The 241,803-nt window shown below is 44.3% G+C and overlaps 5 protein-coding genes and 1 pseudogene across 17 annotated transcripts; 4 read left to right on the plus strand and 2 right to left on the minus strand.

Moving 5' to 3' along the window:
* The first annotated feature begins 23,799 nt into the window (after positions 1–23,799).
* Positions 23,800–35,592, plus strand: ZBTB8B (zinc finger and BTB domain containing 8B). The gene is made up of 3 exons (XM_044236354.1): positions 23,800–24,807; positions 31,673–31,851; positions 35,197–35,592. Exons 1-3 carry the CDS (start codon positions 23,850–23,852, stop codon positions 35,512–35,514), a joined length of 1,455 nt encoding a protein of 484 aa, XP_044092289.1. The 5' UTR covers positions 23,800–23,849; the 3' UTR covers positions 35,515–35,592.
* A 23,610-nt stretch (positions 35,593–59,202) lies between these two features.
* On the plus strand, positions 59,203–60,902 carry LOC122899095 (annotated as a pseudogene).
* Positions 60,903–83,232: 22,330 nt separating this feature from the next.
* ZBTB8A (zinc finger and BTB domain containing 8A) lies at positions 83,233–148,405 on the plus strand. 8 transcript variants are annotated; one of them, XM_044237694.1, is made up of 7 exons: positions 83,233–83,270; positions 83,531–83,631; positions 95,149–95,252; positions 128,809–128,968; positions 134,447–135,270; positions 139,092–139,261; positions 144,754–148,405. In XM_044237694.1, the coding sequence occupies exons 4-7, from the start codon at positions 128,856–128,858 to the stop codon at positions 145,084–145,086; spliced, it is 1,440 nt and encodes a 479-aa protein (XP_044093629.1). In that variant the 5' UTR covers positions 83,233–83,270; positions 83,531–83,631; positions 95,149–95,252; positions 128,809–128,855; the 3' UTR covers positions 145,087–148,405. The 8 variants fall into 8 exon arrangements, with proteins under 8 accessions (XP_044093629.1, XP_044093633.1, XP_044093627.1 ...); XM_044237692.1 differs by lacking the exon at positions 83,233–83,270 and adding an exon at positions 92,314–92,477 and having other exon boundaries at positions 83,486–83,631; XM_044237691.1 differs by lacking the exon at positions 83,233–83,270 and having other exon boundaries at positions 83,486–83,631.
* Positions 148,406–160,982: 12,577 nt separating this feature from the next.
* ZBTB8OS (zinc finger and BTB domain containing 8 opposite strand) lies at positions 160,983–181,544 on the minus strand. Of its 3 annotated transcripts, none has more exons than XM_044237699.1 (7): positions 181,323–181,544; positions 167,782–167,806; positions 167,386–167,507; positions 167,083–167,165; positions 166,055–166,107; positions 164,787–164,823; positions 160,983–162,121 (listed from the first exon to the last, which is right to left on the minus strand). In XM_044237699.1, exons 1-7 carry the CDS (start codon positions 181,453–181,455, stop codon positions 162,035–162,037), a joined length of 540 nt encoding a protein of 179 aa, XP_044093634.1. In that variant the 5' UTR covers positions 181,456–181,544; the 3' UTR covers positions 160,983–162,034. The 3 variants fall into 3 exon arrangements, with proteins under 3 accessions (XP_044093634.1, XP_044093637.1, XP_044093635.1); XM_044237702.1 differs by lacking the exon at positions 181,323–181,544 and adding an exon at positions 181,243–181,261; XM_044237700.1 differs by lacking the exon at positions 181,323–181,544 and adding an exon at positions 180,614–180,631.
* A 515-nt stretch (positions 181,545–182,059) lies between these two features.
* On the plus strand, positions 182,060–205,835 carry RBBP4 (RB binding protein 4, chromatin remodeling factor). 2 transcript variants are annotated; one of them, XM_044237706.1, is made up of 12 exons: positions 182,060–182,205; positions 182,806–182,953; positions 187,116–187,261; positions 195,610–195,783; positions 196,132–196,247; positions 196,361–196,521; positions 196,619–196,745; positions 197,077–197,154; positions 199,919–199,995; positions 200,122–200,179; positions 200,271–200,381; positions 204,834–205,835. In XM_044237706.1, the coding sequence occupies exons 1-12, from the start codon at positions 182,190–182,192 to the stop codon at positions 204,897–204,899; spliced, it is 1,278 nt and encodes a 425-aa protein (XP_044093641.1). In that variant the 5' UTR covers positions 182,060–182,189; the 3' UTR covers positions 204,900–205,835. The 2 variants fall into 2 exon arrangements, with proteins under 2 accessions (XP_044093641.1, XP_044093642.1); XM_044237707.1 differs by having other exon boundaries at positions 182,809–182,953.
* A 689-nt stretch (positions 205,836–206,524) lies between these two features.
* On the minus strand, positions 206,525–223,785 carry SYNC (syncoilin, intermediate filament protein). Of its 3 annotated transcripts, XM_044237704.1 has the most exons (5): positions 223,683–223,785; positions 216,401–217,559; positions 208,629–208,753; positions 208,377–208,453; positions 206,979–207,039 (listed from the first exon to the last, which is right to left on the minus strand). In XM_044237704.1, the coding sequence occupies exons 1-5, from the start codon at positions 223,733–223,735 to the stop codon at positions 207,029–207,031; spliced, it is 1,425 nt and encodes a 474-aa protein (XP_044093639.1). In that variant the 5' UTR covers positions 223,736–223,785; the 3' UTR covers positions 206,979–207,028. The 3 variants fall into 3 exon arrangements, with proteins under 3 accessions (XP_044093640.1, XP_044093639.1, XP_044093638.1); XM_044237705.1 differs by lacking the exon at positions 208,377–208,453 and having other exon boundaries at positions 206,525–207,039; XM_044237703.1 differs by lacking the exon at positions 206,979–207,039 and having other exon boundaries at positions 208,370–208,753.
* Positions 223,786–241,803: the final 18,018 nt, after the last annotated feature.

Raw genomic sequence — 241,803 nt, forward strand, 5'->3', positions numbered from 1 at the left:
TGGAACCCTACACAGGGCTCTGTCTTATAACCCTGAGATCATGACCTGAGCCAAAATCAGAGTTGACCCTTAACAGACTGTGTTGGCTCTACCTTTAAAGCAAAACTAGAACCTGGTCTCTTCTTACTATCTCCCCTGCTACTATGTAAATCACAGCCACTATGTTTTTCATCTAGATAAATTCGAGAAACTTTTAACTGGTATCTCTGTCCCAATCTTGCCTTCCCATTGTATAGCCTTAATTCATCCTGAAAGTAGTGTCTTGAAAAACATACAGAATGTAAAATGGCGCAGCTGCTCTGGAAAACAATATGGTGATTCCTCAAAAAACTGAGCATAGAATTACCATACCGTCCAGCAATTCCACCCCTTGGTATATGCTCAAAAGAACTGAAAGGATTTTTAAAAAAAGATTTTATTTAGGGGCGCCTGGGTGGCTCAGTGAGTTAAAGCCTCTGCCTTCAGCTCAGGTCATGATCCCGGGGTCCTGGGATGGAGCCGCGCATTGGGCTCTCTGCTCGGCAGGGAGCTTGCTCCCCCCTATCTCCCTCTGCCTGCCTCTCTGCCTACTTGTGATCTCTGTTTGTGAAATAAATAAATAAAATCTTAAAAAAAAAGATTTTATTTATTTATTTGAGAGAGAGATAGAGAGAGAAGGAGCATGAGGAGGGGCAGAAGAAAACTCCTCACTGAGCAGGGAGCTCAACATGGGGCTCGATCCTGGATGTGAGATCCTGACCTGAGGCGAAGGCAAACACTTAACCGATTTGGCTACCCACGTGCCCTGAAAGCAGGAATCTTAACATATTTCTACACCCATGTTCATCTCTGCGTTTTCTTAATAGCCGAGAGGTGTGAGAAACCCAAGTGTCCGTTGACAGATGAATGGATAAACAAAATGTGGTATATACATATAGTGGAATATTATTCATCCTTAAAAACTAAGGAAATTCTGACATATGCTATGGTGTGGATGAATCTTGAAGACATTACACCAAGTGAAATAAGTCAGTCACAAAAGGATAAATATTATATGATTCTATTTATATGACATACCTGGAGTAATCAAAATTCATAGAGACAAAAAGTAGAGTGGTGGATACAAGAGGCTAAAGGGAAGAGGGAATGGGGAATTATTATTTAATAATGGGTTTGGAGTTTCAGTTTGGTATGATGAAAAAATTCTGGAGATGTGAATTCACAACGCTGTGAATGTTCTTATTGCTACTAAACTGTATAGTTGAAAATAGTGAAGTTCTAAGTCTCATGTTCTATTTATCACATTAAAATTTCTGTAAATCAGGGGTGCCTAAGTGGCTCAGTCGTTAAGTGTCTGCCTTCAGCTCAGGTCATGATCCTATGGTCCTGGGATCAAGCCCCACATGGGGCTTCCTGCTCAGCGGGAAGCCTACTTCTTCTCCTTCTCCCACTCCCCCTGCTTGTGTTCCCACTCTCCCTGTGTCTCTCTCTGTCAAAATCTTTAAAAAATATTTTGTAAATCAGATCATGATCCTCCTCTGCTCCAAATTCTTCGATGTCTACCTATTGCACTCTGGGAAAAGCTGCTAAGTCTTCACAATCTCCTTTAAGACACTATGTAGTGGAACTGACCTCAAACTACTTTGGTCATTCTGTTCCAGCCATACTGGCCATTTTGATGTTCCTTGAAAGTTCTCAACATTCCCCTCTGACTCCAGGCCTTTGAACTTGTTCCCTCTGCTTAGAATGCTCTTATCCCAGATATCCATGTGTTTCAAACCCTCACCTCCTTCAAATCTTCACTCGAATATTGTCTTTTACCCACTCTGAACCCAGTATTTTAAATTGCAACTTGCATCCTTGCATTCCCATCCCTCTCTCCGGCTCATTTTTTTTCTCTACACCACTTACCACTGTCTGATATACTATTCGTTTTTACTTTTAAAAACAGAAAAAGGGGCACCTGAGTGATTCGGTTGGGTATCTGCCTTTGGCTCAATTCATGATCCCAGAGTCCTGGGGTTGAGTCTCACGGCAGGCTCTCTTCTCAGTGGGGAGTCTGCTTCTCCCTCTCACTCTCCCTCTCTACTCTGTCTCTCTCTCTCTCAAGTAGATAAATAAAATCTTTAAAAAAAATAGCAGAAGAGAACTGTCTGCCTCCCTGTGACTCGAATGTGTCTTCCATGAAGACAGGGATTTAAAAAAAAAAAAAAGATATTATCGGGGCGCCTGGGTGGCTCAGTGGGTTAAGCCTCTGCCTTCAGCTCAGGTCATGATCCCAGGGTCCTGGGATCGAGCCCCGCATCAGGCTCTACGCTCAGCAGGGAGCCTGCTTCCTCTTCTTTCTCTGCCTGCCTCTCTGCCTACTTGTGATCTCTGTCTGTCAAATAAATAAATAAAATCTTAAAAAAAAGATATTATCGCCAGAGATAGGGATTTGTATTTTATTTATTTTATTGTTTTTTAAGTAAGCTCTACGTCCAACGTGGGGCTCAAACTCACAACCCCAAGATCAAGAGTCCCATACTTCATTGGCTGAGCCAGACAGGCTCTGCTGAAGGCAGAAATCTTCGTCTTGTTTACCTGTCTACTCCTAGCACCTGGACCGGTGCCTGGAGCATAACAGACACTCAATATTTGTTGAGCAAATGAAAGAATGAATGTAAGGAGAGTAAGGACAGAGACAGGACTAATTTGGAGCAAGCTGGAGTGGCTAACATGAGAAGGGAAAAGAGGAGGATAGAGATGAAGCTGTAAAGGTCGTTAGCATCTAGTCCTGAGACCCTTGGAGGCAGGGCTAAAAATTCAAACTTAAACCACAGCCAGAGGAGAGTCACAGAAGGTTTGTGAATATGGAACTGGCTTGTGCTGTAAAGGTAGTGGGACCAAGTGACCAGACTCTACTGCTAATAGGTCTAATGATGTTATTTATTAAACAGGCGAAGCATTTTACATAATGTACCTTGTGTGATCTTCCCAGGAACCCTATGAGGTAGAAACTATTTTTAATCTCCATTTTGAGGAAGCTGAGATTCAGGGATGGAGTGACTTTCCCAAGGCTGATTCGAACCCAGGACTGTCCAATCCAGTTTCAGCACGTCTCACAAGTCTTACTTCATCCAGCCTCCCGTCCTGCTTTCCACCTAGCCGATAAGCTGCAGACAGACAAGGACAGCAAGCTACTTTTCGGTTGGCATTAGCTCAGTCCCTGACTCCAGGCTTAGCGCAGGGCTTGCCCGTGAGGTCCTCAGTGTGTGTGGACTGACTGGGACCCTTTGCTTGGATTTCTGGTCCTCCTCATCTGCTCATCCCCACACCTGGTCCCTTGACTCCCTTCACTGCCAGACAGCAGATCTGGGTTCAAATCCCAGCTTAGTTGCTTCTCAGTCCTGTGGAATCAGGCAAGTTAATGTCCCCTGGCTTTATTGTCTTCATCATTAAAATGGGGATACAATTCCTGGTTGTTGTAGGGATTAAGTAAAATAAGTAGGACACCTAACATATCATGTGTCAAAGTCCTTAGTATGGTAATTATTACTGTTTTATCCCCTTACCCCTGTCCTCAGAGCCTAACACAGTGCTAGTCACTGGTAGAGGGATAATAATCATCTGTTTAATTAAACAATATTTTGCAAGAACACTGGATTGTGATTAGCAGAGTACGTTTTAACCCTGGGTTATGGGTATTGGTCACTTTTTCTCACTGGAACTGTTTTTTTCCCACCATCCTTAGGATCTCTACATTTTCTCCTAGCTCTTAGATGAGGTATGAATGTATAAATTTGGCCCATCCCTGACCCTCAGACCCTCCTTTAGCTGATGTGCTCCTGCCCTGCTGGACACCTCTTGGCAGATGGTTCTTGTCCCAGGCAGGATCTTCTTGGCTTCGACTCCCAGGGAGACGTGACATCCTGGTGCCACCAGGGGGTGCTATGGTCTCATTCAGGTGAAGCTGGTTCCCGGTCTCCAGGCAGAGCAGATGGGAACAGTCCTAGGATGCCCTCTGGCTCCCCTAGAGAAGCTTGGCTTCTTCTGTGGAAGGCAGCTAGCCCTGGGATGATCCTGGGAGGTGAAATCTCCAAAACCCACCCTGGTTCTACTATGGAGATTTCAGAAGTGTTGGGAGCAGGACCTGCTACATTTGTGGGACCCAGTGCAAAATAAGAATGCCTGAGATCTGGTAGAGGCAGCATAGGGCATGCCTGAAAGCCTGTAGAATGGCTCTAGTCCAGCCTTTTAGAGCTGACTTAAAATTTTAGAAATTGTATGAGCTGATTGTTGAACACAGCCATTACAAAAATTATATGAAATAGATTATACAAAAACAAAACTAATAAATGTCCCAAACTCATCACTATACAATTATTTTTATACATTTCATGATCATCTATGCCTTTGAAGTGGCTTACATTTATTGTGCCTATTTGCTTCACATCTCTTGCCAACTCTGCTCAGTGAGGTCACATTGGTAGTTTAAAATCAAAGAAGGTTGGAGTATTGATGTCATCAGATCTACAAATATCACAAATCATGTCCTGCCCCCCCCCCCCCAAAAAAAAACCAGTTAAACTTTTACCAGTACGCCCTGGGTCCTGGTTGTACTCCTAATGTCCCGTGCTGTGTGATCTCCAGCAAAGCTCTTTTCCCTCTGGCCACCCATACATTTGTGTATCACTTTATAATTTACCGAAGGGAACATTTTTTTGTGTGCTGGGCACTGTTGTCTCATGCAACTCTTAACAACCACCCGGGATGTGGAGTGTTGTGGTACAGAGAACAAAGGATGTTGGCACAGTAGAGTTAATGACTTTGGCTCCTGGGATAGCTGTCATCAAGACTCCAGAAGGTGGCGCTGTGGTCTGACTCAGAGAAGCAAGCCACCTTCCCTTTCTGAGCCTCTGTCTCATATTGAAAAAATGTTAATTAATAAATAATAATAATAATAATAATACAATGTCTTTCCAGCAGCTTCCAGCATTGTTCTTGAGACTCACACACCGGAAGCCTGCTCCCTAGCTATACCTAAGACTTTGCTCCTGTAGAAGGTCAGAACTGTAGGAAGAGAAAGATGGTATTTCCTTCTTACTAGAACATCAGAGAGAGAGGGTCTTCCCCAAAAGGGAGACTAGGGTTGGATCGTTTAAGAATTCAGGAAATGCCAGCACAAAATATGACGCTTTGATATACTGATTATTTTGAGCCTTGCCCCTGAAAAAACAGCAAATTGGGAAAGAGGCTTTCTCCGAATTCCCTCTACCTGCTCAATGACAGATCCTTCAAAAGGAACTCATTTGTCTCACATCCCCTCCCCTGGGACTTCATCAACCTGGGAAGATTGACTTTTATCACAGGAGAGACTAGAAGTCGACACCACGCCACAAACCATCGTATCCCCTTCTCTTCTTCTAAGGGCCCTTCATTTACTCTCTCCCCTGAGTGGCCTACATCTCTCCACCCCTTCCCCTATTAAAATGTGGTATAAGCCCTCAACTCCCATTGCTTTTTGGGGTATTTCTCTTTTTCTTTCCTCTGATCCCCACTTGCATGTAATATCAAAAGTGAATAAATTTGTATTCCTTTTCTCCTATTAAACTGTTATCAGTGCATTTCATAGACCCAGCTATGGAACTTAGGAGGGTTGAGGGAAAGTTTTTCCTCCCCTGTAATGGGGGGGGGCAAATATTAACAGTCCTATGTATGCTCTAACTGCCAGATACATACACCCTGTGTCCCAAACTTACACTTGCTTCCTAATTAGCAGAAAGCAGCTATGACTGCTATAATTAAAAAACCGTTACTCCCCAAGGAAGGAACCGTAACACCTTGATGTTCCTCCTCTAGCTTTCTTAAGACTCTTCAGTCTGTGACTAACTGGCAAGGTTAATCTCCCTGCACAAGGGCCTGGAGACCATGGTAGGGGAAAGGGAGGGAAAGGAGAAATATCTAATATACATATGTGTACACATCAAGGAGTGAAGTTTAAGTAGATACTATAATCTTTACCTCCATAACCCATTTTAAGGTTGATCTTGTGGGGTGCCTGGGTGGCGCAGTCGGTTAAGTGTTTGGCTGGGGTCATGGTCTCAGGGTTGTAAGATGGGGCCCGGTTTTGGGCTCTGCACTCGGCATGGAGTCGGCTTGAGGTTCTTGCTCCTTCTCCCTTGGTGTCTCCCTCTTCTCTCTCTAAAATAATAAATAAAACGTTTTTTAAAAGGCTGATTTGTGGGACGCCTGGGTGGCGCAGTTGGTTGGACGACTGCCTTCGGCTCAGGGCGTGATCCTGGAGTCCCGGGATCGAGTCCCACATCAGGCTCCCAGCTCCATGGGGAGTCTGCTTCGCTCTCTGACCTTCTCCTCGCTCATGCTCTCTCTCACACTCTCTCTCTCTCAAATAAATAAATAAAATCTTTAAAAAAAAATAAAAGGCTGATTTGTATTTATGACTTTCCTTCTTCGCTCTATCTCTTCCAGGTTTCTTCTGCCTGGACAGCTAAGTTGTTTTTTTTTTTTTAAATATTTTATTTATTTATTTGACAGGGAGAGACACAGCGAGAGAGGGAACACAAGCAGGGGGAGTGGGAGAGGGAGAAGCAGGCTTCCCGCTGAGCAGGGAGCCCAATCTGGGGTTTGATCCCAGGACCCTGGTATCATAACCTGAGCTGAAGGCAGACACTTAATGGCTGAACCACCAAGGCACCCTGGACAGTTAAGTTCTTAACCCACAGAAGAGACTCAAACTTTCATTCCTGAGAGATCTGGGCCCTGGGGGGGTCCTCTTGAATAGAACTGCAGCCATCTTGCAGTGACTGTGGTCATGGGATTTGGACTAGGAATAGGATCATTAGAGCATACAGTTAAAAAATTTTTTTTTGAAGATTTTATTTATTTATTTACTTGAGAGAAAGAGAGAGAGAGAGAGTACATAAGCAGGGGCAGAGGGAGAGGGAGAAAGCAGACTCCCCTGCTGAGCAGAGAACCCAATTTGGGGCTCGATCCCAGGACCCTGGGATCATGACCTGAGCCAAAGGCAGGCGCTTAATGACTGAGTCAGCCAGGCGCCCTCAGTTAAATCTTTCATGAGCCTCCTTGTCCCAACTGTGTGGTAACAACTTATTTCCCCTTGATAGCCAGAGATTTTGACCCCAGAACATACTTTGATTTCTCCTTTGCTTGCCTCTTCAGTGGCGTGAGGTGTTCAAAATGGATGGCTGAGTGGCAGTTTCAATTTCCAGTTCATTGGGAAAACTGGGTCACTTGGTGAAGGCCTTCCTCCCTTGGACACTACAAGCTTTTTTTTTTTTTTTAAGATTTTATTTATTTGTTTGACAGACAGAGATCACAAGTAGGCAGAGAGGCAGGCAGAGAGAAAGGGGGGGGAGGCAGGCTTCCCACTGAGCAGAGAGCCCGATGCGGGGCTCGATTCCAGGACTCTGGGATCATGACCTGAGCTGAAGGCAGAGGCTTTAACCCACTGAGCCACCCAGGCACCCCACACTGCAAGCTTTTAACACACCTCTCTTCTCTCTAGTCTCATGAGGCCAAGAAGCAGGTAGTGTTTGAGTGTGTCAAGAAGTTTCATTGTGAGAGAATCCACTCCTACATCAGGCCCCTTGGTTCTTGAGGTGCTATCCAGCTGAAGGAGAAACAGTAGGTTCCCTGGTTCAGAGCATTCCTGGACCCTGTGGAATGCTCTAGAAGGCTGACTAACAGAGCACAAGGTAAGCCCAGTGAATCCTGCAGGTGTCAGCTCAGTATCTCAGTTCTTTTCTTGTGGAGTGACTTCCACGGTCAGAAACAACATCTTGTGAGATCACGAGACTGTGTATAAAGTGCACAGATGGGGGTTTCTGGCAGAGGCGAGCAAGACAGGAAAAGCAAATTCAAATCCAGAGTAAGCACAAATTCCCCATGAGGGACAGAGTCCTATCTCATCCATCTGCCCCTTGGTAGTTGGCCTGAATCCTCAAGGTATGACATCAGATCAAGGGTCCAGTGCCAGGTGCTGCTGTGGGCAAACTGGGGGTCAGTTTGGCCTTGGTGAGGGGAAGACCCTCTTCTTCTTCTTCTTCTTTTTTAAAGATTAATTTATTAGAGAGAGAGAGAGAGGTATAGCATGCGTGCGCGTGGACAAGTGGGGGGAGGGGCAAAGGGAAAGGGAGAGAGGCTAGCAGGCTTCCGGCTGGTCACAGGTCTGAGTGGGGGTGGATCTCAGGACCCCTGAGATCACGACCTGAGCCAAAACCAAGAGTTGGATGCTCTACCAACGGAGCCATGGAGGCACCCCGGGACGTCCCTCTTCTTGAGCCCATGCATTCTTAGTCTCCTTGCTCCTTTGTCAGTGAACCCACAGAAGGACAGCTGGACTGGCTGGGGGGAAAGGTTATCTAGTTAACATCCACTGAACATCCTATTTGCTGATTATTAAAAGCGTCTGCCTTCAGCTCAGGTCATGATCTTAGGGTCCTGGGATCAAGCCACATGTTGGGCTCCCTGCTCAGTGGGGAGTTTGCTTCTCTCTCTCTTTCCCCCTCTCCCTCTGCCCCTCTCCGTGCTTGTGCTCTCTCTCTCAAATAAATAAGTAAAAACTTAAAACAACAACAACAACAAAACCAACTTCCTCCACAGTAGAAGCCTAAGGTCAACATTTGAATGGCATACCTGCTGTCTCACGATCACGGACTTTCCTAAAAAATCTATCTTTCTCAAAGCTCCTCGTCATGAACTTCCAATCTTGTAAGCTGCTCAAATCCTCAGTCACTGCCCATGACCTGGTACAGCTCCTCACCTCAGGCCATCTCTCCTTCCAGGCAAAGTTGGTAATGAGATATGCTGTTTACAGTTCTGCCTGCTGAGGGATTTTCTACCCCATTATCCTTTGGGACCACATACCCATTTCCATAAAGCTATTTCTTGCTGTTTCAGAATCTGTCATCAGAAAACCAGGCTCTGATATTTCCCCCTTCACAGTGGCTCCTTGTTGCAATCACTCATCTAGCCTGGAACATTCTACGGGTCCAGGCCTATTTCGGCAGGTCTGTCCTTGCTCCTCCATCCCCAACCTTCTGTTCCCAAGTCTCTTCAGTAATCTCCTTCAGTAACCACTGCCTGGGATTCAGTATTGATCCTAATTTCAGGCCATCTGTCCTTCCAAAGTAGAAACCCACAAGCCTCACTCCCTCCGAGTTCTACCACAGGACAACTTTCTGCTTCTGTTCTCCTTCAGAGTCATCCTGAGAAGGCTGCTCAAGCCTTAACAGTCCGTTTCTGGCTGGTGCCAGGACACACATAAAGTCATTCCACATTTCTTTCCTTCCCAGTCACCTGGGTTAAAGTCACTCTCGCAGCGTCAGGAATGGACCCACTGGGGGTGAGAACACCCTGCCCATTGCCCCTTCAGGGCTGTTGAGGCCAAGTTCTATTGGGACCATTTCCCCTTGAGGACTGTTGGGCATAAGGATCAGATGCTCATCAGATCGACAGGCGGCTCGGGTTACCGGGTCCCCTGGGGTGCCCCTTGGTGCAGTCCACCAAGCCCAGCAAAAACCCAGGAGCTATTTCTCGAAAGAAAAATGCTCACTTATGAAGGAAGCATGGCTTTGCTCCCGAGCCCTAAGGGCCTGTTTCCAGAGGGCTCTCAGTATCTGGGGCTGACCCCACAGAGTGTCCTGATTTACCTCAGGTGCTCTGAGCCCTGGTCTGTTCACTTATGAGGGCTAAAAGGCTGAACTCTGTGCATGGTGTGGCCTGGACCAGGGAGGGAGACCTATTTTGCCCTCTCTTGTCCGGTGCCTTACTCAAAGCTGGAGACCGGCCAGTCGGTAGGAGCAGTGCACCGAGATGTTCTATGTTGCCAAAATCCAGAGACCTACCAAGCATTGGAGCTCCTTCTAAGATGAAGGAAATCCAAAGTGCAGCAACCTGTCCTTTGCCCGGGAGGGAATGTCCTGAAGGGATCTCAGAAGATTGGCACTCAGAGTTTTAATGTTGGCATTTATCTTCCATGATGGGATTTATCTTCCATTCTTTGGCACCTGATCTTCTCTTTCTTGGGTTCTATCAGCATGGGGACACCAGTGTGACAGCCTATGGGATAAAGGGACAGACACCTGGATTGATTCTTGACCTCTAGTCCAATCTCCTTCTATTTGAGGATTTGTAGAGCAAAGACCATGTCCCACGTTCCCTTACAGCTAAGGAAGGTTCTGGATGTAAATTCAGTTTCTTCAAGTAGGTGCACCCACATGAGACTTGGGAAAGCAGAAATAAGACAGACATCATCTCTCCGCAGTGGGGGCTGCTGGCAAGCCAGATCTGCTTGAAACAACTGGAGCAGTTTCTGTTTTCTGCACTGAACAGACTGATAGAGACAGCAGTGGGGTCAAGGCTCCCACAGACTAAATTAGGGCATTCAGCAGCAGGGTTGGCTTTTCTTTGAAGTAGGATTGTAAGCTAATTGCTTCTCACATATTCTTTGTCATAGTGGAGAAAAATGCATTTGCCTGATCAAGTTCTGGGGTGGTCCTGATATATGCCCCCCCAAAAGCCACAGCTGGAATGGTATTTGTAAATGGGGTCACCATTTGTTTATGTTTACAATATTCTTCTGCCTTCTTCAAGACTGTTTTTTCCACTTTCCTAATAAAGACGTGGATATAAATGGGACAGAAATCACCACTCTGCCTATTTTAAGTCTTTCATGGTGGCATCATTTCTGCGATGCTGTCAGGATCTTTTATTTTAATTTACACTTTATGGGAATGAGGCACTTCAGTGACTCATAGTTTGTTTTTCCTATCCTAAAAGCTGTTGACCTATGGCCCGAGAGCCGGTGTAGTCTCCTTCATTAAATTCCTCTCTGCATGAAATACGTAGGGTGGCCTCTGTTTTTCCTGACTGGACACTGATTCATACATTTCCCATAAAGCCCACACTTGAGTGCAGCTCAGATGCATTCTGGGTATCCAGGAATTAGTGTGGCCATAGTCTGATTGTTCCCAAAATGTCTGAATATTTGTGCCCAAGTTCTCTGGAGAAAAGACAGGAGAAAGACTCATGGTATGGTCCTGCTGTGTTATTGTTGGATCTTTCCTTAAGGGTCCTTAACTTTCTTTTTCTTCAGTGGTCTAGGTACCTGAATTGACTCAGGTGTGGGAATTGGATGAAAGACCAAAACTGTTTATTGTATCAAGATAGGCCTTTTTCGGGGCGCCTGGGTGGCTCAGTGGGTTAGGCCTCTGCCTTTGGCTCAGGTCATGATCCCAGGGTCCTGGGATCGAGCCCCGCCTCGGGATCTCTGTTCAGCAGGGAGCCTGCTTCCCCCCCTCTCTCTGCCTGCCTCTCTGCCTACTTGTGATCTCTCTGTCAAATAAATAAATAAAATCTTAAAAAAAAAAAAGATAGTCCTTTTTCACTGATCATGGAGGTTTTTTTTTTTTTTTTTCTATTACTGTTATAAAAATTAATGGCAACCCTCTTGGGTCCCCTCCCTCTTTGAAAGTTTTGTACTATCACTTTGCTATCACTCAATAAACTTTGCTTTGGGGCGCCTGGGTGGCTCAGTGGGTTAAGCCACTGCCTTCGGCTCAGGTCATGATCTCAGGGTCCTGGGATCGAGTCCCGCATCAGGCTCTCTGCTCAGCATGGAGCCTGTTTCCCTCTCTCTCTCTGCCTGCCTCTCCATCTACTTGTGATTTCTCTCTGTCAAATAAATAAATAAAATCTTTTAAAAAAATAAATAAATAAACTTTGCTTTGCTGCCCCCCAAAATAAAAGAGTAGAATAAAATAAATTAAAATAAAATAAAATAAGTGGGAATGTAGTAGGTTGTCTATGATCAGCTAGTTGTTTCCCAAGATCTCTGTGGATCAAGCCATTCTGATTTCATGCCAACCCTGCTGTTTATTGCTAACACTTCCCACTTCGTCTTTGTTGGGTAACTAACTGCCACTACTGGGTTGTGTCACTCCAGAGTCCTCCCACCCTCCTTGAGATGAGAGTGTATCCACCCACTCTCATTCCTGGCTTAGAAATGGTGGTCAGGAAAGTGCTTTTTAATGATTTTGGCACTCCCCTTATCGATTGTCCTTTAGCTTTGGTAAAGGAGGGGGTAATTCTTGGCCTTTTCAAGGCATATAATTTTGGGGTTGGTCAGCAAGATGCACATACAGATTCAATAAGTCATCCTGACTCCTGAGATCATTGAATTTATTCCTCTGGTTTATGCAAAGATATTTCCACTGCCATTCAAATTAATGACAGGTCAGTACTGTATGTAGGTTTGCATAAACCAACACGTCAGATTACCAGAGTAACAGCTACCAGCTGTCAGGGCAAGCACCCTGGATACGGAGCCTCCAGTGAGTACACTCAAACCAGGCAATTCATTTTGATCTGAAATTATATTCTGGGTTTCCTTAATTAAGTTCTCTCCTAATTCACCTCCATAAATAATCACCTGTTTTTTCCCAAGCAATTAAATAGATTCCTGCAACTGTTTTCTTTGGGCAGTACTCCTTTTCCCTAGTTTTTATCTGCTTTTCATCCTCCAGGACCTTTCATGTTTGGACTTTGGTTCTGCTCAAGGGTCAAGAAGGGATTTAAGTTTTTTTTAGTGATAAGGGTTCAATCTTATCAATTAAGGATCAAATTCTTCAGGTAAGGGAGGTGAGAACACCTCAATGGATTCAACAGACAACACTCTACACTCTTGCTGAGAAATTTAATCCGGTCTCATAAGCTGGATTAAATTTATTGAAAAGAATTTCTCTTAATTGACCCATACTTAGCTGAACTTGCTGAATTAACCAATACTCTTTCTCCACACTTTAAAAAAAATTAAGGTAAGATCCACCTAAAATACAATTAACCATTTAAAATTGTACAATTCACTAGAAGTTAGTATAGTCACAATGTTGTACAACCACCCCTTTGTTCTGGTTTCAAGCGTGGGGCGTTTCTGAATGCAGAGCTCTATGTAACTGACCACTCACGTGGCATGCCCATTAAGCTGGTCTGCCTGTCACCCAGCCCTCACCCCAGTGGCCATCCTCCTGTTTCTTAGGCACGCACCAATCTGTTTTTAGAGCCTTCCTACTAGCTCTTCCCCTGCCTTGAATGCTCTCCTGTTTAATCTTAGCATGGCTCACTCCTCATTAGGGTCTTCCCTGAAAGGTTGCCAACTGAGAGGACATCCTTGACCCTCGACCTAACATAGTCATGGAACAAAATCACTTTGTTAGATCACCAACCTGTTTTTAAATTTTATTTTTTTTATTTTTTAAATTAACATATAATGTATTATTTGTCTCAGGGGTACAGGTTTGTGAATCATCGTTCTTAAACAACACCCAGTGCTCACCACAACACATACCCTCCCCAGTGTCCATCACCCAGCCACCCCATCCCTCCCACCCCTCTCCACTCCAGTAACCCTCAGTTTGTTTCCTAAGATTAAGAGTCTCTTATGAATTGTCTCCCTCTCTGGTTTCGTCCTGTTCCACTTTTTCCTCCCTTCCCCTATGATGCTCTGCTTTGTTTCTCAAATTCCACGTATCAGTGAGATCACATAATAATTGTCTTTCTCTGATTGACTTACTTCGCTCAGCGTAATACCCTCTAGTTTCATCCATGTCTTCACAAATGGCAAGATTTCATTTTTTGATGGCTGCATTATATTCCAGTGTGTGTGTGTGTGTGTGTGTGTGTATACCACATCTTCTTTATCTGTTCATCTGTTGATGGATATCTGGGCTCTCTCCATAGTTTGGCTATTGTGGACACTCCTGCTATGAACACTGGGGTGCAGGTGCCCCTTTGGATCATTACATTTGTATCTTTGGGGTAAATACACAGTAGTGCAATTGGGGTCATAGGGTAGCTCTATTTTCAACTTTTTAGGAACCTCCATACTGTTTTCCAGAGTGACTACACCAGCTTGCATTCCTACCAACAATGTAGGAGGGTTCCCCTTTCTCTGTATCCTCACCAACATCTGTTGTTCCTGACTTGTTAATTTTAATTTTAGCCATTCTGACTGGTGTGAGGTGGTATCTCCTTGTGATTTTGATTCGTATTTCCCTGATGATGAATGATGTTGAGCACCTTTTCATGGATCACCAACTTGTTATAATTATTTACCAGGCGCTTCATTTATTTCCTTTTTTTTTTAGTTGTTTACTTGTTTATTGGCCATCTCCCAGTTGTTATGGGTTGAACTCCCCCTTCCTGTGTTGAAGTCCTAACCCCCAGCACCTCAGAATCTGACTCAGTTTGGAAAACAGGATTGTTGCAAATGTAAGAATTAATTAAGACAAGGTTGTGCTAAAAAAAAAAAAAAAAAAAAGACAAGGTTGTGCTAGGGATTCCTGGGTGGCTCAGTGGGTTAAGCATCTGCCTTTAGCTCAGGTCATGATGAGGGGTGGGGCTCCCAGCTCAGCGAGGAGTCTGCTTCTCCCTCTCCCTCTGCTGCTCCCCCTGCTTGAGTACTCTCTCTCTAACAAATAACTAAATAAAAATCTTAAAGAAAAAAAAAAAAGAGAGAGAGAGAGAGAACCCCTAATCCAGTATGACTGGTGACCTTACATAAAGGGAAATCTACACGCACAGATGTTATGGGAGAAGCTCTGCGGACATGAAGAAGGCCGTCTACCGGCCTGGAGAGAGGCCTGGAGCAGATCCCCGCCTCAGAGCGCTCAAGAGGAACCAACCCTGCCCACAAGTGGACTCCTAACCACCAGACCTGCGGAACAATGAGTTTCTACGGTTGAAGCCCGTTTGTAGTACTTTGATGCCGCAGCCCCGGCCCACCCATGCACCGCCTGAGAGAACTCGGCTCCCGGGGGCGGCAAGCTGGGGGGTCTTGTTCGCAGCTGTCCCACAACCCGCGGTGTCGGTACGGAGCCCGCGGCACATCGCCCTCTAATCGTTTCACGTGTATCCGTGCACCTGGAAGCTTTTCAAGGGAACAGAGTGTTGCGGGGTTGAGTGGATGAAATCCTTTCCCTCATTTTCAGAATGTTCGCGGAGCGCGGGCAAGTGGAATGTGTGCGGACTGACGGGTCAGAGGTCCCGCTCTCCAGGCCGCTGGAACCCGCGCAACGCGCTCCTGGCTCTCAGCACAAAGACGCCGTACTTCGCAGGTCCCTCAAAGGGACTCAGAAGACCCCGCCGAGCTCCAGCCTTCAGCAATCGCCGTTTCCTGGTATCTCGGTACTTGTAGTTTTGTCCACTCTGTCTTCGCGGGAGACGGGAACGCTGAGACCACAACTCCCGTCACCGCGCGAGCGCGGGGGCGGTCAGAGCGCAGCCTCCGGAAGGGTCGCTGGCGCCATTGACTAACCTGCTGGCCGTAGGGCCCGCCTTCCTAAGCCCAGGAGCCCCTGTGATTGGTCAGCTGCCTCGCCTCTCACGGAGGGGGCGACAGGTGAATGAAAGGGGGGCGTGTCGGTGCGTGGAGCTCTGCAGCCGCGCTGCTGGATCCCGCTGAAAGGTGAGAGCCGAGCAGCGGGTTCGTGCTGCAGCTTTCATTGGTTTGGGGAGGATTCGGGGCGCCGCGAGAGGTCGGCCTTGGGTGGAGGGAGCGGGCAGGGAACTCCCCTCTCGGTCGGCCTCCTTTGGACCTCTCGGCCCTGGCTACTCCCGAGACCCCCACCGCGTGAACCTGAGCTGGATGACCGACACTCCATCCCCTCCCGCGTGGGGAGGGGTAGCGTGGCGCGGCGGTAGCTGTCCATTGGGTTCTCCCTGGCGCGTCGTCCGGCTGTGTGGTCCTGGTGCCCGCCCATGGCGATGGTGCGAGGGACGGGGCGGGGGTGGTGGTGGTGATGAGGACTTGGCCAGGCTTGGGGCAGTGCTTACCGCAGCGATGGTCACTTTGTCTGCAGGAGGCCACGGGAGGGGCAAGGCCCTAGTTCCCCACCCTCAGGAGCCAAAGACAGGTCCAGTAACTGGTTCCCGTGATCTCTGCAGGGTCGTCTGGCTCTAGAAGGGGGAGGGGGGAATCCCCTTTTCTTGGGAACAGTTTAGCAGGTGAACCGAAGATGCAGTTGACCCCGAAATTTTTCCGCTGGAAATGGAAACTCTTATCCTGTGTCGTTCCCCTCCATGGGAACGGAGGAGAGGAGTGACTTCCCCAACCCTTTTGGGGAGTCAGGTTGGCATAGTGGTTAGCATGTCAACTCTGGAATGAAACTACTTTTGGTTCCAATCCCAGCTCGGGCGTGTTAGCTATAAATCTGACCCTCAATTTCGTCCCCTGAAAAAGAGGGTACAACGATTATATCTACTGCATTAGGTTATTGTGAGATAAAACTTAATGCTTGTAAAGTACTTCTTACAGTGCTTCATGAGGAGTGGTATTCAATAAATGCTAGCAATGGATGAACAGTTTCCTGTTTTCTTTTTAAGATTATATTTATTTACTTAAAGATTTTATTTATTTATTTATTTATTTGAGACAGAGAGAGGTGGGGAGGGGCAGAGGGAAAGGGAGAAGCAGACTCCCTAGTGAGCAGGGAGCCCCATGCAGAGCTCCATCCCAGGACCCCGAGATCATGACTGGACCTGAAGGCAGACAACTCAACCAACTGAGCCACCCTGTTGTCCCTTATTTATTTATTTTAGGGAGAGGGAGAGAGAGTGTGTGCGTGAACGGTGAGGAGGAGCAGAACGGGAGGAAGTTGGAGGGGTAAGGATCTCAAGCTGGCTCTGTGCTGAGCACTGAGTGGAGCCAGACCAGGGGCTTCATTGATCTCATAACCCTGAAATCATGTCCTGAGCCCGAAACCAACAGTCCAGTGCTTAACCACTGAGCCACCCAGATGCATACCCCCACTTTTTTTTTTTTTTTTTAAAGATTTTATTTATTTATTTGACAGAGAGAAATCACAAATAGATGGAGAGGCAGGCAGAGAGAGAGAGGGAAGCAGGCTCCCTGCTGAGCAGAGAGCCCGATGTGGGACTCTATCCCAGGACCCTGAGACCATGACCTGAGCCGAAGGCAGCGGCTTAACCCACTGAGCCACCCAGGCGCCCTTTTTTTTTTTTTTTTTGATGAGTAGGTATTCACTATTCTCAGGTTGCTGAGACTGAAGGAGTCTTGTCAGAGTTAGTGGGTGGAATTCAAGTCTGGTTTTGGAACCTGAATGAAGATAGTGGTGGGATCCGGGTAGGATTCCCTGGGGAATGTGGGAGTGTGTTACAGGCAGGAGTGTTGGCATCTGCTCTCTCCTGGAGGACGTGCACTGTACCTGGTTCATTTTTTTAAATCCTGGTATCTTCCTTGTGTCAGACATTGCAGGGAGCCAGTCATTGTTGAATTGAATTGAAACAGTGAGAGGGCTGGGGCGGGAGGGCAGGGTCCCTGCCAGAGTGTGGATAAATGTACTTCTGGAGAGCAGTACACACAGAGAGAGCTTCTTTCCAAGGAGAGGTAGTGATCCTCAGCGTGTCACAGGGATGTAGGACACCGAAGGCAAGTGACATGAATAACAATTTCTACCGTATATGCCAAGTATAGGGTTGGGGACAGACTTTTGCAAAGTTAGGGAGTATTTATGTGACCCAGTAGACTCTACATTATTTGGAGCAAGAAAGCCAAAGGAGAGCAGTGGGTACCACTGCTGGAAAAGAGCATCTTCCAGTGAAAGATGGAAGTGCCCTGGAGATAAAACCATTCTTCAGGCTAAGAGGTGTTGTACCTACACTGGTTTATCTCCCCGGTTTGCCAACTTCTTATCCCTTTGCCCCTCCTCCTTTCTCCCCTTTGTTTAAAAAGAGAAAATGAAGGAAGTACATACACATAGTAAAACACCCTAACAGTATGGAGAGGTTGAAAACAAAAAGTGAGGGTCCCTCCACATACCTCTTATCCTTAATTGCTCTTCTCAAGCGTGACTGCTGTGAACTCATGCTTGTATAATCTTATGGAGGAAAAATCATGCATTGATTTTTCAGGATCATATAGTACATTTGGACAGGATCATATAGTACATTTTGTTTTGCATCTTGCCTTTCTCTCTCTCTCTCTTTTTTTTAAAAAAGGTTTTATTTATTTATTTGTCAGAGAGAGAGAGCACAGGCAGGCAGAGGCAGAGAGAGAAGCAGGCTCCCCGCCGAGCAAGGAGCCTAATGCAGGACTCGATTCTAGGACCCTGGGATCATGACCTGAGTTGAAGGCAGTTGCTTAACCAACTGAGCCACCCAGGTGCCCCTTGCCTTTTTCTCTTAATATATCTTGGTGACCTTTCCATAATGAACACACACAACTCTAGCTCATTAAAAACATGGTTTCCTAGTATTCGCCTGTGTGATTGTACTTCATTGATTTAACTTGTCCTCTACTGGTGGACATTTCAGATCATTTTTACTTTTGCGCTAGTACTAAAACCTGGTGAATGGACATCTCTGAACTTGTAATTTGGTATTTTTTGGCAACACATCCGAAAGGGTAAATTTTTACATTGAAATTTCTGGGACAAAAGAGGTGTGCATTTTTAAAAAATTTTACATCTTATATTTATTTATTTATTTTTAAATTTTGAGAGAGAGAGAGCACATACATGAGCCGGGTAGGTGGGGGGCAGAGGCAGAAGGAGAAGGAAAGAGAGAGAATCTTAAGCAGGCTCCATGCTGGACCTAACTACCGGCTTGACTCAGGGCTTGATCTCACATCCCTGAGATTGTGCCCTGAGCCAAAATCAAGAGTCAGATGCTTAAAGCACTGAGCCACTCAGGTACCCCAAAAGAAGTGTGCATTTAAAGTTTTTTTTTTTTTTTTTAAAGATTTATTTATTTATTTGACAGACAGAAATCACAAGGCGGCAGAGAGGCAGGCAGAGAGAGAGGAGGAAGCAGGCTCCCGGCTGAGCAGAGAGCCTGATGCGGGACTCGATCCCAGGACCCTGGGATCATGACCTGAGCCGAAGGCAGAGGCTTTAACCCACTGAGCCACCCAGGCGTCCCAAGTTTTTGTTTTTGTTTTTTTTTTTTAAAGATTTTATTTATTTATTTGACAGAGGCAGAGAGAGGGAACACAAGCAAGGGGAGTGGGAGAGGGAGAAGCTGGCTTCCTGCCGAGCAGAGAGCCTGTTGTGGGGCTCCATCTCAGGACCCTGGGATCATGACCTGAGCTGAAGGCAGAAGCTTAACAACTGAGCCACCAAGGTACCCCTAAGTTTTAATAAATATTGCCAGATTCCTCTCTGAAATGGTGTTCCAAATTACATCTGCATCCGCAGTGGGTAGAAGCACATTGAAAAATGTGATTTTTACCAGTCTGATAGGCTTTCTTTTGGTTCTTTTTCTTTTTCTTTCTTTCTCTTTTTTTTTTTTTTTTTTTTAACATTTTGTTCATTTATTTGAGAGGGAGAGTATGAATGGGATAGGGAAGAGCAGAGGGAGAGGGAGAAGCTGACTTCCCATTGAGCAGGGAGTGTGATGGCTGGGCTCTATGCCAGCACCAATTCTAGGACAGATCCCAGGACCCTGGGATCATGACCTGAGCGGAAGGCAGATGCTTAACCAACTGAGTCACCCAGGCGCCCCTTTCTTTCGGTTCTGAAAAAGAGAGGAGTGTGATATTGAAATGTTGCATTTTCTTATATCTTGTTTTTCCTTTCATATTTTGATAGCCAAAGGCAATGGCAGGAACTGCGGGGAAGACTTGGCTGGAGCAGTCAGAAGATGTGGGAATGACAGTGAAACCTTAGTCCCGTGACAACTTTCAGGGTTGATATTTTTGGGAATAGTAGAATTGTGCAGCTATCTGACAGTTTTCCTCCTTTCTGAACCAAATGTTAATTTTACTTTGGATAAGAAAAAAATTCCAGAAATTATGACATAACTTCCTTGACTTTAAAATGAATATAAACTGATAAGAATCATCTTGATGACTTAGGCCCATCAATGAGAGCCCCAGGCTACAGTTTAGTGCTGTCCTTAGGCCATTTTGAATATGTAGGAGCATTTAATATGCTTAGCTACATGGCCTCAGGCTGATATTTTGAAAAAAATTCCTGGTTCTATTTTTTTAAGTAATTTTTTTTTTACCTCTTCCTAGCTGTCAGTTCTCACTTTTGTCAGTTTACTTGCTTCGAGACACTCTTCCAACTTCTCTCCCTATTGGGTTGTCTAGTTTCTAAACTTAATGCATCACTTGCTATAAATACATAGAAAGTAGGTGTGAATAGCCACTTAATAAGGTTGTTGGGGGTCTGGTCTGTGCAATTAGTCTGTCTGTGCAATTAGTACACAGACCTTGGGGAGTCTCTTTTCCCAGTGGAAGGGCCCTTTTTGTGGGGAGGGAGTGTCTGATTTCTGACTGTGTGAGGTATGGTTTTGTTGCATTGTAGAAAGGGAGAGTGCTAAGGAGTTGGTTGTGGTTGGCAGCTCCAACTAGGCCTTTGTAATTCCAGTAGAGGGTGATGATGTACTGGGTTGTAGATACTTCTCTGTGTTCCATGCGTCAGTATGGAAAAGGAATAGTTGATGGCCAAGTTCATGGCCCAGTTCAGCTGCTTGTTGCTCAAAAGGCCACTACTTAAGAGAGGAGCCTGGCCACCTGGGGAGAAGGCAGGCTCTTGTCCAAAAGCCAACTCCGAGTTTTCTGCCTGGCCTAGAGATTTTTTTTTTTTTTAAGATTTTACTGGGGCGCCTGGGTGGCTCAGTGTTAAGATTAAGCCTCTGCGGGCACCTGGGTGGCTCAGTGGTTAAGCCGCTGCCTTCGGCTCAGGTCATGATCTTAGTGTCCTGGGATCGAGCCCCGCATCGGGCTCTCTGCTCAGCGGGGAGCCTGCTTCCTCCTGCCTCTCTGCCTGCTTGTGATCTCTCTCTGTCAAATAAATAAATAAAAAAATCTTTAAAAAAAAAAAAAAAGATTAAGCCTCTGCATTTGGCTCAGGCCATGATCTCAGGGTCCTGGGATCAAGCCCTGCATTGGGCTCTCTGCTCAGTGGGGGGCCTGCTTCCTGCTCTATCTCTGCCTGCTATTCTGCCTAATTGTGATCTCTCTCTCTCTCTCTCTGTCAAAGAAATAAATAAAATCTTTTAAAAAATTATTTATTTCTTTGACAGAGAGAGACACACAGCGAGAGAGGAAACACCAGCAGGGAGAGTGGGAGAGGGAGAAGCGGGGGTGGGGGAGGGGCTTGAACCAGGACCCTGGAGACACTTAACAACTGAGCCACCCAGATGCCCTGGTCTAGAGATTTTTATTTTTATTTATTTATTTTTTAAAGATTTTATTTATTTGTCAGAGTGAGCACAGGCAGACAGAGTGGCAGGCAGAGATAGACGGAGAAGCAGGCTCCTGCTGAGCAAGGAGCCCGATGTGGGACTCTATTCCATGACCCTGGGATCATGACCTGAGCCAAAGGCAGCGGCTTAACCAGCTGAGCCACCCAGGCGTCCCTGGCCTAGAGATTTTTTTTTTTTTTAAGATTTTATTTATTTATTTGACAGAGAGAGATCACAAGTAGGCAGAGAGGCAGGCAGAGAGAGGGAGGAAGCAGGCTCCCTGCTGAGCAGAGAGCCCGATGCGGGACTCGATCCCAGGACCCCGAGATCATGACCCGAGCCGAAGGCAGCGGCCCAACCCACTGAGCCACCCAGGTGCCCAGTGGCCTAGAGATTTTTAAAGGGGTTTAATCAGTTAAGGGAGTTCAATGGTCTTTGACATTTCTTGATGATATGAAACTCAATGATGCTAGCTACAGAATTATCTCAGTACACAGAGGTTGTGCAAGAAGGTCTGGCTCCTGGCTACCCCGGGATTGTGCAAGAGTACTCTGATCTTTCTGTAAAGGAGGGCAAGGTTTACAGATGCGCAAAGGGAGGTCAGTAGAGTCATCTGTGTGACCTTAAAAAAGAAAAACATTTTGTTAAAAGATTGCTGGGCTAATCAGAAAGCTGAGGCAGCTTCAAACAGACTTGCTGGCCTCTGTGGCCTGGGAGAGTTCTCTAGTTCTTTATTTTCCAAGGCCAGTGGTCTGCAAATCTCAAAGAAAGCAAATGAGTTTGGTTATAGATCAAGGGCCTTAGGTTGGTAAGCAAGGAGTTGTGTTAACTTGAAGCACATTAACCCTTAAGACCAGCTACAGTGCTGTGGCGGGTTGGCTCTGTGGTTTGTGTGATGGGAAGCAATGGAGGCGAGAGCTCAGTGAAGAAGGTCATTGTCTGTCTTTCTCATCAGCCGAAGGGTTTTAAACCTGATTTATACCTGTTCTACTCAGCAGTTAAGCAGGGAGTCTTCTGGGATGCCTGGGTGACTCAGTTGGCTAAGCATCTACCTTCAGCTCAGGTCATGATCCCAGGGTCCTGGGATCGAGTCCCGCATCGGGATTTTTGCTCAGCAGGAAGCCTGCTTCTCCCTCTGCCTGCTCTGCCTGCTGTTCCCCCTGCTTGTGCTCTCTCTCTCTCTCTGACAAACAAATAAATAATATATATATATATATATATATATATATATATATATTTTTTTTTTTTTTTTAAAGAAGGGAGTCTTCCTTTTTACTTAGCCAACCTCCTTCGTCCAGAGCACTCTGCCAGGTTCTGTGGGGCATAGCAGATGAGCTAAGACGTGGCTCATCCCTTCAAAGGCTTGGAGTCCACTGATATTCAAGGGACAGGACATTTTAAAATTTGAGTGAGACAACCAATGGCTGTCAGTGGGGAGTCTCTCATTTGCAAGACATAGAAAACCCAACTCAGACCAGCTAAAGCAAAAAGAGACTTAATTGACTTTTGGCCCAGCATGAGTTGGGGCTCAGATGGTGTCCCTGATGCTCCTGCCTGAGCTGGACTGTCTTCTTTGTCGAGCTGGTTCCCCTGGTGGCAAGGCAGCATCTCAGAAGAGATGGAACCCCCAGTAAACGCGCGTTGCCTTTTATTGCTCTGACCAAGCCACGTGGCCATCTCTGAGCTAACCCCTGCACTCAGACGGTGGGATACCTTGGGGCACCTGGGTGGCTCAGTGGGTTAAAGCCTCTATCTTCTGCTTGGGTCATGATCCCTGGGTCCTGGGATCAAGCACGCATCCGGTTCTCTACTTAGCAGGGAGCCTGCTTCCTCCTCTCTCTCTCTCTGCCTGCTTGTGATCTCTGTCTGTCAAATAAATAAATAAATAAAATCTTAAAAAAAAAAAAAAAGCAGGTGAGATACCTTGATTGTGTTAGCCTCTGTTCTATCTAGAGCCTGGGGGGATGGCACCGGCTTGATACAAAACACCTTGGTCGAGAGTGGGGGACGGGTGGATCTCTCAAAGCCAGACAGGGCACTAAAACCGTAAGAATGGTGCCTACAGGCTGGCTAGCCCAAGAATCTACCATGCTTCCTTGAAGGGATGATAATAGGGGTGTGTCTCCAAGTTCCATGCCAGGATTGAGCTGTAAGTATTAGATTTGGGAATTATCTATATTTTGAGTCTTGAAGAAAGTAGAGTGTAGACATAAGAGCAGGCACTCCGGGGGATAACTGACCTGGTTTAGAGTCTTGGCTCTGTTCCAGCTGGGTCATCTCCTACCTGCTCTAAGTCTCCGATTTCCTTATCAGAAAAATGGGGACAGCATGGGTCTTTTATCATCGGGTTTTTATAAAAATTCATTGAGAGATTCCATGTAAAATGTGCAGTTCGTCCTGGTTATTTTTTGTTGTTTTTCATAAATTCACCCCGTGGGACCACCTCTACATTTTTGTTAGATCCCCAAATAGCTGGTATCATAAAGACACTATTGAATCAGTGTTTGGGAGAAGAACGAGGAAAAAAAAAATTAAAGCTGAACATCTTGTTTGTAAGGTTGGGATTGGTGAATTAACTGGAAAAAAAAAATCTTGGCAGAGATACAGGCCACACCAGAGCAGCCGCCACTGGTGGAGCAATGGAGATGCAGTCCTATTACGAGAAGCTGTTGGGGGAACTGAATGAACAGCGCAAGCGGGACTTTTTCTGTGACTGCAGCATCATTGTGGAAGGGCGGATCTTCAAGGCCCACAGGAACATTCTGTTCGCCAACAGCGGCTACTTCCGAGCCCTGCTCATTCACTACATTCAGGACAGCGGGCGGCCCAGCACGGCGTCCCTGGACATTGTCACCTCCGACGCTTTCTCCACGATCTTAGACTTCCTGTACTCTGGCAAGCTGGATCTGTGCGGGGAGAACGTGATCGAAGTGATGTCGGCTGCCAGCTACCTGCAGATGAATGACGTGGTGAACTTCTGCAAGACGTACATCAGGTCGTCTCTCGATATCTGCCGGAAGATGGAGAAGGAGGTGGCGGTGGCAGCAGCGGCGGCCACGGGGGCTCATCAGGGTGATGGTGGAAGCCCCAGTTCAGGCAGGGAAGGGACCTCCTGCGATGCCAAGAGCTTGGGCTCCTCCGCAGCCGAGGGAGAGGAGAGCGTGGGCTGTCTGAGAGAGTCCCCTTGCAGCGACTGCAGAGGCGGCCACCGGCTGGGACTGGTGGTGAAGGACAGCCAGGGCAGTGGCCCCGCTGACTGTGACCTCTCTATTCTGCCCAAACAGATAGAGCCCAAGGTGGAGTTTGATGCAGACGAGGTGGAGGCAGAGGGCGGTGAGCCGCTGCCGCCCTATGCTGCCCCGCTCGGCCTGGCCCACATGGACGAGGCTCTGCCCGGTGGCCAGGCCATGGACTTGGCTTACGGTAACTACCACGTGAAGCAGTTCCTGGAGGCACTCCTGCGCAACAGTGTGGTCCCCAGCAAAGACGAGCCAGACCATCCCTTTTCTCGGAGTTTGGAGGGAAGACCGGATGGTGCACCAGGAGCCGTTAGTTCCATGATGGATGTCCACATGGACTGGTATGGGGAGGATTCAGGTGAGCTCCATGAGCATTCAGCATCTCTGCTGGTCCTTCAGCACGTGCACCTGGGCCTCGTCAGCTCCTAGCATCATGATCATTGTCATTGTCACTGCCATCATAGTCTCCATCATCACCACATGATTACTGCCACATTATCCCTACCCCCACCAAGAGGCATTCATTGAGCACCTGCTGTATGCAGGGCATTGGCTCTTCCTCCGTGGTAGTATTTTACCTCTACAAGAGCGTAAGCATGCTGAGGGCACTCTGAAGACGTGGAAAGAACCTACAGTCTTCTGCTAATCAGCAGGGGGACTTGGGTCAAATCAGTCAATCTCTTTGGAGCTGTTTTATTTAGGAGGTAATCATCCCTGCCTTGCCTTTCTCACAGGGTTGAGGACCGAATGAGAAGGTTCTCAGCATTTTTTCTCATGTATGATCACATGTTCCAGACAGGTAAGATACTGATACTTCTGTGTCGCCATGGTGCCTGGCACACAGTCGACAGGCACTTAAGTGTGTCATGGTCAATGGTGCTGTCTACCTGAGAATATCTAAAATGCGTTGGTATTTGGCTTTATGTGAATAAGTTTCTTATATCTTTTGGTAGGCTTTAAAAATAATAGTAATAACTTGTTATTAATATATTTATATTATAATTAATAACAATCAATATACTGATACTTATAATAATCTTTTACTTATTAATGTTGATATCTCCAAAGACATCATCAACATTAAACTAGCTTTTATATCAAATATTTTCCTTTGGTAGGCTTTTGTGTTTTAAGAGTACTTGCTTGTCTCCCTGAACAACTCTGAGAGATGAGTTGACGTGACAAACTCCTCTTAACAGGCGGGGTAATTGTTGCAAAATGTCTGGTAGAAGATTGAAATAGACTTGGCTGCCACCTTACTGATGAAAGTACCCTATAGCTTCCAGAACCTCAAGCCAAGAAATTAATGAATCCCAATTTAAATTCACTCTTCAATACTGAACAGTGAAAGCATTTTAGATAAAGGAGATCAGCCACTTTCATTCGTTACTAAATGGTTATCTCGAGATGTTTAATTTCATTTTTTAAAGCAAGAACACTCTGTATGTCTGATTAAAGCTAGGCTTGAAAACTCGAAAATACTGTTTCCGAGCCTCAAGGACACTGGCTTAACCAGCATTAGAAGGTAGTGGCTGTTTTCATGAACACGCTGTAGGAACAGCTTGACATCTCATTTCCGTGCAGAATAGCACTTCGCAGACAGTGACCATCCTTTCACATCCACTAGTTTGGCAGAAGAGTTGGGAAACTGAGACCCATGAGGGTTTGGGGGAATTTCCTAAGACTGCAGAGCTGCTAAGTGGCAGAGCTAAAGCGAGAAACCTGGGCTGGCTCATTTAATTCAGACAAACCGTGCAGACAGCACAAATGCAGACAGAGGATTTCAGTGCCATGATTTTATCTTTCAGCCCCTCTGCCTATAAGCACAAACATCAAAAAAGAATAATGTAGTCATATGCCCTTGTCATTTAAGTCCAGTCGATCAGTCTATAAAGTCAGGTTTCCAACTAGAAGGTGCTGTGGTCAAGGCAGCCACCCTGGCCCCTGGCCATGTCGTTGTCTGCCAAGTTTTGATCCCATTCATATGGTTCCTGGGCAAATGTATTCCAAATGTCAAGGCACAGAGTAGGACTGATGTGTTCAGTCATTCATTTATTTGCTTAGATATTTAAGGACCTCTTTGTAAAGATACAAAGGTAAGTCAGAGACAGATTCAGCCCTCAAAGTGCTGGTGGTGTCTTTGAGGAGGTAAGATATGTGTCATTGGCATCACGTGATAGGGAGACACTAGGGCTGGAAGGCGGATGGAGGTGTGACTTTCACAGTAGTCCAAAAGCCAGAGAACTGGCTTCTGCCTGGGAGATCAGGGAGGCATTATGAAAGTGGCATCTGAGGCTAAGGAGAGGAGAGAAATTGATTGGATTGATTATTGGGTTCAATTATGGAACACCTTAAATGCTAAGAGGTGAGGTTTTGTCTGTAGGCACAGGGGAATTTTTTGGTAGTTACTGAGCTTGGGGGTGTGCAGGTCCTGTGCTTGGGGGAGATTAATTTAGCCTCAGCACCAGATGGTATGGAAATGGGAGTCGAGGGCAGGGAGACAGTCAGGCGGGTGTTGTGATCATTCCATACCCATACCTCTAGGTCCAGCCATCTTGTTGCAAATGACAAGATCTCATCCTTTTTTATGTCTGAGGAATATTCCACTGTGTGTGTGTGTGTGTATGTGTGCACTTTCTAAAATCACAATTTCTTTTTTTTCTAAAATGAATTTATTTATTTATTTATTTATAATTTTTTTTATTTTATAAACATATAATATATTTTTATCCCCAGGAGTACAGGTCTGTGAATCGCCAGGTTTACACACTTCACAGCACTCACCAAAGCACATATCCTCCCCAATGTCCATAACCCCACCCCCCTTCTCCCAAGCCCCCTCCCCCCAGCAACTCTCAGTTTGTTTTGTGAGATTAAGAGTCACTTACGGTTTGTCTCCCTCCCAATTCCGTCTTGTTTCATTTATTCTTCTCCTAAAATCACAATTTCTTTATCCATCCAACTATCAATAGACACAGGCTGCTTCCATATCTTAGCTATTGTAAATCATGCTGCAATAAACATAGGGGCTCATATATCTTTTCAAGGTAGTATTTTTGTGTTCTTTGGGTAAATTCCCCATAGTGGGATTGGAAAGACCTACATACTGTTTTCCACAGTGGCTGTGCCACTTTGCATTCCCACCGGCCATGCACAAGTGTTCCTTTTTCTTCACATGCTTGCCAACACTTGTTAGTTCTTTTTGATTCTAGTCATTCTGACAGGTGTGAGATGGTAGCTTACTGTGGTGTTGATTTGTATTTTCCTGATGATAAGTGATGTTAAGCATCTTTTCCTATGTCTGATGGCCATTCTGTATGTCCTCTTTGGAAGAGTGTCTAGTCAAATCCTTTGCCTATTTTTTAATCAGATTGGTTTTTATTTTTATTTTTTTAATTTTTTTAAAAGATTTTATTTATTTATTTGACAGACAGAGATCACAAGTAGGCAGAGAGGCACGCAGAGAGGGGGGGGGAAACAGGCTCCCTGCTGAGCAGAGAGCCCGATGCAGGGGTCGATCCCAGGACCCTGAGATCATGACCTGATTCAAAGGCAGAGGCTTTAACCCACTGAGCCACCCAGGCGCCCAAGAGGTGCTATCTTATTTAGTGTTGACAAGGAAAGCCTTTCTAACAAGTTGCCTTTGAGAAGAAACTGCAAGGGAGGGGGAGAGCAAACTGCAAGGCAAATCGGAGAGAAGAACAGTCTAGGCGAGGGAAGAGCAAGGTGCAAAGGCCCAGGAGCAGGTCACAGTTGGCAAGTGAACGAGAGGAATCGCAGGGTGCTGCTGGGACTGGAGTGGAGTGGGCAAGGCAGAGAGTGCCAGGGGATGAGGTCAGACCATGTGGGCTCCTAAAGTCCAGGAGAAGGCCTTTGGGTCTTCCTCTGAGCAGGGACAACACTAGAGAGTCTCAGCTGAGAGTGACTTGAAGTGCCATATCGTAAAAGGATTGCTGTGGGTAGTGTATGTCATAATCTCCAAAGTGGTCTTCTTGGCCAGGACTGTACTACCTCTCAAGGTCGAACAGGCCAGATTTCCTAATGGCTTGTATGAGTGGTATGAGAAAAAGAGAAGTTAAGGGTGATCCTCCGGTCTGTAGCTTGAGCAGTTGATTTAAACATGTTATGTTTGCGATGCCTCTTGGATCTCCAAGGGGAGATGTTCACTAAGCAGTTGTTCCTGTCTGCTTGGGGTTTCAGGGGTGGGGGGGAATCACAGCTGAGCTATACATTTGGGAGTCATTAATGGGCCCATGGAATTTGAAACCTATAGATCCCATGAACTTATGGGTGTAGAAGGAGAAGGTAAGAGATTTACGCACTGTGCCCTGGGATACTCCAACATGTAGAGGTCAGAAAAATAGGGCCCCGTCAAGGAGATGGGGAGGGGGCAGGCAGGGAGGTAGGAGGAGAATGGAGAGTGATGGGTGTGCCCGGAGGAGAAAGTGTTTCAGGGAGAAAGGAGACATCAGCTATGTCCAGGTCTGCATGGAGGCAGAGAGAGAACTGATCACTGGGAAGTTCATTGGCAGGCTTGACCAGAGTAGTGTCGATGAAGAGGGGGGCAAGAGACCAAAGGGCTTGAAACAGAGCTGGGGAAGTAGAGGTGAAGAAAGTGAGTATTGATGCTTCTTTCAAGCGGTTTTGTTGGGAAGGGGACAGAGAAGTGCACCAGCAGCTGAAGGGGCATGTGAGGTCGAGGTTTTTATGAAGGTGGAGCTTCTAAAAGCCTATTTGTTTAGTGAAGGGAACGATCCAGGAAAGGAAGGTAACTGATGGTGGGAGAGAGGGACATTTGATAGAGTGCGGGCCGGCGGGGTCCCTGTCCAGTGGTGAGGATGGTCACGAAGAGGGACGGTTGAATCATAGGAACAGGAGTGGAAGCAGACCTTATGTGTTTGGGGGTGGAGGGGAGGGCTTGGGGGTGGCTGGGAGCATGTAGAGGTTCTCTTCTGATTGCTTCTCATCAGTTAGAAGCAAAGTTCGGGGCGCCTCTAGTGTGGCTCAAATGGTTAAGTGTCAGTTTTTAGCTCAGGTCATGATCTCGGGGTCTTGGGATCGAGGCCCACGTCAGGCTCCCTGCTCAGTGGGGAGTCTGCTTCTTCCTCTCCTTCTGTATCTCCCCTTTGATAGTGCTCTCTCTCTTTCTCTCTGTCTCTCAAATGAATACATTAAATCTTAAAAAGAAGCAGAAGCAGTAGCAGCAGTAAGGACAGTGGCTGAAAGGGAGGAGGGGACAGTGAGGGGGCGGAGACCTGAGCAGAGGGAGGGTGTGGAATAGTCCCCGAGGAGAGTGGGAGAGAGTGAGCCAGGGGAATATTTAGGGTGCTTGGGCAGAACCAAGGGCTCTGATATTGGTGCTCAGAGGGTGACGGTTAGATGGATTCAAAGCGAGACCAGAACACACAGTTGTGTATATTTCACCGGTGTTGTTAACTTGCCTTGTTTCAGGTATGGAATGGGCATAGACTTGTATTTAACCAGAATTTAGGTTTAACCAGGTGAATACAGACAGAGGGAGAGAGAGGACCCAGGCAGTTAAGGGTGGGTGTGAAGGAGTGATTTCAGTGATGGACTGTGGGCACTGTACTGGGGAAGGAGAGGCATAAGGCCCTAAGGAGGGGAAGGACGGTAAAATGGTGGCAGAGTCTATTGGCTTGGCCTCAGCTGAGAAGGGGCACTTAGGGGGTGAGCTGGAAACCTATGAAATAGGAATTGGAAAGTGGGGTGCTTGATATGTGGCCTATGGAGCAAATGCAGCTATTGGAAATATCTGGGTAGGGGGCCATGATTCTCCCTCTCAGCTACACACTAGTCAGAGGGCTTTAAAAATCTAATGGTTGGGTAGAGATTGGACATCAGTTTGTTTTCTGGCCTTTTTTTAAAAGTTTCCCAGGTGATTCTCTCTCTCTCTCTCTTTTTTTTTTTTTTTAAGATTTTATTTATTTGACAGACAGAGATCACAAGTAGGCAGAGAGGCAGGCAGAGAGAGGCAGGAGGAAGCAGGCTCCCCGCTGAGCAGAGAGCCCAATTTGGTGCTCAATCCCAGGACCCTGGGATCATGACCTGAGCTGAAGGCAGAGGCTTTAACCCACTGAGCCACCCAGGCACTCCACTTCTTCTTTTTTTTTTTTTAAGATTTTATTTATTTATTTGACAGAGCGAGAGAGGGAACACAAGCAGAGAGAGTGGGAGAGAGAAAAGTAGGCTTTCCAATGAGCAGGGAGCCCAATGCGGGGCTCAGTCCCAGACCCTGGGAGTATGACCTGAGCTGAAGGCAGATGCTTAACGACTGATCCACCCAGGCTCCCCCAGATCAATAGACTTAATACAAATTCCGGTTGAAATTGTGCATCACAGCACACATCTGCACATGCCTGGAACTCTTCTTAGGCCCTCTTGTCCTAGAATGTATACATCCTGATCCAGGGGTCTGGCTTATCATAACAGAGGGTTCCAAACTTTTAAGGCTCATGAAATCAATTCAGGAGATCAGTGTTGGTCAGGCTGCTACAGCAGAATGCCACAGACTGAGTGGCTTAAAGAACAGAGATTTATTTTCTCACATTTCTGGAGTCTCAGTCCAAGATCAAGGTGCCGGTAGGGTTGTTTTCTTCCTGGCTTGCGAACGACTACCTTCTTGCTGGTCCTCATATGGCCTTTTCCGCTGTGCATGAACAGAGAGAGAATGAGATCTCTGGTGTCTCTTCCTCAAATTATAAGGACACCAGTCCTATCAGATTAGGGATCCACCCTCAAGACCTCATTGAACCTTAACTACCTCCCTATCTCCAAATATAGTCACCCTGGAGGTTAGGGCTTCAATGTATGAATTTGGGGGGATGCAACTCCATGCATAACAGGGTCTCCATCAGCACTGCCTGCAAATGAAAACAGAGACTATAGACACTGTCAGAATGAGGGTTATTTTGGGAATTTTCTGGCTATCCACTTGAAGACATGTGACTCCTGAGGTTGTAATGTGTCTCTAACTATGAGCCACAGAGAAGTTTGAAAGCCGCATGTCATTCCTTGCAACCTTGTATCAGAATCCCACTTTGCCCTCTGGCTGACTGGCAGCCAGACAAAGACTTGGATTTTGTAGTGTCTTGCTGTGAGCTAGTGGTAAAGGTGATGTCCTCTGCCTGGATCCGGGCTGGCGAAATTCCCCAGGTCCCGATCACGCAGTGTCACTGATGCTTACAACCCATTTGGTTCCCCAGGTGACGTGCTGGTGGTCCCCATCAAGCTTCACAAGTGTCCTTTCTGCCCTTACACCGCCAAACAGAAGGGCATCCTTAAGCGGCACATCCGCTCGCACACAGGTGAGCGGCCCTACCCCTGTGAGACCTGTGGCAAGAGGTTCACGCGACAGGAGCACCTGCGGAGTCACGCCCTGAGCGTAAGTGTCTGGGCTGGAAAATCTCTTGTGGTGGGTGGGGCGAGGGCTCCTGAGATTTGCCTAAGGTGAGGGTGAACCAGCCTGCCCATTACTTCTCCATCCACTGGAGTATTTTCAGAGAACTTTAAACATGTGTTTCTACTTAATTAAAGCTGGGTTGGTGGCGCTTAGAGAAAGTTAAAGCTTATATAAGAGACTAGTTTTCTTAGACTCAAAAAGAGTTTTTGTTTGTTTGTTTTTGGTGTTATTTATCAGAGAGAGAAAGGGCGAGAGAACACAAGCAGGGGGAGCTGCAGAAAGAGAGGGAGCTCCCCACTGAGCAGGGAGCCTGATGCGGGGTTCGATTCAAGAACCCTGGGAACCGTGGGATCATGACCTGAGCCGAAGGCAGCCACTGAACTGACTGAGCCACCCAGGCACCCTGACTCAAGAAAGTTTAGATCCTGGTCAGGGATGGTTGTCATAAGGCAGAGAACAGTAGGCATGGACAGGGGACTGTGGTCTGTTCTCACCACTGTGATGCCAAAGGCGAGAAAAGCACACCTTCAATTTTCCACCCAATGTGGTTCCTGTGTATGGAGAAAGCACGTGCTGCCATTTCTAAACTACCTGTGGGCGGCAAAGAGGACTCCAGACCCAGGGGACCTCTCCTCCCACTGGCTGCCTCCTGGCCTCCTGTCTCCCATGTGAGTGGTTAATTCCCACCAGCTAAAAGGCAGTCGGGCCATTTAGGAAGGTGTTATATTTAAGATCATCTTTGAGCAAGGCAATCAGTCTTTGGAAGATCAAACATAAAAAAGGTTTGGACTTCAGAGATCACTATCAAGAATGTGAGAACCCATAGAATGTGAGAAAATACTAGTGAATCCTTTATCTGCTAAGGATCTAGTAACCACAATATATAAATAACTCTTCCAGTTCAACAATAAGAGACAAATTACCAAATTAAACAACAGATATGAATAGACATTTCTCCAAAGAAGATACACAAATGTTCAGTAAGAACATGAAAAGATGCTCAATATCACTAATCATTAGGAAAATGCAGGTCAAAGCCACAGTGAGCTACCACTTCAAACACACTACTGTTGTTATCATTGAAGAGCAGGTAATAAAATGTTGGCAAGGAGGTAGAGGAACTGGAACGCTCATACACTGCTGGTGGGAATATAGAATGGCGCAGCCACTGTGGGAAACAATTTGGTGGGTCTTCAGAGTTAAGCATAAAATTTCCGTAGGTCCCAGCAATTCTATGTCTAAGTGTATACCCAAGAGAACCGAAAACGTACATTCGCACAAACATGTACCTGCACACAAAGGTTCATAGCAGCATTATTCCTAGTAGCCAAAAAGTGGAAATAACCCAAGAGTCATCAACTGAGGCATGAGTCAACGAAGTGTGGTCTGTCCCTGCAATGGACCCTTACTCAGCCGTAACATGGGATGACGTTCTGATTCGTGCTACAACAGGGATGGGCCTTAAAAGCATCAAGGCTTTAAGCATTTATTAATAATTAATAATAATTAAGCATTTTGGGGTGCCTGGATGGCTCAGTGGGTTAAAGACTCTGCCTTTGGCTCAGGTCATGATCTCAGGGTCCTGGGATCGAACCCCACATCAGGCTCTCTGCTCAGTGATGAGCCTGCTTCCCCCTCCCTCTCTCTCTCTCTGTTTACCTGTAATCTCTGTCTGTCAAATGAATAAATAAAATCTTTAAAAAAATAATTAAGCATTTCTACATGAAAGAAATTGGTCACAAAAGGCCACATCTTATATGAGTTCCTTGATATGAGATACATAAGATGGGCAGGCCCATGGAGATAGAGTAGATCAGTGGTTACCAGGGGCCCAGAGGATGTTGGACGGGAGGGGGTGGCAGTAAATAGATACCTACTTTCTTTCTGGGGTGATGAAAATGTTCTGGAATTAGATGGTGGGGATAGTTGCACAATCTTGTGAATATACTAAAAACCACTGAATTGTATGCATTTCAAAGGTGGTATGTGAGTTGTAGTTTGGAAAGAATCCAGATTTAAGGTAAGTCCAAGGTTTTTGACTGTTTCCACTCTCAGGGCTGGCCCCAACCACACCCATCTGAGAGCGGGCTTTTCCCATAGCTTCAAGTTTTTAATTCTCCTCCCGCCCAAATTATTTCTCCAGTCTGTCTTGGCAGAGTAGGTTCCTGGTGCCCCAAGGATAGTTCACTGGTTGGAATCCTTATTCCCTCTATCTTTCTCTGTTATACAAGGTCCAGTCTACTGCAGCCTAAAGAGGTGGTATTCAAAGGCCCTGTCAGGTACGAAGGTCATGGACATGCTCAGGTTGGGTAAGGTTGGAGGATTAGTGTAGAAAGCCCAGGAGACCCCCTGGAAGGCAGGAACATTGGCTAGGATGTAGGGCAGCTCCAGAGAGCTTGGTGTTGAGTTATTGGCCTTTGTCCTCCATCATTTCTCTGTCTTTACCTCGTGTGTGCGTCCTGCATCCAGAACTCTCCACAGGAGAGGCTTTGGTTCACAGACTCCCTCTAGGCTGGAGCTCCTGAAGAGCGCAGGCTATATGGAGGGGATCCTGGAGCTGCTGCCCTAAGGAGGGACTGCGTGGGGTAGGAGATCAGGTTCTTTTTTCTAGCTTGCAAAGTGCTTCTCGTAAGCAAGGAGTGCATTTCTCAAAGAAGAGGTAAGGACAGAGCGCCTGCCACATTTGGAGAAGAGGCCATCCAGCAAGTCTGCCTTCCTAATAACTAGACAATCGCGGGTACATAAAACCCACGCCTAAAATTCACACCCGTTCCCTGAATGCCCTTTCTATGCTAGGCATAGGGTTATAGTAACGAATGTGACAGAGAACATGAATGAGAACAGTCTCTGTCTTCTTGGAGCTTATAGTCTAGGAAATTTACTAACCATTTATTAGAAATTCAACAAAGGGGGGCACCTGGGTGGCTCAGTCGGTTAAGTGACCGGCTCTTGGTTCTGCTCAGGTCATGATCTCAGGGTTGTGGGGCCCTGTGCTCAGTACAGAGTGTGCTTGAGATTCTCCCTCTCCCTCTGCCCCTCTCTCTGCTCACTCTCTCTAAATACATAAATAAAATCTAAAAAAAAAAAAAAAAGTCAACAAAGGAAGAAGGATAAGGGAGAATATATATCTGGGCACCTAACCTGGCCCAGAGCATCAGGGAAGACTTTCTTCTAAAGCATACCTAGAAGGGCAAGTCTTGGCAAAGAGGAGGTGGGCAGGGTCCTCGCATGTCTGAGGGCCCCGGGGCAGAAGTGCCTGGGTGAGGCAGAGGTTGTGGCCGAGAGAGCGAGGTGGAGAGCGCTTACCGGCTGCGTGTGTGATTGTAGGTGCACAGATCCAACCGTCCGATCATCTGCAAGGGTTGCAGAAGAACCTTCACAAGTCACCTGTCCCAGGGACTGCGGCGCTTCGGGCTGTGTGACAGCTGCACCTGCGTTACCGACACACATGACGAGGATGACGATCTGATGCCCATCAACCTTAGCCTGGTGGAGGCTTCGTCCGAAAGCCAAGAAAAGAGTGACCCGGACAATGACTGGCCCATCTATGTGGAGTCTGGTGAGGAAAATGACCCCGCCGGAGAGGATTCTGATGACAGACGGCGGATTCGGTCCTGCTTGTCCGATCGAGAGACACTTACGTAGCAGTCCGTTTCGGTGGGGAAGAGGTTTTAGAATTTGTTTTTGCTCGTTCTGCATTCGGAAGCTGCCATCTGTCCAATTTTGTGGAGCCCCAAGAGGAACCTTTTTTTTTTTTTTCCACTGTTCCTCTACATGCATTTTTGTTAGATTACATAAGAAGATTGGACCTTGTGAATCGAGGGACCAATGACTTCTTCGTGGAGTGCTCTTGGTTTTGGAGGGCTTTGCTGAGTTAATTCTGAGAGAGGCAAGGCTGGCCCCGAGGTTCCCCATTCTTCCTGTCGTGCACCCAAACTTTGGTTAGGAGAGAGAGAAGAAAATCTCCATGCTTGTTTTCATATTGTCTCACTCGTCTACATGCCTTTCTTGTCGGTCTTTTTCTCTGTAAAGGTGAGTGAGAATAGCTCAAGTCGAGTCTCTCTTTTGCCAAGTCTTTCCTAATGGATCCCATAGTTTAGTTTTCTGGTGAAGGTTTAAAGAGAAAGCTTCATGACATAAGGCAGGCAGGGCTGTTTGGCTACGTGATTGTAAAGGTACTTTCTAACTGTAAGGCTGCAATTTTAATGACTGAAAGTATGTATGTGCACACAAACATGGAAATGGACGAAGAGGTTCCCGGGATGCTCTGACTTGCCCAGCTAAATTAAATTTGAAGTTAGCCCCTGGAAAGGGAACCTGTGAGCCTGGCTTCCCTGTCTGGTTTGGTATTTGACAATCCTACACACACAGATCACCTGTCTTGTGATCATAAAACAAGTCCTTTGAGTGAAATTCAAAATACTCCTGCTTTCCCCAGCCATTGTCCAGAGTTGCTGTTGTATAATGTGGAAAGGTAGCTGCTGCTCAGAGTCTCCTGCTTTGATTATGACTAGAACTTTAATTGGAGGGAAAGTGCAAGCCTATATAAACAAGTTGAATTTCCAAATTGTTTACCTTTTGAAAGCACATCTGGAGGGAAAGAGAAGGTTGGTAGAAGAACAGGTTTTAAAAAATTTTATTTTTATTTATTTATTTGATAGAGAGAGATCACAAGTAGGCAGAGAGAGGAGGAAGCAGGCTGCCTGCCAAGCAGAGAGCCTGATGCAGGACTTGATCCCAGGATCCTGAGATCATGACCTGAGCCAAAGGCAGAGGCTTAACCCACTGAGCCACCCCAGGTGCCCCAAAGAACAGGTTTTTAAAACTATTCTGCTTTTCACCCACTTTGCAGCCATGTGGTTATTCTAACAGGAGAGGCTATCCATCTTTAAAAGGCTGAAGAACAGGAAATATTAGGGATGAAGGATGTTTAACGCACTTTCATAATTTTGTCTTATGTTAAAGTATCCAAAATGGACTTTTTTTTTTTAAAGATTTTACATATTCATTTGACAGAGAGAGAGAGAGTGAGAGAGGGAACACAAGCAGGGGGAGTGGCAGAGGGAGAAGCAGGCTTCCCACTGAGCAGGGAGCCTGATGCAGGGCTCCATCCCAGGACCCTGGGATCATGACCTGAGCCGAAGGCAGTTGCTTAACAACTGAGCCACCCAGGTACTCCTCCAAAATGGACTTCAAAGGAAATTGCTTTTTCTTCCTTTAAGTAGAGTTATGTCTCAAAAGTTGGTAAAACCACCTTTCTTTCTGCCTCCTGAACAAAAAAGCCAATAAAAAAGTTATAAATTGGCTTGGGAGTGTAAGTTATTGAAGAGTTCAAAAGGTGCAAAAAAAAAAGTGCTTAAACCAAACTTCTCAACAGAAGTGAGAATTCAGAATAGTGTTACTCAAACTGTGACCCCCAGACAGCTGGCCTGTGCATTCTTTGATGCCAACCCACACAGTAGGATCACATGCTGGCCTGCAGTAGGTTAGAAATTTTTAAAATGGTCTTTTGCCAAAGATAATTTGAGAATTATTGTTCTAGATCAAGAGTAACAAACTGGAAATTATCAAGGACCAGAAACACTTTCATTCCTGAGATGGAAATATTAGCTATTCTTTTCAAGGAGGGATCTTAGCAAAAGGGAAATCTAACTGGTTGTGTAGAAGGTGTACTTTGCAAGGAATTATATTTGATATGTTCACTCTGTTTAAATTATTTCTAGTGGTTTTTAAAATTTTTATTTTTATTATTTTTTAAAAGATTTTATTTATTTATTTGACAGACAGAGATCACAAGTAGGCAGAGAGGCAGGCACAGAGAGAGGAGGAAGCAGGCTTCTTGTTGAGCAGAGATGTGGGGCTCTATCCCAGGACCCTGAGATCATGACCTGAGCCAAAGACAGAGGCTTCAACCCGCTGAGCCACCCAGGTGCCCCTAAATTTTTATTTTTAAGTAATCTTCACACCCAACATGGGGCTTGAACCCACAACCACCCTAAGATCAAGGATCGCACGTTCCACTGACTGAGCCAGCCAGGTGCCTCATTTCTGGTGTTTTAATGTGACTTTTCTATCTCATGGTTCAATTTCTCTGTCCACTTTCTCTGGTAGAGCAACGATCCTTCTTGGTGACTCTATGACCTGATCATATCTCTGGGTGCAAAGACCATTTATATCAGCAATTTCGCTGTAGGACAGTGACTTTCACCTGGGGGTGATTTTGTTCCCCAGAAGACATTTGGCAATGTCTGGAGACAGTCTCAATTGTTAAAACTCAAGGCAGGGTGCTGCTGGCATCTGGATAAGGTTGTTGCTAAACGTCCTACAATTCATAGGATGGCCCCTTAGAACAAAGAATTATCTGGTCCAAAATGTCAAGAGTAACCAGATTGAGAAACCTGACCATAAGATAAGTAAGATTTTTTAAAATTACTTTTAATGAATGAACTTAATTTTGTGTTTTATTTTAGGTTACCTTTTACCTCCATAATATTTAGTAGGCCCTTATGCTCCTGTAAGTTTCAGCAAATAGTGGAGTTAGTAAAATGGGGAGCTGAGGCCCAAGCTCTGATTTGGTTTGTGATGTGGAAACTTAGAAATTATGATCTCATATTCCTAGAACCATTACTGGGCTCTGGTCATTTTATTACATTTTAAAGTAGCAAAATCACGGGAGGAAAATGGAACTTCATGAAGCTTAATATTTAAATGATTCTTTTCCCCATAATGTCTCAGATTGTTGCCTTCCTGGTTGGCTGTTTTGAGATTGAGTAGAATTGCTGAATTCTATCACTTCGAATGGAAATAATTGTTTTTTTAAACCGTCAGATCACAAACTATCCTTTGTTTTTAAGTTCATGTTCACTTTTGGTGGTCAATATTTACAAGTGCACAGTGCCTAATGTTTAATTAATGGAGTTGGTGATATTTTTATAAGTAAATTCATCATTGGGCCCAACACAGACCATTAAGGATTTATTTCATATCTGGCATCTTTCTGGCATGTTCAATCCAAGTTCACAAAGGGATTCTTTGTCTTATATTAGATACATTGCATGGACAGGATCAGAATCCTTATTTGTAATGGAATTTGAAAGTGGCCTCCCTGGGGAGTTGTATCTCTTGGGGGAAGAGGACAGGCTTCCATAGCAAGGGTTGGAAAGGAATGTAAATAAGGCCCATCTCTATAACAGAGTAAGAAATGACAAAGAGCCACGTCATTTCTGGTCATTTGGCAGATAGATGCCCTTTTGGTGTAAATATTTTGGTGGTCGCTACGATTCAAATATTCCTTGAGAAAACTGATTTGGTGGTCTGTAGAATATGAAATCCGGTATTCTGGAAGTTCAGGGTATGTGATGGGTTTTTATTGTCATTCGTTGATATTGTGAACAAAGCCACACGTGTGGCTTCATGTGCTGATTCCGAGGGCAGTGGGAAGACTGGAGTGGCCTGTGGGCAACTGAATTCAGACTGCTTCGTTGGACAGAGAAGTTTTGCTTGTGTATCTCTTGTGCATTGACGATAGAATTACCTCTGTGAAGTCTAGTGTAGCGGGGTGGGGAGGGGTGGAGGGTTGGGGTGTGAAGTTCCTATTGTCTTCTGTTTTGAGCTTTACCACGGTCCTTCCCATTGCTGTTGGTCTCTTGTAGCTTCTGCTGTGGTGGTGCTGTCTTCCGGCTCCAAAGAGGGCCCTTTATTCAGTCGCTTATGATGGGCAGAATTTTCGTGGATTTTTGTTCAGTATTTCTTCTAAATATTACAGTGCTCCTCAAACCTTTCATTATAGAGTCAACAATGGAATTCTTTTCTGCAGAGGATGCTTCTGTAGAGGGAAATGAGAAGTTTTTTGTTTGGCAGTTGTTTGGTTGTTTTCCAACGTGCTCCTTGTTTTAAAAAGTGACACTAACTCACACCGTTGCGATCAGAGGATATGGAGCCTTCATAACTGGAGGACTTCCAGCTTCCGTTCTGACCCCCAGGTAGATTATTTTGCTATCCCTAGTTCTTCATGGACAACTGTGGTTTGGGGGAGCGATTTTTATATCCATCATTTGATTTTTGGACATTTGTCAGTAGCATATGAAAACCGGAGGTTAGGGTGGGATTATGTGCTTAGAGGGGGAAGGCTTAGTAGGAACAAGCTTGGGGACTTTAAGAGAAGGCTTCAGTCGGAGCTCTCTATCTTGGTGACACGTAATGGAGATGGATTGTCTGCCATGGAGACAATGATGGGTATGATCATGATTTTTGGGAAGCAGGAAACCATTCCAGACCGTTCCACATCTCTCATAGTCCCTGGGGAGCATCTAAACAAAACAAAGCACGAAGCAGGTAGAACCACAGTGGTCTACTTAGGCTCAACCGAGCATTTAGAAACATTCACACTCATGAACTGCCACTCTCGGCATCAGAGTCACTTAGAAGGATTCGGGACAGGAAGCACAGATCCCCAGGAGGGCAGAACCAGATGTTGCTCTTCTGTCGGAGTCCCTGTAACGGTCTGTGTGTCATAACTTAGATGCAAGGAGACAGACCCACATCAAACCAATATGGAAGCTATCCTGGGTTAAAAGCCTCTTGTCTCAGGGGAGCAAGTGTCCATTGTAACAACCCCGTGGACATAGTTTTGAGGGTCCCTGCAAGAGGTATGTCCATGCCAAGGGTCACTGTACCTAGGGAAGCCCAGAGCTGTGGTTTCCTATCAGGAGTTCTCCCAGTCTACAGGCAGTTTACCAGTTAGGGGTCCTTTTCCCAATGGGTAATGATGCCAGCAACATAGTTGATATGCTATTCTTTATTAGGTTGCTGGGGGAACAGAGCCAGAAAGTTAACTGGTCAAATTCTCATATGGAATGCATACAAGGTTCTCTTAATCCATGACCAAACAGTACTCTGAACAATTGCACAACAGATACCCCACCTCGTTCCTATAAAACGTAGCCAGGGGAATTTCTTCCTAAATTAGAGCCAACACCAACTCATCTTCCTCTCTTGAATAGTGTTCATTCTTTCTGTTTAGCTTCTTGTGGTTAATACATTATGGGCAGATTCTGCTAAGGTGTGTGTAAGAGTTGGATAAATTGTCAGTGGTCCCACCAAAATGTCATACAGCCTTTGGTGCTACTTATAATAGGCAGGTATAGTATGACACACTACAAGGACGTTGTTGAATGGAAATCTGTGGGGATTCCATCAATCACTCATTGATGGGAACCTGTGTCCTCCTGCCGACCACCAAACACAGGCTCTCGGTACTCATGCCTCTTACTGCTATCGCATGCTGCTCCTCTTGCTTGCTTCTGTTGCTCTTGGAAGATCAGTAAGTGGAAATAGCTGACTGTTAAGCAAACAAGTGTTTACGGAGTCCTTACTGTGTGTCAGGCACTAGGGGTACGTCAGTGAATGAGCCAAGTCACTGTCCTCCACGGATTTGCGGTGCGTGAACAGGGAGAGAAGCGATTAAGCAGTTACAACACAGGTTTGGGCGTGACAGTGGCGCAAGGATGGGAAGGATGCTCTGAGAGAGCTTGGGTAGAGCATCTGTTCCAATCTCAGAGCCCCCGAGAAGGCTTTCTTGTCTACGCTACTGTTGCTGTGGTCCTTCCCATCCGGTACACTTCTATCTTTGGGATATAATTTGCAAGCAGTTTCAATAGTTTCTGACATTTCTTGCCTTTTTCAAACACGGTCGCTTTAGATATTAACAATGTTTAAAATACCTATTTTGTTCAGGGATATAAAAATATTATAAGCATTTCGGAATATCCTAGGCTTTAGAAAAATGCATCAGATGCTATGGGTTTCTTACAAAAACACCACCGCCACCCCCAGATAACTTCCCACGATCTTGGTCCGGTGTGATAAGATAGAAGAAGGTATTTTTACTGGGACAGATGTGGAGGAGCCCCGGTGCGTCTGGATTGGGTCCTGGCTGGCCATGTAAATGAGTTAATATGCCAGAAACCAGATAGCTATGGAACAGAACCATTCCATCGAAGAATTTGAGAAAGAGAAGTGACTTTAGAGATGGTCTAATCCACCTCTATTTTACAGAGAGATAAATTGACTAGTCCCCAGTTCCCATACAGCTAGTTAGGGTCAGAAATCAGTTTCTGCCAGGCCAGTGCTGACAATCAACGTGTTTGGGCAGGCAGCAAAGACCATCCATAGATAGCATTCGTTTTCTTGGGTACCAGCAGACTAAAATCACAGAAGAAGAAAATGCTGTCTTAGCCTCATGTGGCTTTGTGTGGTCATGGCCTGCATTCTTGTAATGCTTAGACAGGGAGGGGGAAATCACATGTGGAGACTGGGGGAGTTAATTTAATTTCTTTGCCTATAATACCCACACATGCCTGAACAACAAAAACCACCATCAACCCCCCCCCCCCACACATACACACACAGACACAGGACAAATAAAAATCTTTATTGCCCACCTATTTAATATGTATCAAGTAATTTAATTTAATTTAATTTTTAAAGAGTAACTTAGATTTTAGAAATTTTTTCTTTCTTTCTTAAGATTTTATTTATTTATTTGACAGAGACAGAATACAAGCAGGGGTAACAACAGAGGGAGAGGGAGAAGCAGGCTGCCCATTGAGCCGGGAGCCCAATGCGCAGGGAGCCCCATGCAGGGTTCGATCCCAGGACCCTGCGATCATGACCTGAACTGAAGCCAGACACTTAACCAACTGAACCACCCAGGCGCCCCGTATTTAATTTTAATTTGTTCATTTTTGTTTGTAAAATATTTCAAAATTAAATATACAACATTATCTGGAAATTGCTTTTATAAACCTCTCTGAGTGATTTTTGAAATATAAATTGGGCATGAGTCAGGAAAATCGACAAGGACAATCTTATTTGAAATAAAACCCACATATGTTGGGGCACCTGGGTGGCTCAATCCGTTAAGCGTCTGCCTTTGCCTTAGGTCATGATCCTGGGGTTCTGGGATCAAGCCCCTCATTGGGCTCCCTGCTCAGCGGGGAGTCTGCTCCCTCTCCCTCTGCTGTTCCCCCAGTTGCACTCACTCTCTCTCTCTCAAATAAATAAATAAATAAAATCTTAAAAAAAAAAACCCAAACCCCCCAAATCACATATTTTAAATAAGCATCACATATAATATAATATTATGGTACTGAGTGAAAAATGTATTTGGGGTATTTCTTGATAAAGTAGATTTTAATAAACTTATTACAAAAGCTAATTTTATTTAAACGTCTGTGATAATATATGATAATTATTAGTAAAACAATTAGCCATTTTATGAACTAAAAATACTTAGAAACAGTGATCTTCATTGTTAATGAAGCATTTATCAAGTTTGGGATTAAAATTAATGCAAATCATCTTTTTTTAAAGACTATTGATTTATTGACTATAGAGAGAGGGATCACAAGTAGGCAGAGCATCAGGCAGAGAAGGGGAAGCAGGCACCCCGCTGAGCAGAGAGCCCGACTCGGGGCTCAATCCCAGGACCCTGAGACCATGACCCAAGCCGAAGGCAGAGGCCTAACCCACTGAACCACCCAGGTGCCCTAATGCAAATCATCTTTGATTTGGTTAAATCAACCTAAGATAAATAGAAAATAGACTCAAACTAAATTTTTTTAAAGAGTTTATTTGAGTGCGTGAGAGTGAATGAGAGAGAGAATGAGCAAGTGAGCAAGCACACAAACGGGGGAGGGGTGGAGGGAGTGAGAGCAGATGCCCCTGCTGAGCAAGGAGCCCAATGTGGGACTTAGTCCCAGGATCCCAGGATCATTACCTGAGCCGAAGGCAGATGCTTAACCCACTGAGCCACCCAGATGTCCCTCAAACTTAATTCTAGTTTTGATTTATATAAAGTCAGATTGAGACACCCTAGTGACAAGTTTATAATAGAAACAGCCTTGCCCAAGAACAAGTCTTTTTTTTTTTTTTTTTTAAGATTTTATGTATTTATTTTAGAGACAGAGAGAGAGCATAGCCAGGGGAGAAACAGAAGGGGAGGAAGCTGAAGGGGGAAAGGACCTCAAGCAGACTCTGTGCTAAGTGTGCAGCCTAATGCAGAGGCTTACTCTCGAGACCCCCAGATCACGACATAAGCTGAAACCAAGAGTCAGACACTTAATCAAGTGAGCCAGCCAAGTGCCCCCCAAAAAAGTCTTTTTTTTCCCTTTATTGCTCATTTTTGTTTTAGATACCAGTGCAATTTAACTAGTTTCTGTACCTTAAAATTGACCTAAGTTAGATTACTGGGAATTTTGGAATGGCTAAGGTTAAAATGGTTAAGGCACTTTCAGAATGAATGCACTGAATTGAGGATGGAGCCCCTCACATGAACGAGTTAATAATCCATCATAATTTAAAGTTAGTTCACTGTTTTTTCTCGGTGCCATTATTTTATGGGAAATTCTAATGAGGAATTCTATGAATAAGATATTAGATAGAAATAGAAAGCTATTAGATAGAGCTCTAACAGAAGTAGCTTCCATCAAACATCTTTTTGCACCTTTCTGTCCCATGGTGTTAGGACCAATTACTTCCTTAAATGAGACAGTTTCTGCACAGAGAATCTCAAGCTAGGACATTTAGATTCTGTGAAGGAAGACCACCGACTGCTTGATGAGTAGGTAACCAGAATGCATAATTATAAGCCAAAACTAATGGCAGACAACAGAAAAATCAGAAAAGACACAACCATTCTAAGCCCTGAGGTCCGCGGCTGCACACTTTGCAAGAACACTTAGAAGAAAAATAGAAAACTTGGATTTGGCAAGTTTCTAAGTGGATTAATTCCTCTTACAAAGGCACTTGTCAAAATTGTCGTCTCACACACACACACACACACACACACAACGGAGAGAGAGATGATGAAGTTAGAAATGGTTTTAACCATTAAAACAATAGCAACTGATACCTTTTTTTTAAGGCATGGGAAACTTTCTGCTTTTTGGAGCTGAGCTGGTCTTTGTGTCAAAGTGACTATGTACCAAGTCTGTTTTTATGATTCATTGTTGTTTGTGTTGTTTTGCTATTTTTACTTTTTATATATAAAGGACTAAAAATAAGAGAGAATAAAGTAATAAATTGGTGGATATCATCTACATCCCATAGATCTAAGTACTCATGTCTGTTGTCTCAACATTCCATGTGTAATATAAACCTTTAAGACATATGTGCATATTTTTGTTTCAAAAACTATTTCTGCTTAAACAACAGTGTCAAGTATTTATCTTTTAAAGACAGGAAGTTGGTTCGGTTTTAGCTATATATCGATATAATTCTACATTTTTTGAAAATGTTGAGGCTGGATTTATTTAAGATTGGCTGGGCTTACTGCCAGCTCTTGGGAAAACCTATAGATTTTTTTAGAGTCCCCATAACAATATAGAACTGCTAAGACTAAATACACTTTCCATCTGTTTGAAGACTCATTAACTTTATTTAATAATAGAATTTTTTTTAAAGGCTATCCAAAACAGAGGTTGGGCCAAATCCCACCTGCTGCCCATATTTTGCAAATATAGTTTTTATTGGAACACAGACACACCCATTCCATTCCTTTCCACATTGTATATGCCAGCTTTTTTTTTTTTTTTAAAGATTTTATTTATTTATTTGAGAGAGAGAGACAGTGAGAGAGAGCATGAGCGAGGAGAAGGTCAGAGAGAGAGGCAGACTCCCCATGGAGCTGGGAGCCTGATGTGGGACTCGATCCCGGGACTCCAGGATCACGCCCTGAGCCGAAGGCAGTCGTCCAACCAACTGAGCCACCCAGGCGTCCCTGTATATGCCAGCTTTTGAGTTACAATAGTAAAGTTGAGTGGTTGTGACAGACATCTTTCATCCACAAAGCCCCAAATAATTCCTGTCTGGCACTTTACAGAAAGTTTGCCTACCAGTGATCTGGAATGTTGGTCGGGATAAGAGATCCGTTATTCCTCATGTAGGGTAGGTGGGAAGGTGCCGCCAACCAGGTGAGCGTCTCTAGGATTAAACCAGTCTGGGATGTATGGACCAATCTGTGAGCGTCGCTAAGATTTAAACATGTCTTGTATGTATGAGGATCAGGGAAGGGATGCAGCTATTCTGTACTAAGTTTTCTGGGGGAAGTCTCCGGAACTATCTGACTGGGAGAAAAGATGGTCACTTGGCTCAGCTCCAGGGAACTAAGTCTGAGCCTTCAGTGGGAGAGCCAAAGGCAGAAACTAAAGGAGCATGATCTTAAATCTTGGTGAGATGCTGGGAGCTCAGACTGCACTGCTTTGAACACCTGCCAAAAGCATGAGGCAGAGCTGGAGGGTAGGAGCATCGACAGGCATGCATTTCGCAACTCTGCGCATCCTCTATCCTCCAATGTATCCTTAGCACAGCTAAGGCAAGAGAGCTTAAATCCAGCTGGATGGACTCTGTTGGGTGAGTACTGCAGGCAGCTAGGATTTCAGCTTTTCCATGCATCAACAGATTCAGCAGCAGACACCAGAGCTCCTGTCTTGGGGCACTCTTGGCTTCCAGGAACAAACACCCAAGCAAGCTGAAGGCAATGGTTCTCAATGTGTGGTCCCAGAACCAGCAGCATCAGCATCATCCCAGTGGGATTCTGATGCAAACTAAAGTTTGAGAGCAGTTTTAAAAGGATTTGTTTCAAGATTAAAATGAGGGATTTTATGAGCATCCTGGGTGAGAAAATCAGCAGACCACCTGGAACTAAAAAGGAAGGACTGAGACTGCTCCTGATTTCTCACAGTCCCTGTCCATGTTCCTTGGCTTCTCTCTTCCAGTGTGAAGTTCTCCAGACATTCTTAGATTAGCTTTCTTCTGCCCATTCATCAGGCTCTAAGTGGTTGCCCCACCCCTGACCTGACCACTGCTTTGTCCTTCAGGTACTATCCTCCAAGGGAAAAGACCTCTGTTTCTGTCCAGCAAAAGCTGGGTTCTCTGGGGTCACCTTGCACCTTGGGCCAGGCAGCAGAGGGCTCTGACCAAGAGGTTAGGCTGGGACGGGTGTGTGTTATTTGGAAGCTGGGGCTGGGTGATGGTATGGGGGACACATCCCCTGAGAAGGGGCCCTGGAGAGGGCAGGAATATTGATCTGCATGTCTCTTATATCAAGAAAAGCAAGACAGGAAATGTTACTGGAGCATGTATTGTATACCTCCGGGAGTTGCCAGAATCAATGGGGAGAGAATTGCAGGTGGCTGTAGGGTTTTCCATTAGTAGTGGAGCAAAAGCCTACTCAGTTGCATATACCCCAAAGAGCTGAACTTGAAAACAGATGTTCAAAAACTTGTACCCAAAGGCAAACGAGCATAGGAGCCTTATTCACCATAGCCAAAAGATGGAAACACCCAAGTGTCTATCAGCTGATCAAGGGATATACATAGATTGGGATATCCTTATGATATGCATGATATGCACAGAGTGGGATATCCCATTAAAAGGAATGAAGTTATACATTCTACAGGATGGGTGAATATTGAAAATATTATGCCAGGTGAGACAAGACAGTCACGAAGGACACCTTATTGTATAATTCCATTTATGTATAAAATGTCCAGAACAGACAAATCCATAGAGACAAAAAAGCAGAGCGGTAGTTTCGAGGGGCTGGGCGGGGAGGAGGGGATGACCCATCATGGGTGCAGGTTTCCCTTCCCAGCACGGAAAAAGTTCCAGAACTCCATAGTGGTGATGGTTGCACAACACTGTGAATGTATTTAACACAAGTGACTCGTCCTTGAAATGAGAGGCTTTTTCTTCTGTGTATTTCACCACAATCTTTTTGAAAAAGTCTGTTTACTTAGTGTTTCTGGGGCTTCCAGAGGTGTTCACGGCAGAGGGCCGGCGGGGCGATGGGGCTGCGGGATGCTCCCGGGGCCTCCTTGCGGGCGGCGGCGGCGGCGGGAGGCTCTCCGGGGAGTTCGTGGGTTCGCCGCGCGCCCAGAACTCCGGGGGCCCGCGGAGCGGCGGGAGGCGCAGAGGCGGTCGGGCGCCATTTGCAGCCCCGGGCGCCGGAGGCGGCGCTGGTGGCGGCGGCGGCGGCGCGCCGGCTCCGAGGGGCTGGGGACCGTCACAAAGGCGGCGCGGGCGGCAGGCGATGGGGGCCCCGGTCTCGGGGCGGCGGTCAGCGGGCAGAGGCGGCCACCCGGCCAGCCCTTCCTGCGCGCCCGAGAGGGGCTGCGGGACAATGGCCGCGCTGTCGCCGCCCGCGCCCGCCTCGCCGCCCGCCCGGCCCGGCGCGGCCCGACCGCGGAGCGGGGAAAGGCGGGAAGGCGCGCGGAGCCTCCTGGCGGCGGCGGCGGGCAGGCGGCGCGGGGACGGCGCCCGGCGTGGATGGAGCCGTCGGGCGCCGCGGACTCCGGGAGGCTCGGCGGCGGGTCGGGCTCGGGCCGCGCGGCGAGTGCCGGGGGCCTAGCGAAGGTGGAGACTGTCCCTCTGCTTGGTCTGGTGTGTCCGCTCTTGCCTGGGTCCGGGCTCTGCTCAGGAGCGACACTGCGCTCTTCCCAGCGCGTCGTATCAAATGGCACTCAGTTTCGGCTTAGTCAATATCTGTCTCATTATTGATGCTGTTCTCTTTGATTCTTGATGAAGATGATGTTCCACATGCTGAACCCACCGTAGAGTGACACTTTTTCCTTTTGTAATTGTAAAGTGTTATAAAGGGAGGTACTTTGAAACGACAGAAATCACCCATTTCTCATCAAACCTTTTAATATTTTATTCATTTTTTTAATCCTAGGGAATCATGGTTTCCTGTTTTACCCATTGCTTTGGAATCTGTTGCTGTCATTTATTTTAATGCTCCAGTTGTTCCACATTTAGCTGGTGGAAGCCCATTCAAGCTAGCTTTTGTGTCCCTTTGACCTGTCCCTATGGTTACTTGAACGCTTATTTTCTTCCACAAGATGTTCCAGGCTCATCTTGTCTTTTAACCTTGACCCAGTCCTGGAATCTGATACTTCTCCAAGGAGCCTTGGTTCTTTTAGTGGAGTGCTGTTACTTAGAAACCAAGATCCACATCCTGGATGTGCTCGTTGCTTTTAAAGTGTTGCTGCTTTCATGCTCTCTCCGTGGGTATTTCCATAGATTGTGTGATTACTAGATTGACCTCTAGATATAGATAGACAGATACAGGTGGGTATATACATAGACAACCGGAACCAGTACAACACCACAGGATTCATTCCATAGGCATACTGTGGAGATATTGTAGGTTCAGTTCTAGACCACTACAATAAAGCAAATACCACAATAAAGCAAGTTAAATGAATGTTTTGGTTTCCTGGTGCATATAAAATTTTTTTTGTCTATGCTATGTTGTAGTCTTTTAAAAGTGTGCAATAGCATTATGTCTAAAAAATGTACAGTATTTTTATTGTTAAGGAATGCTAATTGTCATCTGGTCTTTCAGCAAGTCTAATCACTAATCACAGATCACCATAAGACATATACTAATGAAAGTCTGAAATATCGCAGGAATTATCAAAATGTGACATAGAGACACGAAGTAAGGAAATGCTGTTGGAAAATCGGTGGGATAGACTCAAAGCAGCATTGCCACAAACCTTCAATTTGTAATGAAAGCAGTATCTGGGAAGCGTGGTAAAGTTGAACACAATAAACCGAGGTATGCCTGTAATTTTCTCCTTCTTTGTGAATTTTCGTATATATGCTGTTGAGGTGAACACTACCATATTTATTCTTTCAAAAATTTTATTGCCATCGCTAAAGTAAAAATATTCCCTTCCCTAAAATTTGAAACTACTAAAAAGAGAGAAAAATCCATCATAATTCAGCATAAAAATACAACCACATTTTGTAGACTTACTTTCAGCCTTTTCTTCCTCCCTCCCTCTCTCTCTCTTTCTTTCTTCTTTCCTCCCCTTCCCTCCCCTTCCTTCCTTTTTTACTGCATGATTTTCTTTCCCTTTTTAAAAAAGATTTATTTATTTATTTTAAAGAGAGAGAGACAGAGGGTATGAGTAGAGGGAGGGACAGAGGGAGAGGAAGTAGGAGAGAAGCTGACTCCATGCTCTGCGTGGAGCCTCTCCCGGGCTCAACTTGGGGCTCGATCTCATAACCCTGAGATCATAACCTGAACCAAAAACAAGAGTCAGACACGCAACAGACTGAGCCACCCAGGCACCCCTACTTTCAGCTTCTCCTTTATGTGTCAGTCTCCTTTTTTGAGTTATGGGAAATCATACTGTAAATACAATTCTGCACCCTGTTTTTTTTTTACTCAATTTTGTATGGTTAGGCAAATCACAGCCCACAGGTCAAACCTGGTTCACTGCCTAAAAACCACTAAAATTGGTTTTTAAATTTTTATTTTTATTAAAAAAATTTTAAGTAAACTCTATCCCCAGTGTAAAGCTCTAACTCACAACTTTGAGATCAAGAGTAACAGGCTCTATCCACTGAGCCATCCAGGCGCCCCAGATATTGGTTTTTCCATTTTAAATGGTTGAAACAAAAATCAAGAGATAAATATCTTGTGACATGTGAAAATTATATGAAATTCATAAATAAAGGCATCCATAAATTCTCATTGAAACACAGTCATGCGTATTCATTTATATGTTCTCTATAGCTACTTTTTGCTGCAACAGTAGAGTTAAATAGTTGTAAAAGAGACTGTATTGCCTACAAAGCATATTATTTGGCCCTTTCCAGAAGTTTGCCAACCCCTGAAATATTGTATCTTAATCACATTATTAAATTGGCTGCTAAATCTGTGCTTTGAAACATTGTGGGCGTGACAATAATACTTAGCACGTTTTAGGTGTTTAATAAAGGAATTTCTTCTGAAGAATCCAGGAAGGGACGGGACCATGAGGAAGAAGAGTAAGAGGGAAAGGGATGGTTTTTGGAGATGTCTGTTTTTAGGTAGTTGCAGAATTTATTATTTCCAACCAGTCGAAAATGTGTCTTCTCACTAGTGATTAAAAAGAAAGATGTCTTCCATTAATCTTTCATGGCTAAAATAATAGCTTTATAAAATGCCCTTTTAAAAAATTATTGGTGGCCAAAATAATCTTGTTGCTACCAAGTTAGTAATATATCTAATTTTAGCTAGCCTTTCCCCTTAGCTTTGCAGAAACCTTGGTGAGTTTTTAAAATGGCTCCATAGCAAATGTAGGAAGATTGTAGGGAGCTGGAGAGACCTCTCCTACCTTTGTCCTCCGTACCCTGCCAACTCCCAGCGATGTGGTCTGAGCAGCAATAAATGCTGACATACCACCTATTTACATCTCTTTGACCAAAAAAGTCATGAGTTTATTATTTTTATTACTTATGCCTATAGTTTCTGAAAGTGGCAAGAAATTATTTTAATCCTTTAACCATCGAGAGATAGGTCTTTGGACTCTGTCCTTGAATCTGGGTGGACTTGTGACTGCTATACCCTGGTGTATGGTGGAAGTGACGTGTGATTTCTAAGGCGAGGAGAGGCCTGCACGTTCCCTCCAGATGTCTGGGAATGCTGATTCTTGGGACATGCTCTGGGTTTGCTGCTCCACGGAACCCAGCCCTGTGCTGTGGAAAGTCAAGCCACGTGGAGAGGCCACGTATAGGTGCTCTGAATGACAGTTCCAGATGAGCCCAGCCTTCAGCCTTTCCAGCCCAGGCTCAGCCTTGTGAGTGAAGAAGCCACTCTAGACTGACTCCTGCAGCCCAGCCCTTCTGGCTTCCAGCTGTTAGTCACCTGCAGAAGCTCAGGATAGGGTGGAGCAGAGAAGAGCAGCCCCCACTGTGCTCTTTCCGCATTCCTGCTGCTCGGGTGCCTGGGTACTCGGTTGGTTAAGCAACTGCCTTTGGCTCAGGTCATGATCCTGGAGTCCCTGGGATGGAATCCCATCTGGGACTCCCTGCTCAGTGGGGAGTCTGCTTCTCTCTCTGACCCTCCCACCTCTCATTCTCTCTCTCTCTCTCTCTCTCTCTCTCATTTTCTTTCTCTCAAATAAATAAAATCTTAAAAAAAAAGAATTCCTGATGGACAGAATCAACATAATAAAGTGAGTTCTTAAGAAGATTTCATTCATTCATTCATTCATTCATTCATTCAGCGAATTGTAGGGGTAGGAAGGGGCAGAGGGAGAAGGAAAGAGAATCTCAAGCAGACTCCATGCTGAGTGCAGTGCCCCATGCAGGGCTTGATCCCAGGACCCTGAGATCATGACCTGAGCCAAAATCAAAGTTGGTGACTCAACAGACTGAGCTTCCCAGGTGCCCTGAAAGTGATTGTTTTATACCAGAACCTTTGAGATGGGTGTTGTGCAGTGATAGTAACTGGAACACCACTCTCTGAATAATGACTCTTATGCATGGTAAATAACTATAAACAATAAAAGCCATGAGAGCAGAAGGATGATTTAGGGTACAGGTAGTTAGTATAACTGAATATTAAATATAGTGCTGGTTTTCTAGGAGCCAAACGTAGAAGCATAAAGTTGCTAAATGTCACAGTTGTCGCTGTATCATAATAGGAGAGATGACTATTTGTCAGGAGACAGGAAGTATGTCTGACACTAAACTCTAATTGGAATTTGTTAAACAGTTTGTTCTATAAGGGGACATTGAAAAATATAACGGGCAACTTATTTATCAGGAGTTTTGTAGGATTCACAAGGGCTGTTTCAAATACGGACCATCAATAATATCTAGGTACACAACCCCAATCATAAGCTCATATTGTTGGGGCGCCTGGGTGGCTCAGTGGGTTAAGCCTCTGCCTTCGGCTCAAGTCATGATCTCAAGGTCCTGGGATCGAGTCCCACATCAGGCTCACTGCTCGGCGGGGAGCCTGCTCCCCCTCCTCTCTCTGTCTGCCACTCTGCCTACTTGTGATCTCTGTCTGTCAAATAAGTAAAATCTTCAAAAAAGAAAATAAGTTCATACTGTCTAAGTGTGTAACTTGATTCAGAGACAGAGCTTATAAAACTCTAGAGGAACAAATCATTAGCACATTCTGTTGGCAATCATATCAACCCAAGTTTCAGTAAGGTCTTTTCAGCAGCCAATAAATTAAAAACTATGTTTTCTAGTGAATAACTGGAAGGCAGGAATTCTGTGATGTGGATTGAAGGTGGTCCTTTGCATGTTTTAAAACACACAAAAAGAAGATGGCAACGCCCTTGAGCACCTCAGCATGGAGGGGGCAGGACAAAAGCTTTCTTAAAAATATAATCTTGGGCCCCTGGGTGGCTCAGTTGGTTAAGCAATTGCCTTCGGCTCAGGTGATGATCCTGGAGTCCAAGGATTGAGTCCCACATCGAGCTCCTGCTCGGCAGGGAGTCTGCTTCTTCCACTGACCTCTCTCTCTCTCTCATTCCCTCTCTCTCTTAAATAAATAAATAAAATCTTAAAAAAAAATCTTGAGGGGCGCCTCGGTGGCTCAGTGAGTTAAAGCCTCTGCCTTCGGCTCAGGTCATGATCAAAGCGTCATGGGATTGATCCCATGATCCCTGGGATTGAGCCCCACATTGGGCTCTGCTCGGCGGGGAGCCTGCTTCCCCGCCTCCCCTCTCTACCTGCCTCCCCGCCTACTTGTGATCTCTGTCTGTCAAATAAATAAATGAAATCTTTTTTAAAAAAATCTTGAAAACTCATCAGAAACAATTCAGTTTTTTGAGATGAGCAAAAGATTTGAACTTCAGCAAAGAAGATACATGGATGGCAAAGAAACACAGGAAAATATATTCTAGCATTAGTCCTGAGGTAAATGCAAATTAAAACCATAATGCCAAGTAGAACCACACCACACACCTCTTAGAAAGGCTGAAACCAAAACCAAAAACCAAAAACCAAACAAAACCTGGTAATACCAAGCACTGGCAAGGATACAGAGCATGGAAACTGTTTTATGATGCTGGTGGGAATACAAAATGGTACAGCTACTTTAGAAAATAGGTTGGCAGTATTTTGTAAAGCAGAAAGCACAGCGAGAAATAATTCCGTGTATTTACCCCTAAGTGAATTCTCCAAATATTTACCTAAGAGAAATGAAAATTTATGTTCAAACAAAAATCCATATGTGAATGTTTCTAGCGGTGCTTTTTCAGAAATGCCCCAAACCGGAATCAATCCAAATGTTCTTTGTCTGATGGATATATTAGACAATGCCCATCGTCTAATATTCAATGGAATATTTCTCAGCAATAAAAAAGGAAGGACCTACTGTTGCATGCAACAGTATGGATGAATCTCAAATGCATTGTGTTGAGAGAAACCAGACCCCAAAAATTGCACCTAACGGCTAAAATGGTAAATTTTATGTTATATACATATTTTCTCTCTGTCTCTCTGTGTCTCTCTCTCTCTCTCTCTCACACACACATACACACACACACACACACACAACATATTATAGGATTCCATTTGTATCTCATTCTGGAAAAACACAGCTAGAAGAACAGAGAATAGACCAGTGGTTGCCAGGACATGGGGACTGGGGAGGAAGGTTAATGACTAAGGTTGAGCATAAGGGAGTTTCTTGGTGGGGTGAGAGAATTGTTAAGTCTCTTGATTGTGGTACTAGTGACATGACTCTACGCCTTTGTCAAGACTCCTACAGCTGTACACCAAAAAGTGAATTTTACTGCATGTTAATTAAAAAATAACAATTTTAAATTTCCAATAGCCTCACTTAAAAAGAAAAATGATTAAATATTTTTTAGGCTTTTATTTATTTATTTATTTGACCGACAGAGATCACAAGTAGGCAGAGGCAGGCAGAGGGAGAGGGGGAAGCAGGCTCCCTGCCGAGCAGGGAGCCTGATGCGGGGCTCAATTCCAGGACTCTGGGATCATGACCTGAGCCACAGGCAGAGTCTTAACCCACTGAGCCACCCAGGTGCCCCAAAAATGTTTATTATCAATACTAAAATTAATATAATTAATTTAATATTTTATTTAACTCAGGATGTTAAAAATACAATCTCAACATGTAATCAATAGAAAAAATACTAATAATTTTTAGAAAAAAATAATAATTTTACATTCTTTGTATTAAGTCTCAGGAATACGGTATGTGCCTGGCGCTTACAAGCCATCTTAATTGGGACTGGCCACATTTCAAGCTCTCCGTAGCCACATGTGGCCAGAGACCATCAATGCGGACAGTTTGGGTCTTGATTTTTTTTTTTTAAAGATTTTATTTATTTATTTGACAGACAGAGATCAAGTAGGCAGAGAGGCAGGCAGAGAGAGAGGGGGAAGCAGGCTCCCCACTGAGCAGAGAGCCCGATGCAATGCGGGGCTCAATCCCAGGATCCTGAGATCATGACCTGAGCCGAAGGCAGAGGCTTAACCCACTGAGCCACCCAGGCACCCCCCCTTTTTTTTTTTTTTTTTTTTAAGATTTTATTTTTAAGTAATCTCTACACCCAACATGGGAGTTAAACTCATTACTCTGAATTGAATGTCACGTGCTCTTCCAACTGATCCAGCCAGGCACCCCTGGATCTGAAAAAAAAAAAATGTTAAGGGAGGTGTTTCCAGCCTTGAGCAGCTATCATCAAATATATGGTAGACTATTTCCACCAAGAAGAATATACTATTTAACACGGTCAGATGTTTAAAACTTCTTAACAATCATAATGGGAAGTTAAACATAAAGTTAAAAATATTAACTCAAGGGAGGCCTATTTTGGCTAATACAGCCAAACTGGCATCATCTTCAAAGTGACCTCACCCTCTCACTTGCGTCTTCTGGAATACTCCCTGAAAATGCCATTCCTTTTCATGTTGTACTTGTTTGCATTTTCGTTTGCTCCCTTATCTCTTCCTCACTCCACACACCCGTGTACATACACTTCTCCACCCTGGTGAAAACTTATTTTTCCTTTACGACCTAGTCCCAGAAGACTGCCTCTCCTCTCTGTCTCCCCCTGCCCTGCTCCATGAGGACAGGAAGCCCACCTTGTTCTTTTGCATCGTGGGCCCTCAACAATGTTCTTTCTTCTAATGTTGACTGAGTCCCTCTCAGCTCTGGGGATACCTGGGTGAAAGAGATACAGCCCTGCCCACAGGGATCTTGTGCCCACAGGGAACAACAGACAAAGAGGCACTTTACCTACTACAGTTTGCTGAGCACTGAAGCACAGTGCCGTGGGGAAAGCCAACTTTCCCAGCACAACCCCAGAGGTAGTCAGTCCCTCTTTTTTTTCCTTGAAGAGATCCCTGTGGACATCAGCATGGGGTGGGCCTTCCTGTGAGGCTCCTCAGCCTCTGCCAGCTGTTGGCTGAGTTTTATTGGATTGGGGGGGGCGTCACTGTGGAGGTCACTGGGAGAGTGACCACAGAGATTAGACCACTCTATCTTTTTCCCCTATGCTAACATTGTAATGTGGGTGTACCCCCCGGACTCATTCCTTGGTGAAAACTCCCCAGCAGCCACCTCTCTCGGAAACCCCTGCCTGCACCCCTCTAAAGAAACAATTATCCCACAGTAGAGCCCAGGGGGCCTTGACCTTGGGTGAGCAGCCTCCTGGGCCAATCCTATGGGGCCCGAGCCTGTCAACGTGTACACAGGAGTCAGCCATCTGGAGGGGAACTGAGGAGGCGGGGAGGGGAAATCAGAGGAGACCGCAAGGCTAACTGCACACACTCCGTTTCTAGCTTCTAAGGCAGAAAGGACATTTCCAAAAGAGGGAGGAAGGGGTGTTGGTGACAGCGCTGGTGGCTGGCGAGGGTACTGATCCCGCCCCTTCACCAGTCCCAGGATGATCTGTGTTTGAACACCTCTGGTTTTCAACTGCAAATAAATCTGCAGAACTTTAAAAGTCAGTATGAGGCGTCAGACTAAAATAATGAGGTTGACCTGAGTTGGGGAATGAGTTTCGATGATAATTGGGAGGAAGAAAAGAAAATCATGGAAAATCATGGGTTTGAGGGAGGCAGGAGAATGGGAGAACTTGAGTGTAAAGACAATATCTAACTTTGTGGGTTTTATTGACTCTTTGCATCAGCGAATAGATTTTAACTTGTTTTTTAAAATTTTATTGTTGACCGGTTGATAGGTGACAAATGAATCTGCTCCCCAGAAAAAGATGATTTTCCCTCCTCTGAGTTCTCACAGTCTTTTGGTCAACAATACTTGTCCAATGCCTCTTTGCCAGGTCTTGCGCCAGGTTCAAGAGCTTTTAATGTTTTACATCAGGCCTATTTCATGTTCTGGGTGAGCAAAAGTTCATGAATTTATCTTTTTAAAACATTTTATTTATTTACATATTTGACAGCGTGAGTGAGAAAGAGAGAGAGCACAAGCAAGCGGTCCATCAGGCAGAGGGAGAGGGAGAAGCAGGCTCCCCACGGAGCAAGGAGCCCAGGACCCTGGCATCATGACCTGAGCTGAAGGCAGGTGCTTAACCGATGGAGCCACCCAGGTGCCCCCAAAGTTCATGAATTTAAAAAATACCCCACACTAAGAGCTGGTTTCTCTTCTGCTGGATGGTGAGCTACTTCTGCAGGGACTGAACTTCTTCTGAGCCAATGAAGTCCCTGAAAATATTCCAGGCATCTCTGTAGTGCTAAGTATCTAGCTCAGTGCCTGGTATATAGGAGGTGCTTACTCAGCGTTTGTTGAATGACTAAAAGACCTACCCATGCTCACCACCATGGAGCTGAGAAGGGTGATATGGCGGACAGGGAGAAATGTACCACAGAGATCCCCCTTCATGAAAGAACCTGCTGACAGCTTCCAGCTGTTCGTGCCTTTAGCTGCTTCAGCTTTCAAGAAGCCTGGCCGAAACATGGGATTCCTCTACTCGGCAATGTCTGCTTCAGAGATTCCCAATGCTTCCCCTTCCTTTCCTTCACATGTATTACTCCCTGTCAATCCTCTTATATTCCCAACTCTGTCTCAGTATCTGCTTCCTAAAAAACCCAATCTATGCTAACAGGACTTTAGTCTTAAACCCATTCGTTGTAGGGGCACCCTGGTGGCTCAGTTGGTCATGCATTTGCCTCCGGCTTAGGTCATGATCTCAGGATCTTGGGATCAAGCCTGGCATCAGGCACCCTGCTCAGTGGGGAGCCTGCTTCTCCCTCTGCCTTTGCCTGCAGCTCCCTCCGGGGTCCTGGGATTGAGCCCTGCATAGGGCTCTCTGCTCAGCAGGGAGCCTGATTCCCCCTCTCTCTCTGCCTGCCTCTCTGACTACTTGTGATCTCTCTCTCTCTCTCTCTCTCTGTCATATAAATAAATAAAAATAAAATAAAATAAAAAGATTTTTATTTATTTTATTTATTTTTTATATTTATATTTATTTATTTTATATTTTATTTATTTAATCTCTCTCTCTCTTTGTCATAAAAATAAAATAAAAAAAAGATTTTTATTTATTTATATGACATGGAGAGAGAGAGATTACAAGTAGGCAGAGAGGCAGGCAGAGAGAGGGGGGAAGCAGGTTCCCTGTTGAGCAGAGAGCCCGATGTGGGTCTTGATCCCAGGATCCTGAGATCATGACCTGAGCGGAAGGCAGAGGCTTAACCCACTGAGCCACCTAGGCACCCTCAAATTAAATCTTCTGTAAAGGTATTACAAACAAATTTAAAAGATAAGATTGGAGTCATATATTTGGCAAACATAAAATATCAAAAATACATAAAGAACTCCTTAAAGGAAGCCCAAATATCTCAATAAAATATAAAAGGAACTGGGTGTGGTACATAAACAATGACTTTTAGAACACTGAAAAAAAATTAATATAAAATAAATAAATAAATAAAAGGACAAAGGCTATGGAGTTTACAGAAGAAGAAATAAATATAACACCCAGTAGCATATGAAAAGATGTTCAGCCTCACTGGTGAGCAGGGACACAAATCAACACGATACATGGTTATTATTTTGTTTAACCACAGTGGCAACAATTAAAATGATTCATAATATCCAGTTCCGATTGATGCAGGAAAATAAGAACCCTCATGCACTATTTTTTAAAAGATTTTATTTATTAGAGAGACAAAGAGAAAGCGCGAGAGAGCACGAGATAGAGGAGGTACAGAGGGAGAGGGAGAAGCAGACTCCCCAGGGAGCAGTGAGCCTGACATGGGGCTCCATCCCAGGACCCGGCGACCATGAGCTGAGCTGAAGGCAGACGCTTAACCCACTGAGCCACCTAGGCGCCCCAGTATATCCTCATTTTACATATGCATCCCCTTTGACCTAGTACCTCCTATTCTAGGAATGTGGGAAATATGGGAAAGCAATGGGGAAAGGAAGATGAATGTAAATGGGGAGATCAGAAGCAGGTCAAACCCAGCAACAGGAGTTGGCACCCCATAGGGATGGACTGGAACCCATGATGGTTTTCCCTGCTTCCGATCTTGCCCATGTCGGAGTCCTGCAGAAGCCAGGGCCCTTTGTCACAGAACGAAACACAGCTGCTTGGCCCAGGAGCTGGAGAAGTTGATGCAGGATCTGGGGGAAGAGGTCCAGCTGCGGGGTCACCTCCAAGGAAGTAAGTCAGCAGATCACCAGTGATGTGCATGAACTAGAATATGTCTGCTTTCCTTCTACCCTCCAAATATCCACCATGGCCCACTCTAAAGGATGTGTAGTTCAGCACAGCCAAGCTGAAGGTTACTCATTGGACATCCAAGTGGATACGTGTCCATGCATCATTGTTTGTGCTAGGAAAAAATCAGAAACTGTAGTGATCATTGTTAAGGGAAGGGTCGATAAAGTTATGGGACACATATACCCCGGAGTAGCATGCCGCTACACACCCGGCAGCTGTCTGACGTGAATGAAATTAACAACACTAAATGTCGGCAAGGATGGGTAGTAATTAGCACTCCCATACATTGTTTTTGGAAGTGTAACATGGTACAGCCACTTTGGAAAACAGTGTGGTATTTTCTTACAAAACTAAACATGCGCCTACCCTAGAAGCCAGCAGTTTTAAGGTATTTACTCAAAAGCAGTAAGAAGTTATGTGCAGTGATCTTCCTGGGTCTCAGAAGTTCGCTCCTGTTTCTGCTTGTTCACTCCTAGCTAGTGACACCCAAGCCAGCTCCGACTTACTCCTCATCTCTGGAGGCGCCAGGTCCAGGGCTCCATCCCGAAGAAGGTGCTGGAGGCGCTGATGGATCTCATCAGTGAGGCCCCTGAATCTGAAGCTGCACGGTGTATACCATTTGCACAGTTGGCTCGCTGGTGCTGGTCACCGGGAGCTCCCACAGCTTCAGCTCCTACAAGACCACTGCAGCCCAGCAGTGGTGTGAACCTTACCGTATCATTCAAAACACAAACAGGAACAGTGAAGACCTTATTACACTAAGGGATGTGGATAATGCGGACACCCTGGCACTGGTATTTCAAGCTGCAAATCAAGAAAAGGTTTTGGATTTTGAAATGAAGTGGATGGCTTTTTAAAAATTTATTTATTTATTTATTTATTTATTCTTTGAGAGAGAGAGAGAAGGCATGAGGGGCGGGAGGCTGGGAGAGGGACAGAGCAAGAAGTAGGCTCAGCACTGAACAGGAACCCCAGGGCAGGGATGGGTCCTATGACCTCCGATCCTATGACACCTGGGTCACACACTAGCTGAAAACAGATGCTTAACCCACTGAGCCACCCAGGCGCCCCTGAAATGAAGTTGATGGCTTTAGATGTGGAACACCTTGGAATTCAAGAATAGGCCACAGCTAGCTGTGCAGTAAAGAGGCTGTCAGGTGATTTTGCACATATTTGTCCAGATCTCAGTCATATTGGAGATGCTGTTGTGATTTCCTGTGCAAGAGAGGGAAGGAAATTTTCTGCAAGTGGAGTACTAGGAAATGGAAATATTACATTGTCACAAGTAATGTCGGTAAAGAAGAGGAAGCTGTTACCATAGAGATGAGCGAGCCATTAGGGCTAACTTTCGCCTTGATACCCGAACTTTTTTAGGAAAGCCACTCCACTCTCTCCTATAGGAACACTCAATATGTGCGCAGATGGACCCCTTGTGTAGGGTATAAACTTGCTGATATTGGACATTTAAAGTACTATTTGGCTTCCAAGATCGAGGATGAAGTGGGAACTTAGGCATTCTTAAAATCCAGGAAGATAAAATTAAGGTATTTGAGAATGGCTTCCAAGATACCTACATGTACTTAAGTCTCTTCTGTCATTTCATTTGTACCTCTGAGTACATATGTAGATATTTTCTGTAAATAACTTATTTTTCCTCTATTCTCTACAGTTTGCTTAAAGAATAAAGTCCAGGGGCGCCTGGGTGGCTCAGTGGGTTAAGCCTATGCCTTCGCCTCAGGTCATGATCTCAGGGTTCTGGGATCCAGCCCCGCATTGGGCTCTCTGCTCAGCAGGGAAACTGCTTCCTTTTTTTTCTCCGCCTGCCTCTCTGCCTACTTGTGATCTCTGTCTGTCAAATAAATAAAATCTTAAAAAAAAAAAAGAATAAAGTCCAAAGTCAAATCTGATCTTGTTAACCTAGAAATATATCTGCCTTACCTAGAAATACTATTTTCAAAGCAGAACTCTAAATGCTGGGTTTTTTTTTGTTTTGTTTTGTTTTGTTTTTTTTAAGATTTTATTTATTTGACAGACAGAGATCACAAGCAGGCAGAGAGGCAGGCAGAGAGAGAGGAGGAAGCAGGCTCCCCGCTGAGCAGAGAGCCCGATGTGGGACTCGATCCCAGGACCCTGAGATCATGACCTGAGGCGAAGGCATAGGCTTAACCCACTGAGCCACCCAGGCGCCCCTAAATGCTGGTTTTTAAAAAAAAAGATTTTATTTATTCATTTGAGAGAGAGAGAGAATGAGGGAGAGAGCAAAAACCGGTTGGAGGAGGGGGAAGGGCAGAAGGAAAGGGAGAAGCAGGATCCCTGTTGATCGGGAAGCCCTAGATGGGGCTCGATCCTAGGAACCCAGGATCAAGACTTGAACCAAAGGCAGATGCTTGACCAACTGAGCTATCCAGGTGCTCCTCTAAATGCCGTCTTAAGACTTTTCCAATTTATTATTTTTTTTAAGATTTATTCATTTATTTGAGAGAGAAGGTTGGGGGGGGGCATAGGGAGAGGGAGAGAATCTCAAGCAGACTCCCCACTGAGCACAGAGCCCATCATGGGGTTCAATCTTATGACCCTGAGATCATGACCTGAAATCAAGAGTTAGATGCTCAACCAACTGAGCCACCCAGGCACCCCAGAATATTTTTTAAGTAAAAGTTATTTGAATTTCAAACAGCAAAAAAAAAAGTTATGTGCATAGAAAGACTTGTACAAAAATGTGCATAGCAGCTCTATTCATAATAGCCATAACCTGGAGACAGCTCAAAGGTCCATCAATAGGAGAATAGATATAAAAACTCTAGTATATTCATACGGTGGAATACTAATCGATGATGTTAGGGAATCAGTTCCTACTACATGCAACAATATGGACAAATCTTAAAAAATATTATGCGAAGTGAAATAACCCTTACCCAAAAGAGCACACGCTTTATAATTCCACTTATGAAATTCTAGAACAGGTAAAACTAAACTTTGGTGGAATTAAAATGGAAGAATAGTTACCTCTGGAAGATTAGGGGCAGCAATCAACCCGGAAAGGGGCAGGGGGATCCTGCTGGGGTGATGATAATGTTCTATGTCTTTATAGAAGTTTTGATTACACAAATGTTTAAAATCTTAAAATCTCAGCATAAGTAGACCTAAGATTAGTACATTTCATTGTATGTAAATTTTACCTCGAATGAAAATGCATACAAACATTAAACTCATTAATTGTATGTATGATGATTTTTTTAGGAGGAGGTGTATTGATGCCTGCAATTTACTTTAGAACCTATCAAGGGGCACATGGGTGGCTCAGTCAGTTGAGCATCTGAATCTTGATCTCGGCTTGGGTTGTGATCTCAGGGTCATCGTATCAAGCCCTGTGTTGGTCTTCACACTCGGCATGGAGTCTGCTTGAAATTCTTTCCCCCTCCCTCTCCCTCTGCTTTCTCCTCCATCTGCCTACTCCCACCATTGGCATTTGCTCTTTCTCTCTCTCTCTCAAACAAACAAACAAACAAATAAATAAATAAAATCTTGGGGGGGGGAAGAACCCATCCAAAAGGAAAATGAATGGGTGAAGGAAGAGAGGGATGGATAGATGTACAAATAGGAGAAAAAGCAAATCTAGTAAAATGTTAATGGTAGGGTCTATGTGGTGAATACGAGGGCATTCACTGTAAAGTTCCTTCAACTTTGTTTTAGGGTTGAAATTTTTATAATAAGGACACCTGGGTGGTGGCTCAGTGGGCTAAGTGTCTGCCTTTGGCTCAGGTCATGATCCCAGGGTGTTGGGATCAAACTCCACATCATACTCTCCACTCAGCGGGAAGCCTGTTTCTCCCTCTCCCTCTGCCTGTTTCTCCCCCTGCTTGTGCTCTCTCTCTTTCTCTGTCCAATAAATAAAATCTAAAAAAAAAAAAAAAAAAGGAAATCATCTCATTAAAAAAAAGGATAATTTTTATAATAAAATAATAAAAAAATAATGAGGTTGATTTTGCATGAACTAACAGAAAGAGATATTCAAAACATACTGTTAAAAACAAGCCTCAGGGGAAAAGTATAGTATGATATCGTGGACATGAAACAACTAAGCAAAACAAAAACCTTACTTCTGCAAATAGATTATTAGAGGATACATATTAAACTGTTAACAGTGGTAACCTTTGGGGTAGAAAGTATGATGAGAGGTTTGGTGTCTTTTTTTTTTTTAAGATTTTATTTATTTATGTGACAGAGGGAGAAAGAGAGCAAGTAGGCAGAGAGGCGGGCCGAGGGAGAGGGGGAAGCAGGCTCCCCACTGCGCAGGAAGCCCGAAGCGGGGCTTGATCCCAGGACCCTGGGATCATGACCTGAGCCGAAGGCAGACGCTTAACCGACTGAGCCACCCAGGTGTCCCAAGAGGTTTGGTGTCTTAACTTGGTTCCCCAGAAAGCAAAACCTAGTTTATGTGCTAACACTTTTGGGGATAGTGCAGTTCTAGGGAAACAAGAATGAGGAGCAAAGGAGAAAAGAGCAGGGAAGGGAGACTGTAAAAATGCGGATGCATTACTGAACTGGTCCAGGTTTCTAGCAAGCACCAATGATTGTTTGGTCTCAAGGGAGGTCATCAGAAATCCTGTATGAACCTACTGCATCGCCCAGCTGTCCATGGTGAGGAGGAGGGGAGAAGGATTTATCTCCTGGTTGCTCTATCTTACTAGACAGAGTGTACCTCAAAGGCATCAACTCCCCCGAGTTTCTGGGACCAGGCTGGCCAGCCCAGTCTGCAAGCATGAGTGAGTCTTGTGGAGTATCTTGTCTCAGCAGCAACCGTGAAGCCCCAAAGGTAGTTCTGAGGCTCAAGGAAAGAATGGGTTGTGCCTGTGAGCAATGTTGGGGGCCGGGAGTAGACCCCCACCAGAGGCCCTCCTGGAAAAAATTGTGGAGCCCGAAGACAATATTGCCTCTGCCTTAGGAGCATGACAGCCTCCCCCCTGCAGCCTAGAGGAATGTACTTACTACCAGACAATCCTTTTGGAGAAGCATTCAATAACAGTGAGAGAAAAGACCACTGAGCAAATCTGGGGAAATGCATAATCCGGGTTCAGCACAAGCGATCTTGGTAAGTGAGGACTTTGACATTTAACTGAGCGTACTTCTGCACTGCTTCAATCTTTCATAAGACTGTATTTATGTATTGCTTGTGTAATTAAATAAGACCAATAAAATCAGGGTGCTGGGGGGGCTCAGGTGATTAGGCGTCCAACTCTTGATTTTGGTTCAGGCCATGATCTCGGGGTTGTGAGATTGAGCCCCAAGGTGGGCTCTGCACTGGGCGTGGAGCTTGCTTGGGATTCTCTTTCTCTCTCTCTCTCTTCCCCCACCCACTCCCTCACTTGAGTGCTCTCTCTTTCAAAAAAAAAACAAACAAATAAAATCAAAATGTGATCATCTCTGTGAAACATGTTGTAGCCAATATAGTAAGAAGATAAACGGAATGAATTATGGAAACGCTAGCCTAATATTACACAAACCAATAAGCTTAAGTAAGATTTTTTTTTAAAGATTTTATTTATTATTTGAGAGAGAGACACACAGTGAGAGAGGGAACACAAGCAGGGGGAGTGGGAGACGAAGAAGCAGGCTTCCCGCTGAGCAGGGAGTCTGACGAGGGGCTTGATCCCAGGACCCTGGGATCATGACCTGAGCTGAAGGCAATTGCTTAACAACTGAGCCACCCAGGCACCCCAAGAATTTTTTTAAGCAGGTTCCACATCCAGTGTGAACTCATGACCCTGAGATCAAGACCTGAGCTGATGACGAGAATAAGATACTTAACTGACTGAGTCAACCAGGCACACCTAAGTAAGATATTATTTTAGGTAAAGCAATACATTAAATGAAACAAAGTGAGATTTAATTTTTATTTCCTTTGCACATAGTCTCTTCAAATTAATTCAAAGATTGAGGGGCACCTGGGTGGCTCAGTGGATTAAGCCGCTGCCTTCGGTTCAGGTCATGATCCTAGGGTCATGGGATCGAGCCCCACATCAGGCTCTCTGCTCAGCGGGGAGCCTGCTTCCCCCTCTCTCTCTCTGCTGCCTCTCTGCCTACTTGTGATCTCTCTCTCTGTCAAATAAATAAATAAAATCTTAAAAAAAATTAATTCAAAGATTGGAAAACAGTTCATTGCAATGATGTGTTTTGAATTATAGCATGGAGTGAATCTATGGTCACTGGAATAACAGGCATACAAAGTGCAGGTTTCTGTTGCTGGGATGAGGGTAAGATAATTACATTTGTTAAAGAGCTGGTAAAATGTCCCAGGAATCTGGCCCTTCTTGTTGTGCTCTTAGCTCTCTGTTAGACTGATCTCCCTGGTCACCAGGAATCTTATAGCCATTTCTTCCTTTTCTTCCAGTGACAAGCCCCACACCCCTCTTCATTGAATTTTGAAGTTTTTCTCATTTAAATTTCTCAGACAACACATGATCCTCCTACTTAGTTACAGTTTTTGGTGATTAAAACATTCATGTATTCCTGAGGGCTGTCTGGGAGTCTCAGTCAGCTAAGTGTCCGACTCTTGATTCTGGCTTGGGTCATGGTCTCAGGGTTGTAAGACTGAGCCCTGGGCTGGGCTCCAAGCTCAATGGGGAGTCTGCTTGAGATTCTCCCCCTCTCCCTCTCTCAGATAAATAAGTAAATAAAATTTTTCTGTCTCTGTCTCTGTCTCTCTTTTTTTTTTAGGATTTTTTTATTTGAGCAACAGAGAGTGAGTGACTGAGAGAGAGAAAGCAGGGAGAAAGAGGGAGAAGCAGGCCCCCTGCCCAGGAGGGGGCCTGATGCGGAATTCCATCCCAAGACCCCCGGATCACAACCTGAGCCAAAGGCAGACGCTTAACTGACAGAGCCACCCAGACACCCATAAGTAAATAAAATCCTTAAAAAAACAAAAAAAACCCACATTCATTTATTCCTCAAATGTAGCAATTCATCACATTATTGTCACTTAGCTCTGGATCTTTCCTTCTTTGCCCTTTTTTGTGAAACGAGCAGGACCCTGTATACAAATCTTCTTTGGCGGCTGGAGCAGTGTCAGTCCTTGTCAACAGAGGGTACTGGAGGGACATTGTGGTAGCTGATGTCCGGGCTCTGGTTCCAGTTTACCCTTGTTCTTGATCCTGCCCCACGGAAGTGGTGCTCCCTTTCCAGCAAGTTGTACTGGCCTCCTGGGGTGTGGTCTCTGACCCTCCAGTCCAGACCTGTGGCACTGCCGTGAACTGATCATCCAGTGGGCTGCAGACGCATCCTTGCCAAAGTCCACTAAACCTCAGTCTTGGCAGGGGATGGGGAGAGATGGGGCAGCCTTGAAAATATGCTCCTTGCTGCAGTATTGTTGTTCAACCCTAGATGTGATAGGTTCTCCTTTGTTTGTTGTTTTTGCCATTTGTTATTCCTGTTTTCTTTGAAGTTCTCTTTTACCCTTTTAGTAGATAATCCCCCGTGATAGTTAATTTTATGTTTCTAATCAACATAGAGGATATTTTTGGAGAAGAGTAACGTTTAAATTGGCGAACTTTGGGTAAAGCAGATTACTCCCCATGTAATGGAAATGGGGCTTATCCAATCAATTGAACAACAAAAAGACTGGTCTTTCTGAGTAACAGGGACTTCAGCCCCAGACTGCCTTTGCACTGGAAATGGAATATTGGCTTTTATGAGTCTTGAATTTCCTTCTTCTTTTCTTTTCTTTCTTTCTTTTTTTTTTTTTAAATTTTATTTATTTATTTGAGAGAGAGAAAGCACAAACATGAGCCAGGAGAGGGGCAGAGGGGGAGGGAAAAGCAGGTTCCCTGCAGAACAGGAAGCTGATGCAGGGCTTGATCCCAGGATCCAGGACCATGACCTGAGGCAAAGGCAGATTCTTTTTTTTTTTTTTTTTTTAAGATTTTATTTACTTATTTGACAGACAGAGATCACAGGTAGGCAGAAAGACTGACAGAGAGAGAGGAAGGGAAGCAGGCTGCCGGCTGAGCAGACAGCCCGATGTGGGGCTCGATCCCAGGGCCCTGAGATCACGACCTGAGCCGTAGGCAGAGGCTTTAACCCACTGAGCCAGCCAGGCACCCTGCAAAGGCTGATTCTTAGCCAACTGAGCCACCCGGGTGCCCCAGGTCTCAAACCTTCTGACCCAAAGTGCAGGTTTGGACTTGCCAATCTTCATAATCATGTAAGCCAATTCCTTATAATAAATCTCTTTACATAAGATATTTATACCTATAGATCTTATATATAGATATATATCTCTTTCACTAGTTAATAATTCTTTATACTGAAGTTTCCATGTTTAAATTCATGGTGTGGTTTCTGTCTCTTGATCAGACACTGATCAATATCAGCAGTGTACATGACATAGGGCACATACATGAAGGTAATCATAGTAAAATAAGATAAAGTAACTTCCCTCAGTAGTTGAAAGAAATGGACAAAGTTATGAAAACATTTCATAAGAACTATGACGGAGGGACACCTGGATGGCTCAGTCAGTTAAGTGACTGCCTTCGGCTCAGGTCATGATCCCAGGGTTCTGGGACTGAGCCCCACATCGTCTCCTGCTCCCTCTACTTGTGCTGTCTCACTCTGCCAACAAATAAATAAAATCTTAAAAAAGAAAAAAAAAAAAGGACTATGATGGACATGTTTGTTTAGAGCCACGCAGAAGCAGAGAGGAAGGAACACCTGCCCCCCCACCCCCGGGGATGTCATAAGGCTTCACGGAATGAGTGATGTCCAAACTGAACCTTGAGGGAACACAGTTTTCCCGGCAAATGAAGGTGGAGAGTAGTATAATCCAGAAGGAGGGAAGCGTCCGGAGGCAAGAGGAAGCACATCACATATTGGGGAGTGTAAGTGTGGAAGCTCCCTGAGGCTGGAGAACAGGAGGCAGGAGAGACTGGTAGGAACGTGAGCAATATTGTGAGTCATTTTAAGTAGTTTGCCTTTACAGCTCCAGGCAAAAGAGTTTCACCCTAGTTCCGGACCAAGACACCCACCGCAGATGATACTCATATTCATAACCGTTCCATACCTGTGCCAGGTTTTTGCCAAAATGCTCCTCCCCTAATTCGAGGCTGTAACAAAGCATCTGTAATTTCTAGTTGCTGCAGCAGCCAGAAATGGAACTTCAGTCCCTCATTACTATCACAGCACAGATCCGCAGGCTGCGTGTGACACAAAATTCCCGGCTCTAACCCCAGCTCTTTCTCTTTCATTTAAGACAATGCATATGTTCCCCTCTGCCTTCTGCAACTGTTCTGATCCATTTACCAAGCAATCCAAAGGATGGACAACTTTGAGGAGGGCCTGGAGAAATAAACATCTTTTCAACAGGTTCAGGCTGTAGGACAGAGAGCAAAAAGCCAGATTGGCAGACTACTGTGGGGACAATGCCAAGTCCTGCTGGGGGATTATAGGTGGGGGGTGAGCTGACGACAGCACATAGGCATTCTCTCGGCCAGCCTCTCCTGCAAATACCCCAGGTTAAGGAATTACAGGCTGGGAGACTACCTCATCCCCGTGCTAATTCTTCCCTGAGAGTGGAAAGGTAAATGCTCAGAAGGGCTGCTGATCCACAGTGACAGCGAAGGGGAATGAGTCAGACTAGTTTTGTGGTGCCAGGCACTCCCTTCCCTGGGGCTCCTCCCCTCTCTCTCCTTCAACTCATTTTGACTCCATGAGTCATTTTTGCTGAGGTAACAACCAACCTCAAAACCTGTGGGGCTTACAGCAGAGGCTGGTGAACTTTTTCTGCAAAGGGCCAGGTAGTAAATATTTTGGGCTTTGTGGAACATACGATCTCTGTTATGGACACTCAGCTCTGTCCTTAGAGCAAGAAAGCAGCCGTAGACAATATGTACACAAATGAGTGTGGCCACGTTCTGACAAAACTTTATGAATACTAAAACTTGAACTTCATATACTTTTTATGACACAAATCTTGTTCTTTTTTTTTTAATATATTTTTAAGATTTATTTTATTTATTTGACAGAGAGAGAGATCACAAGCAGGCAGAGCAATAGGTAGGGAGAGATGGGGAGGCAGGTTTCCTGCTAAGCAGAGAGCCGGATGCAGGGCTGGATCCCAGTACCCTGAGATCATGACCTGAGCCGAAGGCGGAGGCTTAACCCACTGAGCTACCCAGGTGCCCCCTTGTTCTTCTTTTGATTATGTGTTTATTGAGATATACTCGACATAGGCCATTGTATTATATTAGTTTCAGGTGTACAATATAATGATCTGTTATTTGTATATCTTACAAAATGATCAACACAGTAAGTCTAACAGTAAGTCTGTTACCTCACAGTTACAATTTTTTTCCCTTGTGCTGGGAACTTTCAAGATCTATTCTCTCAGCAACTTTCAGATACACAGTATAATATGAATTATAGTCGCCACACATACACTACATCCTCATGACTTATTTATTTTGTAACTGGAAGTTTGTAACCTTTGACACCCTTCACCCATTTGCCCCCGCCCCCCAACCTCTGGCAACTACCAGTATGTTCTCTGTATCCATGGATTTGTTTTCTTTTGTTTAGAATCCACATATAGGTGAGGTCATATAGTATTTGTCTTTCTCTGACTTATTTCATTTGACATTATGTGCTCAGAGTCCATCCATATTGTTACAAATGCAAAACCTCCTTCTTTTTATGGCTGACTCATACTCCAGGTGTGTACATATATATTCATATATGTATACCTATATACATATATACACACATATATATATGCATACATATACATGTGTATATGTGTGTGTGTATATATATATATATATATATATATATATATATCCCACATTTTCTTTATCTGCTCTTTATCTGCTATTTATTCCATAAATGAACACTTAGGTTGCTCCCATGCCTTGGCTATTGTAGATAATGCTATAGTGACCATGGGGATGCATTTGTCCCTTCAAGTTACTGTTTTCATTTTCTTTGGAAAAACACCCTAAAGTAGAGTTGCTGGATCATATGGTAGGTCTATTTTTAATTTTTTAAGAAAAACTCTACTGTTTTCCATAATGGCTGTACCAGTTTACATCCCCACCAACTGTGCACAAACTTTCCCTGTCCTCCACATCCTCACCAACACCTGTTTTCTTGTCTGATAACCACCATTCCAACAGATGGGAGGCGATATCTCACCGTGGTTTTGATTTGCATTCTCCTGATGATGAGTGATGTTGAACACCTTTTCATGTACTTGGCCACCTATATGTTTTTTTCTGGAAAAAGGTATATTCAGGTCCTCTTCTCATTTTTTAATCGGATTGTTTTGTTTTGTTTTGCTCTTGGGTTGTATGAATTCTTTATTTATTTTGAATATTAATCCCTTATCAGATATATGCTTTGCAAATATTTTCTCCCATTCTGTAGGTTGCCTTTATTTATTTGTTTCTTTGTTTCTAAAGATTTAATTTATTTACTTGACAGAGAGAGAGAGAGGACAAGCAGGGGGAGCAGCAGGCAGTGGGAGAGGGAGAAACTGCCTCCCTGCTGAGCAGGGAGCCCAATGCTGGGCTGAATCCCAGGGCCCTGGGATCATGACCTGAGCAGAAGACAGACACTTAACCATCTGAGCCACCCAGGTGTCCCAAGGTTGCCTTTATTTTGTGAAGATGTTCTATGCTATGCAGAAGCTTTTTTAGTTTGATGTCGTCCCACTTGTTTACTTTTGCTTTTGTTACCTTTGCTTATGGTGTCAAATCCAAAAAAGTCATTGCCAAGTCCCATGTCACGGAGATTACAGCCTATATTTTCATCTTGAAGTTTTATGGTTTCAGGTCTTATATTTAAGTCTTTAATCCACTTTGAGTTAATTTTTGTGTATGGTATAAGATAATGGTCCATTTTCATTCTTTTGCATGGGGCTGTCTAGTTTCCCCAACATGATTTATTGAAGAGACCGTCCTCTTATTATACACACTTGGCTCCTTTGGTGTCAGTTAATTGACCCTCTATGTGTGTTTTGATTACTCTTCAACCTTTCAAAAGTGAAAAAAATTTCTTTCTTTCTTTTTAAAGATTTTATTTATTTATTTGACAGACAGAGATCACCAGTAGGCAGAGAGGCAGGCAGAGAGAGAGGGGAAGCAGGCTCCACGCTGAGAAGAGAGCCCGACGTGGGCCTCGATCCCAGGACTGATCCCAGGACTCTGGGATCACGACCTGAGCCAAAGGCAGGTCCCAGGTACCCCTGAAAAAAATTTCTTATTCTTACGGGCCTTATAGAAAGAGCCAGTGGATTGGGTTTTGGCCCATGGACTGCAATTTGCCAACCATTGGTTTACAACAACCAACATCTATTCCTTGCTATCCTTACATGTTGGCGAAGGCAGGTCAGATTCTGTGGCCCAAAGCACCTCACCCTGGGACCTACGTTGGGCTATAGAAGCAGCCCCTCCCTGAGTCACACTATTCATGCAGCAGAGAGGAAGAACAAGCATTGCAAACACAGGATAAAAACGCATGATGCCTAATCAAACTCCTCCTCAGAACTGGCGTGCTGTCCCCGCTCATATTCCGTGGGTCCAAGCTGGTCACAAAACTAAACAAGACAGTGGGACAGGGAACTGCTCTCTGTCTCCAGAGAAGCATTGGAAATCACACAGCAGGGGGGCCTGGGTGGCTCAGTGGGTTAAGTATCTGCCTTCAGCTCCAGTCATGATCTCCAGGTCGTGGGATTGAATCCCGTAGCAGGCTCCTTGCTCAGTGAGGAGTCTGTTTCTCCCTCCCTCTCTGCCTGCTGCTCCCCCAGCATATGCTCTCTCTCTGATAAATAAATAAAATATTTAAAAAATTAAAAATAAAGAAAAAAAGAAAAAAAAAAAAAGAAATCACACAGCAGCCGGAGATGACATGTATTCCTCTCAGAGTGAAAGAAGGTAAGAGTGGGAAAGGCTAATACAACACACCAGCATGCACCAGTACCCATTCCCAGTATGTATTAGGACAATAGTGGTCAAAGTGTGGCTCAAGGTCTGATGTCCCTGGTCTGTCATAAGTGCAGAAAGTGCAAGTGAATAAAAATTACAGAGGTTTCTTCTTTTTTTTTTTTTAAGATTTTATTTATTTATTTGACAGACATCCTAAGTAGACAGAGAGGCAGGCAGAGTGGGAGGGAAGAAGTCACCCTGCTGAGCAGAGAGCCCGACACGGGGCTCGATCCCAGGACCCTGGGATCATGACCTGCGCCGAAGGCAGAGGCTTAATTCACTGAGTCTCCCAGGAGCCCAAGAAGTTTTATATAATAAATATGCCTGTAACAGATTGGGAACAAAAACAATCTGGTTCTTCACCACAGGTCGAGAAGAACTTCGTCAGCAGACATTATAGCCAATACTTTCAGGGGACATGAGTTCATGGGAGAAACAACAAATGGAACCAAACAGACACACATGTACACAAAATCACACATATAACCTAAGAATTAGTGAAATAGAAAAATCAGAAATTTAAAGTAAGGGTGATCAAAATACTTAGAGAACAGATTATATTAACATCTGGGTAATGAGAAATCATAAAAAAGAACCAAGAAGGACTACTAGGATTGAAAATGGAAAGAACACAAGAGAAAGAATAGATAGAAGGATAGATATGGCTAAAGAAAAATAGATATGGCTAAATTTCAAGATCGTATTGAGGAGCTTTCCCATAACATAGCAAGAAAGGACAAAAAGATAAAGTATACAAAAAGAAGTTGGGAGACACAGAGGACAGGAATAAAAATGCCAACATCTGGGAATTTAGGGGTTCCAGAAGGCAGGTGAAAAAAAAACACAGAGAGGAATAAATTATATTTTGAATAGTGAAGGTAACCTTCCCAGAATTTAAGAAGGATTAAAGGTCTTAGATTTAAAGGACCCATCGAATGCCAAATAGGAGCATTAAGAAAAAATCCACACTGAGACACATTATAGCAAAATGTAAGACTGTCAGGGGGCCTAGGTGGCTCAGTGGGGTAAGTCTCTGCCTTTGGCTCAGGTCATGATCTCAGGGTCCTGGGATCGAGCCCTGTGTCGGGCTCTCTGCTCAGCAAGGAGCCTGCTTCCCTCCCCCTCTGCCTGCCTCTCTGCCTACTTGTGATCTCTCTCTCTCTGTCAAATAAATAAATAAAATCTTTTTTAAAAATGTAAGACTGTCAATGTAAAATGTTAAGAATATCAAAGACAGAGAAAATTGTAAGGAAATTATAAGGAAATTCTATGGGAATCATGCTACTTAACAACAACACTGGAAGCAAGGTAAGGATAGAATAGTATGTTTTAAAGTAGCAAAGAAAGAGAACTTTGATTCTAGAATTTTTTATATCCCATCAAATTCTCATTCAAATGCTAGAAGATAATGCAGGTATTCTCCTGTACACAAAGCCTTGGAAGCTTGTTTGCCCCACAAACACTGAGAACAATCTTGAAGAAAGTAATCAAGATGAGACACAAATCCAGGAGATGCTCCGAGACTGGAGAAATAACAGTTCAAATGCTTTGGGACCCCTGCCTGGCCCATTTGGCAGAGCCTATGACTGGATCCTAGGATTTTTTAAAAAATTTATTTATTTGACAGACATAGATCAGAGAGCGAGGAGGAAGCAGGCTCCCTGCTGAGCACAGAGCCTGATGTGGGACTCGATCCCAGGACCCTAGGATCATGACCTGAGCCAAAGGCAGAGGCTTAAGCCACTGAGCCTCTCAGGCCCCCCGGATCCTAGGATCTTTAGTTTAAGCTCCACACTGGGTGTAGAACTTACCTGGGGGTGGGGAAAAAAAGGAGGGGCCCCTGGGTGGCTCAGTCATTAAGCGTCCGCCTTTGGCTCAGGGCATGATCCCAGGGTCCTGGGATGGAGCCCTGCACTGGGCTCCCTGCTTGTCGGGAAGCCTGCTTCTCCCTCTCTCACTCCTCCTGCTTGTGTTCCCTCTCTCGCTGTGTCTCTGTCAAATAAATGAATAAAATCTTAAAAAAAAAAAAAAGAGTGTTCAAATACTTCGGTAAATTTTATCTTTGTCTTTAAAGAAAAGGGCTTGTATCAAATAAGATGAAAAGCAAACACACATCTATAACAAATAATATCAATACTGGAGGGAGAAGGAGAAAAAGAGACATGAGTGTATGCTTAAGTACTCTCTTATTAAGGGGAAAAAATAGATATTGGTACATTTAATTGTTCTTAAGAGTAAAAACCCATGAAATAAAAGTAATGAATTAAGAACAACCACAATGTGGGGCACCTGGGTGGCTCAGATGGTTAAGTGTCTGCCTTCAGCTCAGGTCATGATCTCCAGGTCCTGGGATTGAGCCCCATGTTGGGCTCCCAGCTCAGCGGGGAGCCTGCTTCTCCCTCTGCCTGCTCTCCCCCTGCTTATGCTCTCTCTGTCTGTCTCTCAAATGAATGAATAAAACCTAAAAAAAAAAAAAAAAGAACCACAATGTGAATAAAAGACAAATATATAGGGGTATCTGGGTGGTTCAATGGGTTAATTAAGCCTCTGCCTTCAGCTCAGGTCATGATCTCAGGGTCCTGGGATCAAGCCCCGCATTGGGTGCTCTGCTCAGCAGGGAGCCTGCTTCTCCCTCTCTCTGCCTGCCTCTCTGCTTACTTGTGATCTCTCCCTCTGTGTCAAATAAATAAATAAAATTTTTAAAAAAGGACAAATACATAGTTTTTATTTTATTTTAAAAATATTTTATTTATTTGATTTAGAGAGCCAGTGGGGAGGGGGAGGGAGAGAGAAAGAATCTCGGGCAGACTGTGTTAAGCACAGAGCCTGCCATGAGGCTCAATCCCACCACCCTGAGATCATGACCTGAGCCAAAACCAAGAGTCAGATGCTTAATCGACTGAGCCACCCGGATGCCCCCAAATATATAATGTTTAAATCAGTCAAAGAAAACTCAATCCAGGGTGCCTGGGTGGCTCAGTCAGTTAAGCGTTAGCCTTTGGCTCAGGTCATGATCCCTGGGCTTCCTGCTCCGCAGGGAGTCTGCTTCTCCCTCTGGCTCCTCCCCTAACTTGTTCTCTTGCTCTCTCTCTCTCTCTCAAATAAGTAAAAAAAAATTTAAAAAAAAAGAAAGAAAACTTAGTCTAGGCAACAGACTAAAGAGAAGAATAGGACAATAGTATAAAACGAATAAACTATGAAGCAAATGTAAAATAATATGACAAAAATAAATCCCAATTTAATGATAAATACAATGATGTAATTGAATTAAATTCAAAACTAAAAGGCCAAGATTCTCAAACTAGTTTTTTAAAAATCCAACAATTTATCACAGTGTACACTTAAAACTAAAAGAAATAGGACAGAAAAATAGGATAGAAAAAGCTGTGCCAGTCATATGTAAATCAAAAGACTCCAGAAAGTAGTAACCCTAATATGTAATAAAATAGAATTTAAGATTTTAAAAAAGGCATAAAAGACAAAAGATATTGTGGAACTTAACACAGGAAGTGGAGGAAGGAAATTATAAATGCCAGCTATTGTCTGTGACCAGTTTTAGAAACAAGGACTATTAGCTATGCATTTTCTTTCTTGATTACAGAATATCATATTATGACTTAATTGATAAGAAATGACCATTTCTCAGAGTCAGACAGTGATGTCCTTCTTTATGAATCATTGGGTAGTCTCTTCCACAGAGTGAGAATTTTTTTCTGTGATAGTAGAATTATATTAGGTGGGAACATTTTCTGACTATTGGTTTTTTTTTTTTTAAGATTTTATTTATTTATTTATTTGTTTGTTTGTTTATTTGACAGAGATCACAAGTAGGCAGAGAAAGATGAGGATGCAGGCTCCCTGCTGAGCAGAGAACCCGATGCGGGCTCAATCCCAGGACCCTGGGATCATGACCTGAGCCGAAGGCAGAGGCTTTAACCCACTGAGCCACCCAGGTGCCCCTGGGACTATTGTTTTTTGAAATTTAATTATGGTAAATTTGTACAGATAACTAGTATACAAAATGATGGACTGTGGAATATACTGTGTATTGGCTCATTTAACACAGTGCCCAATCCCCGTTTTGTATGTCTTCTTATACTGCATAGGCTGGATAGCTAAAAACTACATTTCCCAGACTCCCCTGGAGCCATTTTTCAAGCAGATGCATCCACATGAGACTGGAGTGAGGGAAATGAGAAACGCGAAGCGAAAGTCATGCCTGTTGATACATCAGCTTTTCTTGCAAGCATAGTTTGAAGGCACTGGTTTTTCTGGGAAGCTTGGCAGAGATTTCAGCATCTATTCCTAAGGTCATAGTATTAGGTGACAGCAATACCCATGTGGTGCGGTTGGGAGTTTCTCGTGGCTGCTGTTGTCCTGAACTTTCAGCATCTAAGCATGATTCTCTGGCCCACCTGGATACTCACAAGCCATCTCTCTTTCTTCCTTAGTAAGAGAATGTTTTATTATTCATAGTATTACCCCATATTGAGACTGTATTTCTCAGATTCTCTTGCAGCTAGATGTGACCATGTGACCAAGTTCTGACGAATGGGATGTAAATAGAAGTGCAATATGGTATTTCCAGCAATTTTTCTTAAGAGACAGCATGGGCATGGCCTTTACCCATTCTTTCCCCATTCTCTGCCCATCTGCTTTTTTTTTTTTTTTTACAGATTTTATTTATTTATTTGTCAGAGAGACACACAGCGAGAGAGGGAACACAGGCAGGGGGAGTAGGAGAGGGAGAGGCAGCCTTCCCACCGAGCAGGGAGCCTGATGTGGAGCTTGATCCCAGGACTCTGGGATCATGACCATCAGCCGAAGGCAGACAATTAATGATAGAAATGTCCCTATCCTTCTGCTTTGACTGTAGAGTTGGTGGTCCATTTTAAAACGGGAGCATGAGGGCTACATGCTAGTTATGGTGGAAGAGAGAGTTGGCAACAGTCCTGGTTCCTTGACGACTTCATAGACTGGTGCTTCTGTACTAGCCTTGAATCATCTACCTCCAGGTTTTTTATGTAGGAGAAAAATAAACTGATAACTTGTTGAAGCCATTGTTATTTTAGATTTTCTGTCACTCTCAGCCAAATCTAATTCAATGAATCAACGACCAATAAACCATTATCCCAATTTAGAAAATATACACCCTTCCCTTTCTGACCATTGATCTCTGGTTCACATTTTGGGATTAGCTTAAAATTTCATATTTTTCAGTCTCTGATTATGCTAATGCACATCTTACAATAACTCCCAAGGGTGTAGTTCATTTAAATGCAGCTCCTTTAAAAAAAAAAAGATTTTTTTTTTTTTTATTTTTGTGAGAGAGAGAGAAGAGAGTACAAGCAGGAGGAGGGGCAGAGGGAGAGGCACACTCCCAGCTGAGCAGGGAGCGTGATGTGGGGCTTGATCCCAGTACCCTAGGATCATGACCTGAGCTGAAGGCAGACACTTAATGACTGAGCCACCCAGGTACCCCTTAAATACAGCTCCTTAAAGACAGTTCCTCTTGATCTGAAGATCTATCAACTAAAGACAAGTTATCTGCTTCATACTTACCCAACAGGCAATGGTGGTACATATAGGATAATCACTATAGACATCGCTCTTCAAAAAGGATGGAGATGCTGGCACAAATGAGGCACTGGTCCATAGCAATTCTGAAATCCATCTGGACAAATGTTGGAACTTCCTTGATTAGGACTCAAGGCCTGGGGAGAATCATCCATGGCTCTTGCTTCTGCCCTCAGTCATCCTTCTTTTTGCATAGAAAATACTCCACATTTGCAACTGTGTAGTTTCCACAGATTGCATTTTACCAGCAGAACTTTGGGGGTCAGAAGATATCTTTTCACTTTGTATTGCCTCCGATCCTTTCAGTCCAACTGGGCAGTGTTCCTCTGGACATTTCTTAAAAATGTGGGACTCTTGGGGCGCCTGGGTGGCTCAGTGGGTTAAGCCGCTGCCTTCGGCTCAGGTCATGATCTCAGGGTCCTGGGATCGAGTCCTGCGTCAGGCTCTCTGCTCGGCGGGGAGCCTGCTTCCCTCTCTCGCTCTCTCTGTCTGCCTCTCCATCTACTTGTGATCTCTGTCAAATAAATAATAAAAATTTTTTTAAAAATGTGGGACTCTTGTGAACCTTCTTGAGGTTCACTCCATTAAACAAAAGGTATCTTCACAAAGCTCTTCACGACAAATTCTTCTATAACCTTGAGCTTCTTTGAGGAACAAAGAATGCCCTTAAGCTTTCTTTTTTTTTTTAAATATTTATTTATTTGAGAGAGAGAGAGAGAGAGCATGAGTTGGGGGAGGGGCAGAGGGAGAAGCAGACTCCCTTCTGAGCAGGGAGACCAATGTGGGGCTCCATCCCAGGATTCCAAGTTCACGACCTGAGCCAAAGGCAGCCACTTAACTGACTGAGCCACCCAGCTGTCCCTGCCCTTAAGCTTCTTAGAATTCTACTATTTGAATGAGGATTCATAAGTCATATCCTTAAATCTTTGGAGGACTTTTTATCTAAATGAACAGTACTCTGAGGCAACAGAGTACTTCCATCTTTCTTCCATCTTTCTTAGGTCTTGGATTTTTACAGCTACTCTCTTCACTTCACCTTTGGACTGTGTTTTCCTGGCATTGTCCTGGATTTAATCTTTGCTCAGAAGTCATGTCTTAATTTTTACATCATTTGCCACCTGGGAGGCTAGAATTTTCAAAACCAGAAAGTTCTGGCGGCCTTTTGTCTAATAGTCCTTCCTTTACTTATCTCTGTCCTTTCCAATTTTATTACAAGTTGCAAGAAGAGACCAGGCAGCTCCTTCCACATTTTTGCATGGAAATCTCCTTAGCTGGATCACCTGATTTATTAGGTCTATTTTCCACTTTTCACCTTATTGCAGGCAATAGTGTTACTCAATTTCTTCCAATACATAACAAAGACCCCTTTCTTTCAGTGTCCAATACGATTTTTGTGATTTCTCCTTTAGGCCCTCCCTACAGCTTCCTCAAAGGCCATAAGGAGTATACTGTTTTTCAAAAGTCTCAAGTTTCACTAACAGTCTCCTCAGGGTCCTTCCACCTTCCATGGCTTAGTTCCAGAGTCACACGTCCAGGTTTTTGTCGTGGTAGCACTTCTAGGTACCACAACTTGTAGAAGTTATCTGTTGCTGCTCAACAAGTTGCCCCCACAACTTAATGACTTAAAAGAACAAATATGAATGACCTCACAAGATTTCTGAGGGTCAGGAATCTGGAAACAGTTTAGTTGGTTGGTTCTGGCTCTGGGTCTCTCAGGAGGTTTCACTCAAGCTGTTAGATGGGACTGTAGTCAGCTGAAGGCTTGTCTAGGGCTGGAGGATCCATTCCAAGGTGGCACACTCTCATGGCTGTTGGCAGAAAGCTTCAGTTCCTCTCCACGTGGCTGGCTGAGGATACTGGTTTCTCCCAGAACAGCAGACCCAAGACAGGGAAAGAACAAGTAGGAAGCTGCTTTGCCTCTTATCACCAAGACTCTGAAATTCCACACTGGAATTTCTGCTTCATTCCATTCTTTAGAAGCGGTCACTAAGTCTAGCTCACACTCAGGCAGAGGGGATCTGAGGTCAACCTCTTATAGAGAACAGTGTCAAAGAATATGTAGGCATGTAAAAACTACCACGCGTATCCATGTTCTTCTCCTTGCCCTCTACTCCAATGGGGATAGTGGAATTTTCACTTTTCCTGTCTAGGGACTGTTTCTTTGAGATTTGGATCCCCTTCTCCCTCAATTGCAGAAATTCAGCCACTATTAATTATTCCTCCTGTATATTTAATCTTTCCCTCTTATCTTCATGTTTTTCTTCAGAATTTATTTTTAAGTCCTTACCCATATCCCCTTCTAGCTAATACTATCTCTCTTTGTTTTAGGACCTGTCTCCTAATTCTCTGACATTCTTCCCATTAAGAGATAGCAGCTCTGAGGCGCCTGGGTGGCTCAGTGGGTTAAAGCCGCGGCCTTCGGCTCAGGTCATGATCCCAGGGTCCTGGGATCAAGCTCCGCATCAGGCTCTCTGCTCAGCAGGGTGCCTGCTTCCCTTCCTCTCTCTCTCTCTCTGCCTGCTTCTCTGCCTACTTGTGATCTCTCTCTCTGTCAAATAAATAAATAAAATCTATAAAAAAAAAAAAAAGAGAGAGAGCAGCTCTGTCCCCTTCTGCTTGAATCTTGGTAGGTTATAACTACTTATGCCAATGGGATAGGGCAAGTGGGGTGCCATAACTTCTGTTGATAGGTATGAAAGATCACACAGCTCCTTGCTATTCTCTTGGATACTCCCTCTCGGCGCGCCCTCTTGTGAGGACTCTCCCTCTCAGAACCCAGACACCATGTTGCAAGTAGCCCAAGGCACATGGAGAGGCTACGCGTAGACGTTCCAGGTAACAATAGTCATAGCTGAGCCAGTTTTCAAGGGATCCCAGTCTTGGTGCCAGACCTGTGAGTGAAGAAACCTCCAGATGATTCCAGTTCCCAGAAGTTCAAGTCACTCCTAGCCATCTGGGTCTTCCCAGCTGAAACCCCAGACATTGTGAAACAGACACAAGCCATCCCTGCTATGACTTGTCTAGTTCTTGATCCACGGGATCTTGGGACATAATAATACAGCGTTCGTTTTGTACCATTAAGTGAACATCCCCTTTACACCAAAATCTCTCTAAGGAGTTGTTTCTTCTCCAGGCACCTGGGTGGCTCAGTGGGTTAGCCTTTGCCTTCGGCTCGGGTCATGATCCCAGGGTCCTGGCCCTGAGTCAGCTCCCTGCTCAGCAGGGAGTCTGCTTCTCCCTCTCCCTCTGCTCTTGTGCTTACTCTCTCTCAAATAAATGAGTTAAATCTTTTTTTTTTTTTAAGTTGTTTCTTCTCATTACCTCGTTTCTTTATCCCCCACTAATTCCTCTAATCTGGATTTTGCTCCTTTCTTTCAAGTTGAAGTCAATGATCTCTGAGTTGTTAACTAATAGACACTTTGGGTTAGTCTGTTAAGAGAAGTATTTAACACCATTGTCCAGTTCTTCCTTTTGGAGTTACTCTCCTCTGACTTTCTATGATACCATCCCAGGTGGCACCCCAGGCCACTTCCTTCCTCTCTAGTTGCTTCTTGATGTCATTTGCAATTTCACCCTCCTCTAACCAGCCCCTGGGTGATGAAATGGTACAGCTCAATTCTAAGCCTTCTTCTCTTCTCACTCTGTGTTCTCTCTCTATCCATACCCATGGTTCTAATTCCCATCCAGAGGATACCAGTGACAACATTTTACCTCTAACAATTCTATCGATTAAGATCCATGCCATAGGGCCAGAAGCCATCTTAACATTTTGTACTGGTCAGGGCTCTTAGTTGCACAGAGACTGGCCACGGCTTATTTAAGCAGAAACGAATGTATTAAAAGTTCACAGAATCCCAGACAGAGCAGAGCACAGGGGTTGGAGCCTCTGCTAGGCAGGTATAAACAACAGCCAAGTCATAGCACAGAGCTGGCCTGCTGAGGCTACCAACACCGCTCTCAGCAAACAGATATGCGGCAGTTGCCACCACTGATAGCACTGGCCCTGGACAGTGGATGCTGCCCTTAGCAGCCCTGCCACATGGCACCCAGAGATATGATCTTGCTGTAGCTATCCGCACTGCAAAAAAAAGTTTCCTTGAGCTCCCTCTTCAAAGTGTGTGCATCTGATTATCAAAGTGTGGAGCATGGGCTCTATCCTTGCTGTAGGGGATTCTGGGAAAGCAAGTCATTGGCATTTCCAGATTCTATTAGGAGGCAGATTCTACCTGCCACCAATTAATCACAACGTCAGGGATTCTCCAAATATATAAATGAGTTTTAGAAGCTAGGAAATGGAAAGGGAAGGGGGAAAACTCCTATTACTTCTTCCTGGCAACAAAGTGTTTATCACCGATCTGATGGGCTCTCTGGAGGAACAAGTTTGTAGAACTCTTTTGCATGTTCTAATTAATGAAGTCTGGGGAAAAAAAAAAAAAAAAGCAAAAAAACCCTTGCATTATAACAATGCCCAGGTCTTTCTGGGAGAATTCTCAATGGGGATGCTTGCAAAGTAGCTTGAATACATCCAAACCCTCCCTGATACTTAGTTTTTTCAAACATGTTTCCATTTACCTGTTCCGAATGTGAAGGAATGCAGGTAAATAGCAAAACAACTCTACAGCAATAAGGACGTGACATTAAGAAATGTTGTGAATATTTTGTATCCCTCTCCTAGTGCATTCAATCCTCAAAATGCACAGCAAATTGTTGATTGAACCAATGAGCTTTGTCCAATTTGACTGAGTATGACATATAAGAGGAAGCCATCGAAAAATGGAAGGTTTTGACATTTTTTCCAGTTTTATTGCATCACAGTGCTTTTCAGTACCTGACCCAACATAAGGAACTAGAAACTAATTTGAAGAATTCATGTTTCTGTAGTTGCAGTGAAAATTCAGTGACTTGGGATTTTTAGCAAATATATAACTTGTTTGCACTTAGGGCCATAAATATGGCAAAAGAAAGTCGATGTACAATGAATTTTTGTATTGGAAAACACAAAACCTGCTATTTTTACTGGTTTTATATTTTCTCTGAACTTAGGAATTATTTTCTCTTATCTGACTCTCTGGGTTTTCCTCTTCAAACAGAATGCTTGTGACCTATAGAGGTTTAGAAAAGGTTATCCCCAACCAAAACAAGGGCTTCAGTAAAGGTAAGAATTCTGTGAAATCGCTTACATTTGACGTTGCTAAACTTAAGTACAATAATGTCACATGTACTTATACAGTAATTGTGGGCACGCCTAAGTCCCTCCCTCTTTCCTAAACCAAATTCCCCAGATCCTAGAAATCCAGCCCTTCTGCCCTCCGGAGGCGCCTTTCCCAACGTAAAGTACAATTTTAAATTTAAGCTCCTGACTAAATAATGATTCCGTGGTCAACGGCCAGGAAACCTGGGCACCCCGGAGCCTCTGGAGGGTGCAGTGGGGTGTAGGCAAGGGCAGGGGGAGTGGGCGAAGCCGCTGGTTGGTGCCTGAAATCTGTGCGTTGCCCCTTTAATTGTGTCCCCAGCCCTCGGGCGTTTCTGTCCAACGCCCACGTCAGCAAATACCTTTTGTTTCTCTCACGTTGGGGCTACTTGTTTTAGGGCGCAAAGGAGCGGCTTCGAAAGTGGTTATTTCCCCTGCTGAGGTCCAGGAATCCTCCCCCAGCCCGCGCGCGCGACCCGCCGGTGCGCCGCGGCCCGCGGTAAGTGGCTGCGCGCGGCACGGCGGAGGGCGGGCGGGGCGTCGGGGCTGCCGGGACGGGCCGCGAGCCTGGCTGCGGGCGGAGGGCGGGCGGCGGGCGGCGGCGGCGGCGGGATGCGGCCCGGGCGCGGCGCCCCCAGACATTCCCCGGGCCGGCAGAGCGGCGGGAGGCGCAGAGGTGGCCGGGCGCCATTTGCAGCCCCCGGCGCAGAGGCGGCGTTGGTGGCGGCGGCGGCGCGCTGGCTCCGAGGGGCTGGGGACGGCCACAAAGGCGGCGCGGGCGGCGGGCGGCGGGCGGCTGGCGGCGGGGGCCCGGCCTCGGGGCGGCGGCCCGCGGGGAGAGGCGGGCGGCGCCGGGGCGCACGGGCTCGGTACCCCGCTGCCGGCCCTCCCCGCGGCCGCCCCGCCGCCCCGCCCGGCCAGCCCCTCCTGCGCGCCCGGGAGGGGCTGCGGGACAATGGCCGCGCCGTCGCCGCCCGCGCCCGCCTCGCCACCCGCCCGGCCCGGCCCGACCCGACCGCGGAGCGGGGAAAGGCGGGAAGGCGCGCGGAGCCTCCTGGCGGCGGCGGCGGCGGCGGCGGACAGGCGGCGCGGGGACGGCGCCCGGCGTGTGTGGAGCCGTCGGGCGCCGCGGACTCCGGGAGGGTCGGCGGCCGGCCGGGCTCGGGCTGCGCGGCGAGTGACGGGCGGCCCGCCCAATGGGGCGGCGGGGGGCGGGCGGGCCGGGGTCCCGGCGCTGCTTCCCCGCGCCCCGGGCACTTCCTCGGGAAGGTGGCTCCCTGGGCGGTAGTCCGAGTTTCTCCTCCATCCTCCATCCTTTGGTTTTATATCGTGATGCATCAGATCCGGGCTCAGAACCGAAGGCAGACTTGCTACACCCAACACATACGGAGCCATAATTTTTGGTTTATGACGGAACCGCACAAACGCACCTTCGATCCGTGCAGACTGCCTCTTTTATAAGTTAGTTAGCGGTTTGGCTCCTTCCCCTTACAATGCGCTTATTTCACATGGATTGTGCCAGAAGCCAGACTCCACACCTTTCCAAGACGTGTTAGGTTTTCTTTCCTTCTCTCTCTCTCTCTCTCTCTCTTTTTTTTAAATTGAGATATAATTGATATAAAACATTGTGTTGGTTTTCGTTTAAGACGTCTTTGGAAGCAGTAGATTCCCACCTAGTGGGCTTTTAACTACGCACGCCAGTGTTCTGTTCTCAATAAACGTTCCTGTTTGCGGAAGTTTATTTAGTAAATGGAGTGCCTTCGCCTATATGAATTATTTCACTTAATTTCACATAAAACAGCCACCCGGTCAGGTCGATGGTTATTCCACTTTCCAGATGAGGAAATGCGTTAAGTGCGGAATGTAAGCGTTGAACCAGAAGGTGAACGATGGCAGTCTCCCAAAGCCCCTGCCTCCTGTTCTTGTTCTTCGTTCCCTCCTAAAAGCACCTCCAGAGTCTTCTGGAAAGCGCGTCGTTCACTTTGCTTTCCTGCTCTAAAAACCTTAGTTGATCTTTATCAGAACAAAGCCAAAATCCTCAACAGGGGAGACAAGGCTCAAACTTACTCTCTTGTCCCACCTAACCAAAGCCTCAAGTATGGGTGGGTTTATGGGACCCCTGGAGCAAGAGCTCTTCCTGGTAACTAGGGATCAGAGATCTTTATTCCTGGGAACCTCTCTGGCCACAGCAGTGGCAAATGCGACCTAACCATCTAACCTGCAACCCTTAGCCAATTGGGCACGTGTGGGTTAGACTGCAAGATGTCAGCAGAAGGCATCCTGAGTACCTGGGCTCCTTGAGGTAAATTTCTGTACCCCATGTAAATTTCTGACCCCATGTTACTTGATTCATCCTCTATAAGTCTTATTTTCTATTTGAAACTGGGTTTCTGTTTAATAGGCTTAACCCTTTCAGTGACATAATTATATGTTCATAATATCTAAAGGATTTGATGTAAGTTTTTTTTTATTCCCCTCGAGGGAAGTTTTTGTCACTTCTTTGCTCAAAAATGGTTAGTGCCTCCCCATTTACAGTGGTTCCCATTTTACTCATATTAAAAGCCAAAGCCTTATAAAAGATGGTCCTATGGGGGCACCTGGGCTGCTCAGTGGGTTGAGCCGCTGCCTTCGGCTCAGGTCATGATCTCGAGTTCTGGGATCGAGTCCCGCATCGGGCTCTCTGCTCAGCGGGGAGCCTGCTTCCTCCTCTCTCTCTCTGCCTGCCTCTCTGCCCACTTGTAATCTCTCTCTCTCAAATAAATAAATAAATAAAATTTAAAAAAAAAAGATGGTCCTATGATGTCTACCTGCTGCACTGTCACTCTTCCTTTCTGAATCCATTTCTCTTTCCTCTCTCTAGTCCTCCAGCCCTCTCTGCTCCATGTTAGAATCTTTACAGTCCCATCTTCCTGGAACACTCTTTCCGTAGATAACACATGACTGTCTCACCTCCTTTTTTTTCTTTTAATTTTTTTAAAAGATTTTATTTATTTATTTGACAGAGAGTGATCACAAGTAGGCAGAGAGGCAGGCAGAGAGAGGGGGAGGGGGAAGCAGGCTCCCTGCCGAGCAGAGAGCCTGATGCTGGGCTCGATCCTAGGACCCTGAGATCCTTAACCCACTGAGCCACCCAGGCATCCCTTTTTAAACGTTTTTATACTTAATTCTAAATCTTTCCAGGGTTAAAATCCACTGAAGAATACAATTACCATGCTAGTTAGCTCAAGTTCTTTATGACTCAGGGATTTTTGCTAAGGAAGCTAATGAGATGGTTTTGGTGACCCTGATGGGACATACTAAATTCTGGTTTAATGACTATATATCTTAAAAGAGATGGTGTTGGAGCCCACAGTCTTCTTTCTTTTTTCTTTTTTTTTTTTTTAGAGAGAGGGTAGGGAGGGGCAGAGCAAGGGAGAGAAAAAGAATCCCAAGCAGCCTCCACACCCAACAAGGTGACTTACCGAGGCTCCACCTCACAACCCTGAGATCATGACCTGAGCTGAAATCAAGAGTCAGATGCTTAACTGACTAAGCCACCCAAGTGCCCCAAATTTAACCTTTCTTAATGACTTGAGTACAGTTGTAAATGCAGGTTATGTTAATGTCCTGTGGTTGTAAATATTATCACATGGTAAAATGAACCCAACCTATAGGACAATTCCTATTTTTTTGTAGAAGTTCCTGTTTTTGCTCCTTACTACAGTTCTACCTCTTGTCAGTTCCTCACCGTGTCTTGCTTCGACAATTTTAAAAAGATTTTATTTATTTGAGAATGAGAGAGAGGGAGAGCATGAGAGGGCGAAGTTCAGAGGGAGATTCTGACTCCCTGCTTAGCAGGGAGCCTGATGTGGGACCCCATCCTGGGACTCCAGGATCATGACTTGAGCTGAAGGCAGTTGTTTAACCAACTGAGCCCCACAGGCTCCCTATATTCAGCTTTAAATTGGTCTCTTTGGCCCTGCCTCTTCCACTGTTTCTTTCCCGCCATGGTGTCTCAGATTTTCTCCTGGCTACGCAAATTGGATCATAATAACAATAATACCGAATACTTGTTGAGCCCTTGCTGCATGCCAGGCATTGCGCAAGCGCTATGGTCAGAAGAGTGCAGGACTCAGGAGTGTTGGTTTGGGGTCAGTCAGCCAGAACTCCAGTCTCTGTCCACTTGTTCCTGTGCAATTTTGGAAAATTTTTGAAGAATTTACTTATGGCTCAGTTTCAGCTTCTGTGAGGACCACAACAAGATGAGTGTACAGTGTTTAGCACAGCGCCAAGTGCACATTCAAATATTAGTTATTTTCATTGAGATATAACTCACATGTCAGAAAATTCACCCTTTTAAAGTAAATTCAGAGGGCACCTAGGTGGCTCAGTCGGTTAAACGTCTGACTCTTGGTTTCAGCTCAGGTCATGATTTCAGGGTCATGGGGTTGAGCCCTGCTTGGGGCTCTACCCTCAGCATGGAGTCTGCTTGAGCCTCTCTTCCTCCCTCCCTCTCTGCCCCTTCCCCTTCGCCCCGCTGTCATGTGCACTTGCTTGCTTGCTCTCTCTCAAATAAATTAATAAATAAAATCTTAAAAAATAAAGTGTAGGGATGCCTGGGTGGCTCAGTCGGTTAAGCATCCCAGAGTCCTGGGATCAAGTCCCACATCCGGCTCCCTGCTCTGCTGGGAGTCTGCTGCTGCCTCTGCTGCTGCTCCCTCTGCTTGTGCTCATTCTCAACAAATAAATAAATAAATAAAATCTTTTTTAAAAAAAGATTTTTCCATGTCTTTAAAAAAAATAAGCAAATAAAGTGTACAATTCAGTGTTTTTGAGTGTAGTCATACAGCTGCACAACCATCACGATTCTTTAATTCCAGAACGTTTTCACCATAGTATAAAGAAACCTCATACCCATTAGCAGTCACTCTCCACTGCTGCATCTCCCTCCACCCATAACAACCACTAACCTACTCTGTCTCTGTCATCTCTCCACGGTCTTCTGTAACTAGCTCCTTGCACTTAGCTTGCGGTTTTTAACGTTCCCCCGTGTTAAAGCAAGTATCAGTCCTTGGTTCCTGCTCATGGCTAAATATTGTTCTGTTGTGTGAATGTGTCACGTTTTGCTTTTCCATTCAAATGATAGACATTTGAGTTGGTTCTATGTTTGGGCTACTATGAATAATCCCTCTGTGGACATCTGTGTACTATAAGATTTTTTTGTGGACATATATTTGCATTGATCTTGGGTATATGTCTAGGAGTATAGTCACTGGATTATATAACTGGTCTTTAATAGCTTTATTGAAATACAATTCATAGTATTGTATCATTATTATTATTGTATTATACAATATATTATTATATTATACAATATGTTATATTATATACACATATGATGAATTATATAATTCACCTATTTAAAGTATAAAATTCAGTGATTTTCACTCTATTCCTTCTGTACAACTGTCACCACAGTCAATTTCAGAGCAATTTCATCACCTCAAAGGAAACACGGTACCCTTTAGTTCTCAGGCCTCTCCTCTCAGCCCCCTCCCCACACCCCCCTTCCCAGCCCCAGGCAACTAAGTGTCAACTCTCTATATGAATTGAGTCATATAGTATGTGGTCTTGTGATTGGCTTCTTTCACTTAGTGGAATGTTTTCAGAGTTCATCTGTCATATAACACGTACCAGTACTTTTTTCCTTATAAACTTTGAATAACATTCTATTGTATGGCTATTCCATTTCCCGGTGATGGACATTTGTGATGTTTCCATCTTTTAGGTATTATGAATAATGCTGCAACAAACATTTGTATACAGATTTCTGTAGGGACATATATTTTCATTTCTCTTGGAGATACACCTGGGCATGGAATTGCGGGGTCCTCTGATAACTCTATATTTAATCATTTGAGGAACTGCCGGACTGTTTTCCAAAATGGCTTCATCATTTTACATTCCCACCAGCAGTGTATGACGGTTCTGATTTGTCCAGATCCTGGCCAACACTTGTGTGTGCATGTGTGTGTGTGTGTGTGTGTGTGTACGTGTTTATTCTAGCGATCCTAGTGGATGTGAAGTGGTATCTTACTGTGATTTTGATTTGCATTTCCCTGCTGACGAATGATGTTAAACGTATCTTTATGTGCTTTTGCTATTTGTCTCAATTTATTTCTTATTGCTATTAATCTTATTAATCTTAGCTATTATCTTATTTAATCCTCTTAACAGACTTCCTTAGAGCCTCTTAACAGTCAATATCCTCATTTTACAAAGAAGAAACTGATGCACAGAATTAAGTAGCTTGACTAAGTCCCACAGTCAGTAGTAGATCTGCAATGATGTCACTCTTCTTAAAATCCTTCAAAAATGTCCCAAACCTTCAAAAGTGGAGGGGCTTTGGGATCTGGTGGCTACATTCTTCTTTCTCTTTTTCTTTTCCAGTAGGCCTCTACAGGTCCCATGCCTATAGCCACAGCAGCATTTTTATCATCCCCAAAGAAGGCACGCTGTTTCATACCTACCTGTGCCTTTGCCCTTGGTGCTGTGCCCTTTGACCTCTGTTTCCTGAATGAACTTCTACTCATGCTTCAAGACCCACTCCACTGGTACTGCCTTTGGGAACTTCTGGACACTTCTAGACACAGTCATTTACTTCCTTGGTTTCAGAGTTCCCTTGTGCTAGGAGTATTTTCTTCATTGTAGTGTTACTTGGTTTAAAAGCTTCTTTCTTCTCCATCTTGCTCTTTCTCTGACTCTTTCTCCTAACCAATAGTGAGGTGTTCCAGAGCACTGACCTTTCCCAGAGCTAGAGAGAGCCTGGTACAGAGTTGGTGCTCGATGATTATGTATTGAATGAATACATTTCTCCTTTTTTTGAATATATGCCCTTCTCCTAAAAATAGTATAAAAGATCTTTGCTTTAAAAAAGGATAGGAAAAGGAAACATAGATAGCTATATGGCGTTCAGAACAGTGTAAAAGTAATCATCAAGTCAAAGGTTGAAGTTGCTCTCTTTCCATTGTTTTTCTAACTCTGCAGAAAGGCCTCCAGTGCTGTTGCATACTTGGCTCTCAGCAGTGTCTGAACCATCAAGGGTATGACAAACACTTTTGTATCCACTTCAGTTCCCCCTATCTCACTGGTCCTGTAGGATAAGTTGCAATAAAAGGTTCTTACGGTTTCAGAATATTTGGGGGAAGCTTTATTTCAAAATCTGCCATGTATTTTCCATCATCAGAAGATACTTACAAACCAAACAAGGCCATAGTTTTATCTAAGGTCTTCTTAATATGTACATTAGAATAGTATCCTAAGCCTAAACACTAAAATTTAACTTTCAGATAGCAAATCTTGTGGAGTACAGATCCTATTCTCATGAAATCTCCTCTGTGATAACATTATTTTTAAAGATTTATTTATTTGAGGGCACCTGGGTGGGTCAGTGGGTTAAGCCTCTGCCTTCGGCTCAGATCATGATCTCAGGGTTTTGGGATCGAGTCCCAGATCTGGCTCTCTGCTTGGCAGGGAGCCTCCTTCCTTCTCTCTCTCTCTGCCTGCCTCTCTGCCTACTTGTGATTTCTCTCTGTCAAATAAATAAATAAAATCTTTTAAAAAAATAAAGATTTATTTATTTGAGAGGGAGCTCACACATGAAGAGGAGGGGCAGAGGGAGAAGAGAGAGAGAGAATCCCAAGCAGACTCCATCCTGAGCACAGAGCCCAACATGGGACTCCCTCTCAGGACCCTGAGTTCACTACCCAAGCCGAAACCAAGAGGTAGACACTTAACCGACTGAGCCACCCAGGTGCCCCTGTGATAACATTGACAAAAAATCTGAGTAACAGACCAGCCTATGAGTCTGTTAAGGGATGGGTGGGTAAAGAAGATGTGAGAGAGATCTATATAATGGATTAATATCCAGCCACGAAAAAGAAAGAAATCCTGAAGTTTGCAACAACAGGGACGGACCCTGAGAGCATTATGCAAAGTCAAATAAGCCAAATAGAGAAAGACCAATAGCTACTACAGGTTATCACTTATATGTGGAATCTCAAAAACAAAGCGAAACTCCTAGAAACCAACTAGAAAGGTGGTTATGAGGGGCTAGAGGATGGAGGAAATAGGAAGAGGCTGGTAAAAAGGCACAAACTTTCAGCTATAAGATGAGTAAGGCCTGAGGATCTAATATATAACATGGTGACTATAGTCGATAACACTGTTAGGTATAATTGAAATTTGCTAAGAGAGTAGAGCTTAAGTGTTCTCACAAAAATAAACAAACAACAACAAGAAAGCGCACCAAACCCCAATACCAGCGATCAGTGTGAGCGAGATGATGATGTGTTCATTATCTAGATGGAGGGACTCCTTTCACAGTGTGTATGTATCCGAGCATCATAATGTACCTTTAAATACCTTACGGTTTTGTCAATTACATCTTAATGAAGCTGGGGGAAAAAATCCGCAAACACCCTGATTCCTAGAGCATCATTAATGAGGCAGTGTTTGAAATGGTAATATGGCAACAGTAGTTTCTACAGAATAACTCTTCCTTGGGGCGAGGTCTACAATAGCGAGTTAGAGTAACCTTAACTGCTTCAGGCCAGCTAGAACAGAGCTTTGCCGACTTCATGTACACTGTGATTTTGAAAAGATCACTCTCTCTGAGCACACGAAAACGAGGGACACAGTCACGTTTTCTTCTGCATCCACTTTTGTAGAACTTAGCATTTTACAGGCTTCAAGAAAATCTGTGGTAGTAAAGTTATAAAATGTTTACGTTTTCTATGCAGTTAAAGAGTTTAAAGCGGTCTGTGTAATTAATAATAGTCATGATGATGATGATGATTACCATAATAATAACATCCATCAAGGGCTTGGTATAAGCAAAGCACTGTTGTAAGCACTTTACTTAGATGATTTTTCTCTTTTACTCTGTCCTGTAGCTCTAGAAGGTATTTCTTTCTTTCTTTCTTTTTTCAGATTTTATTTATTTATTTGACAGAGATCAAAAGTAGGCAGAGAGGCAGGCGGTGGGGAGGGGGGGAAGCAGGCAGGCTCCCTGCTGAGCAGAGAGCCCGATGCAGGGCTTGATCCCAGGACCCTGGGACCATGACCTGAGCCGAAGGTAGAGGCTTTAACCCACTGAGTCACCCAGGCACCCAGAAGATATTTCTATGATTCCATTTTACAGATGGAGAAACTGAGGCTCTAGAAGGTTAACTTCCCACGTTATCTAGTTAATGTGTGGCAGAGCCAGAATTTGCACCTGGACAGTCTGAGTCTAGAGCCTGTACCCCCGCATACTGACCAGTCCTGCTGTTCACACACTACTCGCCTGTCTGCTTAAAGTTCGAGGTAACTGATGTATTAGTATGTCATCTGGGCCTTGTGGCAGGAAGAAGACACCGCTCTAGAGTTTTAGCTGGTTTACTAAAGGGAATTGAGTGCTTACAAAATCACTGGAAAGGCCGGAAGGAATGGGCTCCAGGCGGGGCCTGCAGAAATCATTCCCAGAACCAGACTGCAAGCAGGCCCTCCAGGGGGAGGGAATCAGGAGGCCATCACTGGCCCTGCTGTGTTCCAGATGGCATCGCTCGCTGCAGTTCAAGGGTCAAGAGATTGCTTCCCTGAAACTGCCCCTCAGTACCCACCAACTGGGGACGGTTGTCTCTACCAAACTTGTCTCTAAACAGCCATGAAGCTCTGGACCCTGAAAGGCTTTGCAGGAAAATCCAGTGTTTCCATAAATGTACTTGCCAGCATTAATGCCTAAGTAGCAGAAAGATGGCCCCTGCCTCATTTCTGTCTTCCAGATCTCACAGAAGAACATCTGATGGATGAATTCTGTTTCACGTGGGGGAAACTGAACCGTAAAGGAGTCTGGGAAATGTGCTTTTTTATTTTCCAAAAGGAAGTTGGAAAGGATGCTGAAGGTTAATACACAAACCAGCTAACATCTGCTAGAGTAGGGGCGCCTGGCCGCCTCTGTCAGTAGAGTGCGCATGTGACTCTTGATCTCAGGGTGGCAAGTTCAAGCTCCATGTTGGGTGTGGAACCTACTTTAAAAAATTTGTTTTTTAAAAATATCTGCTAGAGTAGAAATGGCGGTTATTCCTAAAAAGGGTATGTCATCAATTTGTAAAAACTATGCAGGGCATAGCCTATAGTCCAGAAATCAATTTTCTTTCTTTCTTTATTTTTTTAAAGATTTTATTTATTTATTTGACAGAGAGAAATCACAAGTAGATAGAGAGGCAGGCAGAGAGAGAGAGGGAAGCAGGCTCCCTGCTGAGCAGAGAGCCCGATGCGGGACTCGATCCCAGGACCCCGAGATCATGACCTGAGCCGAAGGCAGCGGCTTAACCCACTGAGCCACCCAGGCGCCACCAGAAATCAGTTTTCTTAAGAAGCCACAGAATTAACTTTGCTTGTCACTGCACAGACCCAGTACTAGTTAGGGTGCTGTTAAGTACCATTGTTGAGATAGTAAAGCTATAGTTCTCCCGGTAAGTACCCTTTCCTGAGTGCTCAGTGGGGCTAGGTGATAGATGAGCTTTTAGTGTCGCAAGAAGTTGTTCTCAAAAATTATTAATTTTGTTCCCCCAACTAGTTTTCTGCTCAAAAAATTTTGTAAGCCTAAAGGCAACAAAATGTTTTGAATGATTTAAGTTGCCAGAATCCAGACCTCCTCACAAGTGGGTAATCATTTTACTAGTTTAAATATATTTGAGCAGCTCTCCTTTCTCTGTGGGTGTTTTCAGGATACTCATTTAAAAATTAATGGAGCGCCTGGGTGGCTCAGTTAGTTGAGCGACTGCCTTCAGCTCAGGTCATGATCCCAGGGTCCTGGGATCGAGCCCCACATCCGCCTCTCTGCTCAGCAGGGAGCCTGCTTCTCCCTCTCCCTCTGCTGCTCTGCCTGCTTGTGATCTCTCTGACAAAATAAATTAATAAAATCTTTTTTTAAATTATGTCAGTTTAGGGGTCCCTGGGTGGCTCCGTCAGCTAAGCGTCTGCCTTTAGCTCAGGTCGTGATGCTAGGGTCCTAGGATCGAGCCCCATGTAGGGCTCCCTGCTCAGCGGGAAGCCTCTGTCATTCCCCCTACTTGTGCTCTCTCTGTGTCAAATAAATAAATAAAATCTTTTAAAAAATAAAATTCTTTCAATTTGTTTTCTTCTTTCTATTTGCCTGTGTTTTCTAAAATTTTCTGTAAGTATACAATAGTTTTATATTATAATGAGAACTCTTAGCTTAATTGATTGGTTTAAAAAGCATCAAATTCATTTTCCACTGCCTATGGACATAAAGCCTCATACTCTCCTTGATTAACAAAACTTCATGGTCAGCAAAGAAAACAATCCAACAGATTTTTTTTTTTAGTAATTAAAAATGTCTGGAATAAAGTAAAAACTGAAAAATTGTTAACAGGTTGTTACAGCTGATATTACAAATTGTGGTATACTCGGGTGCAATCTGGCAAACTCAGTAAGTTATAAAAGATCTGGGTGACTCCAGTAGGACTTTCTGAACATATGCGGTAAGATTTTTTTCCCCCACTTCCTGCAACCGTACAGTCTCTCAGAAATGTTGAATTTTTCAAGTTGAGTCTTTAAAGCTCTTCTGTTTGGTTTTCTTGCAAATCCTATTAATGGCACTTGCAGGAAAAGAGTGATGTGACATATGTTGCTGTTGTCATAACCTGATCTGCTAGCCTGCCTTTGAACAGCTTTTGTCTTCAGAAGTTTATTTCATTGTCAAAGTTAAAAAGTATGTCTGCTTGCCATTGGCTGTAATCCATTATAATATCAGAAATCACTTCTTGCAGATTTTCATATTAAGGATTCAGTTAAAAATAAGCCAGTCTGTTTATTTCTGTTCATTCATCATCTGTGCCGATGACCTAGTTCACTGGAACAGTGCTGCCATATAGTTTTATTTAAATAAGTAGCTATTAAGTACCTTAGCAGATGTTTCTGTCTCTAATTACAAAAGTACATTATAAACAGCTATTTGCTTTCTCTACAGGACAATCCTTCATATACAGAGTGTGTTTGACTTGGAATCTTCCCTTTTTTACTCCACTCAATTGACTTAGCAGGGTTTCAAGAGCAGCGTTCATAAATTTTCAGGTATGAGCCATTTTAATTCTTGATATTATACCTATCTTAAATATATGGAGAGAAAGTCGAGTTTTGCAATTATAGGTTTTATATAATCAGAGTATGGATTTGTTGCTTGAACAGTTACTATATAAAACACTCAACGTTCTGGTTTTCTTGGCCAGGTCTCCCTGTTCACTTATTGCTCAGTTTTTAAAGATTTTTATTTATTTATTTGACAGAGAGAGATCACAAGTAGGCAGAGAGGCAGGCAGAGAGAGAGGAGGAAGCAGGCTCCCTGCCAAGCAGAGAGCCCGATGCGGGACTCGATCCCAGGATCCTGAGATCATGACCTGAGCCGAAGGCAGCGGCTTAACCCACTGAGCCACCCAGGTGCCCATTATTGCTCAATTTTTAATTCATTGCCTCCCTTGTGGGTGTATCTCCTCCATCCTACCTTAATCAAAGTTTCATCTGACGTAAGAGCTAGAGATGATCTAGACCAGTAGCCTCAATTTGTAGAGAAGGAAACGCAGCCTGGGAAGGTAAAGGTGAAGTCCGTGGACATAGAGCTAATTGAGTGTCGGGGCCCTTGCCCCGACAGCTGTGCAGGACGGCTTAGCAGTTAGGTCCTGCGGCTTTGGAGTCACTGTCTTGGTTAATATCCTTCTCTGTCCAGTGGGGACAACAGTGGCACCTACCTGATAGGTTGCCATGTGTGAAGATTAAAGACAATATATATTGCTGCTTTTATTATTGTCTGTGGCCCTTTTTCTCATTGAGTTGATCCCTTCACTGCTTCTTGAAACTTCCCACCTTGGCTAATGGTCACCAGGCTCTCACGTTTCTCCCCGTAAGTCTCTGTAGAACTGGCTCCTTGTCCCCATCTCACGCCACAGTCGAGGGCAGTCACTAGGTTCTCATCTCTGCCTCTGCTTCCGGTGAGCCCCTCCATCTGTCTTGGCAAATATCTTCTACTGCTCCGTCTTCAGGTCCAACTTACCCCTGAGCTTCGGATCAGCATTTCCAGTGGCCCTTGCTACCTGATTTCCCACTCAAAACCGAAGTACTTAAAACCAAACTTAAAACCAAAGCCATTCCTTTCCCCCTAAACCAGCCCTTCCTCCCGACTTCCTAATTTCTGTTAGTGATACCACCAAACACCTAGGCTTTACAAATCACTGCGTTCTCTTTATAGCCTTCTCGCCTTCCAAGCCAGTGACAGGTTGTGGTACCCTCTAGTACAATCTGGCAAATTAAATAAATTACAGAGTATCTGGGTGACTGCTGTGAGGCTTTCTGAACATATGTAGTAGAATTTTTCCATCAACCATCAAGACCCATGGATTTATTTTCCCATTCAGGTATTTTGCATCTTTTCCTTCCTTCCCATTCCTGCTCTCCTCATGGCATTGACGCCATTAACCGGACCGACAGTTGCAAATAGAGTAGCTGTTCATTTACCTGCAAGTGGCTGGGTTCCTTGTCTTTCTTTCCCCCAAGAAATATAGCCTCTTGACTTTGCATGATGGAGTGTTAATTTGTCACTTGTTCATTTAGCGCATGAATTTTGACTTAAGTAAAGACACAGAATATCATTATTCTGGCTGCTTCTAACATGTCTTAATCTTGAATTACAGCCTCGATCTGGCTAACTGTGAGACTCATTAATATTGTACCCACTTGTTTGACAAACTCTAAAAAATTTTTATTTTTGAATATACTTTTATTATTCAGATCTCAAAATATTTAAAAGTATACCATGCAAAGCCCCCATCCCATTCTTTTCTCCTGCCTCCTGAAGCTCTTCTCACTTCTAGCTCACAACCACTGTTCTGTTTCTTGTTAATCTGGTTCAGAGTTTCTGATTTTTTTCCCCCTTGCATATGTGTGTATACATATACATAATATACACACACAGAGATATATGTGTGTGTGTGTATATGTGTGTGTATGCACAAACACATATATATGTATATATATAGAATATGTGTATGTGTATATATACATATACATATATATGTCTATACGTATATGTATATATACACATACTCTATTCTTTGCTTTCTAAAAAACTTAACTATGTATCATTGCCATCTTTCCATATAACTATACCCTAGTCATGGACTTTTTTCTGACCATTCACTATCACAAACAGTTCTTCAGTGAATAACCATGTACATGTGTCATTCTGATCATGTACCAGTGAACCTGTAGGATAAATTCCCAGAAGTGAAATTACTTGGTCAGAAAATATATGCATTTGTAATTTTGAGAGCTATTGCAAATTTGACCCCATGGGGTCGTATCAATTTATATTCCTACCAGTAATGATTGAGGGTACCTGTTTTCCCACATTCTTTTTTTTTTTTAAGATTTTATTTATTTATTTTTTTATTTTAGAGAGAGCACATGAGTTGGGGGGGTGAGGGGCAGAGGGAGAGGGAGAGAAAGAATACAAAACAGACCCCACACTGAGTGTGAAGTCCCATGCGGGGCTTGATCTCACAACCCATGATATCATGACCCATGAGACTGTGTCCTGAGTGGAAACCACGATTTGGATGCCCAACCAACAGAGCCATCCAGGTGCCCCTGTTTTCCCATGTTCTTATCAATATTATCATATTTTTGGATTTTTTGCTGCCTTGAGAGGGGAAAATGATCCATCAGTGTGGTTTTAATGTGCATTTATATTTTTATAATCAAGGTTAATCATACTTTCCATATTATAAGGTACATTTGTGTTTCTTTTCCTGGGAACTGTCCTTTGTCTCATTTTGTCTTAGGGTTATTGTTTTCTGACTTGCCAGTTTCTTAGAAGCTCAGTGGAGGTGACCCTTTTCTCTGATAGACTTTTTTGCCATGTTGTCATATGTTTTTTGCCTTTGCTTCTGGTATGTTTTCCCATGCAGGATTTTATTTCATCTTTATGTAATCAAGTGTATCAACCTTTTATTTTATGGCTTCTGCATTTTGAGTCCTAAGCCCTTCCCACTCTGAGTTTATCGTCTCCCATATTTCCTCTTAGAACTTCTATGGCTTTTTGTTCACACTTCCAATCTTTGATCCATCCATATGGAATTTATCCTGGTATGAGATGGGAAGTGTAAATCCAGCTTAATTTATTTTTTTCTGGAAAGCTAAAATTGCCTCAGTGCCACTTATTAAACTGCTCATTTTTTTCACCACAAGTTCATCATATATTAAATTCCCACCGATACTGGAGCTTATGTCTGGATTTTCAAATATACTCCACTGGCCTTTTTCTTTATCACCAGCATCACGGTTTTAATTAATGAGGAAGTATAATTAAAAGATGTTGGTGCTAATTCCTTCTCTTTGTTCTTCTTCGTTTTATTTATTTATTTATTTATTTGACAGAGAGAGATCACAAGTAGGCAGAGAGGCAGACGGGGTGGTCATGACCCCTGGGATTGAGCCCCGCTTCGGGCTCTCTGCTCAGCAGTGAGCCTGCTTCTCCCTCTCCCTCTGCCTGCCTCTTCTGCCTACTTGTGATCTCTGTCGGTCAAATAAATAAATAGAATCTTTAAAAAAAAAAAAAGAAAGAACCTTTGTTAGTTCAGTAAGGACACCGGTGAGGATACTGATCGAGCGCCTCAGACATAACAAACGTTAAACTAAAGCCAGGCATACATCTAGACGTAGTCTCTACTTGTATGGATGTTCCAGTGTCACAGGGAAACATACGTTACAATAGACAGATGCAGTCCAGCACTTGTCACAATGTACATGTGTGTGGTACAGTATATAGGAAATCGGAGTTAACATCAGCCCAGGAAAGTCAAGGAAAGCTTCCCAAGGGAGGTGCTGTTTGAGCTGACTCTGAAGGAGGGGCAAGGGCGTCTCGGATCGAGAGGGATGGTTTTACTGTAGCATACGAACAATATGGACAAAAAAGTTGGCGGCATGAAGGGTACCGTGTGCCCGGGAACTGCCATGTAGCCTGAGGACGGGAGGCAAGATAGGTGGTAGGAGATGAGCGAGGAGAGATTGGCAGAAGCAGGGTCCCAGAGAGTATTAAATCCATTCATTACAGGGGCGCCTGGGTGACTCAGTGAATTAAAGCCTCTGCCTTCGGCTCAGGTCATGATCTCAGGGCCGTGGGATCGAGCCCCACATCGGGCCCTTTGCTCTGCGGGGAGCCTGCTTCCCCCCTCTTTCTACCTGCCTCTCTGCCTACTTGTGATCTCTGTCTGTCAAATAAATTTTAAAAAATCCATTCATACAAACAAGGACTTTATCCAGTAGGCAGGAAGAAGCCATTAAAAATTTTTAAGCAGCAGAATCCAGGACAGTAACATACTTCAGGGTGGACTGAAGGGAGAAAGACAAAAGGCAAGGAGACCCGTTAGGAAGTTCATTGTATTAGTTCACATATTCTCTCTAATGACATTTAGCATCCTCGTATAAGGATTCATATGACAGATTCCTCCTACAAGCCAGAAAAATGCTCATTTTTACTGGGGAAATGATGTGAGCACTATAGAAATTATTTGTTTCCCTGTTTTTATGATTTTGGCTTGGGTTCCAGGACAAATGGTGTTAAATGCAAAAGTACAGAAATATCTCACCTCCATTTTAAATTTCTAATTTCTATTTTTAAACACATTGTATATGTATTTTATTTAAAACTACTTGAGATTGCTTTTGAAAAGATAGGTAATCACCTTGAAAAAGGATGAATATAAAGAAAAAAATATAAAATTCCTGAAATCATGCAGTCCTACCTCTCCCCAAGTGCCTTCATCCTAAATCAGTAAAATTCCGTCTCCAATACAACAGAGATAGAGGACTCATTCCCCTGCGAGGGGGCAAATTCTGTTGAACAGCTGAACCCAGTACTTCTCAATTTGTTTTACCAAAGACCGCAGTAAGAAATGTATTTTACATCATGACCCAGTACACACGTATTTGTGATTCTGCATGTTAATGTATCTGAAGGAAAAAATTCATAAAAGAATTCTTACTCCTTGCAGGAAGCTCTATTATTTTAAATTCCATTTTGTGTTCTTTAAAGCCTAGTTGTGACCCGCTAATGGATTGAGACAAGCAGAATGATAACTGCTGACTTAATACTTAGCAAACCTCAGTTTTCCTGCATGGAGGTATGAAAGCACTAGATGGGGACACCTGAGCTCAAAAAATTCCATTAAGTTCTCATTGTTAAAAAGCTGTTCTTGGGGCGCCTGGGTGGCTCAGTGGGTTAAAGCCTCTGCCTTCTGCCTTCGGCTCAGGTCGTGATCTCAGGGTCCTGAGATCGAGCCCTGCATCGGGCTCTCTGCTTGGCAGGGAGCCTGCTTCCCCCTCTCTGGGCCTGCCTCTCTGCCTGCATGTGATCTCTCTCTGTCAAATAAATAAATAAAATCTTTTTAAAAAAATGTTCTTTAGACTAGTCTGGCTTCTGAAGTCCCATCCGTTGGTCCGCTTTGCTTTTTGGAACCACTCTGAACGTCCATTCAGTAAACACTGATTGAGCGCTGTGTGCCAGACATTCTGCTCTGTGCTAGGGCCTTGGAGGTGAGCAAACCAGAGTCCTTGCTCTCTGGGGGCTTACAAGCTCTAGTGATCGTGTCCAGACGACTTGTCTATTGGAGCAACTGAAAGAAGAATTCTGCTTCTTCTTCATAACTGCCCTTCAGTCTTGGAAGACAAATCTCATATCTCCTTTGAATCCTTTCCCCCAGTTTTGAAACCATGCCTCGTAGGACATAGTTTCTCTGACACTAGCCAGTGAGCTGTAGTGATATAGGGACGCTCCTCCCCGCAGCAGATGGGCTTGTCAAGATAACTCTGAGAACGTGACCCTGAAGCGAAGACTTGTATCTAGTGGGAGGAAGGGAGATATTCCAACCTTTCTGGACCAGGGTTAAGATTTCGGATTCCTTTCCAAGTGGTGGTTTTGAAGAGAGGAATGCCATGCTCTGACTTAGGTTTGAGTAGATCTCTCTGGAAAAAGCAGGGACCAGCCAGGAAGTTAATACAGGAGGTCTGTCTACTCAGGTGTTCTTTTATGATCCTCAGTAGGGTCTTGCCATTTTTGTTGTCTACTTCCTGTGCTTATTAAAATATTTCATTTCAACTATTTTTGTGAAAGGGATTTTCCGTTGTATCTGCTACCTACCTATTTATTTTTGCGTATTAATTTTATAAGTGGCTGTCTTACCAGATTCTTTTGTTTCTGAGAGTTTTTACTTAATTCAGCTTATTAAGGTATAATTTACATACGATAAAACGCACCCATTTGAAGTGTACAATTCAATGGGTTTTGACATATATTCGTGTGTAACAGTCACCATAAGTAAGATATAGAACATTTCCATCCCCCAAAATTTCCCTCCTGTCTTTTTTTCCCCCCTTATGCCTTTTTGTAGTTAAAACCTCCTATCCGTCTCATTCGCAACCCCAGGCAACTATTAATCTCCTACTTTTGTCACTCTGGATTAGTCTCGCCTGTTCTAGAATTTCTTATAATGGGGATCTCCCAGTATGTAGTCCTTTGTGCCTGGCTTCTTTTGTTGAGGCTGACACTTTGGAGATTCGGTCAGGTCATTGTGTGTATCCGAGGTTTGTTCCTTTGTATCGCTCAGTACTGTTCCATGGTAGGGATGTACCTCCATGTAGCTATTCACCAGCTGATGGACATTTTCTTTCCAATTTGGGGCTAGTGTGAACGAAGCTGCTGTGAAAATTCTTGTGCAGGTCTCTTTGTGGGCATATGTGTTCGTTTCTCTTGGGTAAATACTTAAGAATGAAATCGTTGGTTCAAAAGCAGGATAACTTTATTAGAACTGCTCAACAGTTTTCCAGATTGTCTCATTTCATATTCCCACTAACCGTGGTGAGAAGCGGTTTCTCTACATTCTTGTCAGCACTTGATCCTGTCCATCTTTATAGTTTTAGCCATTATAGTATATGTGTAATGGCTTAAAAAAAAAAAAAGATTTTATTTATGTATTTATTTGAGAGAGAGAGTAGAACCCAAGGCAGGACTCAGTACCACAACCCTGAGATCATGACCTGAACTGAAATCAGGATCAGAGGCTTAACCAGCTGAGCCTCCCAGGTGCCCCTGTGTGTAATGACATTTAATTGTGGTTTTAATTTTCATCTTCTGTATGAAGTGTATGAAGAATGCTATTAGGGACACCTGGGTGGCAAAGTTGGTTAAGCGTGGGACTTGATTTGGGCTCAGGTCGTGATCTCAGGGTCATACAGTTAAGCCTCTGGTCAAGCTCTGCCCTGGGCATGAAGCCTGCTTAAGATTCTTTCTCTGCCCCTCCTCTCCATGCTTGGGCCTGTGCTTGTGCCCATGCAAGCCCCACCCCTCAAAAAAAAAAAAAAAAAAAGATGTTAAGCATCTTTTCATGTGTTAATTTGTATATCTTTTAGGAACCAGCTGTTCAAATTATTCGCCAATGTCATATAGTTTGCCCTATTGTTGAATGGTTTGATGTCTACGTATTCTAAATAGAAGTTTTTTGTCAGAAACATGTATTGCAAACACTATATTCTAATTCATGGCTTGGCTTCTCATTTCCTTAATAGTATCATTCAAAGTGCAAAATTTGACAAATTTTTCTTTATGGCCCATGCTTCCTGTGTGCTAAGAAATCTTTGTCTAGGGGTGCCTCTCTGGCTTAGTTGGAAGAGTGTGTCTCTCTTGATCTTGGGGTCATGGTTTGAAGCCCCACGTTGGATGTAAAGATTACTAAAATATATAAACTTAATAAAAAAAGATGGGTGTCTGTGTGGTGCAGTCTTTTAAGCTTCAGACTCTTGGTTCAGCTCAGGATGTGATCTCAAGGTCATGAGATTGAGCCCTGCCTCAGGTTCTGCGCTGAGTGTGGAATCTCTTTGGGACTGTCTCTCTATCTCTCCCTTTGTCCCTGACCACCTCAAATAAATAAATAAATAAATCTTTTAAAAAGATTTTTTTTTCTTTCTCTCTCAAATAAATAAATAAATCTTTTTAAAAATGAGGGGTACCTGGGTGGTTCAGTTGGTTATGCAACCAACTCTTGATTTTGGCTTAGGTCATGATCTCAGGGTCGTGGGATTGATCCCCACGTCAGGCTCTGCACTGAGGGTGGATCCTGCTTGAGACTCTCTCTCCCTCTCCCACTGCCCCTCCCCCTGCTCACACATTCCCTCTCTCTCTCAAAAAAAAGAAAAAAAAGAAAGAAAGAAATCTTTGCCCACCCCAATGTCTTAAAGATTTTCTCCTATGTTTTCTTCTAGAAATTTAACTTTTACATTTAGTTTTGTGATCCATTTTGAGTTTAAAATTTGTCTGCAGTGTAAAGTAAGGGTCAAGTATCATTTTTTTCCCCATAATGGATACCCAGTTGTTCTGGCACCATTTGTTTGAAAATATTAGTATGCCCATGTTGAGTTATTATGGCACCTTTTTAAAAATTTGATAAAATTGATAATATATTTGTGTGTTTATTCCTAGGGTTTTTTTTTCTTGCTTTTTAAAAATTAACATATATTACGTGTTTCAGGAGTACAGGTCTGTGATTCATCAGTCTTATACAATTCACAGTTTTCATCACAACACATACCCTCCCCAGTGCCCATTACCCACCCACCCCATCCCCCCTACCCCCTCCACTGCAGCAGCCCTCAGTTTGTTTCCTGAGATTTGGAGTCTCTTATGGTTTGTCTCCCTCTCTAGTTTCGTCTTATTTCATTTTTCCCTCTCTTCCCCCATGATCCTCTGCCTTGTGTCTCAGATTCTACATATCAGTGAGAGCCTATGATAATTGTCTTTCTCTGATTGACTTACTTCGCTTAGCATAATACCCTCTACTTCCACCCCTGTTGCTGCAAATGGCAAGATTTTGTGCTTTTTGATGGCTGCATAGTATTCCACTGTATCTATATACACCACGTCTTCTTTATCCATTCATCTTTTGATGGACATCTAGGCCCTTTCTGTAGTTTGGCTGTTGTGGACGTTGCTGCTATAAACATTGGAGTTCACTTGCCCCTTTGGGTCACTGTGTTTGTATCTTAGGGGTAAATACCCAGGAGTGCAATTGCCGAGTCATAGTGTAGCTCTATTTTTAACTTCTTGAGGAAACTCCATACTGTTTTCCAGAGTGACTGCACCAGCTTGCATTCCCATGTGTGTATATTTCTGGACTCTTCTATTCCATTGATCTATGTGTCTATCCTAATATTAATACTGCACTGGTCAGGGAGCCTGAGTGGCTCAGTTGGTTGAGCATCCTACTCTTGATTTCAGCTCAGGTCATGATCTCAAGGTTGTAGGATCGAGCCCCAAATAGGGCTCTGCACTCAGCATGGAATCTGCTTGTCCCTCTCCCTCTGCTCCTTCCCTCCCCCATCTCTAAAATAAATAAATAAATAATCTTTTAAAAAATACTGTACTGTCTTGGTCACTGTAGTTATATTAAATCTTAAAACCTTACAAGACAGGTCCCTTTTTACTCTTTTGAACATTGTTTTGACTATTCTAGGTCCACTTCATATCCTATAAATTTTAGAATCAGCTTGGTAATTTCTACAAAAAGAAGCTTTTTGGATTTTGATTGAGATTTCATGGGATTTCATCGGTTAATCTGAATAGAATTGACATATTAACTGTTTGGTCTTCTGATTCATGTATATGGCCTGTCTCTCCATTTATTTGGATCTTTGACATTTCTCTCAGCCATTTTGTGGTTTTCAGTATACAGAGTTTGAATATATTTTAGTAATTCGATCCCTTAGTGTTTCATTTTATTTAAGTTTTTTTTTTAAAGATTTTATTTATTCATTTGACAGAGGGAGAGGGAAAACAAGCAGGGGGAGTGGGAGAGGGAGAAGCAGGCATCCCGCTGAGCAGGAAGCCAGATGTGGGCCTCGATCACAGGACCCTGGGATCATGACCTGAACCTAAGGCAGCTGCTTAACAATGGAGCCACCCAGGCACCCAGTGTTTCATGTTTCTTAATGTTTTTATGAATGTGTTGTTTTTTTATTTCATTTTCTAATTATACACTATTAATTGACACAAGTAGAATTAATTTTTATATGTTGACCCTATATCTTGTGACCTTGTTAAATTCAGTTATTAGTTCTAGGAGAGTCTCTGTAGATCTCTGGGGATTTTTTATGTATATGATTTCTCTTGGGATTTACTTATTTGTACAGTGCGTAAACAGTGACAGACTTTTTTTCTTCCTTTTCACTCGCTTTTATTTATTTTTCATTTCTTTATACATTGACCAAGACCCAGGTCAATGTTGAATACAAGTGGTGAGAGCACAGATCTTTGCCCTGTTCCCTATCTTGGAGGGGAAAGCATTCAGTCTTTTGCTTTTTGTACTCTTTACCAGTTCCCTTCTACTCCTATTTTGCTAGAGTTTTTATCATGAATGCGTATGTTTTTAATGAACCCAAGTTTAATTTTTCAAATACTTTTTCAGCATCTATTGATTTTTTTAAAGGATTTTTATTTATTCATTTGAAAGAGAGAGTGCATGCACGTGCATAGGCGGGGAAGGAGCAGAGGGCAAGGGAGAAGCAGACCCCTCAGTGAGCAGGGAGTCTGTTGTGAGCCTTGATCCCAGGACCCTGAGATCATGACCTGAGCTTAAAGGCAGACACTTAACCAACTGACTCACCCAGGCACTCCTCTGCATCTGTTGATAATCTTTTTTTTTTCTTATTTATTCTATTAACATTGTTAACATGGTGAATTGCGCAGATTGATTTTCAGCGATTAAACTATCTTGCCGTCCTGGAATTAAACTTAGTTGTTGTTGCCTTTTTATATATTTGATTTACTAATATAATATTATACATTTTTTGTGTCTGTGTTTACAAAGGATATTATTTTGTAGTTTTCTTTTCTTGGAGTGTCTTTGGTTTAGGTACAAGTATACTGGCCTCATAAAAAGAGCTGGGAAGTTTTCCTCCTTCCCTGTTTCTTGAGTGTTTGTATGGGATGTGTATTATGTCTTCCTTAAATATCTAATATAACTTAACATTGAAGCCACTTGGGCCTGGAGTCTTTTTTGTGGGCAGATTTTTTTTTTTTAATTTTATTTATTTATTTGTTAGAGAGAGAGAGAGCACACGAGCACAGGCAGACAAAGTGGTAGTCAGAGGCAGAGGGAGAAGCAGGCTCCCCGCCAAGCAAGGAGCCTGATGTGGGACTCGATCCCAGGATGCTGGGATCATGACCTGAGCCAAAGGCATCCCTTGTGGGCAGATTTTAAAATTATATTTTCAATTTCTTTATTATTATATGTTCAGTTTCTTTAATTGATATATGGCTGTTCAGACTTTTAATTTTTTCTTGTATCAGTTTTGACCATTTATATCTCTTAAGAAATGTGTTCATTTCAGGGTCCCTGGGTGGCTCAGTCAGTTAAGTGTTCTACTTGATTTTGGCTCAGTCATGTTCTCGGGGTTGTGAGACTTGAGTCCTACGTCGGGCTCTGTGCTGGGTATAACCTGCTTAAGATTCTCTCTCTCTCTCTCTCCCCTTCTCAGTCCTCCCTTCCCTCTCTCAAAAAAAAATGTTGGGGTGCCTGGGTGGCTCAGTTATTAAGCATCTGCCTAAACATCATGGTCCCAGTGTCCTGGGATCAAGCCCCATGTTGGGCTCCCTGTTCAGTGTGGAGCCTGCTTCTCCCTCTCCCACTCCCCCTGCTTGTGTTCCCATTCTCTCTGTGTCTCTCTCGGTCAAATAGGTAAATAAAATCTTTTTTAAAAGAGGTCATTTTGTCTGAATTGTTGAATTACTGATGAAGAGTTGTTCATAATATTTTGGGATTTTTTTAATGTCTGTAGGATCTGTAATGATGTTTCCCTCTTTTATTCCTGATATTGGTAATTTTGCATTTCTCTCTCTCTCTCTTTTTTTTTTTTTTTGTTAATTGGCCAAGCTAGAGGCTGATAAATTTCACTGATATTTGTATCAGTTTTATTGCTATTGATCAGTTCATTGTTATAGAGAACTAGCTTTTGGTTTCATTGATTTTCTTCTCTCATTTGCTCAGTTTCTATTTCATTTATTTCTGATCTTGTCTTTATTTATTTTCTTCCTTTTCCTTATGTTGGTTATATATATATATTTTTTTATGTTGGGTATATTTGATCTCCATTTTCTAGCCTCTTATGTAGAAATTTAACTCACTGAGTTTTAGAACTTTTTTTTTTTTAAAGATTTTATTTATTTATTTGAGAGAGAGAGACAGTGAGAGAGAGCATGAGCGAGGAGAAGGTCAGAGAGAGAAGCAGACTCCCCATGGAGCTGGGAGCCTGATGTGGGACTCGATCCCGGGACTCCAGGATCACGCCCTGAGCCGAAGGCAGTCGTCCAACCAACTGAGCCACCCAGGCGTCCCGAGTTTTAGAACTTTTTTCTTTTCTCTTTTTTAAAATTTTATTTATTTATTTATTTTAAAATATTTTATTCATTTATTTGACAGAGAGAGACACCATGCACGCACAAGCAGGGGCAGTGGGTGGTAGAGGGAGAGGGAGAAGCAGACTCCACACCAAGCAGGGAGCCTGATGCAGGACTTGATTCCAGGACCCAGGGATCATGACCTGAGCCAAAGGCAGACACTGAACCAACTGAGCCACTCAGGCATCCCCTTTTTTCTTTTTTAATATAAGCATTTGAAACTATACATTTCCCCCTAAACACTGCTTTAACTGAAAACAACAAATTTTGATATATTGTTTCATGCAGTTCAAAACACTTTCTAATATTGCTTGTGATTTCTTTTATACATAGGTTATTTAGAAGTTTAATCTTCAGTTTCCAAATTTTGGGGGATTTCCATTTTCTATTGATATCTAATTTAATTCCATATGGTCAGAGAATATACTTTATGTGACTGCAATCCTTTAAATATATTAAAAGTTGTTTTATGGCCAGCCTATAGTCTATCTTGGTAAATGTTTGAAATACACTTAAAAAGAATGTATATCTTGCTGCTGTTGTGCAAAGTGTTCTATAAACATCAATTTGGTCAAGCTGGTTGATAGTGTTTGTCAAGTGTTTTATACACATCGATTTTTCCATCTATTCCCTCTATCAATTACTGAGGAGTGTTGAAATATACAACAATAAATATAAATTTATTGTATTTCTCTTCACTTCTGCCAGTTTTTGTTTTTTGTATTTTGAACCTCTATTATTAGATACATAGATATTTTGGTTCTATTTTCTCAGTGAATTAATACTTTCAGAACTATAAAATCTTTTTAGCTCTGGTATTGGCTTGAGCCTACTTTGATATTAATATAACCATCCATCTCTCTCTTTTTTTTAATTTTTAAATTTTTATTTTTTATAAACATATAATGTATTTTTATCCCCAGGGGTACAGGTCTGTGAATCGCCAGGTTTACACACTTCACAGCACTCACCATAGCACATACCCTCCCCAATGTCCATAACCCCACCCCCCTCTCCCAAACCCCCTCCACCCAGCAACCCTCAGTTTGTTTTGTGAGATTAAGAGTCACTTATGGTTTGTCTCCCTCCCAATCCCATCTTGTTTCATTCATTCTTCTCCTACCCCCTTAACCCCCCATGTTGCATCTCTACTTCCTCATATCAGGGAGATCAAATGATAGTTGTCTTTCTCCGATTGACTTATTTTGCTAAGCATGATACCCTCTAGTTCCATCCACGTCGTCGCAAATGGCAAGATTTCATTTCTTTTGATGGCTGCATAGTATTCGATTGTGTATATATACCACATCTTCTTTATCCATTCATCTGTTGATGGACATCTAGGTTTTTTCCATAGTTTGACTATTGTAGACATTGCTGCTATAAACATTCGGGTGCACATGCCCCTTTGGATCACTACATTTGTATCTTTAGGGTAAATACCCAGTAGTGCAATTGCTGGGTTGTAGGGTAGTTCTATTTTCAACATTTTGAGGAACCTCCAAGCTGTTTTCCATAGTGGTTGCACCAGCTTGCATTTCCACCAACAGTGTAGGAAGGTTCCCCTTTCTCCACATCCTTGCCAGCATCTGTCATTTCCTGACTTGTTAATTTTAGCCATTCTGACTGGTGTGAGGTGATACCTCATTGTGGTTTTGATTTGTATTTCCCTGATGCTGAGTGATGTGGAACACTTTTTCATGTGTCTGTTGGCCATCTGCCATCCATCTCTCTTACAAGTAGTGTTTTCATGGTATCCTTTTTACGTTTATTTACTCTTAATATCTGTATCTTTGTATTTAAAGCGGATTTCTTGTAGAGCATATATTTGGTCATTTTTCATCCAGTCTGATAATCTTTTTAGGTGGAATTGTGCATATTTGCATTTAATATAATTATCAATATAGTTGGATTTATATGTACCATCTTCCTGGGTTTTTTTTTTAAATGTCATCTCTTTTTTTTACTTTCCCACTCTTTTCCTGCCTTTTCCTTATCCTGCCTCAAAAAAGACTGTTGAGTGATTTTTATATTCTCCACTTTATCTCCACTGTTGGCTTATTAGCTTAAACTCTTTTTTTTTACGTTTAATTGTTGCTCTAGGGGTTACAACATGCATTTCCCTCATCACAGTGTACATTTATCACTCATCACATATCACACCAGTTCTTGTATAGCAGGAACGGGCAAACAACAGTCTTCAGGTCAAGTCTGGATCCCTGCCTGCTTTCATAAGTAAAATCTCAGCCATTCATTTACGTGTTGTTTATGGTATATTTTGTGCTACAGTGGCAGAGTTGAGTTGTTGCAATGAGACCATTAGCCTGTAAAACCTAAAATATTTACTATCTTGCCTTTTACAGCAAAAGTTTGCAAACCTCTGATGTATAATGTAGTTCTGTGTCTCATCTTTTCTTCAAGTGCTTTTTCTGCTTCTGTCTTTTCCAGAACCTCAATTACAAACATATTAGAACATTTAATATCGTCCTACATGTCACTAAGGCTCTGTTCATTTTTTAAATCATTCTTTTTTGTTTTACATGAAATAATCCAGCACTATATCTTCGCATGCATGGATTATTCTTCTGTAGTTCATAACCTGCTGTTATTAAGCCCATCTAGTGAATTTTAAATTTCCACTGTTGTATTTTTGTTTCTAGGAATTTTATTTGTTTTTAATATCTTCTCTTTCTCTATATTCTTCATGTTTTTCTTTAAATTTTGAATGTATGTATAATAACTGTTTTTACGTCTTTGTTTGGTCTAGCATTCATTTCTGGATCTATTGACTAATTTTTCTTCTGATTCTAGCATGACTTTTATTTTTCACGTGTCTAGTACTTTTTGATGGGATGATGGGCAAGGTAAACATGTGTTTTTGAGTGTCTGAATTTTGTGCCTTTATTTTATTTTAATTTTAAAGATTTTATCTATTTATTTATTTAACAGAGAGAGACAGTGAGAGAGGGAACACAAGCAGGGGCAGAGGGAGAGGGAGAAGCAGGCTTCCCGCTGAGCAGGGAGCCTGATACGGAGCTCAATCCCAGGACCCTGGATCATGACCTGAGCAGAAGGCAGACGCTTAATGCCTGAGCCACCCAGGCACCCCAATTTCATGCCTTTAAAGACCTTGAATTTTTGCTTCACTTGCTAGTTAAGTTGCTAAGGGATCAGCTTAATGATTTACGGCCTGTTTTTAGTTTGGGGGACAGTTCTAGAATGATCTTTAGTGTTGAGTTAGTTAGTCCTTCTACTTAAGTGTTACTGTTTTAGTTTCTCTATTTAATGCCTTAGGTGTTCAGTGAAGAATTCTCACTCTGACTGGTCAAAACTTAATTGTCTCTTAACTCTCTGTAAGCTCTGGGAATTCTAATGCTTACACTTCTGTTTACTCAGACTCGGAATTTCACACTATACCTACAGATTAGTGTTTAGGACAGACTTAGAATACTCCTCTACAGATTGATTGACCCCACTGCCTGTATAGTTGTCTCATCTAGTACTTTACCCTACAACTTCCAGGTACCTCAGCCATGGTGAACTCAGCCCCTGTTCCCCACTTCCGCTTTTTTTTTTAATAGGCTCCACACCGAACATGGAGCTTGAACTCACAACCCTGAGATTAAGAGTCACATTCTCCATGGACTGAGCCAGCCTGACGCCCATGTTCAGTCCCTTTTGATTTCACCTTCCAGTATCACAATCTAGAAAGCCAAAGTGATTGACTAACCTCCTTTGATTCTCAGAGATCATCACCCTACTCTTTCTGTTTTTTTATTGTCTAAAAACAGTTTTTTCATGTATTTTATTCAGTTTTCAAATTGTTTATAGCAGAATGCCAAGTCTAGTACCAGTTATTCCAGCATAGCAAAAGCCCAAGAATTTTACTTTGGAAAATAGTTTTCTAATTTGATTTTTGCATTTTTTTTTAAAGTAGGCTCCATGCCCAGTGTGGAGCCCAATGTGGGGCTTGAACTCAAGACCCTGAGATCAAGACCTGAGCTGTGATCAAGTCAGACACCCAACTGATTGATCACCCAGGTGCCCCTACTTTTGCATTTTAAAGATACATAATATCACCTATAGCCAATAGCAGTAACAGTTTCATCGTTTCCAATATTTGTATTTTATACTTAATCATCTTGCCTAATTCAATCCCAGGACCCTGGATCATGACCAGAGCGGAAGGCAGACGCTTAATCCCTGAGCCACCCAGGCGCCCCATTTGGCACAAATTAGAAATAAATGACTCTTGGTCACACATTATAGAAACTCAAATTTCATCCAGGACAGTATTAAATAATAATATTGATACTTTCCTGGTATTTTTCCCTAAAGGTAGATGGGAAAGCACTTTAAAGAGATACCATTGGGAGTTAATGTAAGCGTTGGAGGAAAAGACACTGTCAAATGGTATTGGTGAGGATATAAACTGATATAATGTTTTGGGAAGGTACTCTGTACCCACTCAGCAACTCCACTTCAAGTGGAATCAAGTTATCTCACAAGTACTCAAAGACCTGTGTGCAAGGGTGTTTGTTGCAGCATCATTTATAATAGCAAAAAATTGTAAAGTCGTAACCCATGACCATGTTTCAGAGGAGAACAGAGGAAGTATTAGATTTTAGCTGACAGGATATGATAGTAAAAAATTGGATATTGATTTGATGCTTCTCTAGCAGTATTCCCGGGTGTCTTGTTTTGGCAGGGGTATGGCATAGCCCTGAGAATGTTCTCCTTCTGTTAGCATAGTGTCCTTGTTTGTCTGTGCTCTAGCGACGTACAAGAACACAGAGAAGTCTGGGGCTTTGGGCACAGGATGAGAATATGAAGGCCCCAATCTCTAACCACATGATTCAGTCTTTTTTATATAATAATTTCTGGATTTTGAGGGAATTTTGAAGCCCACTATTAGCCAGACTCTGGATTACATTAAACATGGAAGAAACTTCATTATAGAAACAGCCCCTTGAACATTAATTAATTAGAGTGCTCTTCGCTCTAAATATGTTTATATTTGTAAATTTGATGCAGTACTGAATTGTAGTTAATGCATTCTTAAAAGAACTGCCCAGCCAGTTCAATACAGTTCGCACTGATGAGAGCTGATTTAGCAGCTGGTGTGTTCCTGAGTTTGAGAGGCTGCACTAATCTGTGTTCCTAGGTCATGGTTTCCCCTTCTATCATTATTACGTGTTCTGCTAAATGGTTTTGCCCATAATGACTTATCACAGGTATGCAGGTTTTAAGGCTAAAATTACTGTAAGAGTATTAAACAGATATTTTACTTCGGATTTTAAAATGGGTACTTTAGGGGTGCCTGGGTGGCTCAGTCGGTTAAGCATCTGCCTTCGGCTCAGGTCATGATCCCACATCCTGAACTGGAGTCCTCCTTCAGGCTCCCTCCTTCTCCTTCCGCCTACCGCCCTTCCTGCTTGTGCTCTCTTTGACAAAGAAGTAAATACAACCTTAAAAAAAAAAAAATAAAGTGGATATTTTACAGTGGCTTGAGCCAGGGAAACACCTTCAAAAGACTTGTCAGCTGTTAATTCGAGATTGGTGGAAGACTTCTGACATCATGGAAATTACCCTAAAGTTATTGTAGCCTGCAAAGAAATGATTCACGACTGTGTACGTGAACAAAACTGAAGGAAACTTGGCCCGCAGGCATGCTAGGACTTCAGGGGATATGAAGGAAAAAGACAGCTGCAACAGAGCTGCACCAGATACTATGCTCTAGTGATATGATAACCTGAATTGCACTGAGGACATTAAATTAATGTTCCCATTTATGAAAATGTGTTCTCTCCGCTAAAAAGAGTATTCTCGAATGGGCTACAGGTGCAGCCTTGGAGAGTGGCACAAATTAGAAATAAATGACTCTTGGTCACACATTATAGAAACTCAAATTTCAACAGAGAAGGAAATATGAGGCGCCTGGGTGGCTCATTTGTTAAGTGTCTGCCTTCGGTTCAGGTCATGATCCCAGGGTCCTGGGATTAAGCCCCGCATTGTGCTCCCTACTCAGTGGGAAGCCTGCTTCTCCCTCTCCCACTCCCCCTGCTTCTGTTCCCTCTCTCACTGTGTCTCTCTCTGTCAAAAACAATAAATAAAATCTTTTAAAAAAAGAAAAAAGAAAAGGAAATGTATTGACTCTTGTAACTACAAATCTAGAACGAGCATTGGCTCTAGGCGCTGCTGGGTCCAGGAATTAGGCTAATGTCATCAGGACTCTCTAGAACAGTTTTGTCTGGCTTTCCTCTGTGTTAACATCACTGTTAGGTGGGTTAATCCCTTGTCGAAGGTACCTTTTTATAGTTCTAGTCTTTTATGTTTCTTAAGGCCCAAGCTCTCATGTAGTAAGAGCTTCGTTCTCCATGATACACCCTGAAGGAGGACTCAGACTGATCACTCTGGTCCGTGTGCCCATGAGCTCAGCAAGACCAAGGAATAAGCAGCACTACCAAGCTGTGGAAGGCAGATCCCAAAAGAAAAATAGGAATTCCATGCTGTGAAAAAGAAAAGGATCCTCTGTCCGTGACGACGACAGAGGTCTGAGTGTAATAATAGAAACAGAAGGAGGGTCATGTGGAAGTACCCTGGAAGGTTATGAGTGACGTGACTTAATGCCTGTGATCTGATTTTTAAATATTCTGGGGGGAAAAAAGCGGAGGCCAAGAGAAGACAGAAAATTATCAAAACTGATTGGCATTAAAGCTGGGTAGTAAATACGCAAGCATTCCGTATATGACCTCCTCTGCCTTGTTGTGTGTTTAAAGTTCTGCTTTAAGAAGTTAAGGACAAAAATAAGTGCAGTTTCTAGTTGACTACGATTGTTTCTGTTTCTAAGAAAGAAAAGGTAAGAGAGATGCTGAGAGGGCCCCAGAAGGGCGAGTCTCAAGATAGATCCTTTTCTTAGACAGCCGCTTTATCTATTTTTGGTCCTAGAAATGTTATCAGTCAGGGTCTACGCAGGAAAACAGAAACCACTCTGGGTATTTCAAAGAGAGGTAACTGAATGTATGAAATCGGTTCTGAAAGTCTGAGAAGGACTAGAACAGCAAAATGGAAAAGAGGGCCCAGGGGGAGCAAGAAGGATTCTTAATACATCAGAAGCTGCCGTGCCCCTGACCTGAAGCCCACAGGTCTGTGCTGGCCGCTGTGCATTTGAGCTGCTGTCACGGTCAGGTCTGGATCTCCCAAGAACCTGCCACTTCTATCAGAGATGGAAAGTTCAAAGAGTAGAAAGGCCCTGGAGTCCAGAATCACCGACCCCCACGCCACTACATCCAACAGCCAGCAGCCAGCAGCAAATGCTGCATTTCCACTGCCCCAGGCAACAAACTTCTTTTCCTTTGACTGATTTCCTATTGGTGCTTCCTATTGACAGACTCAAAAAGGAAGCCAGCTGCAAGGAAGGAAGCCTAGGAAATGTTGTTTGTAGAATTCCATTTCCATCAGTAGAGAGTAGAGCATGACCGGTGTTGAGCGGAGAGACAACATGTAAATGACTAGCATAGTCCATCCTCTGGGCAACTTGGCATGTGTATCTACCACTCTTCCCATGTTTAAAACTTTTTATTTTAAAGATTTATTTATTTTGAGAGAGAGAGTGCGTGTGTGTGTGTGTGTGTGTGTGTGTGCACGCGCCCCTCAAGCAGACTCCTCGCTGAGCATGGAGTCTGGTGTGGGGCTTGATCTCATGACTCTGAGACCACCACCTGAGCTGAAACTGAGAGTTACATCCCCAACCGACTGTACCATCTAGGCACCCCCCCCAATATTTATGAGTCTGCTTTACATTATGTAACTATCCTTCGTACAAAAAAAGATGGCCTCACCCTCTCCCAAAATGGGAGATGTTAATTCCTCTTTTAGGTCAGTCATAATCAAATTTAATGGAATCAGGACCCCTAGGTGGCTCAGTCAGTTAAGTGTCTGACTCTTGATTTCTGTTTGGGTCATGATCTCAGGGTTATGAAATGGAGCTCCATGTCAGGCTTGCACTGAGCATGGAGCCTGCTTAAGAGTCTCTCTCTCTTGGGGCATCTGGGTGGCTCAGTGGGTTAAGCCTCTGCCTTCGGCTCAGGTCATGGTCTCAGGGTCCTGGGATCAAGCCCCACATCGGGCTCTATGCTCGGCAGGGATCCTGCTTCCCTTCCTCTCTCTGCCTGCCTCTCTGCCTACTTGTGATCTCTGTCTGTCAAATAAATAAATAAAATCTTAAAAAAAAAAAAAGAGTCTCTCTCTCTCTCTCTCTCTCCCTCTGCCCTTCCCCCCATAAAAAAGTTTTTTTAATGGAATCATGTGATGATTCCCTGCTGGAAGTGTTCCTATCTTGGGAGCCAAAACCTTGGGAGAGAGAGAAGACAAAAATTCTGTCAGTGGGTTACTAGAAGTAAAGGTGAAAAAGCTTCCACCTCTTAATTTTGTGAGACTGATTTCGAATGCATTTACCATTCAAATTCATGGTAAAGCAGATTACTCTCCCTAATGTGGGTGAGCCTCATCCAATCAGTTGAACGCCTGCATGGAACAAAAGGCTGATCCTCTCCCAAGTAAGAGTATTTCCTCCTACCTGACTACCTTGAGCTTGCACATTGGTTTTTCCCTGCCTTTGGACTCAAACTGAAACACTGGCTCTCTCTGGGTCTCAAGCCTGCCAGCCTTGAAACTGGAACTCACCCCATTGACTCTCCTGATTCTCAGGCCTTTAGTCTTGGACTGGAACCACACCGTCAGCTCCCCTGAGTCTCCTGCTTGCCAACTGCAGATTTTTCGACTTATTACCCTCCAGAATTATTTGAGCCAGTTCCTTGTAATAAATCATATATGTATTCTATTGGTTCTGTTTCTCCGGAGAGCCCTAACTAATACAAGAACTATCGTATTTTCTCTCAAATTCTAAGAGCTATGATTCCCCTGTTGGGGTTGGTCATAGGCTCCATACAGCAACCCTGTTCCCCACAAACCTCTAACACCACTGGAGTTGATGTGTCTTAAGGCCTACATAGCAGAGCACCCTCCACTATAGCCTGGACCTTGTGCAGAATCATTTCTTGCTCTGGCCACAGTTGAAATTTGCCATCTTGGGCACCTGGGTGGCTCAGTCAGATAAGCATCTGCCTTCAGCTCAGTTCACGATCCCAGGATCCTGGGATCGAGCCCCGTGTTGGGATATCTACTCAGCAGAGAGCCTGCTTCTCCTCCCTCTGCCTGCCTCTCTGCCTACTTGTGTGCATGCTCTCTCTCTGACAAATAAATAAAGAAAATCTTTTAAAAATAACTCACCATCTTATGAGTTACTCAGTATAAAGATTGAAGTAGAACCTATATGCGGTATAGTGTTGCTCCCAAACCAGAAGATTCCTACAACTTGTTTTTCTTGATGGGTATCATAAAGTACAACAGTTTGTCTTTTTCCTTATCATGGGCTAATCCCAATTCGTCCCAGATCATGTGACCCCTAAACCTTTCAACAAGGAGGCAGGACCCTCAACCCTCATGGTCTTTGTCTCCTACCTTCAGTCATGCATTTGTCTTACTAAGGTATCAAGGATAGTGGCTGTGTTCTGCTCATTGTGTCTAGTCGGCATGGTATCATCAAGTTTGATGTCCCTGGCAGGTAAAAGCAAACTGCTGCTCGTGCTTCTTGCTAATCCATATCGAGACAAAAACATCTCTCCACATCAATGGCTGTCTTCCAGGTGCTGGTTACTATGTTGATTTGTTCCAGTGGAAAGATCACCTCTGGGAAACAGCTACAGTTAGAACTACTCATTGATTAAGGACACTGTAATCTACAGTCAGCCTCTGGGACCCATCCACCTTCTACAGAGGCCAAACGGTGAATTAAATGCAGGAGTGATGGAAATCACCACCCTAACATCTTTGAAGCCTTTGCTGCTGGCATTGGTCTCTGCTTATCCCCTAGAGATGTAGTATGGGTTTTAGTTTATCCTGGTAGGGAGGGGAAGTTTGTTCCTTCTTACTGTAATAGCCCTCACATCATGATTATGGAGCAAATGTGGGGCTTCTGCCAGTTGCTAAGTGGGACTTTTTGGAACTATACTTTAGAAACTGGGGAAATTGCCATAGGGTGAGATCAACTCAGGCCAGAACCCCATTTATCACTTGACCTCAATCTACCCTTGACTGGTAGATCAGATGGTGTTCTGGATACCTAGGGATTAACGCCAGTTCAGAACCAGTATCTGGCAATCCCTGGAAGGCCCAGATATTTCTCTTTCAGAGAAATTTCAGATATTTCTTCAATCATCCTACTGGATGGCTTCATTTACATTCATTGAGTAATGACTTACTAGGACATTATTTCAGGTCTCTTTGAGGAAGACATGAAGGAAATGTTCTAGTATGTACTTGTGATAGTATAGTACTACTTCGATCAAAGGTTCAGTAAACCCAGTTCTATAAACGGTTGTAGGTCTGAAGTGTTTATGACAGGCTGTCATGCTCCAATATGGCAAACCAGGTCAGCGTCTTCCTTAAGGGAAGAGTTTCTGGTTGTTTTTGCTTTTGTTTGTTTGTTGGATTTTTTTGGTTATATAGATCAGTTTCGTACTTTGTAAGCTGTTCATCTAGATTATTCCTAGAGACAACATGATCAACTAGCCATCACCAAAAATCTACCCCTGCTGTATATATATAGTAATTGTGTACACGTTGTCTGTGGCTTTTAACCACTGTCACTTGGCCTTTGCCACCCTGGGACCTCATCATCCCCATTTCAGTAAAGACATCTCCTTTCGTGCCATTTCTATCCTATAGGTGACAGCCACAATGTCTTAGTGAAGGGAGAATCCTCTGGACATCCGGGTTTCTTCCACATTATGCCAGAAGTTCTGGCATCTCAGCTTCACTGAATATAGTCCACCCTTGAGTTCCAGTTGTGGTCTGCCCATGAAACAAGTTTTTAGAGCCATTCCCAAGTGTTTGAACTAACACATAAAACCCACAGTCTCTGGTAAGTGCACCCCTAGCAATAAACCCAGGTTGTTGCAACATTGTTATCCCTCAGAATCCATTACTAAACATATTCCCATGTTTGTGCCAAGGTGAATTAGGAAAGTCTTGTAATATTTTTTGTATAAATTATCTCCTCCCACGTGATACTTTTTCATTATCCCCTTGGGAAATGCTGATTCTCGTTATGGTCTGGTGGCAATGAGGGGTGGTGAGGTGAGTCTGGAGGAAAATTGGCATCCCCTTGCAAGGTCATTGCCTCAGGTGTGTTATTAGAGTCTTCAAGCAAGGGAAAGCTCGTCTTCTCAAAGGATTGGCTGCTTCCTGGCAAGGGGGAGGCTCATGGAAATGTAGACGCTCAAGGTTCTCAGATAGTCAGAATCCATTCACATGTTCCCATTCCAGGTCTTGGGGTCTCCTTCACCATCAATACCCATCACATAAGAGACTCGGTCAGATGTAAAATCAACTTATGTTGTAATTTTACAATCCACACAATTACATGTAGTGTCTAGGCTTTAGCTCCGTCCGTCCTGTGGCCTCACAGAGGCTTCTTTGGGGCCAACGTCGAAATTCTCTGGTTTCCTAATGGTGACTTGAGCTGGGTTTAAAGCCTGGAGCTTATCATTTCCTTTCTGTTATTGCCCCAGTACAGTCAGAAGCAGCTCACCTGATGAGGATGAGTCCTTGTAGTTGTCATTACTAATGTCATGGTCAAATACAGCAGCCTCCGGTCACCCAAAGTGTGTAATCATCATGCCACTACATGACACGGATTACCAGCATTTCCATTCTTCAGTGGGAATAAGGCCATCATTCTGTTCTGGGTCTGTTCAAACCAATCCCCAAACCCTACTTTGGACAGTCTATTTCCTCGGACCTTTTCTGTTACCAAGATGATATAATAAGAGTCCCATCAAAGGGCGCCTGGGTGGCTCAGTGAATTAAGCCTCTGCCTTCAGCTCAGGTCATGATCCCAGGGTCCTGGGATCGAGCCCCACATCGGGCTCTCTGCTCGGCAGGGAGCCTGTTTCCTCCTCTCTCTCTCTGCCTGCCTCTCTGCCTACTTGTGATCTCTGTCTATCAAATAAATAAATAAGATCCTCTTTAAAAAAAAAAAAAGAGTCCCATCGAGAAAACAAGCCATTCGAGATATTCCAGGCAAGGATAATTTGGTACTGGAAATTAGACAGGTGTGGGAAGGTATGGAAGGGCACAGATGAGGATGAGGGCTGGAGGAACAAAAAGAAAGAAGGGATTGAGACTCAGGATCACAAGCTGCTGACGCCCCTTTAAGCTGGAGCCACGAGCACATACCCGCTGCTGCACTTTGGAGATGCAGCCAGTCCTGGATCCGCTGAAGAGGCACCACCTCGATCTGTGCTGGAACCACCAGAAAGATTCTGCATCTGCCTGAGCTGCCGTTGTCCACAGTTACGCCCGCCGGCTGCTCTGCGGCAATCGCCTGCAACGGGAAGCACTGGAATGGGAAATATCCCTCCTCCTCTGGTCCTCTGAGTCCCATGTTCCATATCCTGCGGGAAGTCAGCTGGTGAGAGATCCTGGGTTATGTAGTTTGCAGCGTTTCAGACCCATCAGAGCAGAGCAGAGCAGCACGTAAAAAGGCAGTTTGGGGGCTTAAAAACCATAGGTAAATAACTGGTACAGAACCTAAAATCAGTTGCCTTAGTTAGGAGGGCATTGCTTCCTTATAGAGGCAAAGAAAAACTTATTCAGCCGTAGATGGGTAGGTTAAGGAAAGATGGCCGCTTCTCTTGCCTGTCAATTGCTATAGTCTACCAATGAAGCAGTTTCCCTGGGAGAAGTCCCCTAAATATTTACTGAGCATCACCATGCCGTAAGCTGAGCTCAAGCTGTAACACTTTAATCTTGTGATTTAAGTGGAAAGTCTAAATCAGAGTAGATTGGAAATCAGATACACATTTTTTTAAAGGATTGATTTATTTTGGAGAGAGAGCACAGGAGCAAGGGGCAGAGGGAGTGGGGGAGGGAGAACCCCAAGCATTCCCCTGCTGAGTGTGGACCCAACTTGGGGCTCGATCTCCTGCCGTGAGATCACGACCCGAGCCAAAGTCAAGAGTCAGATGCTTAACCGACTGGGCCACCCAGGCGCCCCATCACATACAGATTTTTTTTTTTAAAGATTTTTCTTTATTTATTTGACAGACAGAGATCACAAATTGGCAGAGAGGCAGGCAGAGAGAGAGGGAGAGAGAGGAGGAAGCAGGCTCCCCGCTGAGCAGAGAGCGCGATGCAGGACTCGATCCCAGGACCCTGAGACCACGACCAGAGCTGAAGGCAGAGGCTTAACGAACTGAGCCACCCAGGCGCCCCCACATACTCCTTTTTATAGTAACTACTGTAATTCTATCATAGTTCCCATATCCTCATCATTTTCACAGGTAACGCTATTTTACTTAGAGATCAAAGGCATCTGAAATGAACTCCAATATCATCCTTTCCAGTGATAACCACTTTAGTGTGTTCTCAGTCTCATTCCTTCCTGCTTTATCTGGGAATTTATTTCTTCAAGGACTTTTTTCTTCCCAAAACATTCACATTCTTCTTCATGTTGCCCACACCTCCCCTTACAATCACTGTCTCCCTTATTCTTTCCCTATGGGCAAAATTCCATGAAGAGTTGTGGGTACTTGTTTCTCTCATCCCATTCTCCCTGAAACCCACCTTAACACAGACACACAGGCACACAGAACACAGGTGCACACACACAGCCGACCCCCATACACAAACACACAGACACACACACCCCACTGATACATCCAGGGGTTGACTTAGTCCCCGTCTTACCAAAGCAAACACATCTGATCACCCCTTCTTGAAACGCTTTCTTTGGGGTGCCTGCGTAGCTCAGTTGTTAAGCATCTGCCTTCAGCTCAAGTCATAATCCCAGGGTCCTGGGATTGAGCCCCGTGTCGGGCTCCCTGCTCAGCGGAAAGCCTGTTTCTTCCTCTCCCACTCCCCCTGCTTGTGTTCCCTCTCTCGCTGTCTCTCTGACAAGTAAATACATAAAATTTTGAAAGAAAGGAAGAAGGAAAGAGAAGGAAGAAGGGAGGGATTCAGGGAGGGAAGAAAGAGAGAAAAAAAAAAAGGAAAAGAAAAAAGAAAGAAACACTTTCTTCACTTCCAGGGTAGCTTTCTGGTTTTCCTCGGGTATCTTTGTCAGGGCGAGGTGCTCACCTCTCTTCCATGTGGCCTGCCTCCTTTGGTAGACACATCTAGTTTCATGACTCTAAATACCATCCAAATGCTGATTCCCAGTCTCACATCCCCAGCCTGGACCTATTTCCTCAATTCTACTCATGTATTCAACTGCCCGCCCTTTATCTCTTATTGGATGAATAACAGGACCCAGGAACCGTGTCAAACGAGAGCTGCAGAGCCTAGTCCCCACAGGTTCCTCTCCTAGTCTTTCCCGTTGCAGCAGATGGGACCGCCGCTTGGCCAGTACTCACGCCTGTACACCCTGGGGTCACCCCTGTTGGTTCTCTGGCTCTCCCTGCCATACGTGTGTTACCTGGTCCTGGTCCTGGTGTGTGTCCACTGGAGTGTGAATTGCCTTTTCCCTTTTATCTATTCGGAGTCTTTTCATTAAGCCTCTTAAACTTATTCTTAACTCTATCTTGGAATTACAGCCTCCTTTTCAGGGCTCAGTTTCTGGTACTGGGAATTCAGCTGCCAGTGGGCATTTCACTTGAGGTAATAGTCCTGTGACTGCCCTTTGATAAGGTCTGCTGTTGGTCATTCCCCATGCCTCAGCCTTCTTCCGAGTTACTCTGTTTCTTCTTCTGCTTGTCAAAGGCAGTGCTCAGGTCTCTCCTGTCTTGTTTAACAGCGAAAGCAAATTTCCTACTTCGCTTTCGCTGTTAAACATCCTCCCACTATCAACTCTCAGGTGCCTGTTTGAATTTGCACACAGTAACTACGGTTTGCAACACTGAACAGTACTGATGCTCACTCAAGTCGTCTATAAATTGCCTGGAAAGCAAATTCTTATTGAAACTTAAACTAAAAAAAAAAAAAAAAGGTTCCATTTTCCCCCCAAGGAATTAACTTTTCGCTAAAACTTTTAAGAATAGAGTTAGTGTTTTGATAACACTTTCTCATTTGAAAAAGAGTGGGCAATGTCTTGGACATCAGTGAATTATTCCTCTGTGAAACCAACTTTGATTCCTTTCAGAGTTAGGAGTAGATGATAAAGAAAATTTGCACTAATAATTAGATGAAAGTTACCAAAGAATTCAGAATCTTTAGAAATAACTTATAAATTGGGATTCTCTGGTTACAAACAAAAGGAAAGCCAACTTATGTTGGCTTAAGAGAAATGACATTTATTGGGTCAGGTAACTGAAAAGTCCAAGGATAGGTAGATACAGCCAAAGGCATGGCTGGGACTAGGGCTGGTGTTGGCAAAAGGCAACCTGTTGCTGTTTTTGTAAATAAAGCTTTATTGGAACACTGCCACGCCCATTGCTTCTCCTATTGTCTGTGGCTGCTTTCGTGCTACAGTGGCAGAATTGAGCAATATAGTGGTGAGGTTGAGGAGTTATGAGAAGGACCTCTGGCCTGCTATGATGTGTGGGTTTTTCCTGCAAATGAAGCAATTCTCCAACACTAATTCAACTCAGTTCTGGCACTGTCTACGTGGAGATGGTTTCGATTCACAGGTTAAGGCTCAGTCCCCCAAGCCTGCCTCTACTTAGGTTCCCATCGCTGGTCCAGGTTGTCACCACCGATGCATCACCGATACTGTAAATCAGAGGACCTCCTCCTTGGGTTCGATTAGTTTGCTTGATTAGAGTGGCTCACAGAACTAAGGAAACCCGTTTACTGACTAGATGACCAGTTCATTACGAAAGATATTAAAGGATACAGATGAACAGCCAGATGAAGGGATACACAGGGCCAGGTCCTTTCAAATGCAGGAACTTCTGTCCCATGGAGTTTGGGGCCAGCAAGTGGATGCGTTCTGGTTCACCAACCTGGAAGCGCTCAGAACCCTGTCCTTTTGGGGCTTTATGGAGGCTTCATTACATATGCGTGATTGATTAAATCATTGGCCATTGGTGACTGATTCAACCTCCAGTTCCTCTCCTCTCTCCAGAGGTCATAGGGAGGGACTGAAAGTACCAACCCTCAAGTCTAATAAATCTAATCTAATGGTTGGTTTCCCTGCACACCCCACCCCTGCATCTTAGGGGACTTACAGGAGTCACCTCATTAACATAAATTCAGCTGTGGTCGTTTGGGACTTACAATGAATAGCAAGACACCCACAGCACCTTATGGCTCTGAAGTGACTTCAGAAATTGCGGATGAAAGACCAAATATTAGAACAAAAGATGCTCCTGTTGCTCTTATTGCTTAGGAAATTACAATGGTTTGGGGAGCTCTGAGCCATGAACCATGGGCAAAGTCCAAAATACATATTTATTATAAATAATAATCTCATACCTACAAGCCCTAAAATATTTCCTGTCTGGCCCTTTACAGAAAAAAAAAAAGAACACCAACATAGGGAATAAAATGATGTCAGTGGATCTGGACTTTCTCTCTTCTCTCTGCTTTCCTCAGGGTTGGTCCTTTCTCATGAAGTTTCCATCATGGTGGCAGTCCATCCACAGTAGATAGCTCTAGCCTTACATCCTCATAGGAGAGCTCTTCTTTCCCAGTTGCTCCAATAAAGATGCTGGGTTCAATTTAATTGAACCTCCTTTGCTTGATTTGTTTGGTGCATCCATCCTAAGCCAGTAACTGGCCATGGGAACGCAGTGCTCTGATTTGTCAGGTCTGGGTCCACAGGTTGGTCTCTGGAGTGATGAGTCAAGTCAGTTTCTCCCAGACCTAAGTACTAAAAGAGGTGATGGGGTGATCCTCTTAAGAAAATCTGGGGAGGGGCGCCTGGGTGGCTCAGTGGGTTCAGCCTCTGCCTTCGGCTCAGGTCATGATCTCAGGGTCCTGGGATCGAGCCCCACATCTGGCTCTCTGCTCAGCAGGGAGTCTGTTTCCCCCTCTCTCTCTGCCTGCTTCTCTGCCTACTTGTGATCTCTCTCTCTCTCACTCTGTTAAATAAAGAAATAAAAAAATATATATAAATTTAAAAAAAAAGAAAAAGAAAAACTGGGGGGTGGGGCACCTGGATGGCTCAGTGAGTTGAGCTTCTGCCTTCAGCTCAGGTCATGATCCCAGGGTCCTGGGATTGAGCCCCACATCGGGCTCTCTGCTCGGCAGGGAGCCTGTTTCCTCCTCTCTCTCTCTGCCTGCTGCTCTGCCTACTTTGATCTCTCTCTCTCTGTTAAATAAATAAATAAAATCTTTAAAAAAAAAAAAAAAACTTGGGGAGTAATTACCAGAAAATGGTATTGAGTGAGAAGAGAGAGGAGTCAAAATAGAATAATAAGTAAACAAAAGGGAAATTTTATAATAGCCTGGTAAACAAAAACCTCCACTGAAAGAATGAAAATAACAGCTTTTATTTATTTATTTATTTAAAGATTTTATTTATTTATTTGACAGACAGAGATCACAAGTAGGCAGAGAGGCAGGCAGAGAGAGAGAGGGGGAAGCAGGCTCCCTGCTGAGCAGAGAGCCCGATGTGGGGCTCAATCCCAGGACCCTAAGATCATGACCCGAGCCGAAGGCAGAGGCTTTTAACCCACTGAGCCACCCAGGCGCCCCCAAAATAACAGCTTTTAAATAGCTACGATTCTTCTGTTAATACAGAAATACATACTTCTCCCTTTCACTAGTTCATTTGAAATCGAGATTTTAGGTCAACTATATGAAATTACTATTTCTATTGGTCGAAACAGTTGAATATTGGCAATTTCATGCAGTTTGTATTAGTATCCTAGGGCTGCTACAACAAAGTACCTTAAACTGGTTGCTTAAAACAACTGGAATTTATTCTCTTGGTTCTGGAGACTCGAAGTCAGAAATCAAGGGGTTGGCAGGGCTATGTTCCCTTTGAAGGCTCTTGAGGAGATGACTCCCAGCTTCTGGGGGCATTATGTTTTCTTGGCTAATGGTTGCATGACTCTAATCTCCAGCTGTTCTTTCACAAGGCTTTTGTAATTTTGGGTCCTCTCCTCTTCTTATAAGGACACCAGTCATTGACTACAGGACCCACCCTAGTCAAGTGACCTCATCTTAACTAATTATTTCTGCAAAGACCCTGTTTCCAAATAAGGTTAAATTCTGAGATTGCAGGTAAATGTGAATTTTGAGGGGACAGTATTCAATCCATTATTAGTTCAACCTCACATTTTTGGAGAATTGAAAAATTAAAACATTTTATCTTTTCAGTCTCTAGAAAAACAAAAGTAAAGACTGAATTAGAGTATTCTAGGAATGCAAAGATCATTCAGCACCCAAAAAAATGTAACATACCATTTTAACAGATTGTTGTGGGTTGAATTGTGTTCCCCCCAAAAGATACGATGAAGTGCTAACTTGCAGTACCTTACTTGGAAATAGGGTTGTTGCAAATGTAATTAGTGAAGAGGAGGCCAAATTGGAGTAGGGTGGGCCCTTAATCCAAAATGACCCGTGTCCTGGGGCACCTGGCTGGCTCAATCAATAGAGCATGTGACTCCTGATCTCGGGGTAATGAGCTCAAGTGCCACGTTATCCCTAGAGCTTACTTTTTTTTTTTTTTAATGGCTGTACAAGATGACTAGTGTCCTTTTTTTTTTTTTTTAAGATTTTTTTTTTTTTTTTTTTTTTATTTGAGAGAGAGAGACAGTGAGACAGAGCATGAGCGAGGAGAAGGTCAGAGAGCGAAGCAGACTCCCCATGGAGCTGGGAGCCTGATGTGGGACTCGATCCCGGGACTCCAGGATCACGCCCTGAGCCGAAGGCAGTCGTCCAACCAACTGCGCCACCCAGGCGTCCCGATGACTAGTGTCCTTATAAGAAGACACTATGAAGATACAATGAGAGAGTTCCTTGTGAAGACACAGACACACAGAGAGAAGGCAACCATAGAGACAAAGATTGGGGTATTGCTGCCACAAACCAAAGAATGTCTGGGGACACTAGACTCTAGGAAGAAGCAAATAAGAGTTCCTCTCTCACAGGTTTCAGAGAGAGCATGGCCCTGCTGACAGCCTGATTTCAGACATCTGTCATCCAGACTGTGCGACAACAAATTTCTATTGTGTGAATTCACCCAGTTTATGGTACTTTATTACAGTAGCCCCAGGAAATAAATATACAGGTTAAGAAGAAAAAAATACAATACCAAGTAAACATTTAATAAAGTTTAGCACTCGTTTATGATAAGTATTTTTAGAAAATTGGAAACAAAAGGATATCCATCAAACACACCTGTATTAGACATCGTTCTTAATGGTGAAATTTTAGGAGCATTTCCATTCAGCCAATGAGCAGTAGAAATAAATCTAACAAAAATATGCAAGATCTTAATAAAGAAAATAAGCAAACATTGCTAAAGACTATGAAAGAAGGCCTAAATAAGTGGAGAACTATCCCATGTTCATGGGTGGTAAGACTCACTATCATAAAGATGTGAGTTTTCCCATAAATTAATCTATAAATTAAATTCCAAAATAAATGCCTATAAAATATATTTTTTCTCTTTTTAGTGAAACTTGATAAGGTTATCCTAATATTTATATGGAAGAAGAAAGAGGCAATCAGAATTTTTTTTAATGTTATTTGAAGAACTAAGTGGGGGAATTCATTTTAAAGTTTGGTAATTAATAGTATGAAGTATTGATCCAGAGATAGACAAACAGACCAGCTGAACTGAACAGAAAGCTCAGAAATAGATCCATGAATTTATGTAAACTAGATGTGTGACAGAGACAGTATTACTGATTAATGGGGAAAGGATAGACTGTTCAAAAATAGTGCCAAAGGGGCACCTGGGTGGCTCAGTGGGTTAAAGCCTCTGCCTTCAGATCAGGTCATGATCCCGGGGTCCTGGGATCGAGCCCCGTGTTGGGCTTTCTGCTCGGCAGGGAGCCTGCTTCCCCCTCTCTCTCTGCCTGCCTCTCTGCCTACTTGTGATCTCTGTCAAATAAATAAAATCTTTTAGAAAAATAGTGCCAGAAAAATTGGGTATCTGCATGAAAAAAATTAGAATATGATATGCAAAATAAATAGTGGATCAAAGCCCTAAAAGTGAGAAACAGAACTTTAAAAAATATCTTTATGTCCTTGAGACTAAGGAATTTCTTTTTCTTTTTTTTTTTTTTTTAAGATTTTATTTATAGGGGCGCCTGATGGCTCAGTGGGTTGAGCCTCTGCCTTCGGCTCAGGTCATGATCTCAGGATTGAGCCTTGCATTGGGCTCGCTGCTCAGCGGGGAGCCTGCTTCCCCCTCTCTCTCTGCCTGCCTCTCTGCCTACTTATGACCTCTCTCCCTCTGTCAAATAAATAAATAAAATCTTGGGGAAAAAAAGATTTTATTTATTTATTTGACAGAGAGAGAGCAACAGCATGAAAGGGAACACAAGCAGGGGGAGTGGGAAAGGGAGAAGCAGGCTCCCCACTGAGCAGGGAGCCCAATGCGGGGCTTGATCCCAGGTCATGACCTGAGATCATGACCTGAGCTGAAGCCAGATGTCAATGACTGAGCCACCCAGACACCCTGAGACTAAGGAATTTCTTAGAAATTCACATTAATAGATTGATAAATTGGACTGTATTAAAACTAAAAGCTTCTTTTTAATGAAAACCACAATAAACAAAGTTAAAAAAAAAATCAAACCATAAACTGGAGAAGATATTTACAAAGCATATACCTGATGAAGGATTAATATGTTGGATACTTAAAGGATACCTATAAATAAATAAGAAAAAGACAAACAACCCAACTTGAAAAATAAGAAAGGATATTGTGTAGATAGCATCATTGTGACCATTCATCACCCGCTACCAATATTCGCATCCTTTGTTGTGTGACTTCACAGTTCTTCCCACTAACAGGGGAGAAGATCTTCTCTTGACTTTACCTTTGGCCATGTGATTTGCTTGAGACTGTTACAGTCGGGTAGATGTGACAGTGTGCCAGTTGCAAGCCTGCACCTTAAGAGGCTTCACATATCTCCCCTTGGTCTTTTGTACTTTTGGCATCGTCATGAGAAGAAACCAGCTAGGCCAGCCAACTGTTCCCAGGAGGACGCTATGAGACCATGTTAACACAACCACCCTGGAATTGGTTGACTCCTAGGCGTGTGATTGGGCCCAGGCAAGATCAGCAGAGCTCTCCTAACAAGTCCGCCCAGATCAGCCAACACACAGGCATGTGAGTTAAATAGATACTTACAAAATTATTTTTTGTAGTTAATCGTTACATAGTGTTAGTTAACAGTATTGTAAGATCCATATGTACAATGGAGTATTATGCCTCCATCAGAAAGGATGAATACCCAACTTTTGTATCAACATGGAGGGGACTGGAGGAGATTATGCTGAGTGAAACAAGTCAAGCAGAGAAAGTCAATTATCATGGTTTCACTTACTTGTAGAGCATAAGGAATAACATGGAGGACATTAGGAGAAGGAAAGGGGAAGTGAATTGGGGGAAATTGGATGGGGAGATGAAGCATGAGAGACTGTGGACTCTGAGAAACAAACTGAGGGTTTGGAGTGGAGGGAGACGGAGGGATGAGTGAGCCTGGTAGTGGGTATTAAGGAGGGCATGTATGGCATGGAGCACTGAATGTGGTGCATAAACAATGAATCTTGGAACACTGAAAAAAATAAGATAAAATTAAGATGTTTAAAAAAAATGACAAGGGGCACCGGGTGGCTCAGTGGGTTAAGCCTCTGCCTTCAGATCAGGTCATGGTCCCAGGGTCCTGGGATTGAGCCCCGTATCTGGCTCTCTGCTCAGCGGGGAGTCTGCTTCCCACTCTTGCTCTCTGCCTGTCTCTCTGCCTACTTGTGATCTCTCTCTCTTTCTCTGTCAAATAAATAAATGAAATCTTAAAAAAAAAAAAAAAACAACCATCATTGTAAGGAGCAAGCAGTTCACTGAATCATAGTACACATTCATTGTTCAGTCCATGCAAATAAAAGCAATGACAAACCACTGCATATTTGTAAGATTGGCAAAATTAAAAAGTCTGATGATTTTAAGTACTGACAGGGGCACCTGGGTGGCTCAGTGGGTTAAAGCCTCTGCCTTCAGATCAGGTCATGATCTCAGGGTCCTGGAATTGAGCCCTGCATCAGGCTCTCTGCTCAGCTGGGAGCCTGCTTCCCTTCCTCTCTCTCTGCCTGCCTCTTTGCCTACTTGTGATCTCTGTCTGTCAAAAAAGTAAATAAAAGCTTTAAAAAAAATGTTAAGGACTGACAAAACCAAGAAGTGGTAATTGATATATATATATATATATATATATATATATATACACACACAGATACATATATGTATATATCACCATATATATATATATATACCATATCACCTAGTATTTAAGTGTATCTCCCATTAATGTGTATATATACAGTGTATCTCCCATTAATGTGTATATATATGTATATATACATTAATATATACACAATAATGTATATATATATACACATTAATGGGAGATACACTTAAATACTAGGTGATATGGTTCTGGCTATTGAGTTGCAAGTGTAAGTCCCCTGGTGAGGCTCCAGAAAAGCTTCTTTTCCCTCTGATTAAAAAAAAAAAAAAAAAAAAAAAGACAGGCTGGGTTAATGATAATTGTCTTTTGTCCTTTCCTCTTCTTCCTGCCAGGAATGTGCACATCAGGCTGGAGATGGGGCAACCATCTTGCAACATGAAGTGTTTTAATCTCATTAATGATATTTTTTGTACATTCTGTCTATTTGGTTCCTCCTCAAACCTACCTGTTCTCCCCTACCCCCGCCACCCCTGGTTTCTTTTCTTGTGGATAATAACAAAGCAAAAGGAGAATGGCTAACATTCATGAAGTCCTTATTACTTGTAGCTTTGAGTGCTATGTGTGCAACAGCTCATTCTATCCTCACAGTAATCTTGTGAAATAAGAGCTATTTCTTGTTCCAATTTACAGATAAGGAAATGGATGCAGAGGTTAAGTAAATTACCCAGGGTCATGCAGCTATTAAGTGGTAGAGCCAGAAATCCAAATCGAGCTCCCTGGCTCTAGCGTCTATGCTCATAACTATATGCTACTATATGCCTGGGTGGCTCAGTTGGTTAAGCCTCTGCCTTTGGCTCAGGTCATGATCTCAGGGTCCTGGGATTGAGTCCCACATGGGGCTCTCTGCTCAGCAGGGAGTCTGCTTCTCCCTCACTCTCTGCCCGTCCCCACCGCGTGTGCTGGCTCGCTCTATCTCTCAAGTAAAGAAAAATGAAATATATTTAAAAAGCTACATGCTACTCTTTATATCTTTCTTCGCTCTGACCTTCTTAAACATACTTAGTTTATAGTCTATTAGATTTTTATTGTTTTCTAAAATTGTGGGTGTTTTGCTTCTCCTGTTTGTTCTACCTGCTGATTCTTCTTTATGAAGAGTCATTTCCTTGTATGTTTTAGCAGGTTTGATGCACATTCAGCGACACGGAGCATAATCGTGTGCTCATGGGCTGCTCCAGGAGCTGGGAATAGATAAGTAAAGCAGGCAAAGTGTCTGCTCTCGTACCTTAAATTCTAGTCGGAGAAAACGGACAGCAAACAAATAAAAGGCTAGAGAATGGGAAGGGGTGATTCTATATGATGGTAAAGGAAAGCTCTCAGATAAGGGGACATTCCAATGGAGACCTGAAAATGTGAGAATGTGAGCTACGTGTATCCCTAGGAGCAGATTCCCAAGCAGAACGATTGGCAAGGACAAAGGCAGCATGGCAGGAATAGGCCTTGAATGTTAGGAATGAGCAGAGGTCTTTGTGGCTGGAATGCATCCTAAGGGATAGAGCAGAGGAGACGATGAGGGCAGAGAGATACCTGGACCGGGCGGTGCACATCAGGCAGCGCCTTTGAGGTCATGAGAACTTTGAGGCTGGCTGGGGAGCCTCCCAAAGCTTTCTTTGTGGGTCATAAGCTCAGGGATGGTATTTAAAACTATGAGGCTAGCTGGGCTCACCTAGGGAATGGTGTAAGTAGGCAAGAGGTCTGAGCCCCGAGGCCTGGGGCATTCCAGCGGTAGAGGAGGAAAATTTTTCCTCCACCTTCTTCCTGGCCGGGTCTGGAAATTAAACTGATACAGACACATTAGCGTGAGAAATGCATACAAAATGACTCCATAGAAGTTTCACATGACTCCGACACCTTTATCGGGAAATGAAGAGCCAAAGTATCAGTTAGGCCTGAGTATATTTTTATGCTAGGTTCCTCGATGAGTGGACAGTCACTGAGGAATATGGTAGGTGAAGGGGTGTGAGATAAATTTAGTAACCGGGGAAGCTTGGCAAAGCCTGTTTGTTCGGATTCTCTTTAGCATCCCTTTGTCTTCTGAGATAAGGAGGCTCTTTCTTCTGGGTATAAAGAGGGCACCTCTCACCTGGGGGTTATTTTAGTTGCAGGGGAGAAGGGAGGGGGGTTCTGAGTGCCCTTTCTGCTTCTGCTGTTTTCTCAAACTCCTACAAAATATTCAGTACGCCAAGGTGCCATATGTTGGGGTAGCATGTCCTGAATCCCATAGCATTTGGAGGCTAGGAAGATGCAGGACCAGCCGAGGACACTGAGAAAGAGTGGCTGGCAACCGGGGAAGAACAGGGAGCAGAGGTGTCTGGGCATCAAGTCAAGAGAGCGTTTTAGAGTGAAGACAGTGACCCCACTGCCTGCCTAAAATGAGGACAAAGATATGACCATTGGATTTGGCATGCAAGTTATGAGTGATCTTTTTTTTTTAAACAAGTGATCTTTTTAAAAATGATTGTGATGGATGGGGATGGAGGCTGATCGGAAGAGAACGGGGGAACCAAAGACAGCAGATGAAGAAGCAAACCAAAAAAGTCTTTCCGGGCTCAGTCGCTGGAGGGTCCAACTTTTCATTTTGGCTCAGGTCATGATCTCAGGGTGGTGGGATCCAGCCCCATGTGGAGCTCCCTGCTCAGCGTGGCATCTGCTTGAGGTTATCTCTCTCTCCTTCCTCCTCTGCCCCTTACCCCTTCAATTAAAGAAATAAATAAAATCTTAAAACAAACAAACAACCTCTTCCAATGAATTTTGTGTGAAGGGAGCAGAGAAATGAGTAGTAAACTGGGGCACCTGGCTGGCTCAGTGGGTGGAGCTTGAGACTTTTGATCACAGGGTCCTGAGTTCAAGCCCCATGGGTAGTGTAGCGTTTACTTAGAATTAAAAAAATAAATAAATACATACATACATACATATATAAGAAATGAGTTGTAGCCAGAGGTGCATGTGAAATCAAGGGAGGTTTTGTTTGCTTGTTTGGTTTTTTTTTTTTAAGATTTTATTTATTTATTTGACAGACAGAAATCACAAGTAGGCTGAGAGGCAGGCAGAGAGAGAGAGGAAGAAGCAGGCTCCCCGCTGAGCAGAGAGCCCAATGCGGGGCTCGATCCCAGGACCCCAGCATCATGACCTGAGCTGAAGGCAGAGGCTTTAACCCACTGAGCCACCCAGGCACCCCTGTTTGCTTTTTTCTAAGATGGGAAATAATAGACATCACAATAGTACAATATTGGAAATGATCCACTTTATAGGAAGAGGGGAACGATTTTGAGTTGCATCTAAGCAGAGATCATTTCCCACCTGGCTTGGGACCTGGGAGCACCCGTCCCAAGTGGTTGTGCATTTGCTTCCACTAAAAGCCCAGGAGCCCCACCACCCCAGGACTAATTTCCATGTTAAATTTCCACCTTGAGGTTTATCACACCAAACAGGTAGAATATATTTGGATTCCAGAACCTCAAAAAGCACAATCTTGGGTCTGCTAGCTCACCTCGGTACTTTTTTTTTTTTTTAGATTTTTATTTATTTATTTGACAGACAGAGTTCACAAGTAGGCAGAGAGGCAGACAGAGGAAGAGGGGGAAGCAGGCTCCTCGTTGAGGAGAAAGCCCAATGTGGGACTCGATCCCAGGACCCTGAGATCATGACCTGAGCCAAAAGTGGAGGCTTTAACCCAAGGAGCCACCCAGGCACCCCACACCTAGGTACTTTCTTTTTTTTTTTTTTTTTAAATTTCCCCAATGAAGGCCCTAGAAAGACAAACTCTGTGTGTTTCTGGGATTTATGGGCAAAGTTCACTCATCTTTCTTCATGAAGGTCGTGGTCCCTAGAGGATGCAAACTTGTTACTGATAAAAACCTGAAGCCACATTGGGGCTCTGGCTCTGCTCCTTCTCCACCACTGGCAGCTCAGGATTTCTCATTTTCTTGCAAGCCCCGCCATACATTTAGAACCCTTGGGTATGTTTTAAGGGGGGGCGGGGAGAATAAATAGAGAGAGGGAGACAAGCCATAGGAGACTCTTAACAATAGAGGACAAACGGAGGGTTGATGGAGGTGGGTGGGGGATGGGCTAGCTGGGGGATGGGTATCAAGGAGGGAACCGAGCAGAAGGCCTAAATCATAGAAGATGCTTGGTAAAGGTTGGTGACTGAACAAATCACTGTCCAAAAACCACACAACTCATAGTACAGTACTAAGTGATTTTTTGCATCTTGGAGACTCTATTCTCTAAGAAGAAAGTGGTTTCCGTGGAGACGAGAGAAAGGTTTCTGATGGTTCTTTCGGTTGACGCTGCTGGGAAAAGCCATGTCACTTTGGTCTGGTAACCCCATGTCTTTTCCTCTCCAGAATGGAGATCTCCTCTCACCAGTCCCACCTCCTGCAGCAGCTGAACGAGCAGCGCAGGCAAGACGTCTTCTGTGACTGCAGCATTCTGGTGGAAGGGAAGGTCTTCAAAGCGCATCGAAATGTATTATTTGCTAGCAGTGGTTATTTCAAAATGCTCCTTTCTCAGAATTCGAAGGAGACGAGTCAGCCCACCACAGCTACCTTTCAGGCCTTCTCCCCTGACACTTTTACAGTCATCCTGGACTTCGTCTATTCTGGCAAACTCTCTCTCACGGGTCAGAACGTCATAGAAGTGATGTCAGCCGCCAGCTTCCTTCAGATGACTGATGTCATTAGCGTATGTAAGACCTTTATTAAATCTTCACTAGACATCAGTGAGAAAGAAAAAGATCGCTATTTCAGTCTCTCCGATAAAGATGCCAATTCTAACGGTATAGAACGTTCCTCCTTTTATAGCGGCGGCTGGCAAGAAGAAAGCGGTTCTCCACACTCTCACCTGAGCACAGATCAAGGAACAGGTGTCATAAGTGGGAAATCTTGGAGTAAGTATAATTACCATCCAGCCTCCCAAAGGAATACTCAACAGCCTTTGGCCAAGCATGAACAAAGGAAAGACTCCATTAAAAAGTCCAAACATTTGAGGCTGTCACAGCCTTCTGAAGTCGCTCATTATAAGTCCAGCAAACGAGAAGCACGAACCTCAGATTCTTCCAGCCACATTTCCCAATCTGAAGAACACGCACAGATTGATGCTCACATGGACTCCACGCCCGTTGGCTATCCATACGGTCCAGGATCTGATGTCACATCCAGAAGCTTTCCAGGTATCCAAAAAAAAAAAGAAAAATCAGTCCCCTCAGTGAGGTCCTAAGGCTCCTGTGCTATACAAACCAATCCTATCTCAACATGCCCTTACTTTGAAGTGTTACGGGCAGTTGAGCCAAGTGATTTTTTTTTTTAAGTCATTCTCCTCTAATCAAATTTATTTCATAAAACATGAATTTAAATTTCTAATTAAAAATAGTATTGGATAGGGGCATCTGGCTGGCTCAGTTGGTAGAGCATATAACTCCTGATCATAGGGTCATGAGTTCACACCCCACATTGGGCATGGAGCTTACTTAAAAAAAAAAATTTTTTTTAAAGAATAAATTTAATAACAGTCAAAACAATAGGGTTCTGAATTTCAAAGCCAAAGATTTTCCCAGCCTGTGTCATCAGATGATTAGATTACTGTTAAGCCCCTATAGCTCTTTTTTTTAATGGTTCAATCCCTAAGATGCATATCTTCACTTTAAATTACATATTTTTTTCCACGTATTTACTCAGGAGGAGCATTCTTATACAGAAAAGTTAAACAGAGCATTCATGCATATTTACAAAGGTTCACAGACCCAAGACTTTAAAAAACTGGACGACATCTGATTTTATTGAGACATAAAGACATAATTTAAAAACCACACGCAACCCTAAACATAACACTGTAATCCTGCATGCAACAACAACCAGAAACATCTCATTTTTATGATAGTAGTAAAATGCAGAAAGACTGTGGAGGTGTTGGTTTCAGTAATCCACCCCTTACCACCAGAAGACTATAGTAGAGAACAGGAATTGGAAATGCATGTCATGGGGTGCCTGGGTGGCTCAGTGAGTTAAGCCTCTGCCTTTGGCTCAGGTCATGATCCCGGGATCCTGGAATCAAGCCCTGCAGCCGGCTCTCTGCTCAGCGGGGAGCCTGCTTCCCTCTCTCTCTCTCTCTCTCTCTCTGCCTACTTGTGATCTCTGTCTGTCAAATAAATAAATAAAATCTTTAAAAAAAAAAAAAGAAATGCATGTCATACTGGAGGGCCTGGGTGGCTTAGTCCATTAAGCAGCCAACTCAGTTTTGGCTCAAGTCGCAATCCGCAGTTGTGGGATCGAGCCCTACATCAGACTCCATGACATCAAACTCTGTGCTCAGAGCTCAAGCTCAGTCTGCTAGAGATTCTCTCTCTCTCCTTCAGCCCCTCCCCCTGCGCTCTCTCTCTCTCAAAATAAGTAAATTTTTTAAAATTATATAAAAAAATGCATGTCATATAGTTCTGCCCCAACTAATCAGGTAGCAAACTTGCTTAATAGTTTACGTGTGAATTTAAAGGAAAATTATAAGATGAAACACCTGCAGATTATAAGATTCAGATTATATATTTAAAATTATTTTTATTTTAGGAAAATTTCAAACATATACAAAAGGAAAGAGAATAGTATAATTCATCTCCATGTACCCCTTACCCAGTTTGTACAACTTCCTACTCACTGCCAATATTGTTTCATCCGTATCGTTACTCCTCACCCCTCCCTGTATTATTTTTTAAGCAAAGAGCAGACGTCATACGTTTTCATCTATAAATATTTCAGAATGCATCCCCAAAATGTAGTCTTAAAAAAGGTAGGGTGGGGGGCTCAGTGAGTTAAGCATCCGACTCTTGATTTCAGCCCAGGTCATGATCTCAGGGTTGTGAGATCAAACCCCACATCCGATTCCAGTGCTAGGCATGGAACCTGCTTAAGATTCTTTCTCTCCCTCTGCCCCTCCACTTCCCTAAAAAAAATACCAAAACAGAATGGGACATGCGACTATTGATCTCAGGGTTGTAAGTTCAAGCCCAATGTTGGGCATGTAGCCTACTTTAAAAAAATAAAATAAAGTTGTCTTTAAAAATAAATAAATAAATAGGGGTGCCTGGGTGGCTCAGTGTGTTAAGCCTCTGCCTTCGGCTCAGGTTGTGATCTCAGGGGCCTGGGATCAAGCCCCACATCGGGCTCTCTGATCAGCAGGGAGTCTGCTTCCCCTTCTCTCTGCCTGCCTCTCTGCCTACTTGTGATCTCTGTCTGCCAAATAAATAAATAAAATCTTTTATAAATAAATAAATAAAAACACTATAATACCATAATTGTACCTAAATGGAATTAACAGTTCCTTAACATCAGTAAATAGCCAATCAGTATTCACATTTCCTCTGTTGTCATATAAATTTTTAAAAAATAATTTGATTGCAGACAATATACTTTAGAACAAGAGGCAACTGTATTTTCCCATAGTACTAACCTGAAAATATGTGAAATTGTAGCCTGTCACTGAGCTTACTGAAAGTCTTGCCAAGCTCTGACCATTGACCAAAAAAACATCAGAACAAAAATGAGAAATCTTTGTTCCACATTAAAACAGCACAAGAGTGATCTTTTCTCTGTTTGGGTTCTGTACTTTTATAATTCTAGGTTATGCAAACCTAACTTCAACAATGAACCACTGATGGGGCGCCTGGGTGGCTCAGTGGTTTAAAACCTCTGCCTTCAGCTCTGTTCGTGATCTCAGAGTCCTGGGATCGAGCCCCACATCGGGCTCTCTGCTCAGTGGGGAGCCTGCTTCCTCCTCTCTCTCTGCCTGCCTCTCTGCCTCCTTGTGATCTCTATCTGTCAAATAAATAAAATCTTTAAAAAAACAACAACAACAAAAAACAAAACAATGAACCACTGAATTTAATGGCTATTAAATTGATGAAGTTTGCCTCCAAACAAATATCTTGAGTACATGAGTTTTATTTTATTTATATTTTTCAAGTTTATATAAATATATATTTTTTTTTTTTTTTTACTAATCTCTGCACCCAACGTATGGCTCAAATCCACACCGCGGAGATCCAGAATCACGTGCTCCAATGACTGAGCCAGCCAGCCAGGTGCCCCTTGAATACATGAGTTTTAAAATAAAACATTAAATAGCCTTGGCAGTTTTTCCCCTTTGAAAGTGTTACAAGTGTACAGAAAGTAGAGGCAAGGAGATGAAAATATGTCAATAAAACACATCACTTAAAAGCTATAATATGAAATACTTTGAGGTTGTACCTCCACTTCTTTTGCTTTTGTTTTTGTCTTTTTTTTTTTAATCTCTAGTTTTAAAGTCCAGCTCTCCCTTTTTACATTTCAAATCCAGTGACTCCACAACGCAGAATGAGAGGACAAGCGCAAGGGTCTAAATTTACCCCAATGTTGTACATCTCTCAAATGCTCACGTTACCGTTCTGGACTCAGGGGTGCATGGACAATGGAGTCTTTTTTTTTTTTTTTTAAGATTATTTTTTATTTATTTGACAGTGATCACAAAGTAGGCAGAGAGGCAGGCAGAGAGAGAGGGAGGGAAGCAGGCTGCCTGCTGAGCAGAGAGCCCGATGTGGGGCTTGATCCCAGTACCCTGAGATCATGACCTGAGCCGAAGGCAGAGGCTTAACCCATGAGCCACCCAGGCATCCCTGGACAATGGAGTCTTTTTTTTTTTTCTCAAAGATTTTATTTATTTATTTGACAGACAGAGATCACAAATAGGCAGAGAGGCAGGAGGAAGCAGGCTCCCCGCTGAGCAGAGAGCCTGATGTGAGGCTTGATCCCAGGACCCTGGGATCATGACCTGAGCCGAAGGCAGAGGCTCTAAACCACTGAGCCACCCAGGTGCCCCTGGACAATGGAGTCTTGATGACATCTCTTCCTTCTCCTTTCCTCCTGCCTTTGCAAGATCCGACTCACCAACTCCTTTGGAATTCTTGATGTTAGATTGGAACTGTTGTGGTGAACTTTCCAGTGATTTAATCAAACTGTCTCCTGACAGATGATCTGCCCAGGATGCGGTTCAAGTGTCCCTACTGCACCCACGTGGTGAAGCGGAAGGCAGACCTCAAGCGCCATCTTCGCTGCCATACAGGGGAAAGACCCTACCCGTGTCAAGCCTGTGGGAAGAGATTTAGCAGGCTGGACCACCTCAGTAGCCATTTCCGCACAGTACGTACAGGACTTTTCCTCATTTTACTTCTTAAGAAACGTGCGCATTCACCTGCTTTCGGATCATCTTAATTTACTGAGGAAAATCTTTTCCTACAACTCTGCTCTGTTGGAAATGTTTCCAACCTAATGGTTTTACTTTGCACATAATGCCTCATTTAATATATATTTTCATTCTCCTTTGAGACCGTGAAGTAGGAGATACTCTTGAATATCCATTTTGTTTTCTAAATTTTTTTAAGGGTTTTATTTATTTGACAGATGGAGATCATAAGTAAGCAGAGAAGCAGGCAGAGAGAGAGGAGGAAGCAGGATCCCTGCTGAGCAGAGAGCCCGATGTAGGGCTCGATCCCAGGACCCTGGGATCATGACCCGAGCCGAAGGCAGAGGCTTTAACCCACTGAGCCACCAAGGCACCTCTGTTTTTTTTTAATTTTTATTAATTTTTTAAAAGTATCCATTTTAGTTCATTTAAAATCGAGTATGTTTTTATGTACCGGTCTCATCAAGAGCCAGAGACAATGTAAACTAAAGATATCTGGATCTCCAGGTCAGAATGACCACTGTGTGTGGCGATTCTGCGTGTCCTGGTGGTTCTCTGATGCTTACCTGGTAGGATCTCGGTCCAGTTTCTGCTGTCCATTCTCTGTCCCCTGTGCCCCTTTCAAGTCTCTATCTGTAGTCTCCTCAAGGAAGGGATCAAGGTGGGCAGTAGAGCCACTTCCACTCGGACTGGACTGTCAACAGTTGGGAAAATCTCAGCGAATTTGCTGTTCAGTGCTCTGGCGGGCTACTAAGGCAAGGACATTGGAATTACTCTGCTGTTCATCTGCGGCAAGAATGTTTTCTGAAATCTGTGTTCTATTATGCTTCTATTCCCTTTGTATCAGCCCCTTTAACTTCAAAGGACAATGGGTCACTGAGGTTGATTTCTTCATGCATTGCTCTGGACTTAATTATTTAGCAAATACAGACTGAGCACCCATGTGCCAGCCCCTTTTTTTCAGAGCTAGGTCTCCAGCAGTGGGCAAAACAGACAAAATCTCTGCCTTCCGACATCTGGGTGGCTCAGTCTGTTAAGTGTCTGCCTTTGGCTTGGGTCATGATCCCAGGGTCCTAGGATTGAGCCCCGCATCAGGCTCCCTGCTCCCTCTCCCCATTGCTTGTGCTTTCTGTCCCTCTCTCTCTCTCTTAAATGAATAAATAAAATCTTTAAACAAATCTGTGGCTTCATTAACCTTATGAAGCTAGGATTTTTTAAAATTAAAAATAACATTTTATTATTACAGAAGCAATGAATATGCATTTTAAAAGTAAAAATAAGAAAATAAAAATATTTTTACCACCAGACACTACCATTCCCCCCCCTTTTTTTTAAGATTTTAGTTCTTTATTTATCAGAGAGAGAGAGAGAGAGAGTGCAACCAGGGGGAGCAGCAGGCAGAGGGAGAAACAGGGCTCTCTGCTGAGAAAGGAACCCGATGCGGGACTTGATCCCAGGACTCTGGGATCATGACCTGAACCGAAGGCAGATGCTTAACACACTGAGCCACCCAGGCATTTTCAGATACTACCATTCTTAAGACGGTATCGCATGCATATAGATGGTTTTTGTTTTTGTTTTTACCAAATTAGATTGTACTGTTTGTGCCTGCTATCTTTATGAACAAGCTCTACCTTTCCATCTCAGTGGAAATTTTATCTAACATCCGGTTCAATTTCAAACCTCCCTGTAATCCCCCAATACCTTTTAGAGCTTGTTTGTCCAAACCAGTACCCAGTGAAGGATCCTGTACTACATCTCATTAAGTCCCTTAAATAAGTTTTTAAGAGAGCATAGTCCTCCCTGCCCCCCTTTGCATTTCCATAACACTGACTTACTGAAGATGCAGAGATAATTAACCTACCTCTCGATTTCTCTGCTTGCTTTCACAGGTGTCATTTAGCTTGTTCCTCTGTCCCCCTGCATTTTCTATAAACTGTATGTTTTTCTAAAGACTTAATGGAGGGACACCTAGGTGGCTGAGTTGGTTAAGTGTCTCCCTTAAGCTCGGGTGATGATCTCAGGGTCCTGCTGGGATTGAGCCCCTTGTCCAGCCCCTCAGTGGGCTCCCTGCTCATCCTTCTTCTTCCTCTGCCCCTCCCCCTGCTCACACACATTCTTTCTTTTTCAAATAAATAAATAAAATCTTTAAAAATAAATAAATAGGGACACCTGGGTGGCTTAGTGGGTTTGGCCTCTGTCTTCAGCTCAGGTTATGATCTCAGGGTCCTGGGATGGAGCCCCGCATTGGGCTCTAGCCCCGCATTGGGCTCTCTGCTCAGCAGGGAGCCTGCTTCTCCTTCTCTCTCTGCCTGCCTCTGCCTACTTGTGATCTCTGTCTGTCAAATAAATAAATAAAATCTTTAAAAAAATAAAAACTTTAAATTAAAAATTAAAATAAATAAAGGCTTAATGGATTCAAGGTAAATACTTTCAGCTACACTTACACATCTATACACAGCTATACTTACACATCAAGGGTAAAATTATTTCACTCATAATGTGTCACATTAAGAGACACAATATCTGGTGGACCCATCATTCATATTGTTAATGGTTGGTCACTAAAGTTAGGGTAATGAGACTGTGATCCCACCATTTTTCAGTTAAAGGTGCCACCTTGTGATTAGAAAGGAATCTGTGTGGAGCTGTTTTGGCATTATGCTACTATCCATTTCCCTATCAACCACTCATTTCATGGTATTAATATCAGTTGATAAACTCTGTCCAAACTATTAATTTTACTTGGGTTGTAGAATGATTTACTAATTTTATCATTTCTTCTACCTTATTAGCTAGAATTCTGTAAAGTAAAACTTTCCTTCATCACCTGGGACTATTCAGTTACTTTGAAATACAGTTACTACAGGAGAAACAGGATAAATATTTAATTCTTTCCCTTTAATTATCAATTTTCATTTTTTTTTTTAGATTTTTATTTTTATTTATTTGACAGACAGATCACAAGTAGGCAGAGAGGCAGGCAGAGAGAGAGAGGAGGAGGAGGCAGGCTCCCTGCTGAGCAGAGAGCCCGATGTGAGGCTCGATCCCAGGACCCTGGGATCCTGACCTGAGCCGAAGGCAGAGGCTTTAACCACTGAGCCACCCAGGTGCCCTGATTTTCAGAGTAAAGAGTTGAAATAGCAGTTTCAAATGGCAATATGAATATTTTCTGGTTTTTTTTTAATAGCATATAGTCTTATGAATTCTCATTCGTTCATTGTGTTTGGACCTACGACAGTTATTATTCTTTTTGACACTCAAATTTTCGGTTTTGTCCAGTGAGGACAACTTGAAGCTATTTCTTGCATCCCTTTGTCATAACTCCGGTAAATATTCAAGATGGCCTTATTCTCTGGCCCTCAAATTTCCCTAGGCTCACCTTGTATTTTCCCTGGAAAATACAGTCGCAAACCTGGAATCAGCCATTTCTCAAAAAATGAGAATGGGGAGTAAAATTAGAAACCAAACTTTGGATACCTGGAGTGCTCACTACTCATCGTTACTAAGGGGTCATTCCTCTTAGATTATTTCAGTGGATAGAGCTAGAAGATTTTTAAATAGTGGGTTGTGGTGATATTTTCAATTTTTTTTTTTGTATTTTCAAGTTTAACATTATAGTGTTTCACTTAATTTCTTTGACTTAGTAACTGTATTGGAATTGAGGGGATGGGGGATAAATACAAATCTGCCAGAACTTTCTAAGAAAACACCACCACATAGAATACTCATAATATTACTATCTCGGCAACAATAAGGGCACATTCAAGTTGTGTAGTTTTGATATTTACTGATTAATATCTCAACAGTTAAGCAGAAAATAATAACTATACTATATTTTCTTAGATATTTTACCAGACCGCATTAGTTTTCTGGTTTTTTTTCTTTTCGCTATTTGTGTTTGGTGGCCTACTTCCATATTGTTCTAATTTTATCTAAATGAATATGCCATAAATAGTAATTCAACAGTATAAAATTAATTGTAATGGTTTTTGAGTAGAACCCATAATCTGCTGACAGCTGTTTAAAAAGTTGTTTATTAGTAACTGTAATTATGTAGTTATTCATCAGTTGCAAATTTTTCCCAAAGCATTTCACACATAGTAACTCGTTTGGTCCTCACGACCTGAGTTGTATTCTCATTAGTAAGGTGGAAGTATGCAGAGATAGTATTAGATACATGGCAGAAGTACCACAGTTGTTGTTATGACCAGTTTCCATTTTGATTGGCAGCCTTCCATTCTGTTTGGGTGCTGTCCATATCTTACTAGTTGTTAAATATTTTGCCTATGGAGGTGACTGGGAGCTCATGGGGCACCTCTGTGGCTTAGTCATTGAGCGTCTGCCTTTGGCTCAGGTCATGATCCCAAGGTCCTCTGATTGAGCCCCGCATTGGGCTCCCTGCTGGGCGGGCAGCCTGCTTCTCCCTCTCCCACTCCCCTTGCTTGTGTTCCTGCTCTCGCTGTGTGTCTCTCTCTCAAAAAAAAAAAAAAAAAAAAAAAAAAAAAACCTTTAAATAAATAAATAAATAAATATTTTGCCTGTTACCCTGGAAGCAGGTTTATATTGTTTTCAATTACTTGCCTCGAAATACATGGCTAGTAAATGACAAAAGCAGGGCTAGAGCCTAAACCTTCCTGTTCTTACTTTAGTTCTCTTTATACAGGATCTTTCATTGATAGAAGTGGCAAGTAATCCTTCTATCCAAAAATAGATTCTGGTGGGGAACCTGGGTGGCTCAGTCGATTAAGTGTCTGCCTCCGGCTAAGGTCGTGATCCCAGAGTCCTGGGATCAAGCCCCACATAGGTCTCCCTGCTCAGCAGAGAGCCTGCTACTCCCTCTCCCTGTGCCTGCCACTCTGCCGACTTGTGCGCTCGCTCTCTCTCTCTCTCTCTCTCTCTCTGTCAAATAAATAAATAAATAATCTTTTAAAAAAAAAAAACCTCAAAAATAGGTTCTGATAAACAAATTTTGGACAATAGATTTTTCTTTCTGTAGCTGGTAGCAACAAATTAAGATGAAATGAGGTTTCTCCCTTGCCAGAATAAAGGTATATAAAGTCCTTAGAATAGTACATGTGATATATTTAGTGTTTGCAATTATTATTTTTCTGGGACGGTGTCCCTTGTTACCTCAGATATCAAAATACTGTTGGATTAAAGGATAGGTGAGATTATTAAGCGTGTTTTATTAAACATGACAATGTTATATCCATCTATATGATGGATGGTGGGTTTTGTTTTGTTTTGTCTTATTTTGAGAAAGGTGGTGTTTTATTTGTGATGTCAATTTATCACCAAAACCTGTGGTCTTTTTCTAAAAATTAGATGTAAATTTAATATTAGCGCTTGGCTTTGGACATCTTAAGTTTGTAAACTGGAACCTAGATATCGAAATGTTCTGCTTTCGAAAAATCCTTTTTTTATAACTATTTAAATCTCTACACAGATTCACCAGGCATGCAAATTAATCTGCAGGAAATGCAAACGCCACGTGACTGATCTAACAGGGCAAGTGGTCCAGGAAGGAACCAGGCGCTACAGACTCTGTAATGAGTGCCTCGCTGAGGTGGGCATAGACAGCCTCCCCATTGATCTGGACGCCGAACAGCATCTTATGTCCCCATCAGATGGAGATAAAGATTCCAGATGGCACTTGAGTGAAGACGAGAACAGATCGTACGTGGAGATCGTAGAGGATGGGTCTGCCGATCTGGTCATACAACAGGTTGACGATAGTGAAGAAGAAGAAGAGAAGGAAATAAAGCCCAACATTAGGTAGCTAACGTGCGAACCAACAGAGCTAGCATGTCTGCAACTTACGCTGACTTCCTGTATCTCTCTCTTTCCGTGGTCAGAGTCTGGCTCACAAAGGCATCAGACTGACATTAAGGTGATGGCCTAATAGAACTTGCATGCTTTCCGAACAGGTCATGGTACCCATTCTGAACTTTGTTGCCCTAAAATGTGTTGCTGCACTGGAAAGAAAGACCCAGCTTGAGTTGGCATGATGGATGAACAATTAATCCTCTTCCTTTTATTACAGAGATACATTTTTTCTTTTAATATTGAAAGATCTACTTAGCAAACTTTTCTCAAAGAAAATATTTTAAATAAATTTACCACAACCAAACTTTATGTAAGATAATTTCAAGGTGTTTCAAAAACACAAACTCTACCAATATTGAATTTTCACAGGGAACCAAGGAAGAGCACATTTAAGGGTCTGGCACCCTTCCCTGGCTGAATTATAAGTCTTTCTATTAATTTCAGATCTAATTTAATTTCAGATCTAAAACAACCTTTCAGTATCCCAATATCCTAGATATTGTTTTAGGAGTATGGCAGACGACAAATCTAAAATGTGTGAAACTGTTCATAGTTGAACTTTTTGTCATTAAGGTAAAGATGACCCTTGTGTAGTCATATTGTTTAAAAACAAAAACCTAAAATAGAGGAAGACCAGAGATTACATACAGACATCATCTTCTAAAGCAGGAAACAAATACTGCCTAAAAGTTAAGGTAGTTTGTGAAGATCTGTCAGTATAATTCTCTTCCTCTCTAAAGGAAAACAAGCAAACAAACAAACAAACAAAAAATGATGAACAAGATAATTAGAGGTTACAAGTTCTTAAGAGTAGTTTCTAACATTTATTGTTCTGCTATATTATTTCTAACGTGCTCTCTCACACATTTTCTCACTTAATCAGCAAGGGAGATATTACTGTCTCTAATTTACAAGTGAGGAGATTAATCAGAAAGTTGAAGTGGTGGGACTGGGGATTCAGGTCTTGATTTTAAACAACCTTCTTTCAACTGTCCCCATATTGTCTCCTGAAATGGTGAAAAATTGAAGTCAAACCTCACCAATCTGCAGTAATCAGAAAAAAAGCCTATTAGAATTAGAAAGCACGAAAGAAGAACTTAATAAGCTTCAAGAACACATAATAACTTGGATTAGAGTTACCTAAGAGTGTTCACTGATGTCCCTCCAGTGTCCACTGACATGTTTTTAATGTCAAGTTATTTATATGTACATGTTATATATAACACTCTTTGAACAAGTTATTTCTTACATGCTTTAAGCATTTTTCTTATCTTGTTTATATCATTTTTCAAAACAAACTTTCCTCCTAAGACATAAAGTTGTGTTTAAACCCTGCCCCTGTAAGGGGTGCCTGGCTGCAACTGTTGATCTTGGGAGTAGTTAAGTTTGAACCCAGCTTGGGTGTAGAGATTACCTAAAAACAAAAAACAAAACAAAACAAAAAAACTTTAAAATAAAATAAACTCCTCCCCTTTATGAATTATGAAACATTCTAAAAGTACAGTTCAATCAGAGAAGCATTATTTTAGTTCTGAAGTTAAAATCTGAATCCTGGAAAAATCGACTTACTGAAGGTTGCTTCAGATTATTACACTTAAGCTTGATATAACTTAATTTTGATAGAGGCTCCATGTATTATACCGTATTTCTAAATGTCTTGATGTCCCTCAAAATGATACTTTCCATTTTATTTTTTCTCTTAATTACTGATTGTCCTTGATACTGACTGGAGGGCTAAAATGGTTAATTTCTAAAACCTTTCTTACAAATAGATGAGTAACCATTTGTTTTTGTTTTATGGTACTTAATGCTGAGACCTTTCCAAGATTCCCCTGATGGTAAATTTCCAGTTGCTTCAAGACTAGATGGCATGCACCAAGTTTACTGTTCTCCCAACATGACTGGTCCCAAATCAGGAGTCTTCACAATTAAACTGTATCCAAATGAGGGAGGGAAGCACTTGTCATTCCTTAATCTCACCAGATGGTAACATCTTTTAAAATTGTTATCTAATGTTTAGTCCTTGGAGCCAATAGGAAAAATGAGTGATTGGAGCTTTATTCATGAGAATGAAGTAATGCATGTATTATGCTCTAACGCACTTTAGTCTGTGATCTAAATGTTCTCTTAACGCTTCTGCATGCAAACATCAGCATGGATGTCAGCCAAGTCCACGGAACACACTGCCACCAGCACCTGTACAGCCTTACCTGAAATAATGCTTTCTCGTTGTTTATAACAAGCATCAAGCTCTCCCACAAAACAGCTATCAAGTTCATCAGACTAGACAGCGTATCTGTTCTACCATTTTAGTATCATAAAAGAAGAACATTTGTGACATTTGTAAGCTGTAAATAATAACTCCAGTTATCATATCATATGTATCTAAGACATTAGACACCGATTCTTTCCTAGAGTGAGACTGTCCATTAATGGTTTCTGCGAAAACAAAATTCTTTGGCTTTTAACTGTGGGAAAATGTTACATGGGGGTATAATCTGTTAATATAAGCTTTATTTATGCCAAGGATTTTTTTTTTTAATATTAGCAAAATAGTGGGAGTTCGTTAGAACAAAGTTTGCTCTTACAGTAATGCTGCTTATCAGCTTCTGAATGCCCTTCTAACCCTGGTCCTCAAGAGTGTGTGGTGATGGGAAGAAATTTTGCAAAATAAAACAACATTGCAATCATGCCTAGCAGCTGCAGAAAACAAAAAGAACAAGATCACTGTTTGAAGAGGTTTCTTTTGCCCAAGAAACCCTTTCTTCAAAAGAATGGTTTCAGGGAGAAGCTCACCATTTAAGGGAAAAACTCTAAAATCAGAGCTACTCTAGTTATAGCTTCCACTGAGCTTCACCAGACACCTCTGCAGAGCTCAGGAAGGCAGCGCTGGAAACCTTGGAACCGGGGAGCTTTTTGAATTCCCTTTGAGCACTGGGCCCTCGATTCATTACCTCTATTACTGTGCTTACAACCTGGTAATCAGAGGGTCTCCTAGAGGAACAGATCACATCCGTAGTCTATACAATGATCATTCTATAGTTATCTTGTCTCAAGACTTTTTCGAAAAACATATTTTTCAACAATGTATTTTTGAGTAATGGAATCAAAACATAGTAACTGCTTTTATGCTACCAAGTTACTGCTTAATGGATGAAGAAAGTTTGGTGTGTCACTTAGTTCAGAGCTCAGAACTGAATTCATCAGAGTTATTTTGCAAAGTCATGCTAAGATACATTGAAATTTCCACTCATATTGGATATATATATATATATATATATCCTAAATTAATTAATACTGTGGAAATTTAATACTATGAAAAATCACTAAAAGCAATATAGTATAAGATGTATTTAACTGCGAAGGGTGATAATAGGTACTGGAGGACCAAACTTTAGATTATAAATGGAAAGTTCTATGTTATTTTATATTAGAGTGGACCAGTATTACTATTTATCATTTATATAGCATTTTATATTTGCAAAGTATTTAATAATTTTTATGTTATTCTTTACATATCTGTGAAATAGGACAGTTATCTCACATGACAGGTAAAGAAACTGAGGCACAGAATGGTAAAGCAACCTCTCTAAGGCAACCCAGTGAAATAATGGCAAATATAGGGATTAGGATGGTCAGATTTTCTCGAATCCTAGAGTATCAGCTGAATTCACTGAGGTGTGTTGTGTGTTACCCTATTTTATAAGATGCCTTTATACAAATAATAGTCAATTGTCTTCAAGTTGACGTCATTGTATGTGGATAAATCCTATACAGAATAAATATTATGTAAAGGGTATGACTTTAGTTATAAGAGTTTTAATGAAAAAATTCAGGTTATCACAGAAACAGCACTATTTAGCCAACGGCTTTATATATTGTGAAGTATAATTAATGTTTTATTTTGATGTAGGAGTTCCTTAACTATTCATGCTAATAGAGCCATGAATAGACCAGAAAAGTGAAATCCACAGAGGATCTATCAACTTCACCTTCTACATGTTAGTCTTTTCCCAGAATTTGTATTCATACCAACAATAGGTCAAATATATTAATAAGCAATAAACCACACACCAGAGAAGCCAGCGGCCTCTTAACTTTTCATGGCTTTTTCATACTGAAATAGCATGATATACACTTTTCTCCATCTTTCCCCCACACACACACCCGTTTCAAAAGCTATTGGAAACTTACCACCTTTAGATTGGAAACCAGTGACCAAGGTAATGCCAGTCACCTCCACCTTTGGTCTTGATTAGATCATTTACAAACATTATTAAAGGGAATACAACTTATAAAGGACATCTAAGAATTTATTATACTTTGCTTTGCTCCTTCAGATTTCTAGATACATGAATTCTTTATATAGTTCCTTGATTTTTCCTGTTGGGAAAATCTTTTAATTCCTTGTTGATATTATTTACAACTGCTTCATTTCTTCACTAAAGAGTAACTTATTTTTATTCAGAGGAAATGAACATTTCTGCCCAGACCATAGTTCTCAGCCTTGGCTGCACATTAGAGTCACTTGTGGAGCTTTTAAAAATACAGATGCCTTGGGGTGCCTGGGTGGCTCAGTTGGTTGGGTGACTGCCTTAGCCTGGGTCATGATCCCAGAGTCCTAGTATGGCTCCCCTGGTCAGGCTCCCTGCCGAGTGGGTGAGTCTGCTTCCCCTTCTCCCTCTGCCCCTCCCCCTTCTCATGTTCACTTCTCTATAAAATAAATAGAAATACAGATGCCTAGGCAAATCACAATCTTTGGCAGATGGGGCCTGGATGAAGTATTTTTTATAAACCTTCCCAATGTCTTTTGTGCAAAACACGTCCTCTCTTCAAGGCTGTCTTCCTCATACAGATGCTATGAGGGGCATTCAGACCAGTTGACCTTCCAGTTTACTGGTCCTCAACCTTAGGAACATATTAATTTTTGTGAAATGTCAAGATACTGTATATGTTCCCTTATTTAAAGTTTTTATTGGGATAAATAATGACACTAAATTATTGGGTAGTCTTAAATAGCCCATTTTTACTTTGGGATACATTTGGATTTTACTTGATTATGGGTATTGCATCCTGGGAATTCACACAGAACTTCACATTACTAAGACCTGCATCAGGAATAGGTGGCTGAAATATTATATCCTGAAATTTTACAAGCTTTAATGTTTCCTTTGTTTTTAAAGAAAGAACCAGAACACACTCTAAGCACTATGGAACTTCATTGCCACACATTCGAATTCCATCTATGAATTGAGTTAAATCATTTTTTTAAAGATTTTATTTATTTTATTTGACAGATAGAGATCACAAGTAGGCAGAGAGGCAGGCAGAGAGAGAGGGAGGAGGAAGCAGGCTCCCTGCTGAGCAGAGAGCCCCATGCCGGCTGGATCCCCGGACCCTGGGATCACCACCTGAGCCGAAGGCAGAGGCTTTAACCCACTGAGCCACCCAGGCACCCCTAAATCATTTTTTTTTGTTATTTATTTATTTGACAGAGATCACAAGTAGGCAGAGAGGCAGGCAGAGAGAGAGAGGAGGAAGCAGGCTCCCTGCTGAGCAGAGAGCCTGATGTGGGACTCGATCCCAGGACCCTGAGATCATGACCTGAGCCGAAGGCAGCGGCTTAACCCACTGAGCCACCCAGGCGCCCCCCAAATCATTTTTTATTCAAGTTAAATGTATATGGGAGAGGTAGGACTCCATACTAAGATGTGTTATTTAAAGAAGGCAGAGGACAAATTTGGAAATAAAAGTAAAATTCTTCCTTCTAAGTTTTGCCATTAATTTTTTTTTTTTTTTTTTAAATAAAGTGCCTTTGAGTAGAGTACCATCCTCATTCCCACCTTCAAGGTTGGGCTTGCAATTTAAACAGGATAGGCCTACCCCTCGGCAGCATTGTACACACAAACATTCCCCAGCTTAGTCTACAAAAAAGTTTCACCCAGTAGCAAAGTGGCACTTTTCTTGCATAGTTCAAAAAGACTAAATGCTGAAATTAAATATAAATAGACAATGTGCTTTTGTTGGGTATTTGAGTTGACGTAAAACTTTTTTTTTTTTATCTCTGGAGGAAAAAAAATCCACGAGGAACACAGCAGTGGAAAGCGGTGCCTCTGAGCACCGGCACTTAGATGCTCCAGTATTATCCCCCCCCACCATAGTCATCCGCGCCATTTATTTGAGCTCAGGTGGGTGAACCGCGTGGCTTTCTATCTTCTTTTCAGGAAAGACTACAGGTAGCAGTGAGTAGTAGGAACCTCCCTTTTCCTTTTCAGTCCTGTTTCCCCCCAAAACTACTGTTTCTGGGGGAGCCTGGGTGGCTCAGTGGGTTGAGCCTCTGCCTTCAGCTCAGGCCATGATCTCTGGGTCCTGGGATCGAGCCCCGCATTGGGCTCTCTGCTCAGTGTGGAGCCTGCTTCCCCCTCTCTGCCTGTCTCTCTGCCTACCTGTGATCTCTGTCTGTCAAATAAATAAATAAATAAAATCCTAAAAAATAAACAAACTACTTTTCCTGGAAAGTAGACCACATCTTGACCTCGAGAGAGGCCCCGACCTACCAGACACCCCAAGGCTAGATTCTCAGGGGAGGGGGAGGACAGAAAAGTCTGCCGTGCAAAGTGGGTGCCCAACTGAAGAGCTGCATTTGCCGAGTGTCTAACTGGATCCCAGTCCTCCTAGGTAGGCATTCCCGCCGGACCCATTTGGTGCCTGCAGGCCTGGTGAGGACCCAGAGGGGGTCCTAGGAAACCAGCCAAGAGGGTCCCTGGCTACTCCCAATCTAGAAATCTAACTCTAGGCAGCAGGAGGTGGAAGAGTTTATTGAAGCTATAGAGAGTGTGCAGGCACAGAGTGTCTGGGAGACTCGGAAGAGAAGAGAGCCCTGGTCTTGGCTTGGGGTCTGGTGTCGGGTCCTCGCAGGCATCCGTGAACCCTGGAACAAAGACGAGGGTCCAGGTGTTACTCCTTAGAGCCAGGGGTCTCGGCAAGAACAGAGGCAGGCAAAGGAACAAAAAGTAAATTTTATGGAGTGCTTCAGTGTCCCCATCAGAGGAGGAAACAGGCTTGAGAAATTGAATGACCCCGGAGCCACCCTGGCAGACGGCCGGGCGGGGATTTGAGTCCATGCGATGGGACACCCCCAGGTGCCTCAAATCGTGGCCAGGCCAGGGTCACAACTTCCGGCTACCATACTGCGGTGTCTGCGACAGAGCGCTTCACTGCGTCTTGCGTCCGCGACCTTCACACCCAAGCAGCCGACACCCCCACACAGCAGAGCCCAGGGCGCCTCGCCAGCCTAGGGGCTTGGAGAGGCGGGCCTTGGCGGCCAATGAGAGTCTCAAGCGCTACCGGGCGTCGGGACTCCAGCCAATAGGAGCCGGGCAATGACGCCCGAGGCGGGGCCGGGACCCACTGCTGGCCAGACCTCCAGCCACTCCAGAACGTCCCGCGGGTCAGACTCTGCCCGGACCCTGCTGAGGTGCTCAAGTTTGTCCAGCGAGCCTGCCCCTTCTACTTTCTTTCTTTGCTCCTCTTCCCTACTCAACCCCTGCTTTCTTTTTAGGAGGTCCAGCTCTTTTAAGAGAAATACTGAGTTGGGTACCTAGGTGGCTCAGTGGGTTAGGCCTCTGCCTTGGGCTCAGGTCGTGATCCCAGGGTCTTGGGATCAAACCCCTCACCCTTCGGGCTCTCCGCTCAGTAGGGAGCCTGCTTCCTCCTCTCTCTCTGCCCGCCTCTCTGCCTACTTGTGATCTGTGTCTGTCAAATAAATAAATAAAATCTTTAAAAAGAAACAAACTAACACTGAGCAACAAACCTTTTAAAATGCCAGCCCTGTGGGATAGGACTATTACGGCAGATGAAAAAGAAGCCTTAGAGTGAAAAGAGTTGGCCAAGGCCAGAACTGGGAAGTTTCCCGAAGGAAGCTGGAAGCAGAGCTTCACGTTCCTACTTTTTTTTTTTTTTTTTTTTTAAAGATTCTATTTATTTGGAGCACCTGGGTGGCTCAGTGGGTTAAAGCCTCTGCCTTCGGCTCGGGTCATGATCCCAGAGTCCTGCGATCGAGCCCCACATCAGGCTCTCTGCTCTGCAGCGAGCCTGCTTCCCCCTCTCTCTGTCTGCTTCTCTACCTACTTGTGATCTCTGTCAGTCAAATAAATAAATCTTTAAAAATAAAAAAAAAAAGATTCTATTTATTTGAGGGAGAGAGAGAGTAGGCAGAGATGCAGGCAGAGAGAGAGAGGAGGAAGCAGGTTCCCCACCGAGCAGAAAGCCCCATGCGGGGCTCAATCCTAGGACCCTGGGATCATGACCCAAGCCGAAGGCAGAGGCTTTAACCCACTGAGCCACCCAGGCGCCCCCATTCCTGCTTTTATGTAAATATTGGAAGGTTAGGCATTTAAAATGACTTAGGGAACCCCTGTCACGTGCAAGGCAGAGGAATTAAATGAAATGAGCAGAAGAACTTTACATTCCACGTGGGGAGACCTACCTATGGCCAATAATGATGTGACTGAGGTAGAAAGTACCAAGGGCTAAAAGCACATCCATTTGTTCACCCAACAGTTATCTTAACATCTATAATTTGCAGCCACTTCCAAGCACACAGATTCCTAGATGGAATTTAGACAAATAATTTATGGGGGGAGAGAATCATGTTTATTTTGTTTTTACACAAAAATGAATATATATAAGAAAAATCTTCATTCATCCCAACATACAAATAACATCTGCTGATTTTAAAAGAAAAGATGATTTTGAGCGATTCCTCGAATGGAAAGGACATCTAATTAAGAGACACAAGAGAAAAGAGGATTGATCAACATAACTAAGGAATGAGTACAGGGAATGGAAGTGTAAGACGAACCAAAGACAGCTGCAGCCTGGGGAGGGGGAGGCCAAGGGCTCTATACATAGAAATAAGAAATATGGAATTTGGATATGAAAACATGACATTAAGGATCTCCTCCTAAGGAGCATGGCGCCAGGAGCTTTGGAATCCAGGAAGACTTGGATTAAGTGTCACTGAAACAGACCACTGAAGATAGAAAGTTCAAATAAGGTACATATTATAACCAGAAGCCAGTTCCCTTCCTTAAGGAACAACTTAAAAGAGGAGTTGTGACTTCATATAATGACTTAAGGAGCTTTATGCAGCAATGTATCCAAATATTTAGAACATGGTGTAAGTATTTCTTTGGAATGGAGGTAACCCAGTAAAGCTGGGAACAAGCAGGTGGGATGAATCCAAATAGCTTCTGAAAGGTAAATTTCCAGTCATTTTGGAAAAGGACAGGATTGGGACATCTGGATGGAAATGTCTAGATTGCTCAGTCGTCTGCCTTTGGCTCAGGTCCTGATCCCAGGGTCCTGGGATCAAGTCCTACATCAGGCTCCCTGCTCAGTGGGAAGCCTGGTTCTTCCTCTCCCTCTGCTCCTCCCCCTGCTTGTGTTCCCCTCTCTTGCTGTCTCTGTCAAATAAATAAGTAAAATCTTTTAAAGAGAGAGAGAAAGAAAGAAAAAGGACAGGATTGGCGGGTAAGAATCTGGGCAACAGAATAGACAGAATAGACAATTTTCTGTTCTTAAAGAACAGAAAGTAGTTTAATGGTTGCCTAGGAGTGGGAGGTGAGGACTGAATGCTTAAGACGGTAGCAGGTTTCTTCTGGAGGCGAAAATGTTTTAAAATTGATGGTGATGATGGTTGCACAACTGTGAATATACACTAAAAACCATTGACATGTACATTTTCAGTGAGTGAATTGTATGGTGTATGAACTACATCTCACTGAAGTTGTTATAAAAACAGTTAAGGTAAAAAGTCAAAGAACTGGTGAGTTATGTGAACTTAGCTAGTGGTTGAGGGCAGGCTGCTCTGGTCCCAAGAGGGCTCTGAAGGGGCCAGGGGAACCAAGATAAAGGCAGAGAGAAAGTTGCCCAAACTTCTTCATCTCCCCTCTCATTACATCCTCGAATGTATCTACTGTGAGCTACAAGGGGATCAGGAAGGGACAAAGGGGTGGGAGCTCGTTAGAAGGGCAACCAGTTTGGCATCAAGCGATGGGCGCAGTTGATGGAAGGTTTGGGCTCAGATCAAGATGGATGCTCAACTCCCATGTGGAAGAAAGAAAACTAGATTATTAACAGGAAAAACTTGGAGCAGAGAAGCAGGAAAGGAAAGGAAGTCTAAACAGAAGAGGGAAGAAGTAGAAAGAAGTGGCTTTTTTGCCGTTCTTCATAAACACAGACCTTAGCAGAATAGCACTGGCCAGCAAGGTTGTCTCTCAGCTGGCTGCAGCCTCTACCTGAACACTGTGGACATTTTTTTTTTTTTTTTAATAAGGAGAAAGAGTAAGGGAGCTGTTAGCATTTATGCTTGTCAAAGTAATACTAGCCTTTACCCCTCACTGATAGAGCATTTATTATGTGTCCTGTGCCGTCCTAAGAGCTCCATGTGTATACATTTATTTAATCCTCTCCACAATGCTACAAGTACTATCATCATCACTTAAAATGAAGAAATTAAGGCACAGAGTGGTAAAGCAGTGTTTCCAAAGTGGACAGTTAATAAATGGCAGAACCAGGACTTGACCTCAGTGATATGGCTCATTTGTGTTCTTAACCACTACACACCCCAAGTCCTCAAAATAATGTTACCACAGTCGTTTAAATTCCAAAGTGACTCCTTTTTCTTCATTTACAAAAGAAGTTTCTTAACTATCATAGCAGTGCCGGAGCGCAGCAGCCTGGTCTGACAGTCATTGTCCTTCCCATTTGAGAGTTGAGGAGACTAAGCCTCAGAGAGGTTAAGGAAATTTCCCAGAGTCCTATAGTTCATGAATGACAGGGTCAGCATTGGAATCCAACTCTAACGTATTCACCATTTATATTTGGAAGTTTAAATAACACACATGGGGGAGGTGCCTGGGTGGCTCAGTGGGTTAAGCCTCTGCCTTCAGCTCAGGTCATGATCTCGGGGTCCTGGGATCGAGCCCCGCATTGGGCTCTCTGCTCAGCGGGGAGCCTGCTTCCCTCCTCTCTCTGCCTGCCTCTCTGCCTACTTGTGATCTCTGTCAAATAGATAAATAAAATCTTTAAAAAAATAAAAATAAAAAACACACATCGGGGAGCCTGGATGGCTCAGTCAATGAAGCATCAGACTCTTGATCTCTCAGGGTTGTGAGTTCAAGCCCCACATGGAGCCTACTTCAAAACAAACAAACACCACACACATAGAGTTGTGTATTTATTTGGCAGTGGGAAGAAACAACAGAAATCCACTATTCTTTATTGTCTTGTCCTATGAAACTAATGTTTCTACAGTTCAAGTGTTTCTGGGGCACCTGGGTGGCTCAGCTGGTTAAGTATCCAACTCTTGGTTTTGGTTCAGGTCATGATCTCAGGGTCGTGAGATCCAGTCCTGTGTTAGGCCCCATGCTCAGCAGAGAGTCTGCTTGTCCCTCCCTACCCCTCTGCTCCTTCCTCGGCCTCAAATAAGTAAATCTTTAAAAAAAAAAAAAAAAGGTTTTTGCTTAATAGCATTAGCTTTTGAACTTTCTTTTAAAAAAGATTTTATTTATTTGACAGAGAGAGAGAGATCAGAAGTAAAGAGGCGGGGCGCCTGGGTGGCTCAGTGGGTTGAAGCCTCTGCCTTCTACTCAGGTCATGATCCTCAAGTCCTGGGATCGAGCCCCGCATCGGGCTCTCTGCTCCACAGGGAGCCTGCTTCCCCTTCTCTCTCTGCCTGCCTCTCTGCCTACTTGTGATCTCTGTCTGTCAAGTGAATAAATAAAATCTTTAAAAAAAAAAGAAGTAAAGAGGCAGGCAGAGAGAGGGGGGGAAGCAGGCTCCCCACTGAGCAGAGAGCCTGATGCGGGGCTCGGTCCCAGGACCCTGGGATCATGACCTGAGCCAAAGGCAGAGGCTTAACCCACTGAGCCACCCAGGCGCCCTAGCTTTTGAACTTTTAGAGTGTCAAATAAAATGGCACAATCTTTGTCAGTCATCCTCTTTTGAGTTGTATCTTACAAATATCACCCAATATATATACACAGTGGAATACTATGCAGCTGTCAAGGGAAACAAAATCTTGCCACTTGCAATGACGTGGATGGAACTAGAGGGGATTATGCTAAGCAAAATAAGTCAATCAGAGAAAGACAATTATGATATGATCTCTCTGATATGAGGCATTTGAGAGGCAGAGCAGGGGGTTGTGGGGGGTAGGGAGGGAAAAAATGAAACAAGATGGGATCGGGAGGGAGACAAACTATTACTCTTCATCTCACAAAACAGGGTTGCTGGGGGGTAGGGGGTTAGGGGTAGAGTGGTTGGGTTATGGACATTGGGGAGGATATGTGCTATGGTTAGTGCTGTGAAATGTGTAAGCCTGATTGATTCACAGATCTGTACCCCTCGAGCTAATAACACATTATATGTTTAAAAAAACAAAACAACAACAAAGATCACCCAAACATGAAGTGTTTCCTTACACATAAAACCTAACAGCTGCTATACTAACCTCACAGGATTTTTACCTGGATCAAAAAAACAACAAAACATAAATGTCATTTGTTATATATTAAAGGATGTTTTATGAAGACAATGAAAAAAGTCCCATATCTGCCCCTTAACAGCCAGGTAGTTTTAGGTGTTACTAATTTCCATATTCATAAAATGCAGGATAAATGCACTACATATAGAAATACTGGAAAGACAAAAAAGAAATAAATACTGGAAGGACAAATGGGCAACACACTGAAAGCACTTGGGAATAGTTTCTACAGATGAACCCAGGATATGCGTTTATGACAAAAGGACTATGTTGGCCTTTTTTCTAAGAGTACTTTCTTGTATGTTTGGAATTTGACATTGTTCATTTTATAGGTCACAAAATAAAAACCATTCACAGTACATTTGATGGGAAACATTGACAAAGTACTATAGTCACTAAATTCTGTGGATGTTTGCTCTGGAAGGAGCTTTTGGAGGATATGTTTTCCAGTTTTCTGGTTTCTTAGGTGAAGAAATAACTCTCAATTTGGAAATCCTCAAGCCTTCTGAAGCTCAGACTTCAGAAATGGGGAGGGAGGCAGAACTCTAGTGCACTTGGTGCATATGCCCCACTAAATTGCTCTTTTCCCACACTTTTTGAACATTCTCTTCCAAAGCCCAAGTGGTAATAGCAAGATAGAGAATTGGCAAGAGTGGTCGTAGGAACACATAACCACTTACCCCACTTGGAGGGAGAGGCACCAATGAGAAAAGGTCACCATGTCATGATGACTTTTCTTGGAAAGCCACTGCCATCATGGGACACGCTGCCATACTAATGACAAAGGTCGTCTGATTGGAGTGAATGAGAAGATGTTGATGGTGTGATTTGGAGCTTTTAGGTTAAAAAACCAAAAACTGTTCCAGTAACAGAAAACTTCTTATGCTCAGCTCAGTTGTTTATAATTCAGTATTACAGGATCACAGAAACTTAGAACTGGAAAGGAATTAAGGAATCACTAGCACTCCTAATAGATGAGGAAGTAGGTCCAAGGTTAGACAGCAGAGTGAGGGCTAGGAAGAAGCTTGCCACGTGTACTCTTGTAGATCTGCTCAAGGAGCTGACCCGCAGGCTCTGCCTGAACTGATGTAGCTCCAAGATGCTTACTTAGCCCAGGGCCCATTAGGTAGTGACTGGCCATCTATGCCACATGGGAGCGCTCCTTCTGTTCAGGGACACAAGGCTAGCAAACACTTAGCAATTATAAAATTAAGACAGCAGATCTTTAAACCTAACCAGGGACATGTAGTTTAAAGACTGTGAAGGTTGGAATGGCTAGGGAAGCTTCGAGAAAATGTGACTTGAGCTGTGCCTTAAAAAAATTTTTTTTAAAGATTTAATTTATTTATGTGAGAGAGAATGAGTGAGAGAGAGCATGAGAGAGGAGAAGGTCAGAGGGAGAAGCCGACTCCCCAAGGAGTTGGGAGCCCGATGCGGGACTCAATCCTGGAAGTCCAGGATCATGACCTGAGCCGAAGGCAGTCGCTCAACCAACTGAGCCACCCAGGCGCCCTTGAGCTCTGCTGACCAGCTTTCTGACCTGTGGACAAGATTCAGCCCACCCACAACTTGTTTGTACTCCACTGTGATGACCCATAGTGGTTTTTAGGTTTTTTTCCCCTAGCTCAGGAGCATTCATATGAAAATCCCAATTTTAGAGTGTCATGTAAACTGCAACACTAGGCCTATATTCACATTAGCAATAAGGGCAAGAGTTGAGAGGCAGTTGTCCCCTTAACCCCGGCATAAATGCTCAGCTCAACACCCACGGTTTGTACCCATTACCCCTCTTCCTCCTTGGGCAGTGAATGTGCTCTTCATGTTTTGGGAAATGGGAAACATAGCCCACATAGGAGATAAGACAAAAAAGTGAAGATGAATGGGTATGCTTATAGCATACTATGCTTTGCAAAGTTCCCCCAAATGTGTTCCCCAGACCAAGACACATACCTGAAACTAGCAGAAGAGTCTGGTGAGAAGCTGGTGCCACTATCTCAATAAATAAAAGTAAAGCGTGAGCCGCTGGTAAGTCAAGAATGCCGACTTCACATACAGAGGACAATATACTCATTTTCCTTCTACTCAGTATCTTCGTTTTGGCATATTTAAAAACACAAACATTTTATTTTTTAAAAAAGATTTTATTTGTCAGAGAGAAAGAGAGAGGGAGAGCACAAGCAGGGGGAGCAGCAGGCAGAGGGAGAAGCAGGCTCCCTGCTGAGCAAGGAGCCCAATGTGGGACTCAATCCCAGGACCCTGAGATCGTGACCTGAGCCGAAGGCAGACAGTTAACCGACTGAGCCACCCAGGCATCCCCAAAACACAAACATTTTAAAATTCACATAAAATTGTTACAAACTATACGTTTATTATCAATTTAAAGAAATATAATTTTATATCATAATTACAACTGACTTGCTTTTACTGAACCTCATTACATAGCACTGGTGGTTAAGAGGCATAGCTACTCTTTTTCTCCTGGTCAAGTTTGTACCCTGCGTGGCTTAATATAACCCAGGAGCTCCTCCTACCCTGTATCCCATCGCTCATTTTCACAATCGACACTCCAAATAGCCCATGATGTTCAAAGGAGTCCATGAAAAAAAGAGAGCCCCACGCCAGCCTGGAAATTCATCCTAACAAAAGGTAAAGAAGTTCTAGACATTTCTGCTTGGAGGACCACAATTCAAATTTACAAAATGTGCCTAACAATAAAGAAGGTCAAGGAGCACTATCCCAGCGAGCCTGCTCTGTATTCATTTGAAGCTACTATTCAGACCATGGTTCTTGGCCTAGTTCCCATTACCTCTGCTTTCTGTTAAATACCGAGACAAAAAATACTACAGTGCTCAGAACATTTAGGAAGCTCACAGACAATCTCTTCCTCTTAGGTCAAGTTTAGCATGCTATAATGATATTTGGCACCACCCAGTGGCAATCTTTTCTCATCGAAGTGTGAATAAATAGCAGTTCTGCAAACTTGTGGCAACAAAGAATACCTCAATCAATGAAGAGAGAATAGAGTAACACAGCAAATGAAACAAAAACAGTTTCACTTTATTTTAAGTTACCTCCTTTGAAAGGTTCAGATCTTTTTAACACGGTTTTCCCACAATGAAGAACTTAATTAAAAAAAACAATTGTTTTTTTCTCTAACTATATAAATACAGCAGCTTTTTTATCTTTTTTAAGATTTTATTTATCTGACAGACAGAGAGAGGGAGCACAAGCAGGAAGAGTGGCAGACAGAGGAAGAGAGAAAAGCAGGCCCCCAAGTAAGGAGCCCAATGCAGGACTCGATCCCAGGACTCCCGGATCATGATGTGAGCCGAGGGCAGATGCTTAACGACTAAGTCACCCAGGCGTCCCTACACAGAGCAGCTTTAATATAAAATTACCTGTGAGAAGGGCAGGCCTGTTTGTAAGGGTGTTTAAATTTTCTTATGAGAAATCAGTAAAGTATACACAACATAAGTGTTTTTAAAATGTGAGAGAGAGACTCCGAGCTCTTTCTAGGTAAGTCTCCCAATTTTTAAACTATAATTATTTCTAATAAAAATCAAGTGGAATACAGGATGGCTCTGTCCCGCAGAATGTAAAACACAACCTCTCAATGCATATACAGAAGATGTGTGTGTTAGGGGCACCTGGGTGGCTTAGTCATTTGAGCATCCGACTCCTGATCTTAGCTGAGGTCTTGATCTCAGGGTCGTGAATTCAGGCCCATGTAAAAATGTGTGTCTCTGTGTGTGTGTGAGAGAGAACCAATGTGGGGTAAAAGCAAAGTCCTGGTCAAAGGATTTTTCAAATTATTATTATTTTTCTCAGACCGGATTCGGTGAGAGTATGGCAGATTCAGAGTCTCTGGGCTGCTGCTTAAATTACCGGTCCTTTTGGGACCCGGCATTCCACTGGAATGGGCTGAGTACCTGCTCCTACAGCGGGGAACTAAGAGACGAGATGCCATACTTGCCACCTGAAGAATTCTTTCAAGTCTGAATATCTGGGTTACATAGACCAAGGCTGCACCTCGCTGTCCCATTTCTGACTTTAAAAGTTCCGTTCGTAGGGCGCCTGGGTGACTCAGTCGGTTAAGCGTCTGCCTTTGGCTCGGGTCATGATCTGGGGGTCCTAGGAGAGCCTGCTTCTCGCCCATCTCTGCTGATCTCCCGCTTATGTTCTCACTCACTCTCTGACAAATAAATAAAATCTTTTTTAAAAACTTCTGCAAATCTCCATATAGCAACAGATACTGTAGAATTTATATCATGGGATCTTCTGAAAAGGAAGAGGAAAAAAACCAGTTCTTCGTAGAAGGGGGTTCGGTTTGTTTTGTTTGTGTTTTGATATCTTAAATGTCAATGATCACAAAAACTTCTGGCTTCTCTTCATTATAGACCTGCATTGCTGAGTAGGTTATTGCTTTGACTTCAGTTCCCTAAAGCAGGGGTTAGAGAAAAAAAAAAAGAAAGAAAAAGTGAACATCGAAATCAGAATCATTTACTCTAGTGACAACTGACAGAAAGGCCAAATTTTACCATTATTCTGAAAACTAAAAACCCACAGGAGACAAGTAGTTACTTGTGTAGCATTCTACACTCTTCCGGCAATAAAGCAACATGTGCCCAGGGGAAGCAAGCTGGCTGGACGGTGAAAGCGACAGCTCCAACCCTGGCTTTGTTTCCACCTGGCTCCTCAGGCTGTCTGACCTCCCTAGCACCCTGCTTTCAGTTTATCGAATGGCTTGAGTGGAGGAGCCCAAAGCTCTCCCACTGCCTGGCCCAGGGCTCCTCCTCAAGACCTGCTGCTTGCAGTGGCCCGGGCCCTAGGAACACAGACCCTTCTTTCCTCCCCTGCCCACTCACTCTGCATTGTGGGGTTCTCGCTCCCCATGTTTGATACATGACAATCCCCCTTCCCCTGCCCCGGTTCAGAACCACAGGATGAAATGTCCTCTTAGTTCCTTCCTGTTCTAGAAAAGAAAATACAAGAATTCGGTGCAGTGCAAAATATATCAGGCAATAGGTGACTGGCATCCGCTGGCTCTGTAGCACAAAGGAAATCTGAAAATTTCGCGGACAGATCTGAAAGGCACTGACCTGTACTCTTCCTCCCTCTGCCATCCTTACCTGGTGAGACCATAACCTAAATCCAATTCAACTTTCTGCCTCTGGCAGCACACACTGTGCTCACTGGTATCACCTGAAATAGTGTCCACAGTCTACCATCTCCCGAGTCTATACTCACATGAGCTTTGCCTCCTGTTACAATGAACTGTCCGGCCCTGTTCCTATCAGAAGGCTGACCCTTAACCCTGGACATTCTATCCTCTATCGCCTTCCCAACTTAATGTCTTTGCTCTGAAATTACTCTCTCCCTCTCCAGCATGATCAATTTGCCTCAAGTTCCTAGATCACTTCCACGGAGCCTACACTGGTGTTACAAAACCTCCTTGCTGAAACAAGACAAAACAAAAAAAAAAACTTTCCCTTCCCTACCACATTCCCCTCTGGCTACTACTGTTCTAGCCATATGTTCCCCTTTTCTCAAACTCTGTCTCAATATACTGCCTCCACTTCCCTCTCTCTCATTCATTTGCTCTCTGACCCACACATCTTTCCACTGATTCATAACTCCATGGTCAATCATCAAGCCTCAGCCCACTCAGCCTCTGAGCAATCTCAAGGGCATTGGATATCTGGCTTTGGGGCTCCCCTCTTCTTTAACTCCCTCTTATGAGGCTCTCCTCCTTTCCTTTTTGGCTCCATCTTTTCCAAAGTTAGTGCCCCAGAGCTCAGTCTTCTCTATACTCTCTCTCTCTTATCTACACCTCCCTCCTTGGTTATCTTATCTAGTCCTATGGCTATAAATATGACGGCTTCCAGACTGAGGTTTCCAGATCTACCTAGCTCCTGAACAAGTCATCCTACAGACAAGTGCCTATTATGTGACTTCTCCATTTAGATATCTAATATACACCGCAAACACGGTATGTTCAAGAGAAAGTTCCACTGTGTCTTGTGTATTCTAATTCACACAGCCCCTCTCCTGGTTTCTCTAAGGCTTCTCTCCCAAGGATCCCTCACCAGGCTTCATTTCATTATGTTGTGCTTCATTATGTTGTACTTTAGCTCCTAGAAGCAACCAGGAGTCCTTAGTCACCCTCATCTAATTTAGGCCTCCTTGGCCTCAACACAGGGGTCAGCAAACTACAAATCATGCGCCAAATCCAGCCTGATCCCTGGTTTCGTACAGCCCCTCACACTAAGAATTTTTTTTTTTTTGAAGTATTTATTATTTGACAGAGAGAGACACAGTGAGCGAGGGAACACAGCAAGGCAAGGGGGAGAGGGAGAAGCAGGGTTCCTGCTCAGCAGACAGCCCGATGCGGAGCTCGATCCCAGGACTCCGGGATCGTGACAGGAGCCAAAAGCAGAAGCTTAACAACTGGGCCACCCAGGCGCCCCAAGAATGGCTTGGGGGGGGGGAAGCCACAAGAGAATATCTCATGACATTTGAAAATGATATGAAATTCAGATTTCAGCGTCCATGTCGTTTATTGGAATACAACCACGGTCGTTCATGTCTGTGTTTGTGGTCGCCGCAGTGTTACAACAGGGGAGCTGAATACTGCTCTTCTAGCACTCTTGTTCCACGAAGCTTCAAACATGATTCAGACCTTTACAGAAAGCATGTATGCGCCTGCCCCTAGTCCTCCACACACATTGGACTGGGAGAGAGTAAAGCCATACAGTGTGGCAAATACAGAATGTGGAGATGCACGGAAAGTAGAAGGCGAGAACATCCAGCCCAACACCTTCACTAAAGGGAGAGACACCGAAGCTTGAAAAGGCAAAGGGACTCTGAAGTCTCACAAAAGTCTGGAACAAACCTGACCCCAGAACTCAAGCACTGACTCCTAATTTACCAAGTCAGCGGTGTGAAGTCCCAGTGTTTAGACATAATAGGGTCAGAGACGTCTGAGGAAAACTTACGACTTTACACCAATTTATTTATTAGAACTTACTGAGGTTTACCATCATATACTGACTTTATGGTAAGGAAGTATAAAATGTTTTTAATGGTTGGATTTAAAAACATACCTGAGGGTGCTTGGACAATGAAAATTCTTCTCCCCACCTTGAGAAGGAAAATTAAAACATGATTAAGACTTCCCAGATTTAATATTTATTTATCCTTTACATACTTGAACATAAACCTTATAAATGTGGTTAAGATATGAGAAAGCCACAAGAGCTGGGAGGGGTAAGGAAGCTACAAATTTCAGTTTGATTGCCAGTAAACAGAGCTGCTGAGGGGCATATGTGCTACAGCTATTTCAACAAGGTTGATGGTTGCCTTAAAAAAAAAAGTGTGGGGGCACCTGGGTGGCTCAGTCATTAAGAATCTGCCCTTGGCTTAGGTCATGATCCAAGGGTCCTGGGATGGAGCCCTGCACTGGGCTCCCTGCTTATTGGGAAGCCTACTTCTCCCTCTCCCATTTCCTCTGTTTGTGTTCCCTCTCTCACTGTGCTTCTCTCTATCAAATAAATAAAATCTTTAAATTAAAAAAAAAAAAAGAAAGAAAAGGAGGGGAAATAATAAAGACCTCATTTTACAAAGAAACACATCAAATTTGACATAAATTGGAAAAACAGACTTTATAGAGAAATAACCTAAAAGATATCCTTAAGTGACTGAAGAGATTTGGGAAACACCAAGTCCAATCAAAGAGATCTAATCAAGTGTTTGCAATCTCTGGAAGGAAAAGTATAATTTGTTAATAGAAGGAACCACTTTGAACAGAGTCCAGGTGTGAAGATCTACGAGAAGGAAGCATCAGTGCTTCATGTCACCAAGCCAGGCTTCACACACACACAAAAAAATTTTTTTAAAGATATTATTTATTTATTTGACAGACAGAGATCACAAGCAGGCAGAAGCAGGCAGAGAGGAGAAAGCAGGCTCCCTGCTGAGCAGAGAGCCTGATGAGGGGCTCATCCCAGGACGCTGGAATCATGACCTGAGCTGAAGGCAGAGGCTTTAACCCACTGAGCCACCCAGGCGCCCGCACACAAAAACCTTTTATGCTAAAAATCAATAAATTGGTAATCAGGTTCGAGAACCAGTATCAACTTTGTTCTGTCAAATTTCTGGTCCTCCAAAGATGAGGACCAAAGCCCTTGCTCCTAGGGCTCACACAGCTTAACCTACAGAACTCCACTGAGATGAGACTGGACCTCTGATTTTATATTTGTCTTCCTGCATACTAGGTTCAGTGAAGAATTTTAACAACCTTCATGACTTCCTACTGAAAAGATCTGCATATATGCGCTGCCAAAGTGAGCACAAAAAGATTTTCAAAACATACCCAATTGACCGTAATTTGAAATTTCTTTGATCAATGTGAAGTACTTTCACTTCCTAAAGAGGAAAAAGAATTAATTTAAAAAAATGTTCATAACAGACCATCTACTAAAACATATCTAATAATTGTCAAAACACTATGCTGTAAACTGAAACTAATATAATATTGTATACCAATTATACTTTAAACTTATGAAAATATGTCTAGGTTATCCCTTTTCCTAGAAAATAACAGCATATGATTTCTCTGAAGCAAAGAAAATGAAAATGTTAACTAAGGTAGAACAAGTGAACTATATTTCAAGGAAATAAGGGCTTTTTTTTTTAAATATTTGAGGGAAATATACTTGAAAAAATATACAATCTAAAAACATGAATCAAGAAATTTCTCTGTAAAACAGAATAGGATGATACAGGATTTCAATCATTCTCAGCCCATTTGTAAGTAATACTGTAGGTTCTTGACCTTTGTAGGACAAGTGACCAGTCAGAAGAGGGTACGTAGTGGGGCTGGGAAGGGACAGAATGGAGGGGTGTGGAAGCAGGGAGGGCCCTGTGTGTTAGGTTAACAGTGATGTTGGAGAGGGTTCCCTCTTTGAGGTGGATGGCAACAAGCAATCTCCATTTGGCTTTTTCCTTTGTCATGTTACGAAAAGCTGAGAACAATTTTTAAATTTAGGCCAACATGGCACAGCTACTAAATTTCACATGGGACAAAGGAACATACGGATGGACATAAATATAGTTCAAACTTGGGAGACATAAAAAGTGTAGGTGAAGATAGCAGGTGCATTCTTACTGCATAATCCTGGTTACTGACAAGGATACGGTAACAAATCTAAAAATTAGAAAATGCATATACATACGCAAAGTCAGGTTAACCAAGAAGTCCCTATATTCTGCAAATCAATATCATCTTATATATTCTTTTTGGCTTGGTTTTGCATCACATGTTCTATTCTCAATCATTTTTCTTTTAAAATCTGAATTAAGAACCCATTTGCTCAGTAAAAAAGAAAAACCCTTGCTTACCCGGGGTATGAAGAATTCATCAGCACTGAACTTATAAAGCCACTCATCCAAAAAGTGAAATAGAAGGGATTCTAAGTCATCTCCTATACAGAATCAAGAAGGATCATGATAGTATGACATTTAATAATTCTAGTCTCTAAAAACTTGCTTGAATTTAGAAGTGGAAGGAATTTATTAGGCTAGCTGGAAGAGGAAGAACAGGCTCACAATTAATTTTATTGTTCTTATTGTGAAAATGTACTTAAGTTATATAGAACACTGCACATTTGCATGACAATTTCTTCCCTGGAAATAACTGGTTACCTTGGGTTTCTACTTCTACTGTCTGCAGGGGCTCCACAGTCCCAGTATCTGTCATGTAACCGAACATGGCCATTGCACATTGTTCAAATGCTTCCTCCAGAGTATCTCCCCACGCATGTAACCTAAAGAAATACATTCATGCCCTGTGTAATAAAATCTACAGCAAGAAAGAAAACTTGACAGCAAGGTCAAAATAAAATCAGCATGATAAGTACAAATCCAAAGGCCTCAATCAATCTAATGGCACAGAAACTGGGTTCTTTTAAACTATCATTTTCATGTTGTAAAGGAACCAAAATAGGAAGAGAGAATTAAAACTAGGGACATCAAGATTAAAACGTCAGCCTTCCTATTTAAGAACACGATTTCAAAGGCATAAATTGCAGGTGTACTCACTGGACATCTGCTGTATGATCCAAATCTGAGGGAGAGAGGGAAAAACACATATGTCATTAAACTTGACTTGCAAATCACAAGAAGTTCTAGTTCATTATTAAGAACATTATCCTTTGGGGCGCCTGGGTGACTCAGTTGGTTGGGTGGCTGCTTTCAGCTCAGGTCATAAACCCAGGGTCCTGGGATGGAGCCCCTGCGTTGTGCTCCCCACTTAGTGGGGAGCCTGCTCCTCCCCTTCCTTTTGCCCCTCCCCCAGCCCCACTCATTTTCTCTCCCTCTCACATAAAAAAAAATTTAATTTAATTTATCAAAGGAAACTAGATCTTTTTTTTTTTTTAAAGATTTTATTTATTTATTTGAGAGAGACAGTGAGAGAGAGCATGAGCGAGGAGAAGGTCAGAGAGCGAAGCAGACTCCCCATGGAGCTGGGAGCCTGATGTGGGACTCGATCCCGGGACTCCAGGATCACGCCCTGAGCCGAAGGCAGTCGCCCAACCAACTGCGCCACCCAGGCGTCCCAAAATTTAATTTAATTTAAAAATTGTCCTTCAAAGGCAAGAAAATGTGGGGCACGGATGCCTGGGTGGCTCAGTCAGTTAAGCATCTGCCTTCGGCTCAGGTTCCTAGGATTGAGTCCCGCACTGGGCCTCCTGTAGCCAGGAAGCCTGCTTCTCCCTCTGCCTCCTGTTCCCCCTGCTTGTGTTCTCTCTCTCTCTAATAAATAAATAAAATCTTTGAAAAAAATCACTTAAAAAAAAGAAAATATGGCACAAACCTCACCTTTTGCTATCCATTTACATAAGAAAGTTAATTGCTTTGTTAAAGGCTACTTTTTCAAAAGTCAAGATTGGTATATAAATGACAATTTCTAGAAGGCAGCAGGGCCAGGAGGCTCTAGGTGATCTAAAGTGGCTAATACATTAGTATAACTCAATAATACCATTTCCTGACATTACTTTTCCTCAACAAAACAAATCAGTATCTCTTCTAAATATCTGCTCTGTGAATGATCAAAATTCTAGGAACTACATCATCAACAAAGATATAAAATTCCAGATTTCTCTGTCTCACCTTTTCATGAACAGCTAATCAAATCCTATACAAAATAGGTTTGTCTCTTTGAAATAAGAGCCAAGGGGACACCTGGGTGGCTTAGTCGGCTCAGGTCATGATCCCAGCATCGTGGGATCGAGTCCCACATCGGGCTCCTTGCTCAGCAGGGAGCCTGCTTCTCTCTCCACCTCTGCCTGCCACTCTACCTGCTTGTGCATACTCTCTCTCTCTCTCTGACAAATAAATAAATAAATGAAATCTTAAAAAAAATAAAATAAAATAAAGAGCCAAGTTTTTTATTTGTTAATTTCTTTCATTTAAAGAACTCCTCAATAATACCCCTGGCTAATAAAGCAGTTTCAGAAAGTAAACTCTATGTTTGTGAGCTTTTTCCTGATATCCCCACAGGAATACCCAACCACTCCTATCACAAACTCCCACTGGATCTGTTCTCTCAACATTTCGCAGTCTATTCTTCACTGGTATCATGACTTTAATCAGTTCTTCCCACTTAGGATAATAGAATGTTCAGTCTAGAAGGAGAGGTGATAAACAAGTTAAAAGAAAATGACAGGTATTAACCCTATAGAAACAAACGCCTGTGTCCAGAATGCTCCCAGCAACTTATTCCCCCAAAGTAAACACCAAATATCCACCAAGAGAAGAACAGATAAACGAAGGCACAAGGCAGTACTGCTCAGTGATAAAACAGTGCAAGCTACTGACTCATGCATTAACATGAATCTCAAAAATGTTAAATGAAAACTGCAGGGGCGCCTGGGTGGCTCAGTGGGTTAAGCCTCTGCCTTTGGCTCAGGTGATGATCCCAAGGTCCTGGGATCAAGCCCTACATCAAGATCTCTGCTCAGTGGGGAGCCTGCTTCCTCCTCTCTCTCTCTGCCTGCTTGTTATCTTTATCTGTCAAATAAATAAATAAAAATCTTTAAAGAGAAAGAAAGAAAAGTGCACAACTCTCAGCACCTAATACCTCTATCCAAAATCCCTGTGCCAAGAGGGATCAAACTTGAGCCACAAGTGGGCTTCTAACAGCATAAGTAAGCCTTGTTCTAGAATCACTCTGGCCAGAGCACGTTAGACGATGACCTGCTGGAGAAAGCGCTACACAGCCAGAATTAGTTACTGTTTGTTCCAGCCAAAACCTGACAATAGGCTCTTCACCTCCCTTTCTTACAGCATTTAATAAAAAGGGCTTACAACAGTGAATATTTATCTCTACAACCCAGCAGGGTCTTTCTTCAGGACTCTACAGCCATTCTTTTAAAAAATGTAATCATCGGGAAGGACTCCCAGTCCCGGTGGGAGGATAGAATTGAACTTTGGTAACTGCTTGCTACCAAATACTGCAGGCCTAACTGAATTTACAGCCTAACATTTTGGAATTTTTCATTTCTCTGACTCTACTGAGCTCTCCCCTCTTCTACATTTGCCCTTTAAAAGGTCCCATCACCTCTGTGCAATTCGGAATGGAGCTCAACTCTTTCTCCTACTCCAGTTACTGAATAAAACCCCATCCACCACTTTAATGTCCAGCAGAGTTTATTTCTGATACTGAGTGAAGCCGCTAGCATAAAAGAATCCACACCATGGGGATCCACTTGCGTGGAACTCTTAAAACAGGCAAAATTAAGTTCTGGTGATAGAAATCCAAACTGTCTGCCTCCAAGTAAGGATGTGGGGGCTTATAGGAAAAAAGTAAAAGGGAATTTTCTAGGGTGATGGAAATGTTCTATAGCCTGACTAGAGTTTGGTTACAATCCAATGTATAACATACTGGAATGATAAATACATGTACATATTTATTTGCAAAACTTTTTAAAAACATTTTTAATGAATCTCTAGACCCATTGTGGGGTTCGAACTTACAACTCTGAGATCAAGAGCGGCATGCTCTGAGACTGAGCAAGCCAAGGGCCTCTGCTTATGAAAACCTACTGGACTTTATGCTTAAGATCCAAGCCCTTTTACTATATTTATGTAAACCTTAATTTAAAAACTATAACAACAACAATTGGGATGCCTGGGTGCCTCAGTTAAGCACCTGCCTTCCGCTCAGGTCATGATAATACCAGAAATTTTAACTGAAAAACTTTCAAATACTTAATCATTTAAAAATAATGCACCTGACTGGTTTAGTAAGTAGAACATGCAATTCTTGTAAGCTTTTATAAGTTTGAACTCCACACTGGGGATAGAGATTACTTACAAATAAGACTTTTTTAAAATAAAACTATTTTATATTGCATATCGTTATGAAAAATAACATTTCCCCCAAATTTTAGTGAGACGAGTGCGACTGTTTCTGCAAGTATTTTTAATATCTGACTTCAGTGTATTGATTTAGTTGAAGTACATACATAAAATGAACGTAAGGTGATGGAAATGTCCTATAGCCTGACTAGAGTTTGGTTACAATCCAATGTATAACATACTCCAGTGATAAATACATGTACGTATCTATTTGTGTAAAAGGAGGAGTGTCTTAATAGCTCTTCAAAAAAATGAGATATAGTTTTCCTTGATGTTACACCAAAACTAGAAACATGTTAGTTTTTTATTTCTTTTAATTTATTCTAAAGATTTATTTATTTGAGAGAAAGAGAGTGAGTGCACAGTGGGGAGGGAGAGAGTCTTAAGGAGATGTCATGCTGAGTTCACAGCTCCACTCAGTGCTTTATCTCACAACCCTGAAAGCACAACCTGAGCCAAAACCAAGAGTTAGACACTTAACCAACTGTGCCACCCCGGTGCCCTTAAAATATGCTGGTTTTTAAAAGGTTAGTTGCAATGTGGATTTTGAGCTGTGACAATGAACTTTTTGTGCTCTGTAACATGTGCTCTGTAGTATTAAAATCCATTGCTCTACCTTGTGCCTAGAATGGCTCCAATTTGTGCCTGACTATGTAACATCAAAGCACTGGTCCTCTGAAAAATACCATTTCGGGGCACCTGGGTGGCTCAGTTGGTTAAGCGGGTAAGCAGCTGCCTTCAGCTCAGGTCGTTATCCCGGGGTCCCTGGATGGAGTCCTGCATTGGGCTCCCTGCTCACCAGGGAGTCCGCTTCTCCCTCTCTCTCTACCCCTCCCCCCAGCTCATTCTCTCTCTTTCTCTCTCCCCCAAAGTCTCTCAAATAAATAAAATCCTTTTTTTTTTAAAGATTTTATTTATTCATTAGAGAGAGGGAGAGGGAACGTGTACTGGGAGAGGCAGAGGGAGAGGGAAAAGCAGACTCCCCACTGAGATGGGCGCCTGATGTGGGCCTCAATCCCAGGCCTTGGAGATCATGACCTGAGCTGAATACATATGCTCAACCACCTGAGCCACCCAGGCACCCCTCAAATAAATAAAATCTTTAAAAAAGAAAAACAAAAAAAACAAGTTTGGCGCGCCTGGGTGGCTCAGTTGTTAAGCGTCTGCCTTCAGCTCAGGTCATGGTCTCAGGGTCCGGGGCACTGGGGTCCTCGCTCAGTGGGAAGCCTGCTTCTCCCTCTCCCACTCCCCCTGCTTGTGTTCCCTCTTTCGCAGTCTCTCTCCCTCTGTCAAATAAATAAATAAAATCTTTTTTTAAAAAAACAAACCACTTCATTGATTTGTACAGATAATGTTGATATATTTAATTTTACAGAATATTACATATACATATATATTTGTAAATATAACCATCAATCTCATCAGAAAGATCTTTAATTACTGAGAAACTGTCAAGCTCATGATGGTAGATACAAGTTTTCCAAAATCCGAATTTCACCCAAAACCTTGAATTTTGGGTGCCTGGGTAGCTCAGTTGGTTAAGCGACTACCTTCAGCTCAGGTCATGATCTGGGAGTCCTGGGATCAAGTCCCCCATCAGGCTCCCTGCTCCATGGGGAGTCTGCTTCTCCCTCTGACCTTCTCCCTCCTCATGCTCTCTCTCAAATAAATAAATAAAATCTTTAAAAAAAATTTTTTTGAATTTTATCATTGCCAACAAATATTGTATTATTTTGTGACAGCACTTTAAAGAAATTATCTGCCAAATACCCCTGTCTGAGCAACAATACTGTATCTTTCAGTCATTCATTCTTTGGAGAGAGAAACAACAACAAAAGCAACAGGTGCTTCCTGAAAAACAAAAACGCACACAAAAACCCAGCTCACAACTCAATTATGCAGGCTCTTTTCCTCAAGGTAATCGTCAATATTTGACAACCAGCAGAAATACTTTATGCATAATTTTCATTTTGTTTCACAGAATATTAAAAAGACATGTACTCAGTGGTCAAGATTTAATAGAATTGATAGTCTTTACTCATTCAAGGACATCTTTAAGTCAAAATGACTTTTTCTTTTAGTTTTAAGTACACGGTGGTAAGGAATAAAGTGACTTCCAGCACAGTTAGGTGCGGCAGCTTCAGCCTGTACTCAAGGGACAGTTTTCCCCCTTCCAAGGCTTCTGCACCATCAGCACAAATAGCAACACAGTAAAAGAACGAATATCTCAGTATTATTATGAAAGCAGTTTTGACATCACAGATTCTCTGAAAGGGTCTTGGAAACCCTGGCAGTGCAAGGACCACACTTGGAGAACTGAAAACTATGGACGAGAACAGGAAATAAATTTAACTTGGACAGAGAGGTTCAGTTAAGAATTCCTAAAGGAGGGGCGCCTGGGTGGCTCAGTGGATTAAAGCCTCTGCCTTCAGCTCAGGCCATGATCCCAGCATCCTAGGATCGAGCCCCACATTGGGCTCTCTCTGCTCAGCAGCGAGCCTGTTTCCCCCCCTCACTCTGCCTGCCTCTCTGCCTACTTGTGATCTCTCTCTGTCATATAAATAAATAAAATCTTAAAAAAAAAAAAATCCTAAAGGAAATAAGAGCCTGTAAGAGCCAAGAGACTAAGGGTGATCTGAATCTGTTTGCTCATTCTCTTATTCCCCATTTCTGCTCAGTGCCCAATACACAACAGGTGTTCAATTATATTGCTGAATGAATACATGAGATGACAACTATGCTGGGTCTAAAAGGAAAAAGAGAGCTACAGGAGAAGCATGTGGGGAGGTCTGTGGGCTGTCTGTGGAAAGAAATGAAACTGGGAGATAACACAGACTAATCTCACATTACATCAGTTCAAAGGCTGCGCAAAATGCTGTCAAGTGGAATCCAGTATGACCAAGTGGGATCTATTCCTAGAATGCCAAGGTTCAATTATTAGGAAACAGATTAATGGAACTCATATAAATATATGATCCTCTCGGGCGCCTGGGTGGCTCAGTGGGTTAAGCCGCTGCCTTCGGCTCAGGTCATGATCTCAGGGTCCTGGGATTGAGGCCCGCATCGGGCTCTCTGCTCAGCGGGGAACCTGCTTCCTCCTCTCTCTCTCTGCCTGCCTCTCTGCCTGCTTGTGATCTCTCTCTGTCAAATAAATAAATAAAATCTTTTAAAAATATATATATATATATGATCCTCTCCATAGATACAATCATGAAATATACCATAAAAATATTAACAGGATTTTTGAGCAAAAGGTTTTTTTGTTGTTCAACAAATGAAAAAGTTTAAACTATCTTTCTTTCTTCTCTCATTCTTTTTTTTTAAGGTTTTATTTATTTATTTGACAGAGAGATCACAAGCAGTGAGAGAGAGAGAGAGAAGAGAAGCTGGCTCCCCACCAAACAGAGAGCCTGATGTGGGACTCGATCCCAGGACTCTGAGATCATGACTGGAGCCGAAGGCAGAGGCTTAACCCACTGAGCCACCCAGGCGCCCCAACTGCTCTCATTTTTAATTGCTGCATTTACTGAATGTTTTTGTGGTATAATAAAAAAATATATTTGGTCTTTGTCCCTGGTTTCTGGCAAGCTCCTAAAATCCTTGGCTTTTCCTTGGTGATAGGAGTGTCTTGGTATTCATTAATTGTCCCCTTCTGTCCACAGCTGAGTCTATGTTATTGAGGTTACTGAGGCTAGGGCTCCTACATAGCCTTAGCATGGTGCAGTGACTAGGAGGATGAAACACAGGATTAAATAGTGGGAACTTTCAGCCCCACCCCCTCACCACGAATGGCTTGTCTGGCCTGTGGAATAGGAGTCTGAGCTATAGACTCTTAAAGAGTCTATATCTCTTAAAAGAGATCTGGAGAACAGCCATTGGTGAACTCAGCAAGGTGCTAAAAGGATGACATGCCCAGAGGGCATATGGAAACTCCAAGCCCCTCTCGGCAGACCTTGCCCAGTGCATGGCCGCCATTTGACCGTCAAGTAAAGCATTTACCTGAGTTCATGAATTGTTGTAGCAAATTACTGAACCTGAGCCCAAAGAAGGGCGGAAGGGACACGTGGGAACATCAGAAATTCCAACTGGCTAGGCATAAGGGTAGGTATCTGTGGGTGCAGTCCTATGGAAGACTGAGGCCGTAACCAGTGGGGTCTGTGCTAATTCTGGGAAGTTAGTGTCAGAACTGAATTGAACTGATGGACACCTAGTCGGTGTCAGAGAATTGGAAAACCACCTGATGTGGGAAAACCATTTCATGTCATTAGTAGTGGGGGTGGAGGGTACAGTTGGTTAAGCGTCTGTCCGATTCTTGATTTCAGCTCAGGTCATGATGTCAGGGTTGTGGGACTGAGCCCCGAGTTAGGCTCTGTGCTCAGTGCAGAGTCTGCTCCAGATTCCCTCTCCCTTTCCCTTTGCCTATCCCCTAATTAGTAAAATCTTAAAAAAAAAAAAAAAAAAAGGTGTCAGAGGAAAGAAAACAGTTTTATAATGCATATATTATGGTAATACAATACAGCATACAAAATTCAAAGTGTGCAATGAAAAAAATTAGGAGATGATTGCCCCAGGGTATCAACTAAAAATTATACTAACTATAAGGTAATAAAAAGGCAGTATAAAAAATTAACTATACAACTCAATAGCTCTTTCACAATTATAATCAATAACAGGACAGACAGAGATGATATCATGAAGAAAGGATCATTTATATTTATATCAGAAACAAAAAAGATGTGGGGTGCCTGTCTGGCTCTATTGGTAGAGCATGCAATCTTGATCTCAGGGTCATGAGTTTGAGTCCACATTGGGCATACAGATTACTCAAAAAAAAAAAAAAAAAAAGAAAGAAAGAAAAAGATGAAATACCTAAAAATAACCTCAGGATACACAAAATAAGATTTGAATACCCTATTTCTGGAAAAAAGCTAATATAAACATTAAAGTTTTAATTCTCCCTAAATTCATAATTAACATGAATGAAAAAAATACCAACAGTAATTTTTTAATCTGTGGGGTTTTTTTTAAAGTTTTTATTTAACTAATCTCTATACCCAATGCAGGGCCTAGCATGGAGCCTACTTAAAAAATAATAATAAATAATAGGAAAGGAGGTGAAAGGATGCCACTCTGTCACAAAGATTACTTTGAGCAGAAGACTAATGAGAGAAGATACAAGAAAAACTCTCTGCCTTTCCCACTATATGCCTAAAACATAAATTTGTAAAGGTGCTCCCCATCACCTAGCAGCAAGGAAAGAAATTAATCATCAGAGAAAATTCTAGACCCTTATCCACCCAGAGTCAGCACCAGAGTAATCTACATAATAAAGTTTCCCAACTAGCCCTCATCTTCCATTAGTTCCCCCATATATTTATCTTCCCGCAATTGGCTGCCCCACAATTACAAAGTGCTTTTCCATTGTCTTGTCATTTCTCTACAAAATTACTGTTCTGTCAAGGTGCTATGTAAGTTCAAGTTCTTCATTGCTAAAGCTGAGTGATGTATACATGGACGTCATTGTACTATCCCCTTAATTTTGTATATATTTATATATAGCTCGTATTTTATCTACATACAGAAAAAAAAGCAAGAATGGCAAGTAGGGCAGGGGGGCACCCGAGTGGTTCAGTCAGTTAAGGATCCCGTCTTGATTTCGGCTCAGGTCATGATCTCAGGGCATGAGATGTGAGATTGAGCCCCATGTTGGGCTCTGTACTGGGTGTGGAGCCTGCTGAAGATCTTAGATTCTCAGCTTCTGCCCCTCCCCCATGGTCTCGCTCTCTCAAAAAAAATTTAAAAGATGGCACGAAAGGGGCAAATAGTGAGGGGAGAGTGTCCTACAAGATAGTAAAAGACAGAATAAAGCCTCAATAATTAAAAGTACAGCACTGGCACATAAAAAGAGAAACAGAACAAAGGAATAAAACAGTTAGGTCCAGCTACAGACCTAAATATAGGCAGGGGAATTCTGTATATAATAAAGATGGCCCAATCACAGGAGAAAAGACAGACGCTGAAGAAACAAAGTCAGAACATCTGGTAAGTCATCTGGAAAACAATTAAATCAGATACTTAATTTCTACCTTACTCTAATTCTGGTATATTCAAGTTTAAAATGTTAAAAAAAAATACTAGAAACAAGAATAATCTATAACTATCAACAAAAATATAGGTCTCACAAATATGAGCAAGAAAAAGCCAACACAAAGGAAGACATACTGGGCGTGCCTGGCTGACTCAATCAATAGAGCATGTGACTCTTGATCTCTGGGTTGTGAGTCTGAGCTCCATGTAGGGTATGTGGAGAGAGAGAGACAGACAGAAAGAAATACATACTGTATAATTCCATTTATATAATGTACAAAAACAGGCAAAGCTAATCTATGATGTTAAAAGTCAGGCCAATGGGGGCAGGGGCCTCCAGACTGGCTTAGCTGGTGGAGGGTGAAAGTCTTGATCTAGGAGTTGTGAGTTCAAGTCCCACGTTGGGTGTAGAAATTACTTAAAAATAAAATCTTAGGGGCACCTGGGTGGCTCAGTGGGTTAATCCTCTGCCCTCGGCTTGGGTCATGATCCGGGGTCCTGGGATTAAGCCCCGCATCAGGCTCTCTGCTCAGCGGAGAGCTGCTTCCCCCTCTCTCTCTGCCTGCCTCTCTGCCTACTTGTGACCTCTCTCTCTGTGTGTGTCAAATAAATAAATAAAATCTTTAAAAATTAAAAAAAAAAAAAAAAAGTCCGGCTAATGGGAATAGAGAGAATGGTGGTGATTGGAAAGGAGCATGAGATGGGCTGCTGGGATGCTACAATTTTTTTTTAAGATTTTATTTATTTATTTGACAGAGAGAGACACAGCGAGAGAAGAAACACAAGCAGGGGGAGTGGGAAAGGGAGAAGCAGGCCTCTTGCCGAGCAGAGAGCCCAATGCAGCGTTCTATCCTAGGACCCTGGGATCATGACCTGAACTGAAGGCAGACGCTTAACGACTGAGCCACCCAGGCGCCCCTGCTGTAATAATGTTTATCCATCTGGTCACTAGCTATACAGGTGTATTCAGTTTGTGAACATACACTTATGATATATGCACTCTTAGTACATATATTACTTCAATAAAAGTTTTTATTTCCAGGGGCACCTGGCTGGCTCAGTTCATAGAGCATGCAACTCTTCATCTCAGGACGTTGAGTTCAAGTCCCACACTGGGTGTAGAGCTTACTTTAAAAAAAAAAAAAAAAGGTTCTCATTTCCAAATGTGCTAAGAGAAAACACAGAAGATTATTTTACATTTTCAGGAGGGGCAAAGCCTTCCTAAGTATGACTTCCCACAAGCCATAAAAAGAGTTGATAAATTTCACTACATAAAAATAAATTTCTACAGGGGCGCCTGGGTGGCTCAGTGGGTTAAGCCACTGCCTTCAGCTCAGGTCATGATCTCGGGGTCCTGGGATCGAGTTCCGCATCGGGCTCTCTGCTCGGCAGGGAGCCTGCTTTCTCCTCTCTCTCTCTGCCTGCCTCTCTGCCTACTTGTGATCTCTTTCTCTGTCAAATAAAGAAATAAATAAAACTTTTAAAAAATAAATAAATAAAAATAAATTTCTACAGTGTTAAAAACACACACACACACACAACAAAAACAACCCAATAGAAAAAATGGTAAGAATATGAACGTATGCATCCCAGAAGGGGACATACAAATACCTCCACACATATAGAAGTATGTTCAACCTCATTTAACAAATAAAAAGTGCAGGGGCGCCTGGGTAGCTCAGTGGATTGAGCCTCTTGACTTCCGCTGAGGCCATGATCTTAGGGTCCTTGGATGGAGCCCTGCATCAGGCTCTCTGCTCAGTGGGGAGCCTGCTTCCCCCTCTCTCTGTGCCTGCCTCTCTGCCTACTTGTGATCTCTCTCCCTGAAAAATAAATAAATAAAATCTTTTTAAAAAATGCAACTGACATGACAAGATATTTAAATTGGAACAGACCAAAAAGTATGGTCATGCAGTAAATGGGTAGAAGTGTGAGGAAAGAGGCATGCTCATACAATGCCAGTGAGAATATAAATTGGCATAACCACACTGGAGATCAATTTAACAAAAACCGTTAAAATTAAAAATGTACCTATCCTTTGATAAAGCAGTAACTTCTGGAAGTTTACAGATATACTTGCACATGTGCAAACAACAGATGCACAAGCATATTCCCTGCCTCATTGTTTCTAACAATGAAAGACTAGATAGAAATAACATAAAGGTCTATCAACTGGAAATTGATTAAGCAAATGTTGTAACAGCTTTGCCTGTATACATAAAGAAAATGGTAAGGACTGTTGACATTGACACGGAGAGTTAAGACTAGATGGCTGGGGATCAGGGCTGAAAGAAAGACTTACACACTGCATACCTGTTATACTCTTTGCATCATATACAATACTTATTGAAAGTAATTTTTAAATACTGTTTTCAAGGGGCGCCTAGGTGGCTAAGTTGGTTAGTCGCTGCTTTTGGCTCAGGTAATCGGATGGAGCCCCCAGTAGGGCTCCCTGCTCAGTGGGGAGTAGGCTTCTCCATTTCCCTCTGCTCATCCCCTTCCCTCTCACGCAAGTGCTCTCTCTCTCTCTTTAATAAATAAAATCTTTGAAAAAACTATTTTTTCCATTTATATTGGTTAGTTGAGCAGTTGCTATTAGGGGTACGAGTTAGTAGGGTTTTTGTTTGTTTTTTAAAGATTTTTATTTATTTAATTGACAGAGATCACAAGTAGACAGAGAGGCAGGCAGAGAGATAGAGGAGGAAGCAGGCTCCCCGATGAGCACAGAGCCCGATGCGGGGCTCAATCCCAGGACCCTGGGATCATGACCTGAGCCAAAGGCAGAGGCTTTAACCCACTGAACCACCGAGGTGCCCCTAAAGAAACTATTTTTTTTTAAAGATTTTATTTATTTTATTTGACAGATAGAGATCACAAGTAGGCAGAGAGGCAGGCAGAGAGAGAGGGAGGAGGAAGCAGGCTCCTTGCTGAGCAGAGAGCCCGATGCGGGGCTCGATCCCAGGACCCTGGGATCACGACCTGAGCCGAAGGCAGAGGCTTTAACCCACTGAGCCACCCAGGTGCCCCTAAAGAAACTATTTTTAAGAGAGAAATGAGCTAGGGAGATATGTGGGTTCAGAACCCAGTATGCCATGGTAACTAAACTCTACAGAGGCACTGGGGTGGCTCAGTCGGTTAAGCCTCTACCTTCGGTTCAAGTCATGATCTCAGGGTCCTATGATCTAGTCCCGCATCAGGCTTCTTGCTCTTTGGAAGCGTGCTTCTCCCTCTCCCACTCCCCTTCTTGTGTTCCCTCTCTCGCCATCTCTGTCAAATAAATAAATAGAATCTTTATTAAAATAAAATAAGAGAAAAATAAAAGTCATATTTGTGCTCCCCAAACCATAGCAACCTTTAGGGAGGATAGCTGAACATTTATATAGAAGATCAGAATCTGCACTAAAGGGGTGCCTGGGTGGCTCACCGGGTTAAGCCTCTGCCTTCGGCTCAGGTCATGGTCTCAGGATCCTAGGATGGATCCCCACTTCAGGCTCTCTGCTCAGCAGGGAGCCGGTTTCCTCCTCTCTGGCTGCCTTCTGCCTACTTGTGATCTCTCTCTGTGTGTCAGATAAATAAATGAAATCTTTAAAAAAAAAGAATCTGCACTATACGTTCAAGTTTATTATCTCATTTACTCCTCAGATAAAGGAACTAAGGGGCAAAGAGAGGTTATGTATTTGCCTTAAATTACTAAGCTGCTTATGGCAAAAACAGATCTTTTTGCTAAAAACACAATCCAGGTAAAACACCAAGTTGTAAGTTTCCTACTCAACTTTCTAAGTCCTCTAACGTAACCACACTCTCATCACCCTACAGCTGGAGATACCTACCGGCGACAACCCGGCAAACGCTTGAAAATACTGTTGTCTTTAGAACGAATACGCTGGTAAAATTCCCACAAGGTAATGTGACTAGGTAAATGTAGAAAGAGTTCAAGAGACTGTAAATGTGGCAGCCCAGGTTCCCGACTCTCAGACTATTGGGCTTTTTTCCTCAGCATCCCCCCGACAAGGACCTATAATACAGGGCGAAATGGCATCAAGCCTGAAGCACCTTATGAGGTAAAACGGCTGGCGAGGCCGGAAGACCTGAGCAAGGAGACAGGGGATGGCAGAAGTGAGCCACCTACTCACACTCGTACTTCCGAATGACTGGGGGATATTTGGCCTTGATCGCCTTCTGCTCTTCAGTCAAATTGTAATCCCGAATATCTTCCTCTTCCTGCGCCATAATTGCAACACTAGACACTCTACTTCCGCCCTTCATTAGCCGGACTTCGGCCCTAATTTATAACTTCCGCCCTAGACTCCGCCCACCGTCGGCACGCCCCCTTAAAGGACCAGGACTCCATTCTCTCAGCTGTACTTTATACTCTAAGACTTCTATCTTCGGCCCGCCACTGGGAGCACATCTTTAATAGGCTTAGGCCCTATTTTCTGTATTTGCTTCATCCGTCCTAAGAACTAAGGAAAAAGAAAATGGAGAGACTTGAACTAGACACCCTGTTTCTGAGTGTTTAGAAGCCTTTTCTTTCCGCCTTACTCCCGGGGTTGTTAACTAGACTCAAAAGCATCCTATATTTCTCATCTCAGTACTTTCACAGTATCTGGAGATGAAAAGCCTTTAAGAAAATGGCTGCCCCCTGGAGAGTGCGGACTAAACTTGTCACGTGACCCGGCGGTCGCACTCCCACCGGCTCCGCGCGCGCGCAATCGAAGGTAGTCGGCACCCGGCCGTGTGGGGGCAGGGGAGGGGCGCCAGCCTCGGATCCACAGAAAGCCATTCTGCGTGTCTGGATAGGCTGCGAACGCTGCTTCCCCGCCCACTCTACCATTCGGGACGCTCCGATTGGCCAGTGTTGGCGCGAAGGTGCGCGAGTCAGCCCTCACGCAGGGGCAGCAGGAAACAATAGAGGCCGCGCGCGCAGAGCAAGCGCCCGTAGCCTCCCCGCCCCTCCCGCAACGCTCGACCCCGGGATCCCCCCGGCTTGCCTGCCCGCCATGGCCGACAAGGAAGGTGAGGGTGCCGGGGCCGCCCCAGGAGGGCGGGGGGTGCCGGGCTGGCGCCGCGGCCTCGACAGGGCCTAGCAGTGACGACAAGCCCGACTCTTGAGTGCTGTCCCCACCATCGAAGGCGTGAGGAGAAATCGCCCCGCAGGGCGGGCTAACGGCGCGCCAGTTTCTCCGGCGCGGAGGCCGGTCCCCCGGCGTGGAGCTAGGGCGGGGAGTGGGGGGAGCCCGGGCCCGGCCGGTGTTTGGTACCTTTCCGCGCTCCCTATCCGTCTGCCCGCCTCTCCCGGTTCTGCCTGAGCCGTTCGCTACCCCAGGGGCCCAGGAGGCCCGCGCCGGTTCCGTAGACTGGGCGCGAACGGGAGCGTGCTCATGAGGCCCGGCGCCGTCGCGCGAACGGCTAACGGAGTGACGGGCCTGGCTAACCCGAGTGAGTAGTTGCTGCGGGCCCGCGCGCGTGGAGAGCGGTGTGGGTACCTCCGCCGCGGGGAGAATTGCACATACCTCCTCCATTTCAGAATCTGGACTCGAGCATTGCCGGTAGCTTTGGAAGTGTTGACTCGGTTTCCCTTTGTGTTCGCTAACTTAATTTGTTTTTAACTTTTAGCAGCCTTTGATGACGCAGTGGAAGAACGTGTGATCAACGAAGAGTACAAAATATGGAAAAAGAACACCCCTTTTCTTTACGATTTGGTGATGACCCATGCCCTGGAGTGGCCTAGCCTAACTGCGCAGTGGCTTCCAGATGTAACCAGGTGATGTGAACCTTTTGAACGTTGTCTTGTTGTGTCCTCCTTGGTGTAGATTTCTCACGTTGATTTTCCCGGTTTTCTTCAGTCCCCCCAAAGAGAGCACGTGATCAAAACCCAGTTGGTAACCTTTATTCCTAGCCCCCAAAATAAGACAAAAATGTAGAAGTAGTTTTGCAATGTACCTGATAAGAGAAAACTTGTTTTCTTTCCCTGATAACGAATTGAATAGTCTGTTGTAACTACAGTTAATGAAATAATGTAAAATGTGTCAGCTTTCAAGAAAATGCTGTGATGAGTTCAGCTTTTTCATCAACACATTGGAACCTAGAGGTAGTAGCTGGCTAGTACAAAGATTTAGGTGACATGGTACCTGCCTTCAAGGAGCACAGGCATAGTTGAAGAGGCTGATAGTTACAGTGACATGTGCCAAGAGCAGTTTTACAGAGATACTTAGGGTGTTTAGAACTAACACCTGAGGGGCGCCTGGGTGGCTCAGTGGTTTGAGCCTCTGCCTTCTGCTCAGGTCATGATCCCAGGGTCCTGGGATGGACCCCCACACCTACCCCCAGCGTTGCTCAGCGGGGGACCTGCTTCCCCCTCTCTACCTCTCTGCCTACTTGTGATCTCTGTAGAATAAATAAATAAAATCTTTAAAAAAAAAAAAAACTAACACCTGAAGTTGGGATGGTTTTTGTATAAGGGAATTATGCATAGTGAGAGATTAATCACTTGTAGGGTAGGTCTTACACATGAAAAGCTTACCTCCAACAAGATAAAATAGTACTTAATTTACCCCATTTATTTAGGGTCTGCTAGGTTCCACATATCAGGGTGTGCAAATTTAGATACATTCCCTGCCTTGATTTTTTGTGTGTAGTATGGTACAACCACCCCTCTTTAGTTTAGGGAATATGGCTGAGGATCCCCAATGGATGCCTGAATCTGTGGATAGTGCTGAACTCTATATTATGTTCTTTTTTTTTCCCATATATACAGGCTGCGATAAAGCCTCAATTGTAAATTAGACATATAAGAGGATAATAGTAAAACAGTGATTATAGTAACATAGCATAATAAAAGCTATCTGATTGTGGTCTTTTGCTGTCAGAATCTCTCACTGTACTCACCCTTGTGATGTTGTTGAGAAAAATGCTTATGTGATGAAATAAAGTGAAGTGAATGACATGGGCATAGTGATGAAGTATTAGGCTGCTACTGACCTGAGGATAAGTCAGAAGGAAGATCATCTACTTCCGGAGGGATTGTGGTTGACCATGGGTAACTGAAACCACGGGTGGAGGGGCTACTGTATTACAGTAAAAAATAATTATCCTAAGAGTGGCACAGATAAAATGATCAAGTGATCAGGGGAAGGAAAAATCACCTCAACTTAGGGTATCATGAAAGGCTTCCAGGAGGAAGTGACAATGCAGAGATGAACGTGAATTTAAATAATACAGGATTTTATCAAGACCAGTGTACCTGTTGGGATAATGAGTTTTCTTTTATAAAATTGCCTCACCATTCATTATAGCATTTAAAAAATGGTATTATAGGGGCACCTGCGTGGCTCAATGGGTTAAAGCCTCTGCCTTCAGCTCAGGTCATGATCCCAGGGTCCTTTGATCGAGCCCACATCGGGCTCTCTGCTCAGCAGGGAGCCTGCTTCTCCCTCTCTCTCTGCCTGCCTCTCTGCCTACTTGTGATGTCTGTCTGTCAAATAAAATCTTTTTTAAAAAATGGTATTATATGCTAAATAAGGTTCTTCAGAATTCAAGATCTTGCAGAATGTGGCTATGTTTCAGCTCAACAAGTAATAGAAATTTGATGCAAATTTTACTAATAACTCAGAGGTTACTACCTTCACAGTGACATTAAAAAATGAGGAAGTCTGCCCTAATGATGTTTACAAAACTCCTAATAAATGCCCAGAAATATAGAGTTGAAAGCTTTGTCATTCATGACCAGGAGTTCCCATATTCAGCTGATCGATCAGAATTATTTAGGTTCAGGGTGCCTTGGTGGCACATTGGTTAATCATCCAACTGTTGGTTTCTGCTCAAGTTATAATCTTTAGAGCCCCACCTTGGGCTCTGCATGGAAGTCTCTTTTCTCTTCCCCTCTACCCCACCCCCCCACACCCTCGCTTTCTAAAAAAAAAATTTTTTTTTTTTTTTTTTTTTTTTTTTTTTTTTTAAGAATTACTTGAGTTCAGATTAAGTGGAGTCATTGCTCTCAGAAGTTCTCAGTGATAGTCAAACCATTTAGGAACTGGTGGCAGAGGACTTGTTGAAAAACAGTTGAATGGTGATTCCACAGTCATGAGCTGTATCATGAGCCACCCCAGACCTACTAAATCATCCTGGAGCCATATTTTTAAAAACCTTCCTATATAATGCAGTAATGAGCTCAACTTTCAAAGCACTGAATGAGACTAAATTCCCCAAGGTTGAAATCTGTGTTATCCTAGTAGTTTCTACTTTAGCAGACTTAGGTAAATAAACCTTTTTGCAATGTTTGACGTTGGTCCAAACACCCAGTCTTTACCTTCCTTTTTTTGTATTCTACACATGTAACAATGCTGATTTTTTTTTTTTAAGATTTTACATATTTATTTTGAATGAGAATGGTGGGAGGCAGAATCTTCAAGCAGCCTCCTGCTGAGCACAGAACCCCACGCAGGGCTCAGTCCCACAACCCATGAGATCATGACCTGAGCTGAAATCACGAGTTGGTCTCTTAACTGACTGAGCCACCCAGGCACCCCAACAGTACTAATTTTCTTTTTAAGATGAGGATTACTTAGAAGCAGTTGTGTAGTGTTAGCTATTTGGTTTTTTTGTGTCTGTTAGCGTCGTCATGGCAGGAGGTGGCAGTGGTGGTATTTATTCATACCCCTTTTTAAAAAAATAAAATTGTAGCTCCGTAAAGCTCTTCTGCCCTCACTTCCTGTGGTCCTTTACCCTGAATTCCAGCATTCCCAGTTTTGTGTTGACAGCTCTCCTTCTTCTTCTTCTTCTTCTTCTTCTTCTTTCTTTCTTTCTTTTTTCTTTTTTTTTTTTAAGATTTTCTTTATTCATTTGAGAGGGAAAGACAGAGCACAAGAAGAGGGACAGGCAGGAGGGGGAGAAGCAGGCTCCCTGTGAGCAGGGAGCCTGCTGTGGGGCTCCATCCAGGACTTTGGGATCATGACCCTAGCAAAAGGCAGACACTCAACCATCTGAACCACCCAGGCACCCCTTTGCTCTGTTTTCTCTCTGTAGGATAGAGATATCTATTGCCTCTGTGCAGAGGAATTCCTGTTGGTTATCTCTAGACCCAGCTTCTGAGCTTTTCTGAATTTTCAGCTGCCTGCTGGTGTCTTTTCTGGAGTATCTTTCTGTCTTCCCCAACATCACATGTTCCAAACGGAGTATATTCTTCCCATAGAGTCCCACTCCAGCTTTCTTCTCTTGTTCCTAGTTCTCTTTATCATAGTTGACTTTGGTTTGACATTCCTAGGTTTTTCTCCTTTTTTTTACTTCACAGTTCATTCATAAGCCCCAGTGGATTCTGTGGGGTAATATCTTTCTTTTCTAGACCAGAGATTCTCAAACTTGAACATGCATCATAATCAACTGAAGGAATTACAAGATAGATCATTGTGCCTAGCATCTCAAGTTCTTAATTTAGTAGGTCTGGAGTGGATCTGAGATTCTAATTTGCCTTTCTAGCTGACTTCCTAGATGATGCTGATGTTATTGGTCCTGATGCCACGCTTGAAGAACCTCTGCTTTACACTGTTAGATTATCCCTCTGCGGTAATTCAGATCAATAAGATCTTTTAAAAAAGAGAGATGTAGCTTTTTTTTTTTTTTTTTTTTTTTTTTTTTTTTAAGATTGGTTTATTTGACAGAGAGAGTGAACACAAGCAGGGGGAGCAGCAGGGAGAAGGAGAAACAGGGAGCTGGATGCAGGGCTCAATCCCAGGACCCCAGGATCATGACCTGAGCCAAAAGCAGACGCTTAACCAACTGAGCCACCCAGGTGCCCCAGAATTGTGGCTCTTAGTTTTTCTTCCCCAAACCTGGTTGTAATAGTGCCGTTTGCGTACATGTATATCACTGACTTCATTGTTTCTCTTAGTATTACAAATTTGAATAGTGACCATGTATTGCTGTTACAGACCAGAAGGGAAAGACTTCAGCATTCATCGACTTGTCCTGGGAACACACACGTCTGATGAACAAAACCATCTTGTGATAGCCAGTGTGCAGCTCCCTAACGATGATGCTCAGTTTGATGCTTCACACTACGACAGTGAGAAAGGAGGTAGGAATCTTCAAATTGAAAGAAGGAATGATGTATGGGTTATATCTTTCGTATCTTTGAATTCCCATGGAAAAGTATAAAGTTTGATTTTAGAAATAAGATAATGAGCTATGGAAAGCCAGAGTTGCAATACAGATATTAGATATTAGAAGACATACTTTTTTTTTTTTTAAGATTGTATTTATCAGAGAGAGGGAGAGCGAGCGAGCACAGGCAGACAGAAAGGCAGGCAGAGGCAGAGGGAGAGGCAGGCTTCCTGCTGAGCAAGGAGCCCAATGTGGGACTCGATCCCAGGATGCTGGGATCATGACCTGAGCTGAAGGCAGCTGCTTAACCAACTGAGCCATCCAGGCATCCCTAGAAGACATACTTAATGCACACTTGGTTCTGTCTTTTCTAGAAACCTTCCTCTACTAGATTGGGGAGGGGGGTGGTCTAGAATTGAAAGAAGCCAAAATCTGCCATTAATTCTTTTATTTTTATTTTTTCAAGTTACATTTATGTAATCTCTACACTCAGCATGGGGCTCAGACTCAACCCTGAGATCAAAAGTCATAGGCTCTTCTGACTGAGCCAGCCAGTCTTGCCTTTATTGTGGTGTTTTATTTTTTTTTAAATCCCAGCTTTATTGAGATATAATTGACATATAACTATAACATTGTATAAGTTTAAGGTGTGTAAGGTATTGACTCATATATTGTAAATTATTACCATCATGAAAAAAAAAAAATTATTACCATCATGGGTTTTTTTAAGTTTACTGGGGCTTGAACTCACAACCCCAAGATCAAGAGTCACATTCTCTACCAGCTGAGCCAACCAGGTGCTCCCAAAGTCCACCATTTATTGCTATGCATACATGGATGCATGTGTGCATTCTCAGCATGAGAGGTGATTGCCCCTAAGGTGAAGAAAATTGGTTCTTGGAAAGGGGGGGAGGTGCATGAAAATAATTTTAACTCTTTAAATGTATAAAGCACAGTTATATATGGTATACATAAATACATAGGATATCTGTGGTATTAAAATTTCATCAGGAGTGTCAGAAAAGATGTTTTTTGTTTTATTTTGTTTTAAAGATTTCATTTACTCACTTGACAGATAAGCAGGCAGAGAGAGGAGGGAAACAGGCTCCCCACCGAGCAGAGAGCCTGATGTGGGGCTGAATCCCAGGACCCTGAGATCATGACCTGAGCTGAAGGCAGAAACTTAGCCCACTGAGCCCCTCAGTGCCCCCAGAAAAGATGTCTTACAAGGTTTGGGGGGTGAGGGAGGTTGAGAAACACTGGCTTAAATTACCCTTTCCATTTTGAAGTGGTAGAAATGACTTAATACGGTACTTGATATATATATATATATAAATTAGGGGTGCCTGGGTGGCTCAGTGGGTTAAGCCGCTGCCTTCGGCTCAGGTCATGATCTCAGGGTTCTGGGATCGAGTCCCACATCGGGCTCTCTGCTCAGCAGGGAGCCTGTTTCTCTCTTTCTCTCTCTCTGCCTGCCCCTCTGCCTACTTGTGATCTCTGTCAAATAAATAAATAAAATCTTTTTTAAAAAAAAATTTAAGTGAGCCATTTAATTATATTTTATATGAGGAGATCGCCTAAGGGTTTAGCTATTCATGAAATACTTAACTCTCTCCCTTTTAATAGAGGTGGAAATGGATGAGTTACGTTTGTTGTTGTTCTTAAACTCAAATTATTACCCAGAGATAGAAGACACACTCTCATTGAGATATGTGATCTAAAAAATGGATGTTTAATGTTTCTTGAATTTCTCTCCATTGGCAGAATCCATTCTTTTATCTAAGTTCTTTGAGCTCCAGGTTACTTGCCAGGATTGTTGTGTACAGTTAGTTGGTCTTTTGATCACTGCATATTTGCCTTAGGGTGTTACAGAATGCAGAGTAATAAGTTCTTAAGATAAAGGTCCACAGATACGGTTTTGTGTCACTGACCCAGCTGTGCGTGATACAATTACTGGGAAGTTACTCTCTGGCTAGACATTAGTGTTGGGGTGGAGGCGGGTGGTGGACACTGAACTTAGTAAGAGTCTAAGGAGTTGGGCTTAAGGTCCTGTTAACGCCACTCACTAGCTCTGTGGTTTTGGATAAATCATTTAGCCTCTCTGAGCATCAGCTTCCTTTCTATTAAGTGAAGATAAATTGTTTTTAAATAATATTTTTGGGGGCACTTGGGTGACTCAGTGGGTTAAGCCTCTGCCTTTGGCTCGGGTCATGATCTCAGGGTCCTGGGATAGAGCTCCGCATAGGGCTCTGCTCAGCAGGGAGCCTGCTTTCCTCTCTCTCTGCCTAGCTCTCTGCCTGCTTGTGGTCTCTCTATGTCAAATAAATAAATAAAATCTTTAGTTAATAAATAAAATTTTTCGTGACAATGAAAATACTTTGGTAATGTAATAATTGTTTTTAAGAAATCAAAGCAAATAGAAAACTATGGATCCTGGCCACTGCCATAAACCTATCATCTACATATAGATCACTGTTAAATTGATTGTTTTCTGAATGATTTATCTGTCCCATTTATTGGCTCAGTCATTAAACATATATGTGGAGTACTTAACTATACCCCAGGCTTTTTTCTTGGTTCTAAGAATGCAGCATAGAATATGCTTTTCTGGCCGATGTGTCTTGGACATCTTTTTGTGTAAGATGTATCTCCTTTTGATGGTTGTGTACTATGTCATAGTTAACCATCCCTTACTTGATATTTAAGTGGCTTCCAATTTTCTGGCTTGAAAAACAGTTCTTGTACCATATGTCTTGCATATTTTTGCTGTAGAGTAATTTTCTAAGTGGAATGCTGATCAGAGGGCAAGAACATTTTCAGGTAAAATTAATACTACTAAGTTGCCCTTCGAGAAGAATTCCCAGTCGCACCAATAGCAGATGTATTTATGTATGTTTTGTGTATTTATCTTTATGCCTTCGCCAGCATTGGATTTACTTGTCCCAACTTTCCTCTGATACCCTTCAGATTTTGTGTCGTTCTTGGAAACACCTTTATTATTCCAAGATTTTAAAGTAGTTACCTGTTGTTTTCTGGGCTTATTTATGTTTTGGCCATTAAAACTGTAATATTTCTGGAATTTGTTTTGGCATTGGGTATGGAGTAGGAATCCAAGCATTTTTTTTTTCTTTTTTTAAGATTTTATTTGTTTATTTGACAGAGATCACAAGTAGGCAGAGAGAGAGAGAGGAGGAAGCAGGCTCCCTGCTAAGCAGAAATCCCAGTTTGGGGCTTGATCCCAGGACCCTGGGATCATGATCAGAGCTGAAGGCAGAGTCTTTAACCCACTGAGCCACCCAGGTGCCCTTAATTGGGACTCTTGATCAACTCAGGTCTTGATGTCAGGGTGGTGAGTTCAAGCCCTGTGATAGGCTCCATGCTATACGTGGAGGCTACTTTTAAAAAAGATGCCATTTGCTGGCAAGTAGTTTCTTCACTAATTGTTGAGGTAGCATTTTTTTAACATACATACTTTTTCTGGTAAGTTTTTTGAACAGCATCAAAACAACTTTTGCTTTATCTATCCCCCTTAATTAATGCTAGAGGAACAATTAAAAATACTGGTAATGATGGGTGATACATTTGTAAAACTCTATAAATTACTCTGTTTAATCCTCATAGGGAACTCTGTAGTTGTTTTGTAACTTGCCCTAAGGTTACACAGCTTATCTCCCTCCCTCTCTCTCCTCTTCCTTTTACTCCCTTTCCTTTCCCCCAACTCCCCCATCTTCAGATCACTGGAGGTTTGTTGCTTTAGAGAGGGGGGGCCGTACTCTCTTCTGTATGGTCTTAACAGTGGTGAAAGCAGATAATACCTAATGTCTCTTGGGTGATTATTAGGTAGATAAGCTTACTAGTCTATCTTGTTCTCAGATAAAATACCCTGGGCTCTCAAATTGAACTATTGAAATAAGTTACCGTCCACTTGACCCCATTTGGTTTTAGGTAATAGGTGGCAGACATCTTCAAAAGATCAGTGAACTTTCAAAGTGAAAACTGAAAACTGGCTTTGTCCTGTTGACATTAAAAAGAATTTGTGCGGGGTGCCTGGGTGGCTCAGTGGGTTAAAGCCTCTGCCTCTGGCTCAGGTCGTAATTCCGGGGTCCTGGGATTGAGCCCCGCATCGGGCTCTCTGCTCAGCGGGGAGCCTGCTTCCCCCTCTCTCTCTCTGCCTGCCTCTCTGCCTACTTGTGATCTCTCTCTGTGTGTCAAATAAATAAAATAAAATAAGAAAAGAATTTGTGCGTTTATATTAGGGTCAGCCTGGCTATATTGCATTTTAAGCCCATGTAAAACAGAGTAGATGTAAAATTTTACTTATGACTCTGTTACCAAGATCTTCCAGTATCAACAAGTTTATTTTTAGCAGCTTATTTGGAGAATTTTTTTTAAGATATCTTTAGTCTTTTGTCTGAATTGTATAAAATAAACATTAAATCATGATGAGGTAATTGAGTATTTGTTGTTAGAGTTTACTCTTTTTATTTTTTTATTTATTTATTTTTTTTAAGATTTTATTTATTTATTTGACAGAGAGAGATCACAAGTAGGCAGAGAGGCAGGCAGAGAGAGAGAGGAGGACGCAAGCTCCCTGCTGAGCAGAGAGCCCGATGTGGGACTCGATCCCAGGATCCTGAGATCATGACCTGAGCCGAAGGCAGCGGCTTAACCCACTGAGCCACCCAGGCGCCCTAGAGTTTACTCTTTTTAGTAAAAAGGTGTTTATGGACTCAGTGGCTTACAGGTAGAAATCAATACTGGTTACCTCGGTTGTGGGGGAGGGGTAGATACTATTTGGGAGGGACATGGTAGTACTTTCTGGGAAGCTGGAGATCTTGGTGCTGGTTTTCCTGGTGTATACATTTGTAAAAATTTGTCAAGCTAGGCACTATAGTTCATAGTGTTTTATATGGAGAGACATAAACAAAATAAGAATACAACTGGACCTTGATGGTCATTTAATTCATTGTACATGGATAGCTCAGTCTTTCTTTCCTACTTGAGATTTGGCCTTTCGTTTATCAGCTTCAGCTTGGGAGCCCCTAATTATATTTTAGATAGAGAAATCCTCATCTTTGTAAAAACTCAATTGTGAATCCTCTAAGCTGACTTATTACTGTGTTGTTGTTGTTTTAAGATTTTATTTATTTATTTATTTGACAGACAGAGATCACAAACAGGCAGAGAGGCAGGCAGAGAGAGAGGAGGAAGCAGGCTCCCTGAGAGCAGAGAGCCCGATGTGGGGCTCAATCCCAGGACCCTGGGATCATGACCTGAGCTGAAGGCAGAGGCCTTAACCCACTGAGTCACCCAGGTGCCCCTATTACTGTGTTTTAACCAGAGTTAAGGAGACCCTCTGTTTAGTATGTATCCAATACCAAAATACCCCACATTATGTAATTAGTACCCTTGCTCTGCAGGCTCGCTGCCATCTGTTGCTCTTCCCTTGTTACTGGGATCTCTTTAATGGCAGTTAGGCTTTTTTGTCATAGTCATCTGTAGTTACAGTTTATCTCCGTGTTTGGACTGAAAGTTCCTTGCAGTCACGTATCTTACCATGCCTTTTTTTTTTTTAATTTATTTTAGATTTTATTTACTTATTTGAGAGAGACAGTGAAAGAGAACATGAGAGAGGAGAAGGTCAGAGGGAGAAGCAGACCCCCCGTGGAGCTGGGAGCCTGATGGGGGACTCAATTCTGGAACTCCAGAATCATGACCTGAGCGGAAGCCAGTTGCTTAACCAACTGAGCCACCCAGGCGCCTATGCCTTCTTTTTTTACATTATAGATACTTGTGGTCTAGAGTTCTGGGGTTTGGGGTTTTGTTTTGTTTTGAATATATTTTTTAAAGATTTTATTTATTTATTAGGCAGAGAGGCAGACAGAAGGGATGGGGGAAGCAGGCCCCCTGATTGTGGGGGAGGGGGCAGGACCCTGGGATCATGACCTGAGCTGAAGCAGAGGCTTAACCCACTGAGCCCCTCAGGCGCCCCTAATACAGCTTTGCACTGGTTTTCTATTTTTTTTTCTTTTAAGATTATTTTTTTATCTATTTGACAGAGAGAGAGATTACAAGTAGGCAGAGAGGCAGGCAGAGAGAGAGAGAGGGAAGCAGGCTCTCTGTGTTCGGACTGAAAGTTCCTTGCAATCATGTATCTATCTTTTTTTTTTTTTAAGATTTTATTTATTTATTTGACAGAGAGAAATCACAAGTAGACAGAGAGGCAGGCAGAGAGAGAGAGAGAGAGGGAAGCAGGCTCCCTGCTGAGCAGAGAGCCCGATGGGGGACTCGATCCCAGGACCCTGAGATCATGACCTGAGCCGAAGGCAGCGGCCCAACCCACTGAGCCACCCAGGCGCCCTCATGTATCTATCTTATCATGAGTTTTTTTTGTTTTTGTGTTTTGGGTTTTTTGTTGTTGTTGTTGTTTTAGATTTTATTTATTTATTTAAGAGAGGGACAGTGAGAGAGAGCATAAGAGGAGAAGGCAGAGAGCCTTCTGAGCAGAGAGTCTGATGCGGGGCTCCATCCCACAACCCTGAGGTCATGACCTGAGCGGAAGGCAGAGGCTTAACCCACTGAGCCACCCAGACGCCCTGCTAGAGTTCTGGGGTTTTAATGTGAGCTTTTTTTTCAGAGTCTATTCTATTCTTCAGAGTCTATTCTACTTGTTTGTTTTTAGATTTTTAGTGTGTATGAAACATTTGCATTTCAACCTTTAAAAGTTATTTAGTGGAAATTGAAAGTTATCTAGTCTGCCAGCCATATTATCTGTCTATGTCCTTGCTTTTTTTAAAAAAAAAAAAAATTTTATTTATTTATTTGACAGAGATTACAAGTAGGCAGAGAGGCAGGTGGGGTGGGGGTGGGAGGAGCAGACTCCCTGCCGAGCAGATAGCTCTATGTGGGGCTTCATCCAAGGACCCTGGGATCATGACCTGAGCCGAAGGCAGAGGCTTGACCCACTGAGCCACCCAGGCTCCCCTATGTCCTTGCTTCTTTGGTTTGTTTTGGTTTTGTGGGCTTTTTGTCTTTTTTGTTTGTTTGTTTTTGTCCTTTTTAAAAGATTTTTGTCCTTCAAAGTATAACACTTGTATAACGGTGCTATTGACAGTGTTTTCATCTGTCATAAGTTACTGTCACAACTTAGCTTTATGGAGAAGGTGTTTGAGACTCAGAAATTGAAGGCCTTCCCCAAATGACCAAGCTCTGGCAGTCAGTTAGGCCAAGGTCTGACTCTTTCTGAGGCATCTTATCATGCTGCCTTCTGTAATTCTTTCGACTAATCATTAACTACCTTTGTTTATATGTTGCTGTGCCAGGATTTACATAATCACAAATTATATTGTTAACACATTTTATAATGGCACTTGGGAGAACGAAGTGCATACAGTAGCCAAATGTGAATAAAAAATATTTTTATCTAGTCTTTGCCTGCCTGGTTTATTTCAGCCAAGGATTGTAGTTGGCATGTATAAGTGGGTGGGGGAGGTGGTAAAGGAAAATGGAACTAGCTATTGTGGCTCTGTTTTTCCTCACTGGACTAAGAGAAATGGTATAGGGAAAAGATAATGGTGTGATGGTATTTCAGGAAGATCATTCCAAACTACAGCTTCAAATAAATGGTGTATAAAGGGGACTCTTTAGTACCTGGTATACTGTGTACTTTAATATTCGTTAAAATAGTAACTTAAAGAGCACGTGGGTGGAGTAGACTGTTGAGCCTCTGAGTCTTGATTTAGGCCCAAGTTGTGGTCCTAGGATCTGGCCCCATGTCAGGTTCTGCACTCAGTGCAGAGTCTGCTTAGAATTCTCTCTCTCCTCTCCTGCTCATTTTCACATGCACATGCTCTCGCTTTCTCTCTCTCAACTCTTAAATAAAATAGTGACTTGGTTTTACTTATTTAGCACTTTTTTGGTTCTTAGATTAGATTTGAAAATTGCTTATTGAGAATCTACTTTTGAAGTGGAATTGGTAGTGTTCCCTGTTTTTTAGATAGTATTCATATTTTTTAGCTAGGAATCAGGAGAATGAGAATTTTCACTAGATTCAGTTGTAGTCCTATCACTAGGAATGGATTAATGTAGGTATGCCAGATTATTATTTTTCTTGGCAAAATTTGGGGGAGATACTGTCTTCCCTTCTATGTAGGGTTGTAACAATCAAATGATTTAAGAGGTATGAAAACACTGTATACTGTTAACAGATGTCTAGATTATTTCTAGTATTTACCAGTTTGCTGATAAAAAGCTTGCCTGTATCATAATTTGAGTGACAGAGTAGCTCTTTGTCCTCATTTGCAATTTCTTATATATTTACAGAATTTGGAGGTTTTGGCTCAGTTAGTGGAAAAATTGAAATAGAAATCAAGATCAACCACGAAGGAGAAGTAAACCGGGCACGTTATATGCCCCAGAACCCTTGCATCATTGCGACAAAGACTCCATCCAGTGATGTTCTTGTTTTTGACTATACAAAACATCCTTCCAAACCAGGTACCTGCCGCCTTCAGTTCAGATACAGATAATGAGTCACTATGGGAATACACTTTTCCACTCAAACTGAGTGTAATTGCTTGTTAAATGTATATTCTAACATCTAGTGATGTGTACTGGTATGTGTTGATATTCTTCTCTTGCGTTCCTACCTAAGTGGAAAAAAATGCTTTTTTACACAGAACAGAATCATGGTGCGTTTTAAGTGTTAACAACTTGATCATAATGGGTCTCTGTTGCTATACATATGAAGAGCTTCATACCTCTTCCATCAAAATTCCATTATGCTTTGTAGACCCAAAGAGGCTGTAAACTCTGGATAGTCTTGATATGTGTGTTAATTTGCAGACCCTTCTGGAGAGTGCAACCCAGACTTGCGTCTCCGTGGACATCAGAAGGAGGGCTATGGACTTTCTTGGAACCCAAATCTCAGTGGGCACTTACTTAGTGCTTCAGACGACCACGTGCGTATCTCATTTTGAAGCAGATCTGGGCTAGTTATCAGTTGGTTTCTTTTCTTGGGTATGTGGGAAAGTGAGAATCTTCCATTTATATAATAGTTAATTTTACATTTAAGACCATCTGCCTCTGGGACATCAGTGCTGTTCCAAAGGAAGGAAAAGTTGTGGATGCGAAGACCATCTTTACAGGGCATACAGCAGTAGTAGAAGACGTTTCCTGGCATCTGCTCCATGAGTCTCTGTTTGGGTCAGTTGCTGATGATCAGAAACTTATGATGTGAGTAGAATCCATGTTTGAGTTTTTTCCTTGTTGTCTAAGTTTTATGTTACCCATTTTAAGCTTTTTTTTTCCTTTTTTTTCTTTTATATTAAAGCTGGGATACTCGTTCAAACAATACTTCCAAACCAAGCCACTCAGTTGATGCTCACACTGCTGAAGTGAACTGCCTATCTTTCAATCCTTACAGTGAGTTCATCCTGGCCACAGGATCAGCCGACAAGGTCAGTTTGGTTCATTTTAAGAGAAAAAAAATTTTTTCTTTTGCTTCCTTTGAGTAAACGAGATCTTTCAGTTGTGAGTTTTCTTTTCATAAAAAATTACTGATTGCGGGGCGCCTGGGTGGCTCAGTGGGTTGGGCCGCTGCCTTCGGCTCGGGTCGTGATCTCGGGGTCCTGGGATCGAGTTCCACGTCGGGCTCTCTGCTCTGTGGGGAGCCTGCTTCCTCCTCTCCCTCTCTCTGCCTGCCTGTATGCCTGCTTGTGATTTCTCTCTGTCAAATAAATAAATAAAATCTTAAAAAAAAATTGCTCTTGCTTTCTTTTTTGTATATAGACTGTTGCCTTGTGGGATCTGAGAAATCTGAAACTTAAGTTGCATTCCTTTGAATCACATAAGGATGAAATATTCCAGGTAAGAGAAACTAATGCTACATTTGTTTATTTTAAGGCGCACTTGTGCTTTATCCCATTATTACCAGTAATAGAAATCTCCGTATCTATGCTCATCTCTGTAGGAAATGTGATTGTTAATTCTGTACTTCCTCAAACTGGTCGTTGGTGATTTACACTCTTGAGGTATTAAGAAAATCAGTGCTCAATAATTCATGTTCCTGACATTGTATCTTCCCTTATTTCCAGAACTTGCCATGTCTGTTGATTTTTGCAGTTGAAGCTTAAAGTACTAGCTCCATGTTTTCTGCCTCATCAGTTTAAGCTCCTTTCTTAACACGCAAAAAGCTCTCTGACTCAATTCAAGAAATGTGGCACTATGTTCACCACTTATTGCCAACACACTGTGAGAAATAGGTTATATATAGTCTTTGCTATTAAAGAGCTTACAGTTTTATAGCAAGGGAAGGCCCATTTAGATTCACCGTAACAGAAGGTTGTTAAGCATTAGAACTTAAGGGTGGGGCACTGGGTGCTTTAGTCAGTTATGGGTCTGCCTTTGATTCAGGTCATGATTCTGGGGTCCTGGGGTTTAACCCCACATTGTTCTCCTTACTCAGTGAGAAGTCTGCTGCTCCCTCTGCGTCTCCCCACAGCTTGTGCTCACTCTTTTCTCAAGTAAATAAATAAAATCTTTAAAATGGGGAGAGTGGGTGTCTGGGTGGCCCAGTGGATTAAGTGGCTACCTTCAGCTCAGGTCATGATCCTAGGGTCCTGTTGCCAAGTCCCACATCGGACTCTCTACTCAGCAGGGAGCCTGCTTCACTCTCTGCCTGCTGCTCCCCCTGCTTGTGCACTCAATACTCTCTCTCTCAAATAAGTAAACAAAGCTTTTAGTGTAGTCTAAGTTAATTTTGGTGTGTGAAAGTGGCCTCTGATTTAGGCTCTAGGTGAGCCATACTCCTCTGTACTTTGTCTCACTTAACCTTATTTTCTACTCTTGGCTTGCTCCAGTGAACATTTCTGTCTTTATCCTCTTTGTCCTTGCTTGTAGTGGTGTTCCTGCCTGGAGAGTATCTAAATTCTTCCCTAAGTATTGGTCACTAATGCCCTTTTATCTGTACCATGAAGCTAGGACTTTCTTATCAGACAGTGTAACAGTATGTGATTGTTGTATGTGTGGTAGCTAACTTTAATAAAATCATTATCAAAAGGAGTCAGTTTTTTATCAGTTTGGTGTTTTTTGTTTTGTTTTGTTTTAGTTTTTAATCAGTTTTATATGTAATACTGAGTTCATAATAAGTACTTGAGAAAATAGATACTGTATGTATGTGTTCCGTACTTTAGTTTTAAGGTCAGAGTTGGATCATATTTGGCCAGAAGCCAGAATTAGTAAGAGTAGATTAAGATCAGAGCTTCAAAAATATAAAATGAAGGGCACCTGCCTGATTCAGTCAGTAGAACTTGTGACTCTTGATCTCAGAGTCATGAGTCCCAGCCCCCAGTTGGGGTGGAGTTTATTTAAAAGTTTAAAAAATCTTGATATGAAATATTTTACTTAAAATTAAAAATCTTGGGGCACCTGGGTGGCTCAGTTGGTAAGTGTCTGCCTTCCGCTCAGGTCATGATCTCAGGGTCCTGGGATTGAGCCCTGCATCAGACTCCTTGCTCAACAGGAAGCCTGCTTCTCCCTCTCCTACTCCCATGCTTATGTTCCCCCTCTTGCTGTCTGGCTTCTCTGTCAAAAAAATAACATACTTTTAAAATTAAATTAAAGGGGTGCCTGGGTGGCTCAGTTGTTAGCCGTCTGCCTTCAGCTCAGGTCATGATCTGAAGTCCTGGGATCGGGCCCCAAGTAGGGCTCCCTGCTTGGCAGGAAGCATGCTTCTCCCTCTCCCACTCCCTCTGCTTAGGTTCCTCTCTTGCTGTATCTCTCTCTGTCAAATAAATAAGTCTTTTTAAAAAAAATTTTTTTTAAATTTTTTTTAAATTAAAAATTTTTACAACATACACACAAATAGAAATAGAACAAAAGGTTTAGTGATAGGTTATCTTCATACAAGAAACCATCTTATCTAACTGTCAGGTTTTTTGTTGTTGTTGTTGTTGTTGTTAAGATTTTATTTCCTTACCTGTCAGAGCGCAAGCAGGGGGAGCAGCAGGCAGAGGGAGAAGCAGGTCCCTGCTAAGCAAGGAGCTGGTTTGGGAATCACTCCCAGGACCCCAGGATCATGACCTGAGCCAAAGGCAGATGCTCAACCAGCTGAGCCACCCAGGCACCCTTTTTGGGTTTCTTTGTTTGTTTTCTTGTTTTTGTATTTTATTTTTTAAAATAATCTCTACACCCAAACTGGGGCTTGAACTTTAAAACCCCTGAGATCAAAAGTTGGATGATCCACCAACAGAGCCAGCTAGGCACCCCCGCTAGCTGTCAGTTTTAATTATAATGTCTAAAATACTTTGATTTCTTTTTTATGAAATTTTTAAATTGTTAAGTATAATTTAGGTATTTTCCCCTGAGTTTTCTTTCGTTCTTTTTTTTTTTTCTTCTTCTTCTTAAGATTTGATTTATTTATTTGAGAAACAGAGAGCAGGTGAGTGAGAGAGAGAGCGTGAGCTGGGGCGAGAGGGAGAGGGAGAAGCAGGCCTGAGCAGGGACTCTATCCCAGAACCTTGGCATCATGATCTGAGCCAAAGGCAGATGCTTAACTAACTAAGCCACCCAGACACCCCAACCCTCAGTTTTCTAAGTTACAGTTTTTCTGTTTCCTTCATTTTTACTGTAGGTTCAGTGGTCGCCTCACAATGAGACCATTTTGGCTTCCAGTGGTACTGATCGCAGACTGAATGTTTGGGATTTAAGGTAAGTCTTGTATTGGTTACTCTTGTGGAGATATTTTCTTTATTTATACTTTTCTAAAGTAAAACAGACAAATCTGTTTTAATTTCTTGTTTTGTTTTAACTTTTTTCTTAATCTTTTTGTGCTAGTAAAATTGGAGAGGAACAGTCCCCGGAAGATGCAGAAGATGGACCACCAGAATTGTTGGTATGTTCTGCACATTGAGTAATACTGAAATACTCTGTTACATACTGCTCTCTATCTGCTTTTCATATCTTTGTTTTCCTCCCTCTTCCAGTTTATTCATGGTGGTCACACTGCCAAGATATCTGATTTCTCCTGGAATCCCAATGAACCTTGGGTGATTTGTTCTGTATCAGAAGACAATATCATGCAAGTATGGCAAATGGTAAATGTTAACATTTATTCGGGGGACATGAGGTCAGTGAAATGGAGTATCACTTCATATTTACAGACCATAAATGGCACCTCTGGTTAGTTTACTCCCAAGTATGACTTTAACACTTGTTGCACGTTAACATTTTCACATGCCTGCTCATTACCTTTATCTGCTTATCCCACTGGTGTCTCAAACTCAAGGAGACCAGACTTCTCTCCCTTTCTCCTTATTCCCATTTTCTCCTATTCTCCTATTTTGTATATGGCTCCAGTGTCATCATCCCCCAGCTCAACCAACTTGAAGACTCAAGAGTTCTTTTTTTTTTTTTTAATTTATTTGACAGAGATCACAGGTAGACAGAGAGGCAGGCAGAGAGAGGAGGAAGCAGGCTCCCTGCTGAGCAGAGAGCCTGACCAGGGGCTCGATCCCAGGACCCAGGGATCATGACCTGAGCAGAAGGCAGAGGCTATAACCCACCCAGGCGCTCCTCAAGAGTTCTTGATTATCTGTTTACCTCTAGTTCTTGTTTACTTATCAGATTTTGCATTGTCTGTCTGCATTGTTTCTTGTATCTGTACTCATCTTACAGGTAAACACTTAGTGCCCAGCTTTCCGGTTTGTACTTCACACCCTGGCTTTTTCGTCAGGTTCTCATTACTACTTGCTAAACTATTGCAGTAGCCTCCTTGCTGGCCTCTTCCTTTCCCCACTACTAGCAGTTGAATCTTTGGGAATGGTCATTACTTTGAAGTGACTTGTGGCTTTGAACATGCCTTGCATAGTTTCTTCCACAATGGTACAGCATCAGATACTGCCATTTCTCTGTGAGATATTACTAGATTCCAAAAACTTCCCTGTTCTTTATATCCTAGATGGGACGTGTTACCCTTTTTTGAATTTCCAAAGTGCTTGGAATTTAATAAAGATAACTGTAATGTATAACATAGAGCAATATAAGAAGCACTTGCTTTCTGGAGTTGGATGGTGGCTGATAGTTGCACACAGGGTGAATGGACTTAATGCCCTGTACACTTAAAAATGGTTAAAATGGCAATTTGATGTGTATTTTTGTACCACAATTTTTTTTCTTTATTGCATAACTTGAATGATGGTAGCCTGATTAATGAAAAGATTTGAAAAAAAGTTTTTGTTGTTTTAGCATAGATCTAGAGGCAGGAATGATCTCCAGAAGAAAGTTTTTGGCTCAATATGAGGAAAAGTATTTTAATAATCAGAATTTCTTTAGGATGCATGGGTGGCTGTTGATTGAGCTGCTGCCTTCAACTCAGCAGGAAGCCTGCTGCTTCTTCTCCCTCTGCTGTTCCCTCTGCTTGTATGTGCGTGCATGCTCTCTCTGTCAAGTTTTTTTAAATCTTTGAAACAACTTTCTTAAAGAATAGCACTATTAATCAAAGTTAAAGAAATAAAATGAAAAATAATTGAGTTTTTGTGGCCTATGAGATTTACAAATTATATGGTATATCCAGACTTCTTTATAAGATATTCATGACATGAAGTAGGAAAAAAGCAGATTATAGAACAATGGCATGTTATAATTCCTCATATTAAAATTATTGTAGCTAGGAGTGCCTGGATGGCTCAGTTGGTTAAGCAGCTGCCTTCAGCTCAGGTCATGATCCCAAGGTCCTGGGATCAAGCCCCATATTCGCCTCCCTGCTCTGTGGAGAGTCTGCTTCTCCCTCTGCCCCCTTTAACCCTGCTCATCCTCACTTGCTCACACACACATGTGCTCTCCTTCCCACCCCATCCTCTCAAATAAATAAATAAAATCTTTTTTTAAAAAAATAAAATTATTGGGGCGCCTGGGTGGCTTAGTGGGGTAAAGCCTCTGCCTTTGGCTCGGGTCATGATCCCAGAGTTCTGGGATCGAGCCCCACATCAGGCTCTCTGCTCAGGGGGGAGCCTGCTTCCCCCTCTCTCTATGCCTGCTTCTCTGCCTACCTGTGATCTGTCTGTCAAATAAATAAAATTTTTAATAAATTATTGTAGCTAGTCTTGAATTGAATTATATGTAATTGTTTAGAAGCTTGTTTGCAGGGCACCTAGGTGGCTCACTGGGTTGAGTGACTGCCTTCAGCTCAGGTCATGATTCTGGAGTCCTAGGATCAAGTCCCGCATCGGGCTCCCTGCTTGGCAGAGAGTCAGCTTCTCCCTCTGACCTTTCCCCACCTCGTGGTCTCTCTGATTCTTTCAAATAAATAATTTTTTTTTTTTTTTTTTTTTAAGGGCGTTTGAAAAAAGCAGTAGCTTGTTTGCCATAATGTGGTTGGTATATTTAGGAAGTTTTTGGATATCTTCTTTATACCTTTCAGTATTACAATTTGTAATAGTAAATGTATATTACATGTGTAAACAGAAAATCTACCTCATTTTTTTCCTTGTAATACACCCACGTATAATTAATATAAAAAGTTAAGAGTTCTGACAGGTGAATTGTGCTGCCTTGAGTAGCCTGTCATTTAAAGGTATTTTAGTAGTTGCCATGGGAATGTAGGAGATCAAACTACATCACCTTCAGGCCAGGGTGTTCTTTACTCAAGTTTTTTAGAATGGTGGTAAAAGAAAAAATAAAAAAGAATTATAAAACAAGTAACTATTTGGTCTTTGTCCAAGTTCCTAAAACCCTTGGGGTTGGCTTGAGTGATAGAAGTCTCCGTTGCTATTTATAAGGAGCCCCTTTTGGCCACACCTGAGTTTAGGCTAAGGAGGTAACTTAGGGCCCCTGGAAAGCCTCGGGATGGGGCTGGTCTCCTGAAAGACCAAACAGGTGATTGGAAAACTTTACAGTCCCTCCTACCCACAGGCAGAGGGGATTGAGTTGTGTAAAACTCTTGAAAAGGCTCTGTGTAACCTCTGGATTCAATGAGCTTCTGGACTGTTGGGTATATTGATGGCTACCCAGAGAAGACCTGGAAGCTTTGTATTCCCTTCTCACCTCGCCCTGTGCTTCACTGCCAGTTGGCTCTTCTGAGTTGTAAGGCATGTAGTAAACTGGTAATAGTAAGTAAAGCATGTTCAGGATTCCATGAGTCATTGCAGCGAATCATCAACCCTAAGGGGGTGAGGAGTGGGGGTGGGTTGGCATGTGGGAACACCTGAGTTGATAACCAAGTTGGGCAGAAGTGCATGGGTAGTCTGAGCACTCCGGGCTTGATGCTGGCCTCTAAAGCGAGGATCATAGTCTTGTGGGACTAGCCCCTTAACCTATGGGGTCTAACACTACTTTCACGTGCAGTTAGTGTCAGGATTGAATTGAATTGTTGGACAGCCAATTGGGTGAAAAAGACACTACACATTTGTCATCAGAAAACATCACACAATTGTATACTTTTCCAGTCAGATCACAGGCTCTTTAAAATAAGACTATCCCATCCTTTGCAGCACGTAGCCTAGTGATTTGTGCGTAGTAGATACTAAGTAAGAACAGTAAACTCTGCGCAAATGAAAGTGTTTTCTTTATCTCAGATTATGCCTTTGGATGCAAGGTTTTCATCAAGTAACAGAAGTAGAGTTTATGCTAGAGCAGTTTTCTTTTAAAAATATTTATATCTATTTATTTATTTATTTATTTATTTATTTTTTAAAAGATTTTATTTATTTATTTGACAGACAGAGATTACAAATAGGCAGAGAGGCAGGCAGAGAGAGAGAGAGGAGGAAGCAGGCTCCCTGCTGAGCAGAGAGCCCGATGCGGGGCTCGATCCCAGGACCCTGGGATCATGACCTGAGCTGAAGGCAGAGGCTTTAACCCACTGAGCCACCCAGGCGCCCCTTCTTTTAAAAATATTTATAAATTGATTTTGAAACCCGTGGTTTGAGGGGGCGCTCTTAATGAAGACTTTCTAATTTTTTTCTAACCATAATCACAGAATTATACAACCATCATCACAGTAATTCATCCCTCAGAAAAACCCCCTACCCATTAGGCATCACTCCCCATTTTCCTCCAGTCCTCCCAGCATTAGGCAACCCCCAGGCTACTTTATGGATTTGTCTGTTGCAGACACTTAGTATAAATTAAATAATGCAATCTGTGACTAGCTTTTTTTTCATTGCCAGGTAACATTTTTATTTATTCATTGGTCATTTAATGGACATTTGTGTTGTTTTTATGTTCTGACTCTTGTCAGTAATATCCAGTAGAAGGACTCCCGAAGGTTGAGTATCAGGACAAACAGTTACCATACTTCAGTTTTGTGGGAATGTCCTAATCTAGTTGGCCTGTGGGCCAGCTGCCTGTTTTTATTGGAACACAGCCACCCATACCCATTCATTTTCAGATGGTCCCTGGCTGCTTTCATGCAGCAGCTGCAGAGTTGAATAGTTGCTACAGAGACTGTGGCTCACAGTCTCTCTCCCTGGCCACCTCTGTTTTTGAAACATTAACTTCAAGAAGTATCCTTCATGTTTACTAAATATCCTTTTCTTGTTTTTGGGCAGGCAGAGAACATTTACAACGACGAAGATCCTGAAGGAAGCGTGGATCCAGAAGGACAAGGGTCCTAGATATGTCTGCACTTCTTGTGATTTTAGACTCCCCTTTTTTCCCCCTTCTCAACCCTGAGATTGATTTAACACTGGTTTTGAGACACAGACTTTGTTTGGCTATCCCTCTATGATAGGTACCATCAACGATGTTACTAGCCCAAACAGAGGGTGTTTTCTAAATATTAACTGGGGGACTTGATTCAGTAAAGCCACAGACTTATATTTAAATTTTCTTCAGGAATTTTCTAGTAACAAAAGGTCTAATGTAGCCACAAAAAGGGGAATATTGGGTGTGGTTATTTTTCTTCTTAGGCTATATCCCCAAGTTTGTTACAGACTCCTTTTAAGTAAAGGCTAAAGTGAGGAAGGATAGAGCCAAGTGAGGTAGGTGTCTGAGCCATGAAGTATAAATACCACAAGATGGTTTTTATTCAGGAAATGGGGGAGATTCAAGTCATATAAATTCCTCTTCTAAAGTTTTCACACCTGACTTTCCAGGATGCACATTTCCCTATGTAGACCAGTCTCCTCTCAGTTTCTTCAGTTAAGTCAAAACTATGTGTTCCTCTTTCCCCATATATTTTTGCTTGTTAGTGTATTTCTTGAGCTGTTTTCATATTTCTTTCCTTTCTGTGAAATGGTTTTTTTAAAAAACTTGGGACCACCAAGTTGTAAAGATGTATGTTTTTACCTGACAGTCATACCACAGGTAGACTGTCCAGTTGAGTTGAGAAGAGTGAATTGATAGCTTGTATTTGTTTTTAAAATTAAATTAATCCTGGATAAGAGTTGCTTTTTTTTTTTTTTTTTTTTTTTTTTAGGAGTTAGTCCTTGACCACTAGTTTGGTACCATCTCTATTTTGGGTGACCTGTTTCACCAGCAGGCCTGTTACTCTCCATGACTAACTGTGTAAGTGCTTACAATGGAATAAATTGCTTTTCTACGTAACCCCATGCCGATGGGTTTTTGTTTTTGTTTTTGTTTTTGTTTTTTGTATATAACATTCATCAAACACCAGTCTGGCTTTTCAAACAGTTTTTCAGAGGACTGTTTTACTGTATATGGTCTTTGACTATCAAAAGCGGAATTAAATATAATAAACCCAGAGCGATAGAAGAGCTTCACTCCTTCCCAGGGAAAGTGCAAGACATAAAACACTGAGCCAGAGGTACACGGATTAGTCTTTGATAACAAAACATCTTTTTGAAGTCTGTCCCTAGAGAACTACATGGACTTCTAAGACTGTCAAAGGCAATGTGGCAGAGAGCATTTAAGGCAGACTTTAAATTTGGAAAAGGTGTTTGATTGAACCTTTTCCCATAGAGAGGTTGAATCTCCCCAGTATGTTTTTCACTGGGGCCTGTATTTAGAAGTTAAAAATAATAGACTTCTTGAAAGCCTTTATCACCAAGTGCCATAACCAGATAAAATGCCTGGCTCTTTGCCAGTCACTCAGTTTAAAGGAATACATCACTGACTGAAAATCATTTTCATGAGCACAGTCTTTGGGAAAATCTCAGTACCCTTAAACCTTTCAGTTCAGATCTAGATTGGTTTCTTTTTTCCAAGTCAGTAGTTCTTTTAGAGTGTAGTGAAAATTATCTTGACACAGGAGTAAACTGTATGAGTCCACACAGACATAAACTTTGTAAAAGAATTCATTTTAAAGTCTAACACTCATGGCACAAAGGAATTCAAATTGTAAACCCATATCATGAAAGTCGGCTGCCTTTTTGACCCTACCTCCAAAAAAAGGTTTTTGTTTTGGGTCAACACAAGGCAAGATACATTCTTCACAACACTAAAGTGTGTCTGTCCATACATCCATCCTTTACTCTGTGCACGTGGGAGTTGCTGCCAGAGGACAGAAGGCTCATTTTTCCATTCCTGCATGCACAGAGATTGGTACCAGCAGCCTATGAACTAGATTCCACCTAAGTCCTGACTGATGGCATTCTGCCTCCAGCCAGCCTTCAACTCTTTTTAAACACGTCAGCCAGTATTTGTAACATTCCCAGGATGAACTGCTTGCCAAGTCCTTGGCACTCCCTTCTCTGGAAAAAAGTATGTCCAAAGGGTACTTAGTTATCCTTTGCTAAAAAGTTTTTTGCTGTTGTTTCTGGGTTACAGATTCGACCATACGTTTCTAAACAGCCCCTGTAAAATTGAGAAAAGAAAAAATAAGTTCATACTTGGGTCAACTTGAAATAATAGAGTGTAAAGTTCATGCCAATGAACTTCTGAAGTTTAGTTAGTGCTAAATTGGGGAGAAATTGCTAGAGTGTAGTTTACATAGGATTAGGGATGCATTTCTCCTTGCCAAATGCCTATTTGGGTGCCTCTTATTTGCAGAACAGAATGAATGGTAACCTGTGTGGTGGTGATGAGAGGTGATTTTCTCTGCCCAGGTTAACCTTACATGGGTATTAGAGTAACTGGGATTCTGTAGTTTCGTTTCGTTAAGAGGAGTTGTTGCCCTTTGCCTGTTGTACTTTTAATCTGATTTGCACAAAGGTGTTTGACATATCATTTTCCTCAATTACAAGGTTCTCTATCTCCCAAACAATAAGCATAATCAGTCATGCCCGAATAAAACACGGTAAAAGAAAATGCTAGTAAGTTAGGAAAAGTATTGGTTAATAATTGTTATTTGTGAGTTTGTATCCAAGACACAAGATTAACTGGGAAATTAAGAATAAGATTTATGGGGGCGCCTGGGTGGCTCAGTGGGTGAAAGCCTCTGCCTTCAGCTCGGGTCATGATCCCAGGGTCCTGGGATCGAGCCCCACATCGGGCTCTCTGCTCAGCGGGGAGCCTGCTTCCTCCTCTCTCTGCCTGCCTCTCTGATACTTGTGATCTCTGTCTATCGAGTGAATAAATAAAATCTTTAAAAAAAAAAAAAAAGAATAAGATTTATGGGCATCTGTCTAGTATACAACTTGACCCAGACCTTTTTTCCTTAGTTTCTTTATTCGAGAGAATCTAGGACTTTATACAGAATATAAGAACATGTATATAAAGAAATTAATGGATAGGTATATTGCTTGTTTCCTATATTAAGCAGTAATTCTGTCCCACAGGCTATAAACAACACCCACTTGAGCCTTTTTTATGACTTACAGATTAATTTAGCCTTTTGGCCTCCTTTGTCATAGTCTGAATTAGGTAGCATAACTCTCTTCTCTGCTATTCTAAGGAAGCTATTTATGAATAGCAGATGGGGTAGGATAGGCCAAGGAAAGTAAGAATGCATAGAGCCCGGATGTGTCATCCTGTTACTGAATTCCTGGCAATAATTAGAGCATATTTGGAGTCCTGCTAGAAACTGAAACGTTCCAAGTGACCCCTGAACGCTTAAACCAGGCAATGTGGAGGTACGCATTATTCCTACCTGACTTGTCATTGGACACCCTCTTAAGTTTTCTTAAGGCATTAATTAGTATTGTTAGGAGCAGCAACAGTGCAAACACCACTCTTGTACCCTCAAGGATCACCTTGGGACTGAGTCTCCGTTCCACCTGCCTGAGAAGTGGGAGCATTAGCCTGTCCCAGGCTCTTGGGTAGCATAGCCCTTTAAAAAAAGAGATCCGTTTTCCATCTGTCATGGGTGAGCACAATTCGAATATTGTCCCAAGCTGCTGTTCTGCTTTTCCCTGCTCAGTGAAATTTCCCCTGAGCAACACCTGCCCTCCCCACCATCCCCTCTGCCAGCATCGGTTAAAAGTGGGGCGCCTGCAAGAACTGACTTATAGGTAGAGAGCTCTCCAGCGAGGCTGATCCGCAGCTGCTCCAGCTCTTTGTTCTTCTGCTGCTGGAGTTGCAGGCCGCTCCTCAACTGCCTCTGTCGCTCTTCCATTTCCTCCAGCTGTTCCTGCAGCGGGAAGGGCAAGAACGTCTCTAATGAGCAGAACAGTAAAACAACGAACACTGTCAGTTACAGTTGATAAAGCACTTTCTTACACATGGTTTAACCTTCACACCAGTGCTGAGGTTGAGAAACAAGTTCAAAGAGGCGTTTGGACAGAGCGATCCTGCTTTTGCTGATGGGGACCTGACCGGAGTCTCGTCTGTACCTGCAGATGACTTTAATAGAATCCTGCACTGGGTGGGTGGGTGCTCAGAGGATTTTGTTTGTTTTGCAGTGTCAAGTGTGGGGGAGGATTTTGGTCCTCTCATCAGTGTGCTGAGAGTTTTATGGACCTCTGGCTCTGTGCAGGTTTGTTTCTGTTAGGATAATCCGGTTTTATATTATCTGCGACTTAATTTAACTTGCAAGTCTTTGGGCCCCTGGCTGGCTCAGTCTGTGGAACATGTGACTCTTGATCTCAGGGTTCTAAGTTCGAGCCCCATGTTGGGCGTGGAGCTTGCTTTAAAAAAACAAAAAGAAATCAATTCTTTGTAAGCAATTATTAACTAATTCCAGAAGAGTTCAACTACTAGAAGTCCAGTTGTTCACGGGAAAACAGTAAATACAAGTTTCATGTTTGAACCTCCTTGAACTCCAAGATAGCGCTACCTGGTACTTAACTGTAACATCCTATGCAAATAGGGGCTTTATTAGGATGTTGGCTGTCATAATTGTTAATTTCCTATATCCTGTACTCATTATACTAAAAGACTGAATTCATTCCAAAGTGCTAAGTTGGAAGATGAAGAAGCAATGCCCTGGAGGCCCTCAGGAGCCTTAAGATAACTGTTTCCCATTCTGCCAAACCCAGACAGGATATGTTCTGTAAACTGTTTCTGCCTCGAATTAATGCCTGAGGAGTGAGGTAAGGAAGATGTCAGCAAGTCCGTCTCTGGCATAGTTGCTAGCTGGCGTGGATCCTTGTTCCACAGACTGAGGGAGACGGGAAGGGAAGGTTGAAGTCAGAATGTCTATTTTAAAGGGGTAATGACTTCACCTCAGATTTTGAAGAATAAGAAGTTAGGAATCCAGTTTGGGTACATGCTGTTACTAGAAGGATCTAAATAATTGGTTCTCTGAGCCATCCTTGGTGGGCTTGTAGCACAGCAATCTGTGGCGTTTGATACTCGCTGAATCCCGACTTCCACCAACCTTATCAGAAGGCCTTTTTTTAGTGCCTTAGCCATACTCTGGCACCACACAGAGATGCAACCGTACCATCTAAGCTGTCTTCTGAAGGGAAGCATCTGCATACCTCTGTGCCCCAATTTCCCAAGCCTCCCAGAGATCGCCAGCAAACCTGTATTTTGGCGAGGCGTTAAAGTACACGCTTGGGAAGGCAATCTGTACCATGAGTGATAAATTGACAAGGAACGATGTCACAGAAGGAAGTAAATATTGCCATAGTGACTGGCATTAAAGACATCCAGTCTCAATGCTGTGTAGCGCCAACTAGATTCACTTTCCAAAAACTGCTTTATCATTTCCGTCTTTCAAAGGCTTTCCACCTCTTTAGTCTGCCATTCAGACCCCCTCTGGTTTGACCCCTACCTCTAACTGGAACAAATGCTATTCTTCCATACAAACTCTTTGCTGTAGCCTGCACTATGTGGTAGGGAAGCCACTACGGGCCTCAAGTGGCTCTCGAGTACTAGAAATCGGGCCTGTCACCTAGACAGCATCTGCTGTGTTGTCACTATCTTTTTTATTCATGTCTAACTCCCAGTCAGATTGTAGGTTTCTGTCTTAGCACCCTACCCACAATGCTTGATGTGAAATATGTAGACAGTGGACATTCCATAGTTCAGCATAAGTGACCTCCCAATTTCAGCTAAAAACGTCGACAACATTCTCAGCAAGTTCCTCGTACCGCCTACTACACCAGTCACCAAATCCTACCCAAATATTTTACTTCATGTATCTTACATTATCTCTCCCTCATGAGTGGTCTTTCCAGGCTCTTTCAATTCATCCCACACACTCTGTTTTTAAGAGCATGTACATATGTGCCAGGCACCATTGCAAGGGCTTCACAAACATTACCTAGTTCATCCACTGCACCAGCCCTGGGCCGTGTATTACTACTAATCCCGGTGCACATGTGAGGGACTGCAGTCACAGGTTAAGTAATTTGTCCAGAGTTTCCCAGTTAGAAGTGGTGGAGCCAGGGGTGACTGGCTGGCTCAACGGGAAGAGTCGCTCAAGTGGCTCTTGATCTCAGGGTCATGAGTTCAAGCCCTATGTTGGGTATAGAGATTAGTGAAACAAAATTTAAAAAAGAAGTGGGTAGAGCCAGGATTTGCCCCTGGCTTAGAGCTCATGCTCTACAGCTCACTTTGCTGCCATCCTATCTAATGGCTCTTCAGTGGTCCTCAAACTTCTCCATGAAACCCCAGGAGGAGGCCATATTGAAGTGCCCTTGCCACAGAAAGTGGCTCCTCGCTTTTACCTTTCCATGTAAGATTCTGTTTGGGGAAAAGGGTCTGTGGCTTTGGAGAAAACCTTTTTTTGAAAACCACTGACTGAGGGTGCATGGGTGGCTCAGTGGGTTAAGCCGCTGCCTTCGGCTCAGGTCATGATCTCAGGGTCCTGGGATCAAGTCCCGCATCGGGCTCTCTGCTCAGCAGGGAGCCTGCTTCTTCCCTCTCTCTGCCTACTTGTGATCTCTCTCTCTCTGTCAAATAAATAAATAAATAAAATCTTTGAAAACCACTGACTGAATACATAAAAAACCCTTTACAGTCTGGTCCCAGTCCACCTCTCCAGCCACATCTGTCTACTGCTTATATATGATTCAACTACACTGAGCTCACTTCCCTTAACAATGTCTTTTTGTCTTTCCACGCTTTTGTGTAAGTTGTTCCTCTGCCTGGAATGCCTTTCCCTTGTCTACCCAATGAATGTATTCAAGGCTCAGCTCAACACCTTGTGAAGTTGAATGTGAACTTCAGCTAGATTGTACAAGGTCAGAGTCCTCCTTCCATCACTTCCTAGCCATACAACCCTGAACAAATGACTTAATTTCTCTGTCTCATCTCTTCTCATTTTTCTGGTGACCAATGACTAATTCATACCTATCTCACACACAGGTGAGGAGTAAATGAATTAATACATGTAAAGAAATAAAAATACATGCCAGCTATTGTTAATCGTGAAATTTCCCCTGTGCTTCCCCAGGCAGGGGTAATTATATCTACTTCACTGGTATAATGCCTTATTCCTACAACTATCACAGTATTTATTAGATTGAAGAATATTAATTAAATTGATTCTAAGGCTTTCACATTTTAACATCTCAGGTCAGGGTGCATCTTAAAATCAATTGTCTTAGGGGTGCCTGGGTGGCCTAGTTGGTCAGTTAAGCATCTGCCTTCAGCTCAGGTCGTGATCTCAAGGTCCTGGGATCAGGTCCCACCCACATGGGGCTCCCTGCTCAGTGGAGAGCCTGCTTCTCTTCCCTTTGCCGCCTCCCGCCACGCTCTTCCTCCTGCGCTCTCTCTCTCTCTCTCAAATAAGTAAAATCTTAAAAAAGAAAATCAAGTGTCTTAGATTTTATGAAATCTATTCATTTTATCCAGTATCCTTCCTGGACTATAAATACTGACTATAAACTAGATATCCCCACCCCCATTTCTCATCTCTCTTCTGCCAGTACCTAGCTCACTGCCTGCCACATGGTAAGTAGGCACTAAGAAAGTATTTGTTGAATGAACAGATAATGGCGATGAAAGAGGCAAAGTTTACAACCACAAGAGTGAAGGGTACCCTTGGAAAGTAGTCCAGTGCCGTAAGTGACCTTTGGCAGTCCCGAAAGCCATTTCAGAAAGAAGAATTTCCTCACTTAGACCTTGATTCCCACTTTATGATACAGCAGTAGGAGACATTTCATCAAGATTGTTTTTCATAAAATGATCTTTGGGAAGCTGCACTGACCATCAAATCTGAAACAAAGCCAGTTCAGAGATGAAAATCATGACAGGAGGGTGGGGGAGGGTAGGAAATTGTACAACCCTCATTTTGTGTCAGAAAATTTCGCCAGAGGGGGCGCCTGGGTGGCTCAGTCGGTTGGGTTGGGTGCCTGATTCTTGGTTTTGGCTCAGGGTCACAAGATCGAACCCCAAGTCTGGCTCTGCACTCAGCACAGAGTCTGTCCCTCTCCCTCTGCTCCTCCCCCTGCTCATACACTCTCTCTCAAATCTTTAAAAAACAAAAAAGCGGGAAGCCTGGGTGGCTCAGTTGGTTAAGCAGCTGCCTTCGGCTCAGGTCATGATCCCAGCGTCCTGGGATCGAGTCCCGCATCGGGCTCCTTGCTCTGCGGGGAGCCTGCTTCTCCCTCTGACTCTGCCTTCCACTCTGTCTGCCTGTGCTCGCTCTCGCTCACTCTCTCTGACAAATAAATAAATAAAATATTAAAAAAAAAAAAAAAAAACACCCCCAGAGGATTCCCTGTTGATGGCACCACTGTCCCAGCTGGCCTTGCCTGAGGTCTCAACACCCCCGGTGACTTCTCACCTCAACCCTCTTTAGTCGGTGGCCACATTTATCCTGCATTTGTTCTTGAATCCCTCCCCTTCCTCGTATTCCCACTAGCATTTTTTCCTCTTACCTATCATAGCTTCCTCATTAGTCCCCTAGCTTCTAGGTCTCCGGCCCATTTTTGCACACTGCCACCAGTACTTTTTCTAAAAGCAGAGAGGCAGTCTTGTCACTCCCTTAAATCAAATACCTTTACTGATACAGCCGTCTGCGGAAGGAAATCCACATTCCCTAGTATGGATTTCAGACAACCCAACCTGCCTTTCCAGTTCAAATCACCTTTCAGGTTTTTGGGTTTGTTTTTTTTTTTAAGATTTTATTTAGGGGCACCTGGGTGGTTCAGTGGGTTAAGCCGCTGCCTTCGGCTCAGGTCATGATCTCAGGGTCTTGGGATCGAGTCCCGCATCGGGCTCTCTGCTCAGCAGGGAGCCTGCTTCCTCCTCTCTCTCTCTCTGCCTGCCTCTCTGCCTGCTTGTGATCTCTCTCTGTCAAATAAATAAATAAAATCTTTAAAAAAAAAGATTTTATTTATTTATTAGAGAGAGGGGGAGACATACACATACATATATATGTACATGAGTGGGGGGAGGGGCAGAGGGAGAAGCAGACTCCCCGCTGAGCAAGGAGCCTGACATGGAGCTCAATCCCAGGACCCCAGGATCATGACCTGAGCCACTCTGGCACCCCAGCTTTCAGTTTTTCACCTCTCACATGGAGCCAAGTCTCTACATATTTTGCATATCTTGTGTTAAATATATCAAAATTACTTTCACCTATTTCTTACTATTTCAATGTGGCTACTAGAAAGTTTAAAATTCTGTATGTGGCTTGCGTACTTCTTTTGGACAGCACTGGTCTAGATCTTGCCTAAACTTCAATACCCAACTCAAATAACACCTGTTATTCTATGAAGTGTTCTGTGACTTAACCGATGACTAAAATAATTCCATTATTCTGTAGCACTCTTCACCTCTCTTAAATCCCACATGCTACTTTCTCCCCCAGGTTACAAATATTAATGTCTGTGTGAGTACAAACTGTTAATGATAGTATTTATTGGGGCGCCTGGGTGGCTCAGTGGGTTAAAGCCTCTGCTTTTGGCTCGGGTCATGATCCCAGGGTCCTGGAATCGAGCCCCGCATTGGGCTCTCTGCTCAGCAGGGAGCCTGCTTCCTCCTCTCTCTCTGCCTGCCTCTCTGCCTGCTTGTGATCTCTCTCTGTCAAATAAATAAATAAAACCTTAAAACAAAAACAAAAAAAAGGATAGTATTTATTTAAAAATAAATAAAACTCTTTCACTAGATTGTGAACCAATAAAAAAGCAGTGGGGGGGCGGTACTGAGGGTAGTACACAATATATTCACTATTAGGACCAAAAACCCCTTTGCTGTCATAATACAAGCTACAGAAAGCTTGAAAAAATCTTGAATGAAGTGAATGCAGCCATTTTTAACAGAGGATTTGTTCCTTGTAGGATGTATCAGAATCTCCGGAAGGGCATAAGCTTTTTAAGTTTATCCAAAGGAATGTGTGTTTCAAAAGAGGAAAATACTGCTCTGAGGGGCTTTCCCAGTGGTCAGTGATGCTTACATCAGCATTAAACTGATGTGTCCTCTGAGCTGGAGTGGCAGAAATAAGTAAACCATACTCCCTTCTGAAAGCTCCCAGTCTGTGGGAGAGACAAACAAAATTGTGTTTTCAACTTCGTGTTTTTTTTTTTTATTTTATTTATTTGAGAGAGAGAGACAGTGAGAGAGAGAATGAGCGAGGAGAAGGTCAGAGAGCGAAGCAGACTCCCCATGGAGCTGGGAGCCTGATGTGGGACTCGATCCCGGGACTCCAGGACCACGCCCTGAGCCGGAGGCAGTCGTTCAACCAACTGCGCCACCCAGGCGTCCCTCAACTTCGTGTTTATATCCCGCTCTGTCTGTAAAGAGATTGGGGGTGCCTGGGTGGCTCAGTCGGTTAGGCGTCTGCCTTCAACTCAGGTCATGATCCCAAAGTGCCGGGATGGAGTCCCACATCCAGTCAGTAGGGAGCCTACTTCTCCCTCTGCCTGCAGCAACCCCTGCTTGTGCTTGCTCTCTCTCTCAGTCTGTCTGACAAGCAAATAAGTAAAATCTTAAAAAAAAAACAAACAAAAAAAAAGAACTGATTCGGACTTAATCAGAAGTAACTCAAATGCAAGTGAAATGGTGACAACGCACAAAAAAAATGAGGAGTAGAGCTTTATAGATTTCATCCCAGTTGTGTGTGTTTTTAAGAAATCTCTATACTGAGGTGCCTGGGTGGCTCACTGGGTTAAAGCCTCTGCCTTTGGCACCAGTCATGTTCCCCAGGGTCCTGGGATCCTGGGATCCCGCATCGGGCTCTCTGCTCTGCTTCCTCCTCTCTCTCTGCCTACTTGTGATGTCTGTCTGCAAATAAATAAATAAAACCTTTAAAAAAAAAATAAAAGAAAAGGAAAAGGAAAAAGAAATCTCTATACCCAGTGTAGGGCTCGAACTCACAACCTTGAGATGGAGAGTTGTGTGCCCTACCAAACAGAGCCCGCCAAGTGTCCCTCATCCCAGTTTTACAACTGGGAAGCTTCAGGCAGAGGTAGGACAGGTAGGACCCGAGGGGGAGTACAGAGGGAAGGAGAGAAGGAACATCCCGCCTAGCCTCTGCCCCTCCCGCTCTCTCTACCCAAGCATGATTCTGTAAGGTGGGAAGTGCACTGGGTCAGACAGACAGGGTCAGACAGACATCAGAGTCAGACAGACAGACCAGCGCACTGAGCCTGTCTCATCTTTGAAAGCGCCAGTACTTGACTCAGAAAATTAACGAGAGGACTGAGTGTTGGGGTGCTGCACGCACTAGGGGTGCAGACAGCTTCCAGCGCCTAGCCCAGGCCTGCCTGAGGGCAGTGAGGAGTAGATGGAGCAGGGAAGGGAGCGGCTGCCTGGGGGAGAAAGCCGTACACCCGTGCGGGAGAGGAGCCTTCCGAGTGCCTACAAGGCCACTGATTGGGTCATCGGTTCCTGCCCCGGGCTAACTAACGGGCTGCACTTCTGGGGCGCCCAGGGGGCCTACCCGGTACTGCTGCACCTCCTCGTCCCGCTTCTGCCTCACGAGCGTGATCTGGTCCTCCAGGTTCCTGTTCTGCAGCTGCAGCTGCCGGGCCTCTGCCTGCAGGGGTCTCAGGGCCTCCTTCATCTCCTGGATCTCCGCCTGGGTCTTCTGGAGGGCTTTGGCTGCCGCCTCCTTCCTCTCCAGGAGGCGCAGCAGCTGAGGCTCGTACTCCTCCTCCAGGCCCTGGCGGCTCTCAGCCATGAGGTTCTCAAACTGGGCGGAGAGCCGCCGGCTCTCCTGCAGAAAGTGCCCGTCGCTCTGGCTTGGCGGTGCTTCGAGCTGTTGCCGTAACTGCTCCTTCTGCTTCTGGTAGGCCTCGCGGAGCCCGGCCAGCTCCTCGGAGAGCTGGGCCGCCCGGGCGGTCAGCGCCTCCCGCAGCTCGTTGAACTGGGCCACATCCTGCCGGCGGCACTCCAGCTGGTACTGATAGGCCACACACTCCTTGGTCACCTTGAAGAGCCTCTGCTTGACCAGCCGGATCTCCTCCCTCAGCCCGTCCCTCTCCAGCTCGGCTTGGGCGTGCCGCTTGTAGGCCACCTGGATGTCCTCATGGACCCGCTGCACCTCCTGCAGGGCTGGTTCCCGGAGCAACACCAGCTCATGGATGAGCTGGTCCCGCTCCTCCTCCAGCTGGGCCACGGCTTGCACGCACTGCTGGAAACGCTGCTCCAGCAGTTCCAGGTCCTCTATGCTCAGGCTCTCGGTGCTGGGACTCAGCCCGGCGCTGAGGCCCTCCTCAGGGCTGGGTTTCTCCTCGCACGTGACGGTGACCGTCTCTCCCCCATCACCGGTCTGCTCTGGGCTTGCGCTCTTTTCCGGCTGCGCGGGCTCTTCCACACCGGGGATCTCCTCTGGCTTCACAGGCTCGTCCACGTGCAGGGCCTCACCTGGCTGCCTGGTCTCCTCGATGTACAGGGTCTCCTCAGGCTGCTCTGTCTCTTCCACACACAGTATCTCGTCTAGCTCTTCAAGGTCACCTGTGTCCCCCAGGTAGAGAATGTCCTCTAAGTTCAAGGTCCCCTTCAAAGACAGAGTCACTTCTGGGTCCAGAGTCCTGGGCTCATGGGGGGATTCCAAGCTCTCCTCTTCAAGAGGAGAAGTGGCTTCTGCTCTTGTCTCCCTGCAAGAGAAATGACTTAAAGTGAGAGGACAGCCACCATCCCAGGATGGTTGGCAACGGCAACCATTAGGGTTATATCCATATCCGGTTCCCACATCTCAGAGAGCACTTGTCTGCTCCCTCCCATCAGTCTGTCCCCCTCCACGCACAGCTCAGGTCCCCCAACAACACCCGCGTGATGTCAGTGTTTAGACCTTCAACGCCAAGAAACTCACACCTGAGCCACCACTATTTGTTCCATTGTCATAAGAAAATTCTAGTGCTGAAGTAAAACCTTCTCTGCGATTTTTTTTTTTTAATTTATTTTAGGGGCACCTGGCTGCTTTAGTCGGTTAAGCATCTGCCTTCAGCTCAGGTCATGATCCCAGGGTCCTGGGATTAAGCCCCCCGTCAGGCTCCCTGCTCCCTCTGCCTGCTGCTCCCCCCCTTGTGCTCTCTGTCAAATAAATGGTCTTTAGGAAAAAAAAAAAAAAAAAAGATGTATTTGTTTTAGAGAGATAGTGAGGATGGTGGGAGGAACAAAAGGAGGAGAGAGAAACTCAAGCAGACTCCATGCAGAGCCCAGAGCCCAACTCCGGCTCAATATCACAACCCTGAGGTCACAGCCTAAGCAGAAACCAAGAGTCAGACATTTAACCAACTGCGCCACCCAGGCAATCCTTGTCTGCAATTTTTACCTAGGCTTGATTCCTCTTTCTAGAATCAGATAAACCTACCTCCTTTCCCATGTAAGTTCTTTAGACACCTAAAGAAAACGAACAACTTTTGATTATTCCATGCATGCCAAAATGTCCAGTGCCCTCCTCATTTGGGTCACTTCCTTTTGACTAGGCTCCAAATTGCTGTTCCTTGGGGATGGGTATTGGAAACAGCACCCGGGTATGCTCTGAGCAGTGAATCTCTGGACACTATACTCCTATTGCTAAAGGCCAGTATAGAACAGCTCTATCATATCGTTGGCAAATACTGAGTTTGACTAAAAGCCTTAAGAAGTTTTCTCACACACACACACACACACGCACACACAAGACTTTTCCACACCAAGTGCTTTTAAATCACTCTCTTGTTCCTGTAAAACTTCATTCATCTTCTTGGGGCATCGAGGTGGCTCAGTCGGTTAGGCATCTGAGTCTTTTTTTTTTTTTTTTTAAGATTTTATTTATTTATTTGACAGCGATCACAAGCATGCAGAGAGGCAGGCAGAGAGAAAGGGGGGGCAGGCCCCCTGCTGAGCAGAGAGCCCGATGTGGGGCTCGATCCCAGGACCCCGAGATCATGACCTGAGCCGAAGGCAGAGGCTTAACCCACTGAGCCATCCAGGCGCCCCTAGGCATCTGAGTCTTGATTTTGGCTCAGGTCATGATCTCAGGGTTGTGGGATTGAGCCCCACCCACGTCGGGCTCTTCTCTGGGCATGGAGCCTGCTTGAGATTGTCTCTCTCTCTCCCTCTGCCCCTTCAAACCTCCCCTCCTCCCCCCCATGCCCCGCCCCCCCGCACTCCAAAACAAAACAGAACAAAATGAAACAAAATCTCATCTTGTTAGGATTGGCCCCTCTGGTCTGTCAAAAGACTCTTTTTTTTTTTTTTAAGATTTTATTTATTTTTTTTGACAGACACAGCAAGAGAGGGAACACAAGCAGGGAGAGTGGGAGAGGAAGAAGCAGTCTCCCTGCCAAGCTGGGAGCCCCATGTGGGGCTTGATCCCAGGACCCTGGGATCATGACCTAGGGTGGAAGGTAGACGCCCAACAACTGAGCCACCCAGGCGGTCCCGTCAAAGACTCTGAATTCAGATTCTGTGATTCTGGCTGAGAAGCTCCTTAACCCAGCTGTCGGCTCCCTGCTAGCTTAACCAGTGCCCCTTAAGGAATAGCCTCCTGTTTCTTTGGCCTTCAGATGGCTCTGGTCCTTTCTGTTTCTACTGCATTTTACCTACCTTGGATCTCTAAGCAATTTTTTGAAAATATAAAATACCATGGAAATAACAACAATAAATGACACTTATAAAGGTCTTACACGTGCCAGGCTGTGTTCTGAATGGTTTATGTTTCTCAACTCAGTTAATCCTCATAACATTTGTATGAGGTAATTGTATTTATTTTCCCCATTTTACAGATCAGGAAAATGAAGTTAAAAGAGATTAAGTAGTTTGCTCAAGGGAACTCAGATACCCCATGGGCACCAGTTAGAAGACAGACTAAATTTGAGTATCGTTTTCAAGAAAGCTACCTTAGCTGTAATGTATAAATGAAAAGCCCCTGTATCAAATAATTTCTCTGGGGGCGCCTGGGTGGCTCAGTGGGTTAAAGCCTCTGCCTTCGGCTCAGGTCATGATCCCAGGGTCCTGGGATCGAGCCCCGCATCGGGCTCTCTGCTCGGCAGGGAGCCTGCTTCCTTCCTCCCTCTCTCTCTGCCTGCCTCTCTGCCTGCTTGTGATCTCTATCTGTCAAATAAGATAAATAAAATCTTTAAAAAAATAATAATAATTTCTCTGTCTTGGGGTGCCTGGGTGGCTCAGTGGGTTAAAGCCTCTGCCTTCGGCTCAAGTTATGATCCCAGGGTCCTGGGATCGAGCCCTGCATCAGGCTCTCTGCTCAGCAGGGAGCCTGCTACCTCCCTTGTCTCTCTCTCTGCCTACTTGTGATCTGTCTGTCAAATAAATAAGTAAAATCTTTTAAAAAATAATAATAATAATTTATCTGTCTTGAAAAAGCCTACTTGTGGGGTGTCTAAGTGTCTCAGTCAGTTAAGCATCTGCCTTTGGCTCAGGTCACAATCCTGAGATCCTGGGATCGAGTCCCAAATTGGGCTCCTTACTCAACAGGGAGCCTGCTTCTCCCTCTGCCTACTGCTCCCCCTGCTTGTGCGTGCTCTCTCTTTCTGACAAATAAATACTAAAATCTTTAAAGATTACTTAAAAATAAAATCTTAAAATAAAAGACAAGCCTACTTATGTCCAGGTTTTAAGCTCTATATCTTAGCTCCAAGTTCCCACTACAGATTATTTTTATTCTAAGATTTGATCTATTTATTTTGAGAGAGAGAGAGAGAGCATGGGCAAGTAGGGAGAGGAACAGAGGCAGAGGGAGAGAGAGAGTCTCAAGCAGAATCCACGCTGAGCACAGAGACCAATGCGGGGCTCGATCTCACAACCATGAGATCATGACCTGAGCTGAAATCAAGAGTCAGATGCTTAACCAACTATACCACCCAGGCACCCCCAGATTTCATCTAAATCGTTGTGTATTCTGTTCTCCTCTCTAGCACCCCAGGAATCCCTGTCTTCGCATTCTGTGTCTCAACGGTGGTCCTTGGGAAACCACCAGTGTGGCTTCACCAGGCCCCCGACGTCACTGGCCTCCCAGAACCCAGCACCTGCACTGAAACCTAAAGCTTGGAGACAGCCCCAAGTGTCACCTGGTTTGTCCCCATCCCTCAGGGTGTTGTTTAGATCTCTTCACCTGGTGTCACCTGGTATCTCAAGCTACCCAGCTCCCCAGGCTCGGCACCTCCATGTTCTCCGGCGCAGAGAAGCGCAGCCTCATACAGCAGGTGGGTGAGGCAAAGAATCCTTAAGCAGCTCTTTCCCTCCCTCACAGAGCCAACTCGCTGAGAACTAACTGATCTCAGAAAGTCTCCAGTCTCCGTCCCCTCCTCATCCCCTTGCCAGGGCCCTACTCCAAGTCATCCCCTCACACCCCGGCACTCCCATGCCCACCTTCCAACGGGCTTTCTTCCTTCTCACGCCAATCCATTCTCTACAGTGCCACAGCTTGCTCGAACATAGCCTTGCCGCCCCACTTCACGCACACACAGCCCACGGCCCAGCATCGATTCAAAGCCCTTAACGATGTGGCCCCAACATACCTTCGCAGCCTCAGCTCACTCTACTCCCCACCACCCACCCCGTGCTTGACAATCCAGAATATACACTAACACTTTCACACCTCCTACTCCTAGCCCACTGTGTCTAACGGATCCTGCTGAGAAAATACAGCGCGTTGTACATCATCTGATTAGCAAACAGTCCTGCGCTACCTAGAAAGGAAGCGCTCCTAGGTGCCCGGAATGCTGCACCTGCTCAGCCAGCCAGACCCCCTTCGATCCTCAGAAGAGCCCCCACTTTCCTAGCAGACGGCCCCCGCACGCGCTTGCTGAGTGATCTCCCCTGGAATGATGGAACGGCGCTCAAGGCAGGATTCCAAGTCTTTCACACAATAGTCATGTATGTGATGCTCATCTTTTACCCCATTTTGTACATGAGGAAACCGAAGCCCCAAGCAAAGAACTCACTCAAAGTTCCACCACTTGTAAGTGAGTGGCGGAGCCTGGAAAAGATGGCATCCGGCTCCAAAGCTGGCCGGAGCTCCCGTTGACCCCTCTGTTCCCAGAACAGGCACGAGTTCTAAAACAGGTGCAACAGGGGCGCCTGGGCGGCTCAGTCCTTGAGCATCTGCTTTGGCTCAGGTCATGATCCCAGGGCCCTGGGACTGAGCCACGCATCTGGCTCCCTGCTCAGCAGGAAGCCTACTTCTCCTTCTCCCACTTGTCCTGCTTGTGTTCCCTCTCTCGCTGTGTCTCTCTCTCTGTCAAATAAATAAATAAAATATTTAAAACAAAACAGGTGCAACAGCTACAGCAGGTCTAATGGAGCTTACCGATCAAAATGGACTTATTTACCTGCTCGTATGTGTCTACTCATCCTTGGAGCCCTGCTCAAACCGCGTCTCTCCTGCGAAGTATTTCGCAGACAAGCCATTATCCCATTCTCAAGGCCCTCTGTATGCAGCTCATCTTTGCACCTAATGCTCTGGGTTACAGCAGTGAGTGTGGCGTGTCCCCTCAGAGTCCATTTCCTAAGAACAAGTACAGTTCTCATTCCCTGTGGACCCCAGGGTGGGGCTCTGTAGAGGGAAGGCAGGCAGAGAAGCTCACTGGGATCCAAAGAGGAAACTGGCCCAAGGTCAAGTGGCCTGGCCAGACGTGGAACCCTGTCCCCCTGACTCCCAGGCAGCACTGTTACCCCATGAACTATGGTTGCCTCCCTCACCGCACCCCCCACCCCAGCGTCTGGCCGCTGCTAGACACTGCCCTCACTCAGCTAGCTGCCACTCTCTAAGGAGCTGGGGAAAAGGAGAGTATGGGCGGAGACTCAAGGCCTGAGGAGCCCACTCTGCTGGGACCCTTGACCTCAGGCTTCCTTGGACTCCAAGCAGCCTGCCCCTGCCAGCCCCTGTGGGTCCTAGAGAACTCCAAAGGCTCCCAGCTCTGCATCAGTGCTGTGGCCAGGAGTGTCTGTGGCACAGTGCGGGCAGGAGTTGACGTGTATCTGCCTGTGCGTGCACCTGAATGTGTACACGGCAATACAGGTGATTGTATGGGTAAAACCACACTCCGCTGGGTGCTGTGTGGGACACTGAAGGAGGGCACGGCGTGTGTATTTGGACCTCCACCTTCTCAGGGCTATAGTCGGACCTGGGGCAGAAATCCTCCATATTGGCCCCAAATCCCTGAGCCATAGGCCCTTTTCCCCTGAGCAGTGGTTAGAGGACAGTGTGAATGACTGGGGGAGGGCCTCCCCTCCAGGGCCCCCAGGCCACTGCCAGGACCCCCCTACTGCTCCGGAGTGTTGACCCTCCTCACCCCCATCCCAGGCCTCAAACAGGAGAGAAGGAGCCACCAGAACAGACTCCTAACTCCCAGCTGGCAGCTGCCCAGCCTTGCACCAAGTCCCTTCCACACAGCGAATTCAGCAACCGGAGGCCTCCATCTCCAGTTGCATTTGGGGTGAGGTCTCAAGGAAAGCCGGGAGCGAGCGTCCTCGGCCAGTATGGCCCAGTGACATTTGATGGTTGATGACTACCAGTCCGAAAGGGATTCTTCTCACCCAGCCCCGGGAGGAGGAGTGGGCACTATAAAAAGCCACGGACAAACAGAGGTGCCGGGACCCCAGGCCTCCCCGGTCTCCCCTCGGCCGGTGGCTCCGCCCGATGCCAGAGCCACACCCCGGCTGGCCCACTACCCCCAGCCAGGACAGAAGGAGCTCGCGGGGGGATGTGGGTGGGGGGCTCATCCAGCGCCCCCTCCCCACGGGACGGCGACGCGGGCCCTGCACTGTCCTACCTCGCGGCCTGGGCTGCGCCGTCCCCGCCGTGCCGGGGCTCCGGGCTTGCCATGGCTGCGCGACCCCGGGCTGGGCGGCCGCGTTATTAATAGCCCGCCCCGCGGGCCGCTTGCTCCGCGCCCGCGCCCGCCGCACTGGCAGCTGCCGCCGACACCGGATCCCGCCCGCCCTGGGCCGGGCGCGCCCACTTGGCCCCAGTTCCCCGCCCGCGGGAGGAGCGAGCAGGCAGTGCGGCCTGGGGCGGGGGCAGGGGTTGGGGGGTGGCCGATCGGCGTATCCCAAATCTGCCGGCCCCGAGATCTTCCCGAACCTTCTTTCTCTCACCCTTTCTTTCCAAGAGTCCAGTTGTGGGGGCGGGGGGGTAGGGTGACTCTGCGGCCCCCGGAGAGCACTTCCCCCGCCAGGCCGGCGGGGGCAGGGCTCGGGAGCTGGGGGACTGAGAGGCACCCAGCACCCCAGCGCGCACAGGTCGGCGCCTTGCGATCCCCACCCGCGCAGGTGGGGGGGTGTGAGGGGGGAGAGGCCGGAGCGCACTGTCCCCCGCAGCTGTCCTAAGGGCTGGGGGGCGGGGTCACGGCCACACCCCGTGCGTTTGGGGACAGTCGGAAGCCTGTTGCTGGAGTTAGGGAAGGGCTATCGGTTTAAGCCTATAAGGTCGAGTCCAGATTTAACACCGAGGGCCACCCCCATGCTGCGAGATTTCCTGGAGTCTCTCCGCCTGCGCCACCTGTCACCCCGACCCAGCCCCGCTTTTGTCCCCTCCAAGGCATGCCCCCTCCCCCAAGGCCTTAGCCCATTAGAGTCAGGGTCAAATTTCAACACTGATGTCTTTCTCCCTAAGCCAGAAGCTGCCGGCCCCATCCCAGACCTGGGCCTCGGGCATTCTCCTTCTGAAGCCTTTTTTCCACTTAACCCCTCCGTCTGGGGAGGTCTTTGACTCAATCACAAAAGAATGCTTTCTCTCCGCACTGTAAAGAGCAAGGGGCTGGATGCGTGTTTAATCAGAGAGGCCTTGAGTACCGGAGGGGGTGGGGGAGAGGTGGTAGGGAGGCACTGGTGCCCCTGCGTTGAGATTATGTGGGTTGTGTGTTGCGATCAGTGTGCCCACTGGAGGTTGTGTGAACACTACATGGGTGTGTGTGTGTGTGTGTGTGTGTGTGTATGTAGGGGGAGAATGTGGGACTGCATGCCTGTGTGTAACTCTGGGACAACGGGGGTGGGGTACTGTCTGTATGTGGTTGTGTGCTTGTATAATCTGGGGGCTAGACAGTGGTTATTATGTGTGGTGATGGGTGGTTGTGGACTACGTATGGGCCTGCGCATAACCGTGTGCCTGTGAGGGACCAGGGCTCCCGCGTGTGATGCGGGAGTGGGTGCTCACAAGCCCACGCCCGCCTGGAGTGTCCTCTGTGACTGGGGTCTGTACACGGCAGCATCAGTCAGTGTGTCTGAGTGTGCCGCCTGGGGCCGTGTATTTATATCTCTCTGTTTAATGCAAGGGGCTGGGAGATTAACACCCAGTGTAGCCAAGTACACCCTTGTAAGGCATGCAGGAGAAAAAGCTGGGTTTTAAGGAGGCGGCTGGTCATTTTCTGACTTACCCCTAAAATATTCCAGGGGAGGAGGTTGGCAAAGCCTCAGCTGCTGGTCATTTGACAGCTGCTGCCAGTCAGAGAGCTGCTAAGGGAGAAAGGGCAAGCCTGCTGGCAGCACTGTTTGCTGTGGGTGCTAGGCAACAGGAGGCAAGGGTGGCATTGAGAAGGGCTATCCCTTCCCCTTCCACCCCCCAGCCCAGGAGCTGGCCACTGGGCTGTCCCCAAGACCAATCCCTCACCCCCTTTGACCTCCCCTGAGGCCTTCCTTAAGCTGCAACTCAGAATCTCCCAGGGTCCCAGAAGCGCTTGTGCCTCCACACCTTAGTTTTTGCTCTTCCCTCTGCCTGGAACACCCTTTCCAGGGTTTCGCATCCCAGTTGCTACCCTTTCTGGGTCTCAGCTGACGTGGCATCTCCTCAGAAAACCTTTCCCTCATGTCCCCCGCCCCCAGCATAAATGTCCGTCCATGTACTGTTTATTTTCGGGACAGCACTTAGCACGGTCTGCGATCACACGGTTGGTCTTCCATTCCCTCCTGGTCTGCTGTCCCCACCAGAATGAGGCCCTGTGAGAGCAGGGACTTGGCGTGTCTTGTTCACTGCTGTGTTCCCAGCGCCCTGCACAGGGCCTGGCACATAATAAGATCTCAGATAGATAAATAAATAAGTAAATAAGTAAGTAAGTAAATAAATAAAGGTTGTTGAATGAATGAGAGAAAGAAGAACGGTCCTAACCAGGCCAATTGTCACAACATCTGAGGCCCCGTTTATGCCAGGCCTGCCCTGCTCGCTGCCACCACCACAGAGCCCTCGTGTACTTGGGGAAATAGGTATTCACATGTGCTCAGATGGTGTCTACTGAGGCAGAGCGAGGTGGGTGAGGACACGACTCCATTCCCTTGGCAAACAGTGGCCCTCAGCCTGTGCGAGGCCCATGTCTGGTGATTAGCCCTATTTGGCCCAGGCTGCTGTTTGCAAAGAGCTTGAAATGTAGAGGAAGCAAGAACTGTTGTCGGGGAGACAATCGCTCGCAGAGAATAATGCTCGGTCAGGAGCTGAGCAATGTAGACAGTGCGAACCGGGGAAGCCAGGGATGGGAGAGATGAACTCCAGGACGAGGACACCCTCACAGACAAGGAAACCTGGACCCGCAAGGAGGAGGAAGGGTGAGTTGTCCGTCCTAAGGCCAGCATAGCCACACTGTCTCTCGGGCGCCTCCACAAGCCATGTCCAGAAGAGAAGAGCAGGTCCTGGTCTGGCTGTTCTTTGCCAGACCTCCACTCTCCATGCTTCTCTGCTCTGCTGCCTGAGCTGGGGCTGACCTCTGCTGAGACTCTCATCTGGGCCCCTTGCCTTATAGTTTCCCGTAGGGTCTGGCCAGTGGAAGACTCTGACGGGAGATCAGCGTGAAGGAGTGGAGTTAGACTGAGATATTTCTACCACCCGCCTCCCGCTGTGATGTTGGCAGTTACTAGGTTCCTCCATGGAAAGCCACAGCCCTTGCAGGACGCCTGAACCCATGGGTCCAACTCCCTCCAGGTTCATTAACAAGGTTCCCTCCCCTGGCCGTTCATGATTCCATTCCACTGTTGTGAGCCCCCAAGGTGCTTCACTGCTCCTGCCACACCTCTGTGAATAGCTCCTTCATTAAACTGTCTCCTGGATCATGCTTTGTGTTCCCTCTTTCCTGCTGAGGTCCCTAAGGTTAAGAACTAAACCAAGGCGGGGTGCCTGGGTGGCTCAGTTGTAAAGCCTCTGCCTTCAACTCAGGTCATGATCCCAGGGTCCAGGCTCCCTACTCAGCGGGGAGCTTGCTTCTCCCTCTCCCACTGCCCCTGCTTGCGTTCCAGCTCTCATTGTCTCTGTGAAATAAATAAATAGAATCTTAAAAAAAAAAAAGAACTAAACCATGGGAAAATAAGTCCTTGGCAGAGAATTCAGGAAGACCTTTTTTCTAAATTGACACCAAAACCATAATTGGAAAAGTTGTGAACTGATCGAAATCCCATCCTTGATGAACAGCACCCTCCTGGCCACCACTCTGGGCAGGAACCCAACCCAAGAGGCTCCTCTTAGCTCCCCTTACTCAAGCTTCTGCCTGCAGTTACCTTGGCCAAGAGAAGGGGGCAGGGAGGGGGCTGAGCAGGGAGGAATGCCAGGGATGACTGGCAGAGGGATGATTTTGGAAGTAGAGAGGGCTGCACAGCGAGGGGAGCCTCAGGAGCAGCCTCCGTCTTATTCCAGAGCATTCCCTGTGAGACCCTGGAAGCCAACCTCCGGATCCTCAGTTCCCTGTCCATGAAGTGGGCAATTAACACCCTCTTCACAGGATTGTTGTGAAAAGCAATCAAATATGAGGTTCAGCACATGAGCGAGTTGAGTGAACTTGCTCCAAACGCTGAGGGTAACACATTCCTCATTATTACTGGCGCAGGTAGAGGCCATTCTGCTGCGCTTCTGTGTGCCAAGAGCTCCCATCTAGAGGCGGAAGGAGGATAGGAAGAGCCCGGGGCTTCAAGGGAGCCAGGGTACAAATCCAAGCTAAAACTCCCTCTGCAATTAGTCACCTTGTGACCTCAGGGAGGGCACTCTACCTCATTGTTCTCAGTAAAATCAGATGACATTTTTAACCTCCTAGGTTTGTTGTGAGGATGAACTGGGAACATAGAAAGCATTGTCAAGTACCTGATGCATTCTAAAAGATAATTTATTTATCTATCTATTTATTTATTTATTTATGAATGAGAGGGAGCGAGCACACAAGCAGGGGGAGCAGCAGGCTCCCCACTGAGCAGGGAGCCCAATGTGGGACTTGATCCCAGAACCCTGAGAACATGACCTGAGCCGAAAACAGACACCCAACAACTAGCCACCCAGGCATCCCCAGAGGCTCATCTTATAGTCTAGTGAGTGTCCGGTGGCCTTTTCCTCCTCACACCTACCCAGGAGGGGCCCGGGCATGGTGCAGACTTGGGTTCAAATCCAGTTCTGCATGGCTGGGCTGTTTTAACTTCCCTGAACCTCAGCTTCCACGGCTGGGAAATGAGGATGAGTGGGTGTTCCACGAGAAAATGCAGAGAATGCCCAGTACCTTACCCAGTATACAAGAGTGGTGTAATAAATGTTCTCCTCTTTATTTCCTCTTCCCTCCCTGCCTGCCGTGGCCGCTGTCTGGGGGTTTTTGGTCCGCAGAGGTGCTGAGCGCCCGCGGAGGACCCCGCGTTGGGCGGTCCGATTATTGAGGCAATTCCGACAGCTGCCTCCAGGGGGCGCCACTACACAGACCCGCTCCTGGGGGTGACTGTTCCCACTGTCGCCGCGCGGGGCCGCCTGTGCCGGGAGTTCTGGGGGAGGAAGCCACGCGGGCGGCAGGGAGGTCTGAACCCCAGCTGGACCAACGATGTCTTCGGCATCACAGTCATAATTAGTAATAAAAAGTAATAATAGTTATAGCATCAGATCCTTCGGGAGCCCCCAGTGACCGACTCAAGAGGCGTGTTCGCTTGCTGGAGGCTGTGGGACTCAAGGGAAGCAGCCAGGTTTAGACTCAGACCAGGGTCCAATCCACTCCAGCCCGCTCACTCTCACGCTGAGCTCTGCAACCTTGGCCCTCTCTGAATCCGCTTCCTCAGCTTTAAAAGGGAAAGTACGACAATATAGTTCTTGTGACAAGTGAGCTTCTGGAGAGCTCACTGAGAGCGACTTGGGAAAGTGTACTTACTGTAATCCTAACCTCTACCCTGTGAGAGAGCTGTTGTCACATCCCCCTTCCAGACTGAGAATTCACTGGGGGCTTTTCCCAGGCTCCCCCCCCCCACTTCCCTGTGGCTCGCTCTCTCTCCCCCAACACAGCCCAGAAGCCCCTCTAGCAGCTCATCCCTCAACCCGCCACCCAGGAGCCTCTCCTGTCCTCGATGGAGTTGCTCCATCAGCTTCAGACCCCCAGGCTCCTGGGGACATTATCCTTCCGTCCCCAGGTGCAGGCTCTGGCCAGTAAACTCCAAACTCTCCCCACTACACCAAACCCCACCCCTCACCCTGAAGCTAGGACCTACCTCTTACCTGCCTATCTCTTCTAAAATCCATGCAGTTACCTCTTCCAAAAAAAACTGTCTTCAGGTCTCTCTCCCCAGGTCGGCAGCCTTCGTATATGCTGTTCCCTCTACCTGCACACCCTTTCCCAGACCTAAAGCCTGTTACTCAGGGCACAGCTTAAATATCCCATCTTCTAGGACATCCCCCTCCCCTGTGTTCCTGCAGCCTCCTATACTTCCTCTAAACAGGTCACAGCATAAAGGGAATTTCTTGTTTATTTTTATTTTATTTTTTTTAATATTTTATTTATTTATTTATTTGACTGAGGGAGATCACAAGTAGGCAGAGAGGCAGGCAGAGAGAGAGAGAGGAGAGGAAGCAGGCTCCCCACTGAGCAGAGAGCCCGACGCGGGATTCGATCCCAGCACCCTGGGATCATGACCTGAACCGAAGGCAGAGGCTTAGCCCACTGAGCCACCCAGGCGCCCCCAGGGAATTTCTTGTTTAAGGGCTTCATCCAGCCCCATTACACAGTGGTGTCCTGAAAGCAGGAGCCACACCCTACTGAGGGCTCCATGGTGTCACAGGACCCAGCCCAGTGACTGGCACAAAGTACACGCTCAGTAAATGCGTGTCCTGTGAATGAGCTACGGACCCAGCCGGCTCTGCTCCCAGAGCCGCCTCAGCAGCCTCGGCCCTGGGGCATACGCACAGTCACAGAAACAGAAGCACATACTCAGAGGCACGTCACACACAGGGTCACACGCACACACAGTCGCAGAGAGTCACATGCAAAAGGCTGAATTCATCCCTTGCTCATTTCTGCTTCTGTGTGTTTATGGACCTTTGTGTCCTAGGTATGCATTTACTCTCTTCTTTTGTGACTCAAGGTCCCTGAGAACAGTGTTGTGTCTCCTTATCTGCCCAGTCGCCCCTCAGGGGCTGGCCAACTGCTCCCATCAGCCTGGGAATAACAAGGGAAGTGTTATATCCCCCCAACTAGTTTGGTGAACTGGGCCGGGGAGTCTCTTCCCCACCAGCCTCAGCGCTCTTGGAATAGTCTCCCATATCAGACTCAGAATCCTTGGGGCAAGGCCTTTATCTCCCCCACTAACTGGCCTTGGGGATCCAAGGTCAGAATGGGTCTGACTAAGCTGGGTACTCCAGGGACAAGGCTGAGCTGAATTTCCCCATCAGACTGGTGGCTCCCCAGGGTCTGGCTGTCTCTCCCTGACCCCTCTCTACCCGCCCCCCCACCTGCCCACCAGCCAGGCCCTCCTCCCACCAGGGCTGGGGGGGTTGCCAGGACTCTGGGAGCAGCAGGAAACCTAGGAGTGGCCCACACTACCAGAGACTCAAGTGCAGAATCCCCCCGGAAGCAGCAGAATCAGAGAGGCTCCAGCAAGGGGTGAGCTGGCTTGGGGCTTTTTTTTCCTTAATTCCCCTGCCAGTCCAATCTTGGGAGACCACCACCCCATTTATAGCTGAGCGAGCTGAGGCTCAGGCAGCAAAGGACTTGCCCTGAGTCACAGAGCTGGGAAGGAGCAGAGCTGGGCTTCACCCTGCACAGGCCACCTCCTACCCTGGTCTGGGAACACTGAGGGATAAATGTGCCAGGGAGCAGGGACTGTGCGTGCGTGCATGTGTCACGTGTCCAGGTCTCTGGCTTGGCCCTGTGGTGCCTTCGTGCCAGAGGATGGGAGTGCCTGCTGGGGAGACCAGGAACATTGAGGACTGGCAGGTCTGACAGGCAGCCAGCCAGTGCAGGCACAGGGAAGGCCTGGAGCCCAGTCTTTCAGGTTCCCGGTTCCCAGCAGGAGCATCCCCTCCCCACGCGGCTCCTGGCACTCCAGTCCTGAGTTCAAGTCCCATTCACCATCGGACCCCCTCTGTGGGCCTCACTTTCCCTGCCTGAGAACAAGGCAGAGACCCGATGAGGTCAGCGCTTGGGATTCCCGCTCCTTTAAGCCTTCCTGGGCCAGGGCGCCACCAGCCCGCAGGTGAGCACGTTGTTGCCACATCAGCAAGGGCGCGCCCCGCCCCCTACCCTTACCCCTCCCCCAGCCCCGGAGGGAGGCCCCAGAGGCCCCAGAGGACAGTGGGAAGTGGGTGGGGAGAGAGGGCTGAGCTCCGCAGACTGGGGGCATGGCCGCAGGGGTGGGTGGGAGAGGCTGTGTGTGCGTGTACCTGATCGTACAGGGGTGTGCGTATCCGTGAGGCTGTCCGAATGTTCCAGCGTACACAGGAGTGGGTACGCGATCAGTGCGTGCCGTTGTGAGGAAGTACTCAAGTGTGCAAGCTGGTGTGCAGGAGTGTGTCTTTGTGTCTGGGTGGGTGGCCTTGGCTGGGCAGGAGTGTGTGTATGGTTGTGTCTGAGTGTGTTCCTTTTGGCATCTGTGTGAATGCACCTGAGGGTACAAGTGTGTGCGTCTGTGCGTTTGCCCTTGTTTCTATGGATGTCGTGTACACAAGCATGTGTGACTAGGTCGGAATGTGAGTGTAAAATGCGTGAGGCTGCGTTCACGGATGTCTCTGAGTGTGTCTTTGTGTCTATGACTGTGGATGTCCCTGAGTGTACAGGAGCGTGGGAAGGTGTCTGTTTCCAGAGTGCCTTTGTGTGACCACTTGGACAAGTGTGTGTGTCGCTGGCAGAGTCTGCTCAGAGTAGATGAGTCTTGGAGAACCTCCATAGGGCAGACCCCACCAGCTGAAGGGGGACCCATGGAGGCAGAACGCCTGCCCCAGCCTTCAGAACAGTCACTTCCTGGTGACTCACCTCCCTGCTGTCTCTAGCCCCTCCAGCCTCCTGCCTTAAAGGGCAGTCCTCCTCTTCCCCAGTTTGCCCTCCTCCCACCCAAGGGGAGTCTCAGTCCTTTCAGTCAGCCTGCTGTGACCAGAGGAGGGGGACCAAACCCCAGCAATGCATGTTCTATGGAATGTCACTTGACAGGCTCAAAGTACGGCAGTGACCTGCTGGAGGTCACACAGTGGGCACATATGTTTATTTATTTATTTATTAAAGATTTTATTTATTTATTTGACAGATAGAGATTAGAAGTAGGCAGAGAGGCAGGCAGAGAGAGAAGAGGAAGCAGGCTCCCTGCTGAGCAGAGAGCCTGATGCGGGGCTCGATCCCAGGATCCTGGGATCATGACCTGAGCCGAAGGCAGAGGCTTTAACCCACTGAGCCACCCAGGCACCCCTGGGCACATATGTTTAATCCGTGACTCTTAAAGCTCAGGGTAGGACCCCTGGGCTCCTCCAGCCCCGTGAATGGATGGCCCCAGCCCAGGGCCCTAGACCTGTCAAGGAGAAAGAGAACTGACGTTCAGGGAACCCTCCAGCCACTTGCTTGGCACTTCCCATGATGCCATTTTAAAGGAGTTTTTAAAATTAATGTATTTATTTTATTTTATTTTTTTAAAGATTTTATTTATTTATTTGACAGAGATCACAAGTAGACAGAGAGGCAGGCAGAGAGAGAGAGAGAGAGAAGCAGGCTCCCTGCCGAGCAGAAAGCCTGATGCGGTACTCCATCTCAGGACCCTGAGATCATGACCTGAGCCGAAGGCAGCAGCTTAACCCACTGAGCCACCCAGACGCCCTAATGTATTTATTTTAGAAAGAGAGCACAAGCAGGGGCCCGGGGGCAGAGGGAGAGATAGAGAGAATCTCAAGCAGACTCAGAGCTGAGTGTGGAGCCTGGCATGGGGCTCAATCTCACAACCCTGAGATCACCACCTGAGCCAAAACCAAGAGTCAGACCCTAAACCGACTGTGCCACCCAGATGCTCCTCATGCTGTCATTTTATTTACTCCTGTCTTGCTCAGGAAGGTGCGGCAGCTTGTCCAGGGTCCCACAGTCAGGAAGCAGCTGAGGCAGGATTTGAACCCAAGTCTCTTCAGCTCTAGAGCACATGTTACTAGGGACAGGGTTGGACTAGGGGGTGACTGGCCACTAGTCCTCAAATGAAAGGTAGAAAAATGATGAGATATGGTTAGAAATGAGGAAAAGTGACTTGAGACAGTTCCCTAGCAGCAACACAACAAGAGCTGAGGTGACACAGTCTCATGTGAGCCCCAAGGACAGCCTGATAGGACTTCCTGTTCTAACCAGAGTCTGGCTCCTTGCCTTGGGCCCCTTCCTCTGGACTGGGGCACTGGGTTGACAGAAAATGTGACTAAGTAGGCCCAAGCTTGAATGGTCTCCCCACTGGCTGGTCACAAGTGTTTGAAATTCCACAATGCCATTAACCCCCAGAGGCTTCTCTTATATTATTTTTTTTATTTAAATTTTTAACAAAGATATTATTTATTTATTTGACAGAGCGAGAGAGTACACAAGCAGGGACAGAAGGAGAGGCAGAAGTAGCCTCTCCGCTGAGCAGGGAGCCTGACGGGGGGGCTCAATCCCAGGACCCAAGGATCATGACCTGAGCCCAAGACAGATGCTTAACCAACTGAGCCACCCAGGCGCCCCTGGAGCCTCCTCTTTTAGATCAGATCCCCATCTGGGCTCCTGGGAAGGTGGCTAGAGCCCCCAACCCAGCCTGAGGGAGTCTGGTTGGAGCCAGGGTTCCCAGAGGGATGGAAGTCCTGGGTGCCCTTCTGGAGTAGGGATGGAAGCAGTGAAAATGGGACGAGGATCCAGAGGGAGCATGAAGGGTGGGACCCCAGGGGGAGACCGCAGTGGCCTCTTGTCATCCACCATCTCATGTCCTTCTCCCAGCAGCCTCTGGGGCAGTGGGCATCACTCCCATGGCTGATGGGGGGCTATGTGCTTGAATCTCATCTCTGGACTCAAGTCTAGGGCTCTTGCTACCATATGTGGCTCCCTCTGTATCTCACGGCTGGCTTGGCTGGGAGGAGGCCAGAAAGGCAGGGATGTGAGAGACCATGTTTCTTAGGCTCCACTGGAGGACAAGCCCCAGAGAAAGCTTATGCAGGTGCTTGAGGTGCCAGACCTGTGGTCAAGCTGTGTGGGGAAGTGAGGAAGACAGGGACGACGACACCCCTCATCTCCAGACCTCACAGTGTCCCCATGGGTGGTCAGGAAGCAGAACAGCTCCAGTGACCCAGACTTCCGGTCTTTGCCCTGGCGGCAGGTGTCCGATGCTCCCACATCTGACTCTGCTGGTTGCAGAGGCTGTGTCATTCTGGGCTTCCACTGCTGCTGTTACTGCCATCCTCCATGCCCCATGTCATTGCTTTCTTCCCTCCTGGTGAAATGATCCCACTCACAGCTTTCTCTTGGGGGCTCCCTTCCTCCCCGAATCAGTGAATCTGAAGGGCAGTTTCAGCCAGACCCCTTCAGGTGGTCAGCTGAGTGAGGGCCAGGCCCACCTCTGGTCCACTTAGTGGCAGCGCATTTAGGTCACTCCGTTCAGAGTCTGGTGACCTAAGAAACCCTTAGAAAGGACTATGGGCAAGGCAGTCCCTTAGAGCATCAACAACTCCCTTAAACCCAGACCCGGGGTTCAGCTGCTTCCATGAAGCTGGGGACAGCGCCTTTTCATTTCTTTCCCCCTACTGTCCAACATGGGGCTGGCAGAGGTGAGTTGCCGTGACTCCGTTGATGGTCAAGTGAATGAAGTCAGTCCAGGGGCTGTGGGGCTCTGTTGAAAGCTGTGGCTGTGCAGGGGGGTGGGTGGGGTAGGGCTGAGGTGGGGCTGGGAATCCTGCATTGTTGTCCAGGGTATTTCAGAGTCATCTTTACTTACAGAATCCGTCAGTCTCCCTGCTTCTATGGCTGTGGGCTTGGGTCTCTCTCACACGGGTCTGCTCCTCTGTGTCCCCTGAGACGTCTAGCACACCTGCTGGTCTCCCCTGCCCCTCCAGACTCAGGGGTGTGAGCACACAGCCTCTCTCTGCCCGCAGGTCTGACTGTATCCCTGACCCTGGAACTCAAAGCCTGTCTCCCTTGCTCCTCGCTGCCCGGGTGTCCTTCTGTTTCCGGTCTCCATGGGTGGCCCTGCCTGACCCTGTCCTGGCCTAAGGGGCGGGGTAGGGGAATGGAAAGGGTATGCACAGTGCAGCTCTTGTTCAGGGGATCAGGGAGGGACCAATGCCACTCTTGTGTTCCAGCCCTTGCCTTGGTCTTGGCTAGTGGGGTTGGCGGGGCGGGGTTGGGGGGGAGTGGGGCACGGAGCTGCCTCTCTGCCTGCAGCATCGTCTCGACATCCATTCCACCGGCAGAGCAGGCCCAGAGCCACCATGGAAGCTGACCAAGAAGGCCCCTAGCTGGGCTCTCCTTTCAGGCTATTACTGATCCCTTTGCCTCTAGTTCTCCACCTCATGACCAGTGCGGGGGGCCATGATGAAAACAGGATGTGGCCGGTATGGCTGTGGCCAGAGACAGGGTAAACACAACACTGGTCCCAGCGCTACAGTTTCAGATGTCCCATCTGGGAACTGGAGGTTTACAAACAAGGTTTAGATTAGGGAGATAGGAAGTCAGCCAGCAGGTGGGGTTCAGTGAGGGGGTGGGGCTCAGTGAGGGGGATGGGGACTACTGAGGGGGTTGGGTTCAGTGAGGGGGATGGGGACTCAGAGAAGGGATGGGGGCTCAGTGAGGGATGTGGGCTTAGAGGGGTGAGGGCTCAGAGAAGAGATGAGGTCTCAGTGAGGGGGATGGGGCTCAGTGAAGAGACAGAGGTCGGAGATTGGAGCCCAGTGAAGGGGATGGGGGCTCAGAGGACGGGGCCTCAGTGAGAGGAATATTGGCTTAGTGATGGGGGGGCTCAGTGAGAGGATTGGGGTTCAGTGAAAGGACAGTTTCAATGAGGGCATGAAGTAAAAGAAATGGGTACATGGGCTCTAGGGACATGAACTCAATGATCCCTTCCTAACTCACCTCAGGTACCTGAGCCTATCCTGGGGTCTGTAGTCAGCTTGACTGTGAGGGACAGGGCTGGGCATCTTGATGTCAGGCACTCCTCCCAACAGTTGGAGGGAAACTGGAGACCTGTGTTTGCTGAGAAAGGACTCAGAAGGACTCAGGCAACAGTACAGTCCTGAACAGTGAGGACTTTAGGGGCTAGGAAACCAGGGTTGGGAGTAAGCCCCCTCCACAGGTTAGGTCTGGCCTGGGGCCATGGAGGTCAAGGGAGACTTACCTGGCAGCTTCCTCCTACCTCTGGAGTCCTGTAGGCTGGGTGCAATTTCCAGCAAGGCATTTGGAATCCTGGGGTGGCCCTACCCAGGGATCTGGAGGAGCGCCCCTCTTTGCCCCTCAGGTTACAGTCTTTGGCAAGCTTCCAGAACTGGGAGGGAGAGAAAAGGATCGGCATTGGGATGACGGAGCAGATTCCTGAGACTTCTCTTCAGTAAACTCTCTCCCTTCCTCCCCCTCTAGCACCCTCCTCATCACTGAGTCTTTTACCGAGGCCCCCTCCTCCATGACTGAGCCCATTCCTCTCCCTAGAGAGTCTCTAGCTCTTTCTGGGTCTCTGTTCCCTTACCGAGCTCAGGTCCCCCTCACAGAGCTGTCCTACTGGAACTAAAGCCCCAGGGAGCCTGAGGCAAGGCTCAATCCCAGGACTCTGGGATCATAACCTGAGCTGAAGGCAGACACTTAACGACTGAGCCACCTAGGTGCCCTAAAGCCAGTTTTATTTATTTATCATTTTTTTGTATATATTCTTTTTTTAAAAAAATTATTTATTTGTTTAACAGAGAGAGCGCGCGCGCGAGCGCACAAGCAGGCAGAGTAGTAGGTAGAGGGAAGTAGAGGGAAAGGAGGGAGAAGCAGACTCTACGCTGAACTGGGAGTCTGATGTGAGGGGCTCGATCCCAGGACTCTGGGATCATGACCTGAGCCCAAGGCAACCGCTTAACCAACTGAGCCACCCAGGCACCCCCTAAAGCCAATTTTAAATCTTTCACTTGACTGTTTTAGGCCCTGTCCTTTCTCAAGAGCCAGGAGGGCTGGACTGACCCTGGGCCCATCCACGCAGGCCCTATTGTTTCAAAAAACCAAAGTGGCAGCTATTGGTAATGCCTTCATTTGCTTAGAACATTTATTTATTTTTTAATTTTTTAAAAGATTTTATTTCTTTATTTGACAGAGAGAGATCACAAGTAGGCAGAGAGGCAGGCGTGCGGGGGCGGGGAGAAGCAGGTCCCCTGCTGACTGGAGAGCCTGATGCGGGGCTCCATCCCAGGACCCTGGGATCATGACCTGAGCTGAAAGGCAGAGGCTTAACCCACTGAGCCACCCAGGCGCCCCTGCCTAGAACATTTAATATTTAAATATCTGGAAAAAAAAAATCTTTTTTTTAAATATCTGAGCCCAGGCTGGTGAGGAATGGCTGTTGGTGTGCATACTATTTGCATGCTTCCTTTTAAGTGAGGAAAAATGCAAACTCTCCTCCCTCTCCACCCCACCCTATCTGGAATCTGACTTGAGGAGAGTCCTAGTTGGGCCCTACAGAGAAGGTTCAACCAGGCAGAATGTTCAGAGGGAGCTATTCGGGTACTAGACCTTGGAAGTTTGCGGAGGACAGGTCTGTGGTGGGAGAAGAGGAACAGATTTTGTCCCCAGTTCCCCAGAGGAAGCCAGGATCTAGAATAGGAAGTAGAATGAAAAGAGGAAATGGGGCACCTAGGTGGCTCAGTGGATTAAGCTTCTGCCTTCAGCTAAGGCCGTGGGTCATGATCTCAGGGTCCTGGATCTGGGATCGCGACCCGCATCAGGCTTTCTGCTCAGCAGGGAGCCTGCTTCCCCGTGTCTCTCTGCCTACTTCTGATCTCTCTGTCAAATAAATAAATAAAAATCTTTAAAAAAAAAAAAAAAAAAAAAGGAGGAAATGTTCTTACAAAGTTGAAAACTGAAGTGATTCTTTTTTTTTTTTTTAAAGATTTTTAAAGATTTTATTTATTTGACCGACAGAGATTACAAGTAGGCAGAGAGAGGGGGGGAGGCAGGCTCCCTGCTGAGCAGAGAGCCCCATGCTGGGCTGGATCCCAGGACCCTGAAATCATGACCTGAGCAGAAGGCAGAAGCTTAACCCACTGAACCACCCAGGCGCCCCTTATCTTATTAAAAAAAAAATTATTTATTTATTTGAGAGAGAGCAAGCAGGAGTGGGGTTGGGTGAGAGAGCAGAAGGAGAGGAAGAAGCCGGCTCTGCACTGAGCAGAGAGCCCAACATCATGACCTGAGCAGAAGGCAGACACTTAACTGACTGAGCCACCCAGGTGCGCCATGTTATTCCCATCTTATTTTTTTTTTTTTTAAAGATTTTATTTATTTATTTGAGAGAGAAAGACAGTGAGAGAGAGCACGAGTGAGGAGAAGGTCAGACAGCGAAGCAGACTCCACATGGAGCTGGGAGCCTGATGCGGGACTCGATCCCGGGACTCCAGGATCACGCCCTGAGCCGAAGGCAGTCGTCCAACCAACTGAGCCACCCAGGCGTCCCTGTTATTCCCATCTTAAAGAGGAAGAACCAAAGACATAGGGAAGTCCAAAAATTTGCCCCAAGGTTACATAGCGAGTGGCACAGCTGTGACTCTAGCCATATTAAATACATTCAAATCAATTAAAAGTTAATATCAGGGATGGTCTGGGTCTGTGGAAGAATGCTGCTGGGGCTGCTCTTCTGATAATAGAAGTGGAAAGCCCCATTTGGGAGGGGGAAGTGACCTGCCCAAGGTCACATTGCATGTGCCTGAAAGAGCAGCCTGCGCCCCAAAGAAAGCTTCTGAGCAGCTGGGACAAGCGCAGAGGTCTGGCACGATCCCCTTGCCTGCCCCCAGGACCTGGACACCTCTCTGCTCAGGACAATGGGAACACTATGCCCCGGCAGAGTGCAGAATGGCGGGAGCTAAGTCTCCTGCTGTTCCTCTCAGCATTGCTGAGCGAGGAGAGGATGAAAGACGAGGAGGAATGAGGCAGGCGTTGCTCAGAGCTGAGCCAACAACAACAGGGCCAGACAGAGCAGGGCACAGGGGAGAAAGGAGGGTCTTCCCTCCACTGGGACTTTGGGAAGGGCTCATTTTATTTACTTATTTTTAAGGGTTTTTGTTTGTTTGTTTGTTTGTTTGTTTTTTAGTAACTTCTATACCCAACCTGGGATTCAAACTCACAACCCCAAGATCAAGAGTTGGACGTTCCTCCAACTGAGCCAGTCAGGTGCCCCTAGGAAAGGGCCATTTTATTTTTTATTATTATTTTTTTTTTAGACAAGAGATTTGTGTGTGTGTGTGTGTGTGTGTGTGTGTGTGTGTGTGTTTTAAGATTTTTATTTATTTATTTGACAGAGAGAGATCACAAGTAGGCAGAGAGGCAGGCACTGGGACAGGGCAGGGCAGGACGGGAGCAGGCTCCGCACTGAGCGGAGAGCCCAATGCAGGGCTCAATTCCAGGACCCTGAGATCACGACCTGAGCCGAAGGCAGAGGCTTAACCCACCCAGGCACCCCTGGAAAGGGCCATTTTAGCAGGAGCCTGGGCCAACGCCTGCCCCAGGCTAGATTTTGCAGTGATCACCCGCTGGTATGCTGGAGCCCCTGGGCCTCTTTTTTCCCACTGTCTCCAAACCCCACCGCCTTCTTTGTGCCCAGAGCATGGGAGGGGGACACCAATGGACCGTCTCTCCAAATCTGTGTGGCCTCGCCCAAGCCACTCTGTGTCCAAGTTGTCTCACCTGTGAGATAGAGGTGACCAATCCTACTTTTCAGGGCTGTTCTGAGCCTGAAAAAGCAAAGCCGCCCCCCACCCCCTGGAGTGGGTGAAGCAGCCCAGCAAATTCTGGTCAGTAATAAAGCTGGGACTCTCCTTTCCCAGCCGGCCCCTCCCAGCGGGCAATTCGTGGCCTGGCCAGGAGAACTTGTGGGGGAGGAGCCTCTTCCTTCCTACCCCTTCCAGCTGGGTATCAAGATCTGAGACCAGATGTGTGGCTGAGTGACTCAGCCTTTTCCTGCCTGGAAACTCCTCCCTGCCTGCCTCACCAGGCTAGGCCAGGGAGGGTGAGACAGCAGATTGGAGGTGGGGGTGGCTGGTCCTCAGCAAACTCAGGGGACCATGGGGTGGGGGGTAGAGTGGGAGAGGGAGAGTGTAGGAAGAATGAGGGTAAGGTCACTTGGCCTGGGGCGCCTGCGTGGCTCAGTGGGTTAAGCCGCTGCCTTCGGCTCAAGTCATGATCTCAGGGTCGTGGGATCGAGTCCCGCATCAGGCTCTCTGCTCGGCAGGGAGCCTGCTTCCCTCTCTCTCTCTCTGCCTGCCTCTCCGTCTAGTTGTGATTTCTCTCTGTCAAATAAATAAATAAAATCTTAAAAAAAAAAAAAAATCACTTGGCCTGCAAAGTGGGGATGGGGAGGAGGAGGAGGGACAAGGTCCAAGCTGTCAAGGAAGAGACTGAGAGTGTCCTTGTATTGAATGGCTGGCTCAGCCTTAAGTACTCGCCTGCCCGCCCTGTCCTCCTGCCCCCTGCTTGCATCCCTTTCCCAATATTTCCAAGCCACTCCAACCTATTTGCCCCGCTCTCCTAAGTCTTCCTACCCATAAGAGGACTCCTATGGGAGCTCCGGACTTTCTCGGTACTCTCTTCCTCATTCCAGCCAACCACCTCCATCCACTTCCTCACCTCCCACTCAGCAGGACCCTTTACTGACTCCTCCATGCACATACAACCAGCAGTCTGGAAGGTGGACTCTCAGCTGCCATACCTTGCACCCAACCCAGCTTGACCTCTCAGAGTCAGTAGGTCCTGCTGACCGGACCCTTCTTGGACCTCTTTTCTTGTCCTGAAACATCCCCCTGCTGGTTTCCCTGCTATCTCTTGGGCAGTTCTCTCTCTCCTCTGGGCTTCCTACTCCCACCCCTGTAAATACATGTGTTTATAAGCTCAATCCTTTCTAGTCTACTGTATAGAGAACTGATAAAGTGCATGGACTTTGGCATCATACGGACCTGGCCTTTACTAGCTGTGTGACTTTGGAAAAATTATTTAATTCCCTGAGTTTTGGCTTCATCAAATGGGTTGGTATTTCCTACGTCTTGGGGATCAAATGGGATAATGCCCACGATGCATTCAGCCCTGGGTCTGGCACATAGCAAGTATCAGTTAGTTGTTCTTGTTGTTGTTTTTTAAAGATTTTTATTTATTTATTTGACAGAGATCACAAGTAGGCAGAGAGAGAGGCAGAGAGAGACCGGGGAAGCAGGCTTTTCGCTGAGCAGAGAGCCCGATGAGGGGCTCGATCCCAGGACCCTGGGATCATGACCTGAGCCAAAGGCAGAGGCTTTAACCCACTGAGCCACCTAGGTGCCCTTGTTGTTGTTGTTTTTAAGTTTTATTTGTTTAAGTCATCTCTACACCCAACGCGAGCCTCGAACTCATGACCCTGAGATCAAGAGTTGCATGCTCTATCCACTGAGCCAGCCAGGCGCCCCTCAGTTTCTGTTTTGTTTGTCTGTTTTTTTTTTTTTAAGATTCTACTTATTTATTTGACAGACAGAGATCACAGTAGGCAGAGAGGCAGGCCCCC

Source organism: Neovison vison, chromosome 2 (genome assembly GCF_020171115.1).
Source record: "Neovison vison isolate M4711 chromosome 2, ASM_NN_V1, whole genome shotgun sequence".
NCBI lineage: Eukaryota > Metazoa > Chordata > Mammalia > Carnivora > Mustelidae > Neogale > Neogale vison.

What these genes read in the sequence shown, in the direction of transcription:
- ZBTB8B (XM_044236354.1), top strand. Translation starts at nt 23,850, where the DNA reads ATGGAGATGCAGTCCTATTACGAGAAGCTGTTGGGGGAACTGAATGAA. An exon ending in CTGGTATGGGGAGGATTCAG is followed by an intron (nt 24,808 to 31,672) that starts GTGAGCTCCATG and finishes TTGGTTCCCCAG; the next exon opens with GTGACGTGCTGGTGGTCCCC. An exon ending in TGCGGAGTCACGCCCTGAGC is followed by an intron (nt 31,852 to 35,196) that starts GTAAGTGTCTGG and finishes GTGTGATTGTAG; the next exon opens with GTGCACAGATCCAACCGTCC.
- RBBP4 (XM_044237706.1), top strand. An exon ending in TTAGTGCTTCAGACGACCAC is followed by an intron (nt 196,248 to 196,360) that starts GTGCGTATCTCA and finishes TTTACATTTAAG; the next exon opens with ACCATCTGCCTCTGGGACAT. An exon ending in ATAAGGATGAAATATTCCAG is followed by an intron (nt 197,155 to 199,918) that starts GTAAGAGAAACT and finishes TTTTTACTGTAG; the next exon opens with GTTCAGTGGTCGCCTCACAA.
- ZBTB8A (XM_044237694.1), top strand. Translation starts at nt 128,856, where the DNA reads ATGTTAACACAACCACCCTGGAATTGGTTGACTCCTAGGCGTGTGATT. An exon ending in ATCAGCCAACACACAGGCAT is followed by an intron (nt 128,969 to 134,446) that starts GTGAGTTAAATA and finishes TTTCCTCTCCAG; the next exon opens with AATGGAGATCTCCTCTCACC. An exon ending in CACATCCAGAAGCTTTCCAG is followed by an intron (nt 135,271 to 139,091) that starts GTATCCAAAAAA and finishes GTCTCCTGACAG; the next exon opens with ATGATCTGCCCAGGATGCGG.
- SYNC (XM_044237703.1), bottom strand. Translation starts at nt 223,735, where the DNA reads ATGGCAAGCCCGGAGCCCCGGCACGGCGGGGACGGCGCAGCCCAGGCC. An exon ending in GGCGCAGCCCAGGCCGCGAG is followed by an intron (nt 217,560 to 223,682) that starts GTAGGACAGTGC and finishes TTTCTCTTGCAG; the next exon opens with GGAGACAAGAGCAGAAGCCA. An exon ending in AGGAGGTGCAGCAGTACCGG is followed by an intron (nt 208,754 to 216,400) that starts GTAGGCCCCCTG and finishes TTCCCGCTGCAG; the next exon opens with GAACAGCTGGAGGAAATGGA.
- ZBTB8OS (XM_044237699.1), bottom strand. Translation starts at nt 181,455, where the DNA reads ATGAAGGGCGGAAGTAGAGTGTCTAGTGTTGCAATTATGGCGCAGGAA. An exon ending in GATCATACAGCAGATGTCCA is followed by an intron (nt 167,508 to 167,781) that starts GTGAGTACACCT and finishes GTATTTCTTTAG; the next exon opens with GTTACATGCGTGGGGAGATA. An exon ending in ATGAATTCTTCATACCCCGG is followed by an intron (nt 166,108 to 167,082) that starts GTAAGCAAGGGT and finishes TTTCCTCTTTAG; the next exon opens with GAAGTGAAAGTACTTCACAT.